The sequence below is a fragment of the Cnephaeus nilssonii genome (genome assembly GCF_951640355.1).
Source record: "Cnephaeus nilssonii genome assembly, chromosome: 7".
In the NCBI taxonomy this organism is placed as follows: Eukaryota; Metazoa; Chordata; class Mammalia; order Chiroptera; family Vespertilionidae; genus Cnephaeus; species Cnephaeus nilssonii.
In genome coordinates this window covers 71,277,065-71,537,995 of record NC_137078.1, presented here as the reverse complement: position 1 = coordinate 71,537,995, position 260,931 = coordinate 71,277,065, and the positions used below count along the sequence as shown (strand labels likewise).

Below are 260,931 nucleotides of genomic sequence, written 5' to 3'. Positions count from 1 at the left end.
CCCAGGCTAACAGTTATGTCTGTCAACTTTACTTAAATTAGTCTGAACTTCACCTCAAGGTAGTTGAGGTGCTATACTAAAGCCCTGAAATCCCTCTTTTGCTCTCCCAACTCAGTCATCTTTCTTTAAAGCCAAGTAGCTCATAACAAAGATGGCTTTAATTTATCAGTTAACCATCCAGCTAGTCTTGGCAAGCTGCTGACCAGAATCACACTGTGAGAAGGGTTTATTGTAGATCAGGAGTTACCAAATTTACCGTGCTTCAGAATCGCTTGGGAAGCTTAAACCACTGGGCCCTACCTCCAGAGTTTCTGGTTTGTAAATCTGGGTTGGGGCCCAAGAACTTGCATTCAAGTGATGCTGCTAGTCAGAAGAGCACACTTGGGGAACCATTGCTCTGTTGGATTTTCTGTGGGGTCTCTCAGATGAGTGCCTGAAGCATATGAACTATCATTTGCCATAAGGTAGAAAGCTTGAAGAATACGGTTAGATCCTGGAGGTAAGGCAGAAATGCTGAGAAGTGCTGTATACCAGGCTTTGTGATAGGCTCTGATGCTATAAAGTCATAGACATTGTCCCCAAAGAGCTCACCACCTTGTGTGGCTAAAGTAAATGGAGGAAACCTTGTTTTGCACATAACTATTTTCTACTCATTTACAAAATTGATGTGTTTTGCTATTGCTGTTTCATTGTTGATTGAGCATCTATTCTGTTCCTAACCTGCACTAAGTGCATCTTCTTCAGTGTCCTGGTGCTTAGCCTGCGTTGTCACTTGCATTATTTTGCAGGGTCTGTGTGGCTCTCCCTTGCCCTCCAGGGTTCTCCTTGCACACACATATCTTACCAGACACTGTTGAGTGTGCCCTGCAAGTGGTCCTGGTGGCAAAGTAGTTCTGGAAAACCTATGGGATGCCTCTGGCAGAGACACATTGGAAGGTGACCTCTAAATCACAGACCTTTTTCTTTGATAGTCTTTTGAAGATAGGTTGACTATTGATTGGTTTATCCTTTTTATCTTCCAATTTATTAAAAACTGTTTTATAGCTTGAATAAATAGTCCTTCCCTAACTATATTATGATTATTAGTTGCAAGGACACAATCCCACCTCAGTTTAGCTTGAGCATAAAAGGCAAGTTTACCCTAAGGGCACAGGAAAGTCATGGTGAGCTCAAGTACAGATTTGCTTCTGGACCTCATGAAGAATCTGGAAAGCCCTCAGGATATCTAAATGGTTCTTCTCCGCTTCTTTGTGCATCAGTGCTTTAGTTCTGTCTACTGGCTTTCCACCACTCTCCATCTGCTCTCTAGCTCCTGAGGTTATTATAATAGAGACTGAACAACTTTCTGAATGCCAACTAATTTTTTGATTGGAAGAAATGAGCCCAAAAGGATCAAGTATCCAAGGGTCTAATTAGGCTTCAGGAACAAGATCATGCAGTATCAATGTGGCTTCTGAGAGCTTACCTTTGTTGGTCAGGAGAAAGTGGAGGGTATAATTCCCAGAGTCTCTCAAGAAAGGGAACAAAAATTTGAGTTTTGGAGCCTGCAAAGAGGGACTGATAAATCTTGCTTTGAGTTGGAACCCGAGAGGGCTGCACCCTAGAAGGAAGGATGAAGAGGAAATAGATTGCATGACTGTAGTTGAGTTAGAATCCTCATTAAATGGAATTGTGGTAATCTCTGTTTGCCAGTGTTTCTAGGTCCTGGGAGAAGCTATCATATATCCTCTGGAGGAAAACAACACCTTGGGCCTCAATTATTTCTACAAACAAATTTCCAAATACAATGTCTGCACACAATTAAAAATAATAAGGCACAGGAAGAGGCAAGACAACATGAATGACAACAAGGAGAGCATAGGGATTCCAGATATTGGGGTTATCAGATTTAAAAATAATTACCATTACTATCTATATATATAAAAGCCAAGTGACCGGAATGACGGGTCGCTATGACGTGCACTGCGGCCAGCCAACCAGCCCAGTAGGGGGCAGGGCCGGCCGGCCAACCTCCCACATTTCCTCCCCCCACTGGCTGGCCCTGATTGGTCTCAATCGGCCCCGATCGGGGCAGGCCAGCCAGACCCCACCTGTGCACAAATTCGTGCACCGGGCCTCTAGTGTTTAATAATAAAAATGAAATTCTAATTTAGAGAACTAGAAATTACATAAACATAGTAGAAACTACACACATGTGTGTAAAGTATATATTTACTTTGAAAAAGAACCATGGAAATTCTAGGACAAAAATAGAATAACTAAAATTAAGAAGTCCATGGATAGATTTACTACAGATTAGACAGCTGAAAAAAATGACTTGGAAGATAGATCAGAAGAAATCCAGAATAAAGCATAGAAAGTAAAAAGTATTAAAACACAGAACACAGCATGAGACAAGATGATACAATGAGAAAGTTCATAAGTGTAATTAGTTGGAATCCTGGAAGGAAATAGAAATCTTGTTTTTTGTTGTTCATAAAATTCTAATGGCCTGGTGCATGGATTTGTGCACATTGAAAGGAAATTAATTAGAAGAAATATTTTAATACTGCTATTCGCCCTATTTCTATAATAGAAGTGTCAACCAAATTCATGATCAACAATGACAGATTGAAACACCCGTGTGCAATTGGTGCCAGTGAGAGCGTTATATGTATTGTGCATGTGCGAGTCAATGTTTATTTTTAAATTGCCAGTGCATGTCATATGTACCGGCCATACGGTTGGACAAACTTAGCCTTTTATATGTATAGACTAGTGGCCCAGTGCACAAAATTCGTGCACGGGTGGGGGAGTGTCCCTCAGCCCGGCCTGCACCCTCTCCAATCTGGGACCCCTCAGGGGATGTCTAAACTGGCAGTCGGACATCCCTCTTGCAATCCGGTACTGCTGCCTGCCTGTCTGCCTGCCTGCCTGCCTGATTGCCCCTAACCACTCTGCCTGCCGGCCTACTCGTCCCCAAATGGCCCCACCCCCCCGCCAGCCTGCTTGCCCCCAACTGCCCCCCCCGCCAGCTTGATCACCCCCAACTGCCCCCCCCCCGCCAACCTGCTTGCCCCCAACTGACCCCCCTGCCAGCCTGCTTGCCCCCAACTGCCCCCCCCCCCCGCTGGCCTGATCGCCCCCAACTGACCCCCACTACGGCCTGCTTGCCCCCAACTGGTCCCCCCTGCCGGCCTGCTCACCCCCAACTGCCTCCCCACCGCTGGCCTGATCACCCACAACTGCCATCCCATCCTGGCCTGATCACTCACAACTGCCCGCCCCTCTTGGCCCCTAACCGCCTCGACCTTGGCCCCGCCACCATGGCTTTGTCCAGAAGAACATCCGGACAATAAATGGGTAGTATATTACCCTTTTATTAGTACCTATACTAATAAAAGGGTAATATGCTAATTAGACTGGGTTGACTGGACATCTTTGGACATCCAACTTCCTTCCGGACAAAGCCACGGTGGCGGGGGCCGAGGCAGAGGCCGTTAGAAGTGATAAGGCCATCAGGGAAGCAAGCAGTTAGGGGCGATCAGGCCGACACGGGGGAGCAAGCAGTTAGGGGCGATCAGGCCGGCATGGGGGAGCAAGCAGTTAGGGGTGTGATCAGGCCGGTGTGGGGGAGCAAGCAGTTAGGGGTGTGATCAGGCTGGTGCAGGGGAGCAAGCAGGGGCAAGATCAGGCCAGCAGGGGAGGGCAGTTGGGGGCGATCAGGCCAGCAGGGGAGGGCAGTTGGGGGTGATCAGGCCAGCAGGCAGAGGCACTTAGGGGCGATCAGGCAGGCGAGTGGTTAGGAGCCAACAGTCCCAGATTGTGAGGGGGTCGTCCAACTGCCGGTTTAGGCCCAATCCCTGAGGGCAGTCGGACATCCCCTGAGGGGTCCCAGATTGGAGAGGGTGCAGGCCGGGCTGAAGGACACCCACCCCCCGAGCACGAATTTTGTGCACCAGGCCTCTAGTAGATTTATAAGATGCAGGGCCTTTTCATGTGCAAGGATTTATTAACAATTTTTATTCCAGGAAGGGCTGTTTTTGGAACCAATGTAATTATTCTGGAGGATTAATTATTGTGATTTATATATTTTTTGGAGGGGGGTTTACAAAAAGCTATTTGCACTTTATTTTTTAGTTTTACTTAAAAAAACTTTTAATTAATTTATTATTGTTTGAAGTATTACAAATAGTAGTACATATGTCTCCTTTCCCCCCCCCATTGACCTCCCCCTGGCCTCCCCTATCCCCTGGCAATGCCCTCACCCCCCCCCACCCCCAGTGTCTGTGTCCATTGGTTATCCTTATATGCATGCATAACAAGTCCTTCGGTTGATCTCTTACCACCCCCCCAACCCTCCTCTGCCTTCCCACTGTAGTTTGACAGTTTGTTTGATGCTTCTTTGTATCTATTTTTGTTCATCAATATATGATGTTCATTATATTCCACAAATGAGTGAGATTATGTGATATTTATCTTTCTCTGACTGGCTTATTTCGCTTAGCATAATACTCTTCAGTTCTATCTATGCTGTTGCAAATGATAAGAATTCCTCTTTTTTACCGCAGCGTAGTATTCCATTGTGTAGATGTACCACAGTTTTCTAATCCACTCATCTGCTAATGGGCATTTAGGTTGTTTTCAAATCTTAGCTATGGTGAATTGTGCTGCTATGAACATAGGGGTGCATATATCCTTTCTGATTGGTGTTTCTGTTTTCTTGGTATATACACTTTGAAGGGTATTACTGGGCCAAATGGCAGTTCCATTTTTAGTTTTTTGAGGAAACTCCATACTGTTCTCCACAGTGGCTGCACCAGTCTGCATTCCCACCAGCAGTGAAGGAGGGTTCCTTTTTCTCCACATCCTCGCCAGCACTTGTCGTTTGTTGATTTGTTGATGATGGTACCTCATTGTTGTTTTGATTTGCATCTCTCGTATGATTAGTGACTTTGAGCATGTTTTCATATGTCTCCTGGCCTTCTGTATATACTCTTTTGAAAAGTGTCTAATTTAGGTCCTTTGCCCATTTTTTGATTGGATTGTTTATCTTCCTTTTGTTAAGTTGTATGAGTTTCCCAGGAAATAGAAATCTAATGGTGCAGAAGCAAATTTGAATATTTAATAGCAAATAATAAAATTGATGAGGCATTAAGCCACAGGTTGGAAAAGCTCTGTGAACCCTAAACAGATAAATAAAAATGCATATTGAGGTACATCATAGTAAAAGTGTTAAAAACTAAAGACAATCTTAAAAGTAGCCAGAGAAGAAAGACCACTTTTAAAGGAGCAACAACTGGACAGCTAATTTCTCAACAAAAACAATTGAAGACCGTGGAATGGAAATTCCAAAGGGCTGAAAGAAATGTAGTGGCTTAGAACTTCACACCCAACATTAATCTACAAAAATGGGCCTTAGCCAGTTTTCCTCAGTGGGTAGAGCGTCTGCATGCGCATCGGTAGCAGGCTTTTTCCCTGGGGCGCATGCAGGAGGCAACCAATTGGTGTGTCTCTCTCACATCAATGCTTCTCTCTCTCTCTTTCCCCCTCCCCCTCCACTCTCTCCAAAAATCAGTGGAAAAAGAAAATATATCCTCGTATGAGGATTAACAACAAAAAATCTCCAAAAATGGTAGGGAAATAACATTTTCAGACAAATAAAAGATGAGAGATTTCATCAACAGAGGTCACTCTACAGGGAAGTTCATTTATAAAGGTTTTTTTTCTTTTTTCAGGGAGAAGGGAGGACAGTTAGAGAAGCAGGAGGAAATTAATACGGAAAATATGACTATTGACTTATGAAACAATATCTGGGGGTTTTAACTATAGAGAAAGTTAAAGTACCTGAGTCAGAGTATTTGGAAGTTAAAATATTCTAAGGTCTTTACATAGTCTGGGAAGAGAATAAAAGTCAACAATAAAAAAACAACAAAAAAACAAACCAAAAGAGTCAACAATAGACTTGGTATATCAGAGATGTGTATTGCAGTTTAAAGATTACTAAAAGAAAGTTTCAAGCTGAGACAGGGAAAGAATGGAATAACAAAATATAAAAGAATGGAAGCAGGAGGGGAATAATCTGTAATAGGACAAAAAAAAAAAGCACTTAGCCCTGGCCGGTGTGCTCAGTGGTTAGAGCCGGTTTGTGCGTTCAATTTCCGGTCAAGGACAAATACCAGGGTTGCAGGTTTGTTCCCCAGCCAGGTCGGGCAGGTACAGGAGGCAACCAATTAATGTGTCTCTCTCACATCCATGTTTCTTTCCTCCCCTCTCTCCCTTCCTCCCTCTCTCCAACCTTTCCTCCTTCTCTTTCACTCTCTCTAAAGCAATGGAAAATTATCCTCAGGTGAGGATTAACAACAACAACAACAAAACGCACATGATAAGATGTATATTTAAATTCAAATATACCAGTAATTACATTAAATATAAATGGACTAAATGTTCAGATTAAACAAAGTTTATCAAACTAAATAAAATAAAAAACCCATCTGGGAGCTCTCCCTCCTGGGGGGAGCACCCCAAGTCTTTCCTCTCCCTCTTGTCTTCCCCTAATTAAAAAAAAAAAACAAAGAAAGAAAGAAAGAAAAAACCCCACTCCATCTGTTTGCTGTTAATGAGTCACATCTACTAGTAAAACATAAGGATCGATATATTGAAAATAAAAGAATAGGAAAGATAAACAAGCAAACACCTAAAAGAAAGCTGGTATAGTTGTATTCTTTTTTGACAAAGTATAATTTAAGGCAAAAAACCTTATTAGAGATAAAGAGGGGGCACTTCAAAATAGTAAAAGATTCAACTTATGAGAAAGATATAGTTCTAAATGTTAATGTTAATGCACCTAATAACAAACATAGCTTCAAAGTACATTAAAACAACATGGGCAAGCCCTAGCTGGTTTGGCTTAGTGGGTAGAGTATCAGCCTTTGGAATGAAGGGTCCCAGGTTCGATTCTGGTCAAGAGCACATGCCTGGGTTGCGAACTTGATCCCCAGTAGGGGGCGTGCAAGAGGCAGCCGATCAAGGATTCTCTCTCATCATTGATGTTTCTGTCTTCCTCTTCCTTCCTTTCTGGAATCAATAAAAATATATTTAAAAACAAACAAACAAAAAACAACATGGGCAAAAGATGAACAGGCACTTTAAAAAGAAAGGTATTCAATTGCCTTGTAAGAGAAGGTAGGTTTTCAGCATCATTAATTATTAGGGAAATACAGATTTAGGCTGAGATACCACTACACACCCATCAGAAGGGCTAAAAATAATGACTGACAGTGACAGGTGTTGATGAGGATGTGGAGCAACTAAAACTCGTGTAATTCCTGGGAGGAGTGGACAAACTGCATGTGCCCTGACGGTGAACTGAGCCAGTGGCCTGGTGCATGGGACAATGCTCAGCCAGCTGAGCCACCACAGCTGGGCCCTTCTATACCTTTTCAATGTGCATACCTCTTTTAAAAAATATATTTTATTGGTTTTAGAGAGAGGAAGGGAGAGGGATAGAGATAGAAACATCAGTGAGAGAGAAACATCAATCAGCTGCTTCCTGTATGCTCCCTACTGTAGATGGAGCCTGTAACCCAGGCATGTGCCCTGAATAGGAATCGAACTGTGACCTCCTGGTTCATGGGCCAATGCTCAACCACTGAGCCACACCAGCCAGGCTCAAGGCACATACCTTAACGTATAATTTCCAGTTTACTTGCTCTCAGTGGGAACAGTGATCTGTGAGTTCTTTGGGTTCAGGGATCATGTTTTAGGCTTTATATCCCCCGTGTCTATTAAAGTGCCTTGCACACGATTGACACTTGTTTGAACTGAATTCAGTTCAGTGCTTTAGGGCTGTTAGAAACCCAGGGTCTCCAACTCAAGTGTTTACAAAAGCCAGGCAAGTGATATGGGTGAGGCCGGATTTTGGGGAACATGGCAAGCTGGAGAGAGCATGTGTCCCTAAAGGGATGATTGTGCTGCTGCTTGGCCCTAGTTGATTGCTGCTATGGGAGAATTCTTGCCTGGTATGTCTAGATCTCCCCATTTGTTTATAAGAAGGCAGAGATTCAGATTTTGATGTGAAATCTCCATGTTTAAAGTGTTGGAAGCTAATTAATAATAATAAAAAAAATACAGCAAGTGCCAAACTAAACTACACGGTCCTATGGCCGCTAGTTTGCAACCTCTGTTTTATTTCACACCTTTAAGAGGTGGGAATGTGTTTCATGTCTAAGTATTCCAGCCAATAGGCTCTTGAGCAGCCTCTTCATGAAGCATATTTCTGCCTGAAGAAAAGGGTCGTGACTGCTTCCTAACTGGATTTCTGGGTCATATCTGTAAGAGGTTTGCAGGGTGTTTTAAAGCCTTCTTTGTAGCTGGCTGTTTACCCCAGCTGAATTAGACATGTGTTCCCAAAGATTTCCCCCTCCTTTTGTTGTAATATTCTTAATGATGCATTCTGACTTTTTCACTCTGTTTTCTACACATTTGTCACCACTTCTGCTTTTGGATCTTCATGCTGGAAAATCTGAGGCTTACATGGAAGATTGATTTTTAATGCTCCTTGTGTTGTTTTTCAGCTGTAACATTTGCATGCAATTATGACATTTTAAAAATAGGAGACAGCGGAGTTTGAAAAAAAAAAAAAAGAATCTTCTGGGCGGATGAGCAAATGGAAAGGCCAGCCTTTAATTTTGTTAACATCCCAATTACATCGTAGTAACCCTTGTGACAATTTCTGTCCCTTGTAATGCAACAACACCTGGTTTTTGTTCCAGGGACAATGACCAAGTCTGGCTGACTCAACTCAACCCTTGCTCAATCATGAAAGCGTAGGTTGGAAAGCTCATGTTTTCCATGGGCCAGCAGAGGTCACTATTTCAAAGTTGTTAGAGGAAAAATTGTCTCCAGTTCACACCTCTTTTTTGGGGGGGAGGTTCATAGGACTGGTGGAAGATTTTTTTTTTTTTTTGAGTAATAGTTTTGGTATTTTCAAATGTTCTTTAAAAGTCAGTTGTTTTTATATATCATGTTTAACCCTTTGCACTCGCTTGCTTTTTTCTCGATTCCTGCTACCGATGCTAACCGTGTCGAGTCACACTTGACATCCGAGTGCAAAAGGTTAAAAGTGCTGATGGCTTGAGTGGGCTTCTGTAGATCATTGCTTATGGGAGTAATATCAGCTACCATTTATTGAGCACCTACTAGGCGCTGGACCCTGTGCTCCACACTCTACACACATGATCTTTAATAGCCTTTTATCTTCCAGTCTTGTTGTGAAGTTTACCTCAGTTTTCTGGAAGGGGAGCCCAAGGCAGGAGAAGTGAGATGATTTGCCGAAGGACACACAGCTAGTGGAGATGGGATTCAGATACAAGGAGATCTTTCTTCAAAGCCAGGCTCTTCATTTTCTTGGGAGCTGTCCTGTTCTCCCAAAGAAGGAATAGTGTAGCAGCTTGAAGCAGCAATCACCTATAACATAGGAGAGGAATATGTGTGTTTGAAGCAAAGGCTGAGAAATAGCTTTCTGTTTTTCCTTTTGCAAATTTCAGCTTGTTATTTTCTTGAAGGAGCTGGACTTCTTAGTCTTCTTTGAAAATAGGAACTGTAACTTCTGTCAGGCTTTGCTCCTTCTCCACATGAAAACAAATATTAGTCATACATTGTCTCCAGAAATGTCTCAGGCTGAAGACCTATTTCGTGAGTCAAGTTTACAACAAAGATTTCTTATTTCACTTTACAAGTTCAGCAGAAAACCTCCTAACTTTGAAAGAAATAGACAGTTGGTGAGTGAAAAGATAAATCTGTGTTTGTGGGCTTTTATTTATTCATGTTTTGAAACATGAATAAATCACCAGGATTTTCCATAAAGCTGGAGAGTGATGAGAGGGCAGCTGTGTTCATCTCCAGATAATGGGTGGTCAGTTCGACCCCCTGTTCTCACTGAAGGGGTCATGTGCGCACAGCAGGACCGGCTTTGTGCCGTTGGGGCTGCTATAGAAGGACATTTGGTTCTGGAGGCAGTCTTGCGGGCTTACTGGCCTGGCATACTGCGGTCTACTATTCTTCTAATTTTGTAATGTTTTGTGGTTGCTATATACTGTATTTATTATTATTAGAACAGAAAACCATATTACACTTTAAAAAAATATATATTTTACTGATTTTTTACAGAGAGAAAGGGAGAGGGAGAGAGAGTTAGAAACATCAATGAGAGAAAAACATTCCCTACTGGGGATGTACCCACAACCAAGGTACATGCCCTTGACTGGAATCGAACCTGGGACCCTTGAGTCCACAGGCCAACGCTCTATCCACTGAGCCAAACCGGTCAGGGCCCATATTACACTTTTAGATCTTGGTTAACCAATAAGATGGAGTTGGCTTGTTTTTGTTGTTGTCAGCAAATATTTAACAAGTGTTTGCAGGGATGGCAAGTAGCTCAGAGTAACAAAACTGGTGTGGGGGTGGGGGATAGACAATGAATATAAGTAAATGCCCGTGGCGGTGGGCACTCTGAGGAACAGGGGATAGTAGGATGGGGTCTGTTTTAGATACGGTGGTCAGAGAAGGCCTTCCTGGTAAAGTGAGGTTTGGCCAGAGGCCTGAGTGAGATAAGAGAGAGCATAAGTAGTTATCTGGGGGCAGAGTTCCCCAAAGCAGAAGGACCCCGAGATCCAGGTGTGCTGACAAGTTCAAGGAATAGCAGAGAGGGCAGGGTGGCTGGGTATAGTGGGTGAGGAGGGGGCAGAGACACGGGCGGGGACCACATCACGTCAGGCCTGGAAGGCGTAATAAGGACTTTGCTCTTACTCGGAGTCAGGCAGCCATTGGAAAGTTCTGAGCAAAGAACTGACAGGGCCCACTTCTGTTTTAAAAAATTAAGTCTGGCTCTTCTGTGGGCAATTGACTGGGGAGAGGGGGTGGGAGGCAGGATGAAAGTAGGGAGACGAGTTAGGAGGCTACTGTTGCAAACCAGGTGAGCGAGGATAGGGACTGGGACCAGAATGATAGAGGTGACAGCGACGAGAAACACACAGGGTTGGGTCTATGGAGAAGAAAGAGTGGATTAGACAGCCTGTTTCTGGATCTTAATGTGAAAAATAAAGATCTATGTTACTGAAGCCACAATTATTTTGAGTTTTTCAGTTATATGCAGCCAAACTTAACCCATCTAACTTGCCCCCTTGTAAGCCCATTCTTCTCCCATTTCAATAAAGGGCAATCTTACTCTATCAGCTGCTCAGGCCAAAAACCTTGGAGTCAATATTAATGACTTGTTTTCTTTCATACTCCACAAGTCTCCCACCAGCAGTTCTCAGGAGGGTTCTGAGGGACCACCCAAGGTGCGGTCCTCATCCTCATGGTCCCACATGGCTGCTGGAACTACAGCCGTCATATCTGTATCCTAGGCAACAAGTAGCAAGAAAGGAAGGGAGAATGGTGGACCCCTCCCTTTTTTAGGAGGTTCCTAAAAGTCCACACATGTATCCTTGTATCTCACTGGCTGAAGTATATGTATGTTTGAAGCAAAAACCTGAGAAATAGCTTGCTGTTTTTCCTCTTAAGTTCCATTTTAAGTATAACATTGCATGAGTCTTTGAATTTGTCACATAATAAGGTAGGCATCGTTTTCATAAAAGATAAGTCTTGAAGAAAAGTTTATGCAGGAAATCTGTCAAATGTCTTAAAATTGATTTTTATAATTGAAAGATTAATTTCAAACTTGTTCATGAGTAAAATTCCATTCTATTTTTTTCAGGAATGTTTTCTGCATATAGATATAGATGATTTAAACATATGCTTTGAAAAGAAACATGAGTTATACTAGTATATACTGAACAAACTTGATATTTATTTATAATAAAATGTTTCAATAAAATTTTAAATAAATATTCCATTTCTTACTCCATATATACAGTTGTTGTAGCCTCATTTCTCAACTGTCTGACCTGTTTAAAAAATTTAATGCCTGTGTTGGAATTCTCACACTACCGCTTATCTCCCATACACATTAAAGCCTGTGCCTTCGAGGGGGCTGCAGTTTATTGTTGGGAGTCCAGTTATGCAATAAGGCAGACAATAAGGGCTCTGAGAGGGGCTTTGTGTGTTTGGTGTTTGGTTGGAAGAGGGAGCTGGCCCTTGGAAGAGAAGCCAATTGAGGTGAGCCTTGGAGACTTGGATGGGTCCGGTGGGAGTGGTCAAGGCATTGTGGATGAAAGGAAAGGAGAGGTCAGATGAGAGAGAAGGTTCCAGTTCAGCTGTAGTTGAGGTACAGTGGCACAATGGAAAGATCATGGTATTTGGGGCCTAGTAGACTCAGGACTGAACTGAATCTGCCACATCCTAGCTGAGACCTTGGGAAAGTCACTTAACCCATTTGGGTCTCATTTTCCTCATCTGTCTCCTCATAGGAGACAATACTACCTTCTTCATAGGGTTGTTGTCTGTATTGAATGTACAGAAACCGCCACCGGACGTGGTTTTCTGTGCTTCCATAAATAACAAGCCCTTCTCCTATTCGGATAACTGATATTGTCCCTCATAACTTTTCAAGCTGTCAAATCTTGTCCTCATTAGCAGCATTTGATGTGAATTGTATATTAAGTCTGTTTCCCTACAAGTACAGTGATGTGCTGAAAACCAATGAATGTTCCTATGGAAAAGCAGTTGCACGGTAAGTAACGAGATTGAGGAAGGGATAGAACTTAGTGGCCTGGCAATTGTGGCATTTTTGCTTCCAGAAACCACCATTAAGGATGAGGAATGCCTTGGGCCACCCCAGGGAAGTTCCAAACTCAAAAACCGCTATTCTTCCAGACACCCACCCTCTGTTTCCCCTCTATTCCCCTTCATTCCCATCACCCAGGCTTGTCGAGTTTGCTTCCTAAATAAAGCTGCATTCCAGCCCCTTCTCCCCATCTCCACCAACCCCGGGCCCCACGCCCAGGCTCCTCAGCATCTCTTTGGGACCTCTCCTTACGTTTCTAGCATCCACACTTGCCCCTTTCTCAATCCATTTCCCCCATAGAACAGCGCGAGTATTTTCAGAGCTGATGTGATCATGTGCCTCTGCAGCCTATAATCCTTCATTGGTTTTGGATCCAGCCCTTTCGCTTCCCGGTTTCATTTGGTGCCTTCTTTCCCCTCGCTCTGGCTCCAGTCACCCTGCCCTTGTTTTGCTGTCTGGAAGGGATCTACCTCTTGTTTCAAGTCTTTGGCACATACTCCTCCATCTGCTGCAATGCCCTTCCTCATCTCTACAACCAGTAATGTCTTATCCTCTGCGGTTTTAATCATCACATCCTCCATCAAGCCTCTGATCCTCCTCCCGGCTTCATGTCCTCCCCTGACACGGAGCATTTCTCGGTCAGGGCCCTTTCCTTGCTGGGAAGTATGCATTCATTTGTATGATTAGTTGGATCCTGAGTGTCCACCCCCAGCTGGAAGAACCATGAATCTCTGGCACCGAGGCCAGTGCCTCGGGTGTGGTAGGTGCTCATTAGACATTGTTGAATCAGGATGGAGGCTTCTCTGGGATGCAGACCTTGGTGCTTCCTCCTGCCACTCCGCCATTGTCTTCTGACCTCTGAGTGAGTTTCTGGAGGGCCTGCACCCCCTTCCACAACTCCTTCATCCACTTCATTGACTGACGCATTTGTTCAACCATCTTCCACTGAGTGTGCGCGGACACCAGGTGCTGTGCGTGGTGCTAGGGCTACAGTGGCAAATTAAACAAGTGCCTGCCCTCAAAGAGCAAGGGGCGCTCGAAAGGCTTTACGCTGGGAGAGCGACATGGTTGGGCCACTGATTTAGAAAGATCACCAGCTGCAGAGAGGAGGATCGATTGGAGGGGCCAGGCTGGAGCCAGGGAGACCCAGGTGGGAAGCTGGTCCCGGGATTCCGACAAGAAATGAGGAGGCCTGAGGTGGAGGTAGAGAGAAGTGCTTACAGAAGGATACGCAGGCAGGAATCTCAGGCCTGGGAGTCTGGATGTGGGTGAAGGGCGGGAAAGGGGCCTAGGGTAACCCCTAGAATCCCAGTTTGGTGTTGTCATCATTCATCGCACACAGGATGAGGAGGGGAGGAAGGAAGGAAAGGCTGGGGAAATGAGTTTAGTAGAGCTTGGTTTCCCAAGTCACTTAATAGTTTCTATTTCTAAAGTGATTAATATGAAGCTTCATTTAAAAGAGACTCTAGCCGAAACCAGTTTGACTCAGTGTATAGAGCATCGGCCTGCGGACTGAAAGGTCCCAGGTTCGATTCCAGTCAATGGCATGTACCTTGGTTGCGGGCACATCCCCAGTAGGAGGTGTGCAAGAGGCAGCTGATCGATGTTTCTCTCTCATCGATGTTTCTAGCTCTCTATCCCTCTCTGTAAAAAATCAATAAAATATATTAAAAAATAAAATAAAAATAAAAGAGACTCTAATGTTAAAAGTAATCGACTTGACTCTTTTGTTTGTTTTAAATTTACATATAGTAAAACCCACAGTGTACAGATCTCCAAGTTTTAAAAAAATATATATTTTTATTGATTTTCAGAGAGGATGGGAGAGGGAGAAATAGAATAATCAATGACGAGAGGGAATTACCGATTGGCTGCCTCCTGCACGATCCCCCACTGGGGATCGAGTCCACAACTCGCAACCCAGGCATGTGTCCTGACCGGAACCATACCGTGACCTCCTGGCTCAGAGGTCAGCGCCCAACCACTGAGCCACACCAGCTGGGCCAGATCTCCAAGTTTTGAAAAATACATAGAATCAAGATATAGAACAGTTCTGTCACGACCCCTTCCTCTCCCCAATTCCCTTATTCCTTTGTAGTCAATCCTTTTCCAGTCCTTACCTTCTGGCAACCATTGATCTGTTCTCTATAATTTTGCCTTTTCCAGAATATTGCATCAGTGGAATCATGCAGTGTGTGGTCTTTTGAGTCTAGCTTCTTTTATTTACCATAAAGCATTTGGTTCACCCATATTGTTATGTATTTCAGTAGTTAAGTTGATATTCTTGCTGAGTAGATTCCATTCTATGGATTTACTACAGTTTATGCATTCGAGGGATATTTGTTTTCCTATTTTTGAGGATTACAAATAAAGTTCTTTATGTACAGAGTTTTGTGTAAACACAGATTTTTATTTCACTTGGGTAAATACTAGAAGTGGGGTTGCTGACTTGTATGGGCTGTATGGTATTATGTTTAACTTTATGAAAAAATATCAAACTGTTTTCCAAAGTGGTTGTACCTTTTTGCATTTCTACCAGCAATGTTTGAAAGTTATAATTGCTCCACATCCTTGCCAGCATTTGATAGTTCTTTATTTTTAAAATGTAACCATTCTGATAGTTGTGTAGTGGTGTCTCAACGTGTTTAAAATTCGCATCCCCCAATGACGAGTGATGCCGAGCATCTTTCATCTGCATATTTCCTTTGCTGAAGTATCTGTCCAAATCTTTTGCCCATGTAAAAACTTGGGTTGTTTTCTTTTTATTAAGTTGTAAGAATTCTTTATATATTCTGAATACAAGTTGCCTGTTGGATATATGATTTGCAAGTGTTTTCTCCCAGTTCTATTAATAGTCAGTATCTTTTGCAGAGCAAAATTTTAAATTTTTCATGAAATCCAATTTAACATTTTTTTCTTTTGTGAATTGTGCTTTGGCATCATATCTAATTGCTCTCTTTTAAAATATTTTATTTATTGATTTTAGAGAGGGAGAGAGAGGGGGGGGGGGAAGAGAGAAAGAGAGAGAGTTGTTGTTCCACTTATTTATGCATTCATTGGTTGCTTCTTGTATGTGCCCTGACCAAAGATCGAACCCGAGAAACCTTGGCGCATCAGGACAACGCTCCAAACAACTGAGCTGTCTGGCCAGGGCCTAATTTCTCTTTAACTCAAAGTCACAAAGATTTTCTTTTAGGTCTTTTTTCTAGAAGTTGTAGCTTTGCTTTTTGAGCCATTTTGAGTTAATTTTTGTATAGCATGTGAAGTATAGGTCAAAGTTTTATTTTTTTGCATGTATATATATATATGCAGCTGTTCTAGTATGGTTTGTTGAAAGATGGAACTTTGACAACAATCTATTGGCCTTATATGGGTTTCCATATATTATGGAACATTCCATTCCATTGATCTGTATGTATATCCTTTTGCCAATATCACACTGTCTTGATTACTGAAGCTTTACAGTGAGCTTTAAAAACAAGTAGGGACTCCTCCAACCTTTTCTTTTTCAGAATTGTTTTGGATATTCTAGTTCCTTTGCCTTTCCAAATAAATTTTAGAATCAGATTGTTGATTTCTATTGAAAAAAAAAATAGAATTGGATTTGGGAAGAATTGACATCTTAACAATATTCAGTCTTCCAAACCATAAACATGATACTCCTTTCATTTATTTAGATCTTCTTTGATTTCTTTCATCAGAGCTTTGAGCTTTGTTGTTTTCAGCATACAGAATCTGCACATATTTGTTAGATTTATATCTAACTATATAATTTTATTTTATTTTTTGAAATATATTTTTATTGATTTCAGAGAGGAAGGGAGAGGGAGAGAGAGATAGAAACATCAATGATGAGAGAGAATCGTTGGTTGGCTGCCTCCTGTACATCCCTTTCTGGGGATCAAGCCTGCAACTGGGACATGTACCCTGACCAAAATTGAACTGTGACTCCCTGGTTCATAGGTCTATGCTCAACCACTGAGCCACCATAGCCGGGCTCTAACTATATAATTTTAAATGCTATTATAAATGGTACTTAAAATTTTTAAATTTCTTTTAAAAAAATATATTTTATTGATTTCAGAGAGGGAGGGAGAGGGAGATAGAAACATCAAGGATGATAGAGAATCATGGATTAGCTGCCTCCTGCACGCCACCCACTGGGGATCGAGTCCACAACCTGGGCATGTGCCCTTGACCGGAATCGAACCCGGAACCCTTCAGTCTGCAGGCCGATGCTCTATCCACTGAGCCAAACCGACTAGGGCAAAATTTTTAATTTCTAATGATGTGCTAGTATATACAAATACAATAAAATTTTAAATATTAACCTTGTATTCTGTAATCTTGATAATTTTATTGACTAGCTCTAGGAGCTTTGGGGGCGGTGTGGATAGATTCCATGGAATTTTCCACATAGATGATCATGTTGCCTGCCAATGGAGAGTTTTATTTCCTCCTTTCCTCCTGTATGTCTTTATTTTTTTCTTGCCTTACTGCACTTGCTAGGATTTCTAGTGTGATGTGAAATAAGAATGTGAAAAGCAGATATCCTTACCTTGTTCTTGATCTTAGAGAAAAGTGTGCTCACTCTTTATTTAGTTAAGAAAGTTCCTTTCTATTCCTAGTTTAAGTTGGTTCTTATTCTCTAACTAGAGGCCTGGTGCACAGATTTGTGCACTGGTGGGATCCCTCGGCATGGCCTGTGCCCTCTCGCAATCTGGGATCCCTCAGGGGATATCGGACTGCCGGTTTTGGCCCGATACCTGCAGGCCAGGCTGAGGAACCCCACTGGTGCACAAATCTGTGCACTGGGCCACTAGTATGCATATAAGATTTTTGGTTAATCTCTTCCCGCCCTTCCCCCTCCCTTCTTCCCGCTGAGATTCATCAGTCTGTTCCATGTTTCCATGCCTGTGTGTTGAGTATCTGCCCCCCGGTGATCAGTGCGTGTCATAGCTACCAGTTGAACAGTCAAATGGTCAGATATTTAGCATATTAGCCTTATATATATATATAGACTAGAGGCCCAGTGCATGAATTCGTGCACCAGTGGGGTCCCTCAGCCTGTCCTGCGGGGATTGGGCCGAAACCGACTCTCTGACATCCCCCAAGGTGTCCCGGATTGCGAGAGGGCACAGGCCAGGCCAAGGGATCCCACCGGTGCATGATTGGGTCAAGGGAGGGACGCGGGAGGGTGGCCAGCTGGGGAGGGATCATGGGAGAGCTCCAGGACATGTCCGGCCCATCTCGCTCAGTCCTGATCAGCTGGACCCCAGCACCATGCTAACCTACTGGTCGGAGCATTTGCCCCCTGGTGGTCAGTGCATGTCATAGTGAGCAGTTGAGTGGCCTTAGCATATCATTAGCATATTACGCTTTGATTGGTTGACTGACCAGATGACTGGACACTTAGCATATTAGGTTTTTATTATATAGGATCATATATGAAATTTTATCTCAAACATCTTTATTGGCTTTTTGTAACTGTGCTCCATATTGGGATTCTTTGGGCTCTTTTTGTTTGTTTTGTTTTAAAAAGATCATCTTTGAGTTATAAGATAAACTCTAGAAATGGTGGGAGAACTCAGTTGGGTATTTCATTAATCATCATCATCATCACCTCTAATTTTCCAGTTGATTTGATTTTTTTCCACCTTCTCATTCAGTCTCCTCAAGTCCTGTGGGTTGGGCACTATCTTTATTTGGAAGGTGAAGTATTGAGGAATCAGGGATGACTTGTTCATGTCCCTCAGCTTAATAATACAGTCACCACCATTGTAAAAGTCATTCTATGGATTCCTTCAATGAAGGCCCTGATGTTCAGTGAAGAAAACCCAAGCTTTGGACTCAGGTAGGCAATCTTTTAAAATCTTAATTAAATTAAAAAATTGTATTTCAATGAAATTCACTTAACATAAAATTAACCATTTCAAAGTGGACAATTCAGTGGCATTTAGTATATTCAAAATGTTGTGTAACCATTATCTCTATCTAATTCCTCCAAAATGTCACTATAGGAATTTTACAATTCCTATAGGAAACCTATATCCATTAAATTGATACTCCCTATTGGTCCCTCCCCTTAACCCTGGCAACCACCAATATGCTTTCTGTCTCCATGGATTTACCTATTAAGGATATTTCATACTAGAGGCCCAGTGCATGAAATTCATGCACTTGGGAGGTCCCTCAGCCCAGCCTGTGCCCTCTCGCAGTCTGTGAGCCCTCAGGGGATGTCCCTGTGGGGAGCGGGCCTAAGCCGTCAGTGGGACATCCTTAGCGCTGCTGCAGAGGTGGCAGGAGAGGCTCTCGCCACTGCTGCTACGCTCACCAGCCGTGAGCCCCGCTTCTGGCTGAACAGTGCTCCTCCTGTGGGAGTGCACTGACCACCAGGGGGCAGCTCCTGTGTTGAGCGTCTGCCCCCTGGTGGTCAGTGCATGTCATAGCAGCTGTCATTCTGCTGTTCGGTTCATTTGCATATTAGCCTTTTATTATATAGGATAAGTGGAATCATACAATATGTGAACTTTTATGCTTAGCTTCTTTCACTTAGCATAATGAGGTTCCTCCATGTTGTAACATGTATCAGTAGTTCATTCCTTTTTTTGGCTGAAATACTCCATTGGATATATATACCATAATCAGTTTATCCATTCATCCATTGGTGAACAGTTGGATTGTTTCCACAACAATGTTCTTTTGGTATATACCTAGGAGAGGAATTGCTGGGTCATATGGCAATTCTAGGTTTAATTTTTTGAGGAACCATCAAACAGTTTTCCCACAATGGCTGAACCATTTTACATTCTCACCAGCAATGTATGAGGGTTCCAATTTCTTCATATCCTTGTCAACACTTGTTTTTTCTGTGTGTTTTCTTTAATTTATTATAGCCATTCCAGTTGATGTGACGTAACATCTCATTGTAGCTTTGATTTGCATTTCCATATTGACTAATACTGTTGAGCATATTTTCATGTACTTGTTGGCCATTTGTATATCTTCTTTGGAGAACTGTCTATTTATCCCCCTTGCCCATTTTTTGTTTGGGTTGTTTGTCTTTTTGCTGTTGAGTTATAAGAGTTCTATATATTCTTGATACTAGACCCTTATTAGATGTATGATTTGCAAATATCTTCTCCCATTCTGTAGGTTGTCTTTTCACCATCTTCACAATGTCCTTTGATGCACAAAAGTTTTTAATTTTGATGAAGTCCTATTTTTGTTGTTGTTGCTTGTGTTTTTGGTGTCACATCTAAGAATCCATTGCCAAAACCAAGATCACAAAGATTACCTCTATGTTTTCTTCTTCTAAGTGTTTATTGTTTTTAGGAAGTTGATCCATTTTGAGTTACGTTTTATATATGGTATGAGACAGAGGTTCCACTTTATCTAACTGTGGCTATCCATTTCTCATCACACCATTTGTTGAAGAGACTATTCTTTCTGTAATGAGTGGTCTTGGCACTCTTACTGAAATTCCATTGGCCATAGACATATGGAAGGCAGGCACTCTTGACTGAGAACTTTGGCAAATCACTTATTTTTGAATTTTTATTTTCTCACCTTGAAGATGGCCTTTCAAATTGTCAGGATAAAATGAGATCACATATGGAGATTGTCAGCCATACTACCTGGCACATAGTAGGTTCTCCAATGAATGTTAATTTTTTTCCTTGCTTCAAGAAATAGAGGCAGGGTAAGCAGTGTAATATTCATCACCTCTATTTCTTTTCCTTCCTCATGTCTCCAGGTCACAGAAGACTCTAGACACACTGAAATGTCTATTTTTGACATTTTCACAATGGTGAGGTGAAAACATGATAGGGTGAAGAAGTGCTTAGCTACATATTCAGGCAAACATATGAAGTACTGGCCAGTCTTTAATAATTCAATCAGCATTCAATAAACATTTACCTAGTGTTGACTTTGTGCCAGAATCTGTTCTAGGTTCTGGAATTACAAAGGCAAAAGACTGCCTCTTCTTTTAGAGAGCTCTCCGTCTAGAGGGAGAGACAGACTGTTAAATAGGTAGTTATAAAGTGGTATAATAAGTTCCGAGATAGAATGAAGCAGAGATTGCTGTGAGAGTGTGCAGGAAGAAAACAAATCCAGCCAGAGGACTCAGGGGAGGCTTCTGGGAAAAGATGACACTTGAGCTAGGTATTAAATGATTCATAGGAGAGAGTATGAAGATGGACAAGAGGGAAAATTGTTAGTATAAGAAACATCATATACAAAGCTATGAAGGCATGAATATATGTTTTGGGTTCTAGGAGATAGAAAATACTCCAAGTTGCTTGGGACATAGACCAGGGCTAAGTGGTAGGTTGAAGAAATGGTTTGAATTTATTTAGATGGCTATTGGGATCATTGGATTAAACAGGGAAGTGACATGGTTGGATCTCTAGTTTAGAGATTAATAGGGAGACCTGTATGGAAAATGAATGATAGTGAGGAGGATGAGGCTGGAGGTGGGAAGAAGAGTAGTAGAGAGGATAAAGATGAAGGGGATCAATAGATGATATATGGCAAATAAGTTATAGAAGTGTGGGAGAGCAGGAGCCTAGGATGATTCTCAGATTTCTTGGGGGACTTGGCCATGGGGCCATTTACCTAAGTAGAGACATTGGAACGAGGAGCAAAGTCAGAGAAGAAAACATGATGTTTGTTTTTGCAGATGGATCCAGATGGAGATATGCAGTAGACAGACTGTATGTGGGATTGGAAGGCAAAAGAGAGTTTGAGCTGGAACACGAGTGTGTAAAAAACACACACATTGTCTGGTTTGCTGAAGAGAGAAGTTGGTTTTATTTGTTTTGCTTTATTTTGTTCTTTTTAAAAAAATTAATTTCAGAGAGGAAGGGAGAGAGAGATAGAAACATCAATGAGAGAGAATCATCCATCAGCTGCCTCCTGCATGCCCCCTACTGGAGATCGAGCCTGCAACCTGGGCATATGCCCTTGACCGGAATTGAACCCGGGACCCTTCAATCTGCAAGCCAACACTCTATCCACTGAGCCAAACCAGCGATGCTTATTTTGTTCTTGACAATTAAAATATTAATGAGTTTTATTTTAATACTAAAAGTATAAAGAAAAATATAGCTTATAATCCTACTACTTAAATAACCCCTATTGAAAGGGAGGGAGAATAATATATATTGTCAGAAAATACACACAGTTCAGAAAAGCACAACATAAAAAGTACAGGTCAACCCCCAGTCTTCCATTCCCTTAACCACTTGTTAACACTTTCTTGTGTTTCCTTCTAGGAAAACAAAATGCATATACCCACTGGATTCTGTATATCCCCAAAGGGGTCCTGCGATATACAGTGTTTAAGAAGTCCATTTTATTGAGCAAGTTAACTTTTCTCGTTGCTTTGCCAGGCTTCACAAACCCATCTGTCCTGGTGGGGCAGGTCTGTGTACTCCCTGGGGAGAGACAGGATCTCCATATTCCTGGCTAGTATGGGGGCTAGCTCAGGGTGGTGCTCAGTAAAGAGTAAATGAGTGAACTGTTGCTGCATCTTGGAGACCTGAAGGCCTTTGTCTGCAGTTCCAGTTGGTTAAGCGACTTATTCAGCAAATGTTTTCAGAGTCTTGACTAAGTTTGCAGTGTTGTGTGTGGTGAGGGAGGAAGGGCAGAGGACCCAGCTTCTGGATTCACTGAAGTTAGAACTGGAAAGGCCAGTGATCTTCTACCTTCTCACTTAAAAACAAATGTTTTTGTTGATTTTAGAGAGAGAGGAAGGGAGAGAGATAGAAACACTGATGAGAGACATGGATCGGCTGCTTCCTGCATGCCCCCTACTGGGGGTCAAGCCTGCAACCCAGGCATGTGGCCTGAGCGGGAATCGAACCAGACACCTCTCATGAGTCGATGCTCAACCACTGAGACACATGGGCTGGGCCCATGTTCTCACTTTTTGAGGGGAAAACTGAGGTCCAAATTGAGGTTATGATTTGCCGAAAGCCACAGGACTTGAAGATTCATAGGAAGGAGTGTAAAGATGGACAAGAGGGGAAAGTGTTAGCATAGGAAATGTCATTACAAAGCTACGAAGTATATAAGCCAGCACTGGAACCCCAGACGTGTTTGTGGGAAGGGAGAGCACCCGGTGGGAGGGTTGGTAAGCTACTCTTGCTCCTTCCTACCCCTTCCCTTCCTGCCATAAAAGTAGCAACTCTAAAGCCCTAGACCAGTGGTGGGCAAACTCATTAGTCAACAGAGCCAAATATCAACAGTACAACGATTGAAATTTCTTTTGAGAGCCAAATTTTTTAAACTTAAACTTCTTCTAACGCCACTTCTTCAAAATAGACTCGCCCAGGCCGTGGTATTTTGTGGAAGAGCCACACTCAAGGGGCCAAAGAGCCGCATGTGGCTCGTGCGCCGCCATTTGCTGACCACGGCCCTAGACAGAGACAAGATTTATCAGATGCCCAATGCAGGCCTTGGCCTGTGTATAATGGGCATGGTTGGTTAATATCTTGTACCTATGAGAGGCAGCCTGGATGGTATACTAGCAGAAGGAAGAACACTGGACTGGGAGTTGGGAAGCCTGGATTCTATGCCAGCTCTGCCATACCCACCATACTGCTGTGGGCCAGTCACATCCTCTCTCCGCCGCCTGTGGGGTGGGTCTAACTCCATCTCCAAGGTCCTTTCTACCGTTATTGCTCTCTACATGTCAGGTGCTATATTTAACCAATTACAGGAAATCAGATTTTAAAAGTCTGTGATTCTAAAATCCTGGTTTTTGAAGATTCCGGGGATGCGGTTTAAGGCATATTTCTCTGTGCAGAGTCCTGTGTTGTGACACCTGGCCATATAATTTTTCAATCTGAGACCAAGGCCAAAGAGTGTGAAGCCAGACAGGACCCTTCAAGCCCTCCCAAAGCACCAACACCCAGTGCAGGAGGCAGGCCGAGATGAAAAGCAGGGCCCATCCTCTGGGCCTCGGGGGATCCTCCAGCAGCCTTGGCAGGTATGCTGGGCCCGGGTGAAGAACCCGGTTTTGCACCCGGAGCAGAGAAGGGAACTGAGCCACTGCTTCCCGTCGCCCTGAAATCTTGTTCTGTGTCCAGTGTTCTTCCTACACATTGGGCAGGGGTCTCTGGGACACTGCGGCCTGAGAGGGGAGCCCACGCAGGGGGCCCCGGTTCCAGGCTCTGGAGGAACTTAGGTCTCAACCCCCAGGGCTGTAAGCTCTTCCGGGAACTCGCAAAACATCTAGGGTAGGCGCTGGAGCCCCACCCCCGGACAGATCCACAGATCCACTTGGAATATTTTCTCATTGGGATCCCTGTTTCTGTGTTTGCCTTTTATTCTTGGAGTTTGAGACCCTCTCGCCGGACTTTTCCCAGGGAAAGACACCACAAAAACAGGAGCGTCCGGAAAGTGATCTGGGAGCCCTGGGTTCGGGTCCCAAACTTTGCTTCGAACTCGCTGAGAAATCTGTGTGAGCTCTCGAGTGAGCGCGCTGCGTTCTGCAAGGCGACTTGTAAAGCACCTTCCCATCTATTTCCTCCCCTTTAGCAGGTTTCACCCTCCCCACCTGAGGGGAAGGAAACTGACCCGGGACAGGGGAAAGGTCCTGCCCCAGCCACTCGGAGAGAGGGGGGACATCGCCGGGGTGAGCGGGTTCTCCTGACGCCCAATTCTCTCCGCCGCCCAGGCCGCACCAGTCCCAGCGGCAGAGCCCGGCCTCTGTCCCCCGCGGCACCGCCCACCCGCCGGGCCCACTCTTTGGCAGGAGGGCGGCGGGCAGCGCAGGACGCCGGCGGCTCCGGCCTGTCAAACCTTCCGCCGAGCCCCGCCCAGGCCCCCCAGCCGAGGAGGCCCCGCCCCCGCGCCGCGATTGGCCTCGGCGGGGCGGCCTCAGCCAGCCAGTGGCCGGAGTGGCTGTCGGGCAGGCCTTGGCCCCGCCCCCACCCGGGGTGCCGCCCCACAGGACGCCGGGGCCGCGGCGGCGGCTGCGGGGGCCGCGGCGCCAGTAGAGGCACGGCGAGCGGTGCGCCCCGACAGCTGCTGCGGCCGTGGCGAGGTGAGAGGGGGCGCGGCCCTGGCGCGGGGTGGGGGCCGGCGCCCGGGCCGGAGATACCGGGATGTTCTCCCAGCGACGTTCCTATCTGAGGAACTTTGGGATGGCGTTGGGAGCACCCAGGGGAAAGGAGAGTTGGGGTCCCCGGGCCCACTTTCCGGGAGAGGTGATGGAAGGGCGGAGGCTCTGTGGAGAGGGACCCGGCGTGCGTGTGGGTGTGGAGTGTGAGCCTGGGCGGCTGCCAGGGTTGCCCCGTGTCTGAGAGGGTGAACGAGAGAGTAGTGTGTGTGGCACGTTGTGTCCCCAGTGCGCATTGGCGGGGTGCATGGTGTGCGTGGGAGCGTGCGGGCATGGGTGTCACTGACTTGTGCGGGTCCGTGAGCGCGACGGGTTCAGTTTCTCGGCTGCGCGTGGGAGTGTGTGAGTCTCGTCGTGCCTGTGACGGGCTCGCCTCGCGGGAGTGGGCGTCCATCGCCGCTGAGGTGGCCGTGGGTGAATCTCTGCCCCCGGGACCGACGGGCGCGCCGTGCGCGGCCCCTGCGCATCCCGGTCCCGGAGCCCCGACGCCAGCGCCCTGTCCCCGGGATCCTCGCCCCCGCCCACTGCCTGTCTCACCGGGGGACGCCGCCCAGGCGCTCTCCCCTCTCCAGGCCTCAGTTTCCCCGGTCCTCGAGGGAGGGCTGGTTTCGGTGGAGGCGGGTTTGGGTGGGAGGGTGAAGGGCTCCGGAGAATGCGCCGAGGCGGCCCGCAGCGGGGACCCTCGGCTCCCGGGGGAGAAAGCGCGCGCCGCCCCGGACCCGCGCAGGGTCAGGTAGGTCCGTCAGGTCAGGGCCAGGGTGCCGTGGCCGGCCCGTTTTAGAGGGAGGGGAAGGCCGAGGCGGGTGACCTGCCCCGTCGCGGCCCCGGGAGGAGACGGGAACCGCTCCCTTCATTCTAACGCTCCCGTGCGGTCTCCTCTCCGCAGGAGCCCGGCGCGACCCCCATCTGTGCGCCCCGCCCCGGCGCCATGCACTGCGAGGTGGCCGAGGCGCACTCCGACCGGAGGCCGAAGGAGGCTCCGGGCCCCGGCCGCGGGCCCGCAGGCCTCGGCGCGCACATGGCCTTCAGGGTCGCCGTGGGCGGTGGCTGCTGCGGGGATGGGGACCCTCGTGACCTGCTGCCCCGGCTGTCGGCGCCCCCGCTTCGAGCCCACGACCTCCTCCGGCCCCGGAGCCCCCGGGACTACGGTCCGTCCAAGGCCGCCGTGGGGAAGGGTAAGTGTGGCCCTGCCGAAGTGCGGGGCCGGGAGCACCGCAGCCTTTGCAGGAATCCTCCGGAGAACTTGGTGGAACTTTCCCCGGAGGCCATCATTTTCTCTCCAGTTGTTTGGTATTAGCTTGTCATTCTAAAGCGATGCCTGGTTAAGAAGCATCTAATTTAAACTAAATTAGCTTATTTGAGGGAAGTGTGCCTAGTAAGGTCAGATTACATAATTTTGCTTATGTATGTTTCTGATAAAAGTTTTGTGAAACTTGTCAAAAATCTTCTTATAAATTGGGGTGAGTAGCCACTAGAGTCAGCTCTCTCTCTCTCTCTCTCTCTCTCTCTCTCCTTGTTAAAGGCATATTTTCAAGTTTTCCAATATCCCTAAATAACAAAAACCCTCCCCTCTTGGGATCCTCAGTTTCCCCATCTGTCAAGGAAGGAATTAATTATACCAGATGATTTCTGGATTACTGATGGAAAATTTTATGATCTATAGATATAGCCTGAGTCAAGTTCTGACTGAAAAATGGCTTTTCTGTACCTGATGCTTCAGAAGCACAGTCTTTGGTAAAAAGTTGCTTTGCAATACTCTCCCTCGCCCCAGCGAGGCCAGTGGGTTTAAGGTACAGGCCCCCAGTACAGTTTGTGGGCTCAAAGTCAGTGATGATGCCAGGATTCTCATGAACATGTTCTCATCACAGTTAATTATTATTGAGCCATTATTTATAAGTTTCATGCTGACAGATAATTAACCAGAAATTGGGGAAATTGTTAAGGCAATGTGCCCCCCGCCCCCCACCTCCTCTCCCCTGGAGAGGAAAACAAGGCTTTGGGCTTTCATTATTTTAGCATTTGGGACCTCTTGGTTCTTTCCAGGTGATTCTCAAGGAAGACAGAAACAGCTTATTTTCTCTCTCCTTTAGCAGCGGCCCAGGCAACTTCGAAAAGGTAGGGCAGCTTACCTTTAGAGAGGAGAGCGCCTTCTGGGGAAAAAATACCCAGCTCCCCAGTTCAGGGACTGGCAAGATGAAAAAACATACACAGTGTTTTTTCTTTTTGATGAAAACACCTGACTTTGTAGGAGAGAGCTATTTCTTATTGTTTTAGATGTCAGTGTCTTTTCCAAGAGACAGAGATCATACCTTAGAAGAAAGCTATAGGAAAACCACCTTTAGAGTGTTATTACTGGACGACACACGAGGTTCTCTCATGCTAGAGAGAGAGGAGCGCTGTGCAGCAGGACGTGAGTAACATTTGCTGTCCTGAGCTCCCTGGCTTGCCCCCCTCCATGCCCAACCCTCCCTTAAACAGATACCCTCTTGCAACGTTTTGGATTTTAAACTATCGTAGTGATCATCTGAAGAGTCTCCGCAGACCTAGTGAATGCCTATCAAACAGCCTTTGTTCCTTTCATCTCAATGCCTTGTGTACTGATCTTACCCTTCCATTCTCCAAAGCCCAGTTATTTATTTATTTTTTTAAAGCCCAGTTATTTTTATGCACACGCCTGCCCCCACCCCCATGTCTAAATTATGAGATCTTTAAGTTAGGATTGTATTTGGAAAGTGCAGAGAGGATAAAGGGCTAGGAGGAAGAACCACTTTCCTCGTACCATAGAAGATGATCTTTCTGGTTATGCATTTTGTAAGAGGCTTCTAAACTGTTTTCTTCAGTCTCTGGCCAGGCTGGCAGGGTGGGATGTATCGCCCCCGTTTGAAAGATGAAGTAACGGAGGACTGAGGGTGGGGGACGAGTCTCTTGGAAAAAGCTACCCAGCAGGTCTAGCTGGGGTTCTCTGGCCAACCCACTGCTCATGGACCTGGGCTGGAGGAGGCTTCTAGAGGTTTCTGACCCAGCCTCTGTCCCAGCTTCTTCCTCAAAATGGGCCTGAGAGAAAACCAGAGCGTCAGCAGCCCTCTTAGAGTGCCGTCAGACACTGCCCCATTCCCACCAAAATATCCCCCAGACCACGCAACCCTTTGAATGTTTGGTGTTTAGCTCCAAGCCTGGGGCTTATTGGAAACGGACAGATAGAAATACCAATAGGAAAATATTTATTGACTGTGCTGGGAATTGTGAGACCTTGCCACGGGTGATCTGTGAGGCCTTGGGGGAAGTGATTTTACTCTCTGAGCCTTAGTTTCCTGGTCTGTAAATCTAGCGGGAGACTTCCTTTGAAAGACTGAGGAGAGCATTAGTGAGAGTGTGAAAGGGTTGCCTCCGTGCCTGGTTGGTTGGGGGATTTACTCTCGTAATGTATTTAATGTTCTCCACCTTTGGTTTTTTATTAGCGCGAGAGGTCATAATGCTTACCTCCCAGGGTAAATGAGACAATGGTTGCAAGAATGCTTTATAAAAAAGGTGGGAGGGGTTTCTTTTATTAATTCATGCAGGGCACCAAGCTGGAGTCAGTGATACTTGAGGTAACGGAGACAGGGCGAAGAGGGAGAAAGGTTTGATTTTTAAAACATTGAATGTGAAGAGCCATACCTGGTGTGCTAGCCAGAGGAAGCGGAGAGGAGCCAGGCTTCAGGTCTTTACTGGCCACCGCTGCCCAGGGACCCGAGAGAAGACAGTATTGCTTGGCCTGGAATCAGGTTTCAGATGATCTGCCTTCTGCCTTGGACAGACCCTAAGCCGAGGAAGGGAGCGTATCCGTCAATGTTGAGGTCCTCTGCGTTTCCAGATCTGGAGTCAGGAGGCGTTGGGGATGGTACGACGTCATGGACTAACATTATCATCATTTACAATAAGAATCACGCTCTGTTTATGGCAGAGTCCCGTTTATCCAGATTCCAAACAGCTGGAAAGGCCAAATTACCAGATGCTGTGTTTTTCTTTTTTATTATTAAACACCCGACACTCTGCTTTTGGAAGTCCTGACAAGGAAAGAAGGTAAACATCTGGGCTTTAAGGAGGCGGTCAGCTTTGTGGCGATGGCCTGATGACTCCCGTTCCCCGTGCACAGAGCTTTACAGTTTTCAGTGCGTGTTCCCGCACGCTCTCTCATCTGCCCTCACGCCAGCTGTGCTCTGCCTACCTTGTGGGCTGTTCGGGGGAGCAGACGGAGACGGCTGTAGAGTGGCGGGCAGATACTGGCTCTTATTACTGCGATCCCCGTTTTATAGATGAAGACACTAATGTTCTAGGATGTGCTCAAAGCTACAGACAGTGAGTGGCATTTTTTAGGGTTTCCTGTTTCCAATATTTGTTTCTGTTTCTATAGCTTGTGCCTTCTACATGCGTGTGTTGTCGGTCGAGAGCTGGTGTTCACTACACGCTCCAGATTGTGCCCAGAGAATTTAATATATTTTGCTTTTGGTATTTTTAGAAATGGGTAACTAGTATCTATGCCATCGTCTTAGTTTACCAGATAATTCTCTTTGTCCAGAGTTGCTCTTCCCAGACCAAAACCAGATAATTCACAGAGACTCACTGGGCCCTTTTCATCACTTGACTGAGGCTAGACACGTCCTAGCAATAAAAAGGAGGCTGATGATCATGACAAATGTGGATTCTGCCATTAGTAAACAGCCGTCATAACATGGCTGTAAATGCCAAAAAGGAGTCAATCTTTTTCTTTTCTTTCCTTCTTTTTTTTTTTAAAAGCTAGAACACACACGCACACACATTTTTAAAGGAAAACAAAAAAGGAAAGCAATTAGAGGTTGTGTGCATGGATGTTAGGGGCTGCTGGTGGTGGAGAGTAAGCGTGATGGTTTTGGTGGTGTTACCTGGTAGAGTTTCTTCATCTGAATCAGAAGCCACCCTGATCTGATGTTCTGGGAAAGCCGTGGAGGGGCTAGCACATCCGTAGCAGAAAGGTATGAGTTATTTTGAAAGCATTTACCCCCTCCGGCTCTGGTGGGCAATTTGCTTGCATTTCATCCATTTTAAAGTGCTGGTCCTGTGATCCGGAAATAATCAGATCCAAATTTTTCTCAGTGCTTGAGATTTCAAATAAGGGGGAGAAAAACCTGCTGGCCAAATGTCAGGCTCAGTGAGACAAAGAGAAACATGTATGTGTGTGGGTAGGCAAATGAGATAGGAACATGTTGCCGTCTACAGTCGTAACTGTTACATACCCAACAAATCTTTTGTAGACATATAGTGGAAATACAATTCCCAAAGATTTCCTAAGAATCTTGTTTGGCCAGGATTTCTCTCCCCTTCTTGCCTCTTCCGCTCTTTAGATGCTAAGACTTGGTGTACAAAATAGAAGGGGGAGTATCCTTTGAGATCGTAACTTAATTTTTGTTGTTTCTGAGGTCCCAGGAGGGTCCCTCTTAGCTGTGGAAACCTATCGATAGGCTGTGTTGCTCTGTCTGTGATGAAAAAACATAAGCTTCTTGCCCTGGCCGAGAGGCTCAGTTGGTGGGAGTGTCGTCCTGTACACCAAAAATGTTTCCGGTTCAGTTCCTAGTCAGGGAACATACCTAGGTTTCGGGTTCATTTCCCAGTTGGGGTACATATGGGAGGCAGCCGATCGATGTTTCTCTCTCACAGTGATGTTTCTCTCCCTCTCTAAAATCAATAAAAACATATCCCCGGGTGACGTTTAAAAAAACAACAACACCCGTAAGTTTCTTTATATTTCCGTGGTTTTCCTTCGCACTTCTCCTCCTGAAAAAAACCAAAAAAAACAAAAACCCACCCCATCTTTGAGTTATTCATCTCGCTGCGTAAGGTTTGCGTGAGAAGCTAAGTGAGCCAGTGCACTTATTTTAACAGTGCGTTAAAATCCCATTACAGGCATAAGTGCACAATGAATCATTTAAAAAAATATATCCTTATGTTCTTTGTTCTGAATGTTGCATAATTATCATCGTTTTCTTCAGTTTTATTTTGTGGAGTTTGGCCAGCATCCGAGAAAAGGGGAGAAACCAAAGTTTGGAATGGGGTTTGTCATCCCTTTTTGGATAGGATTAGGGGAAAAAAACAACAAGCAAATAAATACCAACTTTATTTGTAAGTTGACTTTATTTGTAAGTCTAGCATGTAGTGAACACCCGCTAACTGTGGCTTTTGCGTAGAGAGGGTAGTCTCCCTTCGTCCTCCCCATTTTCTTGGAAAAGAATTCCCTGTATGGAAGCCCATATGATGGTATTCCAGCCATCTCACCTTATTTATATGTATCGTTAATTTCAAGGTTAAATTATAATGTGGTTTGCTAATTATTTTTCCTGCTACAGATTTTAGTTGCAGTTAGTTTGGACCTAGAGAGGTGTGTTGTTTCTTTTGGTAGGGGGTAGCTTATTTTCGTGTTTAAAGAAACAAAGACACTTAGCGCAGGGGGGAGCAGGAATGAAACAAACTCTGCAGAGGGCTTTGAAAAATTCAGCTGCCTTATACAGAGAGCACAGCTGTAGTGCCAGGGCCAGGAAAAAGAGCACACTCTGAAATATTTGTGCTGCTCGCCTTCACTGTGCTAATGATCCTAGCAGTTTAAGAACGGACTTCTTGTTTATCAACAGCCGCTGCCCAAATTAATAGTTTACAATGAGAAAAAAAAAAAAAAAGCTTCAGCATTTGAAGCAAAGTCCGGGACTGATAGCTGAGTTACTGAGTAAGAAAAGGAAAAAAAAAAAAGTGTTGGGGGGGGGGGGGGAGTGATGTTTTGTGGCTGCTTTGGTCTCCCAGAGTCTTATTTATAAAAAAACTGAAAGAAAACAGAGGCTTGGGATGGGCTGGGGGTGGAGAGGATACAGCCCTAACCCAGTGGTCTTATAGTTTCAAGTCACTGAAAGCATCTGTTTTTTTCTTTCCTCTGTCTTCTCCTAAACTCCAAAGGGTTATTCCTTCAGAAGGTTTCCGGCGGGTCGAGGCGGATTGTATTAGCATTACGAGCTGTGTTTTTAAAGTCAGCATTTGAGTCAGATGCACTGAGAGGAGACCTTCAGCCCGCTAACTGAATAATGCATTTCCTGTATGGCCTGAATTTATTTGGTGGTTATGGTTGGGCCCGTCTGGAGCAAACACATGCGCCATTGTACAGCCTCAGTGCATGTGGGCCATGCCCGTCCCTTTGAGCCTCTGTTGCAGCATCTGTAAAATGGGAAGCAGTTTGATGGGATGATCCAGAGTCCTTCCTGCTCCGACGCTCTAGGATTCCACAGGAACTGGGCTGGGAAGGTTGGCAAGGATCGAGGGTGTGGACAGAGGCCACCTTTGTCTCAGGCCAGGTTACAGACTTGACCTCTCCTGGGAACTCTTGACTCCTAAAGCTGACCACAGAAGGGACAGGAAGGGGGAGGTCAATAACCTTTACTGAGTACCTACTCTGTGCCAGGCCAGGTACTTTATAGCTGCGATGGATTTAATAATAACGGCCCTAGGAGGACAGAAGGCCTTATTGTAATTTTATAGGTGGTGGAACTGAGGCTTGGAAAGGTTAAGTGATTTGTCCTAATAATGAGCTGCTATTTCATTCACAGCGACTCCCTGCTGTGTAAGCAGTAGGTAGTAGAGCTTGGGATTTGAACCCAGCTCTGTCCGACAGCAAAGCCAGTATTTTCCCCCCAAAGCACAGTGCTTTCAAGGGCAGCCTGTGAAATTCACGTTGCTGTGGCTGTAGAGCGTGCCCTGAAGTCGGGGGAAAGGCAGCAGAAGGCCGCAGGCTGGTCCAGACAGCCATTCCCTGGAGTAGCACTTCGTGAGCCTCAGCTGACAGGACCAGGTGTGACTTTCAGGGGAGACGCTCTACCTCCCTTAGGGCTCTCCCCACTGCCCTGCTGCAGAAATGAGGGAAGGACAGTGGTCCCCAGGTGCGACGTGGGGTTCTCAGGCAAGTGCTCTCCCACACTATGGAGGGGCCCCTGGAAGCGCTCCTTCTCAGAAACAGTGGCCTGACCAACCTTAGGTCCTTCCCTCCCTAGGCCCTTACCAACCTTCTAGTCCCTGTTTGAGTCTTCCACACAGTTTGGGAGGTTCCTGGCCTTCTCCCTTGAGCTGCTCCTGAAGACATCTGTTTGAAGAGAAATTCTCATGATCCTCACCACACTTGGCGTGTCGAGTGCACGCTTCACTGGGCATGGTTGCTCGAGATCTATTAAATAATAATCTCGTATTAAACGCTTGGTGGGATGAAGAAGGGCTTGGGAGGGAGAACAGGCCAGAGATCAGAGTGAACTTGAGAGTGTGTGGGCCATGGGTCCTTTGTGTCAAATGATGAATGAGCCAGATGACCCCCTTTGGGAGGAAAAGGTGCCCCTGCTGGTTTGTATTTGTGGCCTTGCGTGGTAAGTGCATTCACGAGAACGTATGTGTGGACGACGTTCTCAAGGAATCAGACTCTTCTGAAGGTGAAGTTGCGGGAGTCTTTATTGCCCAGGGCTCCCCTGCCTTGGAAGTGGAGGCTGGGTCTGAAAGGAGAATAATATGTATCAGGACGTTCCTGGTTGCGATGTGGCCCAGCCCCTTCCCGTTTGTGTCTTTTTAGCAACAAGATTGCTCTTTCAGATATTGTTGCTTTGTTTTTAAATAACAGGTTCGATGGAAAATAAGGCTTTAGCAAGAAACCAGGGAGTATTATAAACCCGACTTAAAAAATACAGATCCCATTTGCTGTTTTAAGCTCTCTGGAGGGCTGCAGATTGGGTTTATTTTGGAACGTCGCTGGACTATATGAATTACTTCTCTGAGGCTTGGGTATTTAATACCTAGTAGAAGTTTGTGTAAGAGTTGATGATGTATTTTGCCGACTTTCCAACCCTGTAAATAAATTACACGTGCCGGCAGAGGCTGCCAGGTTCCACTGTGTCAAATGAAGCTTAATTTTTATCCCAAACCACTTAATACTTTTGTCCTAGCGAGTAGAGAACGTTACGGGGTTCTGCCTGGCAGCGGGCCGTTCCAAGACATAGACGGCTTCACGTACTGTGAACAGGCCTCGGTGGATTCACCGATCTTGACACAGTTTCCAGTGGTTAAGTAGCTTTAGCTGCTCTCAAGTCCAACCCTCCAGGCAGAGAATGATAATATAATTTTAAGTGTATCGTAAAAATGAAACTCAATCGCTTCCACTCCCCAAACCTGTCTCACTCCCCTTCTCCCTGGAGAAATCGGCTGTAATAATTGTGTATTTAATCTCAAGGCTGCCTGTGCGTTTCATCTTATTTGAGTGCAAAGCCCAGGTAATAACGTTGGCATTTCCAGTGTGAAACAAAATAGGGTTTCTAATGTGGAGAACACTATTAAATATTTCATGCTTCAACCAAACGCAATTCTTTTTTCCTATAATAAGTTTAAATATTAATTCTCTGGAATGTCAGATGCCTAAAGCTAGGCATTTAGTGATCTGCAGTTTCAAGTATCTCGAAGAAGGTTTATGAAACAGGATATTTCTCTGGGAGGGATGAGTAGTGTGTTTCAGAGCTATCTGAATTCAAGGCAGCATCTTCTGATTTACTTTTTAAAGGGAAAAGGTCATAAAATAAGTTGCTTTATGTGCTGAAGGATTAAGTGGCTTAGGCTGAAATAACAGCAGAGACTTTACTGTTTTCCCCCGTTATATTTTAACAATGCTTTTTGAGGGAGGGAGTGGGTCATTTTCCCGCCTGCTTGTCTCCTCCCCCAGCACCCCCAGCCCTCCCCCCTCAGCCAGATGGCTTTAATTCTAACCAAATCCCACGCTGAGGCCAAATGATTGATCAAACAGTCATTTGTACTTACGTAGCGCTCTTTGTGAGAATATCTCTGCATTGGACTTCTCGCCGGGCGAGGCTCATCTTCGGGCCTTCAGATGGTTGATTTCCAGCAGATCCAGGGGCTTGGAGAGGTGGGGGTTGAGGGGTAGGTGGAGAGCAAAGGTTCAAGATTTTGAATCCTAGGAGCTCCTTGCTTAAAACCTTTCCATTACTTCCAGTGCCTGACAGCAGGGGTATTCAAGTTTTCTAAATACGGGGACAAAAATATTTCCCCTGTCCATATGATAGCAGTTATCTTTTTAGTATTTGTTTTGTTTTAAAAGATGTTCTTTTTTAAAATTAAATTTATTGGGGTGATATTGGTTATGTTTTTAGTATCTGTTGATGGAAAAAATATCTAATGAGATTACTAGTTTTAAGAGCTCTTTGAAAAAAATTTGTATTGTTTTTCTAAATATATGTTTATTTATTTCAGAGAGGAAGAGAGATATAGAAACATCAATGATGAGAGAAAATCATTGATCAGCTGCCTCCTGCATGCCCCACACTGGGGATCGAGCCCACCATCTGGGCATGTGCCCTTGACAGGAATCAAACCCGGGACTCTTCAGTCCCGCAGGGGGAAGCTCTAGCTACTGAGCCAAACCAGCCAGGGTGAGATTTGTATTTTATCAACTACTCTCATGTCTGTAGAGACATTGATTTGTTCCATAGACTCGGTGCATACTTTAACGCTCTCCCCTGAACTACATCTTGACCTGTAGATTGGGCAGCAGTTGGCCAACGGGAAAAACCCGAGCCTTTTTATCCGGCAGTCAAGGCTTTCCCCTCAGTCCAGCTAATGCTTGGCTTGTTCTCAGGCAGCATCGGACATTTCCTTATGCAGCCCCAGACCTGGAATTTTCTCTACTTGTCCTTCTGTCCTTATCTTCTGTGAGCTGCTTTTTATTCATCTTTGTGCCTCCTAAGATTATTTTTAGAACAAGTTGGAAAATAGGTGGTGAATAGTCAAATATTTATCTTTGCAGCCTTGTGTCCAGGATCAGGTCTGGCACAAAGGACACATGTGAGAAGTATATAGGGCGCTCATGGAGGCTGTGGGTGTGAATCAGGCCACTAGGTTCAAATTCTGGCTCCGGGAACTAACTTGGGGACCTTGGGCAAGTTATTGAGCTCTCTGGATCTCAATATCCCTGTCTGTAAAATGGGGGTTTTAATAGTTGTGATCTCAAAGGACTGTTATGAGGATGAAATGAGTTAATACATGCACATATAAGTGCTTAAATACAGATATGGCACATGATAAAATGCTCAGTTAATGTTGGGGTTATTATTGTTGTTGTTATTGCTACCATGTAAATATTCAGTAAACAAAACCCTTAGAAGGGTCTTCCTTCCCTTCCTTTCTACCAGACTGACTCCTACTTCTTCTTTTGTTAACCCTCACCCGAGGATATTTTTCCATTGATTTTTAGAGAGAGTGGAAGGGGAGGGGAGACACACAGAGAGACACCTTGATGTGAGAGAGATCTGTTGGTTACCTCCCGCATGCGCCCTGACCAGGGTTGGGGATCAAGCCTGCAACCCAGGTACATGCCCTTGACCGGATCAAACCCTGGACTCTTCAGTCCGTGGGCTGATGCTCTATCCACTGAGCCAAACCTACTTATTCTTTAAGACCCAGCTCAAGCGCCACCTCCTCCCAGAAGCCTTCCCTTTCTTCCTAGGCCAGGTTATGCTGGAGCTCTGGCACCTACAACCCATATCCGTCCTTCCGCTATAGCACTGGTCACTCTCTGTGGTGATTTCCATTTACTTACGTGTCCTTGAGGACAAGAGCGGAGTCTCATTCTCCCTGCACTCCATGTGCCCAGTACAAGGCCTGGATCAGAGTGGGTGTTCAGGAAGGTTGGGAACCTAGTTCTTGCCCTTAAGGAACATGCAGCCTGCAAAGGAGGAGCCGAGTGTTATGTTCTTTTTCTACAAGGTTGAACACATGGTAAGTTCTCAGTATATATGAGACTCCAGTAAATGCACAATGACTTCTCACATGTAGACAGCAGTCATATTCTCTTCCTCTAGCATCATCTTGGGGCTCTTCACAATGAGGTCTGATTCTCCTTTGCAAGGTGATATTGGACAAGTCTTCTCACCTATCTGGGCTTCCCTTCCCCGCCCTCCTCCTCCCCTCCCCTCTCCCTCCTCTCCCCCTCCCTTTTACCTTCCCCTTCCCCTCTCCCTCCCCTTCCCCTTTTGGGAAGAGTTGACTTCAGTGATCACAGACCCTTCTTGGTTGCAAGCTTTCAGAGCTGCCAGGCCAGGCCAGGTGGAGGAGCTAGGGACCTGATGGCTGTCCTAGTGTGACTGGCTCAGGAAGGTAGGCATTCTCTACTGAGCACCTGCCCTCCCTTCTAGGCAAAGTCCCAGGCCCTGTAAAATGTGTCTCCTCTTGTGGTTTGAAGAGCAGATATTGAAGGTAGCCATTCTGACAGGAGTGAGGTGATACCTCATTGTCGTTTTAATTTGCATCTCTCGGATGATTGGTGACTTTGAGCATTTTTTCATATGTCTCTTGGCCATCTGTATGTCTACTTTGAAGTGTCTATTTAGGTCCTTTGCCCATTTTTTAATTGGATTGTTTGTCTTCCTTTTGTTAAGTTGTATGAGTTCCTTATATATTTTGGATATTAACCCTTTATCAGATATATCATTGGCAAATATGTTCTCCAATGCAGTGGGCTCTCTTTTCACTTTGTTGATGATTTCTTTTGCTGTGCAGAAGCTTTTTATTTTGATGTAGTCCCATTTGTTTATTTTCTCCTTAGTTTCTTTTTCCCTAGGAGATATATTGGTAAACATATCTCTATGAGAGATGCCTGAGATTTTGTTGTCTATGGTTTCTTCTGTGGTTTCACTGCTTACATTTAGGTCTTTTATCCACTTTGACTTTATTCTTGTGTATAGTGTAAGTTGGTGGTCTAGTTCATTTTTTTTGCATGTACCTGTCCCATTTTCCTAGCACCATTTATTGAAGAGCCTGTCAGAATGGCTATCCTCAACAAATGACAAGTGTTGGCGAGGATGTGGAGAAAAGGGAACCCTAGTACATTGCTGGTGGGAGTGCAAACTGATGCAGCCACTGTGGAAAACAGTATAAAGTTTCCTAAAAAATTAAAAATGGAACTCCCATTTGACCCAGTGATCCCATTTCTAAGAAACTTGAAACACCAATCAGAAAGGATATATATGCACCCCTATGTTCATAGCAGTGCAATTTACAATAGCTAAGATTTGGAAACAACCTAAGTGCCCATCAGCAGATGAGTGGATAAAAAAACTGTGGTACATTTACACATTGTAATACTACACAATGGTAACAAAGAAGGAACTCTTACCATTTGCAACAGCATGGATGAACCTGGAGAGTATTATGCTAAGTGAAATAAGCCAGTCAGAGAAAGATAAGTATTACACGATCGCACTCATATGTGGAATTTAATGAACAAAATAAACTGATGAACAAAATAGATTCAGAGACATAGAACCATGAACACAGACTGATAAATTTCAGAGGGAAGGTAGGGGTGTGGTGAGGGTGAGAGATTAACCATATATGCATAGCTCATGGACTCAGACAATAGTGTGGCAAAGGCTTGGGAGGGGCGGGGGTGGGGCGGGGAGGAGGGTGTCAATGGGGAAAAAAAACCCAAAGTGGACATCTGTAATACTTTCAACAATAAAGATTAAAAAAAACAAAAGAGCAGCTATTGCCCGGCCAGTGTGGCTCAGTGGTTGATCATCGACCTGTGAACTAGGAGGTCATGGTTCAATTCCCAGCCAGGGCACATGCCTGGGTTGTAGGCTCGATCCTCAGGCAGGAGGCAGCCGATCAATGATTCTCTCTCATCATTGATGTTTCTATCTCTCTCCCCTTCTCCTTTCCTCTCTGAAATCAATAAAAAAATATTTTTAAAAAGAGCAGATATTGGTGGTTATAACATATCTGACCCAGATTTCTCTAAGGTGAAGAAGATCCTTGGACCAGCTATTGGGACTTAGGAGCCAGCTCTCAAAAGCCCTCCTGGTGGAGTTGGAGGCACACACTCTGGGTTTCATTCCAGGACAGCTTAGACAGAGCCCCCAGAGGCACTGCATTGAACTCCCGGCTCCTCTCCAGGCACTGTTGTGGTTTGAGCTTTGTAAACGGTAAAGCTGCATCTACATCACTATTATTCATTCAATCTCCCTTTTAACAGATGGGAAGACTAAGGTTCAGAGAGGCCATGTTACTTGGGTGAAGGTGGCCATATGGCCTTTGGAGTTAGAACTGGTTTCAGATCCCAACTATACCACTTGCTGGACCTTGGGCAAGTTCATTGAACTTGAGCCCCATTTTCCCCACTGGAGGAAATTCATAAAATGGAGATAATTCCTATCTCATAGGGTTGATGTGGGGATTAAGATGAGAAGTCTGTAGAGCACCGAGCTCTGGCGCTAGCACATAGTAGGCATGTAACAAAGCTGAACTGTTGTTATTGGTCTTACTGAGTGCAGGGCTGGGACTGGGTCTCTTGGTCTGACTTCATCTGATGCCATTTCTCCTCTACACTTTAGTATCCTATTCTCTTACTCTGATTTGTTTCTTCTTTTTCTTTTTTTTTTTTTTGGGGGGGGGCGTATAATTAAAAGAAGTAGGACTTTGGGGTCAGAGAGACTGAGGTTCTGATCCCAGTGCTGGAGGACACAGATCTGACTGGCTGGCGTCCTGGCTTTACTTAGAGCTTGGGGGAGGTTAGGAGCTGTCTCTTGCGAGGTGGGTGTGGGCTGCCTCCGCACACAAGTCCCTGACAGGTTCTGGCTCTGGGGTCAGCAGGGCCCTCACTCAGCCTGTGGTGGCTCTGGTGTCCAGCAGGGGGGGCTGTTGGTGGTGCAGCTCATACCCCCTCCTGTCTCTGGTTTACTGGGTTGGGAGTTGCCTTTCAACTCTAATAGCCAGCTGAATTACCTTGATGGGACCTCCTAAATGTATGATGCCGGTACTGTTCTGCTTCCCACGTCCCTATGCTGGCGGCCCTCTGCAGTACTACAGTGGCTTCCATTGGTTGAAACTTGCACTGAGTAGATATCCCATCAAGCCATTTAATTCTTCCTACACTCACTCCTTGTGTGTGGGGGAGTATCATCACTCCCATTTTACAGATGAGAAAAACTGAGGCCCATAGAGACTAAATCACTGCCCGAGGTTCCAGAGCTCAAAGGTGGGAGCTGTGGGCCTGCCTGACCCTAAGACCCTGCCTGCCCTTTCTCACCTCCTCTGTGGGCCTCTGCTGCCTTGGGTCCAATCTTACCCATTCATCATAGTCGAGAAGCTGCCTCCTCTGGCCAGAATGACCATTTTCCTCCCTCATCTTCTGACTGTTCTTTGTCCCTTTTCTCTCACTGAACAGTCAGGTATTGGAGATGCGTGGCTCTGTGTTTCCTCCCCGACGAGACTCTGCAGTGGGGTCTGTGGTGAACGAATCTCTGACTGGCAGAGGGAGTGGATCAGAGAACAGAATGAGCGCAGGAGCCCCACAGAATAGATCTGCCCCTCTCCAGTCACAGTGCACCTCCTGGGTCGTTCCCCCAGCAGGTTTTCAGGACAGCCACTTCTGAGCCTCAGTTTCCCATTTGTAAAGTGGTGCAAGCGATCCCTGCTCGGTCAGTTGTCAGGAGCATGCAGGATGACGTGTGGGGAGATGGGAAGGGCTGCATCTGAATGTGGTGGTTGCTTGGTTCATTCACCGATACATATTGAATGGCTGCTGTGTCCCAGATATTGGGTTGGGCCCTGGGACACGGTGATGGGTTAACAGAGCCCTCATTTGCATGGAGCTCACAGTCTGCAAGGCAGGTGGATCCCGGGAGAGTTCACAGCCTGGCTGAGTCCTCCTCGGTTCTCCTCTGTGCAGCTTCTCCACCTTATCACTTGGCTCACTGTCCTGAGCAGATGCCTGGGCTCCAGCCAGTCCAAGGCTCGTGACGGCGGACAATCTCACTGAGCCTTGTAAAATGGAAATATTTGCTAGCTAGCTCTCCTTGCGAGCTAGTGAGAGATCCAGTGTGGTTGGGGTGGGAAAGGGCTGACTGCTGGGCCTCTGGGGGCAGTGGAAACTGGGGTGTGTAGAGCAGCCCTCTGCGGGATCTGGTGGTGGAGCTGCGTGGGTTAGTCAGCCCTTTCCTCGCACCCTGGGAGTTAAAGTGGGAAAGCTTAAGCTTTCCTCTTAGAGGGGATTCCTATCTCCTTGTCTCTGGCAATACAGGCCAAGAGCGTTCCTTTTGCAGACTCATCCGAGTCTCTCCCATTTCAGCCTCACACTCCTTCCTTTCCTCTCTTCCCAGACTTTCATTCCCTCAATGGCTCTGGCTGCTTATGCACACACAATACAGCAGAGCTATTTGCTAGGGATTCAGGAGAGAAGTAAATTCCCACTGTGTGATACTGGCCCAGTGGAGTGGGAGTGGGGCTCTGGGCTGTTAGGGCCCGCGTCCCCTGCCTTCTCCTTCCCTTCCTCATTTTTAGCATCCTGCAGTGATTGTCTGTGAGGACTGCAAGACACTGGAAAATGTCTTTTTTTAAAATTGAGCATTCTCCTATATAATAAAGAGCCAATATGCTAATTAGACCGGATGGTGGAACAACCTTCAGGAATGACCTTCCGGAATGACCAGTTGGGGAGGGGGGGTGGCAGGACTGAGGGGCCGTGAGGTAGCTGGGGCCGCGAGGGCCTACCCTTGCATGAATTTTGTGCATCGGGCCTCTAGTCTTGTATAATCCTATACTACCTTGTGATGTAAGTGTTCCTATGAAAGAACTTATAGCTAGTAAAATTAAAATGAATTCACAATACAATACATAAATTAATTAAAAATTCAGTCCCTCAGTCGTACTAGCCACATTTCAAGTGGACACATGTGGCCCAGTGGCAACCATACTGGACAGAGTAAATATAGAATATTTCCTTCATCACAGAAAGTTCGATTGGACAGCACTAGTCTAGAATATCATTCTTTAATTTATTAATTTGTTCAGTAAACATTTCCTGGAGCCCTATCATATACTCGGCTCTATGCATGCTAGTCCCTGGAGAAGTAAGTGTAACCCAGGCCTGGCCTCTGCCTTAAGGAGCAGATGGACGTACCAGCTTGGAGGTGGGGCCAGCATGCTGGTTACCAGGCCTGGCTCCTGTTAGGGACACAGACATGAGTCCTAGGGTCTGTCCTGCTCTCAGAGAGCCCACAGTCCAGCACTGATGGGAGAGATCACAGCAGGCTTCCTTGAGAGGTGCCATTTGAGTGGCTGGGACCTGGTGGGTAGGTTCTGCTGGTTCCCCAGGGCGGCAGTCCAGGAGGGCAGGTGGTTCATGCAAGTGCATCTCTGCATCGACATCACGCTCAGGGCTCCTGACAGTGCCCTGCACAACTTCTTAGACAGGAATGGGTTCCTGACTTCCAACCAAGTCCTTGGTCTCACTCCTGACCCTTCTTTGCAAGATGGCTGATCCTTTAAAGATAATCTAATTTAATAATCTTTCTTTTCCCTACTTATGTCACTGGTGCACACTTTTTATAGAAAATTTTGAGAATTATAGAAACATATAAAGATGGAAATAGTATTTGCTCATATTTCACCCCCCAGTAATGACCGCCATTTACATTTTGGTATATTTCATTTCATTTATACTCTGTTAGTATATTTTTTACATTATTGAGATCATTCTGAATATAAAGTCTTGTGTACTTATTTTTAAACTTAACATTCTAACATAATAAATCTTTCCTTGTTATTAATATTCTTTTTAAAAAATATATATTTTATTGATTTTTTACAGAGAGGAAGGGAGAGGGATAGAGAGTTAGAAACATTGATGAGAGAGACATCCATCAGCTGCCTCCTGCACACCCCCTACTGGGGATGTGCCCACAACCAAGGTACATGCCCTTGACCGGAATCGAACCTGGGACCCTTCAGTCCGCAGGCCGACGCTCTATCCACTGAGCCAAACCAGTTAGGGATATTAATATTCCTTGTAATCATTCAAAAATATATCATACTAGAGACCCAGTGCACAAAATTTAGGGATCGGGCCTAAACCGGCAGTTGGACATCCTCCTCGCAATCCGGGACCGCTGGCTCCTAACTGCTCGCCTGCCTGCCTGATTGCCCCTAACCACCTCTGTCTGCCAGCCTGATGCCCCTAACCGCTTCCCCCTGCTGGCCTGATCGCCCCCTAATTGCTCCCCCCTGCCAGCCTGATCGCCCCTAACCGCCTCTGCCTCAGCCCCTGCCACCATGGCTTTGTCTGGAAGGATGTCCAGTCTAATTACATATTACCCTTTTATTAGTATAGATTTTATGAAATTTGTTAAATTATTTTGAATAGGCTATACATTAAAATGGTACAAAATTGAGCACATGCAAAAGGCCTTCCTCTTTTCTTTCCCCCCCTGTCCCCAGTTCTCATTGCTGGAGGCAACTAGTAATGCTCGTGTTTTTGTCTGGCCTCTCAGTGATTGTTTATGCTCACACACATATGTATACATATTACTTGTTTGTGCATAAGGCTTAGGATTTTTCAGCCTTTCTCCTAGTATAGATAATGCTGCAGTGACTATTGTTATGCAGTAATCTTTATTTGCATCTCTGATTATTTTCTTAGGATAGATTCCCAGAAATGAAAATTACTGGGTTAAAGGGTAGTAACATTTGACACATTACCAAATAGCTCTTTAGAAGACTGCACAAATTTTCACAACTGCAGGCAGTCTTAGAGAATTTACTAGTACTTTCCTGCATCTTCACCAGTGTTTCCAAAATAGTTGCCTAATTCGAAATTATCATGTGACATCTGGTTATCATTTCATTTTACATTTATTTGATTGTTAGGGTAGTTGGATGTATATTGTGTGTTGATTTACAGTTCATAGCTCCTCTTTTGCAAGTTGGTGTTTATGTTGGGATCTGAATATTTTACTTATAAAATTAAAAATTTACACCTTTTAAAGTGCTCAATTAAGAATATTAACGCTCTATTCATTATAGTTGTTGCTGATATTTTTATGAATCTATTGTTTTAAAAAGTTCTTTTAAGATGAGTTTGAAACAAAAACTAAAAATTTTTTTATAGTTATATTTCCAAAAATTTTATTTGTCTTTTCCTTTATTGCTTTTCTTTTTGTCTTTTACCAAGTCCTGTTTTTTGCTATTATTACTATTTTGGGGAGCTTGTTTATTAACATGCTAAAAATAAATTTTTATTTTTAGCAAAATAATGCTAACCATAGTTTTAAAATCACCTAATATTATAAGACTTTAAAGAGAGCCCGTCAGTCCTCTCCTTCATTGTCACACTGAGAGCCAGCAAACTTCAACCAGAACTGCTGGGATGCCCACCTCTGGAGGCACAACTTATGCCCCATCATGGACCTGTGTAACGTGGTGGCCCTGCCTTCAAGTCATTTAGTATTTCTTTCTCTGTCTGTCTCAGTTACAAAAATAGAAACAATAATAGCTAAACATAGTGCTTACCATGGTCCAATCATGCTCTAAGCCCATTATAAACGTAATTCCCTTGGTTCTCCCAACAATCCTATGAAGGAGTTACTGTTATTCCCGGTCCGCAGATGAAGAAACAGACCCAGAGGAGGAAAGTGACTTGTCCAAGGCTACACAGCTGGTGAGTGGTAAAGCCTTAACCACTGTGCTGCACGGCCTCTGAGTAAGACGGATGCTGCTGTTCCTGGATCAGCTGTACTTACTGCCTCCTGGCTTCTTGTTAGAATAGATGAGGATTAAGTTCTCTGACACCCCACCTGCACCCCAGTTCTTATCCCACTCGCACTGCCCTCCCCGCCTTCCTGGCTGCAGCACAGTTCTTTGGTTGGGCTAGTGCATAGGCCACACTGTGCAACAGGATGCCACTGTGGGGATTTGCTCTCTTGGTTCTGGCTGAGCCCCAAGACAATAGGTATGGACAGTGGGCATTGGATCCTACCTTCTAAAATGGGACTTTAGGTGCCTAAACTAACTCTGGTTTTGAGATCCTAACCTGGCATACACTTTGAGGGTGTAAAAGGGTTGAGGTGGGAGAGACCAAAGAGAGAACTTCCTTGGAGAGAGCTGTGAGACAGCTGGGAGGTCCTTTACCCCCATACTGCCTTCTCCTCACTCAAGGGAGCGTGGCTCTAGGAGGCCCATGCAGAGAGCTGGGCACAGCCCCGATGCTGCAGCACTACTGCGCTTATCCAGGTCTGAAGGAGTCAAAGGCGAAAGCTGTGGCCAGAGCCCTGGCCCATGGAGAGTGAGGAGAGGCAGCCGCACTGTTGCACTGGGATGGGGCAGGGGGTTGTGTCCCAAGGGACCTGCCTGGCAGTGGTTTTCAGAGCAACCCTCCATGCCCAAGGGGGCTTCCTGCCAGGCAGAGATGGAAGAGACTGAAGGTGTCCCCTGGGATGCAGTGAGGTGGGGGGACCCTGGCAACTGAGGGAGCTCTCCTGGGATCCCGCAGTAGTGGGCACTGAACATCCAAGTCCAGAGAGCTCCCATGGCATCTGGCAAGTGAGCTCCGTCCTGCCACTGCAGTAGGCAGGGTAAGGGGAACTGAGACATTGCCCTTCCACCCTACCCAGGCTCCCCAGCCTGAGGCCGGCCGGAGCTGGGGCAGGGGAGGAACTTGACTGTAAATGACGCTGGGAGATTATTAATCTGGGTGGGACATCTTAATGATTAAACTGAGACCGTTCTCGGGGACTAAAACTGTCTGAAAGAGGTTTTATGATCTAAGAGTGAGCCAGTGAGTTAGAGGAACGGCCATAGACTTCACAGGGGAGCAGGTCTGCAGATGGGGTTTTAGAAGAGACAGCGGGGGGTGGGTGGGGCTGGAGTAATGATAAATTGTTTCTGTAGCCCCCTCTGGAGTCTGCTTTCTCAGCAAGGTGATTATGTTTGGAACAGGATGTTGAATCAAGTCATGCACTATTGCAACTTTTCCTTTGGAGAACAACCTGTTGTTTTTCCTGGGGTTAAATGTGACCTCTTTTAAAATTTGCATAGTTTCATAGTTATGTGTCTATTACCACCCCCCCTAAATATTCCATCAGTTTTGTCAGATGCCTTCGTCATAGTTTTCTAAAGGGTGAAACGCATCAAGTTGTCTTAGTTCTATGCCTCCTGCCTACCAAGCAAGGAGGAGACATTTCCAGGGCAGAGCCGACTTGCAGAGATGTTTCTCGGACACGGTCCTGTGTAGGATTCCCTGTTTCCTGGCTCAGACATGGACCACACCCTCCGGCTGATTTAAGCGGAAAAGAGATTTTATTACCAGGATGCTTCATGGCTCTCAGAATTTTCTACGAAGAGATCCAGGCTGGAAAGCATATATTTTCTTTATTCAACAACTTTTTATTTCCTTTCTATTGAGTTTATTGGGGTGACATGGGTTAATAAAATTATATAGGTTTCAGGTGTACAATTCTATAATATGCCATCTGTATGTTGTATATGTGTTCATCACCTCAAGTCTCCTTCGATCACCATTTATAGTCACCAGCTTCTTATTGAGCACCCGCGATGAGCTTGGCATTTTTCTGGAGGCTGGGAAAATGAGACACCAGGCAAAAGCTTCTGCACTCATGATGCTAAGGTTCTAGAGCGGGAAAGACACAGATTCCGAACAAATACGTTAGTTTATAAGCGATGGTACCTACTATAGAGAAAAAGCAGGGGTGCTGTTTTACCATATGGTCATGATAGGGTGATAAGGAGCGAAGGCAAAAATGTGAGGGAGCTGACATTTTCAATTTCTGTGTGTACTTTCAACTGTGTGTGTGTGTGTGTGTGTGTGTGTGTGTGTGTGTGTGTGTGTGTGTGTTGGAGTGGAGTTGGGGGTTGCCTTAATAGGGGAGTAAACTTTTCTAGGAGCAGAAAGGTGCTCAAGTGCAGGGCACTTGGAAAGAAAGGCTGTATTTTCCTTTTGCTTGGTTTAACCCTGTAATTTGCTGGAGCACATCTTCCAGTGACTTTGTAAGCAAGTTAAGTAGGGATATTTGTCTGAAAAGTACCTAATTCCTGATTAGTAGTTTGGCAGAGAATTTGAGTAATAAGAACTAATCTTTCTTACTATGTGCCAGGCACAGTTCTAAGTGCTTTGCATGGATTTATCCCTCCTCACAACAATTCATTGCAGTAGGTGGTAGAGACTACATGCATTTTGCAGATGAGGAAACTGAGACCCAGTGAGGTTAAATAACTTAGCCATGGCCACACAGCTAGTATTGGCAGGGCAGGATTTGAACTCAAGCTGTCCAGCTTCAGAGCTGATCTTCTTGATAATTTTGAGGATAGTGTCCCAGTGTCTGTGAGCTTCCCTCATGGCTGTTGAGAAGGTCAATGCTGTGCTGATTCCTGATACTTTTCATAGATTCTGGGTGCTCCTCCCTCTATTTTCTAGAATTTTTCTGGATATTCTCTCCATCCCTGGTGTTCTGAAGATTCCCAGTGATGGGCCTTAATATGGATTTTTCTCCCCATTAATTGGACTGGCTGCTTGGTGGCCCCTTTGTTTCTGGAGATTTGTGACCTTCAGTTCTAGACATTTTTGTGTATTAGTTCTTGGAATTTTCCCCCCATACCATTTCTCTGTTGTCTTTATCTGGAAGCCACTAGTTGCATGTTTTGCTTTCTATATTGCTCTTGTAATTTTCTTTTTTATTTTTTTTTATTTTTATTGATTTTAGAGAGGAAGGGAGAGGAAGAGAGAGAGAGAGAGAGAGAGAGAGAGAGAGAGAGAGAGAGAGAGAGAGAGAGAGAAACATCAATGATGAGAGGGAATCATTGATTGGCTGCCTCCTGCACTTTGGACCAAGCCCAAAACCCAGGCATGTGCCCTTGACCAGAATCGAACCTGGGACCCTTTGGTCTGCAGGCCGACACTCTATCCTCTGAGCCAAACCGGCTAGGGCTTGTAATTTTCTTATTGCCTTTGTCTTTTGATCTGTTTTCTGAGAACTTCCTTGACTTTATCTCCCACTTTACTTTTTTAGTTTGTAAGAGCACCTTTTTGGTCTCTATGGCTCCTTTTCACGCATTCTATCTCTGTATGAATCGGAAACCTTATCATACTCTCCAAGGAGATTTTAGGATTTGAAGCCATCTTTCGTCGTATTTCCTGTTTTTCTGTTTCCCATTGCTGATTGTTTGGTCTTTTTATTTCCAGGTTGAGGGCATTCCTCACATGCTGGTGACAGTGATCTGACCTTACAAACACATCTATAAACTCTACTGCTTTAAAAAATATATATATTTCTTTATTGATTTCATAGAGGAAGGGAGAGGGAGAGAGATATATAAACATCAATGATGAGAGAGAATCATTGATCGGCTGCCTCTTGCACGCCTCCTACTGAGGATCAAGCCCGCATCCTGGACAAGTGCCCTTGACTGGAATCAAACCTGGGACATCAGTGGACGCTCTATCCACTGAGCCAAACCGGCTAGCGCTTTACTGCTTTTTGCTGCCTATTGCCCCTCATGTCCTGGCTGCCGTCCTTACCCAGCTTAGAGTCCATCATTATGATCACTCCTTTCCAACCAGCCTCTCCTCTCGCTGTCAGGCCCAACCCTGATTAAGACCATGCGTCCGTGCCTGCCCGTCGTTGCAGGGTGCTGGAGGGAACGCAGCTGTGTGACCAGCAGTGGTCAACTGAGAGCTCCCGGGCCTCCGCTCCACACTGCTCGCAGTGCCTCTGCTTCGTCAACGGGGAAACCGTCCTTGTTAACCCTTCCCCTTCCCTTTTTTTCAGACTTTGCCTCTGCAGTTACCTCTCCTGCAGTGTGAGTCTCACCCTCTCCAGGGGACATTCCCATCAGCATCCACATGTGCTCCAGAACCTACGCGGCAGCATCTCTTCCCGACCCTCCCTCCCTCCTGGCACTGCTCCATTTCTCTGCTTCTGCGGAGGGTGGCACTTCTTCAAGGAGTTGCCTCGGTTGGCAGTCTTTCTTCCCTCCTTCTCGGTCTTGCCCTCCCCTGCCGATAGACTGCCCTTGTCAAGTTTCCCCGGGCCTCTGTGCGGCCAGACCTCGCCATCTCCATTTCAGTGCCCTCGCAGCAGGTTCGCAGTGCCTGCTCCTGGTTCTCTGGGGCCGCCTCTCGGCAGTGGTCCCTTCTCCCTGCCCTGGCCGCCTCTCCCCCTGCAGTGCCCACCTCCCAGTGTCCCGGGGCCTCCGGGCTCAGTCCTGCGCCTCCACCAGCACCACCTGGTGTGTGCCTCCCGGCTCCTCTCTCCTGGGAGCTACTGGAGTTGCCTCGTTGGTCTCCCTGCTGCCATCCTCATCTCTCTGTAGTCCATTATGTCCCCAGCAGCCGGCGTCAGTATGATCTAAAATGTACATCTTACCACGGCGCTTCTCTGTTTCAAGCCCTCCATCATTTTCCTGTCCTGTCCTGAGGCTGCTGTGATGTTGGTCCTCATCCTCTGTACCCCTCGCCGCCTCCCTTACTGTGCCTCGGCCATCCTGACCTTTCTGTCCTGTGGGCACGGTAAGCCTGTCCGCTCGGTAGGGTCTTTGTACGGCCCGGTGGGCTTCTCCAGCTCACCTTTGTATGACGGACCCAGTGTCTGCGAAAGTGTCACCCTCAGAGAGGCATTCCCTGCCCACCCAGTTAATTTGTGTTGCTTTACTCTGTTGCATTTTCATTTGAGCACTTGCCATTACTTAGTAATTTTTTGTTCACGGGTCTCGCCAGAGCTAGAGCAGTGCTTGCAAAGAGTGGGTGGGTGGAGTGCCCTCCCACCGCTCCTGTCCGTCTCAGCAGCGGTCACACTGTTGTCCACCTCCCCAGGGAGGCTTCATCCACCTCTGTGCCAGTAGAGGCTTGGCTACTTGTAGGAACATAATGCATTTCTTGTTACTCTTGTGTGGGCTTTAGCATTGATGCTGCCTGCAGCTACTATAGTAGAAAAGGTGGGGGTGGGCATGGTGGACCTGATTTTCTAAACTGTCTTGAGCATAGGGCTGCCACCTAAAATCTCTCAGTTTTCTCTTCTGTAAAATGGGGTGAGAGTCTATGCCCCAGTGCCTGTGAGGTTTAGGGGAGATACAGGCTAGGAAAGGACTGAAACCCCCCACAACTAATAAAGAGGATGTTTGTGTAACCTATCCTGCAGTTTAAATACAGTGACCATTACCCTAACCCCGTGGTCGGCAAACTGCGGCTCCTGAGCCACATGCGGCTCTTTGGCCCCTTGAGTGTGGCTCTTCCACAAAATACCATGGCCTGGGCGAGTCTATTTTGAAGGAGTGGCGTTAGAAGAAGTTTAAGTTTAAAAAATTTAGCTCTCAAAAGAAATTTCAATTGTTGTACTGTTGATATTTGGCTCTGTTGACTAATGAGTTTGCCGACCACTGCCCTAACCCATTTGGCTCAGTAGATAGAGTGTTGGCCTGCAGACTGAAGGGTCCCAGGTTCGATTCTGGTCAAGGGCATGTAACCTTGGTTGCGGGCACATCCCCAATAGGGGGTGTTCAGGAGGCAGCTGATCGATGTTTCTAACTCTCTATCCCTCTCCCTTCCTCTCTGTAAAAAAAAATAAAAATCAATAAAATATATTTTTTAAAAGTAAGTAAATACAGTGACCATTTATGAAGCACCTACTAAGTGCTTGAACAAGGTGCTGTTCTCATGTTTACATAACTCATTTAATCTTTGAACACCCTCATGAGGCTCCAGGTGATTTTTGCACCTGAAGGAACTGAGACTTGGAGGAGATGGATGATTTGCTGGTAATCCATCTGGCGCGTGTGATGCCTGTGCTTAGGCTCAACTCTGTTGCCTGCATGTTTTGGACTTTGTCTTTAGACACCGTCCCTGTTTCTCCCCCCCGCACCCCCCCACCGCCATCCAAATTGATGTTTCTGGTTTCTTTCATATCGCTTTTTATTTAATAATTTTTAAAATTGACTTATGAGAGAGAGGAAGCAAGGGGTTGGGGAGAGAGAAACATCGATGTGGGTATGTGCCCTGACTGGGAATTGAACCCCCCACCTTTTGGTATACGGGGATGATGCCCAACCAACTGAGTCACACTGGCCAGGGCTCTTATATGTCTTCATTTAGTAACTTTATGGGTGAGGGGGAGGGCTGGGGAAGGTAGAGGGAAGTGGAGAAAAGGGCTTAGGACTTGCCTTGCCCAGCCACATCCCCCCAAACCAGGGATGGAGGTGACAGGCACGGCAAGAGGAGGCCATGGGCCTCAGGGGACCAGGGTGACATTTTGTGGCGAAATGGTCATCCACCCTGTGATGATTGCCTCTCAGGATGAGTTAGCTGCTGTCTTGGGGGCCGTCCCTTCTCCCCTTTCCTTCTCCCCACTTCTCTTCCTTCCTCCTCCCTCGTCCTCTGGCTTGTGCTCTCTTTGTTAGTTGTGTGTTTTTTTCAGTCCTTTCCTGCCCTGTGTCTCTCTCTGCCTCGTGCTCTGGCTTGTGCTCTCTCTATACCTGTCACTTCTGTCTGTTGCCATGTTTCTCTCCTTTGGTGTCTCTCTTCAGACTCTCTCTGTTGCTCACTTTCTCTTTTATCCCCCCTGGAGCTTTCCATGTCTTTCTATCGACACTTCTCTCTGCCTCATTTTTTCTCTCTGTGTTTTTTTTCCTTCCTTCTCTGTTTCTGCCCTTTGGGTCCGTATTGACATTTAGGCCCCACCACCTGCTGTTTCTGACAAGTGCCACTTATGTGGCAGCCCATGGTCCTGGTGGCTCTTCCCTGCACCTGAACTGCCTAGAAGCAGAGCCCTGATAGAACCAGGTGAAGCCTCATGTGGCCCAGTCCTGGGGGCGGGGGAAAGGCCGGCTTCTGTGGGCCATCCTGGCTGCCGGCCCCTGGGGACAGATCTGAGCTCACCGCTAAGGGATGCTCACTCACTCTCCCTCTGCACAAGTTCTGTGCTGGGCACTGGGACACCGCCACGCCCTCAGGGGCTCTTGGTAGGAACAGGGACTCGGAAACTGCTTGTTGTGAGCAGCGCTGGGCTGGAGATGGCCAGTTACACACACCGGAGACCTGCTGCCGGTGCCGCTTCTCAGAAGAGGCTTTGAAGGATGGGGAGGCCCTTTACCAGGTGAACAGGAAGAAGGCATTCTAGGCCCTCGGTATTCAAAGTGTGGTTTGCAGACCAGCAGCGTAAGCATCTCCTGGGGGTGTGTCAGACATACAGATTCTCAGCCCCACTGAGTTCTACTGTATCAGAATCTGCTTTTTAACAAGATTCCCAGGCGCTGCTTGTGCACACCACAGCTGGAGAGGCACTGGTCTAGGCAAAGACCGATTGGGCCGTGGGGAGGAATTTGGTGTTGCAGGAGCAGTGATGTGGCTGATAGTGGCTGGAATGAGGCCAGAAAGAAAGATCGAACTCAAACTGTGCTGGACCAAGAATGATCCGCTAAGGACGAGATCGGACCTGGGGCCCTGCCTGCTACTTCCCAGGGCCTGCCAGACCCACAGACCCACGAGCCACTTTGTCAGCAAAGACCTTTTGGGATCATCAGGCCTTGTCTTCTCATGAGCTGAATGGGGAAACTGAAGCCCAGAGACCCTAAGTGACGTGCATAAGGTCCCACAGTGAATAAAGGGAGGGATGGGACTGAGAAACCTGGCTCTCTGACTCCACAGGTGGTGCTCTTCTGGCAATGTGTTTGCTCATGATAAGAATGACAGCTACTTATTAAGGTCACACTGTGGGCCATGCATGGAACCAATCGCTTCCCCTTGGGCTGATGAAGTAGGTAGTTTCCCTATTGTGATGTGCATTTACCAGACAGGAAACTAAGGCTGAGAGGTAAAGTCAATTGCCTAAGGACAAGTGACTCGAGAACAGAGCTGGGCTCAGAACGTACGTTTGGCTGATTCCAGGGCCGCTGTGCTCTGCCCACCTGGGGACAGGCAGGGAAACGCCAGCTTTATCCTCCAGATGACGGGAAGCCATGGGAGGCTTCTGAGCAGGGGAAGGCCCTGGTCCGACCAGGTTTTTGGAAGATTACTCCGGTGCCATGATCACTAAACTCTTTGAATGGTTTTGGGTGAGCAGGTTCCTTCTTCTTAGTCTTCTCGCCTGTGGGTTTCCACGGCAGTGCTAGTAGAGGGTCTTGGTCTATTCTGAGTCTGGCTGTTATAGGTCATGCTGTGATGGCAGAGCTGCTGGTGGGTGGCTTGGCCTTGGTCCCATAAGAATTTTCCTGCTGGTCTATAATAGGGTGCGGTTAGTTTCAGTCCTGAGGTGGGAGGTAGGGGGTATGTAGTCAGAGAAACGTGGCTTAAAGAAGGCAGAAGGGGTGGCAGTTGTGTTAGGGGAGGAGACTGACCAGCCCCCTCCAGCTCAGCCACCATGGCTGACTCCATCCCACATGTGATTCTGATTAGGGAGCCTGTGTCAAAGTTACCTAAACACCACTCTAATTACTCTGTTTAGGAACATTCACATGCGTGGGAGGGTGCTTGGCACTGGCTTCCCACATGTGCTGGGGGTCTGCGGGGAGGCACCGCATTTGCACGAGCGTGACCGGCACCGTGTTGGAGCTCCACAGCCACCCGGGATGGGGATCCTGCAGGATGAGTTCAGGGGGTTCATCCCAGGGGCCCGCAGGCGGCTGGGTATAGGCACTTGCTGGTAGAGGAGAGCTTGTTTAGAACACCTCACCCTCCCTGTGAAGTAGGTGGCCTCATCCCCGTGAGGAATGATGCTGCGCCTTGAAGGAAGGGACCAGTAACAGAGCAGTGACTCAGAGTCAGCCAGACCGGTCCTCTCACTCTGTGACCTTGGGCATGAGCCCTCACCTCTTTGAGCCTCGGTTTCTTCATCTGACCAGGACCGCCTGCCTCTCAGGCTTGCTGTGAAGATTAGATGAAGCATCGTGCCTGAGGACGGAGGGTTGCAAGATCGGGGCTGCCGTAGGGCACAGCTCCTCTCGCAGTGTCAGTGCCAGCTCTGCAGCCGCACGTAACTCCTACATGTGAGATGTAAAGGCTGAGGGCTGTTTATTTCATGCACATTCTAGTGGGGGAGATGCCCTCAGGCCCTGGAGATGGAGAGGGATGGCATTTGGGAGTCTGGCTGAGCATAGGGCAGCTCCCAGGACCCTGGATCTTCACGAAGAAGGAGCCCCCATCTGAGCGGACTGGGCAGACCCCGTGGGATTTGGAGCTCATGGACTGTCAGTGTCTCCCCATTCCTTTAGGCTTGGATGAAGGGATGTGCCATCCTTGGGAAAATTATGACATAGATAAAGATCTCTTGTGCCTTGTGCTTCCCCACCCAACTTTCCTGTTCTTCTGTCCAAGGACTTCCTGCCCATCCTCTGTATCTCTGGGGTATTCTTGTGTGCCTCCACATCTGGCCACATAGCATCCCCCACCCCCAACAACAAGGCTTTCACCCATACAGATGTCCACCGTTCTTTAGCCCATCCAGTCCCAGCCCCATCTTCATGCCCATTTGATGAACACCCACTGATATTTTCATCCATCCACCCTGCCACCCATCAGCCAACATTCACCAGGCCCCATCATATCGCCTGCTCTTGCTAGATGACAGTGAGATGAGTCAGAGCTGCCTGTGGGTGAGGGTTCATTGGAGGTGGGTGTGGCTTTCTGTCTTTGACGTCAAGGAAGGCCATAAACACTGACTCTCCTTTAAAGATGAATCAGATCAGAGAGTAAATCTGAATAAGTCTTTCCCTTCTATTTACTTGTCCATCTACCCATTGCACCCATTTATCCATCCACTTAACCGTCTATACACTCACTCAACTACCCACCCACTCACCCACCTATATAACCAACCACGAAGCCATCTAACTGCCAGGAATCACCCAACTACCCTACTACCTATTTGGCTACCCAACTACCCACACCATCAACAAATGATGTATATTTTAAGATCACAATATGTATGAGGCATGTATTAGATTCTGGAATACTAGCCTGATACATGACCTGGGGTAGTTGAGTTACTGGGACTTGGTTTTAAATCTCTGATATTCTGTAATACACAGAAGCATAAGATAGGGATCCTACTCTCATTTCAACAAATTCGTATACCCAACAGTTACTGACTGCCTGCTGTGTACCTGGCACTTTTCTAGACACTTGAGATACTGTGGTGAACAAGACAGATATCCTTGACCTCATGGAGTTTACATTCTAGTGGGGAGATAGACAGTAACTGGTAAACAAGTAGAGATTATAGAACGTGTCTCTGTGTGCTAGGCTCCCTCAGGGAGCTTCCAGTCTAGTTGGAGGTGAGACAGGTCTGAGCAGAGATTACACTCCCAGGCTCTGTGTTCCAAACTGGAGTGCACTTACACACAAGGACTGCAGATGGTCAGAGGGGCAGCCAAGGAGGACTTCCTGGGGAAGGGAAGCCGGGATTTAGCCTAGGAGGTCACAGTACCAGGTGGCCTGCTGAAGTGTGCAGAGTGTCTTCTGACCCTGAGTGCCATCCCAATGCCTGGGTCCAGGGTTGGTCTTGCTCCCAACTTGCTGGGTGAAGCCGGTCCCTTGCACACTCTGAGCCCTTGTCCCTGAACCACAAAATGAAGGAGTTGGATTAGATGAGCTGTAAAGTCTCCTGGACTGTGACTCTAAATGCTATGAATTTAAAAGGGGAGGCATGTTTATGTCATGTTTTATAGTGGCATTCTTGAATATACCATTTTGAGTAACAGCCCTGTGAAGGAGGAGGTGATATTCCCATTTTGCAGATGAGAAAACTGAGTGTTCCCACTCTGGCAAGCTGCCTTCAGCCTTTGCTTTCTTTTCACAGTTCCGGGGAAAGCTTCTCTGGTGGTGGGTGGAAGGGTGTGTCTGAAAGCACCAATCCTGAGCAGGGTATGTATCAGGGAACATGAGCCCTATCTTTGTCCACCTAAAATGACAAATGCTCATTTTTATTTCTTTTTTAGGAAAAAACCTCAATAAATGGTTTTGACATCTTTAGTAGCAGGAACATTGGAACAGAACATACTGTAATTAACTGCTTTCCTTTTAAATGAGGGTCAAACAAGACTCTGGCAGCAGCCACTCAGTCCTAAAGAGCCGAGCTGGGTCTTGAACCCAGGGCTGTCTGACTCCTCAGACATCCTTATCCTCTTTCCCTGCCTCTGTTTCAGGGCCTTCTAAACAGCCTGGGAGAGTAAGTACCAGGGAAGAAAGGGACTTAAAGGAAGAGGGAGGGCTTTTATCATACCCTCCTCTCCTGCATCCTCCATATGAGGAAGATGGGGGGGGGGGGAAATGCCTCCTCCTCTTTTAAAAACAAGCTTCTTGGGCTCGCTGAGTCTTTTTCAGTGTGGAGAGAGCCCGCTTTTGGTCCAGTTAGGCATGCTTTGTGATTTAACAGGTGCTGCAGGGGCAGACGCTTTTGTTGAGGGCTCTGCGTGCACTCACACTATGCAAACGGGACCAGCTCCAGCCTCCCTATTAATTACGAACATTTAGAAATGTTCCCGACTATACCCAGCGTTCCTGCTCGTGAAACTCCCCAGGTCAGAGGCCACACATGTTTTGATTTTCTTATTTGAGGTATTATGTGTTCAAGGTAGATTTATGCTACAACCTTTGTTTATTGACTTGTACTTTTCCCTGTGAACCTAATGGAACATGACAGACGATATTTACAAGGCACGTGTTTCCGATTAAATCATGTGAGACATTAAAGCCCGATAAATGAAAGGCCCTTTGAAAGGCCAGGTTCAGAGAGAAGGAGGCAGCCCCTCGTGGGGCCTTGATGGTGGAGCTGCCCCACGCTGGCTGCAGAAATGCGGACGGTGGCAGGCCATCCCTTTGCTTGCATGGGACCCCACTGGTCACTGGACCGAGGCTGCAGAGAAGTCTGAAAAGATGGACATTGAAGAGAAAGCCCTTCTCACTCTCAAATGCCTGGGGAAGAGACAAGGGAAAAAATGCTCCTTTTTATTTATTATTTTATTTAAAAAATATATTTTATTGATTTTTTACAGAGAGGAAGGGAGAGGGATAGAGAGTTAGAAACATTGATGAGAGAGAAACATCAATCAGCTGCCTCCTGCACACCTCCTACTGGGGATGTGCCCGCAACCAAGGTACATGCCTTTGATCGGAATCGAACCTGGGACCCTTCAGTCCGCAGGCCGACATTCTATCCACTGAGCCAAACCGGTTAGGGTAAAATGCTTCTTGTTAGAGCACCTACTGTGTGCCAGGCTCTGTCACCTAAGTGTTTTTCTAAAGAGTCTAGCTGAACTTCTCAACAACCTGAGGTTGTTACCTTCTTGAAGGGGAGTCAGAGTGGCATGGGGTTAGGAACGTTGATTCAGTCCGCAGGGAGACTCTCAGGTCCTGACTGGCTCTGCCATTCACTGTCTGTGACTCTGGGCAAGTGACTTAACCTCACTAAGTCTTGGTTCCTTCACCTGTAAAATAGAGACAATGCTAACATCTTTTATTACCCGTGCTCCATAGTACATTAGCCAGCGTTCTAGTCCTTATGAAACGGAGGCACAGAGAGGCGGAGTAACTTGCCTGTAGTGGGTTACGTCCAGAACCTAGGTCTTGAGCTTCCAAATCCTTTCCTGATGCTGCTCGGTCTGCCCTGGTGGGGCTGTGCTGGCCAGCAGATGGCCAGTGAGGGCGACCTGCTGACTCCTGCACCAGGATGTGGGGTATTCCCTAGGCCTTCCTCAGACTCCCTAGGAGCATTAATGGGAAAGCTCGGTAGGCAGGATTAGCCTAATCGGGAGTCTTTCCATGGAGGTCAATTAAAGGATTTGGGAAAATATAAAAAGTGGAAACAGCTTGGGATGGAAGGCTTCCCCCATCCTCCCTCCCTCCTTCTCTCCATCCTCCTCCCTCTCCTTCCCTACATTTGCCCTCCCCCTCCCCCCCACCTCGTTGTCTCAGAAGGGGCCTGGGTGTGCTGTTGACCCATGGGACTGAGCATAGCAGAAGACCCCCTTTCTTTCCTTTTTCTGGACACCTGGTGGCAGGTGACCTGAGAACTAATGAGAACAAATCGGATTATTTTTTTATGTTTAAAATTTCTCTTTAGGACCTCTAACTAGCTTAGCAGCATTAGAGGAGCAGAGACGGACAAAGGAGAGCAGGAAAGAGGCCTCTCCCTCCACCTCCCTGAATGGAAAAGCTTGCTTTTGGACACATTGGCTTCCTCTGTGTGTAAGAGCCTTTACTGACCATCAGCGGCCATTTCCCTGGAGATGGACATCTGATTTTCATCGGGTGGCAGGGGGAAGGCAGATTCTGTGAGGTAACGGGGAACTGGCTTTGGAGTCAGCCAGCTTGGCCTCACCCCTCGGCTCTGCCACTTGCCAGCTGGTACCTTGGGCAGGTAGCTCTTCTTCTGGGCCTTGGTGTCCTCGTGTGATAAAGTAGTGCCATGGGAGTCAGAAGCTGTCGCAGATGTGAAGGTTCTGGACTGGGACCCATATGAGCTAGGATCTGCCAGATTTTCCCAGGAGGCAGCACAGGGCCTAAGAAAGCCCTAAGAACCAAAAGGCCTCCTTCATTCATTGCCTGGTGTCCCCTTAGGTGCCTGTTGGGAGTGGGTGTGAGTTCATGTCCCCCTGCTTATGTCCTCTCCCCTGGCCTCCCTTTACTCATCTGTAAAGTGGGGAAGAGAACCCCTTCTCTGCCTCCCTGGAGGTGGTGCATGTGAAAGCACCTGGGAGGCTGCAGGCCATGCACATCCAGTGATGGTAGCAGTGAGCACGCTGCTGTGGAAGGTTACAGAGCGCATCGCCTCCTTGACCCTCAGCACTCCTCTGGGGTGGCTGTCAGCTTTCTCACTATGAGGCAGTGCTGGAGGGGAGGTGACTTGCTCAAGATTTGGGGGCTACTAGGTCCCACAGAGCCAGGATTTAAACTGGAGTCTGTCCCACTGCAGGTCAGACCTGCTCTGCCCCTGCCCTGATGCCCCACTGTCCGAAAAACCCTAGATTCCTGGCGTCAGAATGGCTCATGAAGCAGGAGGCTCCTCTAGCTCTCTCTGTCTTCAGTGAACTCTCCCCGTCCCCCTCCCTCTCTTTCCCCTTCCTTTCCCCTCCCTGCTTTTCGCTACCGTTTCTCTACTCACTTGGGCTTAGGGTGGTGTGGATGAGTGGTACAAGATGGGGTGTCCACTGAATTAAAAACTCTGTGAATGAACAAGTGAATGGCCCTACCACTAACTCTGTGTGTTCTTGAGCAAGTTAGTTACTTTCCCTCTCTGTGCCCTGATTTCTCCATCAATAAGTCAGGATTGATAATACCTGCTTCATCCCTGCCACAAATGAGTTACAAGGGATTAAAAAGGATAGTGAACAGGTGGGACCCAGTTAAAAGTGCTGTCAGGTGGGGTGCTTTTAGGAGCAACGTGGTCCTGGGAGAAGGCCCTGTGTTCTGCAGCCTCAGCTGTGAGCAAACGTCTCTTCCAGTGGAGCGAGGCTTTTTAAAGGCCACATATAGTCTTAAAAGCACAAGTGGGACTGAGGGAGAGGGTTTGTTTCTTTAGTAGGTAACACTGATTCTCAGAACAAGCTAAACAAATCCCCCCTTATTGGAGAATGTTGCTTGGGGCTAGGCTTGATTAAAATCGGAAAATCTAAGAGGCTTAAATGTGTGCGGTTTGGGTTGTGGAGGGATCTGGAGTGCTTTGCCCTGCTCTACGTCTCCCGGGCCGTAGTTATAGAATTGTGAGACCACAGAGGGTCTGTGGCAGTGAATGGCCCATCCAGCACCTCCTGTGACCAGTGTGGAGCTGGAAAGCCTTCCATTCTCGGGCAGGCGGGGTCCAGCGCCCCTCCCCAGGCTCCAACAGCCTTGGGTTGGGAGGTTTGTGTTAAGAGCTGCGTGGGGATCAGTTTGCTGCTTGGACCCTGGGACAAAGGCTGTCCTGTTACTCTCAGAGACCCTCAGCCCCGTGCCCATCTACTCAGGGGATGGAAGACTCATGCTTTTCAGCAGCTCTGGATGCCGGGGCCAGGCCAGGTACCCTGTGTAGGTATCTCCTGTATATCTCTCTGTCTTGTTCCCTCCTCTGTAACATGGGGATAAGGACAGTGCCTGCTTCCAAGGGCAGTGGTGGGAGTAAAGGGAAAGAAATGCCTAGAAAGAGCCTGGAGCAGGGCCAGGCCTAGGGTAATGCACAGTGAACATCAGCTCCCATGAGGACCCTGCCAGCAAGGGATGGGATTACACTTACCTTGAATGTGACTGGGGCTTACAGGTCAAGTCACTTGCTGGCGTTGGTGAGTGGCAGAGCAGGGGCTCGAGTCTGGGTCCAGCTGATTTGGAAGCCAGAAGTCTGTTAAAAGACAAGAGCCCCGATGCCACGCTACCCTTAGGCAGCAGGAGCACCCCCACAAGGGGACAAGCTGTAGTGGTCTCCAAGGCCACTTCCTCCCATCAGCCCTGTGGACAGGCCGGGCTTCTGAGGACAGGGTCCGGAGGTTGTGGGAGGGTTTAGCAGACTGGCCAGGGGTGGCTCTTGGCTTAGGATTTTATGGCCATGCAGAGAACGTGGCGAGAATCTTCTGTGGCTGACTCCCAGGGCAGACGGTCCCTTGCTGGCACAATTGTTCCTCATTAATTGGGCTGGGTTGAGTTTTGGGGCAGACTGCCTAGTGGCAGTCACCCCTAAGCTGGAGAACAGCCCCACCTTGCACCCTTGCTACCTAGGATTGCCAGCAGGGGTGCCCTGGGCCTGAGCGGTGAGTGTGACTCTGGCCCACAGCTGGGTGGCTCAGGGTCAGCCATCTCTCTCCCCTGTTCCTACCCCAGCCAGGAAGCCCTGCTACCCCAGGCCACAGATCTGTGCATCCCCACTTTTGGGCAAGGGGACAGATGCAAGGGGGAGGCCCCCTTCATGGGAGCTGATGTTCACTGTACACTCATTCCACCCCTGGCACTCTCAGCTCTTCGTTTCTATTAACTCACTTAACCCTATGAAGTGGTACTATTATTATCCCCATTTTACAGGCCAGGAAAGAGCCTTGGCATCCTCCTGGAGGGGCCGCCTGGCTGTGGACGAGCACTGACCTTGGAGCCAGGACTGGACTTCAGCCCCAGCCCCAGCCCCATCTGGACCCTGTACTGCCCAACTGCCCCTGATGGAAAGCGTGGAAAGGAATTTGAGGTAGAAGTCACTTACGTGAGCAAATGCAGGGAGGGAGAAATGTGTGAAGCCCGCCTGCCTGCCTCCCATAAACATTTATTAAATGCTTACTGTTTGCTGGGCATTGTGCTAGGGGTGGGGCACCGGGCTGATCGTGGAGGAAGCTGGGATTTCTGACAGCAGTATAGTAGCTAATGGTCGTACAGTCTTTAGTTTTCAAACAAAGTGTGTTCCCAGCATTCTCTTTTTTGACTCAGGCAGCAGATTCTGATGGTTAAGAGCCAGGATTTGGAACCAGACTCCATGCTTTGAACCCTAATTCCCCCACTTACCAGCTTGGGGCAATCACTTCTTTCTGTGCCTCAGTTTCTGCACTCATAAAATGGGGATAATAACAGGGCTTAGAACAGTGCCCGACACATGACGAGTGCTCTCAGTAAGTGTTCCTTTTGACAGGAGAGGAGGGTGTGGGACAGAAGGGGCAGAGGTAGAGCCGACTGTAAGCTTCATAGACTTCAAATCCCAAAGTTCCTCTTCTTCATTTTTTTCTGTGTTCTTTCTTTCTTTATTTTTAAAATTAAATTTATTGAGGTGACATTGGTCAGCATGATCATACAGGTTTCAGGTATGGGTTTCTATGTTACAAGATCTGTATATTGTACCGTGTGTCTACCACCCAAAGTGAAGTCTTCTCCCATACCATATATTAGGACCCCTTCTCACTCCACCCCCTTTCCTCTCACAATCACCACACTGCTGTTTATGTTCACGAATTTCAGTTTTATATCCCACGTATGAGTGAAATCAGATGGGTCTTAGCTTTTCTCTGATTGACTTATTTCACTTCGCATAATGTTCCCAAGGCGCATCCATGTTGTTGCAAATGCCAGTATTTCATCCTTTCTTATGGCTGAGTAGTATTCCATTGTGTATATGTACCACATCTTCCTTCTCCAGTCCTTCATTGCAGGTACCAAAGTTCTTCTCTATGGGAGAAGAAGACTATCCCAGTCAGGAGTTCAAAACCCTGCCAAAACCACAGTGAGGTGCCACAGCACACCCCCTAGGATGGCAACAATAAAAAAGACAGACAATAACAAGTGTCAGTGAGGATGTGGAGAAACTAGAATCCTCATATACTATTGGTGGGATGTAAAATGGTGCAGCTGCTATGGAAACAGTCTGGCAGTTCCTCAAAAGCTTAATCATGAAGTTACCGTATGACCCAGCAATTCCACTCCTAGGTTGATACCCAGGAGAATTGAAAACATACATCTATGCAAAACTTGTACATAAATGTTAATAGCAATACTATTCATCATAGCCCCAAAGTGGACACAACCCAAAATGTCCATCACTTGATGAATGGATAAACAAAAATATAGTTTATCTACACAATGGAATATCATTCAGTCATAAAAAGTAATGAAATACTGATATATGTTACAACATGGATGAACCTTAAAAATATTATGCTAAGTGAAAGAAGCCCAATACAGAAGGCCACCTATTGCACGATTCCATTTGTATGAAATGCCCAGAATAGGCAACTCTGTAGAGAGAGGAAGTAGGTTAGTGGTTGCCAGGGGCTGGGGGGAGGGGGAAAAAGAGGATGATTGCTAGTAGATATGGTGTTTATTTTGGGGCTGATGAAAATGCTCTGTAATGCCCTGGCTAGGTAGCTCAGTTGGTTCGAGTGTCATCCTGATGTGCCAAGGTTGTGGGTTTGATCTCTGGTCAGGGCACATACAAGAAGCAACCAATGAGTGAATGAATGAATGACTGGACCAACAAATCAATGTCTCTCTTTCTCTCTCTCTCAAATCAATAAATAAAATGTAAAAAAAGAAAAGAAAGTGTTCTGTAATTAGGTAGTGGCAATGAGTGTAGAGCTCTGAGAATATACTAACAACCACTAAATAGTACACTTTAAAAGGGTGATTCTTATGGTATAGGAATTATGTGTTAATTTAAAAAATTAAGGAAAATGAAAGCCCTGCAAAGCCAAGCCTTTGCACATGAGCTTCTCTGTCCTGTTCCTCTGAGACAGGCTGTCTGGAGGCCAAGAATTAACGCTTCAAAGGCGACATCTCAGGGAGAAACCTGGAGCTTTGCAGCTGCTGAGCCTTGCATTCTTCCATTCCCGCTCCTTCCCCTGGGTTTCAGTTTTCTTACCTGAAAATGTGGTGTAGGACTGTTGTGAGGGGGAATGAGGGCAGGCAGGGGTCTGGGATGGGTATCCAGAACAGAAGCATCTGACTTCTCCATTATGCATTAGTTCCTCCAAGCTGAGAGCCTTGCACACTGTAGGTGTTCCAGAATGTTTGGGGTCGTGGGGCCCAGGGCTGGCTGAATGTGTAGCTGGGTTCTGCCATTACCTGGCAGAGGCAGCCCAGCTCAGAGTCCTGGCGATAAGTCAGGGGGCCTGGATTTGAACCCCAGCTCTTCTCCTTCTAGCTGAGTGACCTTTGCAGATCACTCAACCTCTCTGTGCTTCGTGTCATCTTTAGTAGACACAGGTTGTGATGGGCATGCTATGGACTGAATTGTCTCCTCCTGCCCCATTCATATGTCGAAGCCCTATCCTCAGTGTGCTGGTATTTGGTTGGAGATGGGGCCCTTGGGACATAATTAGGTTTAGATGGGGTCATGAGTGTGGGTCCCTCATAATGAAATTAGTGCCCCTATAAGAAGAGACACCAGAGAGATCTTTCTCTTCCTCTCTCTCTCTCTCTCTCTCTCTCTCTCTCTCTCTCTCTCTCTCCTGCCTCTCTCTCCTCCCTCCCCCCCCTCTCTCTCTGTCATATGGGGACACATTGAGAAGGCAGCCATCTACAAACCAGGAAGAGAGCCCTCACCAGAAACTGACCAGGTGTCACCCTGATCTCAGTTTTCCAGCCTCCAGAACTGTGAGAAATAAATGTCTGTTGTTTAAGACCCTCAGTCTATGGCAGTTTGTCGTGGCAGCCCAAGCTGACTAAGACAAGGTATTAAAAACAATAATGGATGTACAGCTTGCAGTGAAGTGCTTGGCATGGGGTAAGCACACCTGCTATTACTAGTAGGTGGCTCCTTTTATGACTGTGATGGTCATTAGTGGTTGTAGGACCTTGGGCGAGTCACTTCACTCTCTGAGCTGTTTTCCTCCTCCGTAGAATGAGATTGCGATGCCGCACACAATGGGCTGTGCCAAGGGTCAGATGAGATAATCTAGGTCGAGGGGCTTGTGAACTGAAGTGGCGTGCCTGTAGAAGAGACTGGGTGTTTATGGAATGGGAGTGATGGGTAAGCCCTGCAGGGAAATGTGGATGAAGTGTGTGTGAACAGCGACGAGCTGATGACAGCAGGTGCGGAGGGCACTCCTGGCTGGGAAGCTTTCCACGTGGCCTTTTCAAGAAGTTACCGGCGGCAGCATCTGTCTGCCTGTACCCAAGTGGCAACTGCCTCACAGAGGTCCCTGGGCTTGACCCCAGGGGCTGGTGTTCTGGGCTCACAAGTGTCTCATCACTGAATGAAGCCAGGAGGAGGGGAAGAGGAAGCTGGGCCAGTGCCCACAGGCAGCCGTGTGTGCTCAGAGGTGGGAGGGGGAGGACAGCCCGCAGGCAGCTCATGACCTTGCCTTTTGGTGATGTCGGACCCTAAGTAAGGGAGAACCTTGGGTAACAGAGAAACCTCACTGGCTCTGGCCAATAGCGGCCCTTGGGGAGATGAGGAGACCTAGAAGCACGAGTCCAGTTGGCTCCTGTCCCTGCTCCGTGACATCAGGACTCGGAAGTCTCCAATGGAAAATCACTGTCTGGAACTCCTTCCGAGTCACCCTCTGGTGCGTGTCTCAAGGGACTGTTGCCTTTTGCATTTGTCTTCAGAGCTGTGGGCTGAGGTTGTCCTCCCCAGCCCAGACATCTCCCCCAGCTCACACATCCGTACCGGAATGGAGGGAGGGGCATGTTCCGGGAGAGTTTATGGGATTTTCTGGTCGGTCCTTTAATCGTGTCCTGTTTGTTTGCTGTCTGGTCTGGGGCGGTGGGGTGGGGAGTCCTTGGAATGTTGGCCTGAGTAGCACAGAGGCCTCTCTGGGACAGAGGAGGACAGACGTCAGAAAATGGACGTGGAGACAGGGAGGTTTTCAAATGGAAAGAGTAAGGGGTTTGGTTGCTAGAATAACTCTGGTCTGGCCCCATCCCATAGGCCTGTGTGTTTCAGAGAGGTGCATTGACTATTGTGGTTAGAATCACTGGGTTTTAGCCCAGCTCCACCTCTGATGGGCTCTGTGACCTCAGCAAGTTTCTTAACCTCTCTGTGCCTCCATTCCCTCATATGTGAAATAATAATAGTAGCACCTACCTCATAGGTTGTTGCTAGGACGAAGTGAGGCAATAACATGGAAAAGCAATTAGAACACAGGATCTGGCACAGAGTAAGTGCTAAACAATGTTAGCTGGGCTGTGCAAGAGGTGTGGACGAGGGTAGGTCCTCCCAGCAGAACTGTTCCTACTTCAGCTCCACTGACACTCAGCCCTTTGTACGGCCCAGCCCTCTTCTGGGAGTGGGCCCAGTCCTCTGAGCCTACCCCAGGAATGCTCACAGCCTGGGCAAGGGAGTTCTCGAGAACAGACAGTGGCTGCCCAGAGGAGGGGCAATAAAAAAGGCAATACTGGGCTGTGTTTTGAAGGATGAATAGGAGTTCCTTAGGCAGAGTGGTGGGGAGCAATGGCATGTGTAAGGCGAGTAGAGTAGGAAGTGAAAGTGGAGAACGGGGTGACAAGGCTGGTGACCTTCTCACAAGGGGCCTTGCATGTCAAGCTAAGGAAATCTGATCTCTGCCCAGTAGACAGGGGGAACAAGTGTAAGGTTTTAGGCATTGTCTTTCCCTCCAGTTTCCTTACACATCCCACCATTGCGTCATTCTTGGCTTGTATGATGTGTGACTGTCTTCCCCATTACCTGGTTAGTGTCCAGAAGGTTTATGCCCTGCTTCCTCCCAGCTCTCTTTCGCAGTGTCGAGGGAAGCAGGCCTCAGGAGTTATTGAGTTCAATTATTAGTTGACCTAATTAACCTGGATCCACCTCCTGTAAAACCCTGGGCACCATGCTGGGCACAGTGGAGGGGCGCACGAAGGAGAATTGCGTGGCAATACCATGCCGAAGGTGTTCTGTTCCAGCCAAAGGTGGTTCTCCCAAGAGGCCACCACTCAAGGTCAGAAGGCTGTCACTCCCGAGACAGAGAGTTGTACGAGTGGAAGACCCGTTCCAGCTGGGGAAACTGGCCAGGCTGGTGGGGGAGGTGGGCCTTGGAGCATGGGTGGGAAGGGACTCCAGGCAGCACCATCAGCGTGGGCAAAGGCCCAGATGTGGGAAAGCAGAGGGCACACATGAGAAGCAGCAGTGAGTTCTGCTTGGCTGCAGGGAAGGGTACCGGAGGGAATGGAGAGAAATGAGGTTGGAGGGCCTGAGGCCCGGCCAGGAGGGGTGGGGAGCAGGGGAGTTTTGTTTGTTCCCGGCCAGCGTTTAGCGGTGCTGTTCTTTGGAGAAGGGGCATAGAGTGAATTTATCAGTCTTTAAGATGGGGGTGGGTCGTGGGTCCTGTGTTTGCAGAAAGGTGACTTATTATGAAGCCATTATAAAAATCCTCAGAGATTTCTGCCTTAATGAAGGAGGCAATTTTTCTCCCATGGATTCTTTAAAACTTGGGTTTCAAGTGGGGAATAGCGACACATAATTTATTTCTCCTGGTGCTTGATCTGAGATCCCTTGGGAAAGAACAGGAAAGAATTAGTGAGCTCTATATTACAACTTAATTGCTTGAAGGAAAAATATTATTTTTTATTGTTAGCCATTAGCTGCTTCTAGTTTTATTAAACTCAACGCTCTGCCGCGCACAGCATTAGCCACTTGGAGCTCGCCAGCTCCCCGAGGGGAGGAAAACCCTCAGAATCGTCCCACCTTGTAAAGCAGGGTTACAAGGTGGGATCTGAGCGGCCCTGGGGACACTTGCATTTCAGACATCCTTGGACTTGACAATGGGTTCAGCTCCCACTATGTCCACCCTCCCCACCCCCCGCCCCAGGAAAGGACCCTGTACCTGGTCAAGCCCGAGTCTCTTCTAAGATGGGTGAAGTTGGCTGCATTGCTTAATCTCCTGTTTACAGATGGGGAGTTTTCATTTCTAGGGGTAGTGGCTAGGGCTAAATGAGACACCGCAAGTAAACCATGTAGCCTGGTATTCAGTAGGTGCTTGATAAATGCCAGTTAATGGGTTCCATTGCCTTCCTTTGCTCTGGCTCCAGGCTCCAAACTCTTGCCTATTGAGACCCTGCTCAAAGGGCCGGCCCCAGCCCCTGCCTGTGCAACCAGGTGAAGGGGAGAGGCCCCGCTCAGCCTGACCCCTCTCAGTGCTGGGCAGCTTACTCCCTGATGCCGGCTCCGTGTCTGCCATGTGTTGGCACTGAGAGTCTCGTGACTTAGGCCCCTGCCCTCAGGGAGCTCCCAGAGGGAGGAATGAAGGCAGATGAGTGAAATGCGATGGTGAGGAGCAGGCAGGGTGGGCACCTTATCCGCCTGGGGGACTGGGAAAGGCTTCCTATGCAGGGGCTGGGAGAGTTCTGGGGGTTTAGGAGGAATGAGCTCACTGGGGAAGATCGCCTTTATTCGCTGGTCCCAGAGCCCTGTGGCCACCTTCTGCTGGCTGGAAGGTCTCAGCTCCCCCAGCCCTGCAGGGACTCTTCTGGGACCTCCACTGCCTCTTGTACTCCACCCCTTACTTCACCTACAGCTCGTCTTTTGCACACATCTTTCACCAGGACCTTGGAGGCTTATCACCCCCTTTTACAGGCGGGTGGTCACCTAGCTGGGATCCAGGCTGATGTCCAGCAGAGAGCAGTGGACCCTGCTGCTGTGGACCACGTGGAGAGCTTGTTAAACAGATGTGGGCCTACAGTGGTTGTCCTGTGTTCATTGACTCACCTTCCCTGACTTATTAGGAACCATTTGCCATCTGGCTCTGGTCCCTTGCGTTGATCAGGGGAGGTAGTGAGCCAACCTTTTCTTTGTCAGCCCTGTACCGAGGCTGCCCTCTCCCGCTCCCTGCCCTGATGAGTTTGGCCGCCCTCTGCATCAGTGCTGTTGCCTGCACAACATTGCATGCTTATTGAGGGACCCTGTGACCAGGATTTTTGGAGCTAGCCTCAATTTACTATGATTATAAGAATTTAGCATCCATTGTTCAACACTTAATGGTGTGTGCAGGGCTGTGCCGAGAGCCTTGTGTACCTTGTCTACAGTAAACTTCTTTTACCTCCAGTCCAGGCTCTGAGCCCTGGAGTGAGTGGCCCAAGGCCACACAGCCATTAAGAGGTAGATCCAGGGGCAGCATCTGTCCAGCCTGGGCTTTCTTCCTGAGTGGCACTCCTGCCTCATGGGTCTCCCCTCAGCATGATCTTAATTAATGGGCTGGCCCCCGTTTGGAGCCCCGAAAATCAGGTTAGTGGGGCTCTCTTGGAATAGTAGGGCCCAGCCCAGGGAGAAGAGAAGGCAGAGAGGGTCCAGACCATGGGCAGCCGGCTTGCAGAGGGGGAATGTGGAGTCCTAAGCTTGGACCTGAGTCTGTGGGGTGTGTGCGGGGGTGGGAAGAGAACAACCATGCTCTGTGCACCTACTGTGTGCCATGTGCATGCATGTCATCTCTCCTCATCACCCCTTCCCCCAGCACCCAGCTACACTTAACTGTGAAAGTACCACACGCCGTCCATGCCCATGCTTCCCTCCAAACTCTTGTCTCTGCCTAGAGTGTCCTCACACCCTTCTTTATTTGGCTAACTCCTGTGGATCACTTAAGACACTTTTCAAGGCCAACCCTAGAAGACCTGCCTTGACCCCAAAGGCCCCTGAGCATCCCTCTGCACAGCACCGAACTCCCATCTGTGTGGTGATCACCTGCTCACTGTTCGTCTCTCCCACCAGGCAGCAGATCTTGGGGTACAGGACTGGGTTGTTATTCCTCTGTGTCCCTAGTGCCTCCCACCAGGCCTGGCACGCTCAGGGAAAGCTTTTCCAATTTGATTAGTAATGATAGTAATGTTTGAACCGTATTGTCCCTCTCTTTTTTTAAATTACTTTATTGATTAAGGTATCACATATTTGTCCTCATCCCCCCCATTCCCATCCCAACCCCTCCCCACACATGCCCCCACGTCCCTGTTGTCCGTGATCACTGGTTAGACTCATATGCAAGCACACAAGTCCTTTGGTTGATCTATCTCCCTTATCCCCACCCTCCCCTACCTTCCCTCTGAGGTGTGACAGTCTGATCGATGCTGTTCTTGTTCATCAGTCTATGTTGTTCATCATTTCCCCTAGATGAGTGAGCTCATGTGATTCTAGAAATACACTTATAAGAACCGAAAATGAGACAAGCAATAATGGTTATGCTGAGAGGCAAATGAATCAGTCTATAGTGAGTTCCTTTCTGGGCCAACAGTTCTTTTGAGTCCCAATTTCTATGTCAAACAGTTCCTTATGTGTACATAACAGCAATGAACCGTATTGTCTCTTATCCAAAGCATGTCACATCCATTGTCACAATGAGCTGCACAGAGAGTTAGGTAAGATAGTGGTGATAAGTGAGGAAACTGAGGCTCAGGAAGCTGCCCGGCATGATGGTGGTAGAGCCTGGCCTTCAAGTCCAAGGCTTACTGTGTTTGCTGTCTTCCTACATCATCTGCACGATGCCACAGATAGCACCTGCCTATGGCGCCCACACCCTTGGCGACCTTGAGGCCAGGACTGCTTATAATCAGATGACTTTCCTCCCCATTGAGCTCATGCTGCTGAAGGAATGGAAATTTGGATCAGTGGGCGGGGGTGAAAGGCTGGGTTGTGGGGGCAGCTCTGGGTGTGGATGCTGGGGGTCCTGAATGGGGTGAACATATTAGAACCATACTTAGTGGTTTTGGGCTGTGGCCCTGGGGACCGCTGAAAACCATCCTGAGTGGTTGGCCAAATGCCTGCATCACGTATCTGGGTGTTCAGAAGATTTTGAATGGTCAGCAGCAGCAGGGAAAATGGGTCTGACTACTCTGGCCTATTGAAGGTAAGTTGGCCATGGTGGTGGCTCCAGAAACTGACTGCCCCCAGGGAGACCTGGGTTCAAGTCAGTAATGCCACTGACTTGACATGGGGTCATGCAAGTCACTTCCCTTCTCTGTGCCTCAGTTTTATCATCTGTAAAAGGGGGATAATAATAGTCTCCCAGGGGTTTAGCGAAGATGAAATCATCAAACAGTGCCTGTAACAAAACGAGTACCACGGCTATTTCCATCTCTATGAAATGGAGTTGGACCCTACTCTGCTTATCTCCCTGGGTTGATGGGAAGTCCAGATGCAGTAGTCTGCACACTATAAAGTGCTGTGCACGTGTCTTCTCTGAGAAAGAGGTGGGGTTGGAGGCAGAGAACAGAGCTTGGCTTTTGAGCTTGCTTCCTGAGGAGGATAGGCCCCCAGAAGCCAACCCAGGGCTCCTGACAAATGGGCCAGTCCAGCCAGCGAAGACTGATCATCTCCAGCCAGAGCACAGGCGAGCAGGGAGAGGGGGCCAGGAAGAGCTGTGGGGTTTTCTGAGGGTGGTCATGCTGGTCCAGAGAATCAGGCCTGCAGGGGGGAAGTCAGAGAACTAGGCCACCCCACCTTCGGCTTTCCTTCTCCCTGCTGGCCAGTGTGTGGTTCCAGCCCAGCAGGGAGAAGGAAAGCCAAAGGTGGGGGCGGGGCGGGGGGAGCTGCAGTTCTTTAACTTCTCAGCCCTATACCTCACCACAACCCTAGGGACAACAATAGCACCCACTTGGCAGGTTGTGATGAGAGTTACTATAACTTTGTGAGGTAATGTAAGTAGTGGAAGTGTTAGTATGTGTAAAGGACATAGTAAGTGCTCAATAACTGTTAGATGATATTTCTGTTGTGATTGTTACATTCTTCACATTATTACTCCATTCGTTCCCACACCTCCTGAGTACATTGGCGACCATTTGCTGTTTTATGGTTGTTGAATACTTTTGTCCTTTAGGCAGTGGGGAGCCATGGAGGGCTTTTGAGTAAGGGTATGGCATAGAGCAGGGCTGTGGGATGATTAATCTGGCAATGGGTGTCACCCTCATTAGGAGGTGTGGTTAGCTCAAAAAGGGATTTATTGTTCTATGGGATTTTAAAAAATGACTTTTCAATTATTTCTTTCTGTAGTTGGGGGCGGGGGAAGAGAGGTTGGATGAGAAGGAAAAGAAAGCTTATGTTAAGAAAAAAGGAGGCAGTTGGAGGGAGTAAGGTATTGAAGAGATAGGAACAGTGGGCTGCAGGCAGACCTGGGGTTTCCAGACAGTGTCCCCAGATCAGGTTGTGGGTATGGACATGCCCTCATCCCCCCTTCCATGTGGGACTTGGGAAAAGTCATGATGTAGATGATCTCTGTGTCTTCAGAGAGGCCAGCCCCCAGGGAGGGGCTGGTTTGATGGTGAACCTGGTAATGCTGGTGGGTGTGACCCTGGATTGGGGTGGGGGGAGAAGTGAGCTTGGGATTGACCATGAAAGGACGGGCCATTAGAGGAACTGTAAGCTTGGTAAGGTGGAGCTGTGCAGAGAGGAAGGACCCTTTTTTAGCAAGTCCGGAGCTCAGCCAGTGTATGGTTTGATGCTGGCTGAGAGACTACAGGGAGTGGCCAGTGAAAAGCTAGAGGGGAGACTGGGAGGTAAGGGGTGTGGAGGGCGAGGGGGGCAGAAAGCGGGGAGGGAGGGGAAGCTGGCGAAGCAGTGAAGTTCAGGGAGATACGGGGGGTGTGGGTGAGCAGGGCACTCAGCTCCTCCAGGTGTTGTGTGCATTTGGGACCCTGGGCCCAAGGGTCTTCCCAGGCTTCATTTGCAGTGATTCTGGCTCAAGGAGTCCTGGGTGGAGCCAGAAATCTGCATTTTAAACACGAGTCCATGGACAGAAGGCAAAGGAGCACACTGATTAAGGTCCTGACTCCTGTGGGGATGCAGCTGGTGCAGGGAGAGGGAGAGGACGGGCCCTATCGTGGGCAGAGGTGAGGGACCCTGGCCTGGGGGTGGGTTGTGGGGGTGAGTTTTTGGAGAGCTTTGTTTAGAAGCTGGTCATGATTGATGATAAAACTGAGGGCATATGGGGATCTATGAGCTGGGCGGGGACTGGACAGGGTCAGTCTCAGGAATCAGACTGAGGAGTCAGAACGAGGGGGTCCACAGCTAGGGAGACAAAGGACGGCAAGAGAAAGTCTGCTGACAATGTGGACGGTGAGGGTACAGTGGGTCCTGCCCAGAGAGAGAGGGTGAGGTCAGAGCAGGACCAGTAGCCTCCCTGAGCGCCTTACTCGGGGTTCCTTGACACCCTCGAAAATCTCCCAGCTGGTGACTGGTGAGGCCCAGAGCCTGGCTGGGATGAGCATGCTATGCTGTGAGGGGTTAGTGGTCCCAGCAGACCAGGGAGCTAGTATTACAGGTGGGGAGAGATGCCCAGACTCTCCATTCATCCACCCACTGTTTGCTCATCAAATATGAATTAAGGGACAGGCGCTGAATAGGCAGCTTCGCATGCTCCCTTCCTCTTTGAGAGGCAGTGTTGCCTGGTGGTTAAGAAAGAACGGGGCCTGGAGCCTGGGTTTACATCCCCCTGGTTCTTCAGCTGCCCGCTGGGCTGCTTGGCAAAGGTACTTAATCTTTGTGTTTCATCTGTGACCAGGGGGAATAATTCTACCGACCGGAAGGGGTTGTCATTAAATGTCTAATACAGCAAAGCGATTAGAATGGCACCTGGTTTTTATTCTTCTTGCTCCAGCCACACCCTTGGACAGTCCATGGCAGGCCCTGTCACCAGCGATGGCGCCTACTGACACCTTTCCCTCTGTCGGAATGCCCTTTCCCCCCATCTCTGCCTGTTAAGGCCCAACTCAAGCATGCCACCTTCTGCCTGTCATTTCCTTAGCGGTGAAAAGGGGATAATCATTCCTGCCCCACCTGCCTCACTGGTGACAAAGGGAAGGAGAGACAGTCTTGGCCCCCTGAGCAGCAGTGTGCATTGCAAGCTCCTCTGCAGTCTTGACTTATTTCATGGTGTCCGTTTCAAGACGTAGAGGTGGAGGCGGAGAGGCACTTGCTGTGTTAAGAGATCTGCCTGCATCCAGGGTCTAGCCAGTTAGCTCAGGCAGAGGACACTTGATGTTTGCTTCTGGTAGGAGACTCTGCCGTGTCTCCCCTGAGATTGGCTGAAGCTGTTCCAGCTGCATCTTACATCACAGACCTCCAGAGGTGATCAGCCCCTTCCCCATCATGGTGCTGATGGGGGGCTGGAGCTGGGTGTATGTGTGAAGTGACAGACAGCCCATCTCTGCCCGTGGCCCTGGAGATGCTGCACCGTGGCCCTGGAGGTGCTACACCGTGGTGCTGAGGGGTGAGGCTCACCTGCTTGATGCCTTCATTATAGCACGTGGTTCAGGCTCGCCGGACCAGCTGCTAATTGATTCCTGTTTTCTGCTCCTTTTGGCCAGTGCTGGATGCTGGGGACCCAGAGATAAGTAAAGTCCAGGCCTGTCTTGAGGAGCTCACAGCTGAAGGGTCAGGCAGCTGGGTATGAGATAATGACCACACACAGTGACTCAGGGTCAGGAGCCCCCAGGGAGCTTCATTCCCCACAAGGTGTGCTGCCTGCACAGCCAGGAACCTTCCTCCTGCCCTCCCTCTCCTGCCCATGTCTGTACCTCCAGGCTGGCCTGCCTCTGTGGGACACTCCCTCTGCCCCCTCCCCTTAGGGCAAGGACCAGGCCTGCCACACAAGGCCGCCTTGGCCATGTCTGTCTCCCGCTTAACTCCAGCCACACTGAACCGTGAGCTCTTTCCTCACAGCACTGTGCCTGCGCCTCTGCTATTCCCTCTGCCCAGGCTGCCCTTCCTTATGTTTGTGTTTAAGTATTTTCTACCTGCTTTTCAAAATTCAGCTCAGATGTCACCTCTGTGAAGCCTTTCCTGGGAATGCCTTCCCTCCAACGGGGCCTGTGGCCCCTCTGTGCTCCCAGCACCCCTCTCCTTTCTCTGTGTCTGATTCACGCTGTTGAGTGAATGATTAAATGAATGGGTGGACTGTAACTTTGAGCTGGTCTGTTAACCTCCCCCATCTCTCAAGGGTGGTGTCTATGGAGACAATCAAATACCCTGAGAGAAAGTGTTCATTATCCACAAAGTGCTATTAAAAGCAAAGGCAGTGCTACCATTTCTAAAATCACCATGATTGTGTTTTAGTGTCCCCCTTCCCCCAGTCATAGAGTCAGCCTCTGACCTGGGAGGATGTGGCTGGTGCCAGATCTGCCCTACTCCTGAGTCTTAGAAGACTCTGCCAGCAGGTGCCCCTCTAGAGTTCTCACAGTGCTCACCCAGTGAATTCTCCACCATTCAGTGAAACATTGTTAGAGTGGGAACATTTACTCATTTAGCGGATTTTTCTTTAGGGATTACTGTGGTACATGACACTTTATGGGTGCTGTGGGCCTGCCCTTGGGGAGCTCATGGTTTAGTGGGGAAAGCAGGTGTCAGACAAGGGAGGAAGCACATGTTGTGGAAGCTCAGGGAAGGAAGACCTCATTCCCAGCGAGGGCAAACCAAGGAAGACATCCTGGAGGAGGGGGCATTTGCCCTGGAGATTGAAGAATTGGAAGGGGGTTTTGGTGGTGGTGATGGGAGGGAGAGCAAAGAGGGCGGTGGGAAAGGCAGGCACAGGTGTGTGGAGGAGGGCAGGTGCCTGTTCACTTGCTTCAGCAGGAGCTTGCCCATCTGCCCAGGAAGGAAAGAGATCCTTCTCCCCTCCAACCCTCCTGCCATCCCACTTCCCCACCTCTTCCCTCTTCCCCACTTTCCCCTTGCTGAGTGCTCAGAGCACAAGCTGTAGGGACTAGTCAAAATATAGACTCAGACGGATTTTTCCTCTGTGAGCCCATGGTCACATTCCTGGGCACAGGAGGGGCTCGGTTTGTGGAGATGTTTGCAGAGAAAACAGCCTAATGAGAGTCTGATGAGGTGCTCACCATGAACCAGAGGTGGAGCAGGTACCGCCTGCCACACACACGGTGCAGGAAACACTGCTTACCAGGCAGTGGGGTCAGTCTGGCCTCCAGCGGGTGACCCTGGTCCTCAGCCTCAACAGTGGTCCTGGCGGCATGGGGGAGGCGGGGGGTCGCACACCCTGGAGGTTGGTCGGGCCGTGTGGCCACTGGTGGTCTAGTTTACCTTTGCGACTGTTTCCTGGCCTGTGACTGACGGATGCTACTGGCCTCCTGAGCTGGAGTGAGAGGTAGATGCAGGGAGGTGAGCCTGCACCTGGGAACCTTCACAGCATTATCCCTATCACCTGGTCACGTGGGGCTGCCGTGAGGGCCTGGGCTGATAATCCCCGTTAACTGGAACCCCCGCTGTCCAGAATTCCTGCCCCCTTGTCCTCAGTGTAGAGGAGCTGGCCAGGCGGCATAGCAGAGACTCCCGGAATGGGTGGCAGGAGGCAGGTCTCTGGTCCAGCGCTGTCACTTCTCAGCTGGGTGGACCCGCCATTTGTTGAGCAAATCTTACGAATTGAGGAAGAAAATAAACACACTCTCTAGCTGGGTGACCTTTAGGAAAGAAAGGGTAACAGGGATATAATAGTGTCTACCAAGAGGCATCATTATGAGGATTAAACTATACAAGGCCTGACACAAGAACTTAGTGCTTCAGATTTTGGTACAAGGAGGGTTGGGTGGTTTGACCAGGTGGTCGATGTGGCCTCAAAGTCTTGAAATTTCTGGGAGTAAATAAGTAGTAAAAGAACTCCATGGGAAGTCTTCAGGAGACCTTTACTTTCTTTGCTCCTGCCTGTTACCCCCCACCCAAGGGAGTGTCTGAGAGCCACGGGCGGGTGGCAGCTTGAAGGGTGTAGAAAGTGTGAGCTAGGATCTACTTCCCTCTCACGACTGCAGAAGAGGCGAGTGGCCCCCTCCTGAGTCCAGCTCTCTTGCCCGGCTCCCAGCTCCCAGCTCCCACCTCCCACTTCCCACTTCCCTTGGCTATCTATCTATCTATCTATCTATCATCTATCTATCTACCTACCTACCTACCTACCTATCTATCGCCATCCTGGAAAGATCTCTTAACTCAAGAAATGCTGGTTTCCAGCCCTGGCTATGCTTCTCAGTGGCTGTGTGACCTTGGCCAAATCACTTGGCCTCTCTGAGCCTGTATCCTCACAGGAAAAATCCTGGCAATGGAATAGCTCTCTGGAGTCTCCTACACACAGTGCTGGAATCCTTTGCTTATCAAAGCCAGGGAAGCAGTCAATGCTCTCAGGAAGTTCAGCTAGGTGACAGACACAGTGATCCTGTAGGGCATGGTCTGACCTCCCTAGCAGGTGGACAGGGTCCTTTATGATCTGGCCCCAGTAAGCATCCCGCTTCTTTCCTGCTTCTGTTTTGGTCACCCTGAACTTTTTTCACCCTCTGAACACACTATGTGCTCTTAAGCTTCTGTGCCTTTACATGGTTGCTCTTTTCTTGGCTGGAAAACTCCTGATTATCTCTCAACACCCTGCTCAGATGTTCCCTGTCTGAATCCTTCCAATCTCCTTTGAGTAGAGTCAGTTACCCTCGCCAGGTACCAGCATTCTTACCTTGTGCTCTAGTTTATCTTCTCCTCGCTCTGAGTTTCCCAAGGAGAGTGAGAGGGAGACAGTCGGCTTCGTCTGGGCCTCCGTGCCCAGCTCAGGGTCTGGCACAGACCTAGCAAGGCTCATTTTCCTAGGCTTGAGTTTTGCTCCATTTCCCGCCGGCTCTTCTTTTCCATGTTGTAGGGAGAAGGAAGTACTGTGGGTGAGAACAAAGCAGGGTCCTCTGTGGAGAGGCTGAGGAGCTGGTGGAAAGTGAAGTGTGGCTGAGCCAGGGGAGAACTGACCCACTAGTGTGCTGCTTCCAAAATGAGCTGCAAGGGAATTTCCATTTGTTCGTCTGTCTGTCCGTCCATCTGCCCATCACTTAGAACCCAGCTTCATGTCAAGCATTGCTCTAGTCCTCAAGTAAGCAGTGGCAAATCAGAGAGAGAGAGACCCTGCCCGAAGGGGCATGCAGTCTCATGGGAGAGATGGAGACAACAGTGACAGTGGGTGGGGTGACTGGAATGATGGAGGGAAACCCCAGGACTGGAGAGTTGAGAGGAACCAGCCCAGCAGCCTGGTGTGAGTGAGTCTGAGCTGGGCACGTGGACGATGGAGAGATGTGTGCTAGATGAATGGTCCGGACAGAGGAGGGGGCATGGTTCTGACAGAACCTGTAGATGAGAGTTGGCGTGTCCGTGGTGGGGTCGGGCGTGACAGGTCAGGCTGGAGGGGTCAGCAAGGAAGCAGTTCCTGTGGCCAGATGGTTGGGACAGAGGTGGCTGTGGTGGTGGCATCAGGGAGAGGAGGGTGGATCCGGGTCTGCTATTTGAGACTTGGCGACGGACTGGATGTGAAAGATGAGGGTGAGGGAGACAGTCACGGACAAGTGGGGAAGTGACAGTGGTTTCAGGAAATAACTCGTTGGAAGAGAGGAGAAAAACACAAAGGAACTCAGCAGGGACCTCTGTAACTCAGGGTAATTTTGGCTTTGGAGAACCAGCCCTGCTAATCAGATTGTAAAAATCAGGTACTGGGTTTTTTGCAGAGAATGAAGCAGATCAAAGCCAGGGTCGATTAGGCTCTGATTAAACATTGCCGAGGAGGGTCAGACTCATTACCCAGGAATGTACACAGGCCGGCAGCCCTGACGGGGGATAATAACAGATCGCACCCGGCAGCGCAGACACTACGGCGCTCTGGGGACGCGGTGCTCTGCGGCGGGGCGGCCACAAGGAATGGTATGTCCGCGGGCTCCGATGGGAATGGAGGTGGCAGGGGGCGTGTGAAGAAGCCTCGTCCTCTCTTTGTGGCCTCTGTTTCCTATCCGCAGCCCCTGTGGACAGGACTGCTCCCCCAAGCTGGGCGGTGGCTGAAGTCACCGTTTTCCACCTTTGCGTGCTCGCTCATGTCCTTCCTGCTGTGGTAAATGCCTCTCTCACCCTCTTCTATCTTCTGTCTCCCTCCAGGACACTGACTGCTCGCACCTCCTCCGGGTCCGGTGTCTCCTCTAAGTCCCCACAGACCCCATCACTGGGGTTGTTATGGTCTATTTCCATGTGTGTCCCCAGACCCTCTCCCAACTGTGAGTCCCTCGCTGGCGGTGTGCCTCTCCATGTCCTGTGTGTCCAGCTCAGGTCCAGACACAGAGCAAATGTCAGGCTGTGCTCACTGATCTGGGCAGAGCCACGCCTGAAGCCACACGCCTGGGAATTTCAAAGCTGGGTCGGGCTCTGCTTGCCGGCCCTGGGAGCAACACCAGACCGACCGAGAGGGGCTTGTGGGTGGGTACCAGGAGTGTGCTGGCAGGGTAAGCGGTCCCCAGGCATCTCACTCACCTGCTGCCCAGCTGAGAGAGGCCGTCTGCTCCACCAGGTGCAGTGCATAAAGGAGATTCATGGGGAGGGAAGAGGGGAATGAGTACCAGGCTGAAGAGTGTAGATTTGACCTTCTGGGCCCTGGGAGCCACTGATGGTTCTTGATTTGGGGCACTGACGAAGCGGAGCTCAGTTTCTTTTTCCATGAGAATGGGGTCTCTCTGAGCCACCAGCTGCCCGTGCGTCTGACCTGGATTAGCTGCTTCACCTTGCAGTGCAGTGTGAGGCGTACATGACCCCAGGGGGCCCAGGCTGCTCCTGACCATGGAGAGGCCACATCAGCCCAGGAGTGAGAGGGAGCAGGGTTGGGCTAGCCTGAAATCTGGGTGAACTTGGTTGACATACCCCACAAACACACACCCACTGTGTGCCAGCGCGGTGCTGAGCCCTGGGATGCTCTGGGGTCCTGGCAGCCTGGCTCCCTCTGGAGATGGGAGGAAGAACTGGACCACTGAGGACTGGGAGGGGAGGGCACCCATGGAGGACGAATGGATGCCTCCAGGCTTGGCTGGGAACATTTGGAGTTTAGAAGGAAGGAACACAAAAGCCCTTAGCCTCCCAGCTGGAATGTGGACACTTCATCCAGCCTACTCTTCTGTCCCTCCTCTAGCCCCATAAATGTCCAATTTGGGGAAAGGATTCAGCGCTAAGCCCCGGCAGAATAAGGCTGATTAGGACACGGGGCTCCATAAAATTGTCCGCGCTCCGGCAGGCTGGCGGGTTGGGAGAGTCACCTGACATCAGGCCTGGGCAGGACTGTACAAAGCCCTCATCCTTTTAACCCAGGCCCTCCCAATGCCCGAATCCCTTCCGTAGCATCCCCAGCAAGTGACCACCCCAGGCGCGCTTGAGTATCTCTGGGACAGGTGCTCGCTACCTCTCCCCTGCCCCCACTTCTGGACATAACACTCATTACCTGACATGCATTTCCTGGGCACCTGGGTGGCTCCTCCATTCCATGTTCCTGCCCTCTGCCAGGCCTTCCAGCCGTGCTGGAAACGCCGGGCTGCTAAGACGAGCACTGGCTTCTACCCTGTGTGCTCACTGGCAGGCAGGCACGGTGCTGACTCTGTGCCATTTGATCTCATTTGATTCACGCAGGGACTCTTCGTGGTGGGTGGTATCACCATATTCCCATTTCACAGGTAGGGCCTACAGAGGCAGAGCAACTCGTCCAGGATCATGCAGGAAACAAGAAGCAAAGCTGGGGCTTGAACCCAGGACTCGGACCCACGGTCTCTGCTTTTGGTCGCTGTGTTCCATTGAGAGGGGGCCTTTGGTGAGGCGCTCAGGCTCTGGAGACTGCCTGCGTGGGTTTTCAGTCACGCCCCTGGGGGACTAGCAGTGAAGAAGGGAGAGTGAGGAAGTGGGACCCCAGACTCCATGTGCCAGGACTGAGCCTCACCTGGTGTCCCAGGCTCAGGGAAGGAAGCCCTCGGAACTGTTCTCGATGGCAGCTCTGACTCCTTACCGCCAGTCCCTCTGCAAGCCCTGTCACTTGGACCTCCTGGATCTTGCTTGAGAGTGTCCACTTCTCTCCGTCTACACTGTCGTCACCCCAGTCCACGTCTGCACCGATCTCCCTGTTTTCCCTCCAGGCCGTCTCCCATCCTCTAGTTAGGGTGACTTTTTATAACAGATCTGATCCTGTCACATACCCTTACCCTGCTTAGGACTTTTACTAATTGGTTTCTGTTTTCACAATAGCACTCACATTTTACCCCTTGGCCTGCAGGGTCCTGTGTGACCTGGCCCATTGACTTTATACCTTGATAGCTGTCCCTTCATTCTCCATGCTCCAGTCACACTGGTCTTTCCTTCCCTTTCAAAGCAGTTACCTCTCCCTTGGGGCCTTTGCATAGGCTGTTCCCTTGACCTGGAATGCTCTTCCTTCCTCTGCTCACTTAATATGCACTCATCATTCATTCTCAGTTCAAATGCCTCTTCTGCAGGGAAGTCTTCCTGACTTTTCTCCTATGTTCTCATAGCTCCCTGTACACACCCCTCATGCCACTAACAGAGTTTATGATGCATTTATTTAGCACCCTCACTAGGTGATAAGTTCAAGGGAGGTACAGCTGTTTAACTCACCATTCTGTCTGGCACATAGTAGGCCCACAACAAATCCTTATTGAATGGAAGTTCAAAGAAAAGAAAGGCAAGGTACTTCAGGGCGTTGGGAGGAGAGGAAGAGACAAAAGTAGACCTGGCCTGGGTCTGAAGGTGGTCAGCATTTCCAAGGACCCTCCCTGCAGCAACTCCTCTTTATTGGCTGGGAAGCTCACCAGGTATGGAAATCTTTGGGTCGGTTGACATTCTCCTTTAGCCTCCAGGACGGCTCTCTGGGAGGCAAGGGCAGTCTGGACTAATAAAGCCAGCCTTTCTGCTGGACACCACATCTGGCTTCCTGTCTAGGTCTCGTTCCTACCTCTCTGTGAGGCCCGGGGCCTCTCCTTCTCTTTTCTGGGCCTCAGTCTCCCCATCTGTAAAATGGCAGGGTCGTCTACAGAAATCTTGAGGTTCCTTTCTACACTCCGGTCATAAGATTTAATGTGTTACTGTGGCCCCCCCCCCACCCCCACTTTTTTTCCCCATAAAAGATAGAACCTCATAGATTGACTGATAGTGAAAGGACCTCTCCTAATTCTTTTCCTCCTTGACTGCCCTCTCTGGTCTGAAATTATTGCTCTAGAAGAGTCGGTTCAGACAGGAGCATGGATGTATTCTAACGAGAGATGCCAAATCCCGCTTTGTGAAAAGTTACCAGTCTTTTGCACCAGCACTTAGGGCCCCAGCCAGGGTCCTTGGCATCTGCTTGTGTCCCTGCCTCCTTTATGGGGACCCATGAAATTACCATGTTATTTCAGTCACGTTACATGGTAAGCGGTAAATGGCCCGACCCCAGCAGCCTGTGAGCTCCTCGCTCAGGGACACAGGGACTGTGCCTGACTGACCTCTCATCCTCCGGCCTCGCCCAGGGCCTGCCGCCAGGTGTCAGCTCTGTCGGTGACTGCTAAACAGCTGAAGGAGAGGATGAATGGTTGCAGAGTGGGTCCTGGGCTCGAGGTTGTTGAAGGGGCTTCAGAGAGGGAGAGAGGCTCCTCACCTTTACAACAGGAAGCATCTGTGCAGGGCTGGTGCCGAATCTGCCTGGAATGTCCCTGGCCGGCCAGATGCCAAGAGTTTATTGCATGCAGCACAGCAATTTCAGATTTCCTTTATTGTCCAAGAACCGATGAATTAGTTGAAAGATTAAGAACACTTGCAAAGTAGCTGACAAAGTGGTTTAAGTTAGTGTAGTATAAACTCAGCACAGGAGTGAGTGAGTGTGTGTGTGTGTGTGTGTGAGAGAGAGAGAGAGAGAGAGAGAGAGAGAGAGAGAGAGAGAGAGAGAGAGAGAGGCGGGAGGATCAGGGAAGTTCCCTGACACAGGGAACAAATGGCTGACTGGGTGCTTGTGGCTCTACAGAGGGAGATGAAGGGAGATCAGAAAATGGGTTTGAGTCCCTGCCTCACCACCTACCAGCCGTGTGGCCTGTAGCACATTATTTAGCCGCTGAGCCATTTGGGAGCAGGTGAGATGTTCAGCGTAAGCTACCTGATGGCAGGGGCCATGTCTGGGTCCTCCCTGGGTCCCAGGCACCCACATGTGTAGTGGGACAGGTCACGGGTGGGCTCAGGCCCTTTCACCTGCCCTCCCTGGTAGTCCTGGAACAGCTGTCACCATCCTGTGGAGGTTTCAGGAAGTCCAATCCTTCGCTTTGTCAGTGCAGAGAGAATGTAAATGTTCTCTTTCTGGGCTGCCTTTGGACACACTTGCCTAGGCCGGCAGCGTCCATTTCTCTCATCTCGCTCTCAGTTTTACATGGGTTTTCCCAAGTCTTCCTACGGGGTCCATGCCCCTCTCCTGCCTTTGACCAGTATATTCCACCCCTCTTGGCATCGTCCCTGGAGCAGGGCGGCAACAGTGCAGACGAGAGGCTATGAGGCCCTGAACCCTGCCTTGATGGTCTTTGCCCATGGCGGACTGCATTCCTCATTCTGGTGAAGAGTGTACCAGGTGCCCATCACCCAGTCCAGGTACTCAGAGCTGGGCACTCATCTTTACGCAGCCACAAACGCGGGAGAGAGCCCTGCGCTCCTGGGGCAAGTGTGGATCCCAGGGCAGCCAGGAGAGTGCTTTCGTTTTTCTCTTGGACTTAATTTTGGAGACTCGGAGGCTTGCATGGGCCCAGGGCTGGGAAAGAAGGGCCTCCCTCTGACAGGCAGATGGTATCAGTGTAGTTGGGCCCGGGCCCAGGAAACGTTTACCCAGCTGTGTCCAGGGTTGAGATTATCTGGCCAGTGTCTGCTGCAGAGTGGACGTGTCAGATACATGTGCCATCACCTTTCAGAGAAGTTCTCCTTGGGGATGACAAGGGGTAAAGCTGTCGCCCGTGGTCAATTTTGAGTCTTCAGATGTGTCTCACCTGCTCGTTGATATCAGTGGCATTGGTCTCATATTCTACTCATATTGCTTACTTATTAGGAAGAATTAGTCTTAGCATACATTCGAATGGCCTGAGCAGCTTTGGTTGTGGAATGTCCTTTGTTCATTTACTCGGCGTGTACCAGGAGCATCACACACACACACACACACACACACACACACACACACACACTTGCCTACACCTAACCCCTCCCCAAATAGGATTGATCTGTTTTCTGACCATGTGAGTTTTAAAACCTTTGATCATAACACACTTTCTTTCATTATTTCATCTAATATCCATGGGGTAAGGAAATTTTATCTGTTTTGTAAGAGAAGGAAACGGAGGCTCAGAGAGGTTAAGTATCTTGCCCAAGATGACACAGCTCTGTCAATAGCAGAGGGCTGCGGCTGTCCCCGCTCCCCGCAGTGCCCCAATCTGGTACTGGTGCCATGCCCCATGTTCATGACATGAATAGCATCCACCTCCTGCCAAAAACAGAGATTTGTAGAAAGGGAAGTAAGTTTCCTTAATCTGTTTGAGTCTCATAGTATTCCTACCTATGAAATCAACGTGGTGGAAATCTCTCTCTTTGCCTTCCCTTATGAGGACATTAAGAACAAATGCTGTATTTTATATGACAGTATTTTAATGCTGTTAGTAGCGGAGACCTCATGGACAGTCTGTGCCATTAGACCCTTCTAGAGTCTGTGGAGGCTTCCTGGCTTCATTCAACAGATGTCTGGGAACCACTGCTCTCTGTCCAGCTCTAGGCTGGGCACTGGGGGCTCAGAGATTCCAACCTGGTACCTGACCTTGAGGAGTTCACAGAACTTGGCGATGGCCCTCCCCAGGCCCAGCTGCCTCAGGCGGGCAGCTTGGGTATCATTATTTAAAAGAAAAGACGCATTAGCCCTGGCCGGGTAGCTCAGTTGGTTGGAGTGTTGTCCTGATACACCAAGGTTGTGGGTTTGATCTCCGGTCAGGGCACATACAGGAAGCACCCAATGAATGCATAAATAAGTGGAACAACAAATCGATGCCCCTCCTTTCCTCCCTTCCTCCGTGCTTCCCTCCCTCCCTCTCTTTCTAAAATCAATGAAAAAGAAAAGACTGACAAGTTGTGGGGAGAAGCAGAGAAGTGGGGCTGGCATTGCCCTCACGGAGCCCCGTGGCCAGCACGGTGCCAGGGGCTTTCCAGACCTCTGTTCTCTCCTCCCAGCAGTGCAGGAGGCAGGCCTGTGCTGTCCTGGTTGTACAGCTGGGAAAATCGTCTCAGAGCAGCACAGTGACCTGTCCAGGGTTGCACAGCTGGCATTGACCTTCATCTCTGAGATTCTGAAGCCCAGACTTCTTTCTGGACACCTTGCCTCTGAATAGCCCTCTGCAGTTCTGCACAAATGGGAGAGGTAGTCAAATGGAGGCAGAACGCAGGCTTTCTGGGCCCTGACCTCGAGACGCTGGAGAGGAGTGTGCCATGTGCCCACCACCCAGTCTAGTTACTCAGAGCTGGGCACTCATCCCCGGTGGTTCGGGCCGGGGGTCTGGGTCTCGGGGTCTTCAGTTCTGGGCAGCCCCTTCCCCCGAGCATGCCAGGGCCCCTGCGGAGCAGCAGATGCTGCAGGTCAGATGTTCAGCCTCACATCTGGTCTCCCTCCTCCTTTCATCTGAAACCCAACTCGGATTGTCTCAGTAAACAAACAGTAAATTCAACAATACAATCTTCTTGAAATGCCTTGTAGTTATTTTAAGGCTGTTTGGGGGTTTATTTTAATTGCGGGCCCAGCTCTCTCAGTCATCCAGCTGCTGCTGGGGGCATTTGTGGCTGCTGGCTCCCTCCTCCTTGTGGACCCTGTCCCCCCCCCACCCGAGGCCCAGAGTGGCCTGGAGTCTCCAGGGAGATAGAATAAGGTGCAAGGCCACTCCCTCCCATTTCCGGATGCTGTGTCTAAGGACCCGAGGGCTCAGGGGCCAAGAGGCCAGCTTCAGATGTGGGCCTGCTGAGAGGGAGACCCGGAGGTGGGGGTGTCCCCTCGCAGGCTGAGGAAGGTCACTAGGGAAGGAGCAGCAGGGCCTGGCTGTAGATTCACATTGGTTACCAGGGCCACAGGCACACCCCACCTGACAGCTGAAATGGCTGCAAAGTTGGATCCAAGCAAGTCAGATTTCTGACGAGGGAAATGGCCCTGGGGGTCCTTTTGTCCAGTGTGTTCCTTTTACAGTTAAGGAGACAGGTACAGAGACGGAGGGGGCTCATTGCCCCTTCTCAGCTCCCCCGGCTCTGAGGCTTCACTCTTGCTTTGCCCCCAGCTAATCCTGTCTCTGTCCTGGCTGATAGTACCAGGTATTACCCCCACCCCTGTCTCTCTCCACACACCCTCAGTGATGTGCATTTAAATTAGTGGCTCTGGACCTCAGAAGCCTTTAAGTCCCAGAGGACTTAGGCACTCTTGGTGGATGTGAGTACTTGCACAGGCCGTGAGCTGATGTTTCTGTGCCATCAGTGCATCCCCGCGGTGGCCTCCCATCACGGCTTGGGTGGCAGGTACTAGTTCTGTCTCATGGGTGTGAATTAGAAGATATGGGGCTGGGAGTCCAGAGACCTGGTGCTTTGGGTGATGCCAGGCAAGTGATCTAACCTCTCTGGGCTTCAGTTTCTTCATCCTGTGGGGGTTGCACAGCCTTGGCCCATTTCGGGTCAGTATCTCCGGAGCCTTCTGAGAATTGATCAATCCTCTTTGTGATTTGGAGACAACTCAGTAGCGAGGCTCTTGTCCACAGGCTCCCTCAGGAGCGTGATGTGCTGGTACACGGTGTGGATCTCCGGGGAGATCCACAGGGTATCTCCAGGGACTGATATGGTGGGGAGCTCAGCCAGATGATGGGGGCGCGCATTGCCTCATCTGAGCTCCGGGTGTCCACAGACAGTGTGCTTCCCAAGGAGCCTGTGGTGCCATGGAACAGTGGGGGAGTCCTCATTTGGGGCTGTTGTCTAAGTGGCAGGCACGAAGGTAGGGAACTTAGGTGTTTTTATTCTCACAACAGCTCTGGCAGGAAGATACCATTATCCCCATTTTACACGTAAGGAGACTGAAGCTCAGAGGAGAAAAGTAACACCCTGAGGCCTCACAGCAGGGAGGGACCTTCCTGAGACCTTGCTCCTTCCCTGGAGGGAAGAAGGACTGGAGGAACCCCCACAGCAGGGCAGGTCTTGAGGTGATGACAGAGAAGGGGAGAGGAGGCAAGGAGGGACTGCAGATCCCAGAGATGGTGTGAGAGCAAGTGAGAAGTGAGGGTGATCCTCGCCGCACCGGGGCCCGATCCAACCGGAGCGGGGCCCAGACCCTGGGAGACGTCTGGTCTGGGCCTGGCCACGGGCCCTCTATTTATTTGTACATCACCAGATGTAAACTAATTTGTTTAGCAAGAAAAAACACATTTTTATTGCCTTCCAAACGGAGCTGTTTTTCCTTCCCTGGCTATCGAGCGTTGAGCGGCCAGGCTCTGGAGCAGACCTTTTGGGAACACACTGAGGTGTTGGTGAGGCAAGGCTGTCATTTACAGGGTGTTTCTCCCCACTGGGCCCTGGAGCCAGCAGACCGGGATTCCAGCCCCAGCTCTGTCACCAGTGGTTGGGCAGCTTTGGCGAGTTGTCTGGCTGCTTTGCGCCTCCATTTTCTCACCTGGAAGGTGGGGATGACCACGTGCCCTGCATGGAAGTTGCCTCTCGGGTGCCACCAGTCTGGTTCGTTGGTGAAAAGCAGTTTCAGCAATCATTACCTCCCATTATGACTCATCAACGAACGGCACCCTGTGGATGGCACCGTCCGCCCCAGCGTGAAGCTTATTATACCCCTTACCTACATCTATAATTGTGAGCTGTGGACAGCGGCGAGCCTTGTCCTCACAGGGAGAAACAGGGACTGCAGCCTGGGGGAGGGGAGGGGAGGAAGGAGAGCTTGGGTGACTGTGTGCATCACCTAATCCTTGAGATTGACATCACATCACTTAATCCCCGAGACCCTGCAAACTAGGTATTATCGATATTCTTATTTTGCAGACAAGGCTCAGAGAGGCCAGCAGGCCTGTTCAAGGTTGCATGACCATTAAGTAGGATTCAAAGGCATGTTTGTCCAGAGCCTGCTCCTGGTGTAAGGCAAGAGTGAGAGAGAAATTTTAATACCTTTAAGTGGTTATTCAAGCTCCCAGCTCCTACATGAGGCCGAGGAGGAGGATGTAGGCATGGCTCAGCTGTAGAGGGTGCTACAGGGCACTCAGGAGGTTGGGATGCATGGTGCTTCTGGCCCCAGGATGCAAACATGGGACACTGGAAGGCTCAGCCCGAGGATTGGAGAAGGACCAGTGCCTCGTGTCTGCCTGATTTTCCTTGAGGAATGTGTCTGTGACAGGCCCAGTGGGTAGGTGATATCTGACTGAGGACCTACTGTGGCCATGCCTGTGTCTGGCATGGGACCTGCCCACTGGGGTCCCCAGGACAGAGGGCAGGTGGAAGGATCATTGGGGAAGACCTGGGTTCACTGAGGGGTGGTGGTTGGAACTCTCTGGAGGAGGTGCCAGAGTGTGGGGGCGGGGCGACACAGGGCAGTCCCCCAGCAGCTGGGGTGCTGGTCCAGCACAGCTGGGCTGAGGAGGAGATAGAGCTTCTCCGTCCAGGCCTGGGCCCACTGCTCTCAGAGCTCTAAGGAGAACCGGGACTCCTGCCTGAACAGTCTTTTCTTATTCCCTGTTCCTCAAATGGAGCCACTGAGACCGATGCCTTTGGGGTCTGTGGAATGAGGTTCCCCAATTGTTGCTTCCCAGACTTGACCAAAACCTCAAACCCCAAACCAGAGCAAACGGTGTTAATTTGCTGAATCCCAAACAGAACCCAAGAATTATTATTTTTTCCTAAACGGTGACCCAAGTCAACAGTTACTTCCTAAAAATAAAAGAAGGTCTGTTCAAGAAATTTTAAATATTAACTGTGCCTCTTTTTCCCCTTCTGCTTTTGCCTGGGGATTCTTGGACAGGGTCCTGGTGGCTGCTGGCTCCAGGCTGGACTCTCTGGGCCAGGTAGAGAGAGGTGGTGTCGTGGAGTGGGGTGGGGTGCAGTGGCGGGGGGGTGGGGTGGTTGTGGGAGGCGGTTTGGTGAATGAGATGGAAAGGGCCCTGGCTCAGGAACCAGAAGACCTGGGTTCAAGTCCAGGCTTTGCTGCTGTGTGCCTTCTGTGAGAGCTACACGCCTCTAAAACTCTGTTAAAAAGGGGGAAACAATTCCCTTGCCTATGGGGTCCTGGGGAGATATCCCCTGAAAGTGCCTGTGTCTTGCAGCCAGCCAGCAGTGAGCAGTGACCAGAAAATGACACACACAGTTTGCACATTTCTTTGTTTCCAGCCTTTATTATATTTCTCCAGATAAGCCTAGCAGACAGATGTTATTTTCCCTGCTGTCTTTGGGGAATCTGGGCTCACTTAGAGTGGGGTTGTGACTTGTCTAATCTGGGACCTAATTTGGGGTTCAGCCAGGCACAAACCCAAACTTCTAATTTGTGGAAGCAGCAAGAGCACCAACAGAGAACGAGGTTCTGTGTCAGCCCACCCTATTCGGCCTCTCTCAAGCTGTGTGACCTCAGGCAGATCACGTAACCTCTCTGAGCCTCATCTCTAAAAGCAGAATAATAATAATCCCATATGAACAATTTTCTTGTCTTTGCTGGGATTAAAGCCATCTGCGTGGAGCTTGGCACACAGAAGATGCGTAGAGAATAACTGTTGAATAAGTAAGGGAATGAATATGAGTTTAAGAGTCAGGGTTGGGGAAAGAGGCTGTTTGGAGGAATTCCAGGTTGCTGGAATATCCGGACCCCTACCATGAATCCTAGTCTAGCAAAGCAGGGGGCCCAAGAGAGCCAACCGTTGTCAGGTGTGAGACGCTGTGGCTCCTCACCTTGCACATCAGCCCATGTGAGGCTTTGGTCGGGAGCGAGTTGGAGGTATTTAGTTGGCTCCTATTGTGTGCAGTCAGCCTGTCCCCACTGCTCTTGGGCTGAGGTGAGTGAGAGGCCCTGCAGTGGGCACTCCTGCTTGAAATCTGCTCAGAATCTCCCTAGAAGCCTGTATCCCGGGCTTGACTCACCCACACTGACTGGGTGACCTCGGGCCAGGCTTGCCCCTCTCTGGCCTCAGTTTCCCCTATGTAAAATGAAGCTTCTGGGTTCCTGTAGGTCCCTTATGGGGACAGCTTCAGCTCAGTTCCTAGGGCCTCTGGGTCAGAAGCTTCACTCACATGACCCCAGACACACCGTTGAGCAGGTCATTAGATCTCCTTGGGTATAACATGCCTTTATCCCCAGACTGAGCTGTGTCTGCTGTGTCTGTGTCCCTCCGGGTGTCTCTGGGGTGGGCTCTCAGTGACAGCAGCATGCCTGCCTCTCTCCTGAGCACATGGACACGTGTTGTCACAATTTTGCGAAGATGGAACTAGAGGCACAGAGAAAATATAAGGAACTTAGACCTATGATGGAAAATTTCCTGTGCAGCAGAGTCACTCGACAGGCTTGTTAAAATCCAGATTTCTGAGCCCCACGCCCAGAGAATCTGCTTCAGTAGATCTGGGCTGGGACCAGGGAATCTGCATTCTGACAAGTACCCAGGTTATGCTGATGCTGCTGGACTGTGGCCCACACTCTGGGTAGCCCCCACCCAGTCACCCTCATACAGGTGTTTGCAATGTTTTCACCCCCATCTCAGCTGCTCCTCGCCACAGCCCTAGGAGCTGTGCCACACAGGCTTCTGTTCATTCTTGCCTTCATTTATTTGGCCATTAGCACCTACCTCACACCTGGCATTATGCTTGGCACTAGGGACATAGGTAGTGAACACAGGCTTAATTCTTGTTCTAAAGATAAAAATAGGCACAGAGAATAGAATTTGGTTCTTTTGCTCTTCTGTCCATCTAACCATCTGTTCATCCAACAAATGCCCACTGGTGCTTCCCTGCGCCCTGAGCTGGGTGTCTCTGACTGGGAAGAAACCCCAGTATAGTAAGTGATGCACGCCTGGCTGTTGTGGTTCAGAGACTGAGTATCAACCCAGGAACCAAAAGGTTGCTGGTTCGATTCCCGGTCATGGCACATGCTTGGGTTGCAGGCTCGATCCCCAGTAGCGGCGGGTGTACAGGAGGCAACCCATCGATGATATTCCTCTCTCATCAATGTTTCTATCTCTCTATCCCTCTCTCTTCTTCTCTCTCTAAAAATCAATAAAACATATTAAAAAAAAAAGAAAAAAAGAGATGCATGGGAAGCTCAGGAGTAGATAGGGGCCATTGGGGGTGGAATCATGGAAGGCTCCCTGGAGGCGGTTACTCGCCCAAGACCACGCACGTGGTTGATAAGGCTAGAATCAGGGCTTGAAGCCAGGTCTCCCCTGCACTGTGCTGCCTTTCCTGCACTGTGCTGGGTCATTTTCTCAACATGGTCTAACTGGAGGCATGGATTTACTTTGTTTTTCCTCTACATCTAGGGCTGGGTTTTTCCTGGGCAAGTGGCCCCAATGTTAATCCAGGCCCTTTTAGAGTAATTTTATCACTGCTAACTCTCTAAACCACTTGAATGTTCCACTAATAAAAAAAATTCTGTGGGGACAGTATGGACAGGAAGTTAAAGACATAAGACTTCTGGTCGAAAATTGAATGTGGGCTCAGGGAGATGGATGGGGCCTCGTGGGGACACAGACTGGAACGAGGCTTCCATGACCGCTGGCGCCGCTCTGGCCTTTATAGGCACGGGATTGTGGGGAACATGGCGTGCTTGCCAGCTCAGGGAATAATGCCCCTGACATTAGAGCGACCTGGCTGGGCAGAGATGAGGGGGCAGTCTGGCCAGGCTGGGCCTGGGGAAGGCCTGCGCTGCCTCCCTACTGGGTGGGGTAACAAGTTGGAGAGGACCAGGCAGCCAGTCCCAGCAGAGGGTAAGATGGGGCTGCAGTAGCTCCAGGGTACTTCGCTGCTACGGACAGATAGATTTGGGGAGGCATGGTCCACTTAGGTGGCTAGCTCTGAGCTGGATGCTGTGTGGCACAGGAAGGAGAAAGAGGAAACAGAGGCTTGTAGAGGGGAGGTGGGTGAGAGGAGCAGGTGGAAAACTTGCTCTCGAGGCAGCAGGTGGACTTCACAGAGATCTGCAAATGCAAGACCTTAAAGGCCGCATGGGTTTTAGGTTGGCGCAGAGGCCTTGTAGTCAATCCGGCTCACTAATCTGTGCAGCACATGGCACCTGCTCCAAGGCCCATAGTAAAATAAATAGTGCAAGGGTAGGGGTTGTTCTGAATACTAGAGAAGCACAGAGTAACCCACTCTGGGCCCAGGGATAGGAGGTTATCAGAGAAGGCTTCACAGAATAGGTGACATGGGTCTGTGCCTCAAAGGATAGGTAGGAGTTCGTAGACAAGATGGTGAAAAAGCATTGCAGGCAGAACCCCATGCAGCTCTGAGTTGGGCCAGGTGGGTAGAATGGTTCCGTTTTGTACAAAGGTGGGAAGATGGAGTGGCTTGCCCAAGGAGATGGGGGCCAGACCTCCTGATTCCTCCTCTGGTGCTCTGCCTACTGCCCCACACTGCTTCCTAGGTCTATTCTCAAACACCCACAGTAGCCCTGGGGAAGCTTAGGATATGCCCTGGACTTCTGTTCCATTTTAGCACCTGGACTAGGGCAATGCCTGGGCAGGGTGGTGTCAGAGCTGCCTGGAGACAGGCTTGATTCCATTGGCCTTGGCCCCCTCCCTGCAGATGGGCCTCCGCCAGCTTGGCCAGGGTCTGCTGTTTTCTCCAGGCCACAGCTCACTGATGGGGAGGTTGAGAATTTCCTCATATTATAGTCGGAGGAAATCTGAGTGAGGATTCAGAGTCGCCTCTTACTAATAAATGAAATATTTAAGAAGTTATAGTCGGGAGTGAGGGGAAGGAGCTTTGGAGCTGGGCAGGTCTGGGTTTGAATTCCTGCTCTGCCTTCATGGGCTTTGAAAGCTTGGGCAAACCATTTCACCTTCCCAAGGCTCAGTTTCCTCATCTGTGAAACTCTGTGACGATTCAATAAAATAACACATATTTAAAATGCATTCCAATTTATATGGGTGCTCAATAAGTATGTGTCACTTTCCATAGCATACATGAAATTCTCCTGCCCATCTCCCTGGAATATTCCTGATGGAAGGGCTCCAGTCTGTCCCTGAATACCCCTAGTGGTAGGGCGCTCTCTACTTTCAATACAGTTCTACACTGAACCAATTGATGGTTGCCCGATGGGAGGGGGTTTGGAGGGCTAGGTGGAAAAGGTGAAGGGATTCAGAAGTACAAATTGGCAGTTACCAAATAGTCATAGGGATGTAAAGTATAGCATAGGGAAATATATAGTTAATAATATTGTAATAACCTATATGGTGTCAGGTGGGTACTAGAATTATGGGAGATCACTGTCTAAGTTATATAAATGTCTAATCACTATGTTGTACACCTGAAACTAATATAATATTGTATATCAACTATAACTGAAAAGAAAAGTTTTTATACAGAGTGAAATCTGACCCCTTGTAGCCTTTCCCATTGATGCTGGTGAAGCGGGGCACTGGAGGCCGGTGAACCTTCTCACATCCCTGGGCTGTCAGTCCTGGGCTCTTCTCAGAAAGTAGGTACCCAAGCTCCTTTTAGACTTTGGTGCCAGGAGCTGAGCCTAGTGTCCCAGGTGATCTGGCAGGGCCCGCCTGGGAGGAGAGTTTTTACACCTGAACTTTTCCAGCCAGTGCAACTTCAGATCTCATCAGCTTGTTGCTCAGTGTATACAAACATCCCCATCTGTCAACACGGTCTGTCCTTCACAAACATCCTCTGCAGTCAAGACAGGTTCCCACCTTCCTGTTTTTTTGTAAATTATTTTAAAACAATTATTCACAGATAACACTATAACAATAACTAATTAAAAAAGAGATGTGTTTTTCAGAAATTCACCCCCATCATTTAAAATCACCAGTTTCCCCTGCTCATGATCCTTTCTGACTTCTGTCCACAATGCATGGTTTAAAAAGTTTGAATCATGGCATCAATGATACTTCTATATGCCACTGAAATTTTTTTTTTCATAAGCTACTTCCTCTCAAAATAATGGGCACATAGTGTTTCATTATATGGATATACCCTGATACATAGAATATTTCCTCCATTGGTATACATTTAGGATGTTTTCTGCTTTTCACTCACTATTTATCTATCTATATCTATATCTATATATCTATATCTCTATATCTCTATATCTCTATATCTCTATATCTCTATCTCTCTATCTATATCTATATCTATATCTATATCTATATCTATATCTATATCTATATCTATATCTATCTATATCTATATCTATATCAGCCTAAGTGAACATTTGACTGTTCAACCATTTGACCGGTAGCTATGACATGCACTGACCACCAGGGGGCAGACGCTCAATGCACAGGCATGGAAACATGGAACACACTGATGAATCTCAGAGGGAAGGTGGAAGGGTGGGAAGAGATTAACCAAAGATCTTACTAGAGGTCTGGTGCATGGATTTGTGCAGTGGTGGGGTCCCTCGGCCTGGCCTGTGGGGATCAGGCCAAAACCGGCAGTCCAACATCCCCCGAGGGGTCCCGGATTGCAAGAGGGTGCAGGGCAGGCCGAGGGACGCCACCGCTGCATGAATCCGTGCACCGGGCCTCTAGTTGTAAATAATAACATGATGAACATATTCATTTAAAAAAGGACCAGTATGCTCAACCAGTGTGGCTCAGTGGTTGAGTGTCGACCTATGAGCCAGGAGGTCACGGTTCATAGGTCGACACTCAACCACTGAGCAACACTGGTCAGGGCACAAGCCCAAGTTGTGGGCTCGATCCCTAGTGTGGGGCGTGCAGGAGGCAGCCAGTCAATGATTCTCTCTCATCATTGATGTTTCTATCTCTCCCCCTCTCCCTTCCTCTCTGAAATCAATAACAATATATTAAAAGTAAAAGGACCAGTAAACTCCTCCTGTGGGCTAGGAGATGGGCTGGGTGCTGGGGAGCAAAGATGAACAGCCTTGGAGGGGCAGGGTAAGGGAGACAGATGTGGGAACATGTGCAAGTCTGGTTGGTGCTCTGCTGGGACTTTTCACAGGCGCCGGGTCTCTCCTGGGAGGCCCAGCATGCCGCAATCTGAACCTCATCATGGGACTTGACGGTTATCCCTTTGGGATTTCATCTGGCTGGTGTCTGAGGGGTTGCAGGCAGGTGTCTTCCTTTTAGAGATTTGCTAAGAGGTGGAAACCATAAATTTTTATTAAGCGCTTCTGTGTACTAGGATCTGGATCAGAAAAGAAACGAGTGGACTCACCCCTGTCTTTGTAACGGTCTTCTTGGTAAAACAAAGTGGTTATCTGAGTTGACTTAATTAAGAAGTTAGCTTGGATAAGGGAGGCATCAGAAGGAAGCTTGGGGGAAGAGTCTCACTTTTGGGGGATTTACAATCTAAAGGGTTGTTGCCTCACTTGAAAAACCTCACGCTGCCCGAGTTATTCTGTTCGTCTCTGGCCAGGTGCTTGGAAGCCATCTCCCTGCGTGGGCTCGGGCTGGGAGAGTGCTCAGTTCCGGCCAGCTGAGCCCTTCTTGGCCAGGTTGAATGTCTTTATTGAATCCAGAGAGAGATTCAGTCCAGAAATAGGATTCCCACCTGGGCTGTGGCTGCTGAGCCACTTCTGTTTTATGCTTTGGGTCACTTAGATAAAGCAGATAAAAGCCAGACCAGTCATCTCCATGTGCTGTCATGGAAGCTTGTGTGACTTCACGCGTCTGCTGCTGGTCTGACAAACGGTGCTGGGCTGCAGGCTGCCCTGTCAGGAGTCCTCTCTGAAGCCAGCGAACAGCTCTCACCCAAGCCTCGGATGCACCACTTGCTCAGTTCTACCAGTAAATGGTGCTGGGTGCTGGGAGTGGGGACACAGGGAGGAGTTAGACTGGCCTCTGTGTTCAGGGAGCTCTCAGTCTACGTGGGACGGACGCTGGGACTGTGGTGGGAGGTGTTGGGACCGAGGGAGGCAGGAGCTGGGAGCCTACATAGCCTGGCAGCCCGATGGATCCACAGAGGTTGGGTTGTGTCTGGCCTATTCTCGACAGTACCTCCAGCACCTAGCATGCTGCCTGGGACTGAGTGGAGGCTCTGTAAGTATTTGTGAAAAGAATGACTAGGTAGTGGGTGACCCAGCCTGGGTATGAGGGTTGAATGGGAATCAGTCATCACCCAGTCTTACCTCTCTTTGTCTTTCCTTTCTCCATCCTATCCTTTACTGAGCACTTGCTGAGGTCCAGGCCCCATGCTGGTAACTGGATATGCAGAGGGAGCTCCTGGCCCCCAGGGAGGAGGACACGGAACTCTGCTCACACCCCACACCATTCCCGTGGCTTCTCCATCATGGCCCCCATGACACTAGTGCACACCTGTGTGTCCATGCCTCTCACCTAGAGCTCCTCCAAGACAGGGAAGGACCCCAACACAGGGCCAGGCACAGAGGACATGTTCAAGGACTGCTTTAAACACAGAGAGGAGGCTCCCGAGGCACTGAGCAAGGAAGGACTAGTGTTAACTGAAGACTGGCTGGGACAATACCTATACCTAGTCCTGGTTCTTCCTCTGACCAGCTGTGTGACCTTGGACAGTCACTTCCCTCATCTGTGCCTCATCTACAATGTTTGGGGTTCGAGGGAGAGTCAAAGGAGACGGGGTCTGGAAGCACCTTGTAAAATGTAGTGAGGGGTACAGAGGGACCCAGACTCGTCAGGGCCTGCTCCACTGATGACTGGCTGGGGCACCCTGGGGATATAGTGCCTTGATCTGTGCCTCAGTTTCTTCAACAGCAGCATGGGAGTAATGAGGCCTACCTTGAGAGCTGTGGAAGCAGTGTGTAATCGGTAGTGGTCATGCACAAGCAAGGGGCAGAGGTGGTTTGGGTGCGATCCCGGCCATCAGGGTGCGATCCCGGCCATCAGGGGGGGCTGTGCACTGAGTGTCACTGTGGCTGGGCCGGTCCCACTGGCTCATGGGTAGGCTCAGGTGACACACATATGTGCAAAGCGCTTTATAGTTCCCCAAATGCTTTTAGCTCTTTAATCTCTTCTATCCTCACTATAGTGCTAAGAAGTATACATTCATCATTATCTACACTTTCCCAGTGAGAAACTGGGCCCCAGACCAGACCCCAGGGAAGGAGGTTCCTGTAGAGACCGAATGGAAGAAGTAGCACAGGGATGAGTAGCACAGTCAGTGTTCACCAGGTGCATGAGAGGAGATGATGTGCTCCAAGGACAAAGACAAATGGAGCCCCATCTCGGGCGAGGGCTGGTGCCTGGCTCTGGGACAGGCCGAGTCTGCAGAGAGGCAGGGTTGGAGCAAGGCTGAGCCCAACTTCACCACCCCGGACCTGTGGCTCCCCAGCCTGGTCCAAGACCAGCCGCGGGGAAGGGGTTTGAGAAACGGCTGCAGAGGGCATGGAGGTGTGTGTGATTATTCCACCATCCAGGGGTGTGCTGGGCTCGGCCTCTCTGTGCTGGCCTTTAAGTCTGCCAGGCCAGGGCTGGGATCCCCAGGAATGCCTGCAGTCAGGTGGGGTGTGTGGCAGAAGATGAGGCTGGCAGGGAGGCAGGCCAGACCCCAAAGGCACCCATTGGGCTCTTTGTCAACCAGTGGGATTTAGGGGCCTCAAGTCAGGGAGGTGGGTCTTATCCTTGCCTGATCCAATGGGACCTGAGATGCCATCCCGAAAGTTATCAATTATGGGCACAGGCCTTGGAGTCATCGAGACGTGGGCCCAAACACTGGTCTCATCTCTTGCTAACTCTGAGCCCAGATTTCCTCATCTGCAAAGTAGGGAAATCAGAAGCCACCCGGCAGAGGGGAGATGCAGTGCTGCTGGAGGTGTCTGTGAAGAGCTAGCCCTGGCACACAGCAGGGCTCAATAAACAGGTGGCTATCTGTGCATAGAGTCAGGGACAGCAGAGCGGAGTGGTTGAGACCAGGGGCCCTGGGGCCAGCCTGCCCAGGTTCAAAGCCTGGCTTCACCACCTGATGGCTGCATGACCTTGGACCCTCTGGTTAGCCCTCTGTCTTTTTTATTTTGTTGTTTTTATTTTGTAACCACGAGAAAAGTCATACTGACCTCATGGGATTGTCATGAGGATTATTGAATTAATACCTGCTTTCTCTCTTCCCATTCTTCCTGAATCGACTCCACTCAGACTCTCATCCCAAGTCAGGGCCATCAGTGCCCTCCGAGTTGTTCAGTCCAGGGGTCCTTTCGGCAGTGTCCGACGCAGTTGCTCACTCCCTCCTCCTGGACACACGTTCTGCCTTTGCTTCGAGGACACCTCCTGGTTCTCCTCCTAACGTCTAGATGTTCGTGTGCCTGGGGGTCTAGTCTCCACATTCACTCTTGGGGCTCCTCCACGCTCATGGCTTTGACTACCAGCTGGTGAGTCCAGGTTTATACTTCCAGCTGGGACCTCACCTCTGAGCCCTGCTTTTCAACTGGATGTCCAGTAGCTATCTCAGCCTCAACAGATCCAGAGCTAAACTCCTGGTAACACCCTGCACCCTAGCCCCAGGCTCCCCATTTTTCTATAAGTTGTTTAGGCCTAAATTCTTGGAGTCCTCTCCTTTCTCCCAAGTCCTACATTGAATCCATCCCCAAATCTTGTTGGTGCTCTCTTCACCACAGGGGAGAATCTGACCCCTTTATCCTTTTCCTGGTGTCGTCCTGGTCCACACCCATCATTCCCATTTGGATGATTGGAGTTGCCTCTGACCTGGCTCCCTACGTCCATTTGTCCTTCATGCAGTTGGGGTCCTGTTCTGACCTGAGCTCAGTGATGTCAGTGCTTTGCTCAGAGCCCTCCAGTGGCTGCTCAGCCAAGTCTCTGGTGGGGTTGGGCTCACCCCTGGAATGGATGCTGCTCAGACCTCAGCAGGCCTGTTTTAGACTCTCTGACTGGCAGGGGCTTGACAAGGTGAAGAGCACGTGCTGAGTTGCCCTTCTTTGTCTGAGTTGGGTTCCCTGCTCCCTTCCCAGTCAGTTGGACAGGAGAAGGCAAAAGGGAAGTGAGTGAGAAGGGAAGCTGGCCTGCAGTTCGCTGACGTTCATTCCTCAGACGACCCCGACCTCCCTGCTGGGAAGGGATGGCTTGCCCCACAGGACAGATGAGGAAACGGAGGCACAGAGCAGTGAAGGGCAGTGAGGTGGACACCGAGCTCAGCCTCATCTCCCATCTGAAATCATGCCCATTGCTCACCCCTGTGGTCTAGAAGAGAAATCTCCAGCTGGTGGAGAGGAAGGAGCCTTCATCTGTCAAGTGGCACAGTTGTTCCTGGAGGGGTCCTTGTGTGAATGAAATGCGGTAAGGTATGCATGGAAAGTGCTCAGCCCTTGCCTGATATCCAGGAGCCATTCATTTGCTGCCTGCAACCCCCTCATCAGACTCAGCAGTTCCCAGCCCTCCTGAGTGGGTTTGGTTTGGTTCCGTGTACTCATCGCTCAGATGCCTGTCTGCGTTGGGCTCAGTCCTGTGCCAGAATTTAGAAGCCTAGAAAAGAGCCAGACAGGTCAGAGCACTTGCATTACTCACCATGGGTGTAGCAGACAGGTGGTCATACGCCCTGAGATGAGAGGTGCTGGCGGCCTGGACGAGGGTGGTGGCAGTGGTCATGGAGCAGAGTGGAGAGATGTGAGAGACATTTAGGAGATGGAAGAGGCAATTTGTTGGCTGGAGATTGCCGAGCTCTGTTATTTACTGGCTGTGTGACCTTGGGCAAGTTACTGACCCTTTCTGTGCCTCAGTTTCTCATCTATAAAAGAGGGGTGTTAACAGTGTTTTCTTCATGGGTTAGGGGAGATAGCCTTGAAAAGGGCTTGAACAGTCTCAGTGCGTTTGTGGTGCTCAGTAAACATTAGTTCTCATTATTACTATTTTTGGTGACTGGCCAGGTGGGGGACTGGGGCAGAGGGAGATGCCTCAGATGAGGCCCTGGGTGTCTGGAGGTGGGAAAAGAGGCACAGGTGTAGAGGTGGTGAGGGAGGGAGCTTGGCTGAATCCAGGGTGCCTGTGGGCATCCCCTGGAGATGAGGAGGCCCTTCTAGGGACTGCCAGAAATGGCCTCCCAGCTGCCTCCAAACCAGGAGTCTGATTGCGCCCACAGGTGACAGGTCTGCCTTCAGGATCTACAGGTTGATTATTTTTGGCCCCTTGGGGTCCCTGAGGCAGGAGATGGGGAAACAGTGATCATCATCGCCATCATCATCTTGATAATGGCAATGATAACAACTACCATTTGTGTGGGGATTTACTTTTTACAAAGTGCTTTCTCATCCATTACCTCATTGGGAACACATGGTTCCAATAGAAGGCAAAGGATGCATTTCTCTGCGGTCCTGTGGGGCCCACTGCTCTGAAAGTCTGTTTCAGATGATAATAATGCTGCACATTTCATAGTGCTTTGCACTTAGCAAAGTGTCCTCACGTCCATGCTTACATTCGGCCCTCACTATGGCTCCTCACAGGGCACACCAGCCAGGAATGAACATCTCATTTGACAAGAAAATCTGAGATCCCGAGAATTCCAGTGACTTGCTTGAGGTGTCCCAGCTTGTGAGGCTGGGACTTAAGTGTTAGATGGGGGGCTTATGGCATCTTCATTTTCAGTTTAGTCTTCCATACAGGGCAGGCCTCTCTTCTGTAGCAGCAGTTCAGCCACTTGGTTACATACCTCCAGGATGGGAAGCTCACCATCTGATTGAGCAGAGGTTGTACGCTGATGCATGGATCTCCGTCCCTCCCATTGGTCCTAGCTGTGTGGTCTGGCAATGCATAGCCTGGCTGAGAGATCAGGACAGGAGGCGTGTCTCCTCTGATGTGCTGAATGGCCTTTTAAATGACCAGGTGATATCCAGGCTTCCCCTCCCCAGCTTACTTCTCATCTTTGTGTTGTGTCTGTCCCACTGTCTCTGCTCTCTTGCCCGCCCCCCAATTAGGGCACATCCTGGGGCTTCCTTAGAGAGGGAGCCGAATAGAGTGATGGTGGGGAGTGATGGTGAGAAGTAGCCTTGGGCTGGGCATCTAGGGCCTGGGCTCATTTTGTCCCTGAAACTCAACACCTTACTAGGCCTCCTTGAATCAGAAGGTCTCTCAAGTCCCTCAGTAGCCCTTCCAGACTCCTAGAAACTCGGTCATGTCCTCACCAGTTCCTTCCTTTTTTTAAGGTCCTTCTGACTGTGTGGGCCTGTGTAGAGTAATCTAGGGGAGCTTAGAAGACCATGCATTTGGGAGGTTTTCAATTTTGGGGGATCATTTTTGATGAAAGCAAATTAGGCTCTTTTGGGAATTTTCACCCATGACAAAGGCCAAATGCATAGCACAGCAAATAAGCCCTCCATGGCGGGCCTGGCCTGCCTCTTCAACCCATCCTTTGCCCCTCTGCCTCCAATGCACTGCCCTCAGTCTCCCCACCTCCCAACCTCCTGCCCAGCTCAAATACCCCTTCCTCCAGGAAGCCTTCTCTCACTTGCTTGACTGGATCAGAGGCCTTTTCTGGGCTCCTGTAGTCCTCAGGCATCTCTCTGTCTCCAACCATTTGTTTTCCTGTCTTTCCAACATGCAGAGACCCCAGTCTTGTCCCAGATCCCCAAGAAGTTAGCATTTCTCACTTTGTACCTTCCTGATTGTGTCCTATAAGCCAGGCAGGGCTCAAATATACATGTATATGCACATATGTGTGTATCTCCTTGCTTAATCTTACAGCCCTGTGCCCAGGCCACGCAGTAGACGGGTCGTAGAGCCATAATTCAAACATGAGTCTGCCAACACACATTCCACCTCCCCCAGTCACCCCCCCTCCCCCAGTGAATCCCGCTGTGGCTGCCGACTGTGGTCCACCCTGCCCAGCTGGGAGAGTGGGCTTGCTGGTGGACTGTGCTTTGATTTGCAGTGACCCACTGCTCTCTTTGTAGTTGCTCCTCCCCACTGAGCCCTGGGGGACATTCCTGTAAACCTGAGCAAGTCAGAGAGCCCCCACCTCCCCCAGCCAGCCCAATGAGAAGATGAGAGGGAGGAATGTCTAGCTGGGCTCTGCTCAGGGTCCCAATCTGCACGCAGCCCTGGGGCTGTGCTTTCCCCACTCCAGAACCACCCAGTTTCTCCCCTTTCCCCACTCCAGGCCAGGGGTCAAGTTCAGGGAGACTGTGCTCCAAGCTCTCTCCCTCCCCCACCCTTTTACTCAGCTTAGGGTTTCTGGAAGGCACCTGAGCATGGAGTGGGCACTTTCCTGCCACATACCAGAGTGACCAGGGCTGGTTATGTCCCCTCTCTGAGCTGGCTTCCTCGGGCACAAATGGGGCATGCTATCCCCATCTTGAGTTGTCGTGACAGTTAGGTTGTATTACATAGGTGAAGGGCCTGGTGCCCTGCCTGGCACATAGTAGGTGCTGAATACATGTTAGCTCTCCTTACTCTGCTGATGAGAAACCAGCCCTTCCTTGCTGAGGAGGGAGGATGACTGGGGAGGGGGGGGGAGGTTGTGGTGATGTGAGCCAAGAAAGACTTCCATCTGGAAGATAGAAACGAGGCCGTGGATCCCTGGCCTCCGAAGGAAGGCCCTAATGCCTTTTGGATGCTGAAGTGTCTGGAAAAGGGGTGAGGCTTCTCACATGCTAATGAGATGGCACCCTATCTTGGAGAATATCTGGGAAAACCTAAAAGTGGATGTGGACCTTTGCAATCAACCTAATTGTTCACTTCAGATGAAGCAAAAAACACACACCCCAAAACCAAAAACAGAGAGGAAAAGAGGCCTTTCCAAGGCCACCTGGCCAGAAGGGGGCAGAGCTGCGTCCTTTCTCCCAGTGCCTCAAACAGTTTAAAAAACACACCTGACATTTATTGAGACCTTGAAACATACTGGGCCTGTTCTAAGTGCACTTTATCTCATTAATCCTCACATAAACCCTGTGAGGTGGGACCTGTTATTTCCATTTTACAGATGAGCAAACTGAGCCTTGAAGTAGCTGAACAACTTTCCCAGGGTGGCACAACCGTCTCAGGGCTGCAGAACCTTGGGGTTAGGATTCAGCATCAGTGGGAGGGGGCTGGGGCGGGGAGGTAGGGGTGGAGTTTGCCTGTAGGCCCACTCATAAACACCACTGGCTCTGTGTGGAGGAGTGTCTAGACTGGGAGTAGGAAGACCAGAGTGCAAGTCTTTCTCTGTCATCAACTTACCTTGCAACCTTGAGCAAGGCCTTTCGCTTCTCTGGGTTTCAGTTTCCCCATGTGCACAATGAGGAAGGTTGAAAGACTCTCCAGCCCTGAAATTCTTAATTTAAGAGGCTGCCCAGTTGCTGAACACCTTGTGATGGGCAGTTAGCGACCTGTCTTGTCAGCCCATCCCCATGCTGGACAGCTCTCCTCTACCCGGAGCCAAACGGAGTGCTCACGTGTTTCTCTGTCACCTGTTCTCCTGGTTCCCTGCTCCACTGCTCCCTCCTTGAGTGTGGCAACCAAGCCCAGGCCAGGCCTTGGCTGCTGCTTGGAAATATTTTCTTCCTTTTCCTTGGCCCTTCTGAAGGCCTTCTCTAGGGTCAGAGCACCAAGAGGCCTTCAGGACCTGGGATCGTCCCCCAGTGACCCCCTGAGGCCCAGACTCCTGTTTACCAGGCATCAGTGCACACGACTCTGTGCCAGGCACTTATCACACTGGCCCTGCCAGGGTCCTACAGTGATTCCTGTTCACAGGGGAAGTTGTGGGGTCGCTCAGCCAGGACAGTGGTGTGATCAGTGCCCCACAGCAGCTCCTAGGTTCATTCTTTGGGCCTTTCTGAGCTTCCTCCTGCTCACAATGCCTTCTTAACCTCCTCCTCGTTCATTTTGACAAGTAGCCCCTTAGTATCGGCTCTGGGTGAGGCCCTGTGCTGGTCCCTGTCACTCAGAAGGAGGAGAATCTAGTAAGGATGCCATGGGAGAGGTCAACTTGTCTCTCAGCCCCCTGGCTGGGCACCGTGGATGCCGCAGTGAGTGGGAGCAGGACAGGTGAGGGGCCCCTGTGATGTAGTCAGGTGAGTGCAGCGAGTGGGAGTGCAAGGGGCAGCCTCAGCCCAGAGGACTCTCTGGGAGAACTTCTGGTGGAGGAAACTTGGATACCAACATGGTCTCCTCCTCCAGGAAGTCCTCCCTGACAGTGGCTTCTCTGACCTTGGGTCCATATCACTGCTGTGGTGCTTGTTGGAATTGTTTGTTGAAATTCATCTTTTCATGTTTTACTTTCCTATAGAGAGCTTGATGCCAGGATCTGCATTGAATTTCCGGCATCATGCCTTTATTATTTTATTAGCTTATTCAGTGAAACTCTATTGGATCCTATGCCAGTTACCATGTTAGCACTGGGCAGACAAAAACCCAGGAGCTTCTGTTCTCTCCTCAAGTTGCTTCCCCACCTAGTGTAGAATGGCAATACAGGTTGGTGAAGGCTAAAAAAGCCCAGAGAAAGACCCTGAATTTGAGCTGGGCACTGAAGGTTGAATAGGAGTTTGCCAAGCAGACAATAGAGGGAGCAGGGCATTAGGCAGAGGGAACAGCATATACAACAGCACAGGGGCCTTTCAAGAGTGAGCTCCCGCTGGGGAATGGTGAGCAGAGCAGCGGGGAGGGGAGCGGTGGGCCAGGTGGCTGGAGAGGTGGTCAAGACTCCACAAGGCTTTGAGGGTGGGTGTGCTCGGAGCCTTTGCATAGCAAGGTCACTGGGGGCCAGGGCGAGTGTGACTAGTATCGGACCGAATGAGAAGCTGCGAGTCAGGCCAGGGTGGTTCTCCCTGCCGAGGTGATGGGGCTGAAAGAGAGGGAACAGTGAGGATGGGGAGGAAGGGGGCAAGGGTGGATGATCCAAATGATAATTGCCCCAAAACTTAGCAGCTTAAATCACTCAATATTTCACAAGCCTCACAATTTTGTGGGTCAGGAATTTGGGGCAAGACTCTTCTGGGTGATCTTTTTTCTCCATGGGACATTGATTGGGGTCACTTTGGTGGTATTCAGTTGGTAGCTGGTCTGATTGGAGAGTCAGGACAGATTGATCATATGCTAGCACATGGGTGAGCGTGGCTGGAAGGCTGGGCTCAACGGGGCCCTTCTCCCTCTCCCTGTGGTCTCCATGAGGTGTCTCCAGCCGGGTAGTCAGACCTCTCATTCAGTGACTCAGAGCTCCAGGAGACCAAGAGGGAAGCTGCTTGTCCTCAGAAGGGTGGGCTTATCAACAGGCCCAGCACCACTTCACCATGCGCCATCTGCCAAGGCAGTCACAAGCCAGCTCCGATGCAGAGAGGGGCACAGACCCATCTCCTCATGGGAGGACTGTCAAAGAATGTGTGGCCCTCTTTAATCCACATGCAACCCCCGTCCCATCTGCCTTGGAGAAATCTGAGCCCCTCCGAGGAATGGGAGGTGGAATCTTCCAGATGGTGGTGTCAGCTCTGTAGCACAGATTTGAACCTCTGAACTGTGAGCACTCACCTCAACTGCTGACCCATGACACATACCGGAGCCCCTAGCTTATAGCACCCATCGAGATCAGTACGAATTTAATGCACGCTGCTGGTGCTCTAGGCCACAGCGTGAGCCCGGGGCTGGCCAACAGGTTTCTGCTCTTAGCCCAGCTTTGGCCACTTACTAGTGCTGCCTGGAGATCGTGTTGAGAAGGATTTTGAGCTCAGCAGGAAAGAGATGGTGTGATTTATTAGTCATGTCTGTTTTCCCAAGGCCTGGGGAGAGGCATTGCCACTGTCCCTCGGCTCACTGCTTCTGTTGTCCGTTTCCCCCTTCGCACCTCCAGAACCACTGGCCATGGGAAGGATCCCTCCACAGCTCTGGTCCAGCCACAGAGACCCATATACGCATCCCTTCAGAAACCTGTCAGCAGGCCTCTGCGCCCAGCCCATGGCCACAAGCTGGACTTCCAACCCAATGGTGTGTGCCTGGGTTTCGGATGCACAGCACGCCCGGACCCTCCCCTGCCAGCCAGTACCTGAGCCGCAAACGCCCGGCTCCACGGTGCTAACACTAGCCGTTATCAGCCTCACACCACATTCCTTAACTTCACCATCTCCCGTTAGCCCCCTCCGACCCCTTTCTCAACCACGGAAGGTTTAATTGTTGCAAATGGAATCCGTGTTCTACAGAAGTCCAATAAATCTGCAGTCTGTCTTCCTGGTAATCAATCACAGATTGCAAATCGCACGAGGAGAAGTCTATAAGATATGTTCTTCATGTCTAGTATGTTGGGTTATTTTCATGTCTTGTGGTTTGAATTTGGCCACTGTCATTTTAGAGGAATTTCCTGCCATCTGCGTTCAATTGAATTTTCTCACAGATTTGTGCTTGCTTGTAAATACTAGGGGCTGGCAGAAAGGGGAGCTTTGTTCTTGGTGACATTTCAGAAATCCGTTAATGTAGCCTTGCCGGCGGATCTGCAGCTTGGCTGGGAGGGAGGCGTGAGGTGAAGGGAAAGGTGCAGGTTCCCAAAGGCACGGGGCTGCTCAGCTCAGGCTGTGCTCAGCTCTGGGGTTGGGGTGGGATGGGCGGGTCTGCCAGGTTAGGTTCTCTGACCCTCCCGCCTTTCCTGCTGATGCCTAGGCTCTGTTTTCCTCTGTGCTTCTGCTAATTATGAGGTGTCGTGCACCTTCCCAGCTATTCCTTCCTCTTTTGCTGGGGGCAGGAGGACAATCAGGCTGAGAGTCAACCTTTGTCCCCAAGCAGCCGATCCCAGCATATACACTGGCTGCACCCTTGGTGATGGGGAGAGGCCATTAGCCATGGGACAGGGCACCCAGCTGTTCTGATGTGGGCCCCAGCTCTGCTGTAACCCGCTCTATGACCTTAGAGAAACCACATTCCCCTCAGAGCCTCAGTCCCTCCCATTGTGAAGTGGAATACCGATTCCCCACCTCAGTGGTTGTTGCAAGGATTGAATGATGTGCAGCTCACGGTTGGGCCTCAACAAATGGTGGTTCTTCAGTCCAGCACCAGTGTTTTGGACCACCTGTGCCGCACCCCTGGCTAGGCATCGGAAATAAAGGACGAATAAGAAATACATGGTTCTTGTTCTTGAGGGCCTCACTGGGGGGACCAGTGATCACCTTTAGATGGCACCAAGACCATCTATGGGGATGGGGAGAAATATTAGAACATGGTTCATGTTTATGGCCTGTCTCATTTTTGGTGTGATAGGAATGATAATGATCTTATGTGTCAGGCATTGTTCTGAGCACTGCATGTGTTTTAACTCATGTGGTCGTCACAACAACCCCACGAGGCGGGTGCTCTTATTATCTCCCCTTTTATGAATGGGGACACTGAGACACAGAGCGGTTACTTGGGCAACTTGCCTAAGGCCGTATCCTAGCGTGTGGTAGAGTGTTTCTGACAATACATATAAGAATAGTAGTTTATGCCTGTGGTTTATACTGACTATGTTTTCTCCTGATAGGGTTATGAAATCAAACAAGTTTGATGACTTACTGGTCTGGAGTAGCGTTTGTCAAATTTCAGCGTGCTCAATGAGAAGCATTTAAGGAGCTAAAATGCAGATTCCTGCCCCACTTTGGGGGTAGAAGGGGTTTTTAAGCAGGGGCCAGCTGGGGAAGGAGACCCCGGGGTGCCTGTTCTGGAGGCGCAGGTTAATGTTTTCAGCCCCGGTGTCCTCATCGGAAAAATGAGGACAGGTCCCCAGCCCACCAGCCTCTGTGGTGTGTAGGCCTCAGAGGGACCAGGCACCAGATGCCGCTCACCTGCTCAAGGGCACGGCCCCAGCAGTCTGCCTGCTCCTGCAGCATCAGCACTTCCTTTCTGCTGAGTCACTCCGGTCCCCACAGAAGCAAGCTGTTATTTCTACCACATTACCAAACAAAACAAACCTCTCGACCCACTTCCCTTTTTCAGATACCGCCTCGTTCTTTCATTTCCTTTAGAGCAAAGCCCCTTGAAAGAGTGACTGTACTTTATGTCCTGTTTTTCTTCTGTTCTCTTCTGAGCCCACGCTAGGCTTCATGTCCACCACTGCTCTGACGCTGCCCCTATAAAGGCCCAGTGGCCGCTGTGTCACCCAGGCCACCATCCTTGCTCAGCCGTGCTCACTGCCCTCCTCGCTGACACCACACTCTCCCACCCCCCCCCACCTCTCTGCTTCTCCTGCCCCTTCTCTCGTTCAGGCTGTGGCTTTGAAGACATTATTTGTTGGTGACTCCCACATTTGTATGCTCAGCCCAGACCTTCCCTGGAGCTTAGACTTGTACCTATAGCTGATTTCCCTGTATCCTCAAGAGGATGTCCAGGTGGCACCCCAGATTTAATGCGCTTAAAACCAAGCTGGGGTTACTCTGGTCCCCAGACCGCTCCTCTCACGGTATTGTCAGCCCCCTCACTACTGTCCTATGTATTCTGATTGTGTACTTTCCCCACTAGAATGTCAGCTACACGCAGCAGGACTTTAGTCCATCTTGTCCCTGCTCTCTCCCAGGACCTCGAACGCTGCCTGGCACAGAGGAGTGCTCAGAAGTATCTGTTGAATGGATGGCTGGGCTGTCAGGAGCCTGGGAATTGAGAAGTGCCGGGCGCACGCGTGCAGCTGCCCAGCACTGCTGTTGTGCCGGGGTGTCTGGCCTATCTTGGTCTCAGTCCCAGGGCAGGCAGAATTTGGTGCTGTCCCTACAGAGAGAGCCCTCCCCTCCTGCCCCATGGCTGGGGGGAGGCGGGGCAGCACTGTGGCTGGGAGCCCGCCCTTTAGTGAAAATGAAGCCCATTCGTTAGGGTCTATTCCAGGTGCAGACCTCTTCCTTGGGTGCCCTTCTTCTTCCTTGCCCACTGTGGTGCCCAGGAGGGCTGGGCCAAGGGAGACACAGGGATGGGGAGGAGCATGGCAGGGATACCCAGGCTACCCTGACTGTGACCTGGCTCACAGCTGGGCTTTGGGCCACGCCCCCTTTCAACAGGGGAGTCTGCCTCACCCCATCTTCTCTCACCACTTACAAGCAGGGTCTCTCTGGATAAAACATCTGCAGGCACACCTGTGCCTGTGGGAAGCAAGGCGTTCACAGGGGAATTGGGAAGACAGGAGGACGACGGGGCGAGGGAAGGAGAGAGGAGAAGAAAGGGGAAGAGAGGCCAAAAAGAGAGGTAGAGACATCGAGATTGAAGGAGAAATAGATCCACCTACAGAGAAAAAATAGGATGAGACAGAGACAGTCAGAGCCCCGGGGAAAGAGATTGAAAGACAGAAGAGAGACTCCTTCAGGAAGAGACAAGCAGAGACAGAGAGGGAGGGCAGAGACCTGAGTGGGGCTTCCAGGCACTTGCGGGGCAGGGGTGAGTGTTAATGGGAAGAGTGTGGGTGTGGGACAGGGTACAGCAAACCACCTCATGGGGGAAGGAGGAACCAAAGACCAGATGTGTGAATGTATTCCTTCGTTCCTTTGTTCCCATTTGTTTGTCTATCAATCCACTGTTTACTAAGCTCCCATTCATGCCAGGCACTGTGTGTCCTTTTCTTCCCCCTCCTCCTCTTAAGACACTCGCTTCCAGTCCGATCTGTAGCCTGGGCTCTTCCCTATGGGCCCCTGAGCCTTGCCCACAGTGAGTTCATAATCAGAGTCTGCTGAGATAGAGACAGAGACAGCAGAGAGGGAAATGGTAAGCCTCTCGAGTGTCCAGCACTTGCCATTCCCTCCTGTCATTCAGGAGGCAGGAGTGCTATTTCATTACCCCACTTACAGATGGGGAAGAGGAAGCTCATTGACGCCCCCTGCCCTGTCTCCTTTTTAGTGAAGGTAGTCTGTCCTCACCCCCGCTCTCCTCCCCCCGCCCCCTCCGCCCCGCCCTGCTCGTGACTCCCAGGATCTCAGTTTTAAGAGGGCAGACGTGAGAGGCCTGTATTACACAGGGATCAAGGCTTCTACCCAGGATGACCGCCCTCCTGAACCGCAGGAAACATACGGCAGATGTTGTCTAGGACTTACTTGTTTATCAATAAACCTTCACTGAGTTTTGGTCTGTTCCCAGATAGGCTGGGCACCGAGGACTCAGAGATGAGTCAGATACGATCCCTGCCCTCAGGGCTGACAGTCACAGGGGCTGGGGGACATGGATGTATAAACTCTCCCAGGAGGGTCTGAGGATCCCAGAGAGTCCTTGGCCATGTCATCCTGGCCTAGCCTCCTCAGCTGTTCTTGTCACCCCCTTTCCTGGTCAGCACTGGTCTGAGTGGCTGGCAGCTCAGGACCCCCCTTCAGGAATGGCACATGTGGGACTCACCCCTGAGCCTCAGATCCAACCTCCTCTGCCCGAGCGCCCACAGCATGCTGCGCTTCTGCTCTGATGAGTGGTTTTCCACTGGGAGCAGTGGCCGACTCTGGTCTCTGCAGCCTCACGGCAGAGCGGGCACAGAAAGGACAAAGGGGCTCAGCATCCGAGGACCACCTGCTGCGTGCCAAGTGTGTGTTGGATTCTCTACACGCAGGGACATATCAAGTTCACAGAACAGCCCCGTTTTACAGATGGAGACACTGAGACCACCAAGCTACGAAGGGGCAGATCTGAGATTTAAGTCCATGTCGAATGGACTTGCAGCCCTGCAGTCTTTCCCTTTCCCCAGCTGCCCCACAACGGGTGCACTGTCAGTACTTGCAGACCACGTTTCTCTGGAAGGCCATGGGGACCTGCGTTTGTCTCATTCACTCAGTCCCTCCCCACTCAGGGAGAGCCCAGGGCCTAGCACAGCCCACGCATCCACTGATTGTTGAACAAAGAGGGAGCAGTGCTCCAGTCACCAGCCCTGCAGCACCCAAACCCACCCGGAGACTGTGTCCCAGGGACTAGGGTCTCAATTTTGGTTGGGTCTGCACGCTCCTTCTGGTTACGTGTTTCTGAACAACAACAACACTGGGGAAGCGCTCTTGGAAATTGCGTGGTTAATATTGTGTTTTCGTTTAGACAGGGCTGGGAGGGGGATTCCTTATTAGTATCAGTTTGGAAAAAATACTGAGGCGTTCACGGCCAACTGCTTAATAGTTTTCATTGAGCTAATTTTAAAATGAGAACCTTTTCTTTATTTAAGCGTAGAGAACGACTTCCACATTCTGCCCCGTGACAGCCTTGATTACGGGCTCTTTTCACAATGTGCACATTAAAGGCCTCGCCCTGCCCTTATGTGGAATGGACAGTTTTGTGCAAACTGTTTACTATACGTACACGATGCACTTAAGCTATTTTAAAAAATTTTTATTTTTTACTGTCGTGGTGACAGATCCAGCCCAGAACTGGGCTGTTAAAAAAGTCGCCATCTCTTTCAGGCTGTGAAAAAGTGGACTCACGTTCGAGCAACGCCATAGGGCCGAAAGGAAATGGTTAACTCTTTTGGCCCAACATCCAGGGCTCCCTGGGCCAGTGTGTGATGCTGGAGAGAGGGTGGTGAAGGGATTTTAATAGAAGCTGAACTAATTAGGCCAGTGCCAGCCAAAAAGAAACGTAAGCATGGGGAGAGGATGGTGGTGGATGGGTGGGGTGAGACCTGTCCTGTTTTACCTATTCATTTCTCCATTCATCTGTGTTTTTCCAATTTTATTGAGATATAAGAGTGACATATAACACTGTATTCATTTTATGTGTACAACATAATGATTTGATATAAGTATATATTATGAAATGATTACCAAGTTAACATGCATCACCTCACATAGTTACAAGTTTTTTTTCTTGTGATGAGAACTTTTAAGATCTTCTCTCTTAGCAACTTTCAAATATGCAGTATGCTATTATTAACTACTAGAAGCCCAGCGCGTGAAATTGCATGGCCCTGCTCACCCACGCGGCCTCGCTGTGCTCGCAGCCCTGCCCACCCGCCCTCCACCCTGCCCACCCGCACTGGTCTTTGGTCGTTACGGCGTTAGGGCCATGGGCTTTATATATATATAGATAGTTACCATGTGTACATTATTACAACCTTAGAACTCATTAATCTTATAACTGGAACATCCATCTCTTCATTCAGTAATTATTTATTGGAGATCTGCCTTGTTCTAGATGCTGAATAAAAATCAAGGAAATAATGTTTATTTTCTTCTAGCTTTAATAGGGCATTACACCACTTACTTGTCCCCTTGCTCCACGAGTTATGTAGTTGTGTTCTGCATCCAGTGCTTTCTTCTTGGAGTATGGTCCTTTATATATATTTATGTTTTTAATCTTAAATGCATAGAATTGGATTAGCACAATTATTAGTTTGTGTCACTGTCTTCTTTGGTCCATTAATGTGCCCACTTCTCTCACCCCTCCCCCTCATTGGAACACTAACAAGAAAATACATTTTCCTAAGTGCCCTCTCCTATCTGGTCTCCTGCCTCCAGTCTGGAGATAATCACTTTTCCGACTTTGTTCCTGTATTTTTACTCAAGTGTACCTTATATATAGAAAGTACATACATCCTAAGTGTACAGTTTGATGATCATCACAAGTGTAAACATAACTTAGATCAGGAAATAGAATATTACTGCCACCCCAAACAGCTTCGATCACACCTCCTCCCAGTGTCTGCCCCCTGCCTCCCTCCCCAAGGAAACTCAGGCCTGGCTCCTAGTTCTACAGAGTGGTTTTGCTTGCTTTTGAACTTTATTATGTAGCTGGGGTCATATTGTAGCTACTCTGTGTGTGTAGCATCATGTCTCAGAAATCTCTCCATGTGGCTGTATAGGTAGGACTTGTTCATGTTCATTGATGTCTAGTATTATCGTTTATTGGTCTTTTCTCCTGTGGGTGACCATTTGGGATGTTTCCAGTTTTTGATCATTATGACTAACGTTCCTGTGAATACATCTGTCCCTTTCCTATGAATACACCCAATACATCTGTTGGGTGTCTGTAGGAATGGAATTGCTGAGCTATACGTTATGGGTCTGTTCATTTTCAGGCTGTAATACCATGCAGTTTTCCAAAGTGACCGTGCTGTCTTCACACTCTCACCCGCAGGGCAGCAGAGGTTCGTGGCTTGTCATCCTTGCTCACACCGGTGTTGCTTGTCTTCTAGGTGTTAGCCATTCTGGTGGGGGTTGGTGGTACTACTGTGGTTTTGATTTGCATTTTTCTGATGGTCCGTTATATGGAGCACCATTTCATATGTTCTTTTGACCATTGAATAGCCTCTTTTGTGAAATGCCTCTTCAAGCCCTTAAACAAAAAATTTTTTTGATTTGCCTTTTAATGTGTAGAAGATCTTTATTCTAGATCTAAGCCCCCTGTTAGTCAGGTGTGCTACAGATACCTGTTCCCACGCTGGCTCTTCCTTTTCTTCTCTTCATGGTGTCTTATGATGAGTAGAAGCTCTTAGTTTTAAAACAGTCTACTTTACTCATCCTTATTTTTATGGTTAGTGCTTTTTGTATCCTATTTAAGAAACCCTTGCCTGCCTCAGATTGTGAAAATAGCCTCCTGTATTTTCCTCATGAAGCTTGCTTGTTTTACACTTTGTATTTCGATCTGTAATCCATCTGGATTTGATTTTTGTGTATGGTGTGTGGTAGGGGTCAAGAGTCCTATTTAAAAAAAATATAGAAATCGGATTTAGCCAGCAGCTTTTATTGAACACACTGCCCTTTCTCCACTCTCCCTTTCCATAAATCAGTTCAGTGAGTAAGTCTATTTCTGAATTCTCTTATTTTGTTTATTGGTCTATTTGTTTATCTTCATACCAACTTCATAGTCTTAATTATGGAGGTTTTACAATAAGTCTTGATATTTAGTAGTGAAAGCTCTTCAACTTTGTTCTTCTTCAGGATTACTCTAGTTATCCTTGGCTGTTTGGATTTTAATATACATTTTAGGATTAATTTGGCTATTTCCACACATGAAAAGAACCTGCTGGGATTTTGATTTGGATTGCATTGAATCTCTAGATACATTTGGGGAGATAAATTTGGAATTTCCAAATTCACATTTGCAATCTTTTGACCCATGAATATGTATATCCCTCGATTCATTTAGGTCTTCATAATGTTTTATAATTTTCTAGGTAGAGGTCTTATGTTGTGTTAGATTTATCCCTAAGTATTTGGTGTTTTTTTGATATGATCATAAATATCTAAAAAATTTCCTTTTCTATTTATTGTACATAGACATAAAATTGATTTTTGAGTATTCACCCTATGTATACTGACCTTGTCAAATCTGCTTATTAATGTTAATTTATTTCTAGATTATTTTTGATTTGTCATTTGTGAATAATAACAGTTTTCAGTTTTTCTTTTCAATTCTTATATATTTTATTTCTTTCATCCTTGCCTACCTATAGAGGTAATTTTATGTTTGTCATTCTATTTCTTTAAAATAGTTTTGATCAAAACCAGTTTTTATTACATATATGTGTGTGCTTAAACAATATATTGTTTGGTTTTAGTGGATTTTTGACTTTATTCTATACTAGAGGCCCGGTGAATGAAATTCATGCACTGCGGGGGGCGGGTGTTGGGGAGAGGGTGTCCTTCAGCCCTGCCTGCATCCTCTCGCAGTCTGGGACCCCTCAGGGGATGTAGCAGTGTGGCAGGCGGCCAGGGAGGAGCCCGAATCGGGGCCGGGTGCCCCACCGCTCACACTCATTCCGGGCCCACTGCGCCTGCTGTCACTGAGTCAGGAGAGGCTCCTGCCGTGGCAGCTGCACTCGCCAGCCATGAGCCTGGCTTCTGGCTGAGCTGTGCTCCCTTTGTGGGAGTGCACTGACCACCAGGGGGCAGCTCCTGCATTGGGTGTCTGCCCCCTGGTGGTCAGTACACATCATAGTGACCAGTCGTTCTGGTCGTCCCGTCGTAACGGTCACTTAGGCTTTTATTGTATAGGTTCTGGGACTTTTTTTTTTTTTAAATCCTCGCCTGAGGATATGTTTTATTAGTTTTTAGAGAGGAAGAGAAAGAGAAAGAAAAACATTGATGTGAGAGAGAAACATTGATCAATTGCCTCCTGTACATGCCCCAACTGGTGATCAAACCCACCACCTAGGTATATGCCCTGACCAGGAATCAAACTTTCAACCTTTTGTTGTACAGGATGATGCTCCAACCAACTGAGCCACCTGGTCAGGGCCAGGACTCACTTTTTAAATTCAGCATTATGTTACTGGTCATTCAGGTGCCTCTAATTGATCCATTTTCACTGCTGTGTAATATTCCATTGTTTGTCCCATACTTATTGTTATCTACTCCGTTAGTTGGGTGTTTGGGTTGTTTCCAGTTCTGTTTTTCATTTTGCTATTCCCTGTGGTTCCAGCTTAGTAATGCATCTCACGAGGAAATCCTGACGTGCTCTGGCTCCTACCTCCTGTTTCAGCCCCTCTTACAAGTCCCCGCCCAGACCGAGCCACTCACCTCCAGGCCTTTGCACATGCTGCTCCCTCCATGAAATACTCCTCTCCACCTCAGCCCTTGGCCCCCTGATTCACTCAGGACCAAATGCAGGGGTCAGCCATGGCACGGCAGGTAAAAAAAAGCTTTGATTGAATAAGCATTGGAAGGAATCAAATAGAATTGAATGCAAATCCAAGACCTAAATTCCAGCTTCTCTGAGTTTCAGGTTTTCCTCTTGAGTAAAATGGAGATGATAACGGTTTGTGTGGCTATCGTGAGATAACTTGCTATGAAACAACTTAACCACAGATGGCATGGCCCCTCCCTCTGCTCTGGCCTCTGCCTCTCAAACTGTCGGTTTGAGCTCTTAGTGTTGGGCAGGGAGCCCTTGGTCATCCCCTGTTGCCCCGGCCTACTACCCTGCTCCCTGAGGCTTGACAAAAGAGCAGGCAGGAGGAGCCCCTGTAGGAGGAGCAAGCAGTTCTGGGCTCCTGCTGTGTGTCACCAACTGTCCTAGAAATAGATGAAATCTCTCAGTAGCCTATATTCCAGTGGATGGAGACAAATAGTAAAAGAAAGAAAATATAGAGTACATCATTTGGTAACAGGTGCAACAGAGAAAAATTGAGCAGGGAAGAGAGATAGGAAGTAGGAGAGGGACATTTGGTATACCCCTCTGAAATAGCATGTTCAGGAAAGGCCTTAGTGTTCACATGATGCTTGAGTAACGATCCAAAGTGTGGGAATAAACTAGGAAGATACCTGGGGCAGAGCATTCTGGGCAGAGTTCACAGTAAGTGCAAAGGCCCTGAGGCCAAAGTGTGCTCAGCATGTTTGAGGAACAGCCAAGAGGCATGTTTGTTTGTTTGTTCAGTCAGTCAGTCATTTCACAGAAATTTTCTGAACACCTATACGTGCCAAGCCTTGTTCTAGGCTTTGAGGAGATAATAGTGATCAACTCCGTTCAAGCGCTACCTTCATATTTTTGTAGGGGAAATAAACAATAAACCAGCCAACAAGCGAGGCGGTCTGTTCTCAACACAGCAGCTCGAATGACCCTTTTATACTGAATCAGCTCTGTCACCCCTCTGCCGTTAATACTTACTATTATGAAATGACTCCCCATTCACCCAGAGCAGGAGCCTGAGTCCTCACAGTGGCCTACAGTATGATTCCAGGCCTGGGCCCCTCTGACCACAGCATCATTCACTTCTCTCCTTACTTCCTGTACTCCACTGAGCACACTCCCTCTTCAGGGCCCTCGCACTGTCTGTTCCCTCTGCCTGGAATTCCCTTCCCTCAGATGTTTGCTGCACCAACTCCTCCCCTTATCTATACCCTATATGAGAGTTCTGTACCAGTCCCACCCTGGCATATCTAATCCCGTTATATTGCTCAACATTTTAAAATAATTTTTCACATTATCCCATACGATTTTATACACCTATTGTGATTATTATCTATGATTTATCTCCCCTGCTGGTATGTAAGCTTCAGGAAGACAGAGATTTTTGTCTGTGTTGTTCACCATCATTTCCCAAACATCCACAACAGCTTCTGGTACATCCTAGTCGCTCAACAAATATTGGTTTAATGAAGGAAAATTTTGATATTGTGTCTGGTAGCATGATATATGGTGATTTTTAAAAAAGGAGGGCGAGAGGCTGGAGGCTGAGGGGTGAGGTGCGATTGTAGCTGGGTGGGCAGGGCTCTCTGGGGTGGTATCATCTGAGCAGAAGCCTGGAGGGTGTCCAGGCAGCCTGACTGCAGTGGGAGCTACTGATGGAGTGGGTGCATAGAGAGAAATAGAGGCAAATCAGTGGACCCGAAATAGTATCTTTTAGACACATTTTTCAATGTATGTTCGGTGACCCTAAGAGAGATCCTTGCTCCCTTTCTTATTAAAACATGTTGATCCAGAACTTTCACTGTCAGGAAAGGAACACTAACTGGGCTTGGCATTGGGAGTCCAGGGCCAGGCTCTCAGCTCACTGAGTTATAGGCAAGTTAAGGCCCCTCTTTAAGCCTCACCCTCCTTATCTATAATGTGGAGGTAACATCATGTTCCTCCTAGCTTGTCTGAGGGATGCATTTGGACAATGGATTTGGAAGGGCCTTATCTCCACTTGTCAGCATCTGACGGCTGAGGGTAGGAGACCCACAGGAGCAGAGTGGAGAGGGCTCGCCATCGCGTGCCAAGTGCTGGTCTACACCCTTCTCCAACCTGAACCCCGTAGTGCTCACATCAGCCCTCGGAGGTCGTGCCATCTTGGCACAGTTCCCTGTGTTAGAGATATGCAGTGAGGCGGAGCGAGCTTCACTAACTTGCCCAAGTCATGGCGCTAAGAAGATGCAAACCCTCAGCCGTTGTGTTATGCTGCTTCCTTGAACATAAGCTCTAGATCTGGCCTGACTGCCTCCTTACCCGTGGTCATTGCACAGATGGGGAGACTGAGGCCCAGATGGAGGAGTAGCTTGTCAAAGCCACACCCGTGTGTATAGCAGAGTTAGTACCTGAACCCAGGTCTCTTAAGTCCCATCTCATGCACCTTGTTCAGGTGACTGGCTTACAGGGTTACCTGGAGGACAGGAGCATCCGGGAGGCCCTTCTCCTTCCCCAGTTAAATGGGCAATTTCCTGTTGCTCTAAAGCAGTGGTCGGCAAACCACAGCTCACGAGCCACATGCAGCTCTTTGGCCCCTTGGGTGTGGCTCTTCCACAAAATACCACGGCCTGGGCAAGTCTATTTTGAAGAAGTGGCATTAGAAGAAGTTTAAGTTTAAAAAATTTGGCTCTCAAAAGAAATGTCAATCGTTGTACTGTTGATATTTGGCTCTGTTGACTAATGAGTTTGCCGACCACTGCTCTAAAGGGTTGTTCCCAAGGTTTGCTGGGGTAAAGGTAAAACTTTACAGAGCTTCTGGAAAGAAGGAACCTGAGTGTAAATCAGGTTTATGGTCTGGATAACAACGTGTCTGTTCCAATGGATACTTCATTCCTTCGTCCTCTTGACTCCCTCCATATGAAGCCCACTGTGTTTGGGTCTTGACAGTTCTTGGTTGTTTCACTCATTTCGTTACTAGAAGCCGGGTCTTCCGGTCAGTCTGAGAAGACAGAATGCTGAGGACCCAGACCGCAGTTGGTGGGCCTTGGATTGTCCTTCCTCCTGGCTGTTTGATAGTGATTGAACACATTTCTTCAGCACACATTCTCTGAGCACCTACGGGGGACCAGGCCTGAGCTGGGCACCAGGGACAGAGAGCTTCCAGGTTGGGATAGGGCACAAACATGCAAACTGACCATTGGAGTCCAGGGGACGAGTGCGCAGAGTTGGATGGCTGGGGTAGCACCCAAGACAGGCAGATGGCAGATCAGAGGGAACTTCCTAGAGGAGAAGACATCTGATCTGAGATGAGAAAGGTGATCTGGAGTTAAAGCTGCAGGGAAGGCAGAGGGATTGGCGTATGCAAAGAGAGGAGAAAAGGTGGAGCCCAGCGCCTGTGAGGCTGGAGAGACAAGCCTGAGAGCAGGAGGAGGCAGTGCTTTACTCGGTGGGACACTCAGAAGGCTTCCTGGAGGAGATGGCATTTGAGCTGGGTGTTACAGGATGGAAAGGGCTTCATTAGCCATAGACTAACTTCTGCAACGTCCTGGAAATGTGAAATGGCCTGGAGAGCGTGGGTAGCAGTGAGCAGTTCCAGTGGGGTATTGTAGAGGTGGGGGCTGGAGAGGTTGCGGGGTGCCCATGGAGGGCCATGCAGCTACCTGAAACTCCCTAACGGAGTGCTGGGAAGTTGGAGCAGAGGACCCTGGCTCCTCCTGCCTATGATGTCTGGAACAATCTAAATCGAGCTGCTCTGCTGCTTGCCCCCATCAAAGCGAGGCGCCCCCCGGATCCTGGATTGCTGAGCTGCTGATGTTTATAATTACAGTATCCCACCATCAGAATCTTTGTTCATCAGACTTCATAAGCCTGATTTATTTGACGGGCAACGGTCCTCACTCCTAATAGGGAACAGAAGCAGGCAGTGCGCTGCCTGGGGATTCACCAGGATGGGTGGGTGGGGCCTGGCCCAAGGGATTCTGGGCCTGTGGGCTGCGGAGATGTCCTGGCTCTGGCCAGCTGGTCCCAGGAGCAGCTGTGAGGCCCCACACCTGACAGCTTTGGGCTCAGCCTAGGGTGGGAGGCACGGAAATATACAGGCTATGAGGTGAGATGCCCTTAGCCAAGTGTGAGACCCTGGTCAAGCACCTCACTCCTTGGCTTTAGGGGCTCCCTTGAGAAAGAGAGGTATTGGGCACCCCTACCCAGGGTTGGGGGATTAACTGAGGTGCCAGCTGTAGCAATGCCCAACACAGACTGGCAGACAGACCATTCCTCCTTGAGAGGCTTGAGGCGAGGTAGACAAGTGTCAGAAAGACAGGACTGTCCCCCTCACTTTACCACCGAGGTTGCCCCCATTGTCATTACTTATTTAACGCTTCATAATTCATAAAGTATCTCCATACTCTCAATCTCATTTCGTATGTGTGACAACCCCACAGGGCAGTTTGTTACCCACATTTTTTCAGGTGAGGAGCCCAAGCCCCAGAGAGGGGAAGGGGGTTCCCCAAGGCCACGTAGTCAGCACTTGCACCTAGGCCTCTCCCGAATGCTCAGCCCCTCTGGCTCCCCTGCCTCCCTCTTTCACTAGACACGGCTGGAGCCCCTCCTGCGGGCACCGGGCATGGCCATAGGAAAGCTGTTCCTGCCCCAGAGGAGCTAGTCCATGGGAGTCAGCAGGTGGGCAGTCATTCCACACTGTGCCACTCCGGGCACGAGGGAGCACAGCACGGCAGCACAGAAGAGGGGCCTAGGAGTACGTCCTGGAGGAGGTGGGCCCTGGAGCCAACCTCCTCGGATGAGTTCAAAGGGAGGGGCTTTCCAGGCAGAGGGACCCATGTGCAGAAGCCGGGAGGCCTGCCTTTGCTGAAGGAGGGCAGCCCTGTTCGTCTGTGGTGGCACCATGACATTCCCAGGGCATTCTGGTTTTGCTGCTCACAGATCCCGTTTGGGTAATGGCTCAGGAAGGCAAGTGGGGCTCTTTGTCCAGATGGATGGGCGGGGCCAGGGGAAAGGGTGAGGGGCTCACGGTCAGGTCTGGGTTTAGATCCCGCCAACTCCAGGACTAATGTGTGTCTTTGGGAAAGTCCCTCTACCCCTCTGCCCCTCTGGGTGAGACATGAGGTAGGGGGCTGTTAATGGTCTGAGCTGCCTTTGGGTGAGGCCCCTGGATTTTCCCAGGCCTGGGTTTCTGGGGTTCTCCAGCCTTTGGGTTTAGGTTTCTCCAAGTGCAAAGGGGAAGGAGGGACATTTGTTTCTGAACTGCCCCAAAGAGAAGCTGTTGGCCAGATGCTTCAAGGCCAGGCAAGGGGAGGCAGGGGGTGAGCAGGCTTCAGTCGGGAGGCATTCCTGACTTTGTTGGAAGAAGAAGAACAGAGAACAGAGCAGTTTCACAGAGTGAGAGCAGAGGGAGCACTGTGTGTGTGTGTGTGTGTGTGTGTGTGTGTGTGTGTGTGTGTGTGTGTGTGTGATGAAGTGAATAACGAAGCCTGTAAAGATTTTCATTCTCAGAGCCTCAAGGATGTTGGATCAGGCAGTTTGGTGCAGTTTGCTGTTCCTCCCAGAAAACATACCCTCTAGGAGTCTTGTGCATGAACCTGCTGTGGCTCCCTCCGGCCTCAGATAAGCCACAAGCACCGTGAGAGGCAGGCATCAGAATGGCGAAATGATCAGCACTGGTGTCAGGCAGACCTGGGTTTGAGTGCTGGTCTGGCCTCCTTCCATGGAAAGAGCACAGCACAGGGTCTGACTCTAAGTGTTCATGTTGAGGGTCCCAGTGCCCCAGTGACCGTTTGTCTGTCTGTCCAGAGCTCACACAGCCAGGGCGACCCTCTGGAGCCAGGAGGCCTGGATGCTGCTGGTTGTGGAGTCCCAGCTGGGCCGCTGATTGTTCAGAAGAGCTGGGGGCTCTTTCAAAGGAAACTGCAGTCAATTAGTGGAGAGTGGGATTTGAAAGGCCCAAATCCCTTTTCCCCCTCAAACTTCAAATCTGGTTTTTGTCAGTGGCTTTGAAAACAAATACCAAAAGAACCCTTTTTTATTATTTTTTTCCCCTTCTCTCCTTTTCTCTTCCCTCCCTTGTGCACTCTTTTTTCCCGGGCTTTTATCTCTTTGCCGAGTCAGCTCTGGCAGCCCGGCCTGCCTGGCCAGGCCACATTGTGTGGCTGCGCAGGTGGCCAGCAGGAGTCCCAGGCCCCGCCCTCCCAGCTCTGGTGGTTGATGGGGGAACCCAGTAGAACTTTATTACCTGCACTTTACAGTCCGCCTGATCCCTCTGGTTCATTTCCACCTTCCCCGTGCCCAGCCCAGAGAAGGTGTCAGTATAGGTGCCCTGAGGAAGTGTGAGGGAGGTGGATGAGTGACATGCTGTCAGGGAGTGGAGAGCAGGGGGGCAGCTGCAGAGCCAGGGCTTCAGGGAGGTGTCCTGATCACCCTTCCCTGCTTCATCGATCTGCTGAGTTGCAGACTCATTCATGCCAGAAACATCCACTGAACACCTGCTCTGGGCCAGGCCCTGTCTGGGGACCCCAGGTGAACAGGTACGACATCAGCCCGGGAACAGCCTGGTGTAGTGGGGGCGAGTGTGTAACAGCGCTGCCCGCCCAGGTGAGCAGAGCAGGCGTGGAGAGAGGCTGAGAGTGGCCAGCAGAGAAGTGGCACTGACACAGCCTGTAGGACTCAGAAAAGGCTTCCTGGAGGAGGTGGCTGTTGAACTGAGTTCTGAGGGATGAGTAGGCATTTGCCAGAGAAAGGGGTGAGGAAGGACATTCCTGGCAGAGAGGACTCAGGGAGCAGAGGCCCGGGGGCAGCAGAGAGCCAGACTGCTCTGTAGGCGGTTGGGTGTGACTGTACCTGAAAGCAGGTCATGGTGAGAGGTGGGCAGGGGTTAGGCTGCAGAGGGCCAGGCTGTCTTGTGCTATCTGCATCTCATCATAATTCGCCATACCTGGCTGTCCCATTAACTCCCGAGGATGGGGAGGCAGCATCAGGTTCACCTCTGAAACTGTCATCTGATGTAGTTTAACCCCTAGGACAAGGCTAGCCCCGACTCTGGGGGTGCCTCAGCACAGGCATGAGGGAGTGAGTGAGTGTGTGTGTGTGTGTGTAGGGGGACAGGACAGCAGAGTGCTCAGGGGCTAGACTGCCTGGGATTCAGATCCAGCCTTTACCTCTCTGACGAATTTGGGCCAGGTACTTAACTTTTCTGCATGACAGCTTTCCTCCTCCGTGCAGTGGGCACAGCGATGGTGCTCCCTGCTTCACGGGGCTGTGATGGGGAGTGTGTGATAGTCCAAGGAAGTGCTCAGCAGTGGCTGTGGTTGCTCGGTTCCACACAGCTGTCCAACAGGCAGTTCAGATCCAGGCCCCAGAGAAGGGCAGAGCGCCGGGACCTCCGAAATCCTGCCATCAGATGAAAAACGGAGACCAACGAAAGGGCAGGTCAGGATGTTAGCCAAAAAGTGTACAGGAGTAACTGGCCTGTTTTTAAGCCAGACTCATGGCCCTTTCCCCATCCTATTCGATTGCTAACTTGTTCTAGACGCAGACTCTTCCTGGGCATTCTTCATACAAGGGGTTTGTGGGACCTTAGAAAGGGGAGCCGATGTTTGTCCTGTCTGAAGCCTGGCTTCCCGGGAACCAGCTGAGGGGTGCTCTGCTCCTCGACTCTGACTGTGGGGTCACATCCCTGCTTCAAGGGGCGGGTCCCACACACAGGCCCTCCCTCCCATTGTGGTGCATTTTCTTTCCTTTCCTTGGCCTTGACTGGCTGCCCTGGTGCCTCCTGTATTAGGGTGCGGGGGAATAGTCCACCCAGTAGACGATGGAGAAAGCTGAGAACGAGCATGGACTCTGGAGCCAGATGTCTGAACGCCTCTGACTGCACAGTGACCTTGTCCTAGGGCTAGCTGCGCCCCTTCTCTGCGCACTCAGCTTGTTCACACGAATGGTGACGACTTATCACATATCTAAAATGTGCTGGGCCCTGTGTAAGCCTGTCACATATTTTATTTTAGTTTAAACCTCACTTCATTGTCATTAGTTATTTTATATATTATCTCTATTTATAAAACAAAACTATCAACGGAGGCTCAGTGAAGTGTCAGACCTGGGATTTGAACTCAGGACCATCAGCAGCAAAGCCACAGCTTTAACCACATCCACACTCTACTGGTTTCTTCAGGGGGTAGCTGGGAGGAAAATAGAGTCCTGTGGGAGACGTCTGCCGGGCTGGGAAGCCGCAGCATTGTGGCCATCCTCGGGACTGGCTTCCCCGAGCCCGGGGGTCTATAAATACGCACTGAGTAAACCAGGATTTGCTGTTGGCCCAGGATAGAGGGCTGGAAAAAACCCCACCCTGTCTCCGAGGTAGGACAGGAAAGAAAATATTATCGTCACCCTCTGGTGGATCCGGGCCCGGCCCCGTCAAATTGTGAATCACCTGAGAGAGTCTGGTTTCATGGCAGCCGCAGAAAAGAACCAGGGTTCCAACCCAAACAACTGTGCACGTCTGCTTGGAATTTATTGATTGATTTATAGGGCGGTCCTGCCAGCCCCGAGGAGATGGACTGGCCTTCTCAGAGCTGTCACCCTGAGGGCCAAGGGGAGCCGGAAAGGAGAGCAGCCCTGGGGGGCCAAGGAGAACACCTCTGAATAAAGAGGGGAGCTGGCCGCAAGTTTCCGCAGCACCTGACAGGACGGCAGCAGACTCGGTACAGTTGGGAGAGGCAGCCAGGCCTGGTGGAGCCCGCTGGCCACACCCCCCCCCCCCCCCCCCCCACCGGGCCTTCCCCAGCGTCCTCCGTGTAATGCTGGAGAGTGCGGTCATCCTCTCGTGGCTGCTCTGTGTCACCTGGTGAAGGTTAATCTCTAGAACAACCTTAAGGAGGTGGTATTGTTATCCCCGTTTTATAGGTGAGGAAACTGAGGCTCAGAGAGAATAAGTTCCCAGAGATGGGGTCCTGGTTTTCATCCTTTCATGTGAGGCTGGCCTGTCAGTGTGAAGCTGAAAGGCCTTGGGAGCAACGGGTCCAACTCTCTCCCTTGCCCTCCACTCCCTGCCCCAGTTGTGCGGATGAGGAAGTCCAGGCACTGAGAGGGGTTGTGACTTGCCTGAGGTCTTCCCTGCGTCGAGGCAAACCCGGGACCCCAGCAGCCCCCTTCCCACTGGTCTTGCTGTTTTCTAGCTCCCTGGTCAGGCCCACCTGTTCTGGTGGCCTCCCTGACCTCTCCCTGCCAGGGTCACTCCCAGTGTTACGTCACTCCTTCTGTGCTCCTCCTTTGTCCTCTGGTGTGTGAGACTCGAGTCAGAAAGGGGCTTACTGACAGCTGTCTGGTCCGAGGCGGCAGTGATGTGAGCTGGCCAGGAGCACACAGTGGTGTGCAGCTGGGACGTGGATACTCCACACGGACTCAGTGGCCCCTCTGGGGTTTGGAGGCAGCCGGGCTGGGGAAAAGGAGAGCACAGACCAGGTTCAGGACGGTTATGGCCGGATGCTATGACTCTGCAGGGGCCCCTGGTTAACCCTGTGCAGGTCTAGTCGTCATCTGTCAGCTGAGGGCGGGACCTGGAGCCCTGATGTTCTGGGCCTGGGCTGACCTGGATGAAGCCCTTCCTTTGGGCCAATATCTATTTCGCTCAGTCTTGTCTTCCTGCAGCAACACTCCTTTCAGCGGCTCTGATGGTCACGAGTGGGTGGCACCCTTGCGTTTACATTTTTTATTTTCGGCACCAAGGAGGCCGGTGGTTATTATCTGTCAAGATGAAAAGAAACAAGAAAACTCCCTTTCCCCACAGATGCCCTGCCTGGTCCCCTTCCCGTATGTATTGCCTCTCCCAGGCAGGGCTCCCCTTGAACAGCATGCGGTCAACAACATGGTTAAGGATCCATCTTCACACCCAACCAGAGTTACCCCTATACCCACATTAGATCCTGGATCTCCCCTGCCCTCAGGAGAGTGTCCACACTCCGGGGTCTGGCCCAGGGACCAGCTTCTCCCCAAGCACGAGAGTCAGTGTCCTGGCATTGGACCCTCCAGCCAGGCCCCTGAAACACCAGGTTCTTTCATGCCCATGTCCTCTGTTCACACGCCTCCTGTTTCAGGATCATCTTCTCCGCCCTGGCCTGTCTGTCTGTCCATCGTTGTTTGACACATGGTGAGTGCTCAGCAATTCTGGTAGTTGTGATGGGATAGTGACATTTCCTTCCAGGTGATGGAGTTACTGTAAGGCCTCTGTCGGGAGTGCTCTGCGCAGTGCTACAAGCCAAGGCCTGCGTGCCCTTGCACAGTGGAAGAGGGTGCATTTTCCAGCTGGGAGGTCAGCCTTGGCCTGAGGGGTATGTGTGTGTGTGTGTGTGTGTGTGTGTGTGTGTGTGTGTGTGTGAATATTTTGGATCCTGGTGCAACATAAGCAGGTGAAAGTGGACAGCAAATGAACTTCAGTTGTACCGTTTGACCCTACGCCTGGAACAGTTTCATTTGTCATTCTCAGGATACCCGTCTAGGTTCTTAGAACCTAGGGGTACAGGGTGGGCTTCAGGGTATGGTTCATGCATTTTTTTCATGGGGGAGGGTCCATAGTGTCACATATTATAGGAGCCACCTCTCTGGTCTCATTGCTTCCCAGCCCCAAACATCCTCCCACCTCCACCCTCTTTCAGACACTAACACTTGTTGTCTAGAGCTCAGTTTAGAAGCTCCTCCGCCTGGAAGCCTCTCCTGACCTTACAAGCTGGGTCAGGCACCTTCTTGCCCCCACCATCCTGACAGGGTCTCAGTGTGCCCTTTGTGTCCCCAGTGCCCCCCAGCATAGAGCCAGTTCACGGCATCTCAGTGCAGAGCAGCAGGAATGGTCTCTTAAAGAAGAAAGGAATAAGCTGGTAGATGATGGTGAAGTTGGAAGGCTCTGCCCAGGAGATAGGATCCCGCTGCCTCCACCACACTCCATTGACTCACTCACTCACTCACTCACTCACTCACTCACTCACTCACTCACCAGTCAGCAAGCACTCGCTGGGCCCAGCAGTATGTGAGCGGCTGTGGAACAGGTGGAGCAGCCCTGGTCCTGCCCACAAGGAACTGAAGCAGCTGGTTGGGAGCAATACCAGAGTGGTCCCTACCCCCAGAATGCAGTCTCTGAGGACGGGAAGTCAGAAACACACCTCAGGCGCAGAGCAGGTTCACAGACGGCCCAGCAGGCATTTGCTGAGTGGCTGGGTGAGGGAGTAGGGGGAGGATTGAAGGCAGGTTAAGCTCAGGTTGGAATCAGAGGTGGGAGCGCTCTGTGTGGCCCAGAATCAGAGAAACCTAGGTGTGGAGGTCAGCTCTATTCATACCTCCTTTATTTTTTTATTGCCTTCTATGCTGGCTAGGACCTCCAGAATGCAATTACAATATTATTGCAAAGAATATAATAATGGAGTTTGGAGGATGAAAGACGAGGATAGAGGGCATCCTTGTCTTGCTTCTAGTATCAAAGGGGAAAGCATTCAACGTTTTACCACAAACTGTGATATTTACTGTTAGCTTTTTCTAGACACCCTTTATCACATTAAGGGAGTTCCTTTCTTCTCCAGATTGGCTCACAGTTTTCTTTTAAAATCACAAATGGATGTTGAATTATATCAAATGTTTTCTTTGTAATTATAGACACGTTCATATTATTTTCTCTCTAAATCTACTAATGTGGTGAATTACATTAAATGATTTTATAATGTTAAATCAACTTTGAATTCCTTGAATATACCCAACCTGGTCATGATGTACTTTTTCCAGTACATGCTGCTGGTTTCACTTGTTCATGTTTTTAAAAGAATTTTTGCATCTGTGTTCATGAATGAAATTAACTTGTAACTTATTTTCCTCAGACTGTCCTTTTTGAGTATTAATATTGGGATTTTTACTAGCCTCATACAATGAATTAGGGAGTATTCCCTCTTCTTCTAGTCTCTGAAAGAGTAAGTATAAGGTTAGACTTATTTATTCCTTCAATTGTGGGTAGAAATCACTGGAAAAGCTATCTGGGCTCGAGTTTTCTTTGTGGAAAGATTTTAGACCATTTATTCAATTACTTTTATGCCTATAGGACTATTCTGGTTTTCTATTTCTTTTTTAATCATTTTTGGTACATTGTATTTTCTAAGAATTTGTCCATTTTGACTACATTTCAAAATTACTGGTATAAAGATATTATAATATTTTCTAAACATTTTTATTGCCTGTAGCATCGTGTTGGCTTATTTTTTTATTCCAAATTTTAGTTATTTGTTTTCCCTCCTTCTTGTGATTTATTCTGTTAGTTATTTGTTAATCTTATTTATCTTTTCAAAGAACCAGTTTTAGACTAACTTATCAATCTTTTCTATTGTGTGTATACTTTCTATGTTATTGATTTGTGTCCATATCTTTATAATTTCTCTTTCTGCTTTAGTTTGCTCTTTTTTTAATACCTTGAAGTGGATGTTTAACTCATTAAGTCTGAACACTTTTTTTTTCTAACAAAGGCATTTAAGACATTAAGAAGCACAAATGTTTCTTAAGTACTGATTTAGCAGCATCCCACAAAGTGTTGCTATGTAGAATTTTCATTATCAATCAGCACAAAATATCCTCTAAATTCCATGATATTTTTGACCCATGGTTATGGGGCACGTTTCTTAATTTCCAAACATATAAGATTTCTAATTATCTTTTACATTATGGTTGAAGAACATGTTCTGTTCATTTCAGTCCTTTGGAAATTTATTGAGACTTGTTTTGTGGCCCAGCACATGGTCAGTGTTGTAAATAGGACTGTGGACCCACTGCTCCAGCGTTCTCTCCTCTCCTGCAGCAATTTTTCTGTCCCTCCTGGACCATTCCTATCCATGTACAAGTCTGCTATTATTTCTAACATCTTAAAAAAAAGACCTGAACTAAAACTCACACCCTCTCTTGACTCTGTATCTACCTCCAGCCTCCTTCTCCTGTCTCTCCTTGCCATTTGTCTTATCTTGGCTCCCTGAAGTCAGAGGTTTTCATGCTCTGGGGCAGGTAATTTCCTTAGGAGGTGGTCCCAGGGAGTAGGAATGAGAGCTGGGGGTCATGAAGCAGGGCTGGGGGAGAGCCCATCAAGAGCGCATTATTGAGCTGCTATGCCTTTGGAGCGGCTGGCATCTCAGAGCACTGCCAAAGGGGAAGTATCATTCGTGGGTGCCCATACCCATTGGTCAGGGGTGCTCCGAAGCATTAACCCCCACCCACCTTAGTGGATGTATCATGTCCTTGCTTTGTAGAAAGCACTGTCAGGCTGCGCCTGCCTGAAGCAGGGAAGCCTGCCTACAACATCTGCTGCTCAGTGACAGCAGTAAGAGGCGAGCTGAGAGGATGGCAGGAGAGCTCAGGAGGAGCCTGGGAACCCATTAGAGCAAACAAAAGAGCTGCCACACTTCAATGTCTCAAGTTCCTCTCCTCCCATCCCCTCATGAAGGAACTCCAATCGGGCCCTTACTCATCCCCAACCGTCCTGGGAAGGTTTGTAGTGGCTTGCATGTTGCCAAGTCCAGTGGATAAAGCTCAGTCCTCATTTCCGTTGTTCTATCAGCAGCCTTGGACACAATTGATCACTTGCAATACTTCCTTCTCACAGCTTCAGGACACTTCTCATGCCTGGTTTCCTTCTACTCCTCCAGCTCCTCCTCTTCAACTCTCTGACCTCTAAACATGGGTGTGCCCAGGACTGAGTCCTTGAACTCTTTCTTTTCTGTTTATACTCCTCCCTTGGTGGTCTCATCCTATATCACTGCCTTTCAAATACCATCAACTTGCTATTGCCCCAGAGTTATGTTTCTGGCCCCGATTTGGCCCCTAAACTCCAGACCTGTAAATCCAGTTGCTATTCAGCATCTCCATTTGCATGTCTAAAAAGTGTCTCACATGTACATGACCAACCACACCTGAACTCCTGAGAGTCCCCCCACACCTGATCCTTCTCCTGTGGTCCCCATCTCAGTCAATGGAAACTCCATCCCCATAGATCCTCAGGGTAAAAACCTTGGTGTCATCTTCGACTCTTTCTCTTACTCCCTCTAGCTGATCTGTCAATAAATCCAAGATGCCTTCACTCTCACAGCATATCCACAATCCATCCACTTCTCACCACCTTGGCCAAAGCCACCATCATCTCTCACTAATTGACTGCAACAGCTTCTGAGCTGGTTTGTGTCTCTGGCAAAGGCACAGTGGCCAGTGACCCTGTTAAAGCAGTGGTTCTTCATTGTGCCCCCTCCAGGGATCATTTGGCAATGTCTGGAGACATTCTTAATTATCACAACTGTGTGTGTGTGTGTGTGTGTGCGCGCACGTGACCTACTGCTGCTAAACATCCTGCAATTCAAAAGGCAGCTCCCAGAACAAAGAATTATCCATTCCCAAATGTCCATAGTGCTGGGGTCAGACAAACCCTGTGTTTAAACATGAATAATGTTGCTCCTCTGCTTAAAACTCACCAAAACTCCTCATCTTGTCCAGATGTGGAGGGAAAGCTCTGTACAAAGGCCTGTGAGGCCCTGCATGAAACACACACACACACACACACACACACACACACACACACACGCATACACACCTTCCTTATTCTTCTGGTCTCAACTCCTTCGTGCCCTCAGGCTTACTCCCCTCCAGCCACACTGGCTTCTTGCGGATCCTAGAGCATGTTAGTTCTCCTGCTGCCTCAGGGCCTTGGAACTGGCTGTTTCCTCTGCTGAGGAATGTCCTGCCCTCAAGCCCTGACATCCACATGGCTCAATCTCTCACCTGCTTCAGGTCTTTACCCAAGTGACACTTCTCAGTGAGGCCTTCCCTGAACATGCTATGTCGGACATCCCACAGGTGCTTCCTATCTCCCTTTGTGTTTTATTTTTTCCTTCTCGCTAACATTCTGGACTATTTATTTTCTTTGTTTCACCCCTCCCCCCATTAGAAGGGGTGCTCCATGAGAGCAGAGATTATTATCTGTTTTATTCACTGCTATATTCTTAGCAGTTAGAATAGTCCCTAGTGCATAGCAGGCGCTCAACAAAAATGTGATGAATGAATGATGAATGAATAATGTTTTATAAAGTATAAGTGCATACATGTGATACTGTGATTATTACTACACTATGGTGCTACTAAGGGAGATGGTAGAAACCCTGCCATAAGGTCTTAAAAAAAATAACACAGATGGGGACAATTGGTTAACTATTGGGGGGGGGAAAATAAAGTTAATTCCTCACCTACATTATCCTGCAAAATACATTCCAGATGGATTAAGGAGTTAAGAGTGAAAAATGAAGCCACACAAAAAATTAGGAGGCATTCTAGGGAAATATTTATCTTACGTCTGGTTGGAAAAGGACTAGCTTTACATAAAGCCCATGGAAGTGATCTCAACTGAAGGCTGTTAGATACGACTACGTGGAATCTTAGAACACTGTTACATGTAAAAATTTATAAACATCAATAAAAGGCAGTAAACAAACTGGGAAGAGTGTTTGCTATAGAGAGCAAGACTGGTATCTTTAATACATTAAAAAAAGCAACCCCAGAATGATAAGAAAAACGTTCGAGAAAGGACAGGAATAAGCAGTCACAGGAGAAGAAATACAGATAGCCAAGAATATTTTCACATATGTGCCCCTAGTAGTACAAATAAAAGTATCATTTCAGTCCCACAAATTTGCAAAGACGAAGGAAAGTCTGTTGCTCATTGCTGCGTTGTGTGGTGACGTTGGCCCTCTCACCAGTCACTGGGGGGAGTGTGAACTGGTACAGTCTTTCTGGATGGAGGGCAGTCTGACCTTGTGTTCCACGAGCCTGGAAAATAGTCCTTTTGACCCAGGAATTCCTCTTCTTGGAAGTTACCCTGAGGAAACATTCGGAGATGCAGACAGTGATTTATGTTCCAGGGTGCTCACCATGGCGCTATTTATGATAGCAAAAAATGGGAAGCAACCTAAGTGTCTAACAACAGGGGAGAGCTAAATGAATTATGGTGCAGTCCCCTGACAGAATACTATGCAGCCATTCAGAAGGTTTTTTTTTTTTAAAGAATTCTTGGTGACAAGGGGAAAATGTGCATAATTTGACATTGAATGTAACAAATACTAAACAAATGTCGATATGTAGTAAAATGATAAATATTTGTATATGTATATGTGTGTGTGTATACATACACATAGGTGTAGTGAAAAAAAATGAACATATCAAAATCTAAGTAGTCTGAAAGATGGAAGTATGGGATTTAAAAAAAAATTTTGTTGGAGTTTTTTCCCCCCTTTCTTAAATTTACCACAAATGAACATGTATAGTCAGCATATACGGGGGTGGGCAGAAGTAGGTTTACAGTTGTTCGTATGGAAAAAGACGTGTAGGTTATGATCATTATACTCTGTGTTTTACGTACTCACAACTGTCAACCTCCTTCTGCCTACTCCTGTATGTATCTCCGAAAGGAAAACTCGGGGCTCACATCCTGAATGGTCTAAGATGGCCTGTGGGTATGTGTAGGAATGATCAAGTCTATTGGATTTAGCAATTGAGCCCAAAGGGACTCCTGCCCTTATGGGCCTTGTGTCCAAACGGGTCAGACAGACCATGAGCAGATAGAATACTGTGTAGGTAATGGTATGTGCTAAGAAGAAAAACGAAGCGGACGAGGGAATGGTGAGTGAGCGGGTTGGGGAAGGTCAGGGGAGGCCTGTCACAGGCAGTGAGATTGAAGGACCAGAGGCAGCCATCCTGATGAACTGTCCGGGGCAAAGCACATCAGGCAGAGGAAACAGCCAGTGCGGAGGCCCGGCAGGAGGAGCAAGCTCCTGGTGTGGGCCGAGGCCAGTGTGGCTGCAGCGAAGTGGGGGGAGAGGAACAAGGAGCTCCCCTCCCTCTTCATCTTTGGGTCAAGGTCTGTTCTCCAAGACCATCGCATGCCTCGTTTGTTTCTAGGGTACCATTCGGAGCCAGGCTGGGCAGGAAGTCAGGCTAGATGAGGGAGGACTGGAGAGAGGCCCCGAGGAGCCAGCCGTCCAGTGATGGGACAGCCAGCTGGGACTCGGTGGGCTTTATTCCTGGGGCTGTGAAGTACAGAGGAAACTTGGGAGGGCTTCAGGGAGGAAACATTTGAGCTGGGCCTTGAAGGATCAATAGGAATGAGTTCGCCAAGTCGAAGCTGATGGAAAGGCATTTCAGGAGAGGGAACAGCGTGAAGCATGGGGTGCGGGAGGGGGTTGCATATTCAGGCAAATTGGGCCAATGGTACATAGCTGATAGTCCTGGACCATCTGACTCTATGGTGTGTGTGTGTGTGTGTGTGTGTGTGTGTGTGTGTGTGTGTGTACACATGTGTGCAACCCTGGCAGATCAGACCAGAGAGGCGATGGTTTGGAGCCGGGTGTGAAGGACATTGAATGTGCCACTGCCAGGCCAAAGAGGTGAGACTTTCTCTTGAAGTTTGGTGGTGGCCAAATAATATGTAGCACTGGCATCCGGCAGGCCTCAGCAGGATACTCTGGAGCACTCATAAAAGTATAGCTTCCCGGCCCACACACCCTGGGATTCTGATTGATGTATCTAGGGCAGGGCCCAGGGATATTTTTTAAAAGATCCCCAGGTGATTCTGATGTGTCAGAGTTTGGGGCCCACTGCTGTGGACAAAGAATTATTGAGAATTGCAAACAAGACTCGATGCTCTGCTTTGGGAGCCTTCTCCGATGGCGCCCCTTCTGGCCTCTCAGGGGGTTATTACCTGCCCCTGTGTGTGAGCCTTTGGTTATTAAATCCATCCCGTCCCCATCCTGCACTTGGCAGCATTGTCCTGATGCTCAGCACACAGTAGATGCACGTAGACGCGCTGGGTTGGTGCTGGGCAGGGATCTGATGGTGCAGGGAGGGCCTGTGGCGGGGGGTGGCCCAGGTGTGCATCTCATTCCATCACGGCCTCGTTGCTTCACCTTCTGAGCCTCAGGTTCCGTGTTTGGTAGGTGACAGTAAGTACTCCTTCTCCTACGGTTGATAAGGTTAACTTAGTGTTTTCCAGAGTGCTTGGTACTCGGGCGTAAGCTCCGTGTGGGCCCTGTGTCTGGTTCACGGTTCAATCCGTGGTGCTGGTACAGAGTGGGCACTCAAAAAACGTGAGTCAGATGAGTCAGTGAGGTGCTCTGTAATACCAGCTTCCTCCCCTGCCCTTGGTAGACAGGATGCTGGTGTTGGGGTACTGGGTCATCAGAGAATTCACTCGATCGCATTGAGCATTTCCTGTGTGGCCACCGGAGGACATAGGGATGAATAAGGTCATACTTATTTGAGACAAATAAATTTGGGGATAAGTAAGACAAACGTAAACATGCTGTACCAGGTGTACCGGTTAATAATGCTGATTTTGTAATCAAAGAAAACACGATAATTTCAAGAGAAACATCAAAAGTACTTTATTCAAAGTAATGTCCATCACTAGCTACATATTTCCCCCATCTTTAGGTAATTTGTGGATACCGTCCCAATAGGACTTTTCTTGTTTTGAGGCAAACCATTCAGAGACCCAATTTTCTACTTCTTCCTCTGTTTTGAAGTGCTGCTCAGAAAGTGCGTGTGCCATCGATCGGAACAAGTGGTAATCTGAAGGAGCAAGGTCTGGTGAATACGGCGGGTGGGTTAATACTTCCCAGGCAAGATCTTTTAACGTGTCTTTAACTGGTTTTGAAGTGTGTGATGGTGCATTATCATGAAGCAAAATTACTTTGCCGTGTCTTCTGGCATATTCTGGTCGTTTCACGACCAAAGTGTGGTTCAAATTGATTATTTGTTGTCGGTAGCGATCAGTATTAACAGTTTCACCTGGTTTTAGAAGCTCATAATACATCACACCTTCCTGATCCCACCAAACGCAGAGCATTGTCTTCTTTCTGAAGCGATTTGGCCTTGCAGTCGATGTTGATGGTTTACTTGGATCAACCCATGATTTTGTGCGTTTGGGATTCTCAAAATAAATCCACTTTTCATCGCCAGTCACCATTCGATGTAAAAAAAGACTTTCTTCCATGCTGTTGAAGCAACATTTTACTGATGACTTTTCGGTTTTCCATTTGTCTTTCTTTCAGTTGATGTGGCACCCATTTTCCTTCCTTTAAAATCTTTCCCATTGCTTGAAAACGATCGGAAATTGTTTGCTGAGCAACATTTAATCTTTCTGCAAGTTGTTTTTGAGTTTGACACGCATCTTCATCCAATAATGCTTGTAATTATTGGTCTTCAAACTTTTTTGGTTGACCTGGACGTTCTTTGTCTTTCACATCGAAATCATCACTTTTAAAGCATTTAAACCAGAGTTCACAAGTATCTTGAGATGGAGTATGTTCACCATAAGCTTCCCGAAGTATACGATAACTTTCAGCAGCACTTTTCTTCAAAATAATGAATTTAAACTTCCCGCAAATGCTCTTATTTTGGCACGAAATTCGACATTTTTAAGTGTAAAAATATCTATGATGCTAACACCTTCAGCAAATTCGAAATACGAAGTTTTAAAGCTTGCTGTCAATACAGCAAAATAGCATACATATCGAATCGCATATATATCAACATGTGTGTAACTCCATCTATTGAAAAATATCCGCATTATTAACCAGTACACCCGCATTATTAATCCAGGAACTATATGGCCTGGAACAAGTTCTCTAATTCAGGGCACGTCTTGAGAGCAGAGTCCCAGGCCAGGTTCTGTCAGGAGCTCAGAAAATGACCTCTGAAGGCACCCCAGGTAGAGGGCACAGCACGGCTCACGGATGAATGGTGGGGAAGTGCACAGGTGGGTGCAGGCGCTCCTGCCCTCACTGTCTGTCTGACTGTCTCCCCCAGGCCCTCTGTGCTCTCATATTGGGCCATCTCCTTCCCTACATTTCTTGGGTGGAAAGAGAAGAGCTTTAGAATCCAGGAACCATATGGCCTGGAACAAGTTTTCTTACAGCGTCTTAGAGTCCTCATCCTTAAAGTGGGGACAGTATTGTCTTCTTCACATGGTTGGCATTGTGGCTTAAACAAAACAAGTTATGCCAAGCTCAGTACCCGGCACACAGCAGGAACACAACTAGTTCTTACGTTCCTTCTCCCGTCCAGTCCCAGCTCTTCGCTGGCTGGTAATCAGCCTTAGGAAGTCCCCAGTGGGTTTCCCAGCCAGGCCCAGTGGCCCTGCATCCTGCTATCTCTTCGAGATAATAAATGCGAACAAAACCGAAATCCATTATTAGCTTCTTCTAGACTGTCTGCATGATTTATGGCTTCAAAGTGTCTCTAGTTAATCTGTCGAGAGAGATTTTAAATTTCATCCGTCTTCCTTGCTGGCAGCCTCCTCTACCTTGAATTCAGCTGTTTGACATGTCTAGTACCGGGGTCCCATTTTAAAAACATTTACAGTGGGCCGGCAGGGAAAAAAGTCGGAGATGGAGCGGCAAGCGGGAGGCTCAATTTGGCACATCTGCTTTTAATTCTACGCATCTCCAAAAGTGCAAATAACTTGAAAGTTCGCCCAGGGAAGAGGTCCACTGTGCCCACGAGAGCTGCCTTAGGTGACTTTAAAGGAGAGAGGGATAATTACTGAAAATGAATTGTCACTGAAATAGAACCCTCCCGATCGCAGGGCTGACCATCTGCTGCTCACATGTTCAGGCGGCTCTCCGCACCTCCCCCTCCCAGGACTGGAGGGCACTCGGCACTGTGGTTTTTTTAACCTCTGCCTCCTGGGCTGCACAGGTAATGAATGAGTGGTTCAAGACTCACGCCAGCTGTGGCTGTGGTTATGGGACCCGGAGATAGGGCACAGGCAGAAACTGCCCAGAATTCAGTTCAGCAGACTGTGTTAAGGCCCTGGGACTGTCAGGTCCTGGAGTGTGTGTGTATGTGTGTGTATGTATAGCACTCTACAGTTTACAAAAAGTCCCCCCATATTTAACGCAGGTGGGGAAGCTGAATTGCATTCATTTATTTATTTAGTGAAAAGGTATTCATCCTGGCCGGCGTGGCTCAGTGGTTGAGTGTCAACCTGTGAATCAGGAGGTTTGATTCCCGGTTGTGGGGCACATGCCTGGGTTGTGGGATCGATCCCCAGTGTGGATCAGGAGGCAACCAGTCAATGATTTTCTCTCATCATTGATGTCCTGTCTCTTTCTCCCTCTCCTTTCATCTCTGAAATAAAAACAATATATATATTTTAAAAAGAAAGAAAACGTAATCAACTCCTGTGGCAGGCCAGTCCCTGGTGTCAGGGGCCTGGTGTGGAGATGAATGAACCAGGGCCCTGCCCTCAGGCACCAGGGGGAGAGAGAGATGAGGGAGGGAGGCAGTGAGGTCTGCACCTCTGAGGGAGCTGAGCAAGGGTGTACAGGAAGGTCTCACCAACGAGATGTCATTTAAGCACAGTCTTGAGGATTCATGCATAGGACTGATGTTTATTGAATTCGTATTATGAACCAGGCATTATTCTTGGATCTGGGTGGTGATCAAAACAGATCAAATCCATGTTCTCAGAGAGTAGAAAATAAAGATGTGAACAAAGAAACAAGATGGTATTAAGTAATGATGAGTGCTGTGAAGATGGTCAAACAGGATGGCGTGATGGTGAGATTCCCAGAGTGTCAGGGAAGGCCTCCAAGATGAGGTAGCATTCTTACTAAGACTTAAATGATGACATGGAGCTGCGCAGACCAGGGAGAAGAGAGGCCAGAGACTGGAAGATGCAAAGCTCCTGAGGAGTGTTTGAGGATGAGGTAGGTTCTTAGTCTGTTCTGACTGCTATAACAAAAATGCAACAAACATTTATTTCCACAGTCTGGAGGCTGGAAGTCTAAGGTCAAGGCACTAGCAGACTCAGTGTCTGATGAGAACAAGCTTTCATGACTCTACAAAGGCACTAATCCCATTAATGAGGGCTCCACCCTCATGACCTCATCTAATCCTAATACCTTGAAAGACCCCAACTTCTAATACCATCACATTGGAGGTGAAGTTTCAGCATATGAGGGTCACAAGCATTCAGTCCATAACAGAGGGTGTGGTAGAGGCAGAGCAATGAGGTGCTGATAAGGAGGCAGAAAACTTAGCTCAGCCAGCTCAGGGATCCCCTGGATGTAGGTGGGGGCCATCCAGCATGGGGAATGGGGCAACTAAAGAGTGTTTGGAGCTGAGATGGGGGTCCCTGGGGGTGAGGTGGCAGTGTGCAGAGCATGTGGCTGCCAGGCTATTGAGGATAGACTTGGCAAGAGCTCCAGAGACGGGTGTAGAGAGGCTGGCTCCTGGGGAAGATATGAGTTGTATCTGCTGTTTGTTTATTTGACTTGCCTGTAACTGGATTAATGACCTTACTAGCTACAATAATGGGAACTTTAGTTTTTGGCCAGGGTCTGGTTTTGCTAAAGAGAGGTTTGGAGTGGAGGGGCTGGACCTTGGCACCATACCCTACCCCCTTTGACATTCCCAAGAACTGCCCCATTCTGGACCTAGTGGTTCTATCAGGAGGCAAAGGGACAGAGCATCCATTGTCATGAGCCCTAGAGAAGGGAGTCAGTGAGACCAAGTCCAAGGTCACTCAGCCTGGGCATCTGGGGCCTGCCTAGACCACTATAAGGGAAGGTGGTTCCACTAGTGATGCGAGAGACAGTCACAGGCATGCACAAAAATCAATTCACAAAAAGCATCATCAACCTAAACTTAAAAGCTAAAACCATAAAACTTCTAGAAGAGAGCACACCTTGGGGCAGGCAAAGGTTTTTAAAATAGAACACAAAAAGCAGAAAACATAAAGGAAAAAGTTGTTGAATTGGACTGATCCAAAATTTGCTCAATGAGGGAAATATGTCTTTTCAACAAATGTTGAAACTAGCTGTGTTCTAGCAACATTTGTTGAAAAGACTTCTTCCCCTCATTGGTTTGTCTTGGCACCTTTGTTAGAAAATGAATTGACCCTATTAGTATAGGTTGATTTATAGACTTTGCATTTGTTCTATTGATCTATATGTCTATTCTTATGCCAACACCACACTGTCTTGATTACTGAAGTTTTATAGAAAGTTTTGAAATCAGATAATGTGAGCCCTACAACTTTGTTCTTCATTTCCAATATTGTTTTGGTTATTCTAAGCCCTTAATATTTCCATATATATTTTTTAGAGTCAACCTGTCAAGTTTTACCAGAAAGCCTGCTGGAACTTTGGTTGGGATGACATTAAGTTTATAGATCAACTTGAATAGAATTGACATCTTAATATTATTTAATTTTCCATTCATGAACATAACATCTCTCCCCATTTATTTAGGTCTTCTTGACTTTCTCTCACAGGGTTTGGTAGTTTTCATTGTGTAAAGGTCTTACACAACTTTCGTTAACTTTGTTCCTAAGCACTTTATGTTTTTTAGTGTTACTTTATGTGGTATTGCTCTTTTTAGTGTTACTTTATGTGGTATTGCTCAATTTTCCCATTATTTCCTCTAGTATATAGAATTGCAATAATTGATTGTTATGTTGTCTTTATATCCTGCCACATTGCTAAATTAATTTATTCTCTTTATGTTTTTGTTTTTGGGGATTCTTTAGAACTTTCCATGTAAACAATCAAGCCATCTGAGAATAAAGAGTCAGGCTTCTTTTTCCTGTTTCCATGCCTTTTTCTTTCTTTGCCTACGTACGCTAGCTAGGATCTCTAATATAACACTGAATAGAGTCCTGATATGGACATCCTTACTTTGTTCCCAATCTTAGGGGAGAGCATTCAGTTTTTCACCATCAAGCATGATATTAACTATAGCTTAGCATTGATGTGCTTTATTATACTGAGAAGATTCTTTTTTTATTCCTAGCATGCTGAGAATTTTTATCATGAATAGGTTTTTTTGTTTTGTTTTGTTTTTGCATCTGTTGAGCTGGTCATATGGCTCTTCTCCTTTATTCTTTTGATTTAGTGAATTATATTGACAGATCTAGAACTTTGCATTCTGAGGATAAACCTCACTTGGTCACGATGGACTATCTTTTTTATATATAGCTGTGTTTTATTAATTTTTAAAAAAGAGGTACAAACGGCCAGTTATAAAATAAATAAGTCACAGGGATCTAATGTACAGCACAGGGAATATAGGCAATAATATTGTAATAACTTTGTACGGTGACAGATGGGTACTAGACTTTACTATGGTGATCACATTGTAAGGCATAGAAATGTCGACATTTATATGCCTTACGATGTACAATCACTATGTTGTACACCTGAAACTAATATAATATCATATGTCAACTATACTTTATTAAAAAAGAGTAGATATCAAATTTTATATGCTTTAACCATAAATATGAAATTGTAAAGAAGGAATTTTTAAAAAGTTGGTTGTAAACCATAAAAAGTCCAAAATGATGGGCAAAGTAATATACTCGTATAAATGAAGAAGTAGCATAAGCAGCCATATCACAGTTGTGTGGTAATTGCTAGAAATAAACAAACTAAAGTTAACAAGTTTCTTGAGAAATTAATAAAAGAGTCCTTAAAAAAAAGATAAGAGTTGGCAAAATAGCAAATGGCATAAAATAATCATTTAAAAATGTAGACCAGTTTCCTGTGGCTGCTATAACAAGTGGCCACAAACTTGATGGTTTAAAAACAACAGACACTTATTCTCTCATGGTTCTAGAAGCCTGGCATGAAGGTGCTGGCTTTGGAGGCTCAGGGGGAGACTCTCTTCTCTGCCTCTTCCAGCTTCCGGTGGTTGTTGGCATTCTGTGGACGCATTGTTCTAGTCCAGCGGTCGCCAACCTTTCGGACCTCGGTCCTTGGACCATGGGTTGGCGACCGCTGCCTAGTCTATGCCTCCGTGGTCTTGTTTTCTCCTCTGTCTTTCATAAGGACACTTCTCATTGGATTTAGGGCCCATTAGGATAATCCAGGAAGATCTCCTCATCTCAAGATCCTTAACGTCATCACATCTGCAAAGATCCTTTTCCCAAATTCCCTAAAACCAGAACCATCTCCTGTAGCACAAATTGTTGTCATCTTTATAAATGGTTCAAATAAACAAGTTTTGGGTAACTGTTTGGCTAATTTGGGAATGTAGCCATTTGGCGTGGTAATCTGTGGCTAATTGGCTTTTGATGAATTGGTCATTTGACACATTGATTTTTAGCCAACTGGCTCTTGGAGACTTGATGTTTGTGGAGTTGGACTGCCTCCCACATGGGCCTGGGGCTTGATGTCTGGGGCCAGGCTGAAGCACATATGGGCGCCTGGCAGGCTAAGCTCTTGGTCTGGGACTCAAATCTCATTTTAGACCAGGAAGGGAGAATCCCAGAAGACCTGGCCTTTGCCCAGCCTTGGCCATCCACTTCTTCCTGAGAGCCGGCTCCTCCGGAAGAGGCTGTGTGAGATTTGGGATATACAAATACTAACAGAATGAGAGTGACTTTTGTTTACTGTGTGCTAGGCCCTGAGCAGAGCATCTCTGGGCATTATCTCATTTGATCTTCACAACAACCCCGTGTGTGCCTACCATCAGTCTGCATTTGACAGATAATGGAAGGGAGGCTCGGAGAGGTTAGGTTACCTGGTCAAGAGCACACGAGTGGGTGAATGGCAGAGTTTGGATTCCAGACCAGGTAGATGTCTGTCTTTAAATTCGATGCTATTAACCGCTGAGCCTAAATGGATCGGGTGTAGTCCTTGTACTCGGGCAACTGCTGGGACCATCAGCTCATTTATTGCATCTTAGCAGCGGAGCCTTTCCTGTTTCTCCAGATGAGGAAACTGAGCCTGGTCTAGGTGTGAGATTTGTCAGGTTACACAGAATCCGTGTAAGAACTAGGACTGGAACCAGATGGGGCCCCGTTCCTCCTTGCTCGGCTGCCTCCACCTCCAGCTTGGCTCCTAGATTTCTTCCTTTGTGTTCTTGTCTCCAAAAGGGGGACAGACCCCAGTGGCCTCCCTGCCCTCCATCCCCCAGCTCTCCATGTTTATGTCCCTGTTAATGGGCCTTTGCAAACCGGCCCAGCTGCCGAGCGCGAGCCAGCAAGCCACCTGGAGCTGCGTCTGCCCCAGAATGTTTACGGTGCGCGGAGCCGAAACGAAACAACATCCATCTTGTTGACTGGTCCCAAACACTGCACTCATTCATGGCCAGCCTGCTGACAGGGTCCCCGTGCTTGGCAGTGAACTGCCACAGCTCACCCGGCAAAACCTGGCAGCGAGAAGAGCGAGAAGAACGCAGGCAGACTTTGGGGAAATCACACCCTGAGCCCAGGCGGCCCTCTGGCCCATTTTCTAGTCACCCTAGTCTCTAACCAGAGGCATCCATCAAGGTGGTACACTGTGATGTCAGAGTGGGTCTGAAGAAAAGATGCTGGGCCCTGGCTTCAGAAGCACAGGTCAGGGCTGCCCTAGGCCTTGGTGAGGACTGATGAGATAGGTCATCTTTGTACATGTGACGTGTGGTGAAAGTTGTCAGCCCATCCTGGAGAGAGCCATGGCTTTACCCCAGACCAGTAGTCGGCAAACTGCGGCTCGCGAGCCACATGCGGCTCGCGAGCCGTGGTTTGCCCCTCTGTTGACTAGTGAGTTTGCCGACCTCTATCATATACTACCCTTTACCTCTTTGCACACAATATGCCACAATTGCCTAATCCTCACAGCTTCCAACTACATGGTAACATTTAGTCTAGCAGTGGTCGGCAAACTCATTAGTCAACAGAGCGGCAAACCGCGGCTCGCGAGCCACATGTGGCTCACGAGCTGCAGTTTGCTGACCACTGCCCCAGACAGACCTGGCTTGAGTCCTGGCATGGCCCCATCACCTCCCAGACTCAGTTTCCTCTTCTCTCCAGCGGGGTTAATGATGACCTCTGCCTTACAGAACTGATGGAGAACCTTTGAGAAACTCTCATAACCCAAGTTATAAAAGCCCCATCTCTTCCAGAATGCCAAGGAGAGTGTTACTCTCTCTAAGCTGCCTTTAAGAGGCATCAGCGAGGCACTGTGGAGTGAATGCCTGACTTGGCTCCTGGTTGTGCGACCTTGGATAAGCCTCTTGCTCTCTCTGGGCCTCAGTCTCCCTTTTCTGTAAACTAGGAGTCTGAGATGAGATTATCTTTCGGGGCCATTGTACCCTGACATTGTACAACAGAATGACTGAGGCATGCCCCTCAGGAAGTGTGCTGTTCCCCAGGAATCTGTGCCTTGGGGCAGCCCTGTGGTGAGGCATGGGGTGACCACTGTCACCCCAGCCAAGGACTGTGTTCTGGAATGACCAGCCCTGGGATTGAACGCCAGGTCTGCTTCCTTCTATGTGTGTTACTCAGGAGAAGTTGTTTTACCTTCTGGGGACTCGGTTTTCTCATCTATAAAATAGGCTGCTTGACTTATCTAGCAAGACTGTTGAGAAGCTTAGATGAAACATATGGCATGGTGCTCTGTCCTCCGAGGTACAGACACACTTGCATTACATGGTAAGGGCTGTAGGGGAGGGATGCCAGCATGCATGGGAGTGAGTGGTCAGCCACGTGGCGAGAAGGTGGCAGGGTCAGGGAAGGCTTCATGGAGGCAGTGACTGCCCTGGAGGAAGGATAAAGGAAGGGGAGTATGCTCCTTCACCCTTGGGGGAGGGGTAATTTTAGCGCCTTTGCTGTTTAAGGGTCTGTGTCACTCACCAGACTGTGGGCTCCTGAGAATAGCACCAGTGCCTGGTGCATCTCTGTGTCCCAGAGCCCAGGCTGTACACACAGTAGGAGCTTGGGGGAGGGAGAACAGGTGTCTGTCTTGGGCTAATCCAGAGGAAGCATTGGGTTCCTGTGGGAAGTAGCAGGCCTGTCAGGTAGTGAGGCGTCCTACATGTGGGGGGGGGTGGGGCCTGTCCAACATCAGCTCCTCCTCTGGGTCAAGAGGCCTTTGACCGGGGACTCATGATGGCTCTCTGAGGCTACAAGAGAACATGCACATTTAGTCCCACCTCCAGTCCACTTCCTTTGTTTCACAGCAAAGGAAACTGAGTCCCAAGGGCTGGGGGCTGCCCAAGACAGGTAGTGAGCCTCCAGGGAAGCCTGGGACACTGGGCTGTGCTTCCCTGCCCAGGGGGCCTTTCCGTGGACTCTCACACCGAAATGTGAGAAAGGGGGTTGGGACCGAATGCGGAGGCGACTGGACCAAAACACACGAGTATTGATTCATGTATTCTGGTGAGAACCAGACTACCTCCCCATGGAGGCAAAATGTGACCTGTGGCCAGGCTTTCTCCTCTGGAGCTGCCCAGCCATGAGCGTTCCTGAATGGGGTGCCCCATCGGCTGTATTTGCCTGGAAACCCTCCCGTGCAGCCTCAGAAGTTAGGGCAGTGTGGTACGATGTGGGCCGGTGCCGCCCAGAGCAGGGCCCAGGCTGGGCTGGGCTAAGCCTGCAGTCCCCGGCCTTGCAGAGGCCTATGCCTGTTTAGAATGAACACCCTGCTAGGTGCTGCTTCGTGCTCCCTCAGACACGCTTATGGAAATGTTTGGTACGTTTCCATCCCCCATCTCTCCAGGGGAGCTGTCAGGGCCGGAGTGGGGCCTGCGACCCGGTGGACCCACTGGGGCTGCGTCTTAGAGAAAAGGCTTCTGTCTCTCTCGTCCTTCTAGGTCCGTCTTTCCTGGCAGCAGAGGTTCAAGTATCACTCAAGGCCTCACTTAACTCTCACCTCATATATTCTTTTCTGCATTTGTCCTTCAAACTGGCATTTGACACACTTAGACATGAACCACACCATGCAGGGCGAGTGGCGCTCTGACGGGAACACTCAGGGCTGGGGTGCACAGAGGAAGCAGCGAGGGCAGCCTGGTGGTAGGAACAGCAAAGGCAAGGACTGGGGAAGTGGGGGAAGAGCAGGGCAGGTCTGGGGAGCTGTGAGCAGTTGGGCACAGCTGCAGGGAGGGGAGTGTTGGAACCAGCGGCGGGGGGTGGGGGAGCTGGACAGTGGGGTCAAACAGAGGGTACAGGGTCTTGCTTGCTTGGCTTAGGCATTGGGAGGGTATCTCGTGGGCAGTGGGAGCCGTGGTGGGTCAGGAGCAGGGCCAGGTGGGCCAGTTTTGTGCTTAGGGAAGATCACTCTGGCTGTGGTGGGATGGGTGGTCGCATTCAGGGAGGAGAGGAAACTATTGCTCAGGTTTGCTGGTGGTTTGAAGTGAGGCAAAGCCTGTGCGGATGGGGGGGAGGATGGACTGAGAGCTGTTCAGTAGGGAGGATGGAGGCTGAGGGTGAGGAAGGACTGAGACCAGGAGTGCAGCAGGAGAAGGGGAACGACTCGGGTGGGGGAGGCAGGGTGGGGAGGTGAGCCCCACCTCACGGTCTCAACCCCTGATCAGCCAGTGCAGGAGACGGCACCTGCCCGAGAACCCCTTTTGGGCCTGTCCCTCCAGGGCTTTCCAGAGTCAGCCTGGCATCCGCCCTCCCCCCCCCCCCCCAATTGTGGCCCCAGCACAGGGCCTGGCTGCTGATTCGCCTTCACTGGGGAGCCCGCTTGGGGATCATGTGCCTGCCTTCTCATGTGCCCTTCTGGGCTCGGGGCTCTCTTTGTGTCACTGAATCTAGAAACAGACCCTGGGATTCAAAGACATCAAGACAGGGGCCTGCCCATGTGGATACTAACTTATGGGGAAATCACTTCATCAGTTACATACATGTCTGACCAGTGTGCTGTACACCTGAATGCCAGCTATAACTTAAAGGTTTTTTAAAAAGGACAAGACAAAAAAAGACACGGGCCTGCGCTTGCAGTGTCTCAACACTGCCGAGTCAGACGCCCTTGGCCAAAGCCTGGCTCTCCCGTATCACCCACGGTCTGACTTGGGAGGACCCCCCTCTTTCCCCATCTGAAAAATGAGGAGTTGGCCTCCGCCAGTGGTTCTCAGAGCGCTTCCTTTTTCTAACAGGGCTCCTTTACCCTCCTGAAGTAAAATGCATAGAGAATGTAACCTGCCTGCACCAAATTCTTAAAAATTCCATATAATGTTTCAATGGAATTATCAAGAAGAAGTGCCAGGGGAAGGACCCTTGGTGATGTGCGTTCCTCAGGAGACAGGATGAAGTCGTCAGCGGCTCGCTCCTTGTGTGCAGCATCCCCGGACCTGTCAGCTAGACACACAGACGTCACAAGCCGGGTGACCGAGGGTGACGTGATTTTCTGAAATGGCGAACACCTCCTGTTTAAGTTCCAAACAAAACACAGTACAGTCTCGCCTCAATTTACATGGTAGTTCCATTCCTGGAAAATTCAGTATATGCTAAAATCATGAAAAAAGTACTCTGTGTTTATGTGTAAAATGGGGCTGTGTTCAGGCTTAGAGGACCAGGTTGCTTGTTTACAGTTTATTTGAATACCTGGCAAGATATTCAACAGTTAGTGTAGGCCATGAGTTGTCCATCTCTGGCTCCTCCTCACTAAATGAGTGGCTCCAAGTCCTCGTGACCACCAGAATCCCCACTCCCATGCCTGACCCCCCACAATGATTTTCAGTATGTCCCTTGTGCCCTGGCAGGTGAGGGTGCAGACTGGAACACTGACTATAGGTGCTCAGGGAGGGCAGCGGAAGAGAACAAAAAGCTCTGTGGGACAGGGCTGGTCAGGGAGGGCTTCCTGGAGGAGGTGCACTGGGAACGGAGTGTTTTCAGAGCTGAGGCCCAGAGAAAGGGAATTTTTCAGAAGGCAAAGCAACTTCTATGACTTCCCAAGTAGGCTTGGCCAGCCTTTCTGGCCAAACTGTGGGACAAATTGTCTTTTCCACAGTGTCTAGAAACTCTGAGCCTCTCTGAGGGACAGTGAACTGTTCCTACTGCCTGCCCTATGTTGTATTACTGATGGTGCCTTTCCTGGAGGTCGAGGTGTCTTTGCAAAGAATCGTGGTATTTTCCCAGTCAGAACAACTAATCCTTCCCAGAGGCCTGAGATGGAGGGAGGGGGTTTTAAGATGCTGGCGTCTCCTGTCCCTTCCCCTGCCCAGCTGCCTGGAGCTGTGCATTCCCCCCTTGTCTTTATGTCTTCTTTCTTACTTTATATATTTCTCAGCAGTTGGGGGGGGGTTAGGATATGAGGGGGGCAACATGGGCATGAATAGAAGTTAACTAATTAGCTCGATTTAAGTGGAGGATGTTAAAAAAAGGGGGCCAAACATGAAATAATAAATATATGCCTGACATAAACATTTATGGTTCTGTATTTACTGAAAAAACACAGATGGAAATGTTTGTCTTTGAGAAGTTTTTATAGATTTCAACAGCCATTTCCTCTGGATTTCTTGTCATCCCATTACTCTTCTGGCTGTTTTGGGCTTGGACAAAAACAGAGGGTTTTTGGTGACCATCCCTATTGCTCCCTGATGATCTGGGCCAGGCAGGGGTTTCTGTGGGGCTCAGGGCATCCTAGGAAGTGATGGGCCTCCCATCACAGAGGTCTGGGATTTTACAGCCTCAGAATCAGAGAATCTTAGAACCATCTATCTATCCATATAAAACCCTAATATGCAAATAGACCGAACGGCGGAACTACCGAATAACCGTACAACTGAACAAACGGTCGCTGTGAGGTACACTGACCACCAGGGGCACGCACGGAACATGGTGAGCGTCTGCAGCAGGGGGCAGAGCACGGAACATGGCGGGTGTCGGCCACGGTGGGATGGTGGAGCAGATAAGCGGGGGTGCCAGACCAAGGTGGGGCGCCGGTCGCTGTCATTGGGGTGAGCCCCTGGTGGTTACTGAAAATTCTTTGCTCTCTCGTGCTGCAGTCCCGCCCAGCGCTCGCACCTGCTGCCAGTGCTGGCCCCAATCGCTCAGTGCTGTCAGCAGGTGCGAGTGGCGGCTGCCGGCCCTGATTGCCCCTCAGGGCTTCTCTACCTCCCCCTGCTCCTGAGGGGTGGTCGGGGCAGCAGTTGCCGCTCGCACCCGCTGCTGGTGCTGGCCCCAATCGCTCCACACTGTCAACAGGTGTGAGCAGGGCTGGTGCGTTCAGCACGTGGGAGTGGCAGCAGCGGGAGCGGGGCTGTCAGCAGAGAGGGGACCGGGGGCCGTGGCAGGAGGGGCTGGGCAGGGGCACGGAGGATGGGCTGAGACCCACCCCTGTGCCCACTGCAGCCTTGTGGCCCACAGTTCCTTTCAAGGTGCACGAATTTGTGCACTGGGCCCCTAGTCCTATATAATAAAAGGCTAATATGCAAATTGACCAGTCGCTATGATGTGCACTCACCAGCAGGAGGCAGACGTTCAATGCAGGAGTTGCCTCCTGGTGGTCAGTGTCCTCCCACAGGGGGAGCGCCGCTCAGACAGAAACTGGGTTCATGGCTGGCAAGCGCAGTGGTGGTGGCGGGAGCCTCTCCCGCCTCCACAGCAGTGCTAAGCCGGCAGTTGGACATCCCCTGAGGGCTCCTGGACTGCAAGAGTGGCTCCAAGTCCTTGTGACTACCAGAATCCCCACTCCCACGCCTGACCCCCCACAATGCACAAATTTTGTGCACTGAGCCTCTAGTAGTAATATAAATGCTTAGCTTTATAAAATTGCATCATTTTAGAATGAGAGAATCATGGAATTTTAAAATCCCACATGCATGGAACTTTCTAATCTTAAATTTTGGAATCATGCTGACTCAGTATGATGAAATGCAGAAGCTGAGAATTTAAGGGATATCAGAATTTTTTTTTACTAGGCCACCCTCCCCCACCCTTGGGAGATACTTTAAGCAGCTAACTATGCCCAGTGCTTCTGCCAGCTTTTGGGCCCCTGCTTGTGCTGTTCCCTCTCTGATTCAACATGGCATCTCTGTTGCCCCTGAGGTACACTAGTAGTAATTTACACCTGTAAGGTTGTAGATTTCAACCCAAATACAAGTTAGTTACATTAAAGGTAAATGGTATATAAATGGACTAAGTACTCAAATTAAAAACAAAGATGATCAGAGTGGAGAGAAATTATTTTATGGAAGAAATTGTGTTCATAAGGATGCTTTTGGTTGCAAGTGGCAGAAAATACATCTGAGACAAGCTTAGTACACTACAGGAATTTTTTCTCTTCACACAAGAGGTTCTTGGTGCAACCAGTGCTGTGGTTTAGTTTCTTTGCTGTTGGTTGAGATGCCTTGGTTTATTGTTCTCCAACCGACTTCCCTTGGGATGACAAGCTGGCTTCTACTAGCTACCAGGGCCACATGCTTCCTCGTTCACATCAGAGGAGGAGAGGCTGTTCTTACCCTAGTCATCAAACAGAAGTGTCAGGCCTCTGGCTAATTAAACTAACTTGTGTGTCTGTCTAGGAGCCGGCCCCTGTGGCCTTGTGGCTGGGGAGGTGAGATCATGCTGATCAGTGCAGGCTTTGAAGCCCACCTGGAGTGGGATTAAAAAGAACAACCACGAGAGCCAGTACCGACATAGTGCTTACTATGTGCCAGATGTACTCTTCCGGGTACTTTACATATGGTAAATGAACCCATTTCAATAAACTGAGGCACAGAGACACTAAATGATGTGACACAGACAAGGCCACAGCTAGTAAATGACAAAACCAGAATTCAAACTTAGTTGTCGGACCCCAGAATCTGCACTTACATGCCATGGGATATGGTCTCTCCTTCTCAAGTCCTATCTCTCTATATAAAAGGCTAATATGCAAAGTGTCCCCTCGGGAGTTTGACCGGGAGACAGGGAGTTCGATTGCTCACTATGATGTGCGCTGACCACCAGGGGGCGGTGCGGAGTGAAGGAAGGCCCCGGCTGGCAGCAGGAAGGCCCCAATTGTCCTTGATTGCTGGCCAGGCCTAGGGACCCTACCCATGCACGAATTTTGTGCACTGGGCTTCTAGTAGATAGATATAGAAATATGCATCCTGTTGTGGGGGGGAATGAATACCAGGTGTAATAGACTGGATGTTTGTGGTTTGTGCCCCCTCTCATCTGCCGACCAAATTCATATGTTGAAGCCACAACCTCCAGTGTGACTTTATTTGGAGATGGGACCTTTGTTAGGTTAAATGAGGTTAAGGGTGGGGCCCTGATCCTCCAATAGGATTAGTGTCCTTATAAAGGGCACACTGCACTCTCGCTCTCATTCTTTGCATGCACACACGAGGAAAGGCCATGGAGGGACCTTGTGAGAAGGTGGCTATCTACAAGCCAGGAAGAGCGCTCTCACCAGAAACTCAATCCGCAGGAACCTTGCTCTTACACTTCCAGCCTCCAGAAAAGTGAGAAAGTAAATGTGTTGTTTAAGCCACCTGGTCTATGGTATTTTGTGATGGCAGCCCAAGCTGACCAATACACTAGGAAAGTAATCAGCTGCGTGGACTCTGAATCCCTTAATGACGTGGAGCAAGGTCTGGGCCAGTGTTGCCCTCTTAAGTCCGAGAGAGCTGGGCTTGTACCATTTACCAGCTGCATGACCTTGGACAACTCACTCTTCCTCTGGAAAATGGCATTAGAAATGCTGGCATGAAAAGAGCCTGGTACTGGGCTTGGCATGTAATAGGCACTGTATGAACTTTAGTGTTCATGCTACAATACTAAAAAAAAAAAGAAAAAGAAAAAGAAAAAAAAGCGGAGTACAGGAAAATAAGTATGTTTTTCTGTTTTGTTTTGTTTTTGTCAAATATGTAGAGAGGCATATGGAAATAGGAGGTTTATGTGTCGTCATGTCTGCTGTGGCTCTCTCTGTTGTTGGTCGTATAGGTGACATTTATTTTCTAATAGTTAGTTGCCAAGGTGTATTTTCCAATTTTTTTCCACCAACAAATATGTGCTAATTTGGTAGCAATACAAGACACAGAGAAAAACCCGGCCAGAATATGTGTTTATGTATATAGACACCTGCACCCACCTGTGGAACCGGCCCTGGGCTGGACTGGGACAGAGCAGAGGGCTCGCGCCGTTTTCTTGGCAGTGGCATCCTGAGGTGAGCCTGCTCAGGTTTGACTGGCCTGAGTCCCTATAAACCTAGCTTAGCTTTAAAGGAGAATTTATGGAGTTTTTGTGATCTGGGATGAGAGGTGACGGGTGACCGTAAACCTGGCGTGAGGCCTTGAGCATCAGGCTCTGTAGCTCCAGAGGCCCTGCCAAACTTACAGCCGCTCCTCCCCAGTGACTGTGAACCCCCCAAGGTGGCTCCAGGCTAAGTGAGTGGCCCTCGGTTAGCCCATCCCACCAGGCTGTGGTTGCCAGGCCTCTGGGTTTGGTGGGGAAGGGGGAGAGGGGCTGATGAGGCAGTGCTGTGAGGCCGAAGGGGCCAGGAGTGTGGATGCACCATGGGCTGTGTGTCCTTAGGGAACTGCTCAACCCCTGGGCCTGAGAAGTGGAGCCCTGTGTCTCCCACTTTCTGGGAGCAGTGAGCTGTTTTTCTAAATAAAGTTTTATTGGAGCACAGCCCCACTCATTGGTTTACATATTGTCTGTGGTTGCCTTTTACGGTCCAAGTTGAATAACTGTGACAGCAGACTGTAAGGCCCGCAAAACCTAAAATATGTACTGTCTTGCCTTTTACAGAAAAAGTTTGCTGACAAGGTGGCTGAGTCAGGAGACCCGGTGTAAGTCTGAGCCCTTCAGTTGCTGAGTGAGCTTGGGCAAATTGTTTGCCTTCTACCCCCCAGCCCTCCCCACCCTACTCCTGAGGGTTGTAGTGAAGCTCATATGTGAGGGCTGCAAAATGTGTGGTAGACTGTAAGGTGCGGTGCCCTGTCACCAGTCTGGTGCCTGGTGGGCACTAAAGTCTGCCCTGCTTGTCCGTGAACGAGGAGCAGTCGTGTAGGCCATCCTAGACCGGCCACTGGCTGCTCTGGGACTGCAGGGAGGCAGCATCTGGGCCTGGGATGCTGAATGCATCATTGTCCCTCTCATGCAGACTTGGCAGGTTTCGGCGTACATTAAAATTCCTGTGGGGAGTCACCTTATATGTGGTACCGCTTTATAGCCAAGTCATTACGGTAATTTGCAAAGCTCTGTGGTGTGTAACTGGAGACATTTGCTTCAGATTTGCTGGCTGTGACCTCATTCAGGCTGCTGCATTCATTGACCCCCGAGCCTTTGGGGGCTTGTCCTTTTGAGTCTGGCTTCAAGGCCATCCAGGCCTGACCTTCCTGGGGTTAGAATGCTCCTCATACAGGGCCCTGCCTCCTGGCCCCATCCCAAGCTCAAGGATAAATGGAAGAGATAATTATCATTATGGACACCGTTATACAGTTACTGTGAGCCAGGCACCATGCCAAACACATTGTGTTCATCATCTCACTTAATTGTCACCAGAACCTTGTGAAGTAGTGTTAGCACCATTTTACAGATAAGAAAACTGAGACTTGAAGAGGAAGTGAAACCAAACTCTTACCTAGCCCCGAGGGTGCCAGACCAGGCTCTGGTGTGGATTTGCTGTGTGAGCCTCAGTTTCTTCGTCTATTATTGAAATAGATGGTCAGTCAGTCCCAGCCCTGATGTTCTAGATTTTCTCACCAACTTGTAAAAACGAACACAGGACCCCCTGACCCTCCAATCCTCAAAAAAAAAAAGCTTCATTTACATGGGCAAAGCCAGGTCCAAGGTCTGATCCCCTGTGGCACAGAGGGAGACTTGGCTGCTGGGTGCAGCCCCTTCCCGGGAATCCCCAGCCTGCCTCAGGCAGCTCATTCCCTGCCTCCCGTGAGAAAGACTCCAGTCCTGCTCCCTGAAGATGTAGAGCAAGCATGTCAAACTCAAAGGCTAACACGGGCCAAATAAACAAGGTTTAAGTTTATGTGGGCCGCAAAAAAACAAAAGCTTCAATTTTCATAGAAATGTGGGTTTATTTCAATAGAGACATGCTGAATACAAAGGGCTGAAATAAATGAGCAATCGTTAACATAAAATAATAGAACATTTTAATAAAAATTAATATTTTTTCTCGAACATTAACTTACCAGACACAGAATAACTGCACAAATTAATAAGCGTAACGCAAATAAACCTATTTTTCTTGTTCTCTGAAAGCGAAATATTTCCTGTTGCGCACACCAAACAAGTCAGTCCAAGTCTAATGATGTGGCAATCGGCTGCTAAAATATTTGCTGCTAGTATTAGTGGAGAGAAATGGTGCGCCTGCACGTAAGGTGCGTAAGGGAAATAAATGCAACACGATGATAGTAATCAGTTATTAGTGAACATTGTAGTTCGTTATTAATAATTATGTATGACAGGATATTGTAAAAACTAAGTTACAAAATTTTTATTAAGACGTTTCTTACATACTGTTGTTACATTGGCTGGCTGCAAAAATATTCGTTGTGGGCCACATGCGGCCCGCGGGCCGTCAGTTTGACATGCTGAATGTAGAGTGAGCAGGGGTGGGTTCCGTGATGCACCTGGGGACAGAGAGGCAAGATGAAACAGGCGGGAGGACACTGGGAGGTCCCTGGCTGACGTGGGCCTGGAGTGGGCAGCAGTGACAGTAGTGACAGCATCTCTGGGAAACATATTGCAGCCTCTGGTTTCATTTCAGCCTCTGAGAAAGCAGGTGGCCCAGGGTAGGATCTGGCATAGGCCTTGGGATATCTGGGTTCAGGCCCTAGCTCTGCCAGCAATTGGCATGTGACGTCGGGCAGCTACTTGCCAGGTCTGGTGCTTATGTCTCTCTGCAAGGTGGAAGGCCCAGGCTTTCATCTGGAGTCTGGGAGGGTTAACACAAGACAACGTTCGAATGGGCTTGGAGCCCTGAGAAGTGCCAAACTGTGACCCAAGGAGCTCAGGAGCTCCTTCCTTCCTCCCTCTCAGAGCTGGCTTGCTTACTTATTACTAGAGGCCTGGTGCACAGATTCATGCACCGTTGGGGTCCCTCAGCCTGGCCTGCGCCCTCTTGTAATCCGGGACCTCTTGGGGGATGTTTCAGCCTGATCCCCACAGACCGGGAGGCCAGTGAGGAGCCCGAGCCCAGGCCTGGTGCCGCTCCCGCTCATCCTGGCCCCACTGCGCCTGCCGCTTCTGCACGGTAGCACTGCTGCAGAGGTGGGAGAGGCTCGTGCTGCCGCAGCTGCGCTTGCCAACCGTGAGCCTGGTGGCATCTGGCGCCTGTCAGTCAGCTGAGCGGTGCTCCCGCTGTGGGAGTGCACTGACCACCAGGGGGCAGCTCCTGCATTGATCATCTGCCCCCTGGTGGTCAGTGTGCATCAGAGAGACCAGTCGTTTGGTCATTCGGTCGCTTAGGCTTTTATATATAGAGATAGGGAAACCTCTTAGTGTATCCAGCAGAGACCAGCCAATAGGCCTCAATTGTTCATCGAGTAACAATGACTGTCTCTTCCCACATCTCAACTCGGCCCCTGACTGCACTGCCTGGGTGACTGTGGGTGAACCATTGAACTTCCCTGAGCCCCTGTGCTCGTCTGTAGATGGAGTGATCCTGCCACCTGCAGAGTTTAGGAGTCATTGGGATGATGGTTCTTTGACTTCCCCAAAGGCCCCCCAACACGATCTTCATTGGAGTCACAGGTGAGGATGCTTGTTCAGGGGCCCCAGTTGTTTAGTTGGCTGAGGGGTGGCAGGACTGAACTTGGGCTTCGAAGTCTAAGAGATCTGGGACCCGTGGTCCTAGTCAAAGGTCCCAATTTCTTCAAACCTCAACTTTTCTCATCTGGAAAATGGCTGTAATGAGCCCGCATCACAGGGTTGGATACTTGAAAGTACTGAATGTGCCTGGCACCTAGGAAGTGCCTGATGAATAAGGGCTTGAAGAATGCTGGGCTCCCTGACGCCTTTCCGGGGGCCACCGTCCATCGTTCCACACATTGTCCTAAGTGAATGAGGGGTAAGTGACTCAGAGGTCCCCAACGGGCCTGGTGGGTCCTTGAAGGAAGCTCAGAACTGCCTGCCCAACCCAAAGACTCTGGGAGAAAGACCTTGGCCGAACAGCCCTGTGTGATGATTAAGCTCTCTCTGCTCCAAATGCTATTAATGGTCATAAAATTATCCACAGTTTTCTGAGGCCCAGTCCCATGGTTTGCCTCCACGGGACAATAAAATCGCATGCAGAAACGATTTGGAAAAGGCAGAGACCGCCAAGCAGAGATGGAGTTAAGCGAGCGGCAGCCTGCTCTCATTAGCTCAGGCCATTCACATTTGTTACCAGGGATTTCTTTTTAATTAAAAAACAACCAAGTTATTAAAAAATAAGCTTGTGAGGGGCTGGCCGAGCAGCAGCCAAAGCCAGTGGGAGTGAGTGTTCCTCACAGCAAGACACGGGCCCAGGCTCTGGCTGGGAAGGTGACACAGAGGGCAGCTTCTGAGCAAATGTTCATCTGGGCAGGCTTGCCTGTGCCTGGGAACCTGGGAATTTGTCTGAGCCCCTTACCTGGCCTAGGACCTTGAGAGCATTGTGTTCTCATCTGCAAACTGTCAGTGCTTGGCAGGTGAATGCTGGTGCCTGTCCAGAGCTGTGGGCACATGTTGAATTAGCTCAGAGTGTCTGGTCTTAGGGGTGGGCTAGAATTAGGTGAGGTTGGATTTTTGGCTAAGGGGCCACTTTTTATTACATAGTGATTGCGATGTGGGATTTGGGTGTGACTCAGGTCAGAGATCCCAGACCCTTACTAGCTGTGTGATCTTGGGCAAATTGAGCTTCGCCGAACCTCTGTTTTCTCTTCTGTACAGTGGGGACAATAATACCCATACCTCCCTCAGAGGCCAGTCTGTCTGCACCCAGGGCCTGCACACACTACTCGGCAAATGGCGCTCTGTCCTTACTTTAAGGGTGTTTTGATGTCAGTTCTCTTCTCATCTTAATGGTGTGTCTTGCTCAGTGTTGACAGTTTCTGGACAATACTTGGGCCTGTTAATGCTTTATTACCTCTCTAGGGTACCTTATGCTTTTCAAAGTGCTATATGGTAGTAAGAACAACTTCTACTCCTGGCACTCCTGCCAGGTGCCAGCACTGTGCTAGGGGCCCTGCACCCCAGGACTCGGAACCTCACAGCATCTCCCGGGGACTGGCATGGCTGTCTCCATCTTCCACCCGGGGCGAGGGTCAGCCTCGGGGAGGGTCAGCCTCGGGGAGGGACTTGTCCAAGTCACAGGCTTGGTTGGGGCAGTAGGGACTCACACCAAGACCCATAGGACCCCCAAGCCCATGCATGTCCGTTCCTCCTTAGCCTAACTCGGCCAGGTGACAGGGCAGAAAGCCTAAGTAAGAAGTAGTTTCCAGATGAATCCTCCTCACACTACAGATGAGAAGACTGAGGCTCAGGGAGTGGAAGTAACCTAACAAACATGCCTGACATTTTTGTTACATGTTATGTAGTTTTTCAGGGGCTTTCACATCTGCTGCCTTAATTTATTCTTCATAGAAACCCAGCAGCTGGGCCAGGCAGATGGTTAGGCTGTCGAAGAACCATGAGGATACAGAGCTGTGAAACACTGAGCTTCCCAGAGACAGGAGCTTGTCTGTCTAGTTCCCAAGTCTTTCCTGCACCTAGAGTAGCGGCTGATGCTAATATTGATCCTGCTGGTGATTATGGGAATTAAATGGGGTGTCCCTGTGCCTCAGATGTGGTAGGGGTTCAGTTAGTGTTGGCTCAGGGGTGCTCTGTCTCCAACCAATGACTGTCCCCACTTACTCTGTCTCCTCTTCCTGTCTTTCTCTGCCTAGTGAACGGGAGCTACGGCCACTGCACCCCAGGCTCCGAGAAGAGCCTGCTGGACCTGGACCTTGCTGAGGGCCTGGGCCCCACCTGCCGTCAGGGCCTGTTTCTCTCGGCGGGAACCCCCCCATCCAGGGGCCACCCCCCAGCCTGTGAGAGGCTGCTCCATTTCCCCCATCCCAGCAGGTATGTGCTCCATCCCCACCATCAGCTGCCCTCTGTGGACACTCCCTGGAGGCCTCCAGACCTCACCTAGTCTGTCTGGCTTATGGGATGCACAGAGAAACTGAGGCACAGGATGGCCAGGGACAGCCAGAGTCCAGTAGCACAATGATGGCTGCCTGGGCAAGGCCCTGCACCTCTGGAATTGCAGGGCCTCGTGAGAGACAGAGATGGTTTTATTGAGGTGTGCTTCCCCGTTGCAGCAGCTGAGGTGGCCTTGCACAGAGAATCAGTCGTTTTAGAAGAGGAAGATTTGGAGTCAGTCGGGGAAGGAAAACTCAGTTCAGAATTCACATTGTCAAACCCTGGACTGCTGACAGAGCGGAGGGGGTTCCTCCGCCTGGGCCATGTCCTGCCCCGGGAAGCCTTCCGCCCGCAGGATCCTGATAGGTAACGGGCGCCATTCAGTGCCAGGACGTTCCCAGTCTGCCTCTGCAAAGTATCCCGTTAGATGGCATGCCAGGCTGAAATCTGGCTCCTGCGGCTTCTCCCGGGGTCCCGCCCGTGCCTCTGTGCCCTCTGGTTTGCTGACAGGAGGAGGCCAACCTCAGATAGGCCCCTGTACCCCACTGCGTGGGACTGCTGACCTCAGGCCTGTTCACAGGTCAGAGATTCTAAAAACGGGCCCACTTGCCTGTTCACAGCTTATCTCTTCACCAGCCAGGCACTGTGGGTGCTGGGGTGCCTTCCTTGGTGGAGGGAGCAGAGAGCTCCCCGATGGAGCTTACTTCCCAGTGGGAGTCCACAGGGGGAGATAGTACTAAATAGCTTTTTCTTCTTGTGGAATCATTTTTCGTCGAGAATTAGGTTTCCCATGGCCTCCCTTGAAGTGAATGAGACTTCTGATTTATGGGAGCACATTAGTCCGCTCGTCTGCCATGACCAAACACCACGGACTGGGTGGCTTAAACAGCAGACATTTATTTCTTCACAGCTCTGGGCGCTGGGAGGCCAACATCAAGATGTCAGCAGGTTTGGGTTCTCCTGAGGCCTCTCTGGGCTTGCAGACGGCCGCCTTCTCGTGGTGTCCTTACTCGGCCTCGGTGTGCTCACCCTCGGTGCCTCTTCCCCAGTCCTTTCGGATTAGGGCCCCGCCCTATGACCTCATTTAACCTTAATCACCTCCCTTAGCCTCTGTCTCCAAATACAGTCACATGGAGGGTTCAGGCTTCAACATACAAATTTTAGGGGGACATCAATTCAGCACACAAGGACCAGACACCCTTTAGATTTCAAGCTGCGCCCTGTTTGGCAACAGCCAAATGCATGTATCCGCTTGATGATCATGGAGGCTCCCAGCAGTATCCAGTTTCTCCAGCGGAATTCTGCCTCTCTCGGGGTAGACACTATGCGAACCCAGGGAAAGCGAGGCAAGTGTTCTGTTTTCTTTTTAAAAAATAATCTATCTCTATTGTCGAAAGTATTACAGATGTCCTCCTCCCCATTTTCCTTTTGGATAGAGGCAATCAGAAATATCATTTGTCATGTGGAATGCCATTTTGACAGTTGAGGGCACAGGAGAATCTGTACGCAGAACCCTACACCAGCCCCAACCTAAGTTGCTGCCACCGTTGCCAGAGAGGAAGTGGTTGAATATGACCTGGCACTTGCAGACTCCCTCCTTTTCCTAAAGGAAAAGTGGGCCAGCCCCTCTTCCACACCAGGCCGAGCTCGCCCTTCTCCCTGCCACTGGACGGCCTTGTGTTGGGGGCCTCCTCTCCATTCTTGCTGTCCCCTCCTGATCTCTGGCCCCTTGACCCCACTGCCTGGGTTCCCGCAGCAGCCGCACGAGCCGCCGCCTTGCCTCCGGCCCAGCTTTCTAAGATCAGTAAAATAGCTCCCACGTTCTGAGTGGCTGCTGCCTGTGCACAGTCTCTCATTTAACCAAGCACAACCCCAGGAGGCCCAGGTCCTATCGCTAATAAGTGACAATCCTGGGGTGCTTACTATTCGACACTTTACATGTGGTAACTCATTCAGCCCACAGCTGCCATCGGGTGGGGAAACTGAGGCCAGAGGGGCTATAAAACCAGCCAGAGGTCACTCCGCAAGTGGTGAGGAGTGTTAAGAAACGTTAGCAGTATCCTGATGTTGTCCTATCTGTGCTTAAAATGACGGCCCATCCTCACCACGGTCAGCAGAATGTGCCGTTAATTGCAGAGCCAGTCCTAGCTCCATCGCTGGCTCTCTGGGCGGCCTTGGATGAGATCAGAGAGCCCCTCTGAAGCCCCATTTTCTCACCTGTAAGATGAGGATGGGATCACAGAGCCTGCAGGTCCCCAGCAGCGTCAGGAGGTGCCCGTGATGGGTCCAGGCCTGCCCGCCGCCAGCTTCCTGGCCTTGCTTTGAACGTGCCACGTAGTTTTATACTTTCACGTCTTGGCCTCCAGAGCGAGCCCCTGCGCTCTCTTCTGTTTGACACAAGGCTACCACCCCTCAGCAGAGTCTCAGCATTCCCTCAGGGGGCTGGTCCTCAGTTTCCCCATTAGAAGGGCAGGGGCCTGCCTGGGCTCAGAACTGTCTGGAGCCCCCAGGCTCCCCCGGCACAGTGTGAAAAGCCTGTGGAGTGAGCTCGCTGACCCTCAGCCCAGGCTGCAGCCTTGAGCCACCGGGTGTGCGGACCCCGTGAGGTCCCACATCACCCTCTTCTCTCCTTGAGTCTCTGCTGGAGAAACACTGATTTTTCCCAATTCCCGCAACTTCCTTCCAGGGTCCAGGATGGTAGAGCCTTGAGATTCAGAACATTAAGGCTGTAGGGAAACGTATGATTATTCAATTAGGTCGTTTTACAGATGAGGAAGCGGGGCCCGGGCCAGTAGAGTGTTGTGGGAAAACCCCAGCTCTTATTTAACCAGATCCAGGTTCAAATTCCTGCTCTATCCCTGACCGCCTCTGACAGCTTGGGCAGGTTGCTTCAGTTTTCCCAAGTGTAAAACAGATGGTGGTCTCTCCCGTGAAGAATTTGGGCATGCATTCAGCAGGTGCCTCCCATTGTTCTGTGTTGGGCCGGCCCTCGGGAGAGCGCCTGGCGCGTGGGGCTGCTCCACGGTATTGGCTCATCTGGGGACTCCCGCTCACCATTCTGAGTGGTGATGGGAGTTGCCTGGGTGCACAGGGCCAGCGGGGCCGGCGGGGGCTGCTCAGCTGGCATTTGGAGCCGTGGTACCCCAGGACCAGCGTCGCCCACTCCTCACCTGATGTCATTTGATATTTTCCTGTCGATTATTCGCTTATCTGGGTGCCTCAGTCACAGGAAACGATAGCTGCCTCTTCTCCTGGTGGGGTTTGCTTCAACCTGACTGTTTTTAAAGGGATTACTGGAAACGGAGGCTTACCTGGCCGTCCTTCCCTGCCCGAGCCTCCCTGTGCCAGGCCCAGGATAGCAATCATGCAAGGAACAGCTGTGCTTTTATTTATCTTGTTAAGCTCCCCAGTCACAAGTGGATATCGGATCTCTCAGCTGCTCGGAGCTTTCTGCTGGTGAGGGTGGACCCCGCGTCCCCGGCCCTGGAGAGGGGTTACGGGTTGCGGTCCACCTCAGAATCCAGCTCCTGGTTCCACTGACTGTGCTCCGGGCCGCAGAGTTCCTGGGTGGGCAGGGAGGCCACGGGTGAGCTAACCGGGGGTTGTTCAAGTGTAGCTGAGAAGAAAGCAGAAGAGTCTCCCCCAGCCTTTCCACAGTTCTGTATCGGAAAAAGGCACACAGCCAGGAGGAGGGGAGCCTGGGTTCTGGGCCCAGCCCTGCCACTGGCCTGCTGCTCGTGACCGTGGGCAAGACCGGAGCCCTCTTGGACCTGCCCCCCCCCCCCACCACCACCCTGAGGCCCACCTCCTCCGGCTCCTTTCCTGGCCCTGTGGTGATGGAGCTGGAGGCGATGCTTGCTGAGTGCTCTGGCTCTGGCCTGGCTTCCCGTCTCCTCCCTCCCTCCTGTGACTGGAGCTGGGGATGCCATAGCTACAGAGCTGGAAAGGGGCGGGCCGGAGCTGCAGGCAGTGACACTGGGAAACAAGAGAGGGTGGCACCATTCGCTCTGCCGTCCTCTTTCCAGGTGGTCTCACAGCATCTGTTCTCACTTGACCTTGGCAGCCACCCTCTGAGGTGGAGAGGGTTGGTCCTCATTTCACAGGTGAGGTAACCGAGGCCATGACAGGGCGGGGTCTGAGGACACACAGGGTGGCACATAAACAGGCTTCCTGTCCTGCCCACGGCTGGTGGGGGCTTCTCTGACCCGAGGCCACGCGCCAGCTGCTGGCCTCTCCCCTTCTCAGAGTCCTCAGGTGACCAGCAGGCCCCGGTGTCTCTACCTGCACACACTTGCCCACATTCGGGAGATGCCCTCTCTAGAATGGCATGTACCACATGGGTGATGAAGATACCACTTCAGCCATCCAGCCCTGCCCATCACACTGTCCGCACCCCCAGGGCTAGAACCATTCTGAAGGTGGGGTGAGGAGAGAGGCCCAGAGCCCCTTGCTCAGTGTGCACAGCTGGGAGTGGCCGAGCCTGGCCTCGAACCCGGGCCCTCTGCCTCCTGTGTGCTGCCCTGCCTGGCCAGCCTGCCCACGGCTTCCCCCATCACAGTGTCTGGGCTTGAAATTCGGGGACATCCCCACCCAAGAAGCTTTTCCTTAGTTATTCCTGGGATGCACCCTCCACCAGGACTGTGTTTTAAAAACCCCATCCACTAATATTCTCAGTGACAAAAAAGGACCTTGCTTGGGGCAAAACATCACAGTTAACATTTTTAGAAATTGTGAAAGATTAAAAAAATTAATGAAGATTTAAAGGACATATAAGCAGAATTTAAAACAAACTGTCGCTCAAAATGTCAGCATCGACCTTCTCCCTCCAGAACTCACTAGAAGGTGTGTGTGTGTGGGGGTGTGGTGGGGGGGCAGTCAGGGCAGACCCTAGGGTGGCCTGGGAGGCAGGGCGGGATGGCATCCAGGGCAGGAGGGGGTGGGCTGGACTTGGTAAAAGGAGGAAATGGTTTCTTTTCCTGCATTCTCCTCTTCAGACCTCCTGCCTCTTTGGAACCTTTCCCCAGCCCCACTTCTCTTCCTCCCCCTTCCCCTTTTCCTCCACACTCTTCCTTGCTGGCCAGATAGCATATCTTTACCTTCCTACCTGTCCCTCCCTCTGCTCTCCCTCCCTCCCCACCCGCCTTCCATTCCTCACCTTCCATCCTTGCTCTGGGCTTCCTCAGCCCTCGGCCCTCAGATTCCTCGCTGCCCCCTTCCAGGGTCTCCCCACTGTGAGTGCCCACCCGCTCATGGCCTCTCTGGCCCCTGTCTTCCAGGTCACCCAGACCCCAGGCCACGTATGTGAATGGCAGCCTCCCGGCTACACAGCACATCAAGCAAGAGTCCCTGCCCGTCTACCGGGCAATGATGGAAGCTCGGGTACCCCTATCTGCCCACTGCCGGGCCCCACCAGCCTCTGGCCCGCACACAGACCTGGACCTCCCGGGCCGAGGCCTTGCTCACCCCGCACCTTCCTGCTACCTTCTAGGCAGCGAATCCAGCTCCGGCCTGGGCCCCCCACCTGAGGCCCACCTCCCCGAGGGCGGCCTGAAGCGCTGCTGCCTCCTGGGCCTGCCCGTCACCTCCTCAGCCTCCTCCTCGCCCTGTGCCTCCTCTGACATCACCTCCATCATCCGCTCCTCCCAGACTGCTCTGGTCACCTGTGTGAATGGACTCCGGAGCCCCCCTCTACCGGGAGACCCGGGGGGCCCTCCCAAGCGGGCCCAGCCCGGCCCTGCAACCACTGAGAGCCATGAGGGCAGTTTGCAGGCGGAATCCTGCCGGAAGGTGGGCTTCCTGAAGCAGGAGCCTGCGGACGAGTTCTCAGAGCTCTTCGGACCTCACCAGCCTGGCCTGCCACCCCCCTACCCCTTGCCTCAGGTGCCTTCAGGCCTAGGCCTTGGAGGCCTGGGGCTGGGCCTGGCGGGGAGGGTGGCTGGGCGGCAGGCGTGCCGGTGGGTGGACTGCTGTGCAGCCTACGAGCAGCAGGAGGAGCTGGTGCGGCACATCGAGAAGAGCCACATCGACCAGCGCAAGGGCGAGGACTTCACCTGCTTCTGGGCGGGCTGCGTGCGCCGCTACAAGCCCTTCAACGCCCGCTACAAACTGCTCATCCACATGAGGGTGCACTCAGGCGAGAAGCCCAACAAGTGCATGGTGAGTTCCCACGGCCACCAGGCCACAGCCACCCCACCCGCACTGCCCGAGAGGCATGCCTGGGCCTCCTTACCTGGGGGCTGGCTGAGACCCGCCGTGGCTGAGTGAGGAGGGGAGGAAGAATGCTATGGATGTGGCCCCTGTCAAGACGGTCAGTGCACCTGTCACTGGGAACCTTGGCAGAGGGCCCCTCGTACTCGCCGTGTGCCCCTTCCCCACCCCAAGGCATGCCACACGGCCTGGTGTGCACACACACGGTAGGTGGTGACACACGTGCTCTGAGGTCAGAGCAGCCTCGCCAGCCTTCTCCCTTACATGCATGTGTTCAGTGTCCCACGTGCTGATGGCCACGTGGGGCACAAGCTGTCCTGCTGGGTCCTGGGCCTCCTGGGAAGTCCACAGCTTGGCTGACCCTGTAAGGAGCACCAGGTCTTCATGAGCATCCAGCTCGAGCTATGGGTCCCCAGGGCAGGCTTTGGGGGTATTGCCAAGGGTTAACAGATAAGGCCCTAGAGAGCACCTGCAGTGCTCTGCTGGGGTGCACACACAACACACCTGCAGCCACGTGGGCCTCTGGCCATTCTGACCATTTCTGCGTCTGCTCTCACTGCGGTGGAAATCCGTATCGGAGGAATGTAGGCTTGGTCCCTGGTATCCCAGCTGAGCCATCGTGCCTACCACCAAGGCCCAGCCAGCCCCCCAGGAAAAGTGCCTGCCCAGAGTGGAAGGGCTGTGGAGCCACCAGTGCCCACCCATGGGGGCGCTGGTGAGGCAGAGGGAGGGAGCGGTGTGTCTGGGCTGCGGCAGTGTCAGAGCCAAGGTTGAGTTCCTCCACACTTGCGTGCTGTCACTGTCACTGGGCCCTGCCTCGTGGAGCGCTCAGTCTGGGAAGGGGTGCAGTGGGAACAGGGGCACACATCTGTCCCTGCTCAAAGCCCAGGGCAGCTTTTGCAGGGGCCAGGGAGGAGGCAGGAAGCATTGGCCACTGGCAGCATACACTCCGTCCTGCTGGGACCAGGTACGTGTCCTTTGGTCCCCGTCTGCTTGTGCTGCTGTGAGCGGGGCTTCGCCTGGCCCAGCCTGTTCAGCATTGAGGAGGCCGGGTCGTGAGGATGAGAAGGCGTTCGCTTTATAGGCAAGTGAGGGGCAGTGAATAGCCGGTGTGTGTGTGTGGGTGGGGCGGGGGGGGGTGGTGCTGGTGTTGTGGGAGAGGCGAGCGTGAGCAGGCTGAGAGCTTGAGTTTATTACATGTCTTTGGCCCAAGAGTATGCTGGAGGAAGAGCTGGTGGCCGGGCCACTCTCTGGGGATGCTCCAGTTCACTTGGGGTGTCATAGCACATGGCTGCTGAAAGGCATGTTCCTGCTTGGAAGGAGAGGACCAATAGGCATCACAGGCCAGGGCGGCTGGCAGACTGAGGGGCCCTGTCTCCCTCTGAGACCCTGGAGCTACAGTCCTTCCTGTCTTCTTTCCTGTGGGTGAGCCCACTGGTGTCCGGGGGCCTACGTGGAGGCCACACGGTCTGATTCCCGGCGAGGTGTGGTCAGGGCCTTCTTACACTGTGGAATCACAGCATGCAGGAGTGTCCGTGTTGCACATTAGGGCCCTTGGAGATGATTGAAACTTCCCTGCCCATTTTCCAGTTTGGTAAATAGAGGACTAGCAAGTGGGTCAGAGAAAAAGAGATTACTCAGTGTAGTCTCAGGATCCCTCTCTGGGCCAGCCTGCCAGGATCTCGCTTGATTCAGCTGACTCCACAGAAAGACTCTGGCTTAGACCTGGCTCATGCCTGACTCTGGGTACTCAAACCCAGACCTGCCACGGTCCTTGCTCTGGGGCACTCATGGTGAGGGATGGGTGGAAGATGGTGTGGAGATCGGTGACAGGTTCTGGGATGGAGTTTGCGTGGGCTCAAGGAGGGGAGGCCCAGAAGGGCTTCAAGGAGGAGGTGGATGTTAAAGCTGTGTTTGTACTCACCCATTTAATCTTCCTATGACTCCTATGGAACTTACAGTTTATACAGGCAAAGAAACAAAGGTTCCAGGGGAGTCCAGCTGGCCTTCCACTTGCTGCTATAAAAACACTGCATCTTGCCTCTTTGAGGGTTCGGGGTTATGGTGATCATACTGGCAGGCAGCTTCTGAGTGCTGACTGGGTGCAGGGGTTATTTGAGTCGGTAACTCTGTGTGGTCCTCACAACTACCCTACGGGGCAGATGCTGTTAGAACCCCCATTTTACAGCTAGAGATACAACAACAATAGAGGCTAGTAATCTTGATAGCAGTAATACTAACAACAATAAATAAGTATCTGCTGCCCAAGGTTATACAGCTGACAACCCCTGGAGTGGAATTTGAACACACAACTTTCTAAATGGTGGTGCTCTTGTTGGTGCAGATTTTCTCCTGTTCAACTGATTATTCTCTGGGGTCGTGGGGCCAGCCCTGCTGGGTCCCCCCATCTGGAGATGGTAGCAGAGGTCTCCTCTGAGCTCCTCCCTGCCCGCAGTGGGAGTGCTCCCCCTTCCTGAGATGCTGGCGCAGCAGGCAACCCCTGGGAAGGGGCGGTCTCCAGCCCGCACCCAGATAAATAAAATCACCCTTCCCTGTAAAATTATTAATTTCTCATGACAGGCCTCTGCTACCATGTGCTGTAATAGACAAAGGAATTTTGGACCCGGAGCCTCTGGAGAACAGGAAATAGATGAGACACTTTGATTGAAGAGTAAATGGCCCACTAAAATAGCAGTTAATCCTTTTATTATCTTTCCAGCAGCCGTTTCCACAGTTCTTTCATGAGGTAAGCCTTCTCCACCCCATCCAACTGTAACACTCCGTCCTGCAGCTGGTTTACATTTAACCTAAGTGTGAAGCCTCGCTCCGCACCAGGCGGCCTCGAGGTGTCGGGGAGGAGCCAGCTCCCCTCTGCCACGCCGCCTCGTCCTCAGCCAGGCCTGGGACCAGGACCCCCCTCGCTGGCCCCCAGATAGACCACACCACCCATCCCCCACCCTGCCCTCCCCTGGCTGTTCCCGCCGCCCAGGGGAAGCCCCCTGATCTCTTTGCAATATCCTGTTATGTTTCTTACGTGGTCCGAGTTGTCTTAGCCTTATTACATTTGGGGTTTCATCTGCGTTATGATAGCAAGGTTACGTCCAACCCAAATACTGCTGCGACGCCTCGAAGACCTTAGCTTTGAAAAGATTAATTTCTTGCTTTCTTAGGTTGGCTGTCCCAGACAGTTGGAATTCTGATTGTCTGAGACTGAAGGAATTAGCCGACTGTGTAGTTTGCTTTTCTCCACATCGAGAAAAAGAGAGGCAGAACGAAAAGGAAAACCTCTCAGAGCCTTGGGTTTTATAAGAAACTGGAGGCCCGATGCAGGAAATTTGTGCAGGGGGCTCGGCCATCTCAGCCATGGCGGCTTGCCTCGGCCCTCGCAGCCCTGGCTTTGTCCAGAAGGTCGTCTGGTCTAATTAGCATATTACGTTTTATTATTATAGATAATAATGACAACAGCCCCTGACTTTTGTGATCTTTGACCAACGTTGTGAGTGCCGTGTGGGAACTGTGTGTAGACGGATGAAAGTCTAGTCTGGAGTCACAAGACCTAGGTCCCTGTCTGGCCCTGCCTCTCACCAGATGTGTGACCTCAGGCAGGTGACTTGGCCTTTCTGAACTGAAGCACATCTGGTTATTAAATGGGGCGATAATGGTACCTGCCTTTCAGGATTGTTGTTATTAGGATTAAAAGAGGTGACCTAGGGAGGTGCTTAGTTAATTCCGTCCTTCCCGCTTTGCCTTCTTCCACTGATCATCTCAGGAGACCCGTGCAGTAGCCCTAGGAGTTAGGACAGGATCATTTATGGCTCTTTCACAAACGAGGAAACTGAGGCTTGGCAGGCAGTTAGTGGTGGAGGCTGGCCTTGAGGCCTCCGCTGTTGGTGAGGTGGGCAGGGCTGTCACGCGAGCCGCGGGCCTTGTGAGGTGTCCACCAGCGATGCAGAGCGCCTGCTCCGCGCTGGGTGTCTGCCCAGGGAAACTGGAGTAGAAGGGGTGCTGGGAGAGGCACGGGAGGAGGCTCTGGGTAGAGCCCCCGGTCCCATGCACAGCTGGAGCCTCCAGGCTGGCCTTCCATCCTGCCCGGGTCCCTCCGCAGCTGCAGCGCACTGGCCACTGGTCCCCATCCCTCTCTGTTATGGACACTCTGTCTCTGGTGCCATTGGACCTGGGGCCAGGGGAATGCGTCCGACCAAAAGCTGGTCCTTATTGATTGACCTTAACCAGCTAAGACACTCAGACCACTAGCCACCTGGCTGGACCTCCTTGCCCATCTCCCAGAGGGCCAGCCCAGGCCAAACTTGCTTTCATTTCCCATAATCCTGGGGCTTCTGGCTTCCTCTTTTTGCTTTGCCCCAGCCCCCCACACCCCTGGGAACAAAACCCTGGGTGCTGGGTGCGGGGAGGGGAGGCGGGGAGTTGCTGTTTATTGAGATTCAGGGATTTTTATATTCTGGTTCAGTGTTGGCGATTCCCCATGCCATCTTCAGACAAAACTCTGAGGCCCAGAGAGGCTACATCCCTTCCCAAGGTCACACAGTCTGCTACCTGGCAGGGGATGAATACTGACTGTATCTGCCCAGCCAGGCTGTGAGCTGAGAGTCAGAGAGACTTGACTGACAGGCTGGGATCATAACTCATGGGAAGTCCTGAGAGAGAAGAGGACTAATTATTCTGAGACACGCTGTGCCCAGCCATGAGTTATCATGCCCGTTTTACAGAAGAGGAAACAGGCATTCAGAGGCCACATGGCCTGTTCTGCATCCCCTGGCTCGGCTGCCTGGACCACTCCAGAGGCCTTGCTGCCTTCCACTTACCGGCCTTTGCCCAGCCTCTTCCTTCCAAAGAGCCGATTCCTCTGTGCTTCTTAAATTGCAGCGGACGAGTGCCTGGGCATCTGTGCCTTCCCTGCCCCTCGTGGCCTGAGACCAGCCCTGAGCTAGGGCACATTTCCAGGCCAGCAGCCACCCTGGCTCACCTCAACATCTCAGGCTCCATCCCGGGAATTGTTTGGGAGCCTGAAGTATCTGAGCAGGCAGGTCTAGCAGGGAAGACAGACCCTGAGAGGTGGTGAGGGCCAGGGAGCACACAGCAACAGGGCTTCATTGGGCGGGGAGTTTCCTGAAGGGGACGGTTGGGGGAGGTTGGACAGTGGGAAAGTGACCCATAAACCAGGGAAGGGTCCTCCTGAAACACTTGCTGTACCCGAGGGGCAGACTGCCCTGTGTGCAGGGCCTGTGCTGGGAGCTGGGGTCCGGAGGTAGGTCTATGTGACGGGAGACTTCTGGCACCGTGGGAAGGACACTGCCCTTGAATCTTACGATATTATTGCTGGACAGTGGAGGCAGGGGACCTAGAGGCTGAGGATCTGAGGCCTGACACATAACCTTGTCCAAGTCGGTCAAGAGGGACAGGAACATTATTGAAACACTCGTTGGGTGTTTTTCAATTTATATAGGGCTTCCCCACATGCATGACCTCAGCCCTCAGAACATTCCTGGAGACTGGAATTATTATCCCCATTTTACAGATGGGGGAAGGGGTGTCCATTTCATGCTCAAGTCCAGGCCCCAAGTATATTGTGGGTTAGATTTGAACCCAGGTCTCAGCCTGACTCCAGAGACTGTGTGCCCGTCAAGACCCCAAGCCATCTTCCAGGCAGAGAATAATCATCAGTCTTCTTACATATATCAGGAGAATATTCAGATCTGAAACTCATTCAGCAGGTCGTGACTGAGCATCTGTGTGCCAGGCCCTGGGGCTGGCTTGCTCTTGTTGCTATGCCACAGCCCCACCCGTCCTGAAAAACAAAACCCTGGGTGCTGAGAGGGGTGGGGAAGGAGAGGGAGTTGGGGTCACAGAAGGAAATCCAAGCCAGTCTGGCCTCAGGGAGTCCTGGTGGAGCAGGGAAACCACTGGACATCAGCATGTAACTAGTTTTCCTAAGCCAGTGCCCCAGTCACCGTGGGGCCTGCTGAAGGTCCCTGCCTGCTGACACGACAGGTCTTCTGCTCTGTCCTGGAGGAGAGGGTGCTCCTGGGATGAGGAGTAAGACATTTCACATATAAAATAAATAAGTCACCTGAAAACAAGCTTTCTTTGTGGAGGCTGGGGGTTCTGGAGAGATTAAGAACCTGCGAAGTGGAACGTGATTGAAAACCCTGGAGAATCCTGTTGTAAATGAGCCTGGAGAGGCCAGGCTGGCCCAGCCCGTGCAGGTTGTCTGTCAAGCCCACTGCTTTGGAAACGGGGGTTTGAGCCTCACCTCGCTCCAGGGAGGAAGGGTCTGGGCAAAGGCAGCCTTCAAGTTGGCATCCAGCTGTGCCTCGTTAACAGCCCCTCTGGGGTCTCTCCTGGGATTCAGTCAGTCCTCTTATCTACTCATTGGCTGAAGCCGGGGAGGCAGCGCCAGTGGCCCCAGGCCACCCGGAGTTAAGAGTTGATGGTAGCCCTGTAACGCCTGCTTTTTTTCTCCCTGCCCGGGGCCTCCTCTCCTGGACTCCAGCTTCTTTTGCTCCTCTGGGCCTTGGCTTTTGCTGGTCCCTCTGTGCGGAATGCCTTTCCTAGCACAGGAAATTTCTAGCCATCCTTCACAACCCAGTCCAGTGTCCCCACCTCTGCTCCCGTTTCTCTGTCTCCTGCTCTTTCAGCATGCATTGCCCAGTGTAACAGCACTTCCCGTTGTGGCTGAGTGCCTGGGGGACCACATGCTCTTTGACACCCGGCCTGGCTGTGGAGGCAAAGGAGAGGGCTGGGTAGCCATCTGACCTCCCTGCTCCACGGCTGTGTGAGGTTGCCTGGATACTATCCTCCAGAGCAGTTTTTTTGTGAAGTCACAAAATTAGAGGGACCTTAAAGATGGTCATGTTCACCCCCTAATCTGGTGCTTGGAAGTTTTTCTGCAAAAACAGCCTTCACTTGAAACCTGGCTTTGCTATCTATCAGCCTGTGGTTGTGTGCAAATTGGCTTCTGCAAGCTTCTGTCTTCTTACCTGGAGAGCAGAGGGAATGGAACTGTGGTCAGGCTTCTGTGAGATACTCTACATGAGGTGCTCACATGGTGCCTGGCATACAGTGCATGCACAATGGATGGATCTGACTGGTCTGGGCAGTTTGCATCAGGAAAGGAGAAAAGGGAGAGTCTAAAATGGATAGTGGCCATGCTGTCGCCAATGTCCCCAAAGGAACAGAAAGGACTGTTTTAAGTGCCAGCTCTGCCAGGGACAGGCTACGTGACCTTGGATGGGAATTGGCTGTTCTGAGCCTCAGTTTCCTGAGCTGTAAAATGGGATAATGCGTAGCACTCTGAGTTCAGTGGGACCCAACAGATTAAAATGCCTTTTCCCTTCTTGAAGCTAAGATGCCAGCTCCACAGATCTTGGCTTACATTGGATGCCTTCCTCTTGCCCTTAGTTTTTAAAAAATCAGACTCAAGCTTTCTGAAGCTCTGGCCTTACAGTCAGGTCAGAGCCCTGAGGCCCCCTTTCATTATGTCTAGAGTGGGAAACTGAGTGCCCAGGTGGAAATGGCATGCCTGGGAAGGCAGAGGAACTGGAGATAGGTGGCATTGGAGACTCGTCCCAGCTCTGCTGCTCACTAGCTATGCAATCTTGGACAAGCCCCTTCACTCCCGAGTCTCAGTATATGCATCTGTAAAATGGGGCTTGTGCTGCTCACCGTAGAGGAGTCTGTGAAGGGTGGAGGAGCCGTGCTCTGCACACTGCAGAGTGCTCCATGGAGGGGACCAAGTGGAGCTCCCAATTCCAAATCCAGTGCTCCTGCCTGGTATGTTCTTCCCAGATGGGCTTAGCCTCAGGCTCCCCCAAATGCAATTTCTGGTCTTTAGGCCTCTGCCTGCAGCTCTCCTGCCCTCTCCTCCTCCCCTGCCCAACAGCCCACCCTTACCCCATCCTCCACCCCCTTACTTCTACCTCCACCTTCCACCCCACATCATTCCCATTCACCTTTTGATCCCCACTCCTACTTCCTCTCTATCCCTGATCCCTCCCTTCCCATCTTATTTAAATTATGGGCCAGGAATTGGTGAGCCAGGGTGTACCAATAGCCAAGCACATCAGATAACCCCTCGGTTTCAAATCTCCGCTCTGCTTCTCAAGCAGCTGTGAGATCCAAATAAGTCACAAGGCCTCTCTGAGCCTTAGTGTCCTCTCTGTATAAAGGGGGGAGTGTCGTGAGAATTAAATGAGATCATGTATGTGGAGCACTTACCTCATGCCTGGCAAATACTTGAAAATGCTTGAAAACAGGAGCTCTTGTTCCTCTTTTTTTTTTTCTTTTGAGTCATCAAACTCAAGCTCTCGAAGAGATGAGAATTCCTGGGAGCACCACACTTAAGGAACCCTGGCCAAGTTTTGTGAATGCTGCTTTATGGAATATGAAAAAAATTAAGGATAAAAACATACAACCCTCTGAGTTGAATTTAAAATAATAAAAGGGGGGGGGGGAGCTTTTGAATTAAATGTAAATGGAATTGAAATGATTCTCTTACTGGAATGAGAAAGTCAGATAAAATCAACAGTGACTCTAAGAAAGCGTCCAGACCATGTTTTCTAAGAGGGACATCCTGGCAGTGGTAAACTTCTCATGGAGAATTAATAGGCTATGTCTCCGCTGATGGCGGATGGGCTAGCTGAGCCGACTCTGTGTGCCTCACTTGGACTGCTGCCGTGACCGGCCTCAGTGTCCTGTCTTCTTCTGCCCAACAACCCCATGGCCGTGGTCACCTCGACACTCTAAGACCCAGAACCTGTGTCTCTCCCCCTCGCCCCAGGAGACAGCCTTGGGTTCATCTGTATTGTCTCCCCCTCCCTCCTGCCAACTTTTCAACACAGCGTTATTGATACACACTGTGCCACGTTCAATGCTAGAAGCAGGGGGTGGGTGCCGCATCAGGTGAGGGAAGATCTGGCGGTGAAGGGGTTAACCCAGTGCCACAGAGACTTTCCCCAGGACCTCATCAGAGCTGGGCTTTGAGGGGAGGGGGGAACCCTTTTCAGTGCAGACCACAAGGAAAGGCATTTCAAGGGAAGGGAACAGCATCTATAAAAGTTCTGAGATGTGACAGCCTTGACCCCTGGGGGAAGCATCGGTGTCCTCTGGTGCTTGGAGCGCATTACGTGCTTGGGAGCTGGGAACAGAGATGGCAGAGCCTCAGAGTCAAGTGTGGGCAGCGTGGACTCTACCTGAGGGCAGTGGAGAGAGTGGTGGAAGGGTCCTGGGTAGGAGAGTGACACAGTCAGGGTTAACATCTACAGTGTTGGTCATGTGGCAGATATGTTGGTGGGGGAATGACAGTAGGCAGATGAGGCCATGGATGCCCAGGAAGGAGCCCTCGTCCCCAGGTTCACAGAGCAGCCAGGTCATCTGTGCCTCAGACAGCAGGGCTTGGCCGACAGCCAGGGCCTGGCACCGTGGGCCCGGCCAGCTCAGCTCAGCTCAGCTCAGCTCAGCTCGGCAAGCCTTTCGGGGCACAGTGTCTGCACCCAATTCCCTTTGGAAGCAGCGTCCGGCACATTTACCAGTGGGAAACAGGAAAGGCATTTCCCATAATGTAGCTCCGTAAAGTTTGCACAACTGTTCTTTGTTTTCTCTCCATCCCCACAATAAATCTTCCTCCACTGCCAGGCCTGAGGCCAGCGCGGTCTGTAAGTGATTATGGCGCTGACTCGTGCTGCGCTGCCTCCTCGCCATGCATTCTTCCGCCGTGGCTAATGATAACATGAGAGCCCATCGCTGGGACTCCGTGACCCCGCGAGCGGCCATTTCCACAGGGCTGGGAGGTGGCCGTCCGAAGAAGCACCGTCTGCTCTTTCTCCCTCCACACACCCTCCAGCCGCCCTTGGTAAGTCTGTGTGTTGGGGACAGAAGCCTCAGAAGCAGATGGCACGGTGGTGCTGGGCTGTGGAACGATGGGACCAAAGGTCTCTGCATGACTGCGTTTCCGGGGGTAAGACCAGGAGGTCTCTGCCACGTGGGGAGCAAGGCACGCGCCCAGTAGGTTCACCTGATGAGCCCATCCTCCAGTCACTTTTTGTTGTATCAGAGTCAAAACGCATAGGTTTTTGAGCTGAAAGTAACACTGGCACCTTCCCAGGTGTGGCCAGGCCCTGGGCAGGGCCCCGGATGCAGAGTTTGATGGGTAGCTCCCGCGCTCCGGGAATGCACAGGGCCATGGCAGGATCCCTGTTTTACCAAGGGGTCACTGAAATCCGCAGAGTGGAAGCTACCTGTTTAGGTATCACACCTGGGACTCTACCTTATGTCTCTGATTCCCTGCTCTGTGATTGTCCCACTGCCCAAAGCTGCCTTCTGCACCCCCATTTAACCATGAGTCTGTGCTTCCCAGAATCTGCTGAACCTCAAGTTTTTGGAGTCAGTTTGGCCTTAGGGTGTCATTCTGACCAGGCTTAGTGGCCAACATAGCAATTGGAAGTCAAGAGAGTTTGGCCCCAGGAATAAAGACCAGTTTGCTGTGCCTCAGATGCTTCCCCCACCTCTCCCACCCCCACCGCAGTTCCCTTTCCTTCTCACCAAGTATCCAGGACAGGAGGAGGTGGCTCCTGGAGGCCACAAGTCTGAATGCCTTGTTTGCACTTTTGTTTTTTGCTTATGTGGGAACTGAGGCCCATAGAGAGGATTTGACTCATGGACGATCACAGAGCAAAAGTGATCTTAAAGAACCGAGCCCAGTCTCTTGCCTCGCAGCCCAAGGAAACATCTACTGAGTACCGACTGTGTGCTAGGCCGCGTGGAGGGCCTGCGCGTGCTGCCTCCGTCTGTACCATCACTGCCTCCCAGGCCCTGAAGAGCACTGGCTGGTGCTGGGTTTGCTCCAGGAAAGAACCTTCCCCAGAATCTCATCTGATGCTGCTCCCAAGCGCTGCGGTGCCCTTTGGCAGCTGGGACCCAAGGCCCAGGGCAGAGCGATGACCCGCTAAGGCCACATGGCAGGAGGTCAGAATCACCTTCCCTCCCAGCAGGGTCTGCTTGATGAAGCACCGTCCAGCAGACTCAGGGAGACTTTAACTAGTGGTGGGTCTCAAACATCACAGCTACGTGCATGAGAAAAGCACGATGATGGATTGCTGGACAAAGGCCCTCACAGGCATGCACCAGCCTGAGTCTTCACTTCCCCTGCCCATCTCAGCCCCTTACTGTTGTCCTGCACCCAGAACCACCTGGACTGGAGCCTCTATGTCTTCAGGTGTGTGATGAGGACTTTGAGGAGTTCAAAGCCCTGAGGTCTCATGACCCTGATTCAGTCATTCTTGATAGAGAGTGTGGGCCAGGGGTTCAGAGCTCGGCTCCCTCTCCAGCTCTGCACTCAAACTGCCTGGTGGTTCTAGGAAAGTCATCAAGATACCTTTGGGGCCTCATCTGAGAAATGGAAGGCTTGGACTCCAGGATGCCTAAGATCATTTGTACTCAGACATTCAGACATCCATAGTAATCTCTCTGCTTTCCTAGCACGGCCCAGGGGAGGAGGAAGGAAATGGAGGTAGGAAGGGGCAGGTATGGGACCCACGCTGAGCTCTCTGACCTCAGGTCCTTCCACACTCTTCTCTCTCACTCCAGCCTCAGTGGGTCCAGGCTGTTCCTCAAACAGACTGCGTTTGTCCCCATCTCAGGCTCCTTGTGTGGCCATTCTCTCTGCTTGGAATGCTCTTGCCCTAGCCCCACCTCCGATGACTCAGGCCCATAGAGGTTTTCATGGAAGTTCATGTCGCCTCCTCCAGGAGGCCTTTCCTGACCACCTGTCTAAAGTAGCATCTTCAGCCACTTCCTATGCTTCATACTACCTGACATGTGTTTGTCTGTGATCTGTTTCCTCCACTCAGATGTAAGCTCCATGAAGTCTAAATCTTTTTAGGTTTTGTTTCCTGCTGTGTCTTCGATGTCTGGAAGTAATATGATCAACAAGTGCTTGCTAAATGATTGAATGAAGAGGGGGAAAGTCTGGCTCAGTGGGGCAGACGTGATGGAGTGTGCTGGCAAGGGAGTCAGGAGTCCCTGTAAAATGAGGGCTTTTGCAGCAAACGCTCAGGGCTGTGGTGAGGAGTGCACAGGTTGCTGTCCACGAGGCATGTCTGGGTTGGGCCAGATGGGTAGTGTGCCCAGAGAGCCCTGCACGCTCCTGGTGTACAGTAGGTGCTCAGCACATGTTAGTTCACTCCTCCTACCCCACCCCTCACCCTTATTTCCCTTCCTCCTTAACCTGCGGTATTAGGGTAAAGCAGAGGCCTCAACCTGAGTCCACCAGCTCATGGAACCTCAGACCCAGACAGGAACTTAGAAACCATCAGGCTCAATCCATTTATGAATTTGGACACTGAGGTCCAGAAAGGAGACATTCTCATCCAGGTTCCCACGCTAGTTTGGGGCTTGGGAAGAAATTCCCAGTCAAGTCCTCCACATAGATGTTCAGTAATTAGCTGCTGTCCCTGCAGCTGTTTATCATTAATTCTGCCTCCACAGACCCTATTTTTATGACCATGGCCCAAAGATAGAGCAAGAATACAATTTTGCATTAATTGATGACAAAAGGACTCTTACAGCCAAGAATGCAGCAGGGGAAATGATTAAACTACCCCAAGCAGCAACTCTAAAGTGTGGGGACGGAAAGAAAGTGGCATTTGTCAGGAATGTGCTCTCTTTGGTCTGTGTTGTCTCAGTGACTCTTTTGATGTTAGCATTACTCTCCCATTTGATGGGTGAGGAGACTGAGACTCAGAGAAGTTAAGTGCTAAGTTTCAAAACCCTGGCCTCCCACTGCTCCAGAATACCATGTGTCAGTGTGTTTCAGTAATCGAGCCTGTGCTGCTCACTCCATTTTCATTGAGCTCACCCCAGCGGACCCCTGACAAGGCACCTTAATTAGTTACTATGACTCCTCAGAAGCAATCACATGTAATCTGAGCTTTTCAGGAGCCAATTCTTTCACTTAGCCTGTTCCAGGTGGGAGTTGCTGAATCAAGACCCTGCACCATGAGCCCCAGGGGTCCTCGGGCCCTACTTCCCGACTCCTGCACGCAGGGAGAGATCTGACCTCACAGGTTGGGGAGGCAGAGAAAGGGAGGGGTTTGGGGACAGCTGCCTAGGGCTCTGGTCCTGAGAAAGGGTGAAGAGACAAGTCCAGGATGGAGGGAGGGACTCTGTGGCTTGTGACTACATACACTGTTGGGGTTCCCACAGCAGGTAAGAGCTGGGTCAGGATTTGCGTCCAAGTAAACCAGTCCTCAGGAACACCTGTACCCTGACCTCAGGGCTCCTGGATCCAGGTCCATGTCTAAGGCCTGGCGCGATCCCTTATTCAGCAGGGCCTTGGCTGGGCAAGCTGTTTCTGTTAGGTTTGACGGAGCAATTGAGTTGATACCCTTCCCCCGGGAACTGGCTTTTCAGGTCATTTCACTATGGACATTCCCTTTGCTGAAGACCACTTTCACTTCCCATTCTCTCCCCTCCGGGTATGCATAAAGAAGTCTCCGCCCAGAAACAGCCCGCCAAAAGTCCTTTAAATGCCGCTGACTCCCCTCACTGGGCGCTGGAGCCATCCAGGCTCAGCCACCTGGTGTGCGGATGATCGAATAGAATAAATTGGTAATCCCTCACCACTCTGGCCTCGTGCATTCCTCCTTCGGCCACCTAACATTTTCCTTGTTCTGTTTCAGTTTCTTTATCTGTTCAGTGGGAATTATAATCCTGTCTCATCTGCCTGGAGTTGTTTACTGCTCTTCACTCCATATCACTCTCATGACAACCTCATGGCAATGGCCTCATCTTCCCAGTGAGGACACTGGGGCCTGGAGAGGTAGGGTAGCCAGCAGAAGGTCAGCAGTGATATCCGGGGTCACTCAGGTCAGCGGTGATGCCCGGGGTCACTCAGGTCAGCAGTGATATCCGGGGTCACTCAGGGTCAGCAGTGATGCGCGGGGTCACTCAGGTCAGCAGTGATTCCCAGGGTCACTCAGGTCAGCGGTGATGCGCGGGGTCACTCAGGGTCAGCAGTGATGCCCGGGGTCACTCAGGTCAGCAGTGATTCCCAGGGTCACTCAGGGTCAGCGGTGATGCGCGGGGTCACTCAGGTCAGCAGTGATGCCTGGGGTCACTCAGGTCAGCAGTGATGCCCGGGGTCACTCAGGTCAGCAGTGATGCCTGGGGTCACTGGGTGGGCAGTGATGCCCGGGGTCACTCAGGGTCAGCAGTGATTCCCAGGGTCACTCAGGGTTAGCAGTGATGCGCGGGGTCACTCAGGTCAGCAGTGATATCCGGGGTCACTCAGGGTCAGCAGTGATGCCCGGGGTCACTCAGGTCAGCGGTGATGCCCAAGGTCACTCAGGGTCAGCAGTGATGACCGGGGTCACTCAGGGTCAGCAGTGATGCCCGGGGTCACTCAGGTCAGCGGTGATGCCCAGGATCACTCAGGGTCAGCGGTGATGCGCGGGGACACTCAGGGTCAGCAGTGATGCTCAGGGTCACTCAGGTCAGTGGTGATGCCCGGGGTCACTCAGGGTCAGCAGTGATGCTCAGGGTCACTCAGGTCAGTGGTGATGCTGGGATCACTCAGGGTCAGCAGTGATGCTCGGGGTCACTCAGGTCAGTGGTGATGCCCGGGGTCACTCAGGGTCAGCGGTGATGCCCGGGGTCACTCAGGTCAGCAGTGATGCTTGGGGTCACTCAGGTCAGTGGTGATGCTGGGATCACTCAGGTCAGTGGTGATGCCCGGGGTCACTCAGGTCAGTGGTGATGCCGGGTTCACTCAGGTCAGTGGTGATGCCGGGTTCACTCAGGTCAGTGGTGATGCTGGGATCACTCAGGGTCAGTGGTGATGCCGGGATCACTCAGGTCAGCAGTGATGTGCGGGGTCACTCAGGTCAGTGGTGATGCCGGGGTCACTCAGGTCAGTGGTGATGCTGGGATCACTCAGGGTCAGTGGTGATGCCGGGATCACTCAGGGTCAGTGGTGATGCTGGGATCACTCAGGGTCAGTGGTGATGCCAGGTTCACTCAGGGTCAGCAGTGATTCCCAGGGTCACTCAGGGTCAGCAGGGATGCCCGGGGTCACTCAGGGTCAGCAGTGATTCCCAGGGTCACTCAGGGTCAGCAGTGATGCCCAGAGGCCCTTCCTCTGCCGCATCTCTCCTCTGAGTTCTGTTGCCACTTGCCCTCGGGTGGGATGGTGTTTCTCAAGGCCACCGCTGCTCCCCTTTTGCCCCCACAGTGAGCCCAGCTCTGGGCTGGGAAGATAAGGTATGGTCCTCGGGGGTGAGGAACAGAGGGTCTGCCGCCCGCAGTCAACACCTCTGTCAGGAGGTTCTCGACTCTACCTTCAAAGCACCAGCTCTCTAATCGTCTCCACATTGTGCAGCCAGGAAGGTTTGTCCTGACAACTGGCTGGTGCAATCAGCCAGGGATCCCCTCCCAGCCGGCATGGTTTCAGCCTTTCAGGAGCTGTCTGAGGTGGTTACCGCAGGGTATAAATTAGATTCACCTGGCAAGGCACACTTCCCCTGGAACGTTCTCGAAAACGCTCCCTTGGATCCTGTCGGAGGAAAGTGCAGAGTAGGCCTGGGCCCCGGGGGCCGGCAGGTGGGAAGGAGGAGCTTCCAGTCCTCCTGGTGAGAGGGGGCCGTGAGAGGGCCTCACAGGACCTTCGTGGCCCCAGCACTTTGGGCTTTGGCCCCTTCCTCCATAAAAAATATTTAAAATTACATTTTGTGATGGCAGTGGTATAAAGACAACATTTTCTTTGACTTAAAAGGTTTGGTGGTTTTTTTTTAATTAAAACACATTCACAGGTCAGTTGACCCTTGAACAACTGGGGTGTGAACTGCTTGGGTCCACTTATACGTGGAATTTTTCAGCTGACCTCTGCAGTTTAAATCCATGTAGTTCAAGGGTCTGTTAACTCCCGGTACTGTGCCCGCTGTGCCCAGTGGCTGTCAGCCAGAAGCGAGGCCTGCAGCGGCTGGGAGAGCCGGAGGACACTCCGGGCGTCGCCCCACCCCTTTCCTTCTCTGAGCTGTTTCATCCCATGAAGGAGAATAGGTGGAGGAAACACCAGAAAATCCCTGTGATCTGGTCCGTTCCCTTCTGTTCCAGTCCATTTTATTCTTATTATTGAATTCTTGTTTTCTTTTAAGAATTCCTGGGGCCCTGGCTGGGTAGCTTAGTTGGTTGGAGTATCGTCCTGTATACCGAAAGGACACATACCTAGGTTGCAGGTTCGGTCCTGGTTGGGGCATGTATGAGAGGCAACCAATCAATGTTTCTCTCTCACATTGATATCTCTCTCTCTCTCCCCTCCCCCCCTTCCTCCCTCTCTCCATCCCTCTTTCCCTTTATCCCTTCTGCTCTATAATAGATAAACAAACAAACAAATAAATTGGTGAACACGTCCTTGGTTGAGGATTAAAAAAACAAAGAATTCATGGCACTTGGCCAGTTAGCCCAATTGGTTAGAGCAGTGGTCGGCAAACTCATTAGTCAACAGAGCCAAATATCAACAGTACAACGATTGAAATTTCTTTTGAGAGCCAATTTTTTTAAACTTAAACTTCTTCTAACGCCACTTCTTCAAAATAGACTCGCCCAGGCCGTGGTATTTTGTGGAAGAGCCACACTCAAGGGGCCAAAGAGCCCCATGTGGCTCGCGAGCCGCAGTTTGCCGACCACAGGGTTAGAGCATCGTCCTGACACACCAAGGTTGCAGGTTCAGTCTCCTATCACGAAACATATAAGAAGCAACCAATGAATGCATGGATGGGTGGAGCAGGAAATCAATGTCTATCTCTCTCTCCCCCTCTCCTTTCCCCTCTCTCTTTCTAGAATCAATTAAAAAAATAATTCATGGGATTTACAGTAAAAGATGGATATGTAGTTAAACTGACATAGATGAGAGAAAAGGACATAAATACACACACACACACACAAAAAAAAAAACAAAAACAAAAACAAAAAACAAACAAACACCCAAGCGCATTTAATTATTGTGATTGAACCCTGCATTCTCCTAGAGCTTCCTCGAAGCCAAGGCAAAGAAGGCAGCTTTTTGAATTGTAGGATTCTTATTGTCCGGGAAAGGAAGCAGTGTGCATTAGGGCCAGTTTTGTCTGGATATCAAATCCTCACGAGAGTACCCTGAAGCGGGAGGCCAGGGTTTGGAATCCCAGCCTCAGTCTTCTCTGAGCCTCAGTCTCCTCATTTGTAAAATGGATAATAACGCCAACATGAAAAGATTCACGGAGAAAACACAAAGGGCTGAGCCGTGAATCTGGAGCAGGCGTATTTCTAACGATGCAGCGAGGGCCGTGTGGGGTGATGATTTCCTTGTCCATTCCCAGTGGGCCCGCCGGGTCACATAGTAGGGGTTCAGGTTGTTCATTCCCCTGGGCCCTCTTGGACTCACATCCATCTCCTACTGACTGGGCTTGTCTCAAAGAAGAGGTAACAGGTGGTGGACTGGGCCCTGACGAAGTCCTTCTGGGCAGCGGGTGCTGTGCTAGCCTCCGTGCCCTAGGTCAGCGCAAGGGCCAGCTAAGAACAGCTTCGGTCTGTGTGCAACTGTTGTGTGTATTCATTCAGTACCATGCACCTGTGCTGTGCCTGCCTGGTGCTGAGTGTTGGCCGCACAGTGATGCTCACGGAGATGCTCATGGTCTAGAGCGGGCATAGACTCAAGGGCCTCGGTTATAAAACCCTGTGATGAATCCCCTGGGGACCCAGAGGAGAGGACTTAATCCAGGGTAGGGAGGCTTCGGGAGGGACGCGAGGTAAGAGTTATCCAGGAGCAAAAGGATGGGAAGGGTAACCCAAGGAGAGGGAACAGCATAAGAAAAGGCTGGAGGGGAGAGCTGTGAGTGGCTCAGAACATCGGGCGGTGGAGAGAGTGGTGGGGAGGGGGCGGGACTAGCAACAGAGAACTTGATGGGTCAGCTGGAGGAGCTCCAGCGCTGTCTGAGGGGGGCTGAGACCCGAGCTTGGGCTGAAGCAGGAGGGCTGTGAGTGCGTGTGAACATAGGTGTGTGTGTGTGTGTGTGTGCTTCCTGTGCCTCCGTTGGGCCAACATGCACACACTCATGCCAGGGGGTTACTTAAAATCTCTGCTCCCCTCTTGTTAAATAACAGGTAATTACTTGATTCTAGAGGTTTTTCCAAGAACATGGTTAGTGTCTTTGGTTGCAGTTCCCCAGGGTTTAAAAACCCCTTTCCTCCAGATTTATATAGGTTGCTAGAGAGCACTGTGCTCGCATGTAGTTTTCCATCTTGGCCCAAGAATTCTCTGTGCCGGGCCAGGGTGTCCCAGGAGGGCCCCTGACAAGATGCCAGGGTCAGACGGGGCCACCCACTCTGTCCCTGGAGTGATGGCGCTCTTTGCTGAGGGGGTAAGGGCCCAGCAGCCTGTGGTCAAACCCTGGCTGAACTCAGCCCCCCTCCTCTAAACTATATTCACATCTAGACCCCATGGCGAGGTGAGGAACACAGCGCCCCTCGTTAATGGTACAGCTGGAACCATGAAAGTGGCTTGGACATAAGGGCAAAATGGGGCTGCTTCCTTCACCCGTATTTTTTTAAAAGTATGTTTTTATTGATTTCGGAGAAAGGAAGGGACGGGGAGAGAGGGACAGAAACATCAACGATGAGAGAGAACCATTGACTGGCTGCCTCCTGCACACCCTTTACTGGGGATCGAGCCCACAACCCGGGCATGTGCCCTGACGGGGAATCGAACCGTGACCTCCTGGTTCATGGGGAGGACACTCAACCGCGGAGCCACACACCGGCCAGGCCCTTCACTAGTATTAGGGACCAGCGCACACCAGGACCTCACTAGCAACCCCAGAACTAACCCCCCAGGGCAAGGCTGTGCTGTGTGACACGGGGAAGTTACCTTTCTGAAGCTTCTGTTTCCTTATCTGTGAATGGTGTTTAGGTGGGTGTCCCAGAGGCAGACCCTGAGAGGAGGATTTGGGTACAGGTGGTCTCCCCGGGGGAGACTGGAAGGGAGGACCTGCCATAGTGTCTTCCAGGGTGGGGAGGGGGTCATTCATTCTTTCAATAGTTCTTAGTCCTTGGGATTTGCCCAGCAATGTGTGAAGTGCTCGGGACGGAGGTGAATGGGACGTGGGGAAAAAGGCACGTGGGTGGGGAAGTTGCAGGTGAAGCTGACCAAAGGTCCAGTGACATCTGGGGAAACTGAGGCTTGGAACTGTGCTCCACCAGGGCCTCACAGAGAGTGACCTCGATGGAACTCAAAGCTGGGACCACAGACGGGGAGGTCAAAGTGCAGATGGCCCGGGTGGGTGAGGCCTGTCCCGGATCACAGCATCCTGCTGTCTGGAGGGCTTAAAGCTGGCTGCAGGCTGGGGGAGGGAGCCGTGAGGTCTCTGCATGAGCAAACTGGCCTGAAACAGTTGATGCTCTCATTGTCATTGCCTTGCAGTTTGTGTGATAATTTGTATGGCACGGATGGAGCAGACATTGTGCCTTGAATGTTTATTCCATTTCTTAAAAATCCCCTCCGATGTCAGGCTTGCTGAGCGACCAAGGGGAGACTGTGGTCGCCAGCATTACCCTGAGCTGGCCCTGAGGGATGGGTTCAGGGTAAGTCAAGTCCATTTCTAGGAAACACTGAGCCCTCCTCCCCGTGAGAAGCTCAGACCCTGGCTCCCTGCTGCTCCCTGGCTGCTCCCTGGCTCCCTGGCTACTGAAGTTCCCAAGTACCTGCGAAGGCCTGTGTTTGTATATGCCTGCCTATCTCTGGGTGCTCAACACCATGTCCCTAACTATATATGCTTATGGGGTTTTTGTGTGTGTGTGTGTGTGGGGGGAGTACACACAGGTGAATGTGTGCACATGTGTATGTCTGCATGTTAGTATCTATGGGCACTTTCGTGAGGTTGAGGTGTCGTGTGTGTTGCCGTGAGCGTGCTGGTTTGTGGTGTGACATCTGTGTGTCCATGCAGCAGGTGTCTGTGAATGGGGCTCTATGAGCTTGAGGAAGCCAACGCTCTTCCCAGCCAGATGGCCAGGGAAGCAGCACTGAGAAGAGCAGGCTGGGTCTGGGCCCTGGAGAGGGGTACAAGTGGGGTGGGGGCCTCTCCTCCCCACTTTCCTGCCTCCATTCTCAAAACTCAGAGGGAAGAAGGTGTCAGGAGGCAGGTTCAGCTCAGTTCCAGGAAGACTGCTAACAGGCAGGACCTTAACGCCCCAGGGATGGAAAGGGGTGAGGTTCTCATCCCGGAGTGTGGGTGTACAGGCTGCATGCCACTTGGCAGTTTTATTCAGCAAACATTCCCTGAAGCTTCCTATTTTGTATCAAGCCTTGCTCTGGGCCCTGGGACACAGACATGATGCAGGTTGAGTTCCAGGGCCCATAAACTAATGATGATAACCTTGAGCTTGGGTCCCCATGGGAACAATAAGAGCTAAAAGGGATGGAGCTTGTACTGTGGCGGGCACTGATCTGAGCTCACAATGTGTTTGAGATGGGTGCTGCTTTACCAGTGAGAGACTGAAGCAGCTTGCCTGGGGCTCCTAAAGCAAGCAGAGGCAAGGCTAGAAGTGGAACCCACCCCGGAGTCAGGAGGACTTGGCCTGCCGGCGATGGTGCTTGACAGGGCCTGGAAGAGACTCCTATCTGTCCCCAGAGCTCATGTGAATCCAAAGGTGCCCGTGCCATCCGGCGTGCTCGCTGCCAGCCATCCTCTGAGGCTCTTAGCACTAGGCAGGTTAGTAATCACCATGGTCCGGAGGCCACTGCACTGCCCTCTGAGGATTTTAATCCACCAGGATGTAAACATCTCCTGGATGCATGAGGGCTGTGGGCCATGGTGCTGCCTCATGCAGTTGCTCCACTGACAGTCTGGCAAGCCTCACCTGCTTCAGCCCACCTGGGGCAGCAGGTAGGAAGGGCAGCAGAGCAGGAGCCCCGGATGGAGAGGTGGGGTGGCCCAAGTCCCTGCCCTGCCACTATGCTTATTATTAATAGTAATAATGACAACAGCAAACATTTACTTGGTGCTTAATACATGCCAGACACTGTGCTAAGTTAGGTTTGGCTCCCAACACCCCACAAGGGGTGTCACTCTCCCCCCTTTACTGACAAAGAAAAGGGAGCTTAGGGAAGGGAAGAGACTTGCCAAGGTCACGCACTAGAAAGACACCAGGATTTGAACTAGTACTGTTTAGTCCCAGAGCCCTTACTTGTATTTACACTTTAAAAATTATATCATATTTGATACATTCGAAAGAATACATGCAAATATGTGTAAGTAATAAACCGTAGCAAAATGAACATCCATGAATTTCTGGAACCGCTGCTCATTTTCTGTTTAGCATTCCCTGCTTTCCTTAACATGGTTTCATTACACACATATATATATCCATAAACAATGTTTTTGCTTGGTTTAAAACTTTACAAAAATAGTATCTTACTGTATATGGTCTTTGTAATTTTTCACTTAATGTTATGTTTTTAAGATTTTATTGATATTATTGTGTGTAGCTATTAATTCAATCATTTCCACTACTGTGCAGTATTGCATTGTGTCAGTAATCTAAACTTTAACCATTCTCTTGTTGATGGACATTTGGGTTGTTTGAGTTTTCTGCTAGTTCACAAAGCTGATGTGAAAATTCATGTGCCTTTTTGGACCAGTGGAAGAGTTTTAGGATGTGTGCCTAGAAATGGAGTTGCTGGCTCAGAGAATGTAAGATAGCACCAATTATTTTTTTTTCCAGAAGTGGTTGTACCAGTTTTCACCCACACCACAGTATATAGAAGTTCTATTGTTCCAATTCCTCAAGAATATTGCATAATCTTGTCAGTCTGATGGGTGTGAGATGGTATCTGGTGGTGGTCTTAATTTTCCCTTAGCTGATTACTAATGAGATTGAGGATCTTTTCATAGTTTGTGAGCCATTCCTGTTTCCTCTTCTGTGAAATGCCTTTAATGTTCTTTGCCAATTTTCCTATTGGCTGTTTGTCTTTTTCTTATTGATTTATAGGGATTCTTGATATTTTCTGCCAGTTTGTAATTTATATTTTCTTTCTTTATGGTGCTTTTCTGGAATAGAAGGTCTTATTTTTTTTTCTACATTTAATATTATTTTGTATTAGTTTCAGGTATACAGCGAGTGGTTAGACAACCATATACTTTACAAAGTATTCCCTCAATATTTCCAGTACTCACATGGCACCATACATAGTTATTACAATATTACTGGCGATATTCCCTATGCTGTACTTTACTTCCCCATGACTATTTTGTAACTACCAATTTATACGTCCTAATTCCTTCACCTTTTCGACCCAGTCCCCCAATCCTCTCCCCTCTGGCAACCATCACTCTGTTCTCTGAACCTTTGAGTCTGTTTCAGTTTTGTTTGTTCGTTTATTTTGTTCTTTGGATTCCACATATAAGTGAAATCATATGGTGTTTGTCTTTCTATGACTGGCTATTTCACTTAGCATAATACCCTCTAGGTCCATCCATGCTGTTGCAAATGGTAAGATTTCATTCTTTTTATGAACAAGTGATATTCCATTGTATATGGGTACCATTATGCTTTTTATCTACTTGTCTGTTGATAGGCTGCTTCCATAGCTTGGCTATGATAAATAACTAGAGATCCAGTGCACGAAATTTGTGCACGGGGGGAGGGGTGTCCCCTCAGCCCAGCCTGCACCTTCTCCAATCCGGGACTCCTTGGGGGATGTCTGACTGCCCGTTGGACATCTCTCTCACAATCCAGTATCTCTGGCTCGTAACTGCTCACCTGCCTGCCTGCCTGATCGCCCCTAACTGCCCCCCCTGCTGGCTTGGTCACCCCCAACTGCCGGGTCGCCCCCAACTGCCCCCCAGACTGGCCTGGTCGCCCCTTATTGCCCCCCCTGCCGGCCTGGTTGCCCCTCACTGTCCCCTTCTGCTGGCCTGGTCACCCCACACAGCCTGCTGTTCAGTCGTTTGGTCGTCCCTCATTAAACCCCTGCTGGCCTGGTTGCCCCACGCAGCCTGCTTGTTCAGTTGTTTGGTGGTCCCTCACTAACCCCCCTGCCGACCTGGTCGTCCCATGCATCCTGCTTGTTCAGTCGTTTGGTCGTCCCTCATTAACCCCCCTGCCGGCCTGGTTGCCCCATGCATCCTGTTTGGTTGTCCATTCAGTTGTTTCGGTTGCGATGGTCTCTTAGGCTTTTATATATATACTAGAGGCCCAGTGCATGATTGAATCATGCACGTGTAGGGTCCCCTACACGCTTTTGCTTTCAATCGCGGGGGAGCTGGGTGCCTGTCCGCTGGTGCACCAGGCCTGAGCGGACAGGCACCCAGCTCTCCCGCTTTTGATGGTCCGCGGTGGGACGTGAGCTCGCTGCCCCAGAGGCCCCTTCTGTGCCGCAGCACAGCCATGGCGCAGACGCTGAGCTCGAGCCGCCGCTGGCGATGCAAGCTCAGCGTCCCGCCGGCCCAATCGGCCACCCCGGCCACCCCGAGTCCCGCCCCCCCCCGCACCTCCTGGCCAATCGCGGGCATAGTGAAGGTACAGTCAATTTGCATATTTGTCTATTATTAGGTAGGATATATATATATATATACCCTATGGTATATATATATGGATGCTGCAATGAACATAGTGGTGCATATATTCTTTCGTATTAGTGTTTTGGGTTCCTTCATATATATACTCAGAAGTGGAATCACTGGGTCATAAGGCAGTTTCATTTTTAGTTTTTGGAGGACCCTCCATACTGTTTTCCATAGTGGCTGTACCAGTCTGCATTCCCACCAACAGTACATGAGGGTTCCCTTTTCTCCACATCTAGAAGGTCTTAATTTTAATGAGTTGAATTTATTAGTTTTTTTCTCTACTTATTTTTATCTTTTGTATCTGTTATAAGAAATCATTCTCTAATTTAATGTCACAAATAAATCCTCTTGTATCATAATAAGAGGATTTATTTTAAGGTTTTTAAAGTTTTACTCTCATTTAAGGTTTTGTATGGTGTGGGGTAGGGACCAAATTTAATTTTTTCCATCTGGATAACTATTCATCTAATTGGCCATCCTTTCTCCAGTGATCTGCAAAGCCACCCTGTCATATATCACTTTCTATATATTTATGAATCTGTTTCTAGGTGCTCTTCTTCCATTAGTCAGTTTTCCTACCTCTGTATCAGTATCACACTACCTTAAATACAAAAGTGTGTTTTTTTTAAGTTTTTGCTAATATCTAATAGGAAAGACCTTCCCCATACTTTCACTTCAGTATTTTTTAGGTGTTCCTTGGATGTTCTTGGAACTTTACTTTTCAATATATCTTAGAATCAACTTTAAAATTTCCATTAAAAACTCCTGAGATTTTTATTGAAATCCCACTTACTGGTACTCTGTAGATCAGTTAGTGGAAATGGGCCTCTTTATGGTATTAATTCTTCCTGTCTATAAATATCGTCTTTATTAGTGATTTTCTCCAAGATTTTATGTTTCTTCATATATGTATTGCACACATCTCTTTTAAATATTTATTCATAGGTTGCTTTTGTTTTTGTTGCTAATGTAAAGCATATCTCTTTTTAAATTACTTTTTTGTTTGTTCCTGGTGGATCAAATACAATTGCTTTTTGTATATTTATCTTCTACCCAGTCATCCTGACAAATTCTCTTATTATTTCTATTACTTTTTATTTTTTAAAATATATTTTATTTTATTTATTTATTTTATTATTATTTTTTTAATATATTTTATTGATTTTCCACAGAGAGGAAGGGAGAGAGATAGAGAGCTAGAAACATCGATGAGAGAGAAACATCGACCAGCCGCCCCCTGCACACCCCCCACCGGGGATGCGCCTGCAACCAATGTACATGCCCTTGACCGGAATCGAACCTGGGAACCCTCAGTCCGCAGACCGACGCTCTATCCACTGAGCCAAACCGGTTAGGGCTTTATTATTACTTTTTATGTAGACGCCTTAGGGATTTCTATACAGACTCTCATGTATGTGAATAATGATGATTTTCTTTCTTTCTTCACAATCCTTATACTTTTTTTTTTGTCTTTGAAAAAAAACAGTAATAGTAGACATCCTTGTCTTGCTGCTGATTTTAAATGCTTCTCACATTTTACCATTAAATATAATGCTTCCTGTAGGATTTCTGTAGACACCTTCTATCAGTTAAAAGGCATTGCTTTTAAAAAAATAGATTTTGCCCTAGCTGGTTTGGCTCAGTGGATGGAGCGTCGGCCTGCGGACTGAAGGGTCCCAGGTTCGATTCCGGCCAAGGGCACATGCCTGGGTTGCGGGCTTGATCCCCAGTGGGGGGTGTACAGGAGGCAGCCGATCAATGATTCTCTCTCATCATTGATGTTTCTATCTCTCTATCCTTCTCCCTTCCTCTCTAAAATCAATAAAATATATTTTAAAAAATGGATTTTATTTCTAGAGCAGTTTTAGGTTCACAGAAAAATTGAGTGGAAAGTACATTGAGTTCTCATATATCCTTTGCCCCCAAACACACAGCCTCCCCCTGTGGATCTCCTGGACTAGATGGTACATTTGTTTCACTCATTGAACCTACACTGACATTGTCATTCAACGTCCATTTTTGCATTAGCGTTCACTCTTGGTGTTGCACATCCATGAGTTTAACAAAGGCATAATGACATGTATCCACCATTATAGTACCATACAGAATCATGTCACTGTCCTAAAAATTCTCTGTGCTCTGCTTATTTGTCTCCCTTCCCCCCACCTCCCCAACCCCGGGAAGTCACTGATCTCTGTAGTTTTTCATTTTCCAGAATGTCATACAATAAGTAGCCTTTTCATATTGGCTCCTTTCACTTAGTAATATGCATTTAAGGTTTCTCCATGTCTTTTGATGGCTTGATGTCTCATTATTTTTTAAAACTGAATAATATTCCATTGCCTGGATGTACGAGGTTAGGTTTTATTTACCTATTATCTCCTAAAGGACATCTTGGTTGCTTTCAAGTTTGGGCAATTACAAATAAAGTTTCTACAAACATCCATGTGCAGGTTTTGTGTGGGCATACGTAAGTTTCTAACTCACTTGGGTTAAGTACCAAGGAGCCACAATTTCTGGATCCAATGGTAAGAAGATGTTTAGTTTCGTAAGAAACAACCAAGCTGTCTTTGGCAGTGACTGTAAAAGACACTTTGCATTCCGTCAGCAATAAATGAACGTTCCTGTTGCTCCACATCCTCGCCGGCCTTTGGTGTTGTCAGTGTTTTGAATTTTAGACATTTTAATAGGTATGTAGAGGTATCTCATTATTGCTTTAATTTGCCAGTTCCTTCATGACAGACGATGTGGAACATCTTCCTCTATGCTTATTTGCCATCCGGTGAGGTGTCCAGATCTTTTGCCCATTTTTAAATAGGGTGTTTGTTTTCTTATTGTTGAGTTTTAAGAACTCTTTGTATATTTTGGACCATATCCTTTATTAGATGTGCCTTGCAAATGTTGTCTCCCAGTCTGTGGCTTGTCTTTTCATTCTTTTGACTGTGTTTTACAGAGCAGAAGTTTATCAATTATTTCTTTTGTGGATCATGGTTTTGGTGTTGTATCTAAAAATCATTAGCAAACCCAAGGTAACCAAAATTTTCTCCTCTGTTATATTCTAGGAGTTCTATAGTTTTGCATTTTATATTTAGGTCTGTGATCCATTTGAATTAATTTTTGTGAAGAGTGTAAGGTCTGTATCTAGATTTTTTTTTTTTTTGGCATGTGAATGTCCACTTGTTCTAACACCATTTTTAAAAAAAGACTCTCTTTTTGCCATTGCATTAACTTTTCTCCTTTGTAAAAAATCAGTTGGTTAAAAGGACTTGCATGCATGCATATAAGCCTAACCAATAGACACAGACACCAGGGGGGTGAGGGCATGAGTGAGGGGGGTGGGGAGGCCAATGGGGGATAAGGACACATGTAATACCTTAATCAATAAAGAAAAATAAAATAAATCAGTTGGTTGTATTTGTGGGGGTCTATTTCTGGACTTTTTATTATGTTCCATTGATCTATTTGTCTATTGTTGTGCCAGTACCACACTGACTTGATTACTGTATCTTTATAGTCTTTTAAATTTTTTTAAAAATATATTTTTATTGATTTCAGAGAGGAAGGGAGAGGGAGAAAAAGATAGAAACATCAATGATGAGAGAGAATCATTGATCAGCTGCCTCCTTCATGCCCCATACTGGGGATTGAGCCCGCAACCCAGGCATGTGCCCTGACCGGGAATCGAACCATGACCTCCTGTCTCATAGGTCAGTACTCAACCACTCAGCCACACTGGCCGGGCTCTGTATAGTAAGTCTTTCTTTTTTAAAAATATATTTTATTGATTTTTTACAGAGAGGAAGAGAGAGGGATAGAGAGTTAGAAACATCGATCAGCTGCCTCTTGCACATCCCCTACTGGGGATGTGCCCACAACCAAGGTACATGCCCTTGACCGGAATCGAACCTGGGAACTTTCAGTCTGCAGGCCGACGCTCTATCCACTGAGCCAAACCGGTTTCGGCTGTATAGTAAGTCTTGAAGTCAGGTAGTGTCAGTCCTCCAACTTATTCTTCTGCTTCAATATTGTGTTGGCCATTCTGGGTATTTTGCCTCTCCATATACTTTCAGATAAGTTTATCAATACCCACAAAATAACTTCCTGGCATTTGGATTGGGGTTGTGTTGAATATATAGATCAAGTTGGGAAGGACTGGCTTCTTGGCAATATTGAGTTTTCCTATCTATAAACATGGAATATCTCTCTATTTATTTAGTTCTTCTTTGATTCCTCTTATCATGATTTTGTAGTTTTCCTCATATACAGCTTGTGCATATTTTGTTAGATTTATACCTAAGTATTTCATTTGGGGGGAGTGCTAATGTAAATGGTATTGTGTTTTTAATTTAATTCCATTTTTTCATTGCTGGCATATAGGAAAGTAATTAACTTTTGTGTGTTAACATTATATCTTGCAACCTTGTGATTATAGCTTATTAGTCCCAGTAATTTTTTTTTTGGATTTTCTAAATAGGCAGTCATGTCACCTGTGAAAAAAAGGACAATTTTATTTCTTCCTTTTCAATCTGTATCCCTTTTATTTCCTTTTCTCGTCTTATTGTACTAGCTAAGACTTCCTTTTTGATGTTGAAAAGGAGTCCTGAAAGGGGACATGGTTGTCTTGTTCAAAGCATTCCTTTTTATTCCTAATTTGCTAAAAATTTCAGAATATATGAGCATTGAATTTTAGCAAGTTGTCTTTCTGGATCTATTGAGATTATCATATATATGATTAACTACTTCAATTTGTAAATATGGAGAGTTAAATTTATTGACTTTTCTTATGTTAATCACTCTTACATTCTTAGCATCTACCCAACTTGGTTTATATCACTAAATTCAGTATTTTTACATCTTTGTTCATGAGTGACATTTGCCTATAGTTCTCCTTTAACATACTTTGCTCATTTGATATTGGTATCATGGTTTTACTGACCTGATAGATTGAGTTGGGGAGTATTCTTCTTTTTTCTATTCCTTGAAGAGTTTGTATAACATTGGAATGACATGTTCTTTAAATATTTGGTGAAACTTGCCTACAAAACTATCTGAGTCTGATGTTATATTTGTGAAAAAATGTTAAGCTATTGTTCCAATTACCTTAATTGGCATAGAACTATTAAGGCTTTCTACTTCTTCTGAAGTCAGTATTCTCTCCCCTAGGAATTTATCCATTTTGTATGTTTTCAAATTTATTGGCATACAGTTAGTTATAATGTTCTTTTTTATTTTTTAAATATTTGCTGCATCTGTAGTTATGTCTTCTTTTTTATTCCTAATATTACACTTTTTTGTGCCTTCTCTCTATTTTTTTTTTAAATTCACTTCACAAGAAAGTTTTTCTCTATTAGTCTTTACAAGAACTAATTCCTGGCTTTGTTGGTTCTCTCTATTGTATCTTTGTTTTAAACTGCATTAATTTATTCTTTTATATTTATTAGCCTCTTCCTTTTATATTTTTTACTTTATTTTTCTGTCCCTTTTCTAATTTCTGAAATGGATTGCCCAGTACATTAAGTTTCAGACTTTCTCTTTTTCTAAATAAAATAAATTTCTCTTTTAATGCTACTTTTACTGCCTCTCAGAATTTTTATATGTAGTGTTGACATTATTGTTCAGTCCATTGTAATGCTTTGATTGACCCAATGAATATTTAATTTACAAACATAGGGAAATATTTTTCCCTTTTTGTTATTGAATTCTAATTTAATTTCACTGTAGTTGAACATTTATTTGTATAACATCAGTCACTATGACTGTATAAAGAAGGTTTTTGTAAATGTTCCAATGTTCTTGAGAAGAATGTGTACACTATTTTTGTTCAATAGATCAAAAGTCTTGTATTATTCCAAATTTCTGAAGCTTTACTAATTTTTCCTTTGTCTGACCTATTAATAATTGAGATGTTGAAAACTCCCACCAAGATTTGAGGTTTTGCATTTCTGTCTATATTTGCAACATCATTAGGTTCCTGGAAGTGTAAAACTTTTATCATTAGATAACTCTATCCCTAATCATTTTTAATATATATATTCTTTATTAATTTCAGAGAGGAAGGGAGAGTGAGAGAGATAGAAACATCCTACCTAATAAAATAGTAATATGCAAATCAACCGCACCTTCGCTACGCCCAAGCCACGCCCACCAGCCAAAGCCACACCCACCAGCCAATCAGGGCGAGTATGCAAATTACCCAACAAAGATGGCGGTGAATTTGCATACGCTGAGAGAGGGAGGAGTGGAGACTGAAGACAACTTAGAAGGAAGAGGGAGGAAAAGCGGAAAGCAAGGTGGCTGCCAGAGGGAAAGCCCGGGCGGGGCGGGGCGGAGTGGGGTGGAACGGGGCGGGGCGGAGCGGGGCGGATGGCAATGGCGAGCGGGTGAAGGCATGGTGGCCGCAAAGGCGGCGGCAGCGGCAGCGCACGCGGCCGCAACAGCTGCTTGCAGGATTTTCCTGCAAATGGGCTACTAGTCAATGATAAGAGAGAATCATTGATTGGCTGCCTCCTGCACACCCCCTACTGGGGATCGAGCCTGCAACCTGGGCATGTACCCTGACCAGGATTCTAACCATGACCTCCTGGTTCAGGGGTTGACGCTCAACCACTGAGCCACACTGGGCAGGCCCCTAATCATTTTAAATTCTACTCTAATATAAATACGGTTATGACATCTTTGGGATAGCATTTGCATGGCATATTTATTCTGTTCTTTAACTTTAAACATTTTCATGTCCTTATGCTTTAGGTATGTTTATTATAACTAGCAAATAGTGGGAGGTGAGGTTGTTTTGTTTCTTTAGCTCATTCTGACGAGCTCTCTTTTAAAGTTTAGTCCATTTTCAATTACTGTGATTACAGTGTATTTGGATGTGTTTCTGATAGCTTACACTTTGCTTTCTATTTTTGCTTTATCAATGCTTCCTTTTTTGTTTGTTTATTTTGGCTCCGTATTGTTGTTATTTGTCTTGTTTTATTTTGCTCTTATCGATTAAGGGAAAGTCCCCCCCCCCCCTCCTTATTACTCTCCCCTCTCTGCTGGTTTAGAAGTTATGCACTCTGATTCTTTTATTTTAGTGATTACCTTTGAATTTTTATCATGCCCCTCCCTTTTTATTTTTAGAAAATTTATTTTTTTTAGAGCAATTTTAGGTTCAAAGCAAAATTAAGAGGAAGGTTTAAAGGTTTTAATATACCCTCTGCCCCCATGCATAGCCTGCCCCATTATAGCAATATCCCCCACCAGAATGGTATATTCATTACAATTTTATCATGCTTTATTAGCCTAAAGTAACCTAAAGTTAATATCTTAACCCCTTCCCCAGCAATTCAAGAACCTTAGAACACTGTCTCTAATTTCTCCATCCAAACTTATACCCTACTGTTGTGCAGTATTTTAGTTCTGTCCTTGTTTCCACCACAAATTAGAGAACTTTATTATTTCATAAGACAATGTTTGTTTATCTCTACCTATATATTTACATATTTAAAAATATTTTTACTGAATTTTAGAGAGAGAAAGGGATAGGGATAGAGAGATAGAAACATCAATGAGAGATGATGAGAGAGAAACATCATCAATCGGCTGCCTCTTGCGCACCTCCTACTGGGGATTGAGCCTACAACATGGGCATGTGCCCTAACCTGGAATTGAACCAGTGACCTCTTGGTTCATGGGTCGAAGCTCAACCACTGAGCACACAGGCCGGGCTACATATTAACAAATATATTTGCCATCATTAGTTCTTACACATTTTAGATTCTCTCTCTCTCTCTCTCTCTCTCTCTCTCTCTCTCTCTCTCTCTCTCTCTCTCTCTCTCTCTCCCCTATTTTGAAAGATAGTCTTTACAATGCCCAGCTCTAGATTGGCAGTTATTTTCTGTCAGCACTTTAAAAATATTATTCCATTGCCTCTGGTTTCCATTTTGTTGTAGAGAAGCCTGTTGACATAATGTCAATCTTTTGTGGGTTATCTATATTTTCTCTCTATTTTATGATCTGCTTTGGTGTTCTGAATTTTCACTGCTTTGTAAGTGGATTTCTTTCCCCCCCCCCCCCGCCTCCTGCTGTTCTAGAAAATTATCAGCCATTTTCTCTTCAAATATTGCCTCTTTCCATTCTCTGTTGCATTTGAGGCTTTGATTAAAGGTATAATATGCCCTCTTATTCTGGCCTCCATAATTATTATTTTCTAGCTGCTTATCTCTCTGGTCTAAATTCTGTGCGATATTTTTTTAAGCTCTTCCAGTTCAGCTGTGTCTAATCTGCTGTTTCACCTGTTTCGGTTTTTAAAAATTTATTTCAACAATTATATTTTTAATTTTTAGAAATTCTATTTGATCCTTTTCAAATTTCACTGTTGTTTTTGACACTCTCTTACTACTTGTTCATATTTTGTGATTCCATCCTTTATTTCTTTAAACATTTTGCCTATATTAGTTTATATTCTAAGTATGATAGTATTAAAATTTGAATTCCTCAAAGAAGGGGGCATCTAATTTTGTGGGGTTTTTTTAATTAAAAAAAAATACATTTTATTGATTTTTTTACAGAGAGGAAGGGAGAGGGATAGAGAGTTAGAAACATCGATGAGAGAGAAACATCGATAAGCTGCCTCCTTCACACCTCCCACTGGGGATGTGCCCGCAACCAAGGCACATGCCCTTGAATCGAACCTGGGACCCTTTAGTCCTCAGGCAGATGCTCTATCCACTGAGCCAAACCGGTTATCATGCTTTATTAGCCTAATTTTGTGTTTTGTTGTTCCTTCGGGTTCCGCTCTGTTTGTCTGCTTGTGTGCTGGGTAATTCTGAGTGTGAGGTGATGTGTTTAATCTTCATTCCTGGGCATTTGGGAGGCCTCCGATGAACATGCTTCCCTCCCTAGAGGACTAGTGTTGGCTTTTGCCAGAAGCCAGGGAGCACTCAGAACCAGTCTAGGAGCTGAAGGTCCCACCCCACACCTTGCTGCAGCCCTGATGTCAACACCTGCTTCAGGGCACCCCTCTCACCCCCTTACCAGTCAATTTTAGCTCATGCATCCTTCTTTCATTTCTTCCCTGGCCTCTGAGATTTTCCTACCTTTTAGGATACAAGCAACTCAACAAAAACTATGTTTTGTGCATAATCTGGTCATTTTGCAGAAGAAGCGTCCAGAAACAAAACCTCAGTTTCCTCATCTATAAAATGGTCACCAATAATAATAACAGTAATAACAACTACCCCACAAGTTGTCGTAAGAATCCTAGGAAATTATATACGGCAAAGCATCATAAAAGTGTTACTTTAAGAATAATTGCCATATGTTGTTGGTATTTTATATTCCTGAGTGCTTTACATGCAATTTATCATCTAATCCTTCACCAGACCTGGTTCTATCATCACCTCCATTTTACAAATGAGAAAAATTGAGGTTTTAAGTGGTAAAGGTTCATTTGCATCACGGTTATTATGATCATATTGCTGTGTTGTTGTTGGGGGAGGTGGAAATAAGAATACCTGTGAGTATACCAGGGACTAAGGGAGTGGAGCGGGGGCCTGCCCATTGGCTGAGGGGCAGTGAGGTGCAATGGAGAGTGCTGGACTGCGACTCAAGAGAAAGGGCAGGGTTGTGGCTCTGATGGGTTCCTGCTGGGTGATCCTGAGCCAGCTCAGCTCATGGTCTGGGGTGCTGGCTACAGGAATCTCAGTCTGCTTGTCTCAGGAGCGGAGGAGTGAGCTGTGGGGGTAGGAGTGTGTTCCTATACGTCGTCGTCGTAAGTCCCCATGGAGGTGTGGCCCGAGTTGTTTCCCTGGTGGGTTTCACTTCTCCGATGTCCCCAGGCTCCTTCTGTGTCTCATCTCTGTGTGCAGTGGAGTGCTTGGTGCCTGTTTTCTGTTCATCACTGAGCGCCTTGAAGGCAGGCACTCGACTCTTCTCGGCTCTTTGTCACCTGGTAAGGGCCGGACACACCACGGGTGTTCAGCAGATGATGGATACAGGACTAAACAACGGATCTTCTTTACCGCATGATGCAGGAAACAATAGCATCTTGTAAGCCTCTGCTTGGTCACCTGGGAAGCTCACTCCTTCCCCCTCCCAGGACTGGGCTCTGGCATCATCCCACACTGACGCGCTCTGTCGTGTTGCCCTCATAACCACACTGGTACTTGTCATTCCTGGTGGACAGATTTTTGGTTTGGCAAATACGAGCTCTGTAACCCGTCCTCTCTTCATGTGTGACGTGGAAAAAGCCTTTGGAACTAGGCAGCCCTGGATCCAAACTGTGGCTTCTCCGCTTGCTGGCTGTGAGGACAAATGGCATAACCTCTGCGAGCCTCAGTCTCCCTACCTCTAAAATGGGGAGAGCGAAGCCAGCCTCCCAGGAGTGTAGCAAGATTTTCACACGCTACGTAGTTCATGGTCAGGGTGAGTTCCTGCCAGTTTCCCTGGCCGCCTCTGCGCTTGCTCTTCGCCGGCGTGTCCCAGCCACCAGAACTCGCTGGCTTCCACGGGCCTGAGCGTCTTTGGCTCCACACCTTAGGGTGACAACTCCGTGGCCTGCTGGGCCCACCAGCTCCCTTCGGCCTCTGCCAAGCCCAGCATGTTCTTAGGCTTCCCCAGTGCGGGCCGGGCCCCCACCCCAGGCCTGTTGCCCTAGTCCTTGGCCGGCTGGGAGGCAGCTGCCAGCCAACTGTTTACCTTGGGAGCGTGGTCTCCTCTCCGGCAGCGTTTGCCAGCCATGGAGTGAGGGCAGATTTATGAACTTGGTCACACAGAAACTATTTAAGGCTCTGGTTGGCCAGCAGTAATGTAAAGGCATACAGTGCCTGTTTGAGAAAAGATTGCATTTAGGTGCCCACACTTTGGTCTGATTTACAGTGTAGGCCAAGGATCCAATTAGCGTTCACAGCCGTCTTTTAGCTGAAACCCAGCGCCTTCCAGGATTATGCAGACTTTCCAAAGCCTGGGCTATGATGAAATTATAGCTGAAGGCTCGTAAAGTCGTTCACCGTTTATAAATGCAGCATATTCTTAACTGCCCCGATGCTCAGCTTACCTGCAAGGCCTGGAGCCCTTGTGGCCTAGCTCTTTGTTAAAGTGACCCCAGGAGATTACTGGAAGGGAAGACCTGGTTTCAATCCTGCCTCTCCCCTGCTTGCTATGTGACCTTGTGCACATTGCTTAGCCTCTCTGAGACTGTATTTCTTCATGTATAAGTTGACTAGTGTGGCAGAATGTGACCGAGGAAGGGTCCTAGACACTGCTTTATGGGAATCAAACTAGGCAATGTCTATAGATACCTATCACAGGTCCTGGCGCATAGTAGGTGCTCAGTAATGGAGTGTACGTTAGAGTTTTTGTAAGGAACAAAAACCCAGTTGGGGACTGGCCTCTTGGCTGGTACTATGCCTGGCTGCCCGGCTGCCTGGCCGGGGCGGAAGCAGGGGGCAGTAGAATGTAGTATATATATTGCCTGTGGTCCTTCAGGCAGCAGGGCCTGGAATGGGTGATGGGTGGGCTGGTGGATGCTGTGCCCTGGAGTCAGACCACAGACTCATCACCACTCCCAAGGGCTGCTTCTGAGCAGGCTGCTGAGCAGGCTGTGTGGCTGAGGCCTTCTTAAAGCACCTTCTGTTTGCACAACTGCCCCAGTGCCTAGCACAGTGCTGGACTCATAACAGGCCCTCAAAAATGTGCTGCAGTCCTGGTGAAGCCAGCCAAGCTGATATGCCCTTAGGCCAGTGGTCGGCAAACTGCGGCTCTCGAGCCACATGCGGCTCAAGCCGCGGTTTGCCGCTCTGTTGACTAATGAGTTTGCTGACCACTGCTAGACTAAATGTTACCGTGTAGTTGGAAGCTGTGAGGATTAGGCAGTTGTCGCATATTGTGTGCAAAGAGGTAAAGGCTAGTATATGACAGTGGTGGGCAAACTCATTAGTCAACAGAGCAGCAAACCGCGGCTCACGAGCCGCATGTGGCTCGCGAGCCGCAGTTTGCCGACCACTGCCTTAGGCCAACCAGACAAACCCAGACCTGTCTCCAGTCTTCCCTAGGGCCCCCTCTGTCCTCACTGCAACTTCTGCCCTTGGGGCATTGGAGGGAAGCTGATATCAGGTCTGCGTGTGGACAGGTTTCTGATGATCGGGACTGTCCACCAGTGGAAACTAGTCTCACCAGCAGGGAGCGAGCTCCCGTCACTGAGGTGGGGAGCAGGCTGAGGACTGCGAGGGGATTCATGGCCCAGGACAGAAGGGCAAAGAAATACACACTAAGAATGTTCTGCACATGCAGGGTCCTAACTGGCTCACCCAAGGCGAAGGTGGCCATGCATTTGCTCGCTCACTCAGCTTTCCTGAGAGCTCCTCTGGGCTGGTGCCGGGCACCATGACATGAATGGGGCACCCTTCTTGACCTTGCCCCAAGTCTGGTGGGGAAGCCACACACTAAAGCAGGGGAAGTAGACATGTGGGTTAGCCCAAGAGGTGGGAGCCTGTTAGGAAGAGGGGTGGGGACAGTGTGCGGGAATGAGTGCCACGTTCTGGGATTGACGAGGAGTCTGCTGGGCCAGACTAGACGGCCCGGGGTGGGGAGCAGCGGATGGGAGACGGGAAAGGCCAGCTGGCTGGGGCTCACAGCATAGACGCACACAGAGGATGTGGGGCGTTGTCTGGGGATCTTGGAAGAAGTGCTATCATCAGTGGTTTTTCAAAAGATCACTGATAGAGACAGGAGGCTGGACCCCAGGGGATGGCATCCAGGGTGACCCTGGGCTGCCCTCCCCACTCTGGGCCCTTTGAGAGTGTCCCTGTGGCTCGCCACCCTTCCACGTGCTGCTTCACTTCCTGAACCCAGGCTCCCATCACACTGTGCACACATTGTGTGCGTTTGACGGTGTGCCCTTCTAGCCTGACAAGCAGTGCCCGTGCAGGCCTGGCACTGCCAACCTCCCGGCCCTCCCTCCTCATCCAGAGCCCCGGGCCCCATCTTATTTTTGGCTCCGTTCTGCTTTGATTTGGGGCTCTTCTAAGGATGTTTGATTGGCAGTAAGTGGAGTAAACCATAAGCTCATGCAAAAGGGAAGCTTATTTGTGTGTTTTCTGCTGTTCTGTTAACAAAGACTTCAGAGGGGCATATGGAACGGATAAGGGATTATTTAGAAATCAGAAATTTTTGCAAGAGACTGGAAAGAACTTGACAAAAACCGTTTAAGTACTATAACGTGCTTCATTTGAAAAAGGTATATATTTACTTAGCCTGTCTGATTTTACGGGAAGTGAATCAGGGAGGCATTACGAAATGGGATTGGAGTGACAAGATATTTCATGGTTGCTGCTTGGCGGTACCCCACGCCCATGTGGTCTACTCTGTGTCTGTTTCAAGGCACACCTGAAGGGTCAGAGGGCTGTCCTCCCCCGCCGGCCTCAGCCACAGGGTGTGGATGCTCTGCATCTGGGTCCCGGCCGCTCCCCACCCCAGCCTCCAGAACCCCAATAGGATGTGTGGGCTCTTCCTCGCTTCCTTACATCTACCTGGTCACCAAGTGCCAATGACCTGGCCTCCTAAACCTGTCTCTTGAGTCAAATCCCAGTTGCTACTCCTACTTGTATCTGAGTGACGTGGAAGTTACTAGAGTATGGTGCTCTGTGCTTCAGTTTCTCCATCCATAAAATGGGGTCCTGGTGTTCGTGCCCACCGCTGGGGCTGTTCTGGGTCCATGGTGACAGCATGTGCAGTGTCCAGGGTATCCAGCAAATAAGACACGAGTGTGGTTCACTTGCTTCCAGTCCCAGCCCTGGCCGCAGGTCGCCTTGGGATTAGGGAGGTGAGCAGGGCTGTGGTGCTGGCCTGTGCTGTGCACACGCCAGCTGAGCTCCGGGCGGCTGTCTCTGAGGGTGGCCACACCAGCCGTGGGCGGTGGATGAGCATGGCACGCGGCTTCGCCCTCTCCTCCCCAGCATGAAAGCAAATTCTCCGCATTTTGACTGAGTGCTGCTTCCCAGTGGGCCTGGCTCCAGAGTTGAGTGAGCAGTCCGGCAGGTCAAGGGAGTCTCCTGAAGCCCAACAACATAGCCTCGGCCCCACGGCCCACATGCACACACGCCCGTAATATACCTGCACACACGGCGCACGCGTCTCGTCCCGTTCGGTCCCTGCTCTGTGCTGCAGTCAGAGAGGCCGTGCCCTGCCTCCTTCCGCAGCCTCAGAGCCACACCAAGGTCTGAGGTTGGGGTTTACAGAGTCAGTGTGGCCAAGGAGACTGTCCTAGTGCAACACCCTGCTTTGTAGGGGAGGGAGTGGTCTAGTCACCCGACGGGGAGGAGGGCGGCCAGTGTTGGGATTTGAGAGTCCCCGTGGAGCTTTCTGGAGCATGCCAGCCCTGCAGGTCGCTGAGCCCGGAGAAGCCACAAGTGGGCAGCACTCATGTCTGCCCAGAGAGAGCTGCAGGGGCCGGAGCTGCCAGCCCCTCTCAGATCCCCAGGTCCCCTGCCTTCTTCTTCCTCTTCTTTTTAAAATATATTTTTAGTGATTTCAGAGAGGAAGGGAGAAGGGAGAGAGAGAGAGAGAGAAACATCAATGATGAGAGAGAATCATTGATCGGCTGCCTCCTGCAAGCCCCCTGCTGGGGATCGAGCCCGCAACCCTAGCATGTGCCCTTGACCGGAATCGAACCCGGGACCTTCAGTCCGCAGGCTGGTGCTCTATCCACTGAGCCAAACCAGCCAGGGCCTCCCCTGCCTTCTTTCCCACTCTGCACCCCGGAGAATGTCCCCTTCCAGCCTCACAGCCTGCTGGAGGCAGGGAGGACGGCCGCGTCCTTCAGAGGTGGCTTCAGCAGGATCAGCGGGGTTCTCAGGGGGGGAGCCTTCCTGAGCGCCCTGAGGCCGTGGCTCTCAGGAAAGTGTCCCCAGCTTCTCAGAGCTGGCCCCCTGGGGCCTGAGGACAGGTCAGGATTGGTGGGGCCTATGTCACTATCTCCCTGATGTGACCCACCCACACCCACACCTTTGCCCAGTGTCCTTGTCACCAAAAGGTTCCAACCTGAGTGCAAATCGGCGTCAGAAGAGGACACTTGGCTGAACTAACGAGCTGCTTGATTAGTCGTGTGGTGTCAGACTAGTCACGCCCTGGCTCCTCCTCAGATTTGCGGTGTGACCTGGGGCAGGTCAACTACCCCTTTCTGGACTCTGGCTCCCTCACTTTTACAAGTGACACACGTAACCTGGCCCCTCCTGCCTGCCACCACCCCAGCTACCCAAACGTGATCCCAGGGGCTGTGGTGGGGTGGGTGGGGTCCTCTGGAACGGCGAAGAAAGGGCTTGGGTCCGAGTCCCGCTCACCATGTCCTCTCAGACAATGTTCCACCTCTTGTGCCTCAGTTTTCTCATCTGACAAAAGGAAGTTGTTACCCTTGAGATCTCAGCTCAGGTGCTCCTGTCACATCGCAAGGCCAAGTGCTTCTTCCCATAGCACTCAAGGGGGGGAGGGGGGAAGAGAGAAACATCGATGTGAGAGAGACACATCAATTGGTTGCCTCCCAAACGCACCCTGACCAGGAATTGAACCTGCAACCCTTCCGTCCCAGGGCCTATGCTCCAGGGCAGACATTATCTTCTTTATTTGCCGACTTGGTTGGCCTCTGTATCACCCCAGCATATGAGCTGCACCAGGGCAGAGGCCATGTGTGTCCTACTGATTCACCCCTGTGTCCCCAGCATTTTGTAGGTTGGATGGATGATGGGTGGGTGAGTATGTGCATGGATAGGTCACAGTTGGCTGGTGGATGGATAGGAAAAGGCTGCCTCAGGTGGGGGCACTGTCTCAGCAAGTGTGTAAGCCAAGGGCCGTGGTCCCTGCCAGGGAGCTGTGGACTGGATTCCCACCAGTCCTCCCAGGCCTGGCTGTGCTTTCCCGTGTTCCGAGAGCTGAAGCGCAGGCTTCCGTGGTGGGGCTGGCTGTACCTGCCAGGCGAGCCCGTGTGGACCAGCTGGGTGGGGTGGGAAAACAGAGAAGAAAGTAGAGAAGGTCGGTGGTCCTCCTGCTCGGGCTGTGGAATCGGCTCGAATACCAGCTCTGCGTTGACTTGGTTGGGACTTGTCCCCAGGTGAAGGCTTGAGCAAGTTGCTTATGACCTCTAAGCTCAGCCTCTTTGTATATAAAATGGAGATGACACGAGTCCTGACCCCCCAGGGTTGTTGATTAAACGGGCGCCTCCTTTTCTGTCGCTGGGATAGCTTGTCTTCGCGTGGCCAACTTCCTCCTCAGGGTTGATGGTAAAAATAGAGCCCTAGCCGATTTGGCTCAGTGGCCAGAGCATCAGCCCATGGACTGAAGGGTCGCGGGTTCGATTCCAGTCAAGGGCATGTACTTGTTGAAGCTTGTGGCCCTGGTCAGGGCCCATGTGGGAGGCAACCAATCAATGTGTCTCTCACATTAATGCTTCTCTCTGTCTCTTCCCCCTCCTTTTCACTCTCTCTAAAAGTCAGTGGAAAAATGTCCTTGGGTGAGGATTAACAAATAATAATAAAATATAGAAAAACCCTCCTAGAGATAGTCTCACATGAGGCTGTAGCCCTGGTCCAGCCAGCTCTTCCTCCTGCCTCTCGGCCTCCAGGAGGGATGGAGGGGGGCCTGGGGAGCATCCCTGGGAACCAGCGAGGGGCTGACAGGATGGATGGTGGAGGGGGGAATGTTCCTATTAGGCCATGGAATGTTTGCTTTTCTCTCTAAGAGCTGGTTGTGGTCATGTAAATCACCCTGAGGGAAAATCAGAGGGTCCCCAAACGCATCTGTTGGCTTTTATTAAAAAAAAAGAAAAGAAACGAAAGACAACAATCTTTGTGGTTGGCTTAAAAGTATTTTAATCACCAATGAACAGGGGAAGAATAAACCCCTGGAGCAGGCAGGAATGTGGCCAGGGGACCTGAGGAGGAAGGCTGGTGGGGGCTACCCGTCCGCCTGCCACCTGGGTCCCCCGTGCGGAGCCAACCTGTCCACAGGGCTTGTGTGCAGATCACAGGGACCTGCCTGGTCCCACTCCCATGGGGAAGCGCTCTCCACCCATACACTTTAAGGTCGGGGTGTGCAGTGAGGCCTGAGGGGCTGGTAGAGGAGAGTTGGGGGGTTTTGGGGCATGGGCACAGGCTCACGAGAATGTGATAGACTATACCTGGGTGTGTGCTAAGCATGGAGGGGATTAGGAGAGAGTGGGTATATGTGTGAGTGTGTAATAGCTCTGTGACGGTGTATGGGACTTGTTTGCAGTGTGATTGGAATGTATACAGTTGCAGAGTACATATTTGGGATTGTGATTGGGGTGTGTATGGGATTTGGTGTGAGATGGGGAGTTTATGCAGTTGGTATGTATATATTGAGGATGTGGTTGGGGGCGTATATGGTAGAGATAGACGTATACCCATTGCATACCCCATGGACCCCTATATACTATACATTTACACCCAAAGCATACCCAGAACCCCCCAACACTACACCCAGACACACATTCAATACCCCACACCCAATACATACTCCTGTAACACACTTTCAGACACATTTCTCCATAGATACACATATGTGTGTGTGGTTGGTGAGTGTGTATGTGTATGTATTGGGATTTGAGTTTGGAGGACACATGGTATGTGCCTATATGAAGGGAGGATAGTTTGAGAATGTGGTTGAGTGTTCGGTATGTATTGTATGTGCAGTTGTGTTGGGTGTGTGGAGCTGCATTGGGTGTTTTTATGTGTGTATGTTGGTTGTGCATGTGTGGTTAAGGCACGCATGTGTTAGGAGGAGTGTTTTGGAGAATCTGTTCTGTATGTACATGTGTATTGGGTATGGGAATGCGTGTTGGCATTGGGTTTGTGTGTGTGTGTGTGTGTGTGTGTGTGTGTGTGTAGGTGTGGAGTGGGACGTTGGATGTACGTGTGTGTGTGTTGGGTGTAGGAGTGTTAGAGATCACACTGGCTGGGGGAGATGAGCCTTCGGGCCTGGCCCAGGCTGATTGAACCCAGGAGCCTGTAGCCCCCACTCCCTTCTCCTCAAGTCAAGGTGCCAACTGGGAATATTCCTGGGAGAGAGCAGGGTCTGGAGGGGTGAAGAGAGCACTGGGACCTTCCCGGCAGAGGGGCCAGGAGGCAGATCACCCAGCACCTCCAGGGAAAGCAGTGACATGGCGGGGGGGGCGGGGGTGGTGAGGGAGATCAGAAGAAGTGGGGATAATGTCAGGCCAAGGAGGAAGAGCGGAAGGGGCCAGACTGCAGAGCTCACAGATGGAGGAGCCCCTGGAAGGGCAGTATGGCCAAAGGGGCTCTGTGAATACCCAGGGTCCCTGAGGAAGGCAGCCCCTCGGAGGCTTCAGTAGGCCCCCAGGCTCTGAGTGACTTTGGACCTGGCATCCTCCCCGTACTCAGGGAGGCCACAGGGCAGGGATTGTTACCCCATTTGACAGAACACCAGGCCGGAGGGAGGAAGCAGCCTGAGGCATGGGCCTTGGGGGAGGGACTCCTTCTCTTCAACCTGAGAGAGGCCTCCGTCCTGCCTGCGGGGTCCTGAGTGTGGGCGGACCCTACAGTTCCCCCAGTGCTGCCTCACAGCGTCCCCAGCTTCCCTGCACCCTGAGTGGCGGGTGTTTTGAATTTCTTTGTGTAAATGGGACATATGCTAGAAATTTTGCAAAACCAAAAAGAGAGAGCAGATGACTCTAAACCACCAGGGAGGGAAGTTTCCTTTGGGCCGGTTCCTGCCCTGCGAGACATAGTGCTGAACACATAGGAAGTGCTCAGCAAGGGCGACTTTCAATTCATCGCTGGGATTTTAGAGTGAGAGGGGTCCGAATCCTGGTCCAGCCCTCATCTTGGGTGAGGTATTCACCTCTCCGTGCTTCAAGTCCCCAGGGTGGGGGTGTGGAGAGGATTAGTGGCAACTAGCATCGATACATTTAGCATTATATCTAAGAAATTCCCCGGGATTCCATGGAACATCATAGCCATCGTTTTTTCATAGCAGTATTATAGTCCGTCATGCAGATTGGGGCACAGGGTACTTACTCAGCCTGCTCACACTGTTGGATGTCTAGGTTGTCCCTGAACTTCCACTCTTCCTAGTTCATAACAAAAATATTTCATTAACTGTCTTCTCTGGTCACCCAGAACGGAGATATCAAAGGGCGATTGGAACCTGGCTCTGTGTGAGTCCCTGTTTGCTCTATGTACAGTCACACCTAACCCTACGACCCCCGCGGGCACGACTTCCTGCCGTCTGGGTCTGAGGTTCCCAGCACTGCCTCCTGCTGCCTGGCCCAGGCTGATGCAGAGCAAGGCCAAGGATGCTCCCTGGCTAATGTGTTAATGGGCTAGGCTGGTATGGACCTGGGGCCCATTAATGGTGCTGGCGGCTGAAAACAGCACTGTCCACGATGTACAGTGGGTTGGTTCCTGAGCCAGAGACTGCACTCTTGTGGGAGAAAATTCCCTTTTCAACCAATTTGAGCATGTATAGCTAGTTGTACTGGAACCGAATCCTTCCTGAATAAGTCAAACCCAGATCCCCCAAGGTTGGCAAAGGAGACAGAATATGGTGGCCCTGGCTCCTGTCAGTCCCCTTTGAGGGTCTCTTGCTGCCCTGCCCCATGTCAGCTCCAGGAGGCACAATGACATTCCCTTAAGGCCCTGGAGCTTCCACTTTGCCCTCTCCTGGATGGGTGACCTGAGCAGGCACTGCTCTGTGACGCTGTGTAGTTACCTGTAATGTGGGGGTGCTCAAAACAATGGCAACAACCATAAGAACACCTTGTGGAGTTGTTGTGGGATTAAAACACTTACGACCTGTAAAGCACTTGAAGCAGGGCCCAGCCTATATAGTAAGCACTCAGTCACTGTGAGCTGTTGTTACCTTTAGCTCAAAAAATGACTTTACTTTTGCAAACACATTTCTGATAAGGGACTTGTACCCAGAATATGTTTAAGAACCCTTACATTTTAATAATAAAAAAGAACCCACTTTTTAAAAGGGCAAAGGACTTGCATAGACATTTCTCCAATGAAAAAACATGGCCAAAAGCACATCATTAGCTACCAGGGAAATGCAAATCACAACCATAATGGGATACTACCTCCTGCCACTAGGATGGCTATAATAGAACAGTGGGTAATAACATGGCAAGGACATGGAGGAATTGGAACCCTTAATGGTATACCCTGATGATAGGAATGTAAAATGGTGCAGCTGCTTTTGAAAATAGCCTGGCAGTTCTGCAAACAATTAAATATAGAGTTATCATGTGATTTAGCAATTCCACTCCTAGGTATATACCCAAAAACAAAGGAAAAAATGTCTACACAAAATCCTGTACATAATCTTTATTGCAGCATTATTCATAATAGATAAAAAGTGAAAACAAACTAAATGCCCATCAACTGACAAATAGATAAATAAAATGTAGTTTATCCATATAATGGATTATTACTCAGCCATAAATAAGAATGAAGTACAGCCCCGGCCAGGTGGCTCAGTTGGTTGGAGTGTTCTTCCATACACCAAGAGGTTGCAGGTTCGATTCCCAGTCAGGATACATACCTAGGTTTCAGGTTCAATCCCCAGTTGGGGCGCATATGGAAGGCAACCAATCAATGTTTTCCCTCACATCTCTCTCTTTTTCTTTCTCTCTCAAATCAATTTAACAAAAACATATCCTTGGGTGAGGATTAAGAAGATAAATGAAGTACAGATACATGCTATAACATAGGTAAACCTTGAATCATTATGCTAAGTCAGTGGTTGGCAAACTCATTAGTCAACAGAGCCAAATATCCACAGTACAACGATTGAAATTTCTTTTGAGAGCCAGATTTTTAAAACTTAAACTTCTTCTAACGCCACTTCTTCAAATTAGACTCGCCCAGGCCGTGGTATTTTGTGGAAGAGCCACACTCAAGGGGCCAAAGAGCCGCATGTGGCTCGCGAGCCGCAGTTTGCAGACCACGGTGCTAAGTGAAAGCAGCCAGTCACACTAGGCAGGCGTGCCATGCCAGAGCTAGAAGGGACCTGTGGGATCACCTTCAGTCCTCTCCCCTTTGTTTCACGGATGGGGAAACTGAGGCCCAGAGAAGTAGAGTGGAAAAGAGGAAACACATTGGAATGAGACAGGCTTGCATTCAGGTCCCAGGAAGCCATCACTCCTGGGTGGCCTTGGGCAAGAGTCGTCCTTCAAATTGGAGTTGTTGAGGAGGTAAAGTGCGCGGGCCCGGGGCCAGTTAGAGCTTAGCAGCTGGAGGGGAGAGAGGCAGCCGTGTTCAGCAGAAGCCGCCCCTGTGTGAAGAGGCAGAGAGAGAGGCCAACAGGGAGGAGTCAGAAAAGCAGGACGATTCTGTTACTGAGTTTTTAAAAAATAAATATTTGTAGAAGTTTTATACGCTTATTGAAGAAAACATGGAAAACACAATAAGCATAGATTTAGAAGCAAACACAAGTTGTTCCTACTGCCCCCTCACAAAGAGAGCCTCTCTGGGCTGCCTTTGGCTCCTTGAGTAAAATAGAAATGGACTTGACGAAGCATCTTTCTAATGAGAAATTACCACCATCGTGCTCTGGCAATCCCTGGCAGCCCAGGTCTGGCTCAGCACGAAGGGAGAGGCAGGGAAATAGCATTTGTTAGACCTGGTCTGGGCCCAGCTCACCAAGTTTGTGTTCCAGAAAGTACAGTCATTCCAAAGACGATGAAAACCCACTGTGGTGCGTGCAGTGACAAATGCATTCTGAAGCAGGGCCCTGTGCTTCCAGGCTTGCGTGGGCCTGCAGGGCTCACCAGAGAGCTGTGGCTGTTGGTGAAGTTCTGGGAGGCTAGGTGCATTAGGGGGGAGCTTGTCTGGTCAAGGCCTAAGAAATAGGACTCAGAGATAAGTAACACCATCCAGTCATTAAAGGCAGTGACAGGCAGTGAAAAGTTGAAAAGCTCAGGACCCAGGACTCAAGAGCTACTTCTGTGAGGATGCAGGAGATGGCCCTGAGGCCTTTCTCTGGGTGAGGAGGAGAGCTGGGTGAGGCCAAAGGTCAGGGCGCACTGGATTGGGGTGGGGGTGGGGCAGAGAGGAGGTCTGGAGGCCTGGCTCCCTGTCTTGGTATCACCACTGACTTAACGGGCAGCCTTGAGCCAGTCCCTTCTTCCTCAGCCCTAGTCTCCCCACCTGTAAAGTGGACAGGCTTCCTCAAACACCCCTTCCAATTCAGACCTTCTGTGATTTTAAATAAAAAGAGCCTCTTCCCTACCCAAGGAGGTTGGGGCGGTCGGGGCGGGGGGGAGAGGGCGCGGGCAGGGAGGTGAACAAGGGTGGCTGACTCTGACTGAGCAGATGGTTCTAGCCAGGAAACGTGTTCTGAGCCCCTACTGTGTCTCCAGTCCATTGGTGGGCCCCGGAGTGAGAGGCCAGTCAGTGGCACTAACACCATCCTGTGCCTGACTCACACCCTAGCTGATGGGAGAGAAGGACACAGATGCAGACATTTAGAATCTTGAGTCCTAGGGGCTGTAATGAGGGAAGGACAGGGCTGTGGCACCCCAGAGGAGCCTAGCCCTAACAGCAGTGAAATCGAGGAAGGCTTCCTGGAAGAGGTGGCATATGAGCCAAAAGCTTGGAGGATGAATAGGATTTTGCCAGGAGAAGTGGCAGGAGAAGGACACTCTAAGTAGAAAGTGACAGGAGCAGAGGCATAGTGGTGTCGGCTGCATGGAGGGTGACCCCCATCTCTAGCGTGTTGTATTGCTGGGTGGAGCCCTCTCCCAACCAGAGGTGTTGGGCCCTGCCCTCCCTTATCTCATTTGGCCCTTACAATAAACCTACAAGGAAGGAGTGTTAACTGGACCAGGGAAGCTAAGTGACACGCCCAAGGACACAGCCAGTAAGAAGCAGAGCTGAGACTTGAACCCAGGTCTGCCTGACCCAAAGCCCACACCCCATCCAGCTGGTTCAGAGATGGGTGTTGAAGGAGCAGTTGCTCCTTCCTGCCCAGGCCTATGGCTCAGACCTGCCTGTGTGTCCTCTGCCCTGGGAGCGAGCCCGTCTATCACCGCTATTCCGTTAAACCAGCCACTGCTGAGACTCCTCAGCCTTCGCCGGTCACCTCGTGTAGAACCCTGTGAGGAGTCATCTGTGTCCCCAGTGCATCTAGTGGGGTCGGCCTCAGGTTTCCTGATGCAGGTGCACAGCTGTCATCGTCACGTGCTTCATCCCAGATGTTTTGAACGTTGGTCACCATCCATGTCTTTTTGGTCTTTAGATCCCCTCTGGAGGCCATCATATTGTCCCCATATATTTATGCAGAAGCTGAGTTCAGAGGGGAGTCCTTTGTTCACGTCACATAGGGCAAGAGCAGGCATCAGTCCAGACCTCAGATCTCTCTGGCCCATGGAGGGAGGGAGTGTCCCATGGTCCTGTTACCAGGACAGCTCACCCAAAGTCACTGGAGAACTAAGGACGTTTGGTTCTGCAGCCTGTATTTGTCTGTGAAGTATTATGCTGCCCTCTCTGACTTTTCTTTAAAAAAAAAACTTCAACAAAACAGAGTTCTATAAAACATAAAGCAGTAAGTATAATGTATCAAGAAGTAGAAAGTGGTGAGCACAGTATAAGAATAAAGGAGAAGTTACCCTTAACTACACTGCTCAGAAACTTTCCCCAGACTTTCCTCTCTGTATGATAATTATACTCTTTACTAGAATGGAATCATAATACCTTTACTGTTCGGTAACTTGCTTTTTTCACTAACAGTGTCTTTTGGACATCTGGCAATGTGCACTTAGCTGAGTGAGTGAGTGAGGAAATGAATGAATGGCCAGTGAATTAATGAACTGCAGTCTGCTCTCTGGTGCCGCTGGACAAGTCAGACTTTGTGAGCTGCCAGACGGCCTCCCAGAACCAGGAGCCTCCCTCTGTCTCCTGTCACTGACTCCCGGTGCCCTGTAGCCTTGGCCCCTTTTCTCCATCTCTGCAGGGGGTTGTGGGTGCTGATACCGATCCTCCATAGCCCTGAGAGGGGCTAACACTACTCTCCTTACCATCCCCATAATGCCAATGACTCCCAGAGAGGTTAGGTGGTTTCTGCCAGTCATAGTTGGAGGGAGAGGGGATTAGAACTCAGGCCTGGTGACTCTGGAGCACTCTACGCCAGAATGAGCATGCAAGACAGGAAGAGCCTGCCCTAAAAAGGGAGCCAAAGTTGGGTGCTGGGACTGACTGGCAGACCCTGAGCAATGGATGAATGGATTACTCTGACACACGTTTCTGTGAAAGAGAGGGCTAAGGGGCTGCTTGGCTATAGGGACCAAACAGCCCCGTTCACCTGCCTCCGTAGGCTTTTATTGTAACAACAGCTTAAACTAAAATTAACTATTAGACACTGTCAGCAGGGTAAACATCCTTGAGAAGACACATGTGTCTGTAGTGTCCTTTAAGCAAGGACGTTTTGAAGTCTACATATAAAGATTCCAGTAAAACACCCGGGGCTCAGACTTGTTTGGAAAAGTCAAGGCAGGGTCTGCGCCTTCGGCAAGGTCCCCCTAGAGGCCCCTGACCTTTCGGAGAGTCCTCCTTAGACACTTTCCAACCAAGTCCCGTGCTTCCCCACAGCTGGGGGTCAGGAGAAACCTTAATCAGCCTTGCCTTCTCTAGGCTGCCTCAGTGTCCCCACCTGTAACACGAGGGCCTCTGAAAGCCAGCCAGCACTGACGCTGTGTGAATCTCGGGTTCCTGTGCAGCCTGGTCCAACCACCCTGCTTTTACCCCAAGGCCAGAGCAGAGCCAGCGAGGAGTCTGGCCCAGGACCTGCCCCAAAGCCCAGCCTCTGTAGAGGCGTCACTATTGGAGCTGAGCTCTGACACCTGAGGGAATTCCAGGCTGAGGGAACAGCATATGCGAAAGCACAAGGAAGTACAGGAAGAGCCCAGGAATCGGTGTAACTGGAGCCTACAGAGGAAAGAGGAGCTTGGGGAGCCAGTCACAGTGGGAGACCCACAGATCCCCCAGGCGGGAGGCTGGGAACAGCAGGCCCGAGGCCTTGGGTTGTATCCTGACGGCAATAAGGAGCCATTGGTGGGTTTTGAGCAACGACAGGGACATGTTTGCAACTTGTAACTCTCCCCAGCTGCAGTGGATGATTTGGGGCATTGGCTAGGGTGGAAACAGGGAGGCCATTGAGGAGAAGGGCAGGATGGGCAGATAACTGGCACTGCCATGAGCAGTGAGCCATCGAAGGCCTCCCCTGGGCCCCCAGCCCCCCTCAGGCTCCCAACTTGCTTCTCCCAGGACGGAGCCATGGACTCATCCTCAGTCCTCAGCCTCTGCTGGCAACCTTGGGCCCTGGTTGGGCCCAAGTGCAAAGCAGCGATTTATTTTCTGTAAAGTATTGGTGCCCAAGTCATAGCTGAGTGCCTCAGCACAATGGCATCCTTCTCTTTTTGTCCTCCTTAATTTTAGAAGCCAAAGCTAAATGTTTTAATTTTACATGATTCCTGACATATGCTAATGGGTTCCAGGTGTCGCCCTGAGTGGGCGGTGCAGCGTGGCCAGGCCAGGCATCGGCGCAGGGCCTGCGCCCCATCATGCCCTGCTGCCACCTTGGTTCCCACAGAAGGGCCCTGCAGCGTGTTTTCCTTGAGAACCCCTTCCTGCTTAATCATCTAGTTATCGCTCTTTCTCGGTTTGTGTGGTGACCACAGCATATTTCTCCCTTGCCCAAGGGATGGGAGGCTCCCGTGAGGGCCAGCGGGCCTGCCTGTCCCAGCGGGAGGCACCGCTTCCCTTTCAGGAATCCCTGGGCAATCCTGGGCACAGGTGAGGGCTGGCCCCTCCTCCAGACCCTGCCAGAGCTTTCCAGCCTGCTGAGCAGCGGGAGAATGTAGGTCTCAAGGGAAATGTGTTGCCAGGGAATATATGAAAGGCGATGCAGTGGCTGTTCCTGCTAGTGTTGTTTTCTGGTGACGTGAAACATTTCACTCTTCCTTCTGGTCATTTCTTTCCCAGGGCCCACTGTTTCTAAGTCTGCAGCCCACTCTGCTTTTCGTTGAAGGAGAACAGGGGTGGGGGCTTTGGCGTCAGGCAGCCCTGGTTCAGTCCAGATGCAGCCCTCCCTCCTGGGGTGCCCCGAGCCCAGGCTCTGTGGGAGCCTCCGTTTCCTCTGTGAGAGAGGGATATGCCACCTTCCGTCCAGGGCGCCCTGAGAGTGCACGAGGCCGACTCGCGGCAGTTTTCCTCCCTTCTCCCTGCTCCATGTCCCCGTGAGGGGTCAGACCGTGGTCTCATTTATTTATGTCAGGCTGAACCTGCTGTGTCCATGAACTCAAGGGAGAAAAATAAAATGTAACTTGAACATTTTCCTTGACTCCCTTCCTATTCTGAGCACCCGAATGCTGGGTAGCAAATTACGGGTAGGTCACAGCCCTGCCTCAGGTCCCACAGGCTTAGCTAGAGGTGTAGTACCCCAGGGCTTACCCCCAGGGCAAAAGGGCAGAACTCGGAGCCTCCCCACTTTTAGAGACCCTGTGGTTTACACGTGTCTTCCTTCCCCTTCGTGTCCCTATCCCAACTGGAGCATCGTTCCAGGGGCGGGAGCCCAGGAAGCTTTGCCCTCCCTCCCCACAAGGCTCCCCGCCCTGCCCCACACTTCCCTCGAGGCTAATTTGTTGCTCAGTTCTTTCATTCATTAACAGATATTCACAAAAGCCTGCTCTGTGCCAGGCCCAGTGTTGGGCACTCTCAGAGGGGTTTATGGCAGAAAAAATGGTTTGAAATGTTAACTGTGCGTGACTCATTTCTGTCTCCAGAGTTCTTTCCATTTGGCCCTGAGGCTTGGGATTTTGAAACCCAAAAGCCAGGCACTCAGGCCTGTCTGCTCTGCTTTCTGCTGTTACCTCTTCCCTGAGGCACTTGGGTGGAGGCACAGTGCTATTCTATATGTACCCATTTGACAGATGAGAACTGAGGCCCAGCGGGGAAAGGGACTCCCAGGATACCTGGCACAGGGGGCTCCTCCGTGGCTGAACCAGCCCGATGCCCACTGTAGCTGGATGCCATTGGCACAGCGGGGCAGTTGGGGTAGCGAGGCGTTGGCAGCAGGTCCCGGCTGCTGAGAAGCCCGAGTGAGCCTCTGTGACCCGGGCCTGCCTCTCTTGGGTTGCGGAGATGCTGGTGGGACCAGGGAGGAGGGGTGCTCTGCAGACTGAGGCACTTGCTACCGGTAAGGTTTGCCTACTTCTCGTCATCTCTATGGGTCGGATTCCATTTGGTGTTTCTGTTTGTGTAATTGGTGCCTACTTGCAGTTGACCTTCCTTCACTAGGTCCAGGGTGAGACATGGGCTGTCACCATTCCTGCCACTCACCATTCTAAGCACCTGCCATGAGCCCAGTCACTGGCCCAGGCCACCCGCCGTGGGGCCCCTGAGCCGGTCTGTGGAGGACGGGAGATTGTGTTGGATGTCTTTAGAAGCAACTTAGGAACCTCTCCCAGGAACCTCCAAGCTGCCCTGATGAACATGTGGTCACCCGCTCTGTACCTGAGCACCTGGGAACGGGCTGCTCACCTCCTCCCCCCACAGCATGCCTCCTGACAGGAGCATAGGCCTCGGTGACTCCCTCCACCTCCACCCCCACCAGGGCCTCCACAGGTCCCTGCAGCCCCGGAACTGTCAGGCCCAGCCCTGCCGCTGCCCTCAGAGGCCAGGTCTGCACATGGTCCCCTTACCAGGTGGGGGCCAGAGCCTCCCCACACATCCTGGTGGGATCTGAGCCCAGGTGCCCACTGGGCAGGTTGCTCTCACCCCCTCATGACCTCAGACAGGAATGGTGCATGTTGCTCATCTGCAGAGATTCCCACGGTCTGGTGTGAGTGTTTCTTTCAGGTGATGGGTGCAATGTCTTGGATCTCTTTCCGCCCTGGGCAGCGCCAGGACGCTGTGTGTCGTACGGGGCTGGGCTTTAATGCAACTGCCACCTGCTCAACCCTGGTGCACATTCATTCCACTGCCCCCCCCCCTCCAATTTGGGGCAGGCGACCCTGGGGTAATTAAGCCCAGGGAAGGCAGGTGACTGGTCCAAGGTCAGGTAGCGACCTGGGACAGAGCCAGGGCTGGAATCAGGTTTCAGACCCTGATGTTCATCACACCGTGACCTGTCCCCTGCTGTTGCTTCTTGGAATTCGGGAGAAGAGCTGGAAAGGGCACTGACTCTCCTGTGCCTGGTACCAAGGCCACACCCTGGTGTCTGTCACAGGTGTCTGAGACCAGGTGTGTCACCCATTTTGCAATGAGAACACGGAGGCTCCCAGGGGCCAGGAAGAGGCGTTGGGCCTGAGTCGGGCTGCTCTGGTGTGGGGAGATGTCCTTTCGTTGGGGGGGGGGGGGGGAGGGATGTCTCGGGGGAGGGATGAGGTTGTAGGCTGGAGAGGACCCTTTTGTTCCTCCTGAAACAGTGCTCACCACTCACCTTCCGCTCCCAGGTTGGACGCTGCCCCATCTGGAGACGTGTCCCCTCAGCACACAGGCCCAGTGGCTCTTCTCAGGTGGCTGTGGACACAGAAGAGCTGCTCTCCAGCCTGTGCCTCCCTCCAGGGGGTGGCGGGGGGGTGGTGGTGAGCTCCCAGGGGCTGGGCCAGGCCCCAGCCAAGGCCCCAGGGTGTGGGCAGGGTCTGCACGGAGGGTGAGCAGTGAGATGGGCAACCTCAGCACCAGGCTGGGGTTCAGGCAGAACCAGAGGCCTGGTGTGGGGAAGGTGGGGGGCGCTGAGGCTTGAGGAAAGGGAGGGCTGGACAGGTGACTAGAGGGGTGTTGTAAACAGAGGACACAGCCTGGGCAAAGGCCTGGAGGTGTGGGTGCTCAGGCCTTCCTCACCAGGACCACACTGAGGCTCTGGCCTGTGGCAGGAGCGTGGGGAGGCGGAGTGGGCCTCAGGCCGGAGGTCGGCGGGGCCAAAAGGTGACCTGCAGCCCTGTCGTGGTGTTCTCTCAGGCCACGTGTGCCCTCCCCAAAGCCAAGGCGGTGCAGGACCGTCGGGAGGTACAGTGGGCCCAGACCTCCGGCCTGCAGCTCAGCGTCACCGCGAGGGCTCCCCGGAGCCGTGGAGAGGAAGTGGGAGCAGCACTGCCCCAGGCCGGCGGGATTGGGCGTGAGGATGTCTTCACCCGCTGACCTCACGGAAGCCTTTCCTGGGTGTTGTCTCTGGGTGTCTCCTGCCTGTGCTCCCAAGCCGCCGAGAGGCTCACCGTGCTGAGGCTGTGGCCATTGCTGGCGTGTGCTGTGCTGTGCCCCAGGCTGTGTCCGCGTGTCTGGCGTCTGGGTGTTTATATGTCCGTGCCTATGGTGGGGCCTGGGGCTTGAGTGTCCTTGGGTATGTGCTTGAGCGCGTGTGTGCTGACCTGTGTGTCTCTGTGACGTGAGTCCTGTGTGTAGGAGTCAGCGCTGTGTGTTGGTGCCTGGGACTGTGACTTTGGCACGTGGCTTGGCAGGAGGGAGGTGTCCGCGTACGTGTGTGTCTGCATTTCCGGGTCTGTGGCTGGTGGCTCGATGTGTCTGTCAGCCCTTCTGTGCCGTCGGCTTTCTGGGGGCCTGGCTGCTAGCCGAGCTTCTCTCCACACCCCAAATGGTGTCTAGCCACCGCTCGGCCCTGGGAGCTCCTCCGAATTGCACCAGTCTGCTTGGTGAGCAGACTCGGCCCCCATTTGCACCTCCTACTTTGGGGGACTCCACACACCCCGGGAGGGTGGCCTAGGAACAGGAACCCGTTTCTTGCTTGGAGAGGACTTTCTGCTGGAGAAGGGACCAGCTGGAGCCTCAGTGTGGTCCTGGTGAGGAAGGCCTGAGCGCCCACCCGCCATCTTGGAAACCTCATCACGGGCAGCACAGCCTGACCAGCTCTGGGAGGGCATGTCTGTGCTGTGCCTTCGGCCCCTCCCCCTTTGCCCCTTCTGTGTCCCCTCCCCGTCCCTTGGCCTCCAGCCTCTCTAGATGGCCTGAAGGCCTAGAGAGTTGAGCCGATGCGAAGGGCTCCCAGCTGGCCTTGGGTCTCAGGGCACCCCCTTGGTCATGGCTGCTGAGGGCACTAGTGTGGCCCAGGGCACAGAGCTTGGGCGCTGGAGGCGAACCCAGGCTCCATCCCTCCTGAGCTCTGGGACCCTCACACGTGAACTCCACGGGCCTCCCATGTCTGCCTCTGTAATGAGGGGGTTGTTGTGCTGGCCTAACGGGGTGGAGGAGGTTTTGTTAAGGGGGAGTGTGGCACAGGTTGGGGTACATAGTAAATGTGGTTGCTGCTGCTGCAGTCCTAGTCTCCCTCCGGCACACATCTGCCCCATCATCGTTTATTCAGATGGTGCCGTGCACCCAAAGCTGGACCAGACCTCGAGGAAAGAGCAAGTAGGCCAGTGCCTTCCAGCCTCACCTCCCAGGACTCTTCACATTTGTCCCTCCCCTTCCTGCCTTGGCCTCCTCCCCCCAAGGACTGGCCATAGGCTCTGAGGAGACCCCATGGGGACCTACTGGACCGTAACCTCAGGGCCAGAGTCCCCCTCCCAGGACGTGGGGTGAGGAATGGACCTCAGCTCCCTGCTGGCTGGCCTTTCGAGCTGGCCAAACATAGAATTGTTTGACATCTTGGAGAAGGGTCTGGCACCACACAGTTCTCCCATCCAAATCATTGTTGCAAAGTTAAGTTAAAAGTGTACAAAAATGGGAAGCTGATCCCCGAATGGCCTGCCAGACTGCTGTAACCCAATATATTTTACCCTTAAACCAGAAATGTGTTTGTTTAGAAGCAAGTCACTGGCAAATGCCAAAACTGGAGGCATTTCCTCCCCTGTCCCCACCCGTGCCTGCTCCCCAAAACCCCTCCTTACCCTTTGTGTCGAGATCCTTGGCCAGAGCATGAGAAACCAGGGCCTCCTACTCTTCGGGCCATGTCAGCCCCAGGGAGGAAACTTGACATTCATTAGGCACCCACTGTGTGCCAGTTCCTGCACTGGGCACGTCCTCTTATTTACTTCTAACAGCCGTTTGTGGTGGCCCCATTTTAGAGAGAAGGAAAATGAGGACAGAGGTGGGAGGTGACTTGCCCGAGTTTGAGGCTGTTGGTGGGGCCCCAGCACAAACCTCAGCGTGACCTCATGACCTTCAGCTTAAAGCAGGGTGTCCCACAATTTGCATGTGAAGCAGCGCCCTCGATCCTTCCCCAGGGCCCCGGCAGAGCCACGTCGTGCCCAGCCCCAGCTGGCACCGTGCTGGGCTCCCCTGAATGATCTCGCTTAGCCCTGCTACCCATGGGCGAAAGGCTCGGGGAGGGCGGATTCTGACATCGATCCAGTGCCCGGCCCTCCCCCAGCCAGAGCTTGAAGGGCCCTCGGGCTTGGCCTGGAGGGGAAGAGGGTGCCCGCTCCCCGGCTCCAGGATGGCTCCCCCTGTCTTTCATCTCCTGCCCTGGGTTCTGTGAGCTGCACGCAGCAATAATGGATTGCAGTGGACTTTTTCCAATTAGGTCCTGACTCTCCCCTGCCTGTCACTATAAAACTCCAGATGGTCTAGCACTTCACGGTTCCCGGGGTATTTTCCCCCGTTATTTTCATCTTGGGTAACACGCCCCACATGTGGGAGCAGGCCCTTTCGAGCCTCTGCGCCCCGTGCCTCAGCGGGCTTTCTTCTCCGCTGTGCCGCCTCGATGGTCCTTTCGGGCGGTGGCATCGCCTCTCGCAGGGCCAGGCGGAAGGAGGGCAGCCTCTTTCCTGCGTTGGCTCTGCCTGTCATGGCCTGGCCTTCGCCTGGGAAGGGAACGGGGCGGTGGCCCGGCTGGAAATTGGTAATGGCCCGTGAGAGCCAGCCTTGTGTTGGTGCTTCCTATGGGGTCCCTAAGGCAGTGCCAGAGTGGGCAGGCCACATGCGGACAGCCTTGCACGCTACTCGGACCTGATGCCAGATCCCAGCTCAGCCACTTACTGGCTGTGTGGCCTGGGGCCAGCGATGTCACCTCCCAGAGCCTCAGTTTCCTCATCTGCAGATGTGGCTGGGCGAGAGCCTCACCAGCAGGGCGAGCCCCCACAGCCCCACCCCTGAGAGGTGCTGGGAGGGTGCCACCCAGCCACTTACACCACTCCGCATTCCCCCCAGTGTCACCTTGGGGTAGATTGTAATGTTGACGCACATTAAGGTAAGTAATGGAAACCTGACACCCATTCTTACCTTGTTTCTGGACTGTCAGATGTCCCTTCTGTTTTGTTCCCCCTCCCTGGGCACCCCCCACCCACAGTAGCCACCCTCTGTTACCTCTGGCACGTGAGCCTTGGCTTCTGGCCACACAGGTCTGTCGTGTGTTTGGTTATTGGAGCCAGAGCATTGCAAATCCACCCTGAACAAGAGGTATTTCTCTGCGTGGGCACAGATGGCCTGAGGGCCCTGGGCCACGGGATGCTACATGTACCGTGGAGTTCACAGAGAGCACCCCCCCCACACCTGGGCACAGGTGTGCCCTGTTACAGATGAGGAACCTGGGCTCTGACAAGTGAGATGAACTTGCCAGGGCCATCCAGTTGGGAAGCGTGGAGGCCAGACTGGCGTCCAGACGGCTCTGCTGCCGAAACACAGCAGTGTGGGAGGTGGACAGGACAGGCCCCACCCGCCAGAGGGGGCTTGGACAGACCCGTAGGTGCACGTCTTTGGTCTGGACACCTGACACCATGTGGGAGTGGGTGGGGAGGGGAGGAGGTGGACAGCGGGAGTGGGTGGGGAGGGGAGGAGGTGGACAGCGGCTGGTGCCGCCACTGTGTGAGCAGTGCTGTGGGAGTGGACCGGGTGGATGAGAAGAGCAGGGGCTGGCGTGAAAGATGTTTAAGAGGTGGCGTCGCCCTGACCTGGCGGCTGGTTGGGTGTGGGGGCCTGGGAGGGGGAACAGGCTCCTGGCTCCGGGGGAAGGTGTCAGGTCAGGGCTGGGGAGTCCGGCACGAGTCCCCCAAGTGAAGAGCTCAGGTCGCCCCACTTGCTGGGCCACGTCAGGGATGCGCAGGATGGTTCCTGTAGAGTCTTTTGGCATCACCACCCATGGGTTTGAATGGAGGGAGCCCCCAAACTCCATTTCCACTCCCACCTCTCCTCTCTCCGCTTCCTCCACTCTGGCTCAGCAGATCCTTAGTGTCTCCAGAACATGCACCTCCTTCCCTGCCTCCTGCGCCCCCCTCGTGGCCCCCTCCCGCCCCCCCCCCCCTGTTTGTCTAACCACCAATGGGGAGCCTTTTTTCTGCCAAGGGCCATTGGATATGTATAACATCATTTGCTTAATACAATTCACTTAATATAAATGTATGTTGCCATGAAAAAAGCTCCTACATTTATTGAATTTCAAGTCCCGCCTGTGGTTGCCTTGGCAGGGCCAGACCCAATGATTTCTCAGGCTTATACGGCCCGCGGGCAGATGTTCCCCACCCCTGGCCTAAGCCCTGCCTAGGCAGCAAGGCCCAGCTCCTCCAAAGAGGTTTTAGTGGCCCCTGGGCTCCCCAGCTGGTAGCCCTGTGATCAGCCCCTTCTTAGGTCTTAATACATTCTCTCTTGTTTTGTGGTCTTTGTGCCCTAAAGTCTCAGCCCCCAGCTGCCAAGGGGCAGCTGAGTGAGGCAAGAGGATATGAATCAATGAGCAAAAACATGAGAGGTTAGTGAGTGGGTGAAAGAAGTGGGCGGGTGGAAGGATGGAGGGGTGCATGACAGGAGTGAGGAGGGCAGGTGACGAGGTTGGGGGCCATGGAGTAGAGTGAATCAGAGACTTTTAGAGCCACAGCTGGTCCAGCGTTGCTGCCTCATGTTGGAGATCGATGGGTTACTTCTTTCTAGAGAAGATGGCAGGTCGGACTGTGGCTTAGTCCAGGCTTCGTGCCCTCGGGCACAGTGGGAGCATTCTCCTCCCTGCGCCCTGCATACAGATACCCAACCCTTGCGATTGGCGGGGGGCATCCCAGGAGGTCTGCTCTGCGGAGTTGCACACCTGGGCACTGACAGCAGGGAGGAAGGGTCTGTCCAGGGCAAAACCTGCCCTGGGACCTCCGGGGACGGGGGTGGGAGAAGAATGCCAGGAAGGCCCGCCCCCTGGTGCAGCCTCCATGGCAGCGTCATTACACCCTGGGTCACAGTGGCCTTGCCTGAGGGACCCATCCTCCACCCCTTACAGGGAAACTGAGGCCCCAAACCAGGGATGTGCCTATTGGCTCCATTTCTGTTCTAATTCCACATTTTCTAATTCCAAATTCCACATTTCCATTCTGGCAGCATCTGTACCCCCATAACACAACAGTGGTGGGGCCCTCTCCCTGCTGCCCACCCAGCCCCCACACAGCTGATGGACGGAGCCCCTGCAAACCATTCCCACCCCAAAAGTCTGCCTCGCTCTCATTGGACATGGAGGCTGCTCCTGGCAAGGGCGTTAGGGCAGACCAGTCAGTGGCCTCTGTTCTTTAGCTCTGTGGGTCAGTGAAGCCTGAGGTGAGCGAGGACAGCTCAGGTCTAACTGGGGAATAAGGTGAGGGGTTAAGGAGAAAGAGGTGGAAACAGGACATGGGAGCCCATCACGCCACACGCCCCCTCCACTGAGCAGAGGGGCAACAGGCCTGGGCGTGGCCACCCCAGGCAGAATGCCACTCCACTGCTTACTTGCCCTGTGACCTTACAATATTGGGCAGGAACTTGGTGTCAAGATAAGCACTTCCTGTGCATTATTTCATTCAGTCCATGTTTGGTAGAACTCACCTAATTTTATAGACGAGGGAACCGAGGCTCAAGGAATTGAAGGGACTTGCTTGGGATCGTTCACAAGTGGAGCCGCCAATCCCAAGCCCAGGTCAACCAACCCCAGAGTCTGTGTTGTAACCACGGTGCTGGTCCCCCCTGCCCCCACCTCTTCCTGACCGTGGGGAGGAGTGCTTCTCACACGGGCCGAGGAGAGGACAGAGATCGTGCGAGCGACACCATCGGGCCGAGCAGAGCCAGCACACAGTGCTGAACCCAGGAATGTTCCTGCCCTCGTCCCTGCTCGGTAGCCCATCCGTGTGGTTGTGGGATGGGGAGGACAGCAGGGACCACACACCCACAGGGCCCTGGCATGACTGGGTTACTGGCCCTGAGGGGCGTTGCTCTGCCAGAGGTCCCTGCAGCATCCTCACCCAGACCAGTCCCGATGGGCAGCACCCTCTTCCACCTGCTGCTACCTCTGGTTCTACCTAGAGAGACAGCCCCCACCCCCAAATCAGGACAGCCTGCTTCTTATACCCCACGTGCAACTCCGCTCCGGGAAGTATCGGGGGCAGGACGAGGCACGGGCACGGGCACAGGTGTGGGGTACCCTGATGAACACTGAGGGAGGAAGTGCGCCCACAAGGGCACATGCACCCCCAGGCCCCGGCACCCCTGTTCTTACCCCCATTGGATGGCATGTCTAACCCACCCTTTGCTCCCTGGTTGAGATGCCAGTCCTGCCCTCAAGGAACGTGGAGAGCAGACCACAGTGAGTGTGCAGGGAAATCCTAACCCACGTGTGCAGGGTGTGGCCAGGGAGGGGCCGGGAGGTGGGGAGGTTGAGCAGAGGGAGTAGATGTCTGCTATGTGGAGGGAGGGAGGAAAGGGTCCAGGTGGAGGGAGCAGCTCAGCCAGGCCTGGGGCGTGCTGTTCAGGGCAGTTCCGTGGCTCACTCCCTGCGGCTACAGCGTGGCACCTGGTGTATGCAGATGAGAGCGGGGTCAGACGACTGTGAACAAGCTACAGGTCCAAGGCTTTTGAAAAATGGATGGCTTAAATTGTCAGTGAGTAGGAAGGCAAGGTATCTGAGGAGGGGCTCAATTTGGTCTGGGAGCAACCGTGCTGGGACAGAGGGCTGGCCAGACCGGCTTACAAACCCTGAGGGGAGGAGATGACATACTGATCTTCAGAGTCAGCCCCGCCCCCCCCCCCCCCCCCTCCAAACTCAGAGAAATCACACAGCATGTGAGAAGTTATTGCCCTTCGGCTTATTGCCCTTCGGCTTCAGATGTCCTCCTCCCGGCTCGGGCCAGAGAGGAATAAAGGGATGAGCTGAGCCCCCCCCCTCCCGCCCCCATTGGGATGAACTTGGCACAAGGCCATTGGGGGAAAGCAAGGGGAGCAGCCTGTGGCCTGTTTACTCCCAAAAAAGGATTTCCTTATGGTTGTCATTCATGGAAAAGGCACAACATCTGGAAGTAGGGAGCGGAGCAGCCTCTAACATCCAGCTGTGGGCTGCTTGCCTTGGACCAGCCCCCAAAGAGCTCGGCCCGCACGTGTGGCCGGGCTTCGAGGGCGAGGTGCGAAGGGAGCTCGCCCAGGCTGGACGTTGTCTCTGGGTCCTGTCCTCACCCCCGGGGCACGTCCGGCCTGGCTTCCGCCCCACCCCGCCACCTCTGCCTCGGGTCCAGCCCCGGTGACCTTTATCTATGATGCCACACCTGCCTCTCCCCCCCAGTCCCCGGTCCCCTCTCCCAGCCCCCGTCACCAGCAGCCTGTGTGTGTGTGTGTGTGTGTAGGGGGGGGTCTTCCTCAAGTGCACGTCTGACCTGTGTCCTCCCTTCTCAAGGCGCTTTCATGGGCCCTGTCCCCAGGTGGAGTCCTGCTGTCGGAGCCCCCACTCTCTGGCCTCTGATCTCCTGTAGGCTTCTCACCCACTAGCGCCCACCCCACACTCTCAACATGTACTCTACACGCAGCCACAGAGGGGCCTCCACGGGACTCTGCCCTACCCGCACTGCGTGCCCCGCGGCCTGCCTCCCCTCGGCCTTCCTCTTGGTCACCTCCTCTTCCGTGGTGTCCTGGGCGTTGCTCAGGGCTCAGCTGGGATTGAATGGGGCGAATGCACCAGTGTTGGCGTGACTGACTGCGTGTCTCCCAGCACATACCGCCCCCCATTCAGTGACGCCCCTCCGACCCCGCCGCCTCCGGGACAGCTGTGGCCGTGTGTTCTGCTCCGAGGGTGTGCGTGCCTCCCCGGGCTCCGCCCTCCTGGGGAGGGGACCCACGTCTGGGCTCTCTCTGCCTCCTCCTCGCAGCACAGGGCTGGGCCGGTCTGTCCGACCAGCAGCCTGTATGGGAAGTGACCAGGGTGCTGTACTGCCAGATGGGGACGCGGACCTCTCGGGGCTGAGAAAACGGGCTTTAAAGTTGGGAGACGGGGGCAAAAAGGAGCCCAGTGCCCAGCTCAGAAAGGGGAGCCACGTCTTCCAAGTGTGGACAGCAGGCGCTGTCCGCTCCTTCCTCCCGCAGGGCAGCCCGAGCGAACCCTTGTGGGAGCACTAGCCCCGGGGACACGCTGCCTGGCCCAGAGGCGTGGGGTACGGGGGTCCTGATCTGGCAGGCAGCCCAGTCCTGGCCTAGGGGGTGAAGCCCACGGCTCCAGAGAGGGAACTGGCCTCCTCTGGTCTTATCCTCCTCAAGGGTCCCTCCCCCTGCCCGGCGCCGGGAAGGCAGCTGCGAGCAGAGCCCCCGGGCGTTGGCATCCGACGGGGCCTGCGTCCTCTTTGCCTTGTCCCAGCCCTGTGGCCAGCACGGGAAGCCTCGTCTGAGAGGGGGTGTTGAGACCCCACACTTCGTGGTTGTCAAACACCCAGCACCAGGCCTGCAGGGACCGAGCAGGTGCGGGTCAGTGTCCGTCTCCCCTCACCCATGGCAGCTCCGCGGGGACAGGACAGGACGGCAGTGGGGGAAGCAGGAGGGAGCAGCCAGTCCCGGCTGAGGAACCGGGTAGCCCGCCTCCGCCAGGTGTATTGGAGCTCCTCTGAAGGCTCGGGGGGCACTGGACGGACTGTTACTAGAGAGAGGACAGTCCCTGCTGAGGGACTTGGGCGAACAAAGGCTTGAAATGGCCTGGTGGCTCCTGTTGTTTGCAGAGTGTGGGTGGGAGCCAGGAGGGGCAGGAACGGGTGCGAATGCCAGGCCCAAGGGGCTTTAAGCAGAGCACAGGAGTTTCTGCATCAGAGCCTTCCTCTGGGCGGCAGGGGGAGAGGAGGGAGGAGGTTAGGAGTTAGGGGGTTCCAGGGAGAGTCGGGCCTGGGCAGCGGCTGTGGACCAGGGCAGCCTGGGGCCACAGGGGGTGCTGCGTTGGGTGCTCTCCGTCCACCCCACCCCTCTCTGACCAGAGGCCTCGGGGGTTTGTGCTGCACCCACTGCACGTCCACTGCCCAGCATGGGGTCTGGTATGTGGTGGGCATTGGACGGCTAAACGGCCAAACGATTCATCAAGGACACTGAGTTTACCGTGTGGCCGTTGTTCTGACGGCGGCCAGTGTTGGTGCTGCGCTCGGTGGACAGAGCCCCTGACAGCCAGGGTCCTGCCCCTGGGCCTCTCCTATCGCCCTGAGTGGTGGCCACAGTCTCACGTTTGCAGGCAAGGACTACGGCACAGGGAGGTCAAGGGCTGTCGGTCCAGGGCTGTATGTGCTACAAGGTGCCCTGCCATTCGGCCGTCCGGCTGGTCTGTGACGGCAGCCATGGTTTCCAGGTGCCACTGGGGCAGGGCTCCTTCCAGATCCACAGACGGAAAGGCCCCTGTCTTCTGCAGCCCAGAGGCCATTTTAAGTCAGGGTGCCCTTTTTCTGGACCTACCAGGGCTTCCCGGAGAGAGCCTGGGCCCTGAGCACTTCACGGGGAGCTAATCGGGTGCCTGGAGACCTCGGACAGGAAGGGCGGGGTGTGCGGATTGAGGAGGGCAGAGGATGCTGGGGGCATGTCCAGGTTGGGAGGGGGGCCCCCCGGGGCTGCAGAGCGCCCCTCACCAGCCTCTCCCACAGTTTGAAGGCTGCAGCAAGGCCTTCTCGCGGCTGGAGAACCTCAAGATCCACCTGCGGAGCCACACGGGCGAGAAGCCATACCTGTGCCAGCACCCGGGCTGTCAGAAGGCCTTCAGCAACTCCAGCGACCGCGCCAAGCACCAGCGCACCCACCTCGACACGGTAGGCCCGAGGGAGGGGGAAGGGGAAGTGGGGGGACGTGCACACTCCCACACTTGTCTGATGCAGGCGGGAGCCGGCAGAAACCCCACCTTCATCCCGGAGCCCCACTGACATTTCGGGCAGGAGGACAGTTTGGGGAGAGAGGGAAGTCCTGTCATTGGGGGGTGTACTGGGTCCCTGGCCTGTCCACTAGTGACCGCCCATCTCCCACTGTGACAGCCGAGGTTTCTCTGGACATTGCCCAGTGTCGTGGGGCGGAGATAGTAAAGTCTCCCCCAGGTGAGAACCACTGTGGGTTCTGCCGGGGCACCAGTGTCCTTGCACCTCCCAAGGGAGAGGTGGGCTCGCCATCCCACGTCCTGTCGCCAGGCCTGAGTGATCAGCCACCCCCAGAGCAGGTCCTCCCTGCTCCTCCCACCCCACTCCCGCTGCGGAGACAGGCTGTTCTTTACCCCTGGAGCCCAGTGGGTGAGGAGTTGAGGTGAGCATGGCTCAAGACTCCCCATCACCTCCTTTCCCTTGTTTGTGCCAGACAGTGGGGTAACCTGCAGCTTTTCCCAGAGCCGTCCAAGCGTGCGCTCTGTGCCCACAGCGCTCGGCGGTTCAGAGAGCCCTCCCTATGGCCTCCCGTGATCGCACTGAAGGCCAGTCAGGGGTCTCTGACCCATCTCCCAGGTGAGGGAAGCGGGGCTCTGGGAGCGTCAGTGCCTGCTCAGCGCGAACGCGGCAGAGCTGACTCGGGGGCGGGCCTCATATAGTCTCGCAGGGCCTGTGTGAGGGGGTGCACAAGGCCTGGGAGGACCCCAGCCCCTGCATGCCGCAGAAGGCGGGTCTGCAGCCAGAGTCCACGTCGGGGCCTCCTGCCTGTGTCCCTGCTCTTCATGCACATGTTTGGGGAACTCTGCGGGTGGGGGCCGGGAGACCTGAGTGGCCGTCCAGCTCAGCCTGCCCAGGGCACAGGTATGCAGATGAGGAAACAGCGGCCCAGAGGGCAGCCGGCCCCTCCAGGGTAAGCCGGAGGCCGTGAAACGGCAGAGGTCAGAGCGGGTCCTTTCGGTCCAAGCCCTTTCTTTTATAGCTGGGAAAACTAAGACCCAAAAAGGATGGGGGATGGCAGAAAACAGCAGGGTCCTGTTTGGGTCCAGGTGGGGACCGAGGCAGCATGTCCTACACCTCTCCCCTCAGCCCCCAAATCACACAAACCTTCCCCCACAAGGTGGGGTCCATGATCCCCATGTTGCAAAGAAACAGAGACTCAGGGAGATGGAGGCATTGACCGTCACCCAGCGGCCAAGTGGCAGAGCTGGGATGCAGCCCGCGTCTCTCTTACTCCACGCCCAGTGCCCTTGTTGGGGCAGCAGGGGTGCCTTGTTGGAGCTGAGCAGACAGGTCGAGCCCTGTCCCCGACCTGAACCCGACCCCCCACCCCTCCCTCTCAGGCTGCACTGACACAGGCTATGTTGGGGACATGCAGGGAGGAGGGGTACCAGCAAACCCCCTGCTGTCATTACCTTCTCGTATGCCTAGCCCTTGCCCTTGGGGCCCAGCCAGGCCCCTGGTTACATCTCCCAGAGGCCACAGGCAGTCCCAGTAGCACCAGGCCTCTCTGCACCCCCCTCCCAGGCCTGGCAGTGTCCCTCCAGGCCTCTCAGGGGTCACCCACCCTGACTTACCCCCTCCCTCCCTCTCTCCCTCTGCACTGCATTTCCTGGACCCAGCCCTGAAGCAACAGGCCTCTGGCCCCCACTTGGCGTGTGAACAGCTCGGGGCTAGGTCAGGTCAGGCCCGAATGAGCCCTTATCTTGGCCTTCGTGGCCCCAGAGGGTCCTGGGGAAGCCCTGGAGGTACAGCCGCCAAGCCCGGCCCCTGCCTGCGCCCATCCCCTCGTAAACATCCCGGGCAGCTCCGCAGGGTGAGGCTGCTTCCCCAGCACCCGAGGTTCAGAGCCCAGAGGGTCAGCCCCGTGGAGTCTGGGTCTTCTTTCCAGAGGAAACCCGGCCCCGGCCCCACCTCCCCTCGGGCCCCAGAGAGCATGGATTCTCTCCATGGGCGGGAAAGTGGTGGGACAGACTGGAGGGGACCAGCCTGGGTCCTGACCCTGGCCCTCCACCTGCTCCAGGGGTCCAAGGAATGCCCCCTCTCCTCTCCGGGCCTCAGTTTCCTCAACCACCAACCTTGCCAGAGAGAGATGGGAATCGGCGGCAGTGACGGGTGTTTAGCCTGATGCACCGTCCGCACTGCAAATATGAGTCCCTCCTTTCCTGTCCTATGACGCCCTGACAGAATGCTGGCCAAATCCAGCTGTGTCCCAGGCACCCAGATAGGGTTCGGTTCTTGACTGCACAGACTCCCTAAGTAAGCCACTGTCCTACTCTGGCCTCAGTTTTCCCATCAGCAACATGGGCTGGTCACCTCCTTTGCCCACTTCTCTGGACAGTTCAGGGCTGCGGATCAAGAGGCGTCACCGCCTCAACCTTGGTTTCCTCATCTGCAAAGTGGAGAGGCCTCTCCCAGGGTCGGTGTGAGCCCGGACGAGCGGGGACAGCCGGTGCGGTGCGCACAGGGGCCTGCGGGAGGGCGCTCGCCCTGGAGCACGGTTCAGGAGCTCAGGCAGGAGGCTCTGTGCGCTGCACGGCTCCTCCTCCTCCTCGCAGCGGACCCTGAGAGCCCGCGTGAGGACCCAGGCTTTGGAGCCGCGGCCGGGACTCCAGGCGGGGGACTTGGCTGCGGCGCGGGCACGCGCAGGGTTTCCTGAGGGCGCGTGGGGGAGCTGGGCCGGAGGAATGTTCTGCACACGTCAGGCCCTGGAAAAACAATCACGGAGATGGGCCCGGTGCCCTCTTTCCGGCAAGTGTGCCGCACACACGGAGCTCTGTTTGTTTGCTTTTTGACAAAAGCGTGTGGATTTGTATCAGCGTCCCCAAGGGACAGCGCCTGGAGCCGGGCAGAGCAGAGAGCAGGAGAGAAAGACTCGGGAGGGGCTGAGGCCCGTGAGAGAGGGGCTGTGTGTGTGTGTCTGTGCATATGTCGGGGTGGGGGTCAAGCCTACGGGGAGGGGCCCTGTGTCTGTCTGTCTGCATGTGCATGTATGTCTGCATCTCTGTGAGGTTGGGGGCGGGGGGGAAGGTCTGAGGAAGACTGTCTCCCTCCCACCCCATACCTTCCTTTCAGCAAGGCAAGCCGCTCACTGCCCTGTCTCTCTTTTTGCTCTCCTCCGTTTCTTTAACTGGCAACTCTCCGTGGCAGCACCAAGGTATGGTTGTCTCTTTCTGCTTTCCTCTCCCCACGAGGCCAGCCAACCTCACCAGGGTCCAGAGGGCAGGGTTACCTTGTGGGTCGGCGGGCACAGCAATCCCTGATACGTAATCCACCTCTTGCAAACATCCTCCTGTCCCCCTACCAACACTGAGAAGTCAGAGCCACTGGATGTGTTAAAAAAGGGAAGCCCGGGGAGTTCGAGCCCAGTCGCCGCTGGAGTCCCCAAGCAGGTGCTGTGGAAGCCCCGTGGGGGGGCCCAGAATCCAGTGATGCCCACAGAGCCCTGCCCTGGGTCCGTCCTGGGGCCTGAGAGGAACCGGGACCCTCCCTGAGGAGGAGGCTGGACAAGCCCAGCAGCGCAGTGGACGGTGCCTCCGTGGGGAGCTCGGGGGGTGGAGGTGGAAGGAGAGTCGAGGAGGGCTCGGCGGGGAAGTGATGGGAGCCAGAGGCAGGGGCAGCAGGAGGAGTGAAGACTGGAGCAGGGCCCAGGTGACAAAGGGTCTTTGTGGCCAGAGATGGGCTGTGTCCGAGGGCACCAGGGGGTCATGGAGGGTTTGGAAGAGCAGGGCCAGCTCTGTGGGGGGAGGTTGGAGGCACAGAGAGCAGGTGGAGCCCAGGCGGGAACCAAGGGAGGCCGTGGGCATGGATTTGTTCAAGGAGAGCGATGGGAGCCCCGAGGGTAAGGGGCACAGAGGGCGCAGATGCTCAGCCGCCCCAGGTCTGTGTCTGAGACCCACTTCCCTCCTGGCCTCCCATGATGGTCGGGGAAGGACCAGAGAGCAGTCTGGGACTCTGGCGCCACTGCCAGGGGTGGTCAGCTGCTGCTAGCCACGGGTCCTGCCATACCCCCGCCTGACCCCATGACCGTGCCCCCTTGCCCCACGCTGTCCCTCTCTGTTCCCCTCTCCCCCTCCTCCTGCTCCTCCTCCTCCTCTTCTCCAAGGCAGCCACCACATGTCACTCTGTGTGCTCTTGCTGCCTCTCCGCAGCTCTGGGCTGCGAAGGGTGTTTTTTCTTAGAGCCGGGGTGAGCTGGGAGGACCCTCAGTGGGCCCCATTCTTCAGAGGAGAAAAGTGAGCCTCAGAGAGGAGAGGCAACTGACCCGAGGGCCCAGTGATAGGGTGGCATTGACACACAGACCCCTCCTTCACTACCAGGTTGGCACCTTCCCCACACCCCTGAGCAGGGCTGGCGGAGTCAGACCCCTTCGGGCCAGGGTCACGGAGGGAGGGCCAGGGCATGAGCCAGCAGCCTGCCCCTCGCCAGTCATCCTCCCCACCACAGGCCACACAGCAGGACCCAGGCCCGGCGGTGGCCCCTCACTCACCCACTCTGCTCTCTGATGTTGCAGAAGCCATACGCCTGTCAGATCCCCGGCTGCTCCAAGCGCTACACGGACCCCAGCTCCCTCCGCAAGCACGTGAAGGCCCATTCGGCCAAAGAGCAGCAGGTGCGTAAGAAGGTAAGCCGGCCTCTGCTCCAGGCCCCCCTCTGCAGACACCCCCTGGCCTCCCGGCCCCATGTCCGGCCTCACGCAGGAGCCCGCACTCCTTGTGTGCATTCGCCCTTCCACTCACCAAGGATGCTGCTGTCCATCGTCCACCGTCGGCTCACACCCCTCCCCTGAACGTACGTCCTCACCCCCCGCCAGCCAGACAGACCACCCCACTCCTCTCTCATCCCTCTGCCCACGCACTGTGGCTCACTTATTAAACATTTGACGTCAGGCACTGTGTAGGGCTCGAAGTTGCAAAAATGGAAAACCATGGTCCCCATCTTTAGTGGGGACCTGGTGGGTGACAGACAGACAGACATAGAGTGAATTCAGTGTAATTTAATAAAGCCTGCAGAAGAGGTATGCTGAGAATAGTCAGGGGCACAGAGAAGGGGGCCTTAGTCCGTCAGGGTGGGGACAGGAGGGTCTCAGAAGAAATCACACCAGGAGCAGGGGCGTGAGATCCGGAGCCAGCCTGCCGGGCTCACCCCACTACCCTGTGGCCTTGGGCACGTTTCTTAGTACCTTCTTCCTTCATGCTCCTCAGCTGTCCAGTCGGGCAATTGAGGACTTGCTTCCCAGGGTGGCCACGAGGCCTCCGTGAGTAAATACAGACACGTGGAGTGTTTAGAACAGCACTGGGCAGAGAAGCACCAGTGTCAGACCTGGAGGGGCAGCCGGAGGGTGGTGCCGCTGACCAGGACAGAGAAGCAGGTTTGCAGGAGAAAGCAGCGGGTTCCGTTTGGGACAAGGAGTGTGCGCGCTGCTGAGGGGCCCCGTACAGCGGAAGGGACGGGGCTGCGACTTGGGGCAGAACCACCTGGCTGGGTTTTACCCATACTGTGTAGGACCGCTGGGGCATGGGAGTGGGCACACTTGAGAGCCAGGGAGGGTGTGGGGCGAAGAGAAGCATCAGGGCCCAATCTGGGGGTGTCGGCGTGACAGAGCGGGGAAGAGCCCGTTCGTTTGCTCAGCAGGATTTATGGAGCACCCCTGTCTTCGGAGCGCTGTCCTCAGAGCTATGGGCACGGCCGTGGATAAAGCACAGACCGGCCTGGGGGCTGGAGAAAGCACAGACTGCTGTAGTCACGGGCTGGGGGTGCCGAGATTGGGTGCTGGAGGCAGCAAGCCGTGGGATAGACTGTCGTGGGGAGACAGCCGGGCTTGAGACGTTGGTCTTCATCCTGCAGGCAGTGGGGCCAGGCAGTGGGGCCAGGACGCGGGAGAGCAGCCAAGGGACATGGTCAAAGCAGGCGCCTTGAGCTCAGGGGTGAAAACACCACATCCCCGGGAATGGGGGGCTACTTAAACTCAGCCCCGTGTCTGGTGCTTCACAGACTGTGTCTCATTTAGGCTTAGGGAGTGGGCACTTGTTTTCCCATTTTAGAGATGTAGAAACTGAGGCTCGGAGAGTTCACAAATCTGCCCAGCGCTGTGCAGCGTGGGAGTGACAGAGCCAGGGTCTGAGCTCTCTCCACCCCTCATGTGAGGGGCCTGAGTGGGGACAGGGACTAGCCCAGGCTCCACGCCAGGGATGCTCTGTCCCTGCCGGCCTGGTGCCCGAGGACCCGAATCCTGCCCTAGTTTTCCCAGGCCCCATGCTTGGCTCACACCGAGCCCCAGGGACCTGGAGCCTCGAGCTGCAAACCTCCCAACAATAAGCATCCATTAAGAGCCATCGGGGATGATGTATCTCTCTGGGTAAGGCGACCCTTGTATTATGACAGCTCCTTGGCAGCCCCGCTGCGTTTCAGAGAGAATTAGAAATGCTTTTCTCCCTTAATGCTCCTCTCCCGCTGCTCCTAATCCGATCGACATTGCGGTCTGCAAGGCATGCTCGGGCCCTCTTTTGCCAGAAACTTAATTTACATGGAAAACAGCTGCTGGGTCAAGGAGCTGAGAGCCCATTGGGAGCCTGGGCATGCCTTCCCCAAACCTGGGTGCTGGCCCTTCTGGGCTGAGAGGGTGGGAAAACCCTCGGGCTGACTCGCAGCCGCAGTGCGACAGGAGGCACGGCTCTCGCTTTCTCTGGGTCGGGTCTGTCCCTGGTAAAATGAGGATTTGGACGAGTCCGTCTTCAGGGTTCTCAGAGTCGGGCCTTGGGATTTCCTTGGGAGAAGGGGCCCTTCCCATCCAGGCGCATGCCCACTCCTCACCCAGTGTCCCTAGGGCCCCACTCAGCCCCGCCCCGTCCCCACCCGGCCCCATCTGGAGAGGTGCCAGGCTCTAGTCTGTCTTTAAGGGACAGCTGAGGGTTGTTGGCCAAGGACGTGCCAGCCCAGCCTTGCTCTGAGGCAGTGAGCTCAGGGCCGTGTATGGGTTGAGTGCCCACGGTGGGACCCTGTGAGACGCAGCCAGCTGCAGTCAGCTAGCCCTTCACACAGCACATGCAGCGTGTGCTTGCACCATCATGTGTTGGTCCTCACCGCAGCCGGGGCGAGGGGATTATTGTTGCTACAGGCGGGGGAGGGGAGAGCCAGAGAGGCTGTTTGCCCAGTGTCCGCAGGGAAGAAGAGGAGATGGAGGAGGGTTTGGACCCAGGTCTTCTGTCCCTAGCCCTGGACTATGTCCGCTGCGTCTATGCCAAGAAAAAAGAAAGATGGTGGGGGTGGTAGAGGCAGGCGGGAAACACTCAATGTACAACTCTATTTCACTCCCACTTCACCCCTTCACTCTGCGGCAGCTACGGGAACCTGCCTATGGGAGGCCCCAGCTGCACTGTTGACACCCATCCTAATGTTGGTGCTGAGGCAAGACCCCTTTTCATGACCGTCTGGGAAGCTCCCACGAACCTCCTTCCCCTCCCTGCCCATGGGGTCAGACTTATAAGGTGGTCTGATCTCTCCCAGCCTGTCCAGCTCTCACGTAAACGTTCCCCGTTAAAATCCTTGCCTGGTCAATCTCGTCTTAGCATCTGCTTCTCACGCCTGAACTCACACAACCTTCTGAGGGACACAGTTAGCTCCATTTTACAAACGAGGAAACTGAGGCACAGTGAGGTGAAGGGTCTTGCCCTGGGGCCACCATCCTTCCCGCCCTGTCCCCTAAAGCGAGGTTGCTGGGGGCCGGCTGTCTCGTGCTAACACCCTCTCTCCCTGTGCTTGCTCCCCAGCTGCACGCGGGCCCTGATACCGAGGCCGACGTCCTGACCGAGTGTCTGGCCCTGCAGCAGCTCCACGCGTCCACACAGCTGGCTGCCGGCGACGGGAAGGGGGGCCGAGCCGTGGGCCAGGAGCTGCTCCCAGGTATGCGTGCTGGGAGGCAGGGCCAGGCTCACAGCCCGGAGGGCCCTTCACTGCCACCAGCCCCGCGGGAAGACAGTGATGCTGTGTGGGCCCACGGGGCGATATAGGCATGACTTGCTGAGGGAGACCCTCCTTCACACTCATCTGTGGCTCCCGTTGCCCAGGGGAGGAAGCCGGGCTCCTCTCAGCCCGGCCTCCGAGGCCTGGCGCCTCCTGACCCCCCCCCCCCCCCTTGGCACACCGGATACAGTTTCCTGAACACCCTGCGCTCCCTCTTTCCTCGGAGCCGGGTACACACTTCACCAGCCTCCTCTCCACCAAGGTAGCCCCTGCCCTTCCTTCAGGACCCGCCTTGGTCAGGCCTGGGCTTCGACTGGAAGCCCCATGCACTCCCCACCGGGACTCCTTGCTCAGAGGAGAGAGCCGAGGCTGTGTGAGGGTGGGCGACGTGGCCGCAGTCACTCCAGCTCACTGCTAAACTCTGCGGCCAGAGATGCCCCCAAGCCCCTGGGTCCCTAAAGGCTCCTCCGGCCAGACTCAGAGCTCTGGTCCCCCAAGGCAGCCTGCATGTCCCTCCCCACGGCCACCAGCCATGGGCAGGTCTCAGGCCCGGCAGGAGCTCCTGGCCGCTTGCTGGGACTCCAGCCTGGACAGGGCAGTGTGGCCTGTGGCTTCCAGCTGACAATGTAGCACTCTCCCCTCCGCTCCCCCCCCCAGCTTCTTCCCCCCCCCCTTCCCCGACCCCCCCCCCCCCCCGAAACCACAGGATCAGAGCAGCAAGCCTTTCCCACCCTCTGGGATTTCTTGAATTACTCCAACCATTTTAAACATTTTTTATTTTCCAATTTTTTATTCTTTCCTCTCAGCATTGAAGTAGCAGCAGATTTGAAACTGTCAGAGCGCTTAGTGTGTGTGCAGACAGCCCACAGGGCGGGGACAGCTCAGGGTGGGTCCCACCCTTCCCCTGCCCGGGCTGCTTCGCATGGGGTCAGGGCTGCTAAAAGAGCAGGACAAGAAGGGACGGTGGGGTGACCCCGCCCAGGGACGAAGGCTTACACCTCCAGTGCCAGCTCCCTGCAGCTGGTAATGACTCCGGGAAGCTCTGTGTGGAGAAGGATTCTGAGGCTCAGCAGGGCAGAGGGCTGTGGCTGAGGGGCAGTAGCTTCCTGCAGCCCATCCTTTTCACCTGGGAGGACTCAGGCCCTCGGAGTCCTTAGCAGGTCCAGCTGGGAAGCTGCTTCTCCTGGATGCCAGCCCACGGCCGGCGGTAACCGTCTCTCGAGCACTTGGCTGGTCTGGTCACGTGGCAGACACCCTCTCATTCAGTCCCCAGGGAGCCCATGCTGCAGCTGAGGACAAAGTCGCGGAGGCGGCACCCCGGAGAGCAGCACTGGGTGGCAGCCGCTGCCAGGCCCGTCGGACAACGAGGGAGCGTGCCTTCCCTGCCTGGGGCATCAGGTCCCCCCGCCAGACCTGCTGTGATGACAAATGTGATTGTGGACGTGGTCGCCTTTATAAACCCAATGGCTGACCATTTTATCAGCATCATTATTACCATTGTGGCTCACGGTGAATGAGAAACTGTTTACTCATCCATCTCTTAGTAATGCCACAGCCAGCATTTGCCGAGTGTGTGCAGGAGCTGTTCTAGGTACCACACTCGCAAGTGTTAACGGACATAAACCTCAACAAGCACGTGCTTTCTACAGCCTGAAGTGCGTTTGGGGAGAGGCCTGGCAAGCCCCGTGGCGTCCCCACTCTCCCTGCCCATCACGATGCGCTTTCCCTTCCGGGTGAGGAAGCAGTTCCTGTGAGGCCGAGCCACTCTTTGCCGAGGTCCCACCGCCAGTAAATGGCAGAGGCTGGGGCGCGGGCCATCTGGTTGCAGGCTGTGCCCTTAACCAACTCGTCTGCCGCTTCCTGCTGCTAAGCTGCACCTTGCCAAACTGAGCACCTAGTGTGTGCCAGGCCCCGTGCTGGTCCCGACCTCGAGCAGCTTCTCGGGCAGCAGGGAGGGAAGGACCAGCCAGGCAAACTCAGGAGTCCTGGTCTCCTAAGCTCCGGCCCCCAGGCTCTGCTGCGGGCGCCCGGCAGATGCCTGAAGCACAGTTGGGAACAGATGTTAGGGCCAGAGGTTAAGCACTCACGGCTGATGATTGATGACGCTGATTTACAGCCTGAAGTGGTGCGTTTTGGGGAGAGGCCTGGCGAGCCCCACGGCTCCCCACTCTCCCTGCTCATCACGATGTGGTGATCCCCTCATTTCCATCCACTGTCTGTTCACATGTTCAACATGCCTCATTCATGAACTCGTCCTCAGGAGGCGGGGCCACCAGGGACCTGCACTGAGGCCGGGCAAAGGCTGGGGAAGCAGGGGCAGTGTCAAGCAGTGCTAGGATGGAGGAGTCCCGAACAGGGGGGTGAAGGCGAGGGAGGCGCTGGTGGGGGAGACACTGAATTGTCATTGTCTGACTACTGGAAGCCCCTGCGAGCTTGTCTGTCATCAGAAGGACCTGCAGTCTTCATGGGGAACCTCGGCGGCTTCTCTGGCAGGTCGCGTTAGCAGACCCGGGGCAGTGAGGACGTGAGAAGCATGAGGTCAGCATGGCTGAGGGAGAGGGTGCAGGATTTACCAGGATTCTAGGCCTTCCAAGCTATCAGGCCCCCAAATTGGTTCAAGATGACAGCACGAGTGGTGAGCAGAGCAGGGCCAAGCCAGCTCCATCCACGGAACCCCCTCCAGGGCCTTCCTGGCCGAGCTGGGGAAGGAGGTGTGGGCGAGCGAGGCAGTGGCTGGGTGGACGGCATCGCTGCCATGGGAGCGGCGGTCCCGCAGACGGGCAGGGTAAGGACAGGGGCCAAGAGGCAGAGGGCCCTCAGGAACCCATTCAGAGCCGGGCCTCAGCCAGCCCACAGTGCAGCCTGCACCTGAGGCATCCCCGCCAGAACCGGAGCTGGAGCTGGCTTTAAATGGACTTTCTTTTGCTGTCACTTGGGAGACCTGGTGCGCCGTGTCCAGCCTGCTCCCCATCCGTGGCGTCCTTTCTCAGAGGTCCCCAGGCCAGCCTGCCGTCAGCTAGCACAGCGGTCCTCTCTTTGGACATCCAGGTTCTGCTCCCACATCTCCGGATGATGGGTAGTTCACTTTCCCAAAGGCAGTCCATTGCCTCACAGCAGCTGGCCGGGAGAAGGTAGGGCGTGGCCACAGTCTGCTTCTCTCCACTCCAGGAGCCCTGTTCCGCTTCTGGGGCTACACAGGCACCAGAGCAAGCCCCTTCTTTCCCAGAGTAGCCCGGAGGCTGGAGGCAGCCGCTCCACACTGTCCTCCTGTCCCCATAAACACACACACACACACACACACACACACACACACACACACACACACGCCTGGCCACCCAGGCCTCTGCTCCAGGGTAGGCCTCAGCTCCGCACACAGCCCTTCAAGAAGCCAGGGCATGAGCAAAGCAGAGTGGACCCGTCCTCTCCTTGTTTGGGCCCCTAACCGATGGCCACAACCTTGCTGGTTTCCTTCTTCTCTCTCTCTCTCCATAAGCAGGCGCACAGCTGCTGGGTCGTCCACAGCCGTCTCTAGGGAGCGGCCGAAGCCCAGCGATATTTGTTTGCTTCCCTGCAGGCTTGTATCCTGGCTCCATCACCCCCCAGGATGGGCTCGCACCCGGCCTTCTGCCCCCCACGCACGATGTCCCTTCCAGGCACCACCCGCTGGAAGCCACCACCGGTTCCCACCATCTGTCCCCTCTGCCCATGGCTGAGAGCACCAGGGATGGGTACGTACAGCAAGCCACCCTCCTCCCAGGTGGTAAGCGGCACCTGCCGGGGGCGTTGGGGGGCCGGTGAGGGCAGGCGTCCCTCACACTAAGTGGTTGTTACTGATAGGAAATAGCCAACGCTTAGGCAGCACTCAGCTATGGACTACGTCTGTGTCAAACTTGTTCCGGGCGCGATCTCACTGGTGTCTCCCAGTAGCCCTCCCAGGTCGATGGAATGGCACCTGGGCTTCTTGTTGCCTCGCCTTGTGCACACTCTCCTCTCCCGTGGGGGTGTCCTGCCCCCGGGCTGCCACGCCCACACCCAGGCCTCCTTGGGAGCCTCACTGGGGTTTCCCTCTGGCTCGCACTGTGCATTTGGTGAGCAGACTGCCCACGCCCGCTCCAAGATGCCCACTGGGCCTCGCCCCCACTCTGGACAGTGCAGCTGGGACCCACTGCAGGTCCTGCCAGGCTGCCCAGGAGCCCTCACGGCAGGGTCACTGCAGGGAGGGGCGGCCTCTTCCTGCAATCAGTGCGGTTCCCCTGTGGCCACTTGATTGGCTGGAAATGGTGAATGTGCTAATTGCTGGCCTCCAGCGCTGCCAAAACCTGCTTGCTTTGCCCTGCCTCCGGCCTCCCGGCCACTTTCACTTATCTCCGGCAGGAATTGATCAGATTGTCCCCCAGGGCCCGCTCCAGAGCCTTCCTCCTCCCCTGTCCTTCCTCCCCAAGGCCTCGGTCTTGGCCAACTTGTGCCTGGGCTGACCTGGCTTTATCACCAAATTTGTTGTCCAGGGCTCCTCCTGCGACTCACTCACCCTTTTATTCTAAGTCCACGTAAGCCCCTGGTGTGGGCAGGCCCTGCGGCACCGACCCCAGCCCTGGGGAAGCTCCCGTGAGGAGGGGACGGGGACAAGCCTGCAGGGATTGACCACACAGACATGTGCTTGAGGGAAGGCAGCAGAAGAAACCACGGAGGCCCAGAGGAGGACCCAGTGTGGTGGGGGAGGCCGGCAGGAAGGCACCTGGAGGTGACGCTCAGCTGGGCCTCTGGGTTACGAGAAGCTGGCTGAGCGGAGAGGTTGGGGGAAGGAGCAGCACGAGTGAAGGCCACGCGTGGTGAGAGCCTGGTGTGGGCTGACAGGCTCAGGAGAGAGGTCACAGGGTGGCGGGGCCCCATGTGATGGGTGCCGAGCAGTAAGTGGTCAGGGCTGGGGATGAGGCCTGCAGCGCGAGCCGAGGGTGCCGGAGCAGCATCGGGTGTGGGTGATGGCAACCGGAGCGGGGCTGTGGGTGGGCAGGAAGAAGCGCAGGGAGGCATTAGTGACCCGGAACAAGCAGGATTTAGGGAAACTCGGGCTGTGGAGAGAAGAGGGGCCATCGGAGGAGCCCCCCGGGGTCAGAGGTGCTGTGCATGGAGCCAGGGCCGACTGTGATGGCGAGGGCACGGACAGCCACAGAGAGGCAGCCTGACAGGCCCGAAGGGGCACCCAGAAAGCAAGCCCTGCCGGAGCCCGAGTGCCTTCTCTGTCAAGGGAGAGTTCGGTCCCTCCTGGGGGAGGGCGAGACCCCTGCTTGTGCTGACACCGTATGTGTCACCGGGCACAGCGTCCAGGCCACCAGCCCCACCCACCGGCCAGGCCACCTGCTCACCCGCCAGCCAGCCCAAAGCATCTCCAGCCAAAGCAAAATAAACCACAGAGGCCTTTCCCACCCGGGCATGTGCGCTCTGCTCCGCCTCATTCATCACCTGCCTGCCGCCTGCATAAGTGCCCGTCAGGAATTCCTGCAATGGAGGCAGAGTGATGACAAGCCCGCGACGGACCCCCGGCTCGCCCGCCCGCCCACCCGTGCCTGCGGGAGCCCGGGCTCGAGTCACCCCAGCCACCCGGCGCCCAGGCTCCTCCGGCTGCGGGAGAGGGGCCCTCAGCCTGACACCAGGCCCAGCCCAGCTTGAATGGGTTTCTTTTTCCATCCCCGAGAGGAGGAGAGGAGGTGGGGGAAGGCCTGCAGCCTCCCCGTCCTGCCAAAGTCAACAGGGAAGGCCCCTCGCGGCTCCCCGGTGGTTTGCTGGGACGTTTAAAGGCCCTGACAGAATTATCTGATTCACTCAGAAATATGCTAAGAGGGCCTTACTTCATGACCGAATTTATTTACTCTGGCTCAGGGAAGACGCCGAATAGGGTGGTATTTTACCCCGGCCCCATACGAGGTATGAAGCCCTACGTCTGCCAGGCCAGTGAGGTTTCATATTAATTTTTATAGGTTCCAATTGGAGCAAAAATATTTGATTTAGGAGTCATTTGCATGACTCAGAAGAGGAGCTCCAGATGATCTTTTTCCTTTTAAAGGGTTCAGGTAGAGCAGCGTAACCTCAGCCTTCGCGTCTGCTGCGGAGAGAGCCGCGTTCTGTTTAATTTCACTGGCTGTGAAGGTGGCAAATGTGGATTTATGGCAGGTGTGAGACAGGAAACAAGAACTTGGGAAATGCATGTTTGTTCCCCTTCAGATCTGGCTCTCCTTAGTTCTGCAGTGCCGTTCATCTCTGGGTTTTGTGGCTGAGCAATTCAGAAACGCGTTTGTGAGTGTTTACCAGCTCTTTGCTGCCCGCCAGGCCCAGGGCTGAGCACCGGGGACAGAGGACCGGACCTGGCCCTCCCGCAGGAGGGGGCCAGCAGGAAATCAGGGGAGAGCTGGAGTGTGGGTACCAGGCTGGGATGAGCATCAGGCAGACGGGCACCACCCAGCAGGCCCGCGGGAGGACCCACCCTGCGGCCACACCTCGGCCCGTCTCAGCCCGGAGAACCGCTTAGGAGGGCACACAGCTGGCGCACACCCTCAGTTTAGGGAGCACAGTGGGACCGGGCCCACCTGCCGGCCATGACAGTTCCTTCCTGGGGCCTTGATGAGGATCCAGTTCATCAGCAGAAGGAGGCTGAAGTGTCCCTGCAGGAGTCAGGTGCTGGGCTGGGGACCCAGGCGCAGTGTGGAGGCCGCCCTGCTGCTGCCCTCAGAGCACTCGCAGTGGTGGGCCCAGACCCCGGAGAGGGGGCGGCGCAGTGGGGGACGGTGACGCAGCGACGGCAGGAGGCCCCCCCTGAAGGGAGCAGCTAGGACCCGGCAGAGCTGCAGACATGGAGCCCACCGGCCTCTCCCCAAGCCCCTGCCCTGTTTCATGACGGTCCTGCTTCCTCAGAGGCATGGATCTGCCCCGCTAACACCTCGCGCCTGGAGGGTGGGCCAGGGCAGCACGCGAGTCCAGGAGAGATGCCAGGGATGGGCACGAGGCCACTAAGCGCGGCGGTGCAGGGGAATGAGGCCCACCTGCTAGTCTCCTTCCCCTCGTCTCACAACGAGATGATTCACCGAGTGGCCAACAATGTACCTGCCGTCATCCCGGTGCTTGGCCTGCATTGCTTTGTCCATGTTAGTCTCACCGTAACTACGGCAGTGCTGTGTGGCCGGACTAACCCAGGCAACCTCTCTGAGCCTTGGTTTCTGACCTGTGAGGACACAGGCGGGAGGCGAAGGCGCAGCGAGTGGACTGTCAGTGCCGTGGGGTGGTCTTCTGCTAAGGAACGGCCTGGGCTTTCTCGGCGGCTGTTCCCGGACTCACGCTCCAGACGCCAGAGCGGCACGCACAGTCAGTGTCGGGATCCAGCAGGGGAGGCTGGCCTTGAGCCCTGGGTCACGAGCTGCAGTGTGTCATGCAGGGGACACAGCAGCCACGCGGGGAACCAAGGCTCAGAGACATCAGGCCTCTTGCCCAAAGTCACGTGGCCGGTGAGAGCCGAGGAGGCTGTAAACACAGCTCTGTCGACTCCAAACGTCGTGTTCCTTGCCGTGGGTCCTAAACACCAGATGGCAGCTTTCCTTTACTGGTTCCTTTGGGCTCTAATGCTTACAAGATCTGAAATTCAATTCCAGCTTGAACATCATCAGAAATAAAATCTTTCTCTCTCACTATACTGCCACAGGTAGAGAGGTCATCTAGTGAGCTCACCATTGCTGGAGGGAAGCAGGCAGCGGTGGCCATGCCTCTGGCCCGCCCACCCCCGAGCCCATCCTGCTCACAGCTGCCTCTGTTTCCTCCAGGTTGGGACCTGGCCTCCTCTCACCCATGGTCAGCCCGCCGAAGGGGCTTGGGCCACCACCGCTGCCACCGTCCTCCCAGAGCCATTCTCCGGGCGGCCAGCCCTTCCCCACGCTCCCCAGCAAGCCACCCTACCCGCCCTTCCAGAGCCCCCCGCCCCCGCCTCTGCCCAGCCCCCAAGGTAAGCTCCGGCTGCGGCCTCCCCTGTCCACACACGGACTCCTGCTAGGTGCCCGAGAGGATGGGACCCCGACCTGGGGGAGGCCGGGGGGTAACAGAGTGACAGCAGGCGCTGAGGCCTCACCGGAGAAGCCAGAGTCAGGGACTCGACACGCCGACTCGGGGGCACTTCCTGGAGGAAGTTTGTGCTGAGGGGTGAAAACCAGCTGGTTCCATTGATAAGGCTCTCCCAGCAGCAGCGGGAGCAGCATCGGGGCAGGATGACCGGGTGTCTCAGAGGAGGAGGGGCAGGGCCAACAGCCCCTCCGGCAGCGCACTCATCAGCCAACAGCTCAGGTGCAGCCACAGGAGGCCCAGGCGCCCCTCCCTCTGGCGCAGGGCAGAGCTGGCACCTCTCCCCCCGGGGACTCCCCTCTCAGTCACACCCATCATGCCTGTTCAGGAAGCATTGCAGGGGGGTGGGGGGGCGAGGGGGGTGCCACACAGCGTAGCAGAGACGTTCCCCTCCCACCGGGGCATTTTCCTTGGTTAATGCAGCCCCTGCCGCCTCCCTCTGCAGGGTACCAGGGCAGCTTCCACTCCATCCAGAACTGCTTCCCCTATGGCGACTGCTACCGGGTAGCTGAGCCAGCAGCCAGTGGGGACGCACTGGCTGGGGAGGCCCCTGGTTTCAACCCCCTGCGACCCAATGGCTACCACGGCCTCAGTGCACCCTTACCTGCCACAGGTAAGCCCCACCTGCATGGCTCCCTTCCCCGAACGCCCACCCAGGCCCGACCCTGTGCTGGGTGCTTTATGCCCATCGTCCCACAGCCTTGGGACAGCCCCCGGAGGCAGAGTCATCCCCGCTTTGCAGAGGGGAAATGGAAGCTTAGCGAGGTCCCAGGACCCCACAGAACGGGGACGTGCACCCTGCCCGACCCAAAGTCAGTTCCTCCACAGCCTCACACGGCTCATTCGTGTCTGGACTCTGGCAGGTTTCTGAAGACACCGAAGAATCAGACGAGCTCACAGTCTAATTGATGTTCCCTTTGAATATTTGCTGTACACCTACTATGTGTGGGGGGCACCGTTGTAGGCCCTGGGGAACCAGCAGGGAATGAGACAAACCCTGATCCGTTTAACCGATGAGGAAACAGGCCCAGAGGGGCCCCACTGCTAGGAAGGGACAGAGCCTGGGGTCATGCTTGCTCTTGTGCTGCACGTGTCCCTTCAGGGCCCTGGGCCTCCCCCAGGTAATGCCCTTGGCTGGGGTGGAGAGGCCCAGGGAGAGGGCGGGGCGGTGGGAGCCCAAGGCAGAGTCAGGCTCAGACCAGCCGGGCCAGTCCTGGTCAGAGCAGGCACAGATGGTGGGGCTGGGCCCTCCCTGAGTTCGCCAAGCCAAGCCCCACCCAGATCCGCCCCAGGGCCCAGGTCCGGCTGGAAGCTACAAGGCCTGGGCAGGATGTGGGGGTCCCAAGACAGAGGGGAGCCTGAGACCTTGTCCCAGAGGCCCCTTGGGCAGCGGGCGTGTGCAGCTAGGCGTGTAGGCATAAAGTCACAGGGACAAGCACCAAGGTCACAGAAGAGCATACACAAAGCTGTGGGCCCGTGTTTTCCATCCACACACATGCTCCCGTATCTGCATATGTCTTACTCTTTATGTGTCTGTGGAACCCGGTTGTGTGCATATGCACATGGAGCTGACATGGGTAGGTTCTAGGCAGTGTGAGCCCCATGAGTGTGTAAGGAACTTGCAGGACACATGCTCATGTGTGCACACACGTGCTCACATCATGATTGTGCTGATGTTCATCCCCATCTGTGTGCACACACCTGTGTGCCCATCATGTGACCCCCATCCATGCATACACACGTGTGTTCTCCATCCCATAACCCCATCTGTGTGCACAGACTGTGTTCACATATGGTGTAAGTACCTCTGGGGGTGGACACATGTCGCATACAGGCTGTAGGCTGATGTGTACCCAGTCGCAGGGTGTGTGTGTGCCATGTTTGCACCCATGTGGATTGATATGTGATTAGGCACTGGCCGCTGGCCACAGCTCTGCTAGCTCTCACCGACCATCCTCCACCAGCCCCCCACCAGCCCAAGGTGGGATTCCTTGGTGCGCAGCCAGGCCTAGAGTTCTGAGTGGCCGAGAGGCAGCGTCCATGCCCCCACAGCAAGGGAGGGGATTCTTTCGCCTCCCCGGCCCCTGCTATCTGAGTGGCAGCCTAGTTTCCAGCGCCCATTCCAGACCCTGCCCACATCTCCTCTGCCAAGCTGAGCGTAGACATGCAAGGTTGAACAAGGTGGCACCGTGGGGCCTCAGGAATAGTTCAGCCTGAACCCATTGCACAGATGGGAAGACTGAGGCCCACCTGTCTTAGGCTACAAACGTTCATGACAACAGCCCAGGCACAGAGTCCTTAGGGCAGGCAGGGACTGGATAAGGCGACCTCTCCAGACCCCTCCCATGTTGAGGGCCTTCCCGGGAGACAGCATGTCCGATGGAAGAGCCAGCTGTCTTGGAGCCAGATGGCCCTGGGTCCAAAGCCCACCTCTCCCACCGAACTTGGGCAAGTGTCTTGCCCTCTGGGCACCTCTTCAGCTCTGCAGTGGGATAGTGAGTCTCATCCCCCAGGACTGCTGTGCAGCTGGAGTGATAACACTTCACCGAGCCCAGAGCAGGTGCCAGTGGGTGCTGGTCCCTTCTGTGGGTTCCTGTGTCCGGTGGAGGAACCTGAAACGATGGGGTGGGCTGGGGTCCTTCTGCCAGGAGGGGACCAGCCCCTGCAGCAAGAGCTGTGATACCCCCCTGCGCGCGCCCCGCCCACACTCCCCCCCCCCCCCCCCCCGCCCCGCTCCCCACATTCTGCCCCACAGCCCAGCACTGGGTGAGAAACCCCCAAGCCAGCCTGTGCCTGTCTCCCCCAGCTGCCCTGGGCCCATTGGGAATACAAGGCCTAGGGCGCCTCCCCCCACCCCGCCCCCACCCTACCTGGGAGGGCAGAGGGCTCAGATCAGGCCCTATTCAGGGGGCACGGAGATGAGGGACCCTAGGCAGGAGGCTGGGGTCTGGGAGCTGGGAAAAGATGACAAGGCAGCACCCCGAGTTCTCCAGCCAGACCCTGTGCCCACACAGGCTACGAGGCCCTGGCCGAGGCCCCGTGCCCCACGGCGCTGCCGCCACAGCCACCGGAAGACGTCGTGTCCAGCGGCCCCGAGGACTGCAGCTTCTTCCCCAACGGGGCCTTTGACCCCTGCCTTAGTCACATTCCCTCCCTCTACACCGACACCTGAGGAAGGCCCGCCCGCCCGGCCACCCTCCACCACAGAGGCTGCCTGCCCACCGGCGTGTGTCCCCACCCTCCGAGCACCCAGCCTGAGCCGCCAGACCGAAGCTCTCTGCGCACGAGGGTGCCGGTCCGCGGCGCCCAGCGCTGGCCGGTGCGCAGAGGTGCTGGCAGGGTCCGCGGCCTGTGCTGGTCCCTGACCGTGTCTTCCTTTTCTCTCCCCGATGGCTTTAAATCACAGACCTCGTGTATATAGAGTGTACAGGACTTGTTTTCCATTCTCCTGCCAGTTTTATATTTTTGGTTTTACAAGAAAAACATTAAAAACTGGAAATGAGACTTGGGGCCTGGCTCTGCTTTGGTGGCTCAGCCCAGAGGCTGGAGCAGGAGAACGGCCCAGGTGTGTGCAGTGCGGCAGGTGTGGGGCTCGGGAGGCCACAGGAGACCCCTGGGGCCCTGGGTGCCCCGTGGGGATGGTGGGGATGAGTCAGGTGATCCCTCAATGTGCTGTGAGCCTTACAGACGCCCGCACTAGTCTCAGGCCTCAGTGAAAGGCAGGCTTCTCCCCATTGGCGGGCAGGAGGCCCAAGGCTGGGACTGAAACTGGAACCCAGATCCGTCTGACCCACACCTTTGCTTCCTGCACAGACTTCTCTGGGAGGAAGACGAGCTCCAATTCCGGTGTGGCTTTGGGTGAGCCAGGCAGGAAAGCAGGGCAGCCTCCAAAGGCAGGGGCAGAGGCCGGGCCCTGCAGGCGGGACAGGGAGGGAGGGGAGGAGCCAGCTCTGAGGGCAGCAGGGCTCCCCTGGGGCTGCCGCCTTCCCTGCCTGCCTCCCTCCCCCTGGTCCAGCACGGAGCAGGCCCCCCACCAGGCCGGTGCAGTACCCTGGACAGTGTCCGCCTCCCCACACCACCCTGAGGGTCACCTGGGAGGAAAAATTCCTCCAGGAAGATTCCTGCCTCGCAGCTGCTGGAGTGCAACAAGGCAAGGGAGCCCACGTTACTGAGCACCTACTGTGCGCCGGGCCCTGCCCCAAGCTCCTGACAGCCCTGGGAAGGGCTTTCGATTCCCTCCCTCTCGGTAACACCTGCTGGGTTAGGGAGGCAAGGTGAGATGGAAAGATCTAGGCAACCCCTTCTTTATAGAGAGGGGCCCGAGGTCCGGAAAGGCCACCCGCCATGTGGTGACAGGACCGGGTGACCGGGAGGCCGTGCAGCTCCTCGCCGTGGGGTGCGGCTCTGCCCGTCCTGCCCGCTTCACACGGCTCAGCTCTCGCCTCCTGCTCGCCCCGTGCATGTTCCTCCCTCGCTGTGTCAGGGCCCACCTTCCCTCTGCTCCTGGCTGGCTGCAGCCAAGGAGGAGCTTAGCGTGGACGGAGGGGAAGAGGGACGGCTCCCGGGCGGCCTTTCTGCACAGCCCCCTCTCGGGGAGGCCGTCTCCTGACACCCTGTTCACACGGTCGCACGTGGTCCCTTCATTTCACCCTCGTCAGCGGTCCCAGTCACAGGGCCGGACAGGCCCCCCATTTTACAGGTGCAGAGACAGGGAAACTAAGGCACAGCCCCTAGTGGTAGGGCTGGGATTCGGACCCCAGTCTCCGGCTCCAGAGCCTGCACTCTTACCCACTGCACTGCCTGCCCCTTGAAGACTGGGGGCCACCTGGTTCCCACCTCCCCTCCCCGCCCCAGCCTCCCCTCCCAGCCCCATGCAAACCCCTCAGGGCGGGACTAACCCAATGTCGCTCAGAACACCAACCTCTGGGGTGAGGACCCAGGGCTCCTGACTCCCACCCCCCAGGCTCCTTTGTGCCCCCCGCCCCCCCCATTCCACCCCCCACTGGTTTTATGGAACTAATTAGGTCGTGGCAAAATTCCTTTAACAGGGATGCTCAGGATTCAATGCTGCATGTCATTGTAAGCACTTAATCCACTCCAGATAAGCAGAATTAAGCTGTACAATGAGGACATATTTCTAGTAATAATGAAAAGGGCTGAGCCAGGAGCAGAACACACAGGGAGCCAGCAGTTGGATCCCATTTAATTTCAGAGAAAAGGAGAAAAGGAGACAAAGGCAGAGAGAAACAAAGAGGCCGGGGAAATGCAGCCGGGCGAGCTGGAGATGGAGGCGGTGCGGGCTCGACCAGCCCCAGCGTCACTCCGTCTGCCCCCTGAACGTGACTGTGCCCCTCCCCTGCTGGGGTCTCACCTCGCTCCTCCTCTCGGCTCACTCTGGGCCCCTGCCCTGGCGCTGACGCCCACGGGTCTCCCTCCTAGAGCAAGGCGAGCTCAGCAGCGGCCGGGCCCCTGGGGTAGGACCCCTGAGACGGGACCGCTCCATCCCAGCAGGGGCTTTCTTCGTCCGCTATTTAGAGAACCCGCAGCCCTCCTGAGCCCTGGCCACGGCCAGGGGCCCGGCAGCAGGAGCCATGCCGCCAGGGGCACGGTGACTGCTGCTCCTAGTCGGCAGGAGGCCTGGCTGAGAGGGCTGGGGGTCGGGCGGCGGGGGGCGGGGGGGCATTTCCCCTGGTGAGCTCCTGGGAGTTGGCCAAGGCTGGGGTCCTGCAGGGCCTGTAGGGCAATGGAGCTGAGTCTGCCCGGGGTCTCCCCAGGGGGCCCAGGAGCAGGGTCAGTGCCCAGTCGACCAGGTGACCATGCCGCCCTCCCAAGCCCGCCTCTCCAGGTGGCCCTCAGCCCAGCCCCGTCCACTCCAGGCTGAGAGGGGCCGTCTCCCCACTGCCTGTCTCTGTCCCCGTTTCCCCGTCTCCCCCATCCCCCCTTCCGTCTCCCTGTCCCTCTCTGCCTTCCCTCACTGGGCCCCCTCGTCCCCTGCAGGTCTGTGTCTCACACCCTCCCTGCCTCTGTCTCATTTCTCTGCTGTTGCCCTTCGTCCCTCCCCTCCCTCCCAGTTCTCTCCTTCCTCCCTCTCTCCACCCTCCCAGTTCATTCCTGTTGTCTCCTTTCCCTCCGCTTTCTCTCTCTCGCCCTCTTCAAACTGCAAGGTCTGATCAAGAGAAGGACATCTTTCTCTCTCTCCCCTTCCTCTCCTCTCTGCTGCCTCCTTGCTCGGCCTCCCTAATTCTCTGTGGCCCAGAGGGGTCATGTAGCGGGGGCAGCGAGGGCTGAGGGGGAGCCCTAGAAGTGCTGGTGGGAGAGGCCTTGGGGCCACCCTTCCACCCCTGAGTTCCACCTGCCCGGGTCTCAGGGTGAATGGGGGTTAGGACTCTGCTTCTGCCCTTCGTGGCCGGGCCCGGGGCACACGGACTCCCCACACCTTGGTCTGCCCTCCGGGAACTCCTTCCGCCTCCCCGGTCTCTCTCCCTCTGGCCCTTGTGTTCACTCCTTCCTCCACCCTGACCCACGTGGGGGCTGAGAGGGCGCACGGAGGCCACCCCTCTCACGTCACAGGTGCGGAAGCCCATGGAGAATGGGGTGCCAGGCAAGGAGGCCGTGGGGGTGCACGGCAGATTCACGCCTGAGGACGCCCCCTCCCGCCCCCTGCTGTGGAGGGAACAGTGGGACGTACAGCCGTGAAGGCAGGTCCTGATCTGTCCTCCCAGCTGACTGCACGCAGCAGGTGCTCACCGCCTGTTTGTTAAATACCTCCGTGGAGCAGGAGAGAGAGGAGCAAGGAGACAAGGGTGGTGTGCACAGCACCTCGTGCAGAGCGGGCCCCGCAAATACTGTGAGCTGGTCACCCCACCCAACCCTGGTTTCCAAACGAGACAGGACAGGTAAGGGCAGGGCAGTGACCGGAGTGGAGAACCCGGTCCCCAGGCGCCTGGCCACACTCGGTGCATCCTGTCGGTCCCTCTGCCGCCCATGCTGACGACTCCTACAGACGTGTGTGATGTTGCACCTGCCAGGTAAGTGCCATCACCCACTGCAGGGGGAGGAACGGAGGCCCAGAGAGGTGGCTCGCCCGGAGCCACCCAGAGCGTCAGGGCGGAGCTGGAGTCCAGGGCAGCCGGGTGCCAGTGCCCGCCACGCCCTGCGGGTCTGCACGACAGGACCAAGGCTGGCCCTAGTTCTGGTTCACGCCCCTCCCCGCCCTCCGTCCAGAGGGGACCGTTATGCTTTTACGAGTCCCGGTTTATATACTCGCCTGGGCCCCAGCCCTGCCAGGGTTTTATAGGTTCTAAGTGATCCTGTCTCTGGGAGGAAATGCAAGTGGAACACGAACCGGGAAGGAATTGCCGGCCCTGTCAGCCCTGCGGCTGCAGAACCCCGCTCTTCCATTTATTCCCCGGGGGGGGGGGGGGGGTTGGTGCAACGCGACCCTGCAGGAGGGCCAGCGAGAGGTCCAGAGGCCCGTGAGGACAGGGCCGCCAGGCCGCCCTGAGCCGGCTTTGCACCAAGGAGATGTGTTCTATCTGTTCGGGGCGCGGGGGGGGGGGGGGGGGGGGGACGAGGGGGCGGGGGAAGGTGTCTGCCTGAGCCCCCGCAGGGCCGGGGAGCACAGGCCCCGGTACTGGACTTGGGTCCAGTGGACGGTTTCCAGGGCAGAGCAGGCACCTGGAGCAGCCAGCCAGCTTCACGTGATTTGGAGGGGGAGGCGGGGGAGGGGGGGGGCGGTGTGCAGAGGGATGGGAAGAGGCCTCACCTGGACGTGGAAATGCTGGCACTGGAGGATGGGTCCATTATACTCTCCTTGGGGTTGGTCGTGCTGGTCTCTGTGCTTCTGTATGTTTGAAATGTGAACTGACGCACTCCCGGTGTGGCCAGGCTGGGCTGTCTCGCTGGCCTGGCAGCCGGGATGGCACAGGAGCTCAGCCCAGCAAGTCTGAGGCCCGGGTTCACCGCTGCTGTGATGCCTGGTCACAGCAGGGGCCGTGTTGGTGGCCGTGTCCTCAGTGCCCAGCGCAGGGCCTGGCACACCACTGGGGTTTAATAAAGGCTTCTCTCTGTGGGTCAGTTTGCCAGAGGCAAGAACCTGCGCAGAACAAGGGCCAGGACAGGGCGAGGGAGCTGCAGGTGCGGGACGGGGGGGGGGGGGGGGGGGGGGGGCGGTGCCGGGAGCTCAGGTGCTCAGGAAAGCCTTGCTTTAAACAATGGAGAGGCTGTTGCTGCCTCTGTCCTTCCGGGGACAGAGTCCGTGCAGGCTCAGTGACTGTCCTGGCTGCAGCACCAAATGGCTAATCTGTTATTTCTCCCTCTGGCCCTAGTCCTTCATCGGTATGCAACCCTGTCCCTTGCTGGGCCAGCTTTCTCACCTCAGACACAGGAAACTAACAGGCTAGGCACCAATTACTTAAAACAAACAAACAAAAAAACCCAGCCCTCCTCAAGTTAACAAAAAGGTATGGCCGGGAAGGATGGGCATTCTCGGGCCCAGGCTGAAGCAAACCTTCTGTACAAACCACAATAACTTGGTGTCTAGAGACACCACCAAGAAACCCCATGGAAAGGGGTTCCTGCAGACAGGGCTGATGGTCCTGGAGCATCGGTGAGCGGAGCCCCGAGGCAGTTCAACCCCAGGCAGCGGGCGGGCAGGGTGGGGAGGGAGGCCGAGAGCTCAGGGCCAGGACCACCCAGGGCTGAGGAATTTGGATGGTCTTGATGGGTGACCTTGGGCAAGTCACCCCAGATCTGAGCCCAGTTCCCCATCTGTGTCTGCCCTCACAGCGGGGTAGTAAGAATCCTAGGAGAGTGACGCATTGCCACGTGCATAGCAGGGCTCTTGGGATGGAGCGAGGCCGGGCATTCGCTGTTGTAATGAGGATGATGTTTCCTTGGCTCCCCCAGATCGCCTGACGCGAGCAAAGTCTAACTGAAAGGGGAGAGAGAGAGACCAGACATAAGCACTGACCTCATCTCCTCCTGAAACTCCATTAAGGTGACAGGACAGAACTGAAAATGACCGTGCGAACAGGAGAGGAGCCGTGGGAGAGGGGGCGGACCTGGCGGGCGGAAGTGGCTCCGTGTCTGTGGAGGGCGCAGTGCCAGATGAGAGCAGGGTCTGCCACGGAGCCCCAGAAATGCTGGGGACTCAGGCGCCAGATGTTAGGGAAGGTGAGGGCGGGGCGGGGCTCAGAAAGAAGGGGCTGGTGGGAAGCCAGTGTGGGGGCTGGCAGAGGCCTGGTACCCCCTTCCCCACCCACAGACAACTAGTCCTCCCCTCCCTCCCCCTGACCCCTCCCAGGAGACTAGGAGCTGATGGCACCTTCTCCAGACACAGAACCAGAGCGATCTGACTCAGAGACCCCGAGCAGCTGGGCCCCACAGCACCGAGCACCGAGAGCCGCCTCAGCAACAGGCCTCTGGAAATGGGCATTGGGAGCCTCCCCCCAAAAGGGGACTTGCTACCAGGTCACCCAGGCGAAGCCACAGTCAACAGGTTGTGCCCCCCGACCGCCATCAGGTACACAGCTTCCCACTGGGTCTTAGTGCCTGGAAGGGGCATCAGGAACAAACAGAAAACACCTGGAGGAAACAGGCAGGCAGGCAGCTGAGAGAAACGAAAACAGGCCAAGATAACCAGCTGTGACAGGTGTGGGTGTGACGGCAAGGAGCCCTCTCAGAGAGCAACCCGAGGAGAGGAGAGAACACGAAACGATAAGTATGGACTGAGGCTCCATCCTGGGCGTCGGCGTATCTGACAGAAGTGCCAGAAGCCGAATCCAGCAAGCCCTCGATTTGGCGGACTTCGTATTTACTGGACAGGATTTCTGGTCTGTGTGTCGTATGTGAACGTTAGCACCCTGATACTTTGAAAATGCTTTTAACCAAGAGTTGCTTATAATTAGCAGCTTATTTTTGGTTATTAATTCACTGTTATTTTTAAACAAATTTTAGTGAGTAGGCCACATGTTAGAAAAAAACATTGCAGTAATTTCATCTACATAAGTTTTACATATCCACAAGGATAGTCTGCACGTGTACATCCAGGGTCACCACTCAGAAACAACGTTCGGCTAATTAGCACGTGACCACCCCGAATCACGCGTGCGGTAACTGGTGCGTGGTAATGGGTTCTGTCCTCTCGTGGCGTGACCTTCTGCAGCAGTTTTAATGCGTGCTGGCCCATGTTCCCATGTGCGTTAAGCCACGCCCCAGCGTGTGCATTTATTTACATGGAGTGACTGGTGAGTGCATGCACTTACTAGACTTAGTATAAATTTAAAATTGCTGCAATACACATAGAAAACTTTTCTTTGAAATTAAACTTTTCAGACATACTCAATTTTAGTTACACAAACTTGCCTACATAAGTAAAAACAGGTAAAAACTAATTGTTAAAACAATTAGTAAAAACTAATTGTCAATTTTTTAAGATGTGCATTCGGAAAACTTTATTATATAACGGACTTTGGACTTTAACGAACACCCCCTCACCTGAATTAGTCCGTTATATTGAGGTTTTACTGTAAATGAAGGAAGTTAACAGAAATATTGTAAGAAAAGTTTACAAAACAGAAGGAAGTAAGCCTCCAGGTCGACAGGGCTCACCGAGTGCCCAGTGTAAGGATGAACCAAAGACCCTCCCCAAGGAGGGAGGAGGAGGAAGAGGAGAAGATATGGATCGAAATGGCATGGAACTTCTCAGAGCAGCACAGGAGGACGAACAGGTGCAGCCAAAGTCTTAAAACTCCGAATGAAAACAATTTTCAACCTGGGATTCTGTGCCCAGCTAAGCTATTAATCACGGGTGAATGTAGAACAGAGATTTTCAGACATGCCAGAACTACAGAAAAAGAAGTATTTCCTGCGCAGTATTTTTCAGAAAGTTGCTGGGGGATGAGCTCCACCAACCAGAAGGACTAACGACATCCCATTAGCCAACAAGGACCCCGAGCAGGAGGTCACGCAGAGGCCAGGCGGACGGCTGTGCGGCCGGCCTGGAGGGAGCCGGGCTGGCCCGGGCCTCTGGCGCGCTCGGCAGTGTGGACAGTGACACAGAGACACAGAGACACAGAGAGGTGGTGCCTGTGGCCATCGGAAGGGCGTGGGAAGCATTAGCAATGGGAACATAGAAAACTAGACAAACGAGGAACGAGGCAATTATTAACTCCAGCCAGTGGTAAACGTATGAGAAAAGGAAAATCAGAATATAGCGTTGGGATTAGTCAACATTTACATGGTTGTGATCATACCAGTCCAGAATATCCACTGAATGAAAATGCATGACCGTTAACTCCTAAGAGTTTGGGGACCAGGGGTGTGGTGGGAACACAGGAGGGAAGCCGGGCCTCGCCGCCCTCTCCGGGAGGCCGGGAGGAAGGATCTCACAGGGCGGCGCGGAAGCGGCCGTTCCCGTTCATCCTGAAGCAGGGGCGTCCTGAAGCAGGGGCGCGTACAGGAGAAACAGCACCTCCGGACAGCGGCCTGCGATGGGGCTGCTGAGAGGTCTTCTGGGACTGTTCGTGTGGGCTCTCAGCCCGCAGCACACTGAGGGACTGTTTGAAACAATGTTGGCATTCCTTTGAGGAAAATAAAAAATGAGTGAGCGGTAGGTGTAACCCCTTTGGCAGGTGAGGGCACGGATGCTCCGTGAGTCGAAGCGGCTGCTGGCGTGGCCGCGTCAGGACAGGGCGGCGCCCTCCACGCCGCCTTCTCAGTGCGGTGACGGCAGGCCGCGGCCACAGGAAAGGCAGGAACGGGATGTCACCACGCGGGTCTCAGAGTGAGCCGCTCGCCCCGCGGCTGCTGGAAGGACAGTCTGAAGAAAGCTCGGTCCGCTTCAGTCATGGCTGGCAAAGCCAGTGGAGTTCAGAAGAAACGTATGACCGTAATTTGTATTTATGTGACCCTCAAGCTTTACTTTCAAAGAGAGAGAAATAGGGGGGCGGGGGGGGGGGGGCGGGCGGGGGAAATTCTTCGCAGTGACCGCGAACTCCCAGGCCACAAAGCAGAGGAGACAATTTCCATAATATTTCACCTCCTTCTGTACACGGCTGCACGCCGCCTTTGATGCTCCAGTTCAGAACGCAGCCCGGAGCCTCTGGCTCTAAAACAAATCAGCTGCTCCCTGCCCACCCCTCCCCCTTCCCCATCACCCCCACCTCCTACTTTTGCAACCTTAGCTCCCACCCATCCCACTCCACGGCCCCCTCCCACCTGCATGCCAGTGGGGCAGCTCAGTACTAAGGTGTAATGTTTTGGGGGCGCCAGAGCCTCTACTAGGGCAGGGTTAGTGCCGTAAATCAACAAGGGAGCCCCCAGGCTGGTGGGAGACTTTCAAGTAAAAGGGCAATTAAGACACCCGAGCTCCCCCACCCCAGTTTAAAGTCCATGTCAGAGCTCGGCCCCTCCTCCCATCACGCCCTCCCCTCCCCCCAGACCCCGTTCTTTCCCATTGCGCTCTTGCTCCAGGCCTGTGCCCGTGCTGTGCCCTCCGTGGAACACGCTTCCTTCAGCTTCCCAGGCCCCGCACTGGCCCAGCTCCCCGCCTCGTCTGCTGTGCGAGGGCATCTCCCTGCTCGGCTGTGAGTCTCAGCTGGGCTGGGAGGGGTTGCACAGAGGGCCCCACCTGGAGCGGCGTCGGCTAATGCTGGGCTTAGGGCACCTCCCGCCGGTGCCCCCGCACAGGCTACTGAGCCTCCGGAGAGGCCTCTGAGGGCCCTTACTCAGAAGCCACGTGGGGCAACTGGTACCATGCAGACCCCACCCCACCCCAGGCCCTCTAAGCTCTGCAGCCCAGACTCCAGGGCTTTGTCTGGGCTCAGGGCCCTTCCTCCAGCTTGGCAGCCCTCTGGGGGCTGATGGGTGTACACGCCCCTGGCCCTGACCCCAGGGGCGTCTGCCTCCCTGAGACACGGCAAATAGGGAAGAAACAGAGCCCAAGACCCTGCCCGAAGACCCAGAGCTCAGCGCCCCTGCTGTGGGCCTCAGAGCATCCAGGGCCCTGTGCCTCGGTTTCCACACCAGACTCCCCAGAGGGCGGAGAGGTTAGACCAGCGTGGACACATCTCAGCAAACGTCAAGGCCTTAAAGAGCAGGGAGGCCCCTCGTGAGCAGCAGCACCGATGGAGCCTCCTCTCGGGCAGCGGGCAGCGGGCGGGTGGCAGGCCAGATCACTGCAGGGTGGGGGTGCGGAGGCTCAGGCCCCCGGGGCCTCTCCTGGGCTCCACCTTCCTGTGTCCCACACCCACCACTCCTGACCAATGGGGAGCTGGCCCAGAAAGCACTGGAAGAGACTTACCCAGAATCGGGCAGAACTGAGGTTGCGCTGGGCCTTCCCCCTCCTCAGGGACAGGATAAGCCTCCAGTTCTTCCTGAGAAACGTCCACTTCTCCTTGCCGCTAGGAGTCCCTTCCAATTTTACAAGACGAGGGAACACTCTGCTCAGAGCATCTTGTTGGCTTGGGTCCTGGCGCCCCCTAGTGGCCATCCCTTCAGCGTTCCCCACCTGCACTTGGCCTGCCTGCTGTCGAAATGGGGGCGGGGGAGGGGGGTGGCTGACAGGCCACAGGGGGCTGTCCTGGGTGGAGGGAGGGGACAGACACCTGCGTGCCCCTGGGATACTCTGTGTAACCTGTCCTCCGTTTAGATCGGGAGTCCGGTGTCCTCTCCTCCAGGGAACTCTGCCTCTTCAATCTGCCCAGAGGCCTCCCAGGTCCCCAGGCCCCAGGCCTCCTCTGTCCCAGCGTGACCCTCCGGGCGCCACGAAGTGCATACACGTCGGTCTCCTATACGAGTAAGGGCTCGCCTTTCTGGGTTCTGTTCTGAACACTTAGCCTGTACTCATCCCATAGTGCATAGAGCAGTGGTCGGCAAACTGTGGCTCACGAGCCACACGCGGCTCTTTGGCCCCTTGAGTGTGGCTCTTCCACAAAATACCACGTGCGGGCGCGCACGTACAGTGTGATTGAAACTTCGTGGCCCATGCGCAGAAGTCGGTTTTCGGCTCCCAAAAGAAATTTCAATCGTTGTACTGTGGATATTTGGCTCCGTTGACTGATGAGTTTGCCGACCACTGGCATGGAGTAATGCTATTGTCCCCGTTTCACAGATGGAAAAAGCGAGGCCTGTGTCCTTCATCCAAGGCCAGAGCCGAGCACACGGCCTGTACCAGCCAGGGCTTCCCAGAGCTGAAAACGGCGCCTGCAAATCTGGTTTAAATGGAAACCAGCCTCTGAGCAACTCCCGCCCTCCCCCCGCCCTGGATGAAGGCTCCGCATCCCCTTTCATGCTGTTTGTTCTTTTGAACAAATTGTGAGTTTTACAAGACATCCAAGGCAAACACATGTTCGTGGTGAGAGTCATTGGACCTGCTGGGCAGAGGGCTGAGGACAGCGGCACAGCCGCCCAGCCCTGCCCTCCTGGGCACTGCCTTCCCCCACCCCTACCGCCCCCCTCACACCCACGGCTCCCACACTCCAAGGAATGACCCCCTCCCACTCTGCAGAATCTGGAGCCTCACCCCATCCTAAGACAGGCCACTACTCTGCGTCCACTTGGCAGAGGAGAAAACTGAGGCTCAGAGAGGGGAGGTGACTTGCCCAGGATCACACAGCTGATTAGCGGGGAAGCTGGGTGCTTCCCCCATAACATCATTGCTGCCTTCAAAGCCAAGAAAGCAGGATGCGTGTCCTCTGTGCCCGGCATGCTGTCCTCCACTCACACTGCCTGGGAAAATTCTGCAGCTCCAGGAGCAGGGACTGCACTGAGGCCTGGCCCTGCACCTGAGCAAGTCCCTTCCTCCCCAGGCCTCAGTTTCCCCCTCTGAAGATCAGGGAGATGGGCCACTGAGCCTTGCAGCCCCCCACCCTCCCAAGGAAACAGCACGGCTGGCCGTGTCACCCCGGGCAGCCCTCGCGATTGCCAGGTCACACCCTTCGGCCTGGTGACTCTCCCCCCCGAGTGTAAGGTAACCTTCAGAAGTGCCCCAAATACCAGAGGCGGTTTTAGTCTGACATGAACTCCCCAACCAGAACTTTGTTTTCAAGATACAGTAATTGAACTAGTGCCCTGTAAAATGTAGAACTATGAGAAGACTCAAAATGAAGCAACCCATTTTCTGAGGGATGAATTTGGGGGAAAAACCCCTTGCCTCATATTCAGGCATATATGGCAGCTGTCCCTCGGAGGCCTGGGGGAGCACCCCGCTGCACTAGGCACTTTTGGGGCACTGGACCCAGCACACGGGAGGACGGGGTTCACACAGCCTCACTGGCATGGTGTTCAAGGCTTTCTTCCATCTGCGTTCACTTAGCTCTCTGGCCCGCCTCTCACCCCACCCCTGTGCCCGGTGCCCCAGCCACATCCACTGGAGCCCCGCCCTCATCCCCCCAGGAAGACCCTGGGCTCGTGGGCGCAGTTTCTGGGAGAGGAGGGCTACGGACCCAGGTGGGCCGGGCAGGGGCCTGAGGCAGTGAGAGTGGACCAAAGCCAGAGTGATGAAGAAGAGCCAGACCAGCAAAAGCATTCCAGGAAGGGGAAGCAGCAGGTGCAAAGGCCCCGGGGCAGGGATGAGCGTGGCTGGCGTGTGGTGAGTGGGGGGAAGAGTGGGAGGGGTGGGCCACAGGGCCTGGGGAGTGATGTCTGCAGCACCTGGTGCCACAGTCAGGACCACACGCCGAGTGCCAGCGGGAGGGAGCGTGCAAGAAACCTGGGGTGCCACGTGGGACCGGCACACCGCAGGTAAAACGAATGGGTCACAGCCGCTCACAACAACACGGGTGAGCAAGTAAAATTCAGTGGAAAAAGCCCAAAGACCACAGCCTAAAATAACTTTTAAAGAGCATTTAGAAGCACGTGTGGGTGTAATGGAATAAATAAAGGAAAGCGAGGGAACGAGGCACCAGGATTGAGGGTGCTGATGGCGGGGGGGGGGGGGGGGAGGGTGTGGTGGTGGTGGGGGGGAGTGAGAGAGAAGTGGGACCGGATGGCTGGATAGAGGAAACTATCAAGGGCCTGGCCTTGGTCTGGAGCGATGGCTTCATGGGGGCTTATCACATTACTAAAAAACAAGCAAACGAAAGTGGGCATGCACAGACCAATGTTGAATTTGTCTCCTGTGTCAGCTTGGGGGCAGCCACTTCATCCAAACCTCAGAGACCCGGCCAAGGGGTCGAGGTTTTACTGGAAGAGCAATGGAGCCACTACCGGGCTCGGGCCGGGGAGTGGTTGGGTTCATATTTTGTAAGGATCATCCTAGCTGTTTATGGAGAATGCAGCGGGGGAGGAGAGGGTAAGGTGCCCAGTGAGAAGACCACTGCCCTCCCGGGCAGGAGGCGACGTGGGCTGCCGGGTCAGCAGAGGCTGATAAAGCCGAGAGCTCCAGCTTGCCATGTCAGTGGGAGTTTGGGGCTGGGGAGTCTCTGGCCTCTCACACACGCAGATCCCTCTCCTGCTGCTCTGTGTCTGAGGGGCTGCTCCCTGCGGATAGCATCTCCGGGCTCCTTCGCTCTCTGAATTCCAGTCGGAGACCAGAGGGCAGGAGACAGAACTGGGAAAATCTCCTCTAAAAGGAGACAGGTGGCTACTCCCTGTACAAACTGCCACTAAACAAGAGGCACGGGGCTGAGGGGGCCTGTTTGGATTTTGGAGGCTGCATACACCACAGCTGGGGGTGCAGCCTGGCGAGCCGCTGAGCATGCAGTTACCCAGTGTCCGGCCTGCAGAGACTGCGGTTTCAAGCCCCTCCCTGTGTAGCCACTTGTTAAGCAGCCATAGAAGGCGAGCACACTGGGTCCTCGTTCCTCCCGGCACCAAGCCGGGTGCGCAGCCCGGAACGGGGTGGGGCAGGCCGGGGGCGGGTGCAGACCATACGAACACGCCTCGGATGCCTATGGAGCCCGCTGCTGCTTTGCCATTTTCTTTTGGGGGAATTCCCACAGACCAGTTAGCAAAACCCCACAGCCCACCCCAGTCTGCCGCCGACCACTAGCTGCTTTGGGGCTGCTGGGCCATCAGGCCGTGGGCCAGGGCAGCTGGTACCATCGTCCGGACCAGATGCAGAGCCCTGTCTGTCTTGGCGCCCATCCCTGACTGGCAGCCCCGCCAGGGCCCCAGGAACGCTGGTTTACGAATAGGTGCGGAGGGGTGCCAGCACCAGCCAGGAGTGATGGAGGCCGAACTGCAGCCCCACTCGGCGGCCCTGGAAGGCGGTGCTACAAGCAGACCCTCCCCGGGTCCCTGACGCCACGGCCGTGGGGGGAGAGACCGCCCGAGGTGTGCATCTGCACCGATTCGCGGGCGGGGTTTATGGAGGGCTGGCTGCTCAGGGGCTGGGAAAGACGGGGGTTGGAAACTGGTGACAAGGAGGGAGGGGTGCGCTGGACCTCTCACAACAGGCCGTGTGCCCTGTAGACGCACAGCAGAGGGTGTCAGGAACGAGGGGCGAGATGACCATCCTGTGGACGTCAGTTCCTCTCTCTCCCAGATAAGCCTACCCTTGCTCAAAGCTCATTTAAAAAGCCACTGTGCAGGGGCGGAGGCCGGGCAGGGGGCGGGGCGGGCTCGGAGGGGTCAATGGGAGAGAAAAGGGGATCTATGTAATACTTTCAACAATGAAGATTTTTTTAAACAAGAGGGAAAAAAGAAAATAGAAGCCCTCTGAATGTACCCTGTGTGAAGACTTTCTAATAAATACTTTAAAAAATATAAATAAAAGTGGCTGTGACAAGGGGTGTGTTAGTCTGCTCAGGCTGCCATAACAAAATACCACAGGCTGTGTGGCTTAAACAACAGAAACGTATTATCCACCGCTCTGGAGGCTGGGAAGTCCGAGATCCAGGCGCCAGCAAGGTGGTGTCCGGAGGCCGCCTGGGCGTGGGGTGGCTCCGCCTGGCTGTCTGCTCACAGGGCCTCTCTGTGTGCACGCAGAGAAAGAGGGTGGGAGTTCTCTGGCGTTTCTTCTTGTAAAGACACTAATCCTGTTGGACCAGGGCCCCACAACTATGACTTCATTTCACCCTCATTACTTCCTTAGAGGCCCCGCCTCCAAATGCAGCCACTCTGGGTGTTAGGACTTCAGCACCTGAGTTTATGGGGCGGGCGACCATTCGGTCCGTAACAGCAGGAGTAGAGACTTCTCATAAGCTCAGCAACACGAGTCCCCCCTTACGAAGCTGAGCTGCTGCTGCTGCTGCTGCGTGCCCAGACTGCCAGTAACGCATGCCCAATGGCACCCAAATGGCGCCACTTCCCTGCAACCACGTGGTGGCAAGTTGATTGCATTGGCTGTCTTCTATCACGGAGGACTTACAAATTAATCCTCGTGGAATCTGGTGCAGATTTGCCTTCTCTGCTGGATACTGTGTCGGTGCCACCATCTGTGGCCATTCAGAATGCCGTACCCATGCCCACGGCACGCCTCACCAGAGCGCTCCGACCCAGGAACGCAATCAATAGGGAGAGAAGTGTGGCCGTGAGCCTGCATGAGCAGCTAGCAGGAGGGGGTGCATGGCCACTGAGGGTCTGGTGACAGCGCCAGCTGGAACCAGCTCCCTGTGAGACGGGGCCGGGGCCACAGGATGGGCATGCGCCTCAGTTCGTCCCCAGGAGGGTGCCCACTCGCGTTTTCATGTGGAAGCCTTATGAGACGCACTTCACATGCCGTGCAGTCGCCTCCTCCGCACGCACAGTCAGTGGCTCTCGGTGCAGAGTCGCACAGCCTTCGCCGGCTCACCCCTCTCACACCTGAACAACGGCTACGGGACTGTTTCCCGTTCTCGCATCCCAGCTCCCGTGGAGCTGCGCCCGATGCCCTCGGTTCCTTTCTCCAGGTTTGGGCGCCCCCCTGAGCTCGGTGTGGTTTTGCTTCCAACGGAGCATCTGAGACAGAGACCATCCCCGGGCCCCGGAGCCGGGCCCAGAGGCTCAGCAGCCGTAGCCGCTGGGCACCGTGTCTGGGCGGCCCTCAGCCTGGGACTGAGGGGGGAGGGCGAGGCCCTGGTCTCTGCCTGCAGGCCAGACAACTTCAGGACCTGAGCACAGGGCAGAGCCCCGCAGGCTGGGACCCGGCTGAGGGCTGGCCCGAATCAGCAAGGCCAGAGTGCCCCACTCCTCTCCCCTCCCTGTCCAGCTCCCCCTCCCTTACTGGTTTCCCCAGAGAGCACGTCCCGAGGAGCCCACAGCCCCACAGAAGCCGCGGAGGGGCTGTTTCTCACGGGCTTCCCCGGAAATGCAGCCGAGACTCTGCTTGGCCACTTGGAGCTCCTCGCTCGGACCTGACAGTGACCCGGTCACCACGGGCCACCTGTCCTCTACTGCCGTCGGGGGCGGGGGGGATGCAGCAGGCAACAAAGAGGGCGTCCAAGGAATCGGGGCCCAGTGAGGATGAAGAGTTGCCTCCCCCCCCCCCCCCCAGGGACAGAACTCCAGCAGCCGAGGCCTCAGAGAGTGGGGGGAACGCGGAGTGAGAGCTGGGAACGGGAGCAAGGGTTATCGCTCTCCGCCTCTCGGTCAGCTACGGCCGCCGGCCATGGTGATCGCAGCCTGAACTGATCTGCCTCTGAGGGCGAGTAACTTCCTCCCGCTCCTGCGTCCCCTGGTGTCCTGGTGGAGGCCCGGGGGGAGCAGGACTGAAGTGAGATGGCTCCCTGACGGCACCGCGGGCTCTGTGTTCCTTCCCCCACTTTGGAGACGAGTTTCTTGCCCTGAGACAAGGGCGAGGAGACTGAGTGGCACCGAGCCAGCGACAGTGACTCTCTTTGCCCCTCGAAACCTATTCTCTGCGCCCTCTGTGCCCGGGGGCCCACCCGAGTGCTGTGAATTGCATACCCGGGCTCCTTGGCCCTCCGGCTTCCTGTTGGGTTTGGCCAATGCAAAGCACTAGCAGGAGATCAGAGGGCAGGGGGCGGGGGAGCACAGTCGGGCCATTTCTACCCCCTTTCCTCCTGAGCGATCGGCTGCAGGTCTATCCCTCAGGACCACACGCCCTGCCTGGCCAGCCCTCCTCCGCAGCTCCAGCTCCCTCGGGGCCCCGGAAACCACCTTCTCCCCTGCCCCTTCCGCCCCGGGGTGGCCATGGCTCCTGCTGGTCTCCGAGTGCCTCCGTGTCTCTCGTTGGTTCCTTAGCCCTGTCACCTCCGAGGAAAGAGCCTCTCACTGAAACCCTGAACCTTCCTGCCGGAGACCTCCCTGCCCGGCCCCCTCGGAGGCGTGCAGCCAGGGTGTTGCCTCCGTCCAGGCGTGTCTGACAGAAGCCCAGAGCCCGGCTGGCCCTTCCTGCCTGCCACACGGGGTGCCAGGTACGGACCTAGGGGAGCAACTAGCTCACTGACAGGAAGAAAGAAGAGTCCAGGCCCCCTGGGAAGCCCGGGCCCAGAGGCAGGCAGGGAGGGGAGAGCAGCAGGGGATGGAGAAAGGTGTGCGGCAGGCAGGAACCAGGAGAGGGGGTGGCCAGGAGTCTAGTGAGACCAAGGAGCAGAGGACTGACCACTGGGTTTGGCCATGAGGTCACATCAGGTGACTTCAGTGGGCGAGTCGGACGCGGTCCTTACTTGCGATGAACCACAGGAAAGGCAAGCAAGTGCAGCGCGTCTTGGAGGGGTCCTCGTGTGGCACACCTGGCATCAGAGAGGAGCAAGGCCAGGCTCCACGGAGGAGCTGGTGAGGCCTGGGTGAGGGCAGGTGCAGGGGAGGCAGAGAACAGCAGAACAGGGCCTGAGGCACCTGAGGAACTCCGGTGATGGAGACAAAGA

The 260,931-nt window shown here is 51.7% G+C and overlaps 1 protein-coding gene across 4 annotated transcripts; it reads left to right on the top strand.

The window, feature by feature from the left end:
• The first annotated feature begins 24,665 nt into the window (after positions 1-24,665).
• GLIS1 (GLIS family zinc finger 1) lies at positions 24,666-243,577 on the top strand. 4 transcript variants are annotated; one of them, XM_079778050.1, is made up of 11 exons: positions 24,666-24,761; positions 25,723-26,011; positions 155,032-155,209; positions 160,546-161,425; positions 223,862-224,023; positions 228,633-228,731; positions 231,889-232,021; positions 235,656-235,809; positions 239,887-240,065; positions 240,624-240,791; positions 243,193-243,577. In XM_079778050.1, the coding sequence occupies exons 2-11, from the start codon at positions 25,765-25,767 to the stop codon at positions 243,348-243,350; spliced, it is 2,358 nt and encodes a 785-aa protein (XP_079634176.1). In that variant the 5' UTR covers positions 24,666-24,761; positions 25,723-25,764; the 3' UTR covers positions 243,351-243,577. The 4 variants fall into 4 exon arrangements, with proteins under 4 accessions (XP_079634176.1, XP_079634175.1, XP_079634178.1 ...); XM_079778049.1 differs by having other exon boundaries at positions 228,633-228,743; XM_079778052.1 differs by lacking the exons at positions 24,666-24,761; positions 25,723-26,011 and adding an exon at positions 60,735-60,847 and having other exon boundaries at positions 228,633-228,743.
• The last annotated feature ends 17,354 nt before the right edge of the window (positions 243,578-260,931 follow it).

Bases quoted from the DNA above. Each gene is read 5' to 3' on its own strand.
- GLIS1 (XM_079778049.1), top strand. From the start codon at position 25,765: ATGCACTGCGAGGTGGCCGAGGCGCACTCCGACCGGAGGCCGAAGGAG. The intron at 155,210-160,545 runs GTATGTGCTCCA...CCTGTCTTCCAG, and splicing joins CATTTCCCCCATCCCAGCAG to GTCACCCAGACCCCAGGCCA. The intron at 240,066-240,623 runs GTAAGCTCCGGC...CTCCCTCTGCAG, and splicing joins GCCTCTGCCCAGCCCCCAAG to GGTACCAGGGCAGCTTCCAC.